This window comes from Scardinius erythrophthalmus (genome assembly GCF_964197995.2).
Source record: "Scardinius erythrophthalmus genome assembly, chromosome: 12".
NCBI lineage: Eukaryota > Metazoa > Chordata > Actinopteri > Cypriniformes > Leuciscidae > Scardinius > Scardinius erythrophthalmus.
In genome coordinates, this window is record NC_138232.1 from 17,970,275 (window position 1) to 18,258,632 (window position 288,358).

General features: G+C 37.0%; 11 protein-coding genes across 21 annotated transcripts in view; 5 read left to right on the forward strand and 6 right to left on the reverse strand.

Moving 5' to 3' along the window:
* Positions 1–38,608: 38,608 nt before the first annotated feature.
* Positions 38,609–128,866, forward strand: pex5la (peroxisomal biogenesis factor 5-like a; the record flags this gene model as incomplete). Its single annotated transcript, XM_081381357.1, has 15 exons — positions 38,609–38,629; positions 86,363–86,467; positions 99,003–99,114; positions 105,314–105,508; positions 105,822–105,942; positions 106,664–106,757; positions 106,962–106,991; positions 110,080–110,175; positions 120,581–120,697; positions 121,301–121,444; positions 122,422–122,492; positions 124,225–124,431; positions 125,444–125,609; positions 126,215–126,372; positions 127,116–128,866. 15 exons carry the CDS (start codon positions 38,609–38,611, stop codon positions 127,315–127,317), a joined length of 1,839 nt encoding a protein of 612 aa, XP_081237483.1. The 3' UTR covers positions 127,318–128,866.
* Positions 128,867–129,418: 552 nt separating this feature from the next.
* On the reverse strand, positions 129,419–154,728 carry usp13 (ubiquitin specific peptidase 13). The gene is made up of 21 exons (XM_081381356.1): positions 154,491–154,728; positions 152,842–152,967; positions 150,949–151,009; positions 148,828–148,949; positions 147,565–147,707; positions 146,473–146,657; positions 146,198–146,292; positions 145,671–145,861; positions 144,852–144,923; positions 144,547–144,640; positions 143,694–143,819; positions 141,412–141,565; positions 140,969–141,143; positions 140,586–140,674; positions 139,927–140,049; positions 139,359–139,385; positions 139,014–139,157; positions 134,982–135,148; positions 133,536–133,728; positions 133,327–133,411; positions 129,419–131,581 (listed from the first exon to the last, which is right to left on the reverse strand). Exons 1-21 carry the CDS (start codon positions 154,599–154,601, stop codon positions 131,485–131,487), a joined length of 2,580 nt encoding a protein of 859 aa, XP_081237482.1. The 5' UTR covers positions 154,602–154,728; the 3' UTR covers positions 129,419–131,484.
* Positions 154,729–155,643: 915 nt separating this feature from the next.
* ndufb5 (NADH:ubiquinone oxidoreductase subunit B5) lies at positions 155,644–158,891 on the reverse strand. The gene is made up of 6 exons (XM_081380407.1): positions 158,701–158,891; positions 158,056–158,141; positions 157,878–157,944; positions 157,720–157,781; positions 157,456–157,562; positions 155,644–155,898 (listed from the first exon to the last, which is right to left on the reverse strand). Exons 1-6 carry the CDS (start codon positions 158,816–158,818, stop codon positions 155,778–155,780), a joined length of 561 nt encoding a protein of 186 aa, XP_081236533.1. The 5' UTR covers positions 158,819–158,891; the 3' UTR covers positions 155,644–155,777.
* Positions 158,892–159,613: 722 nt separating this feature from the next.
* On the forward strand, positions 159,614–169,599 carry mrpl47 (mitochondrial ribosomal protein L47). Of its 2 annotated transcripts, XM_081380324.1 has the most exons (8): positions 159,614–159,794; positions 159,919–160,049; positions 160,363–160,423; positions 160,527–160,623; positions 162,699–162,818; positions 168,761–168,891; positions 168,977–169,072; positions 169,380–169,599. In XM_081380324.1, exons 1-8 carry the CDS (start codon positions 159,661–159,663, stop codon positions 169,486–169,488), a joined length of 879 nt encoding a protein of 292 aa, XP_081236450.1. In that variant the 5' UTR covers positions 159,614–159,660; the 3' UTR covers positions 169,489–169,599. The 2 variants fall into 2 exon arrangements, with proteins under 2 accessions (XP_081236450.1, XP_081236451.1); XM_081380325.1 differs by lacking the exon at positions 162,699–162,818.
* Positions 169,492–178,748, reverse strand: actl6a (actin-like 6A). The gene is made up of 14 exons (XM_081380323.1): positions 178,581–178,748; positions 178,158–178,234; positions 177,887–178,061; positions 177,606–177,706; positions 177,399–177,496; positions 177,114–177,208; positions 176,650–176,756; positions 176,434–176,523; positions 176,280–176,341; positions 175,922–176,036; positions 175,760–175,840; positions 175,563–175,658; positions 175,114–175,200; positions 169,492–170,310 (listed from the first exon to the last, which is right to left on the reverse strand). Exons 1-14 carry the CDS (start codon positions 178,603–178,605, stop codon positions 170,230–170,232), a joined length of 1,290 nt encoding a protein of 429 aa, XP_081236449.1. The 5' UTR covers positions 178,606–178,748; the 3' UTR covers positions 169,492–170,229.
* A 6,269-nt stretch (positions 178,749–185,017) lies between these two features.
* Positions 185,018–227,660, forward strand: tmem131 (transmembrane protein 131). 3 transcript variants are annotated; one of them, XM_081381488.1, is made up of 41 exons: positions 185,018–185,173; positions 191,674–191,735; positions 194,123–194,163; positions 196,501–196,569; positions 197,765–197,885; positions 199,804–199,920; positions 200,018–200,140; positions 201,525–201,605; positions 201,705–201,855; positions 201,935–201,991; positions 202,085–202,146; positions 202,667–202,775; positions 203,177–203,285; positions 203,366–203,519; positions 203,630–203,800; positions 203,937–204,047; positions 204,207–204,341; positions 206,070–206,174; positions 209,186–209,272; positions 209,629–209,781; positions 209,952–210,027; positions 210,120–210,234; positions 210,314–210,452; positions 210,619–210,728; positions 214,050–214,122; positions 214,288–214,439; positions 214,528–214,670; positions 214,771–214,954; positions 215,133–215,318; positions 218,870–219,025; positions 219,150–219,604; positions 219,734–219,918; positions 223,083–223,219; positions 223,937–224,058; positions 224,143–224,298; positions 224,404–224,560; positions 224,694–224,809; positions 224,945–225,032; positions 225,131–225,234; positions 225,881–226,023; positions 226,626–227,660. In XM_081381488.1, the coding sequence occupies exons 1-41, from the start codon at positions 185,053–185,055 to the stop codon at positions 226,881–226,883; spliced, it is 5,394 nt and encodes a 1,797-aa protein (XP_081237614.1). In that variant the 5' UTR covers positions 185,018–185,052; the 3' UTR covers positions 226,884–227,660. The 3 variants fall into 3 exon arrangements, with proteins under 3 accessions (XP_081237614.1, XP_081237615.1, XP_081237616.1); XM_081381489.1 differs by having other exon boundaries at positions 224,146–224,298; XM_081381490.1 differs by lacking the exons at positions 185,018–185,173; positions 191,674–191,735 and having other exon boundaries at positions 194,126–194,162; positions 196,499–196,569.
* Positions 226,907–231,732, reverse strand: LOC308700116 (uncharacterized protein). Of its 3 annotated transcripts, none has more exons than XM_081381498.1 (6): positions 231,482–231,732; positions 229,941–230,135; positions 229,678–229,857; positions 228,931–229,042; positions 228,615–228,751; positions 226,907–228,531 (listed from the first exon to the last, which is right to left on the reverse strand). In XM_081381498.1, exons 2-6 carry the CDS (start codon positions 230,121–230,123, stop codon positions 228,172–228,174), a joined length of 972 nt encoding a protein of 323 aa, XP_081237624.1. In that variant the 5' UTR covers positions 230,124–230,135; positions 231,482–231,732; the 3' UTR covers positions 226,907–228,171. The 3 variants fall into 3 exon arrangements, with proteins under 3 accessions (XP_081237624.1, XP_081237625.1, XP_081237626.1); XM_081381499.1 differs by having other exon boundaries at positions 226,944–228,531; positions 231,486–231,571; XM_081381500.1 differs by having other exon boundaries at positions 227,659–228,531; positions 229,941–230,171; positions 231,482–231,496.
* A 38-nt stretch (positions 231,733–231,770) lies between these two features.
* On the forward strand, positions 231,771–239,530 carry LOC308700113 (basic immunoglobulin-like variable motif-containing protein). Its single transcript, XM_081381491.1, has 10 exons — positions 231,771–231,861; positions 232,752–233,327; positions 234,166–234,295; positions 234,365–234,460; positions 234,696–234,800; positions 235,333–235,427; positions 235,678–235,810; positions 237,290–237,373; positions 237,454–237,550; positions 237,643–239,530. The coding sequence occupies exons 2-10, from the start codon at positions 232,853–232,855 to the stop codon at positions 237,934–237,936; spliced, it is 1,509 nt and encodes a 502-aa protein (XP_081237617.1). The 5' UTR covers positions 231,771–231,861; positions 232,752–232,852; the 3' UTR covers positions 237,937–239,530.
* LOC308700117 lies at positions 239,178–243,571 on the reverse strand. Of its 2 annotated transcripts, none has more exons than XM_081381501.1 (8): positions 243,181–243,571; positions 243,039–243,106; positions 241,968–242,140; positions 241,778–241,884; positions 241,535–241,696; positions 240,456–240,661; positions 239,738–239,811; positions 239,178–239,658 (listed from the first exon to the last, which is right to left on the reverse strand). In XM_081381501.1, exons 1-8 carry the CDS (start codon positions 243,250–243,252, stop codon positions 239,597–239,599), a joined length of 924 nt encoding a protein of 307 aa, XP_081237627.1. In that variant the 5' UTR covers positions 243,253–243,571; the 3' UTR covers positions 239,178–239,596. The 2 variants fall into 2 exon arrangements, with proteins under 2 accessions (XP_081237627.1, XP_081237628.1); XM_081381502.1 differs by having other exon boundaries at positions 239,241–239,658; positions 241,778–241,881; positions 243,181–243,492.
* Positions 242,998–288,358, forward strand: part of nme7 (NME/NM23 family member 7) — a 58,756-nt gene continuing 13,395 nt past the window's right edge. Inside the window, exons 1-12 of one of the 5 annotated variants that reach the window (XM_081381493.1) lie at positions 242,998–243,125; positions 248,873–248,974; positions 249,060–249,226; positions 252,171–252,281; positions 254,398–254,448; positions 254,628–254,835; positions 254,973–255,078; positions 260,809–260,873; positions 261,663–261,731; positions 266,232–266,333; positions 282,836–282,943; positions 284,108–284,197. In XM_081381493.1, the coding sequence (XP_081237619.1) occupies positions 243,057–243,125; positions 248,873–248,974; positions 249,060–249,226; positions 252,171–252,281; positions 254,398–254,448; positions 254,628–254,835; positions 254,973–255,078; positions 260,809–260,873; positions 261,663–261,731; positions 266,232–266,333; positions 282,836–282,943; positions 284,108–284,140 (1,191 nt within the window). In that variant the 5' untranslated portion in view covers positions 242,998–243,056 and the 3' untranslated portion in view covers positions 284,141–284,197. Of the gene's footprint in view, positions 243,266–243,453; positions 243,808–245,714; positions 245,797–248,872; positions 248,975–249,059; positions 249,227–252,170; positions 252,282–254,397; positions 254,449–254,627; positions 254,836–254,972; positions 255,079–260,808; positions 260,874–261,662; positions 261,732–266,231; positions 266,334–282,835; positions 282,944–284,107; positions 284,200–288,358 lie in introns of those variants that run through there. The other 4 variants (XM_081381494.1, XM_081381495.1, XM_081381497.1 and 1 more) reach the window with 4 other exon arrangements.
* The window catches only part of atp1b1a (ATPase Na+/K+ transporting subunit beta 1a), a 9,499-nt gene continuing 5,341 nt past the window's right edge, over positions 284,201–288,358 (reverse strand). Inside the window, exons 3-6 of the mRNA XM_081381503.1 lie at positions 287,801–287,956; positions 286,786–286,970; positions 286,524–286,607; positions 284,201–285,671 (exon numbers count right to left, since the gene is read on the reverse strand). Coding sequence (XP_081237629.1) covers positions 285,414–285,671; positions 286,524–286,607; positions 286,786–286,970; positions 287,801–287,956 — 683 coding nt within the window. The 3' untranslated portion in view covers positions 284,201–285,413. The remainder of the gene's footprint in view (positions 285,672–286,523; positions 286,608–286,785; positions 286,971–287,800; positions 287,957–288,358) is intronic.

Sequence of the window (288,358 nt, forward strand, 5' to 3'; positions counted from 1 at the left end):
TGGGCCCTCTTGGGCTCGTTGAAGACAAGACGAGCTGAAGCATTCTGAATCATTTGTAGAGGTTTAGTTGCACATGATGGAAGTCCAGCCAGAAGAGCATTGCAGTAGCAAGCCTAGAAATGACCAGGGCCTGGACGAAAAGTTGTGTTAACTAGGAACTCAGGCAGGTAAAACAGGAACAGAACACAGAGAAATGAAACCAAAACTGAACATACACGTTACAATCAGTTGCTGCCTTAAATTTTATAATCAAATTGGCTGTACAATTTCAACTTGCCTAGATGTATAACAAAAAAAATTAAGTTGATATTGATTAAATTATTTTGATGAGTTAAAGTAATGGAAATATACATGTTTGTCACAAGTAAATGATCACCTTTTTTTTTTTTTTTTTTTTCACAGCAGCTGCTGGCATGACTCTTGCATGAAAGGTCTACATTTTATACATCTTCATGGACATCAATTCATTTTGGTACAATCAGGGTTCTCAAGTTTTATCAAAAGCTTGGAGTGAGATCACATGCGGTTAGGGGAGGAGCCCTAATGGAGCCCCGCCCCCACCTGACCCCGCCCCCCAATTTTACCCATTGTTCATAATTAACCAGGACAAATTGAAAATATAACAATTGGTAAATCTGATAAATGACAGAGAAATTCATCACATCAAATATAGCCTACTCTTTAATGTTATATTTATAATATCAAAATTACAAATAAGTTACGCAAATTACAAAAATATAACAAATTGCTGCATATAGTTTGAACAGTGTCTAGTTAAAATGGTATAATGATTTGTGTGGTGGGACATTGAGAACAAATAACATATTAGAGTATTATGTTGTGTGTGTGTGTGTGTGTGTGTGTGTGTGTGTGTGTGTGTGTGTGTGTGTGTGTGTGTGTGTGTGTGTGCGCACTGGAGTACACACTCCAGCTTATGAAATGTGTTTTGTGTTGTAAGTGTTGGAAAAATACAAATGGCAATTAATATGTTTTGACAGGATATAAAATATTAGAGCACTCTGCTTTAATACATAGCCTTAATGTAACTAGAAAGACTATTAATACAGTATAATATATAATTTAAAATAAAATAAATAATTTAAATTTATTTAAAATAAAATAAAGAAATACATTTTCATTCCTTCCCATACCCACTAACATTTCCCTTAGTTTCAGATAACGTAAGCTAGCCAAACTGAGCCAAAGCTTCTGGCCTGGTTGCAGAGTAGTTGTAGAGTTTTTGACTGCATCACTAATAATGTATACGATGGGCTATATATTAAATGTTCTAGCCTAAAAATGTTAGACGAGCTTTCTTCCAACTTACTTTCTCCATCATTCACGACGTGTGTTCGCCGTGTTCGCGCGATGTTGTTGGTTATCTAGTAACGAACGTACGGTGGCCGAGAATGTTCCGTCAACTTCCGTGTGTTCGCGCGCCTATTAACGAACGCAATCTGGCCGAGATACGTGCTGGCGGCAGGAAACTTCACTTTGTGTCAGTGCCGGCCCGTGGGGTTGTGGGGCCCTAGGCAAGATCATGAAAATTGGCCCCACTGGAGTAAAAAACTCTCATAACAATTTTATGAAGGAAGAGAAAGCACATGATACGACAATTTCAATATTTAAAGGGATAGTTCACTTTGAAATTAATTTTTGATATGTTTTAGCTTACCTCAAGGGCATCCAAGATGTAGGTGTCTTTGTTTCCGCAGTAGTTTCAATTTTGATATTTTTAGGTCAAACCGTTCTTGTCTGTCAGTCATATAATGCAGGTCGATGGTCACTGTATCAAAACACAAGCACAGAGTCCAAATTAAAACAATTCCCCATCGTCCAAATTAAACAATTCCCCATCGCAAGTACACATTGACGGCCTAAGACACGAAACGAGCGGTTTGTGTGAGAAAACGAACAGTATTTATATCGTTGTTATCTCTTGAAAACAGCACACGTCTAAATGATCTGACGGCGCGGGCGGTATAGATGTATATACATAGATGTCGCCTTGGCTACGCAGTTCATTGGAACGAAACCGTAGCCAAGCGACATCTAGTGTATATATCTATACCCGCCCGCGAGCGGGTATAGATGTATACACTAGATGTCGCCTTTGCTACTACAGTTCATTGGAACGAAACCGTAGCCAAGGCGACATCTATGTATACATCTATACCCGCCCGCGCCGTCAGATCATTTGGACGTGTGCTGTGTTACAAGAGGTAAAAACGATATAAATACTGTTCGTTTTCTCACACAAACCGCTCGTTTCGTGTCTTAGGCCGTCAATGTGTACTTGCGATGGGGAATTGTTTAATTTGGACGATGGGGAATTGTTTTAATTTGGACTCTGTGCTTGTGTTTTGATACAGTGACCATCGACCTGCATTATATGACTGACAGACAAGAACGGTTTGACCTAAAAATATCCAAATTGAAACTACAGCGGAAAAAAAGACACCTACATCTTGGATGCCCTTGAGGTAAGCTAAAACATACCAAAATTTATTTTCAAAGTGAACTATCCCTTTAAGTTTGTAAATGTGTATTAAGTGTAGCATTCAAAAATGAAAAAAATATTTACATGAAACTCAAATAAATGAAATAAAATGTATAAATTGTACATAAATTATAATATATATATATATATATATATATATATATATATATATATATATATATATATTAAAAAAATTAGGCTATAGATTGCTCAATATATAAGTTTATAAAAGTGTAACATTCAACGTATATGAAAAAACACTAAGAAACTAAGAGATTTTTAGCATAGCCCTAGCCTAGTACATAAAAGACAGAAAGCACACATAAAAAATAAAGCATAAAATAAAGCATAAATTAAAGGTATTTTTGTAAATGCAGTAGTAATTATGCATGACTAGAAATGCAGTAGGCTACTACATTTGAACTTTTTACTGATGATCACAATAATAAAAATGTTTTGTATTATTTTTAAATGTTTAAATATTAATTTGGAAAGAGGGAGAAACCTGTTTTTAGCGGGAAGGGAGAATGGATGGGGTGGGTTAGGACTGCATGATAATAATGGAACTGATAATCACAATTATTTTGCTCAAAATTATAATAGTGATTATTAATGACCATTATTCTCAGTTGAGAAATTGCAGAAAAAGAGACAGTTAATATAAATTAATTGCATAAATAGCCTATTAAAAGGGGTAAAACGGCCATTTTGAGGTCTGAGATGGTCCACCTTAATTTAAAAAAACTACGATAACTTCATCAGAGAATTAAAATCTATACAAAATGCATGGGTAGATAATTCTTAACACGCTGAATGTGGCCCAATTTTTCCATGTCTGTCTGTCTGCGACTGCGATCATGGGCATTGTTACATTTATTAGTAAAACTAATAATAGGCCTACAGCAATAAATAACGCACTATTTATAGAAGTCAGAAGAACACACCTTTACTTTGAGCTTGTCTTTATTCCTCAACCACTTTCCTCTTCCTTTTTTCAGCTCCAGAAAGATGGCGTTTGGATGCCATTTCTACCACAGTTTAACATATTATTATTTATTCAATTAACTAAAAATAGCATTGCTGTATGACTACGACTCTGACGAGACTTCGTGACGTTATGACAGACAAGAGGCAATCCAAATGTGAAGTCGATATTACCATAGAGATTATAATATTTGGTATTTTATTTTTGACAGCACATTTTCTGTCATGCAAAATGCCTCATATAGGCCTAAGAAATTAAGCATTACTAAAGGGTAAGAAAATGTCTCTTGTTTCTAAAACGTGAGCATTTTGGAGAGAAGTGTGGTGGAATCCGTGTGTGTGAATACTGTGATAATTACGGTACTCGAGGTCTCCCACTATGTCTCGGGCGGTATTATGCAAATTAGCATGTGACGAGCTACTGTGTATATTTCTTATGTTTTTGTATTTTATTCGTTCTATTGTTATGTATTTATTATCTTTTTCGGAAATTTGTCATGTTTGAACTACACAGAGCTATCCTTTTTATATATGTTGTAGGTCTGGGTAATTTATTAGATACTCACCGTCTCTGTGAACTGTATCATGATTAGTAAGGTCCATGCAATGCGTATGGCTTTTCTGACTGCGAAAGTCGAGATGCACGCACCTGAGTGAATTCTCAATATTATGCTCAATTAACGATTTATAAAATATAGTACTTGTTAGATACAGGGGCCCCCTCTGGCAAGGCGGGGCCCTAGGCGACCGCCTATGTCGCCTAATGGACGGGCCGGCTCTGCTTTGTGTGCCCGCGCCTCATATACAACGTTATATAAAAAGCTTGCAGGACAACTTGGTTGGCATTGCCTTTTCAGCGTGAGAAATACACGGTGTGGCGTGTGAGCGTGTGAACTGGTTGAATTGCGTGTGTCTCACGGCCAATGCGTGAGACTTGAGAACCCTGGTACAATCTTATCCAAGTGTTCCACATAATTCATTAAGACATGCCAACATTCCACAAAGATTTTTCAACGGCATAGAACAGTTTTTTTAATATTATTTAAATATTTATTACAGTGACAGAAACATAAAAATGTTCAACAGTGGTGGCAAAGAAGAGACTGTATTATTTGTTTTTACCTTTGTTTCAGATGACTTACAGTAGAGTGGAATTATAGAGTAATTTTCAGATAAGAAATTGCCTGTTACAATGTGTATTCGCCTAAACAGTGTTATTGAGCACATACAAATGGAAATAAGAATGTTAACCCAGTAACCCCCTTAAAAAAGTTTATTGTCCAAGTTTAGGCCTACTTACTAACCTAGGGTAAAGTGTGAACAGTGATATAATATGTCCAGGATTAAGTTTAAGGTGTCTAAATGGGACATAGGTTAACAAATTCAAGCCTGACAAGCCTACTAAGGATTTTTGCCAAAAGTCTGGATAATGGACATTTAAGAGAGATGAAAATGAGATGTGCTTTAGCAGAAGCATAAAGGCAGTTATAAACATGTAGAAGAATATAGCTCTTTGCCCTTAAAAAGGGATCACAAGAAGACATAGATGCGGTTCAACCTCTCGAGGCATTACACAACCGATTATGCAATGCAGCAATGTCTCGTCACTCGTCAGCAGACAGAACTCATGCAAGATTAAAAAGAGGCTCTAGTTTGGTTAAAGTCTCATCCCAAGTGAATTTTGTCCTTAGGGGTCAACATCTGGTCAAAGCTAATGCTGCTCACGGCTTTGCTAAGACTGCATTTTTGCTCATAAGGCTGCACAGAAACAGAGAGTTTGGCCTGTAGAATATTTTATGCTCATTTACAGGTCTATGCATTCTTTACTTTCTTTAATTTTGGATTCCCAGAGGTCCCAATGCTGTATAAGTAAAACAATATTAGTTATTTCAAATCTGAACAACTATTTCCCCTGAAATGAAGTTCAAAACGTAGGTTCGGGAGGAGCCTAAACATTCAGTCCTGTCAATCATTACGAGCATTCTATATAACCAGCAGACACCACGTCATCTCACTGACAAATTCTTCCAGCAGCCCTCCTCCTCCCCTTCTCCTCCAGTAAATTATCTCTATCCTCTTATGCGCAATTTAGTTCCCATAAGATTATGAAAATTCAAACAAGGGCCAAGAAGTTTCTCCAAAAGTCCAGATGATGAAGGATTGTTGTTTATATGATACAAATATAATTGTGTTCTCAGAGAACATTATGATATTAAAATGACAGCAAGGTCTTTTATTTTATTTCTTTGACTGGTTTGAGGCATCAGACAAATGTTTCTTGGCTTGTATATGAAGATGAGTTTATATTCTGAATTTCATGCTGTTGAAATATTCACTCACCTGCAATGGAAATATATAGTATAAAGATGATTGATTCACCTTTGCAAACTCTTCTGTTCTTTTCCACATGTCAGCATTAGTGAAAGTCAACCATTAAAAAAAATATTCAGCATTTCTTCCCAGTATTAATATTACTTAAATATTGAACAGTAATGGTTTTAAGTAATTACGTAATATTGTTAAGCCATAGTTATTTATCATGTTCATACTTTGCATTTCCTACTTTTCATTTATGTCAAATGGCACTTAAGACGAAGAGGCGACATTACAGACAAGCAATCTCCGCACACATATCCACCTTGGCTAAAGGAAATGGGGAGTGTGACCCTGTCTGTCCCTTAGGCAATTCTTTAAAATCCCCATTAGTCTCTGAATATGCTGTTCTGCATGACCACACCAGCCCATTCTTTGCTAAGCTGAACTATTCATTGCTTTACCACGATAAAGCATACCAGAGCTTTGCCAGCAAAGTAATGGCAGGTGTTATCCTAAATGCATTATGAGAGGCCAAAATATTTTTCACTATCAGGGCACTAACCACACATTTGGTACATCCAATGATATCTTCTAAAAATTAAAGGTGGAACATTAGGAATATCTGTTATGTCAAGTTTAACAGTCAAAACTGAAATGAAGACAAGATAGCATGTGATCCTTTTATATAATTAATTTAAAAAAAGCCTTTTTGAGAGACTTGAAGTGATTGTGATTTATTTAGAAGTGGAAGAAAAACCACTGGAGTGCTTTTTTTTGGGTCTCTGTTCTTCTGATGCCATTTCTTTACATGCTAACACCATGTTTAAAAAAAAAAATTGCTGTGCCAAATCTGGCAAAAAAATATGTAAGCCTGTTTCATTTAATTTTGATAAGCTAAAATAAATTTTAAATAAGAAATAGTCACATTTTGAGATATAAAATTGGTGTGATATAACATCACATTTTGAGACACAAAGTCACAATTGTTAAGAAATAAAGTCGTAGTTATGAGAAATAAAGTTGCAACTGAGTGATATGTAGTCACATTGTGACATCACAATGATTTGCAATTTCCTTACTCAGTGAAACAGGCTTCCATACAGAACAGATTTAGGGCTCTCCCCTTTGCTTCAATGCTCAACTTTTCTTTTCTTTTTTTTTCCTCTAGTGCTTACATCCGTGTAGAATACTTTTGGGAAAAAATGTAGTGTACAAAGAAATAACGGCTGTGCTAAAACTTTTCTATCAAACTATAAACTGATTTCCCATGAAGGCAATATTTGTTTGTTTGTGTTCTCTGTGCTATTTTAAGCCCAGTGTTGTCAGATATAATAATCCATGTACATCCTTGCTGCACTTTGAGATGAAATATTTTGGTCTGAGTGATGGAGGTCATTCTTTTTACACAACTAAAGCGACCGTTCACTGACACCCGTGCAAATGTATTTATTTTTCTCCTGCTTTCATTTCCCGCTGACACGCCAGGTTTTGCATGCACACGTTTTACAGTGTTTGTGCTTTTTTTTTTCAGCGGATAGTGAGTTGTTAGGCACTGTGATGAAATGCTCTTTCAAATGGAGATCAAGCCCCTTATTTACTTAACATTTCAATTTACTTTGTTAGTCCTATACTTGAAAATGTTTCCAGTTCAGTTTTAACTGTACACCTCGGCCTAAATGTTTGCCTTCAAATTATGTATTATATAAAATATTTCAAAGGCATTTTAAACTCCGCACCAATTTAAACTGAACTCAATTGAACTCAGTAGACCTTATTCACAGCAGCACCATCTTTGATTGGCATCTTTGATTCAGTGGGTTGTACTGTTATTTAATGTGTTTTTGGATTGTTCTGCTGACGAAACACAGCAAAAACATCTTTCCAAGAAACTTCAGTAGACATAAAACTCCAGACAACATGAGTTGAGGAAAATTATAAGTGATCTGGGAGATTTATATAGCTTTTTACAGCGGATGCCATTGAAAACATGGTACTTTCAGTCACAGCCTTACTTTCATACCTGTCATGGCGCTGCTCTGAAAAAGGTCCATTGGCAAGAAGCTTTCTTCTGGAAATGGAAAGCATGCTAGCACTACAGTAACAATAGCAGATATACTGTACAATTCATGCAGCTCATGAGGCCTTAAAGAACTCGGCAGAACTTTTAATATGTATACTCACTGTTGATGTGAGGTGATAATGTCCATGCAACACACTGTTATGGTTTTTCACAAAACATCTTAAAGGGGTGGTTGATTGCTATTTCACTTTTTTCATTTTAAATACTGTGTAATGTTGCTGTTGGTGCATGAACAGTATCTGCAAAGTTGCTGCGCTTAAAGTTCAACGTAAGCGGAGATATTGTCTTTTAAAAATCAGGAAGTTTAATGCCTACAAAAACGTCTCGAATGGGACTACAACGAGATACTTCCCGGGTTTTATACGTAACTAACCCATACATTTACATCAACCCTCCCTCCGGAACATGTTCTGCTGTCGAAGAGGAGGAGTTATAGTGGAGAGCTGTAGCTGTCAGGTCTTCTGTGTTCAGGCTTCCTACAGACGCTGTAGTTCGTCAACAATGGTTAAAATTTATGTTTGATTATGTTCCTGACAATTACAATCGTAGTTTAGCTCTCTGTGCTGCACATTTTACGGAAGACAGCTTCCAGAATCTACACGAGTTCAATGCCGGATTCAACAAGAAACTATTACTACAACATGAAGCAGTTACAGCTTTAAAACCAGAGGCCACAACCTGCAAGTAAGGTTTAATCATTTTAAATGTATTTGCCTGTATAATTTAAGACGTAATGTTTTAGTTTTATCAAGGATGTAAAGAAATGCCAGCGCTGGCTTTAGTATATGACAAACGCGTACAAACATTTTGGACCCGAATTTGTAATATGTACAAATTTTGTAAACGTATTTTCCATGTATACTTTATGACGTAATTTTTTGATTTGATCAAGAACGCAAACCAATGCCAAAGCTGTTTGTTTATAGTAGCTAGTTAGTTCGATGCTATTTTGTGTGTATAAGACAAACGTGTACAAACTTAAAAAAATTATCGCAACAGCAAACTTCAGCTGCTGTACTCACATGTACACAAGAAAACGACAAACTGAGTAAACTAAGCTTTGTGAATAGTTAAACGGTTGTTCATTCTATCAATAAAACAATATCTTTAAAAAACGGTATTACTCAGTCATGTATTCAGTTATATTAAATGTTTAATCAGGGGGAAAGCGTATCTCAAAAGCTAACAAACAGCAGTAGCATTTTCAAGTAACAGCGTATGGAAATTCTTTGAGAGAATAATAATGAAATAAAATAAATTACCATTCAGAAACGTTTAGTAAGAGCCGTGTTTGCGGAGGTTCTGCTTGACTCTCTTCATCACTGCTCTCTGGGTCTGATTCTGGCTCAAACTGATGAGGCAATATTGACACCATTACATTTGACCGGAGCACATGCAACTGTCGCCCGTAAAGGTAATGGGCGTGAAGATTCCGGACGCAGTTTAGCCAATTACAACACACCGGCCGAACTAACCAATCTGAGCTCATTGCCTCTTTCTGAGGGAGTGGTTTCATAGAATCAGGAAGTCAACCGGTCGTTCAATTGACAGAGGAGGAAGCGGCTTACAATAAAGGTGAAATTTATGAAAAATAAGGCGTTTTTTAACAAACGAAACACGAAGACATGTTATATTGCAGCCCATAAACACAATCAAGCAAAGAAAAAAGGCAGTAAACCACCCCTTTAAACCCGAAGGCATGCCTGAGTGGAAATTAAAAAGTTATGATCAAGCTGGAAACCACAGGTTTCTGAAGTAAACAAAGTTATAATCAATACAGTGTGTCCTGTTTGCCCTTTAGAGCTTACAAATCATTCCAGCCATGCATGAAGGCAAGTTGGATAGCTGTTTCAGACAATTGCATGAATTGATTTTAAGAAGAAACATTGTTTGAAAGATCAGAGAATATGAATATACAAGAGTGTGTAGCATACATAAAAGCAAATGATTCTTATGTGTTGATAATATAATCTCCTTAAATGGTTTCCGATTAAACAAATATCCACATTCCTTCTTTTTCTCTTTTTCATCAATCAACCTTTCAGATCTCAGATCCAGGACACACAAGGAAACACAACTTTAATCACAATGTTGATATGCATTGATATGTCAACATTTTGGTGCACAGAGTTTCTACATACTTCTATTACAATATAACAATACTGAAAGGTTAATGTCTGAAAGTTCCATTAATTTAGATCCCAGCTGCCCTTATGAAAAGAAAATATATTTCCTTATTTACATGAATGATCAATATATTAAATGGTATTGAAAAATATGTGACAATATATTTACTAATATAACATGATGTGTGTATTTTTATATTCAGTAATACACTTCATGATATATATATATACACATATATATATATATATATATATATATATATATATATATATATATATATATATATATATATATATATATATATATATATATATCAGATACGTGATCAGATACGTGTAATATATTGCATATACATTTACTTATGCAGCATAAACACACACAAAGAAAAATATATTATGTAAATTTCTTATATGTTTTAATTATTTACATTATAAATGTTTCATATTTTCAAGCAAATTATCAAAAGCATTAGCACACCTGCATATAGTAAAGTATTTAGCCAAGAGACTATCACTGTGCTAAGAAGGGCTCAGTCATTACTTATAAATTTAGTAATTGCAGTCTTAATGGTTTTGGCCAATCGTCAACCTAACCACAGGCTCTACTCTTCAGCACAACGGTAACCCAAAAACTCATAAAGACATAGAAACCCTTTTAAATTCCAAAATAATAGAACATTAAACACTAACAGATCTCCCTCTATATTAATATTGAGCAAAACATTAAATAACACTTAATTTTAACATTTGCTCTCCTTCAGTTCCACAGTCAAAGCATTCTGGGAACTAGAAATCTGTTGTAACTCATTCTGTGAATGTGTGTATATATATGTGAACATACATTTACATTTATATGGGAACATGTATGTGCAATATACACAATAAAACTTTGTGAATATTACATGTAATGCTATTTTTGTCTTCATTTATAAATAGTTTATATGTATTCATATATATAGCCATACATGGTCAATGCATATATTGTAGTATATTGAAAAATATAAGCACTAGTTTCCCATATACGGAAATGTATTATGTAATCTATTGCATTATATTTTGCAGTATATTCCCATATATTTTTGTTCCCTAAGGGTGTGATCATAAAAGTTCAGTCTAGTGCATCTCCCCCTTATCTCACATCAACCAAACTCATTTAAACTGTGTCCCATACAATTTTCAGATAATTCCACTACCTAAAACACACATAGTAAAAACTAAAATAAGTTTAGCAATATACAGTTATTCAGTCCATGCCAAGGAAACAGATCCAACTTCCAACTTCATCCATAGATTTGGAGCTTTGAGCCACAAGCTTTAACCGAGGTTTATGGATGAGGGCTGAGAAGCATATTAGCCAGTGAAGCAGTCACCACGACACATTATAAACTCAGGGTTGACCCCGCTGAGCAGTATTACTATAAGTGGCAATATAAATGTAAATGGGATACTTCAACTTAGAGATCGGTAAAGATGGAAAACAATTACTCAATCCCATTACATGTGGAATAAATAACACACAACATAGTTGCCAATATGATTAGTTCAGATTTATGGCTTCTACTGTGACATTTTATGGCAATGAAATGCTGAACATATTTATGCGATTATTGTTTTTGTATACATAATTTGATCTCCCGATTGAATTGAATTTTTTTATGCACAATAATCACAAGCCTACTTCTCCCAATATAATTGTAAGTCTTTAGAGAAGGGTCTATTGACAGTGGGTTTATAACCAACTCTCTCTGTTTTCATATTAAGGCTTATTGCTTTTTGATGAATTACAACACTAAAAGTTCACATACAGTCTCAGAGAACAGAACCAACCGCAAAAACATTTGGATGCGACCTAAAATTAATTCATTATTTCTTTATTAAAAATCCATGAGGCATTTAGAGCACATTAAGCTATTTATATATACTTGTGCGAGCGTTCATCCAAGCACATTCATGTTGTGTGTACACATTTGTATCAAAACTAAAACAGCTTCATAAGAGGCAGAAATGAAAGAAACGGTGTGCTTGAGCTGAGATTAGCTTACATTAGCTCCCTTAAGAATTAGTATTTCAAAACCTCTAAAATTTCATTTGGATATTCATAACAGACTGTTCCCACATGCATAAATGCTTCCTGGCACTTTAGACTCCTTCTGAGAGAGCTGAATGCATGCAATCATGACATGTACCTCAAACCCTATGCTCTCGCAGCAGAGAGTATCTAATACTTTTTGCCTTTTGAGAAATTTGAAGAAGTCTCGGGCACAGCAGCCTGAAGATTATTTGTGAATAAACTCAAAGCTGAAAATCTAGAGAGACAATGATTAAATTATTTAACTCACGTTCAGTTTAAATGGACACTCTTTCAGAAAACACAACCTCAAATGGATTTTGTAGCTCTTCAGAGCTCTTCTTAAGGCTGTACAACACATTTCTCTGCATATTTAATCAAAGTTCCTTTAATAGTTGAGACAACAGTGGTCCCAAGAGGTACTTCTCCTAGACAGGGACTCTTTTTTTGGTTAAAGTTAAAGGGACACCATGAAAAGAATTAGCCCTGGTCACAGTTATTTCAATTTTCTATTTTAGTGCTGCGTCAGTGGACATTTGTCTGTTCTAACTGCATGGTAGCACTGCAGAGGTCAGAATTGTGTATCATTGTAAGGGTTGAACCTTTAGGCTTGATGGACTCAGTCCGATACGTGAGTTGACATCTCTTATATGAACCATCTCGCTGCTGTACCGCTAAAGCTGAGTCTCAGTCTAATGAGGTCAGAGGAGGGAAATAACTTAACAATCACTTTATGATGATTAATAATCTTCAACAGAGCTAAGCTAGACTTGAATGAATATATGATATATTTCTCATTAATGCAATTATCTAATCAACCAATCACATGGCAGTTGCTGCAATGCATTTAGGGGTGTGGTCCTGGTCAAGACAATCTCCTGAACTCCAAACTGAATGTCAGAATGGGGAAGAAAGGTGATTTAAGCAATTTTGAGCGTGGCATGGTTGTTGGTGCCAGACGGGCCGGTCTGAGTATTTCACAATCTGCTCAGTTACTGGGATTTTCAAGCACAACCATTTCTAGGGTTTACAAAGAATGGTGTGAAAAGGGAAAAACATCCAGTATGCAGCAGTCCTGTGGGCGAAAATACCTTGTTGATGCTAGAGGTCAGATGAGAATGGGCCGACTGATTCAAGCTGATAAAAGAGCAACTTTGACTGAAATAACCGTTACAACCGAGGTATGCAGCAAAGCATTTGTGAAGCCACAACACGCACAACCTTGAGGCGGATGGGCTACAACAGCAGAAGACCCCACCGGGTACCACTCATCTCCACTACAAATAGGAAAAAGAGGCTACAATTTGCACGATCTCACCAAAATTGGACAGTTGAAGACGGGAAAAATGTTGCCTGGTCTGATGAGTCTCGATTTCTGTTGAGACATTCAGATGGTAGAGTCAGAATTTGGCGTAAACAGAATGAGAACATGGATCCATCATGCCTTGTTACCACTGTGCAGGCTGGTGGTGGTGGTGTAATGGTGTGGGGGATGTTTTCTTGGCACACTTTAGGCCCCTTAGTGCCAATTGGGCATCGTTTAAATGCCACGGCCTACCTGAGCATTGTTTCTGACCATGTCCATCCCTTTATGACCACCATGTACCCATCCTATGATGGCTACTTCCAGCAGGATAATGCACCATGTCACAAAGCTCGAATCATTTCAAATTGGTTTCTTGAACATGACAATGAGTTCACTGTACTAAAATGGCCCCCACAGTCACCAGATCTCAACCCAATAGAGGTCTCTGGGATGTGGTGGAACGGGAGCTTTGTGCCCTGGATGTGCATCCCACAAATCTCCATCAACTGCAAGATGCTATCCTATCAATATGGGCCAACATTTCTAAAGAATGCTTTCAGCACCTTGTTGAATCAATGCAAAGTAGAACTAAGGCAGTTCTGAAGGCGAAAGGGGGTCAAACACAGTATTAGTATGGTGTTCCTAATAATCCTTTAGGTGAGTGTATTATGCTCTAAACCTTTATTTTTTTTATCTTTTCTTTGATTAAGCCAGAAGTATTATAGATTCTATGATGGACACTTGCATTCCAAACTCCAGTACTTTGCTAAAGCTTTTAAATCTGTTGCCCAAAACCATCAGAACTTACTCAATCTAATTGGGAAACCAAGTAAAGGAAATCAAAATGCATTCAGTTAAATCTCTGTGTTATTCTGCATCACCGTGTAAAACCCTCCGTTTGAACCAAGTGGTCCCATTGGAAGGTTGAGAGAGGTCGCCAGGAATGGTGACTGATAAGCACTAGAGTTGCCAGGGCATAACTTGACCATAATTAGCAGTAAGTGGATGCTCATTCACCCTGTGCAGCATTCTAATTTATGGATTGTGCTATAAAGGATCAACTGATTGTGCAATAATTCCAATTACGCTTGTGATGCTGAGTCACTGAAGGAGAAGAATGAGAAACCATCCGCACACAGAGTACAGTACGTTAATGCACATTACAGGGGTAGGTGTGAAGGAAGACTTCAATAATTCACTGCTTATTCAATTTGTGGAGGTTAAGTAGGTTAACTTTTATAGTTGGCAGTGTAGAACCCTTCAGAAATACACAAAACACTGCAGAATGATCTGATGTTCTTTCCAAGTGGAAAAAAGGAAGAGCCCAACAATATAAATTAGGGTCAGTTCACTGCGAAATGAATTATTTGCTCATTACTTATACATTATTTACATTTTCATGTCATTCAAACTTTTTGTTTTGCAATTGCCTGAAAGCTTTTGCAGCTTTAATAGACTATTGTTGTTCATTTCTGAATTCATCACTTGATACCTACTAAATATTAAACCGCTCCTCATTAAACAATAAAACTATGTGTTAGATATTCTCTGTATATTGACATGGTATATAAATAATTTATTCAGTCCTTTAGCTAGTGTTTTTGGTTATTGTTGTCATTTCCATCCAAAATAATGTACTTTTTATGAACCATGAAGTGTACATGATATCTCATTGCTTATTTATTATTATTCTTTATTCTTTTGGTCATTAATTTATACACATCACAGCTTTATAAAGCTATATAGCCAAAGAAAGTTACAGAAGATTAATTTCAAATAGAACACTGTAGATTCAACAAGCATTGTTCCTGTCTGAGTCATTTCTTCCTTGATGATATCCTCAGGGTTAGATAAATAGACCGCCATTATAACCAAAAATGCTTGCTTTAACAGGACAAGGACATACTTTTAGATACATACACAATATGGTCAAACGTACGTGGACAGTCACTTCTAATTGACTATAGGCCACTTAATTCAGGTAAAGAGCTAATACTATGGCATGGATTAATATTTTAGAAAATTATGGTTTCTAAATGTATGGCAACAGTTTGAGGAAGACCCTTAACTGTTCCATCATGACAAAGCCCCTCACAAAGCGAAGTCCAAAATACAAATGGTTTACCGAATCTGATATAGATTTGTGGAAGAACTGGACAGGCCTCAAAAGTCCGATTTGGACCCCAATAAACACCACTCACCATTTCACACTTGTGGTTTCAAAATTAAAGAACACCTCAGTAAATGTACTCGCAAACCGATTCACAGTTATATTGGGTCCAAAGATGAACCTACTTTACTGCTCCAAACATGAACCAGCACCATTTATACAAACTCATATTTGTATGGAGGCTCAAACCTGCAGATATTTAAATAAATAAATGTGACAATACAAAAATAAATAAGGGAATCTATGACTTGATAAAATGATTTGTATTAGGGGCCTACTTTTATTTATTTATTTAAAAAATTTCTGCAGGTTTGGGCCTCCATATATTCCATCGCATCTGCTCCAAATTAACTTTTCTTTATGCAAATGATACAGTGGCACATTTGATCATGGACGCAATGACATGATTATTCAAATAAACACAAGACAATGTTTACCCGTCCTCCCCCAATTTGAACATAAAGCATTCATTGCTATGCTATCAGTGCACATTATGGGCCCTATCTTGCACCCAGCGCAATTGACTTTGTACACCGACGCATGTATCATTCCTATTTTGCACCCGCGCAAAGCGGAAACCCTCCACAGACGCACGTCGGTAAGTTAGGAAATACACTTGCGCTAGGGTGGTTCAGCGCAAAGAGGAGGCGTGTTCTGGCGCAAACGTTCCTTCATGCTATTTTGCAGGTTTAGAAAACAATTGCGCCACTAACCAGGAAAAAATAGTTTGAAGTCAGTGGTTAGATAAGTTACTTGGGCGGAGGGGCTACTTTGTTTACGTAACCATCAACAGGGCGTCTCGTGTGCTGCGCTAATCACTCCGCCCAAGTAGCCCCTCCGCCCAAGTAGCTGTGCTCCTACGCCTATAGTGAGAATATAGTTCCCAGTATTTATACGATTAAAAATGGTCTCTGTCTCATATAGCCTTTTTATTTGTACACGCTGTGACTATACAGATCACAACATGTAAATAGGAAAATGTTTGCATTATTTTGTCACTTATTGGGATTAGTATGCTACCTTATCCATTTACATCCAGTCTTTGTGCTAAGCTAGGCTAGCGGTGGGTGCGTCAAATAACACTTACAGAACGCACAGAAATGAAAAAGGTATGTAAGGACTTATCTAACTCTGGGGGATACTGTGAATAAGCTAAAGTCCCAAAAAGTCGGAGTGTTCCTTTAAAGGGAATGTGAGATGACGCTCTGATTGGTTTATTTCACGTTATGCCCAAACCACACCTATGAATAATGAAGCTACTTCAGACCAACCCCTTTTAGATTTGCGCCGGGCACAAGAGTCATTTATCCCGCCGGGAAAATAGCAACAGCGCCCAAGACCTGCCCACAAAGTTACTTGCGCTTTGCGCTTGACACTTGCGTTTCAGATAGTTAAAATAGGGCCCTAAATCTTTAGGCTTATTTTATCAGAATTATTTTGTATCTATTTATAACTGTTCAGTGAATAGCCACAGTGTACAATCTTCTCCAAATAACAGCAGACCATAGCCAGTATACTGCAGAAGGCAATAATGCAGCTCTAATTGGTCAGTTTTCAGGGCCTGAGACTGAGTCTCCTCGTCAAGGGTATTACACTGCATCAGAGTGAGAAAGATGCAATACTCTTGGGAATGTCAAAGCCATGAAAAAAAAGGGCAAGGCATTATTATAGAAACAGCGATTAAGAGGCAGTCAGACAGAGTAAGAGGCAGTCAAAAGCTTTGCACAGTTCAAGTGCATTACGATATTGTCGCTCTCTTTTTTTGTCAGTTGTAGGTATTCTAATTGAGCCACCTTCTGGCTCCCTCTACCGCTTCACTAATGAGAACATTCCCTTGTTATTTTCTGCCCCAAGACTATGGTGTGATTGTGTAACATACAGTACGTCTGCATTCAAGCACTAAAATTAAAGCTGATGGAGTAACACTTCAACAAATCTTGTCTTAATTTACATGGACAGCACACAGCTGTTCAAGACAGCTTGGTGTGTGTTAATTTTACATGGCTTGGATCACCTGACAGGGGAGGTCATAGTGATGTTGAATTGCATTGCAACCAATTTATCTGTTTGTCTGTTTAAATGTCGTAATTTAGTGTACCCCAAACTCGTGTGACTTCCACTGTCACCTTTCGTTTGCTTAGTTGGGGACACTTAAAATTCAGTGATATTATCGATTTGACTGCATTGACAATTACAATGAATGGGATATTTCAAGCTTTGAAATACTTTAAGTTTTCTGAAGTAAAATTATAGCTTTGATTGACAAACAGACCAGAATTCAAATCCTTGTTCACGTAAAGTCTTCCCAGCAAATGGATTCTAAACTTCAGTGATCGGATCATTGAGTCAATGAGTTGAACTTAAAGGGACACTTCACCCATTTGCATTAAGCTTTGCATTGTTAGAAACCCAGTCATACTATTGAATGGTCGTGCAACACTTTCTCATTTTCCCCTGAGACGGGAGAAATCTGTTATTTACCTCTTACACTTCCTCCTACACTGACGCAAAAATCGTCATTTTGCGTCATTGTAGGAGGAAGTGTTAGAGGGGGGGATTTCTGTTAAGACTACAGACACTAGTTTCTCATCTTTCCCAGGGTGGGGCGCGCTCACGCTACAGACCTATTACAGATCAGTGGGTGGGACTTTACTCTCTGAAACTGAAAGCAATATCCTCCATCTAGTTTGAAGATGAAGCTAAGCTAACAGGCGCTGTGGAGACAGATGTAAAGTTATGACAATAGCGGAGGAGAGTGCTCAATATGATATAGAAGAAGAGGATTTCGGAAGTCTGATGCTTGAATCAGGTGTTTGTGGCTACCTTTACAAGCCGCATTATAGCGCAAACCTCCATCTAGTTTGAAGATGACTGTTTGAAGCTAAGCTAACAGGCGCTGTGGAGACAGATGTAAAGTTATGACAATAGCGGAGGAGAGTGCTCAATATGATATAGAAGAAGAGGATTTCGGAAGTCTGATGCTTGAATCAGGTGTTTGTGGCTACCTTTACAAGCCGCATTATAGCGAAGAGCAGCCGAGGCAGAGAAGACCTGCCTGCCGCGGACGAGGAGCCCGGACTGGCTCGGGTTAGGGCGGACTGGTGGCGCCGGTGATCTTAGGGGCCGCTCACATATCGCGCCCAAAAACGCGTCGAAAACGCTAGGCGCGCCGCGTTGTCCTTTTTTCCAAAGCGCTCGGGTGGTTGCGCTCCGGAGGCGTCTGTCGTTGCTAAGCTTGGTTCTTGTCACGTGACCTGCGGTGCGCTTGCGGCATTCTGAAAAGTTGAGATGTTTTTATCTCGATGCGGCGCGGACGCGCTTGGAAAAAACGAGCGCGTCGCACCGCGACCGCGTCGCTTCCATTATGAGCGCGCATACCGCGCGGCTACATTTGAAATAACGAACTTGCGCGCGCAAAAGACGCGATATGTGAGCGGCCCCTTACTATGCAACTACGAACCGCTACGAACACAGAGATAGAGTCCGTCTGCGGCAAAGAATTTCAACGATGACAATTTCTCCTGGACGAAATCTCTGAATCAGACGAGGACACGGACGTTTGTGTTGAGAACTATCCTAGTTTCGCACCGCATATGTTCTGACTGAACATCCAGGTACCATGCAATAATTCACCTTTTCGAAAGAAATACAAACGAGGAGTAATGCACTATATGAGTTCGCCAACTAACTAGACATTTTGTGTGAATGTGAAATGAATTTCAAGCTCTGGTAGTAGCTAGCCTTGTAGACGGAAGAGTGATTTCTCTTATAGGCAGATATGCGCTTTCTGGATTAGTGGGAGTGGCTTGCGGAGCTGTGCAATGTGGTGCATTGTGGGAGTTGTTGTCTTTCATACAAATGCGTTCTGAAGTTATTTTTTGTCTTTTCTCGGTCACGAAGGCACCAAATTCAAAAATTATTTTACATTTCGACTACATATATGACCCACTTTAAATAAAAAACAATGTTCAAATGGGTGAAATGACCCTTTAAGAACCTAGTCGGTACCTAGCTGTGAATTAATCATTTAGACCAGTTTTGTAAATGGAACAGGCTGATTTGTTTTGAAAAAAAATATTGAAAAAAATTGTTTATGAATTGAATATTGCAGCAGCTTTCATGACGGTGCCGAAGAGAGCTTGGGTAGATATTAAAAGACTTTCTGTTATAATCTTAGCTTGTTTCTTTTTTATGGTTACAGAAGACTAGAGATACAGCGCACATATGGGCCAATTTTATGATTTTCTAATAACTTTCTTAAATGGAAAAGAGTAACTGTGGTAAAATTCTCATTTTGTATTCCAGAGAGTAAAGCCATACAGGTGTGGAGCAACAAAACTTAAAGGGGGGGTGAAATGCTATTTCATGCATACTGAGTATTTACACTGTTAAATGAGAGTTGGATTCCCATGCTAAACATGGACAAAGTTTCAAAAATTAAGTTTTTCTGTGCGAAAAATACTCCTTCCGGTTTGTCACAATTTTCGGAAAATTTTTTTCGAGTATGGGCCTGTGTGACGTCAGATGGAGCGGAATTTTTCCTTATAAGGGTCCTAAGAGCACTTCTCTCGGGAGGGCGCGCGCGCACCCGTCGACCAGAGCAACGAGCAGAGAGCAAAAGCAGTACGCCCATCAAAGCACTGTGCTCGCGATGTCAAAGAAAGAAGTGTGTTTTTGGTTGCCAGGGCAAGACAATCTTGCACAGATTCCAGAAGAACCTCTCTGTGTTGTTAGCTATCGGCGCGTAAGCACAGCACGTAAACAGTGAACAGCGCTCGTGATTCTTTAGCTCCGCCGACACGGCACGCTTCCAGCCACTCGTTTTTTTCCGGAACTGCCTATCTTTCTTTTATAAATATAATAAAACTAAAGACTTTTTGGAGATATGAAGGATGCAGTACTACTCTATAGGTACTCAAGTTTAACATGAGATTGACTGAAACTGAGTGTTTCACCCCCCCTTTAACACTTTTACTTTAGCTTGAACTGTTCCTTTATCACTGTGAGAACTGTGAATTCAGACATGCTTCTTTTGTCACATACTTTTGTGGATTTTATAAGTCTTCAAATAACTTCTTTGTGAATCTCGCTAGTACTTACTTTTCTGGTATTTGACCTGTGCTTTGCCTTGACCTGTGCTTATTTTTTGCCTTTACCCTCTCTGCCTGTACTTTGGACTTGTTATCCTTGCTCTGCTACCATCTGGTTTTGACCTATGCCTGCCTGACTAAACTTTGCCAATGGATTGTGAGTCTGTCTCTGAGTCTACTTTGTTACATCCTTTAAAGGGATGGTTCAGAGTAATTTCATCCTAGGGTCATTTGCACCATGACCTCGAGCCAATTTTTTAATGTGAAGTGCTGACAACTTAGTGTTAATTAATAATTGTTGCAAACTGGTATTACCAACAAAATATTAGTGCATTCATGGAACTGGGCGGTGTTTGGCTCGAGGTCATGATGCAAAGGACCCTAGGTTGAAATTATTCCGAACCATCCCTTTAAGAGAGAATGAGCATACAATTCTAATTTGGATAAACTGAATCTCACTGGCAGATGGTGGAGATAAAGATTTGGCTCAAGAAAGCAGCTGATCTCGTGTTTTGTAAATCAGGAGATCATGTCCTGTCGCTTCAGTCTAAGTGTGGCCCCTGAGAATGGCTATTTTTTGTCATCATGTTCTGAAAGGTCCTCATGGGCTCATTCTTATGCCTCTCCTAAAAACAGCTCTGCTTAATGTTGACATAACCCCTATCTTTACAAACAAACACCTCATCAGAGGCAAAAACCACACAAAGGATTTCCAGGAAGCAACTTTTGACAGGACTTTTTGACAGAAACAAACCGGTAACAAATTTGCTGAACCATTGGCTAAGCAAAAAGCTGTGTCCCTTGAGGCCTAGCCATTGCTTTGTAGTCACAACACTGGAAAGGTCTACAGCAAACTCTCCGAAATGAATTCCACAGTTGGCAACACACCAACACACTTCAGTTCTAATTTTATAAACTATAGGCTCACACATCGTTTTGAATTATTCAGTGCTATTTGTAATATATTTCATGTAATGTGTCGACTGTAAAATCTTATTTTCAGATCCCTTTCACCTCAGCGGTGGGCTTTTGTTCCTCAGCGGCTGTAATAAAGAATGTCGTCTCGGCATGATAATTCATCATGTAGATTAGACTCCATATACAGAGTGTTCCTCTGTCCATGTTTAAAGTATCTCAGTTTCTCAGCATAGAGTGTATTCATGCTCTCAATGCAGTGTCAAATATTGCTTGCTCTGGTCTTAAAAAGTTTTCTTAAATCTTGAAGCAGGCCTACAAATGTGTCACCCCATAATTAATTGCTGGTTGCTAAGGACTAATCATGACTAATTGCCTGTCCAATTTTGTCTCTCTATCACAGCAACATGTAGAGGCTTGTGAGTCCCCATGGGGACAGCAAAGACGCCTTCAGTTATCAGAATGGAGCAAAGATGGGACTTCTGTGTGTTTCTGCTTTGCTTCAATTGTTGAAATTTGTAGAAGAAGAAGGGTCAATGATGTGATGGCCTTTTTCTTGTCATATCAATTGATTTCTTCAAAAATACATGAAAAATGCAAAGCAAAGATAAAATTATTCAATTTTATTATTATTCAATTGTAAATTATTCAATCCCCATTGCAAATCAGGTTTATTGGCAAAATGTACAGACTGTCAGCTGTTTGCAATGAACAAATCAATTGAAATAGCTCAACACAACAAATGTTTCAAGTGGTTTCCCCAAATTCAACTGAAAGTTCTACTTTTACTGATTTATTCAGCCTCAAAATTATTCAACTCCCTGAATAGAATCCCTCACAACAGCACAGTTGTTTCAACCACACCTGATGCAACTAATCAAGGACGTCATTAGTTGCACCAGGTGTGTTGAGCTAGAACACATGGGGCCCTATTTTATCTGAAATGCAAGACATCAAACGTGAAACGCAAGTAACTTTGTGGGCGGGTCTTGGGCGCTGTTGCTATTATACCGGCGGGATAAATGACTATGTAATGTGAAATAAACCAATCAGAGCGTCATCTCACATTCCCTTTAAGAGCAGCTTGTTCCATGGCGGATTGCTATTATAACGGCGGATTTGCCAGGCGCACGCCAGGAGCGGTTCACAGCCGAGGAGACCGATGTTCTCATCAGGGCCGTAAAAGACAGAGAAGTGACATTGGGGATGGGAGAAACCCACCCAAATTAGCTTCGGTTAAACAGGCATATGATAATTTGGGTAAATGTGTGAGCTAGATTTATGCCTATTTTTTCACATCTTCATGGACACAACAATGATTTCCCTCGTGTGTTCATATTTTTCCTTGTAATAATGTAGCCTATGATTTGCAAAAATGAAAACTGCTGCTTCTGTGTAGATGAAAGAATCAAAGTGTATGTGCGTTGTGCACACGCTACATTATGGCCAAGTATGCACCCTCAAAATAGCATTTGAATAACATGCGCAACGCGCCACTGACTTTAGACTAGGTTTTTCCTGGTCTGTGGCGGAATTGTTTTCTAAACCTGCAAAATAGCATCAGGGAACGTTTGCGCTGGAACACGCCTCCTCTTTTCGCTGAACCGCCCCGGGAGCGCAAGTTCATTCCCTAATTTACCAATGTGCGTATGTGGAGGGAAAAGTCCGCTGTGCGCGGGTGCAAAATAGGAATGATACATGCGTCGGTGTACAAAGTCAATTGCGCTGGGTGCAAGATAGGGCCCATAAAATCAAAAGAATGGTCTAAAAAGTTAAGATATCATCGCCCCTTCACAAACAAGGAACATGATACAAAAAGATAGCGAAGGCACTAAATATTCCAAAAGACACCGTTGGAAGCATAGTTTGCAAGTTCAAAGTTAAAGGAACAGTGGTTACACTAAATGGACAGGGCAGAAAAAGGAAGCTATCAACGGCTTCATCCAGATTTCTGAGAAGGCAGGTTCAGAAAAACACTCGAGTGACTGCAAAAGACCTGCAGCAAGACCTGGTGGCAACAGGCACTGAGGTTTCAGCTTGCAAAGTAAGGTGCATACTAAACAGCGGTATGTCTGGAGGAAGAAGAATGAAGCATATGCGGAAAAGAACACTCTGTCTACAGTTAAGCATGGTGGCGGCTCGGTGATGCTCTGGGGCTGCTTTGCATCCTCTGGCACTGGAAACCTGCAGCGTGTGGAAGGCAAGATGGATTAATTGAAGTATCAGGAAATCCTAGGAGAAAACGTCATGCCGTCAGTGAGGAAGCTGGATAATGATTCCAAGCATACCTTCATCAAGGCTTGGATGCAGAAGAAGTCCTGGAAGATTCTACAGTCACCTGACTTGAACCCCATAGAAAATCTCTGGTGGGATTTGAAGAAGGTTGCAGTACGCAAACCCAAGAATATTACTGAACTGGAGGCCATTGCTCATGATGAATGGACTAAGATTCCTCAGAAACGCTGCCAGAAGCTTGTGTCTGGTAATGTATCTCGTTTGCAGAAGGTCATAACAGAAAAAGGGTGTTCTACCCAGTACTAAAGATGCTTGCCATGAAGGGGTTAAATAATTTTGTGACTGCAGAAGTCATTAAAAGTTGCATTTTCAGTTGAATTTTGGGAAACCACTTGAAACATTTGTCGTGTTGAGCAATTTCAATTACTTTTGTTTGATTTGTTCATTGCAAACATCTGAAAGTCTGTACATTTTGCCAATAAACCTGATTTTCAATAGAGGTTAAATAATTTGATTACAACTGTACAATAATATCAATATAACACTTAATTCTCAATTAAAATGCATGTAATGTATGCAATAAAATGTGTGTGCAATGATACAACTGTCCTATTATCATATAAAACAAAGCCTTATTAAAATAATTTGTTCTTTTTAATAATTTAAAATTTCTTAGAAAACAACTGCTTCATTATATTGCTTATTGGAAAATCTTTTGTTTGTCAAATCAAAGTCATATGATGCATTTAAGTCATGTGATCGAACCAACATGCAGAAATATGAAATAATATATACATATAAAACAGGGAATAATATCATAGAGAGAACCATTGCAAACCCTTTGTGTAAAGGTTAACAAGTCCCTTACAATATCAGATCATTTAAAAAAATGTATAAAGACATATTAGTTCAGGTTGTAAATGTCTTGTGGTGCAAAAAACAAGGCTATGATATTTGTAAGAAAGAATAAATTAAAGCATTTTTTATTTTATTTTTGAAAATAATTATTATAATGTGTTATCAAGGTGTAAGGTACATCTGTTAATACTTTTTTAATTGTTTGCTCCACATGACATTTTTAAAGTCATTAAATTAAATGATAGTATAAAATAGTATAAAACTTTTACTTTTGAAAAAATATATAAAATCAACATGACTTCAAAGTGTATATTTCTAAGACCTATTTAAAGTTTAGTTTAAAGTTTAAAGCATAAACTAATTTAATCGTAAACACTTGTATGTCATTGACGTCGAATCTGGTTGAACATGCAATTCGGATTCAATTCAGTTACAGGAGTTTAAGGACATCTGTCATAAAAATATTAACATATGCCAAGGTATATAAATATGTGACTTTGCCAAAATGTGAATCTATTGACTTGAAGCAGTGCAACCACGTGAAGAGGCCTTTGGCCCTCGTTTTTATTGAAGAGAGTTACTTAATGAAGCTAAACATGGCAGAGGTGATGGACCAAAATGGGGACTGATGTTGCTATGTCTGGAAGAGGGGAAGGCTGTTATTATAATTGATAGCCCTTGCCGCTCACTCCCATTTCAAAGTTCATTACCAGCGCTGCACTCCTCACGTCAAGCTTTCGCAAGGTGCTTCATGGTTCTTCCCAATGCAAGAGAGATTTATGGACCCAAGATGGATCATCTGGGCTTTAAAAATACACTAGGAAATGAGATCATGCGCTCTAAATCCCTCAAGATTCTCAGTCCAACATTCATTTAGTCTCACTGTCATTGCTTTCAAATGAAGCAAAACTGTCATTTACCCCCAGAGAAATACAAAAATACTTCAAATGCATTAAATGGAGCAGAGAGATGATCAAAATGTATTTTAAAAACAGTGACATTGTTAACATTGTTTTATCAGATTTGAAGGCCTCTAGCAAATGATGGCGAAGATATACGTTAACTCTCTTTACGTATACACGGCATCTGAATGTGCCAAGGCGTGAGGTATTATAGACAGTAGACAGCTAATTATGGTCAGTGTGCTGGTGTGGAGGTCACATGCCAAATTCTGGTTGACAGAAGAAGAAACTCATTGTGTCTGAGATATAGGCTATACGTACAGTCCCTGCTATATGCATTTTCTTAGTCTCTATTTATAGGGAAAGTTCATCCAAAAATGTACTACCTCTCATGTTGTTCCAAACCTGTAAACTAATTTTCATGCACGCAACAGAAAAGAAAAAAAAAGGAATTTTGAAGAATGTTTCAACCATTTTTGTCTATGCACTGTAAAATTGTCTTAATTTAAAAGACTGCAGTGGGTTAAAAAACAAACAAACAAATAACTGTTCATTGGTTAAGTTCTCCTAACCAGTAAGTTCCCTTACAACATACTGTGAAAAAATGTAAAAATGTTAAGATCTAACAAGTTATTTCATGCAATTGTATAGTAAAATATTGATAAATTTGCAGATTTGAGTACTTCTACAGGACAAAATATGCATGCAGTTTTAGTACAACATTAGCAAATAATTATAGAAATATCTTGGGGGGACCGTGTCTTTAACATCTGTAGTTTAAGATTCAAAAAGAAACTATATGATAAAGGGCTATTAGGATCCAGCTTAATGTTTAAATATTTTTGAAGCCTCTTAGTAGAAACAATAAGCTCTAAAAGCAAGAACTGCTGTTGCACTTGTCATTACTATTCATTTAAAGCATCAATGGTGAATGAAATTAGCTTTCAAAATTTGGTCTGGTAGGCAGACAGTATTTATTAGTGATAGATAGTCAGAGCATCTTTCTTCCTCTTTTCGCTTAGTTACTGTACATCTTGACAATTTGTATCGGGCTGCTCCTTTCTCTGTTTGTTTTTACGATCAATAATCTAGCAGGATCATCAGTCTTACATTACATAGACAGTATTACATGACTGGAAACAGGACAAAAGAGGACTCAAATTTAACATGCACAAGCAATGAAAAATCGTTTATGATTCAGTATTGCAATTATAGACAATAAATCATGCCCTCCTTTTTAATGAGTACAGGACGTCTAGAAATCCCTGATGCCTACTGAGTTACAGCTGGACTGACAATTACTGCAGTCTCCTAATCATTTGATCAATTTCCACAGAGATATTGTTTTAAAATTATATTCAGTGACATATTGGTGACATTTACAAGAGAATTAAATGCTACTAAAGTTTTGTTCCTGAAGCATCAGCATGCATTTTTGAGAAACATTATAGTGTGTGCTAGCATAGACTATATTACTTCTGTCTACATACATTACTGAGTAAAGCGAGCAATTGCTCATCAAAGTAATCTTTTTACCTCAAACCTGAGTCAAATAGGCCTACTAACAAAACCCCAGATTTTAAATGTGGTTTTAATGATTTTAAAATTGAAAGATGAAATATAGAAGTTTTTGCCTGTGTGGTTTTGTGAGTGTGTTCTGTAAGAAATCAACTTCAGAAAGGAATCCCACTCAAGTGCCTTGCCATAACTAACCTTAGATTAGTTTTTAGATTTTATATACAGTACTGTGTGTGTCTGTATTCCTCAGCATAGAATGCCATTGAGTAAATTCATGTATTTGAGGCACCGACTGAGGTAAACTATAGGGAACTTGTTAGTAATTAATAAATAATTATCAAATAATTCTTCAGGAAATACTTAGAACCTGAAACAGTATTCTAAAGTAAAAATATAGGGAACTTATTAGTAATTAATAAAGAATTATCAAATAATTATCCAGGAATTAGGCTATAACATGAAACAGTATTCTAAAGTGAAAATATAGGGAACTTATTAGTAATTAATAAAGAATTATTAGATAATTCTTCAGGAATTACTTATAACCTGAAACAGTATTCTAAAGTGAAAATATAGGGAACCCATTAGTAATTAATAAAGAATTACCACATAATTCTGACTCAAATCAAACTTACTGTAAAAAAACAACAAAAAACACTATTAACGTAATCATCTAAACCTTTCTAAAATGCACAACAATAACTCGTTTAGGCTACATGATATCTTCCCTTATTTCAGATGAGAACATTTCTTAATACAGCATATATTTTATTTTGTTTTAACATGTAGGCTACAATACTGCCTACATTTAAACTTGTTTAACAAACATTTTGAAATCAAAATTAAACCTTTAAAAACAATTCAAGTGTAGCCTAATCAACCGGTCTCTGTTCTCCCGTTTCCACAGTAGCTGGATCGCCGTGGAACCGCCGCCCTGCGTTTGACTCATTGCCGAAAGATGCTGTGGCTGACTCCATAACCTGCCCATAAACAAACAGTAAACAGCTCTAAGAACATATTTTAACATCTGATGTAAATAGATTTAGTATCTTTAGAAATTAAATAATTTGTTTTATGCAAGGGATCATCAGGCGTTTCACTCTCGCAAAAAAGACCGACTCGTTAGCTAGGTAGGCTAACTGACATCGCGTCCTTGTATGTTGCCTTGCATAAAATAAAATGATTACTCTCCAAAAGAGGATACAAATGCCCGCGCTCTTGCATCACTAAATCACTGTAAAATGTAGGCTACCGCAATATTGCCAGAACTTGAATGGTGCAAAAGAAGTTTAAAATGTATAATGTGTAGCCTATAAGGTGTAATGTACATTATGATAAGTTTTGCTAATGAAATAAAAAGTTTGCTTATTTGCAGATCAATAAAAAATCCCCGTAAAAAAACGGTAATATTCCGGCAGCCGTAAAATTACAGAAATTTACATGAAATTTAGATGTTTTTCATGTAATTTTACACAGGAAATGTACATTTGCAGTCTATTTCTGTAATTTGACGTTTTTTTTACCACATTTCAAAAATACATAAAAAAAACTGTCAAATAAAACAGTAAAATTCCGTAAAACTACCTTTTTTTTTTTTTTTTTTTTTTTTTTTTTACAGTGTATAGGTAGGCTAAATGTCTGCACTCATCTTTCTTATTAGTGCTGAAGAATGACTAAAACTGTCTACAAAAAAATAAAAAACATTGATCAGTGCTTTTTACTTTTAAGTACTTTAAAAATGAATTACCTTTATACTTTTACTAAGGTAATTTTGAAAATGAATAGGCCTATAATTTTACTGGAGTAATATTTTATTGTGGTATCTGTACTTTTACTAAAGTACTTGATTTGTGTTCTTCATTCACCACTCTACTGCTAAAAAAACCCCGGATTATTGTAGTGTACAGTATGACTGTTCATTAGTAATTTCTTATTTTTCTTGAACCTTAATTAGTAGATAATTAATAGTTATTCAGGAGGTATGACAGAATTCATTAGTTATTGATTAACTAACTGTTACTTAACACAATCATAAAATTAAATTACATACTGATTAGTTAACACATCTTCCTTAGTAGTTAACAGTAGTGACTTAAGCGTTAATAAATAATTACCTATTAGTTCTTCAGTAATTAGTTATGCAGTAAGTAAGAAACAGTATTCTAAAGTGTTACCGAACAAAGTTATTGTATTTGCCGTTTCAGAACACAGGAAGAGGGGTTTATTGCATCAGCTGTTTCCTTAGATCATTGAATTTTCATTGCAAAAAATAACTTTTCATTTGTCATTTTAATCTTTCAATTTATACTCTCAAAATCGCAAAAAGCCAAAAGCACCATATTGTACTCAGACTCATGCAGATCTATAACGTAATAAAAATTTATTACAGTTGTTACCAAAACATATTGAAAAAAAAAACAATCATATTAGCTCAGATTGCCAATCAATAATATGATCCTAAACAATGTCACATCTGTGTATTCTGTTTTTGTTTTCCACAGCTCACCCAGACCTAATGATGTCACTGGAGTACAGTCACTTTTTCCATGCGTCCTGGTCTGTTTTCAAGCCTGGAGTGTCACTGAGTGACATCAGTATTCCCCATCCAGGCCTGGAAACCCTTACTTGGAGCTAAACCCCTCTCAGCCATGCACCATAGATCTGTCAGTGACTTCACATGTCCTTATAACCAAGCAGCAGGACACACAAACACAGACAGCAAACACGTCTCTGACTCTCATATGGGATAAATGATGATGCTGTTATGTTGACAGAAAACAATGAATACCTTTTAGACAGCTGTCAAAATGTATTCAAAGGCAGAACACTAACCCAACCCATGGAGCCTCTCAATTGATTCAGTTATTTGTCAACAGTATAATATGACAGTGTATGTAAAGGTGATATCCTACATCAGATGGAATGGAATGGACAAAAATAGAGCAGAGTCTTACATTTTTTAAACTACAGTGACATTTATCATACTCAGAGTATTGTAAAAAATCTTATAGTGATTTGAATAAATGAGGACATCTATTCTTGCCCTCTTTTATAAATATTTAATTAATCTAATCACCATTCTTTATGAATAGAATAGAGGGCATATTTTTCATTGATAATAAAATATTCCATTTTAAGAACTGTTCCATTCTCTTGAAGAGATTTTCATAGAAGAATTGTAACAGAAAAGACTGTATTATGCATTTTATTACTGGTGAAGAAAACGTTAAAATCAATTAAACTTTTTTGGAAAATACAACTAATAGCAAAATAAATATTCATTTTGCAATTAAGATGTATCTTGTTAAAGGCACAAGATGTAAGATTTTTGGATTAAAATAAACAAAACCACTAGAACAATGTTATATATTTTGTCGAGTTGTGAACTTAGATTATCCCAATTTTTTTAACAATGTTTTTTAACAAATCAGCCATTTTAACCAAACACACTTTAATATATTATGTGTTTTATTAGACAGGTGAGCAACTGTTTAGATACCTTTATCGGGTTAGTCTTAGGTTTGAATCTCTTGTTTTCTTTTTTTCTTGTTCTCTTGTTTAAGTAACATGTTTGTACCATGCCTCAGAGACTATATTTTGACTATATTTTAGCATGATCAGAAAGAAATTAATTTGCAGTAACAGCAATACAGCATTTTCTCCACCAAACAATATATTTTAAAATTAACTGCATGCCATAAAGTGCATCCGGAAAGTATTCACAGCACTTCACTTTTTCCACATTTTGTTGTTACAGCCTTATACAAAATGGATTGAATTCATTATTTTCCTCAATTCTATAATCAATACCCCATAATAACAACACAAAAGAAGTTTGTTTGAAATCTTTGCGAATTTATAAAGAAACAAAATTATAATAACAATAAATAACAATAAATAAATAAACACACACACACGTACATAAGTATTCACATCCTTTGCTCAATACTTTGTTGAAGCACCTTTGGCACCAATTACAGTCTCAAGTCTTTTTGAGTATGATGCTCCAAGCTTGGCACACATATTTTTGGTCAGTTTCTCCCATTCTTCTTTGCAGAACCTCTCAAGCTCCATCAGGTTGGATAGGGAGGGTCGGTGCACAGCCATTTTCAGATCTCTCCAGAGATGTTCAATCGGGCTCAAGTTCGGGCTCTGGCTGAGCCACTCAAGGACATTCACAGAGTTGTCCCATAGTCACTCATTTGTTATCTTGGCTGTGTGCTTAGGTTCGTTGTCCTGTTGAAAAATTAACATTCGCCCCAGTCTGAGGTCCAGAGCGCTCTGGAGCAGGTTTTCATCAAGGATGTCTCTGTACATTGCTGCACTCATCTTTCCCTCGATCCTGACTAGTCTCCCAGTTCCTGCCGCTGAAAAACATTTCCACAGCATGATGCTGGCACCACATTGCTTTACTGTAGGGATGGTATTGGCCATGTGATGAGCAGTGCCTGGTTTTCTCCAGACATGACGCTTGTCATTCAGGCCAAAGAGTTCAATCTTTGTTTCATCAGACCAGAGAATTTTGCCTTTTTGAGGAGTGGCTTCCGTCTGGCCACTACAGGCCTGATTGGTGGAGTGCTGCAGAGATGGTTGTTATTCTGGAAGGTTCTCCTCTCTCCACAGAGAAATGCTGGAGCTCTGTCAGAGTGACCATCGGGTTCTTGGTAACCTCCCTGACTAAGCCCCTTCTCCCCAGATCGCTCAGTTTGGCTGGGCGGCCAGCTATAGGAAGAGTCCTGGTGGTTCCAAACTACTTTCATTTACGGATGATGGAGGCCACTGTGCTCATTGGGACCTTCAATGCTGCAGACAATGCTGCAGGGTTTTTCTGTACCCTTCCCCAGATCTGTGCTTCGATACAATCCTATCTCTGAGGTCTACAGACAATTCCTTGGACTTCATGGCTTGGTTTGTGCTCTGACATGTACTGTTAACTGTGGGATCTTATATTGTCACGGTTCACAAATCCTTGTGTTCATTTTGTGGATCTGTTGGTGTGTTGTAGGTGTTGGGTCTATGTGTGTGTTGCTTGTTTGTTGCCTAGTGACCAGCTCATCACTCCAATCGGTCACTTCAGCTGCAGCTAGTTTACTGCCTATATCTGGAGTGAGTTATGCTGGGTGTCGGTTCGTTACTCATGTCTTGTTTTCATTGCCAGTTACCTCATCAGAACTGCTTGCTGTGTTTGATCCCCGCATTCTCCTCTGAGTCCTGTGTGGCGCTGGATTACCAGTTCGGGAATTTACATCGACCAGTCTCTTGTAGTGCACCCTGAGTTTCTTCCTTGTCTGTGATTCCACTTTGAGAGTTCCTGCATTGCACCCTGAGTATTCCTATTATGGTATCGTCTGTCAAGTTTCATGCATCTTGTCTGACCTGAGTACTTTCTCTGTCTAATAAACTTGAGCTACTTGAATTTGGATCTGGAACTCGTTATTGTGACAGAACGAACCGACCACCATCATGGATCCAGCAAGTGCGTCCGAATTGAGTGCAATCCTGTCAAAGAGCGATATTCACATGCAACAACAGGATGAACAGACGATAGCCACGGGTCGCGCTGTCCAGGCGCTGGTGACCCAAGTCTCCGAACTAACGACCCAGCTGCAGCAACTAAGGGCTGAAACTGCGTCTGTGCAACAACAAGTCACCGCCATCCCATCTGCTTTTGCCGCTCAGAGTCAGACCACTTGTGCCACTGAGCCCCGTCTTCCGCCTCCAGCATTCTACTCCGGTCAGCCCCAGTTATGTCGCTCGTTTTTAGCCAAATGTTCTCTGTACATCTCTCTTCAACCTTCGTCATTTCCTATGGAGGAGGCTAAGGTGGCCTTTGTTATAACCCTGCTCTCGGGTCGAGCGGCCAGTTGGGGAACTACTGTGTGGGAACAGAGACTTCCGTGCTGTGCTTTGTTTGAGACATTCTCCCGGGAGCTAAGAAAGGTCTTTGATCGCGCTGCTTCCGGTAGAGACGTGGCGCGACTTCTCTCGGAGCTGCGTCAGGGAGATCGTACTGTAACGGACTATTCGATTGAATATTGGCACATTGGCTGCCAAGTGTGGCTGGAATTCAGAGGCGCAGTGGGACATGTTTTTATATGGACTTTCTGAGACCATAAAGGATGAAATATACTCTTTGGATTTACCCGCGGGGGTGGATAAACTTATAGATCTGGCTATTCAGGTGGATACGAGACTACAGTGACGGGGTCCAAGGACACAGCGAGAGTGGCCTGCCAGTGCACAGAGTAAGGTATCTTTTTCTCCTGGTGAAACTATGTCTTTCCCAGATCCTGAACCCATGCAAATGGGCAGGTCCCGTCTATCGCAACAGGAGAAACAAAGAATAAGAGAGAGGGGACTGTGTCTGTATTGTGGAGCCGCCAGTCACATCGCTCTGCAGTGTCTGGTAAAAGCCAGCACCCGCCAGTAGGTAAGAGGTTACTGACGGGTGGAACTACACTGACTAAATCCCCTTTTTCAGCCACTCACCTTTCTGTCAGTTTGAGATTACCTTCTCAGAGTTTTGATTGTGAGGCTCTGGTTGACTCGGGAGCGGAGGGTAAAAAAGCTCATGATACCGGTGATGACACTCTCTCAACCTATCTCGGTCATTGCACTTAATGGTCAACTATTACCCTCAGTCACACATTCCACTGCCACCTTAAGACTCGTCACCTCAGGCAACCATTCTGAGGATATTGACTTTCTTTTGACAAACTCTCCTTCTGCTCCTGTGGTTCTGGGACACCCCTGGCAGGTGCTCCATAATCCTCATATAAACTGGCGTATGAATTCTGTTTTCGCTTGGAGTGAATTTTGTCATGACACTTGTTTGATGTCTACGTGTTCTTCTGTGTCTTGTTCTGTGTTTCAGGATGAACACATGGATTTGTCTACGTGCCTTCGGAGTATCTGGACCTGAAGGGAGTGTTCAGTAAGTCTCGGGCTGCTTCTCTACCTCCACATCGTCCCTATGACTGTGCTATAGATTTACTGCCGGGTATGTCTCTGCCTGAGGGCAAGTTATACTCACTTTATGCCCCAGAAAGGAAGGCCATGGAGAAATATATTTCTGATTCTCTGACAGCTGGGTTCATCCGCCCTTCCTCTTCTCCAGCGGGGGCAGGGTTCTTTTTTGTGGGTAAGAAGGATGGTTCTCTGCGACTGTGTATTGACTACCGAGGGTTGAACAACATCACGGTAAAGAATACTTATCCTTTGCCGTTGATGTCTTCAGCCTTCGAGCGGTTGCAGGGAGCATCCATCTTCACAAAATTGGACTTACGTAACGCTTATCATTTGGTTCGCATAAGGAAGGGGGATGAATGGAAAACTGCTTTTAACACCCCCAGGGGGCACTTTGAATATTTGGTTATGCCTTTCGGGCTGTCCAACTCCCCTGCAGTTTTCCAGGCACTCGTGAATGACGTGCTGAGAGATATGATAGATCAGTTCATATATGTTTACCTGGATGACATATTGATATTTTCTTCTTCTCTCCAGGAACACGTTAAGCACGTCAGACGAGTGCTCCAGAGACTGTTAGAGAATGGGCTTTTTGTCAAGGCGGAGAAATGGTCGTTCCATGCACAGTCGGTTCCATTTCTGGGTTATATCATCTCCTCCGAGGGTGTGTGCATGGATCCTGACAAGGTTAATGCTGTGGTGGATTGGCCAACTCCAGATTCCCGTAAGGCCCTACATAGGTTTCTGGGGTTTGCCAATTTTTACCGGCGTTTCATTCACAATTTCAGCCAACTAACCGCTCCTCTGACTGCCTTGACCTCCACCAAGACGACGTTCAGGTGGTCTGGTGCAGCTGAGGCTGCATTTACCAACCTCAAGAGCCGCTTCGTTTCAGCTCCCATTCTTGTAGCCCCTGATCCATCACGTCAGTTTGTGGTGGAGGTCGACGCATCAGAGGTGGGGGTAGGAGCGGTGCTTTCCCAGCGCTCATCTACGGATGATAAGATGCACCCTTGCGCGTTTTTTTCTCATCGTTTATCGTCTGCTGAGTGCAATTATGATATTGGTAACAGAGGGTTACTGGCAGTCAAGCTAGCGTTGGAAGAGTGGCGCCATTGGCTAGAGTGTTCGGGGGTACTTTTATCGTCTGGACCGGTCATAAGAACCATGAATATATCAGATCTGCTAAACGACTTAACTCCAGGCAGGCTCGGTGGGCACTTTTTTTCGGACGTTTTGACTTTTTTCCGGACGCCTCAAACTCCCTCCTGCGTACAGGAGAATTCATCCCGTTTTTCATGTCTCCAAATTAAAACCCGTGTTTCATTCTTACATTAACCCGCCTGTCCCAGTTCCCACCCCGCCGCGACTCGTAGATGGGGAACCCACTTATTCGGTCAATCGCATTCTGGACTCGAGGAGGAGGGGACGCGGATTTCAGTACCTGGTGGACTGGGAGGGTTACGGTCCAGAGGAGAGAAGTTGGGTTCCTGCTAGGGATATACTGGATCACTCCCTTATCGATGATTACAATCGCCAGGTAGGTTCTCCTGGGAGTGCCAGGAGGCACTCTTAGGGGAGGGGGTACTGTCATGGTTCACAAATCCTTGTGTTCATTTTGTGGATCTGTTGGTGTGTTGTAGATGTTGGGTCTATGTGTGTGTTGCTTGTTTGTTGCCTAGTGACCAGCTCATCACTCCAATCGGTCACTTCAGCTGCAGCTAGTTTACTGCCTATATCTGGAGTGAGTTATGCTGGGTGTCGGTTCGTTACTCATGTCTTGTTCTCATTGCCAGTTACCTCTACAGAACTGCTTGCTGTGTTTGATCCCCGCATTCTCCTCTGAGTCCTGTGTGGCGCTGGATTACCAGTTCGGGAATTTACATCGACCAGTCTCTTGTAGTGTACCCTGAGTTTCTTGTCTGTGATTCCACTTTGAGAGTTCCTGCATTGCACCCTGACTATTCATATTATGGTATCGTCTGTCAAATTTCATCAGTCTCCTGCATCTTGTCTGACCTGAGAACTTTCTCTGTCTAATAAACTTGAGCTACTTGCATTTGGATCTGGAACTCGTTATTGTGACATATATAGACAAGTGTGTGCCTTTCCGAATCATGTCCAATCAACTGAATTTACCACAGGTGGACTCCAATCAAGTTGTAGAAACAGGATGCACCTAAGCTCAATTTTGAGTGTCATGGCAAAGGCTGTGAATACTTATGTACATGTAATTTTTTCGTTTTTTATTTTTAATAATTTTCAAAGATTTCAAACAAACTTCTTTCATGTTGTCATTATGGGGTAGTGTCTGTAGAATTTTGAGGAAAATAATGAATTTAATCAATTTTGAAATAAGGCTGTAGCATAACAAAATGTGAAAAAAGTGAAGCGCTGTCAATACTTTCCGGATGCACTGTACATCAACACAAGTCATCCAGCTTTTATTAATATCTAGCTTACTGCAATGTCAACAAGTGTCTCATACCAGCCACTAAGCAAACGCACAGAGTAACATTATAACATAACTTTCAACACACTCAAATGTATTTTTAGCATGATTGTTTTGACCAAGTAAAACAGTGCTGGGTTACCCCACAATATTAATATGTCATATAAAGTGACCTGTATGAGTAGTAATTCAGCACGTGTGGCTGTTTAATTCGAATTAAACAAAATAATGTGAATTTAAATGATCAAACGTAACTGTAACAATGTTCAAGATCAGGGAAGAAGGCAAACTTTAAACGTAACTTCGATCGTAAAATAAACAAACAACTAAATGAAAGGAGTGGCAGAGGCCGACTGCGGCAAATAAGCGTAATAAAAACAACAAAAATGTACCAGGCTCTCGGCCCGTCCTGCTTCATACCACAGTAACATTAATAAAACTTTAATACATTAGCTCATCCATGAATATGTTTTCTGCCTGAGTCTTCTCGGATTGCTTTCCATCGGCTGTGGCTTATTCACGGCGTCATCAAGCTACGCCTTTGATTTGAATAAGCAACCAGAAGTGAAACTTACATAATGTGCCTTTACTGTGTGTGTGTGTGTGTGAGGAAACAGCTTATAAATCAGTCAAAAAATAAGTGATATTTTTTGAAAATTGTACAATGTAGAAAGTTTTCTGTGATGGGTATATTTAGTTAGGGGATAGAATATACAGTTTGTACAGTATAAAATCATTATGTCTCTGTCCCCATAAAACATGAAAACCCAACGTGTGTGTGTGTGTGTGAGAGAGAGAGAGAGAGAGAGAGAGAGAGAGAGAGAGAGAGAGAGAGAGAGAGAGAGAGAGAGAGAGAGAGAGAGAGAGAGAGAGAGAGAGAGAGAGAGAGAGAGAGAGAGAGAATTAATACTTTTATTTAGCACGGAAGCATTTAATTGATCAAAAGTGTAAAATGATTTCTGTGACACTTGTAAAAGTGTCTCCAAAAGGATCATGTGACACTTGGTGTGTGTGTGTGTGTGTGTGTGTGTGTGTGTGTGTGTGTGTGTACTGTATATGTGTACTATAGCCTACATACACAAATGTATATGTTAAAATATTTTTATATAGCCTAGCATTTGCAATTAGGCTAAGCAATCAGTATTCAGATTTAGGCTAACTTGATATAATATCAACATTACATTAACTTAATGTAATATAATTCGTTAAAGAGAAGCAATTAATACAAATTAAATATTAATTTGTCCATATTGTTTAGCCTAACTTTTTCCCTTTAGTGATGCAAGTCAACAAAACCTTTTAGCAACTTGAAAAAACAAGCAAATAAGCATTTATTTTGCACGTTGTTACTAAGCATGTTTTCTGCTACATTTCTTCACCTTATCACACCTCTGGCAACGGACTATTATGTAACAAAAGCAAAACAAATGCAAGTGGCGCCTCCTTGCTCAGAAGATGCGAGGAACATCACACGAAGAGGACCGAGATAGCTATTCACTTGATTGAGTTAGTTAATCGCTACAGCTGAAAATTAAAACGATGAGAACACCTGGAATGAGCATCTGCGCGACGCTTCTGTTAATGACGGAACCGGCTCCGCCTAAATCCGTTGGTGGAGAGGAGGAGACGAACAGTAGACCGAGAGAGAGAGAGAGAGAGAGAGAGAGAGAGAGAGAGAGAGAGAGAGAAAGAGAGAGGGGGGGGGGGGGGTCTGATAAAGGAGGGAGGAACTGCTGAAGAATCAGACCAACTAAGATAAAACGCTGAGAGCCACACCGGGTCTTTGATTATGACGTAGGCAGGATTCTCGAGCGATCAGCGCATCCATCGCGCGCCTCAGCAAGTTGGTGAAGAGACTCGCCGGCGCGCGTGAAGCTTGGAAGCCTCCTCACCTTATAAAGTGCATCGGTGACGAAAGCTATCGCGTGCGCGTAAATTCAGCACTTGGTTCACGAGACAGCTCCAGTGTGTCGGCTTCCCTAACTGGACTCAATTTAAAGAGCAGTTCTTTCAGTACTTTCAGAACACACTCGCACGCATGAACATTAGAAGTGTCATCATATTTCTTGTGCTCATCTAGCTGTGATCCATAGCCCGGGACCATTTTTATTCTCCACTAAATATGTACCAGGGGCATTTGCAGGTAAGACTCTGTTCACATAAGACGTAAAATAATTGTCTTTATATTTATGATGGCTGTTATTTGTATTGTTTTAGTTACACTGAAATCACCGGATTGCACTGGAAGCATGTTAGGTGCAATTATCCAGTGATCAGTGCATTAAAATCATGTCAAAGTTTTATGAGTCAAGTTGGATTTTGTCCTTCTGTAAAGAGTCTTGCTTGCTGTTGATGTCTATTGTGTTCATTATTTAAGATATATTAATGGCAGATACTGTAGTCTCATACATGGTAAGTTATTTATACTTTTAAAAATAAATTTTAATCAATTTATGTATGATTGATTAGGAAAACCAATGCATGTTAAGCCAGTAGTGTACATGACGCAGGTGCCAGTTGGACAGTTTAAAAAGTAAAATAGTCTCTTTGCAGAAAAGAAAGGAAAGCACAGTTACAAAACGCTGGCATAAACATTCATCTTCTGTTTCTGTCTTGCTGTGCACTTTAAAGATTTTTTTCGACGCAGTTGCACACTTTGTTGTAGTATCACCAATAGGGATTTACCCAATATTTTGTTGTATCATAAATAGGCCTGCACAGTTGAACTTGAAGGAGCAATCCATAAATCACATTATGTGCAAAATGAGACCCACCAGGGTGTTTTGAACATCTATGCTTACAGCAACATTAAGGTTTGATTGTGTTACTTTTGATGAAGATCTGTTAATTATGTAACTGCTAAATTAAAGCAGGCAACGCTTTGTTTACCAAGTCTCACAATTTCCAAGTAATTTACCAGCTGAATATTTTATGACTTCTATTACAGCATCTTAGGAAACCAGAGTAGCTTTTTGATACCCTATGTCTCTATGGTCTGCTATGTGTCTTCTGTTACCACTAGTGTTTGGCTTTATTTGTATTATATTTGCAATAATTTGTAATAATAAGTTTGTTCAGCATTTCGACACCAACTTATACTTACACATTTGAAAAGCTTCATATCTAATGTAAAACTATGTGCTATATGCAATATTATACAAGAATAATTGTTCAGTTGTGTTATTAATGTTCCAGGAGACAGAAAATAGATTTGTTTTCAGGTAACGGTAATCGGACACTTGATAAGAGTCTCATATGGTCCTATTCATAACTGTTCTCATCATGTTAGAGGCTTTTATTTCAGGCTTTGGGGAGTTGGGGAGAGAAAGATATCACATTTTCTCTGTCAGGTAGGGAGGTAATTTAAGAGGAAATGTTCTCTCTGTGCAAAGCAGATGTTTTATCTGTCCTTCACTGGGCTCTTTGCAGCTCCTCCTTCCCTAAACAGACACACTTATCTTGACAGTGATGGCTCATTCTCCTTTAAAGCCATCTCAGAGTATAAGAGCCAAACAGTTTGCATTTGCACATTATGTATGAGTATAGCACTGCCATGAAGAGTTCAAATCAAATGGTACATTTTCTAAGCAATAATTTGTTGATACTCAAGTTTGCAAGGATGTCACATAGAGTTGTTCAAAGCTACCTTATCAGTCATTAACAGATGATCATGCGTTGCTGGTTTTATTAAAGTTAATTTACAGTGAAACTTAGATTTCAAAGTTTTACCTTGTGGAGTGTTTGTGAACGTCCAGCTTTTGCTGTATTAAACACCAGCCTCTTACCACACTAGGGGGCATTGGAAATCAGTATATCCCACTGATCATTTTCATATAGACCAAATTTCTTTGAGTGCAAGTTCTGTCATTTCATCTTCAACAACACAACAGGATTTGGTAATAATATATATAATAAAAAAAACATGTTTTTTAATACTTGCACAGCATGACAGCTCAGCTGGTCACGATATTTCCTTCGTAAAAACAGTGGCTTTGTTCATGTATTTATCCTGTGACAATCAGTAAATTGATAGTACATGCAGATAAATAGCTAAGTAGTTTTATTTTAAGAGCTATTTGACCTATTTAAACCAAATATCAGCTCACACCTTAGATGTAACAACACGTGTTATAATTACTATAAATAACTCCAGTTGCTTGGGTGATTCCTGCCCTTTACAGCCATACGGCTGTTTGAGATGAATTTGCAATTCAGTGTTGCATTCACTATCAAACATGGGCATCACAAATAGTCCAAAAGTGCAGCTTTCGTGTACGTGATTTGTCTGTCTTGCTTTGGCTAGAATGCGCCACGCTCTCCGCCCAAGATAAAGCACCTTAAGGAATGCTGGCAAAAGCTCCTGTGCCTTTTTATCTTCTTATTACTTTAATTAGTCAAGGCATCTTTTGCATATTCAGGAATTAATGGAGTGTCTCTATAGCTCTTTTCTCAGTTGTAATTTTTATGAAGTAATTCTTGTTTTCTAAAACCAAACATGCTTCCTTTTCATAAATTCTTATCCTGTGTGTCCGATTCCCGAAAGGGATGAAACCTTTTATATAATCCAATAAAAAATATTTGGTGTCACAGTTCAGTATTCACTTAGTGTATCAGTTCCTTTTTCTATAAATCTATTTATTTATTTCATAAATGATATACAACCATACCACCATGAAATTACCCATATTAATTATTGATTATACAAATTATGGTTCTTTATGGTTCCCATGCATCACTTTTTAAATCACTCTGCTTTCTGTGTTTGCGGCATTCCAGGCTAATAGTCTGGCTGCATTATTTTGCTAGTGAGCCACATTAGACAATATAACTTGCCAAATTGTGTGTACAATGTAAGTTAGCTTGTTTTTATAACTGTTGAAATGGTATATGAATTGTATAATTGTATGTATTACTGTATAAAAGCAGTAGCCTACCGCACATTCATTTATGCTTTTGTTCTGAATATCAGCATTGTTTTTCTAAAACTCAGTCACATGACATGTCTTACAGGTGCAGTAGGGTAAAATACTTAGAGTCAGTTGTTCTGCTGGCTAATAATTGGCCATTACCCTCAACAGAGCCTCGGTATAGCATTTACTGCGCTCTTCCGGTCTGTTTTTAAATGTATAAAATCAAATAAATGCAATGTTATCCTCCCATTTTCTAAATGCCTGCCTAATGGGTACCTCATAGAGCTGTTGTGTTGTGTAATGCCTTGGTGTGGCTTTGCCTTGTGAATGGAGTCTCCCTGATTTCCCACAGGTGTGCAGATACAACCCTGTCAGGTGTTTTCCTATCGCTGGCTTTTTCATGTTTCACCTCTGGCTTTGACAGTGATAGTGCTTTTGGATGGAAGGTGAACGGTAGTTCATCTTGGGATCTCGCCTTTTGAGCTGGGCTCAGAAATAGAGATTGAGACGTGCTTGTGTGACACCTGTGAGTGTGAAATATGTTGACCCAGATTGCAGCACACTGAGGCCAAGGGGGCTCTCAGAGACCCTACAATTGTGACAGCTATTGATTTATGTGTGAGGGTCTTAATATGACCTTTCAGGGCCTTTCCCTATAGAAAGGTCTGAGAAAAAAAAGACAGTTTTAGAGAGTCTATCCTCTTAATAGTAATGTAATAAACATAGATTAATCCTTTGTGGGCTAATGGTGGTTAGATAAATGGTGTTACAAGCAATGCTGCTATACGTGATAAAATTACAAGCAAATTATAATAGCGCCCTGCTGGAAACAGCAAAGATACATAACAGCACTCTGCAAACTGTAAAAAATGTGAAGGAAAATGTATTGTGTTTTGTGGCCAACCATCAATTTATGCAGATTCCGGCTCTTTTCAAAGAGGTTTAGAATTCTACAAAATTAAAAGACGGCAGGTGCAATCCCTAATGGACTTCTAAAGTGTTTGTTCACTTGCAGACTTAAAGGGATAGTTCACCCGAAAATGGAAATTCTGTCAGCATTTACTCACCCTCATGTTGTTCCAAACCATCTGACGATCTTTCATCTGTGGAACATAAAAGACAATATTCTGAGAAACATCTCAGTGTTTTTGTCCATGCCATGGAAGTCAATGGTCACCAAAAATGATTACCAAAATTATTTTAAAATTTCTTATGTTGTGTTCTGCAGAAGAAAGAAAGTCATACAAGTTTGGAACAACATGAGGTTGAACTATCATTTTTAGTAGAGTCTACAACTAAGCAAACACGTTAGAGCTCCATTAGTGACTGCCATGCTCTGATTTCACAGAAGTCTAAACCTCTAAAGACATTTGAGAAGAGCTGAAATCTGTTCACCCCAAAATGAATAATATGTCTTTTACTCACCCTCATGTTGGCCCAAACTTGAATGCTTTCTTTCTTCTACATAACAAAAAGAACATATTTTTTTTAGCTGTTTATGTCACCATATTTTATGCAATTTGTGTATGTGTGCGTTGATCAATGTTTTGGTTTGATTTAGATATTTCTCTGTTCATCATAAATAATGTGGCTTTAGATGAGTTGCAGTATAGCAGTCTAATTGTATGGAGTAATTTCACGCTAACTTTTTGTCCATAATATAACGTTCAAGCTCCAAAAAGACAGACAGATGAGACAATCTTCAAAATATCTCCTTTAATGTTCCACAGAAGAAAGAAAAGCACATGAGTTTGGAAGAACATATGAGTGAGTAAATCATAACAGAATTTTCATTTTTAGGTAAACTATTCCTGAGAAAGGTTTTTGGTTAGAAGTTAACTTTTGATTATTTTTCAGTGAAAAAATACAGCATTTAATGGTATGAAATTAATTTGACTAAAGTCGAGTGTCAGGCCAGCTGGAGACATGGACGTAAATGTTAATGGAACATGTTTACATAGCTCAACTAGTACAGCATGGTCCATACAATACCAAGGTCATGGGTTCAGTTTCCAGTGAACATGTATACTGATAAAAAATGTATAGCTTGTGTACTGAGTCTCTTTGGACAACAGCATCTGTCAAATGCATAAATGTAATGCCAAAAAGAGGTTGTGTGACACCTTGTGTGTTATGACTACCATAATGATTTAATGTGGTATTTTCAGCGATTACACAATCAGTTTGTCTAGCTGTTGAGAATGCATGTCGCTCACTATCCGTCACAATAATACTAAAATCATGTTGATAAAGTCTGGAAGAAGGACAGTGTAATAGAGTGGGCATGTGGCAGCCTTTCAAATAAAATCAGTAGGCCATCTGTCTTACTCAAGGTGTGCTTCTTGACGGGGTATTTTTACATCACCGCTTCTACTATTTGAGTTTTGCATCTCTGGCTCAACTCTTCAAGCTAAACACCAGAAGCAACAAAAAAGACAAGGGACTATTTTGTCCTTTACCTGTTAAAGCTGATTAGGCTGAGTGTGTCACATCTCTCATGGACACTTATCTGAGAGGACAAAACTCAAGGCCGGTGTGGAAAACAATCAGCAGGAGATCAGCAGGAAAAGAGTCAGGAGAAACAGACCGGAGCAAGTGGAATAAGTGATAGCGTTCGCTTTACCCCTGGAGAATATGTGAGCAGTATTTGTGGAATCTTTATCTCATTTTAGAGAATGATGGCTGGTCTGACTCTGTCAGTTCTGTAAGGGCAGTAAATAAATGATGAGGGTCTTACATGAGAGTTGTTAGCAAACGCAGTTATGTAATGCATAAATAAGAGGGTAATTAATATATAATAAATTAGAAATGTAAAAATTTTATGTGTGGAGGGAAAGTTGCAAGGCCAGTGAAAGACTTTCATCAACAAGCTTCTTTTGATGTACTCAGCTTTACAAATATTGGAAAAGCATGATCCCAGAGTGCAATATTGTGTGTGTTAGCTATGTTTTTTTTTTGAGGATTCAAAGAAAGCATAAGATTACAGTGTTATTTTTTTTTAATGTTCATGAATTTAAATATGATGGTATGCAGGGATGTAATTAATGAACAGGAACCAACCAAGGTTTCCATTGAGGGAGTAGTAATTTTGCACGTTTTATCCCATACTTCACAAGAATCTCAGCATGAGCTTGGGATATGGAAATATAGTAAAATGAGAAGGTTGGTTAGGAACAATTCCTTTGAGCTTTAAATTAAAACTCATTGCAAGAAGTAGGGCAGTTACTGTACCTCTGTCCCTATGTGGTGCCTCATCCATCTCTAAGTGCAGCCATTCATCAGGGTCCATGGTGGACTCATCAGCTTTAGGCGTCATATGAGGCTAGGCATCAGGGAAGGCAGGATGCGCTTTGGAGCTGGAAAATTTGGAGAGACAAATATGGACTCTCATCTAATCTCTTTAAAGTGGCACCAGTGCTAGCAGGGGTGCAGCAGCCATTATAACTGGGCGAACATGACTCCCAACCACCCACTTCAGTTGTATTTCATTTTGGAATATACAATACTACAATTACATTATGTAGTTAAAGCTCTTAAAAATGGCAGCTAGTAGTGTAAACTATCTTTTTGTTCTTGGTGTTAGCTGGGATTTTCAAATCGCAATCACTGCACTTTCTAAAACAATTATGGACCTCTTATACAAAATGAGGTGATGAACAAAGATACTATAAAGATTCATATTTCCTCCTTAATCTATTCACTCTTTTACATACTCTCACTCTCTCTCTCTCTCTCTCTTTCTCTTTCTCCCATTACTAATTAGCTGAACCAAACCATTATAGAAACTAGTCCACAGAGATCAGAGGGAAAAACAAACAGAGACTGCTCTGATTTTTCAAATTAATGTTTAAAGCTTTGTGCGACACAAAATTGACTCAAAACTCTATTACGTAACATTTGGTGGAAGCAACCGAATATGAGAGAATCTTGATATAAACAATCAAGATAATTGCTGTAGAAGAAGGTGAGCTTAATTGCATCAAGTGAGACCAGCCACTGAGGGTGTGGATGCAGTCAGATTTCTTCTTTTTGATGTTTGATGTTTGGTAAAGATCTGAATTTTTTTCCATCACACAGCAGGCCGTCTTTAGCTGTAATTGAATCAAAAACCTGACTAAATTCCAAATACTTTAATCAAGCCTTTACAGTATGTTGTCAGCTAGAACATAACGGCATTTAAACGGCATATTTTTAAATAACAGAAGACATTAAAGAGATAGATGACCCAAAAATTCTGAAACATTATCACACTCACTAACCCTCTTGTCTTTTCAACCCTGTATGACTTTCATTCTTCCTTGGGACACAAAAGGAGATGTTCAGCAGATGTTCAGCTGCTCTCTTGTCTTTTTCATACAGGGGAATTGGATGGGGACCAATGGCTGTCCAGCTACATAAAGGATAAAAATAGCACTATAAAAGAATTGTAAAATATAGTCCATCTGACTTATGTGTTATATTTCAAGTCTTCTGAAACCATGGCTTTGCATGAAGAGATATTGGCAAAATTTTTGCCTTAAAAATCCTCTATGGTCATCATTGACTTTCATTATATGGAAAAGAGCTGCATTTTGCTATAAATAATATAATACTTCCAGCTCCATTTAAAGGGATAGGTCACCCTAAAGTGAAGATTGTGTCATCATTTACTCACCCTGTTGTTCAAACCCTGTATGATTTTCTGTCTTCTGTTGAACACAAAAGAAGATATTTTAAAGAATGTTGGTAACCACTGGCTTCCATAGTAGGAAAAAAAAATATTATGGAAGTCAATGGCTACCATCAACTGTCTGGTTACCAACATTCTTCAAAATATCTTCTTTTGTGTTCAACGTAAGAAAAAACTCATACAGGTTTGGAACAATTTGGGTGAGTAAATGATGACAAAATTTAAATTTTTGGGTGAACTATCCCTTAAACACATTTTAATGTGCTTAAATACACTCTGATGCATATTTATATCAAATATTCCCCCAAGACTGAAGTAAAATTAGGGTCCAAAAATTTGTCAGAAAGGCTAATTCTGACTTTTGGCATCCTGAAATGCATGAGACAGCTCTTTGGACACAGTATTTTATTATATGCGCTGTAAGCTGGCACTTCATGGCACTTCCTGATAAATAGAGCTGAAAATCAGGAATTAGACCTCTAAAGATAGGCATATTAACCCTAATATGCCAACCAAAACAATGTTGCACTGCCATTACTGGGGGCAAAGTACAGAAATCAACAACATCACTGGCAGGCAGTTTGGGGTTTACCTCAGTAGAGGGCTTTTTGAAGAGACTCTTTTTAAGAGACTACTTCAGCAGGGGGCAGTGCCTCCAGCACAGCTGTGACCTAAACCCTTGCCTGGTCCCATCTGTTTCACACAAGCTCATATGTGCTGAGGTCAAGTGGTGCTGGCATGATGAATTCCCTACCCAGAAACAGAAGAGATCATGCTGCATACAGTATAAAATGTCAAAGGACATCATGCTACTGTATCTATCCTTTAGATGACCATGCTTGACAGGAGTGTAAGGAGGAAAGACAGAGAAAGGCATTGGAGACTGTGTAGGAGTAGATTGACTAGATTGCAAGATAGGAAAACAACATTTGTTACATGGCACACCACACTGGGCTGAAGCGTTGAAACCTAAGCTCTCTTCCGAAAAAAAAAGCTGTTCCAAAAAGAAGGCATCTTAATTATTCGGCTTACTAGATACTTTGCTTTGGCCAAATTCTAAAGCAGAATCGCACGTATCCTTTATGGAGAAGTCAATCCCATGATGCATTATGACAAGCTCAGAAATTATGATTGTACACTACTGTTCAAAGGCTAGGGTTGGTAAGATTTGTTTTATGTTTTTGAAAGAAGTCTCTTGCTCACCAAGGCTGCATTTATTTGATCAAAAATACAGTAAAACAGTAATATTGTGAAATATTATTATAATTTAAATCCTAAAATTATAATATTTTTTAGTTTTCTAATTTAATATATTTAAAAAATGTATTTATTCATGTGGTGGCAAAGTTGAATTCTTAGCAGCCATTACTCCGGTCTTCAGTGTCACGCGATTATTTCAGAAATCATTCTATGCTGAACAGCATTGACTTGTAATAGTCATCTTTTGTAATATTATTCTAAATGATATAATAATAAAAGTCTTTACTCTCAATTTTCATCAATTTATTCCATTCTTCTTTTTAAAAATATCTTACTGACTTTTGAATGGTAGGGTAAATACCTGTATACATGTATGTTCCTTGTACATTTAACTCAATACTAAAAAGTATCAATACAAATATTTCAGTGTAATTAAAAGTTAATACTTTTTAGTATTTGTGTGCTATTATGAGTGTTATGCCGTTATCTTAGCAGCAACACACTAACATTACACAGTTATTGCTATTGGTGCGGTGCGCAGTGTAAAATACAACCATGAAGAATTAGTGTAAATTATTCAGAAAATCATTCATCCAAATGTTTTATGAATAGTTTGCATTTTTAAATTCATTCTGCTTGCGTTTCTTCATGGACTAGACCCATTTTGAATTGCCTTAATCTGATAGAATTAAGTATACGTTGGGTTAACAATAAATAAATCCAAAAATACATAAACTGTGAGTATTAATAGGAAGGGGAAAGAGGACTGTTGCAACAGCAGCACATGCTTCTATTTTGGTCTGATAAAACAGCCGAACTTTTGGTCACCTCTGATGAGCTTAACCTTTTTAATCACTCACGGTCCGCAAATACTTGAGGTCCAACAAGCACATTCAGCTAGCTCTGTTTGCACCAATCAGTAGTAATCTTTGACAAGCAGATCACGGACAAACTTAAACCGCACACATATATGAGAGCGAGCGAGAGCTAGGGAATACGGTTGTATTACAAACACTGACATGAGACATTGGCCTATACATGCACATTTCCACCAGGTGTTCAGGGATACAATGTGTGTGTGTGATTGTGTTTGTCTGTGTGTGCTAGACTGACCCCTAGCCACACAGTCTGGCTCTACTGTCATGGGGCTCGACTAGTCGAAACACAGATGGCTTTCTCAGGTAGCGGCTGTGTAGTGTAAGAACTTTCTCTATGGAATTCCTTCTGTTGAAACAGCTGGTTTTCCCAGCCAAACTCACTTCTTCCTGAAGCACACACTCCCAACGAATTATCACAAGTACACACCACTATAAATCTACCCGCAAAAGCTTGTATTCCTCGCATCATATTTAGCTGGGGGGTTGATATATATAGCCTATCCACTGGATTTCTTATGGCCCCTATCAATCATATACATTTTTCAATTATAATGCACATCTAAAGTCTTTTTTTGATATTTTTTTGTAAACAATACGTGCACTATTAATTAAATTAAGTATACTTTCCTTGTGAAATTATTAATAGTAATCAATGCTAACCAGTTTATTTAGAATAATATGACTCAGTAATTCTTTAGTTACCCAGTACTTTGCTTTGTCAGCATTTATGACAAGCTCTTACTGTATATCATACACTTTCAGGCAAAGCCAACAGTCTACAAAACGAAGCTGAAAACAATTATAATCTTACAATCAATTTGAAAGGTCACGTTTTAGTGTCACAACCAGTTTCCATTTCTCCAAAGACATCCTACTAAATTGGATGATGTGAGTGCATTGTAGAAATAGCTCCTTATAATGAGAGCAGTTGAGCATGGCAGATAATTCCTCTGGTGGCAGGGGGCTGTTTGTCAGCAAATAGAGTAAAGTGGATTCTTGCCGCCAGTGAGGAACCAGTACATTACGGTTTGCTTTGTGGAACAAATTGAGCGGTAACAGATAAAAAGAAACAACCCAATGAAAAAAAAGTTTGAATAAACTAAAATAATCTATCTACAATAATTAAGGCGGAGGCTGATTATTCAAAGTCATATAGTGAGACAGATGGTATTTGCACCCAGTGTAAACATTTTTTAATTATCTAGTAACACGGATTAAAAATTAGTCTAATATTTATATATGTGACCACTTTCCACAAGATTCCCTGTGTTTTGTGTGTTCTTGGTCTTGCTGTGTCTGGTTTCTTTTCCTGTGTTTAATTCCTGTTTCTATAGCTATCCTTGTTGATCTCCATGGTTACTAGTCCCACACCTGTTCCTCATTATCCCTCTTGTTACTCAGTGTATTTATACCCTTGTGTTTCAGTCTGTAGCTATCAATCATTGTCTTTACATATTTGTTGTAAAGCTGTTGCGTCTCCCGTGTCTTCATGTTTGGAACATTATATTGGCTTCTTGTTTGGATTATCCTTGCATTTATATGTTCATAGAATAAAGACTTCTTTCTAAAAGATCCTCACCTCTGTAGCAAGGACAAATATCTGTTAATGTGCCATACATATATACACCACCATTCAAAAGTTTGGGATCTTTCATTTAAATACTGTAAATGAATACTTTCAGCAAGGATGCATTAATCAATTGATTAAAAGTGTTAGTAAAGACATAATGTTACAAAAGGTTTCTATTATTATTATTTTTTTATGCTGTCCCTTAAAAGAATCCTTAAAAAAAATATAAAGGTTTCCAAAAATATATTTAGCAGCACAGCGGTTTTCAACTAATACTAAGTAATGTTTCTTGAGCACCAGATCAGAATGATTTCTGAAGGATATTGTGACGCTGAATACTGGAGTAATGGCTGCTGATAATTCAGTTTTGCCATAACAGGAATAAATTACATATTTAAAAATATATTAAAATAGAAAAGAGTTCTTAGAAATAGAAATAAAATAGAATATTTCACAGTATTACTGTACATGTACAATTAATATAATATTTCTGCATTTACATTCGGTATGGAATATACTCACCCACACACACACACACACACACACACACACATAATTAGTAATTATGAATAGTATAATTACACATATGATGCAACAACAACAACAAAACACCAATACATGTGCTGTACCCTCTAGGATTTCCAGAATTCAGATCACGAACGCAAATCACTCACCATCATTGACAAAAAGAGAATTCCCTTAAATATTCTGTATGATGACAATGATCTACATTCATCAGCTGACCTCATAAATTCTGATCTCATGTACATTTTAATCTCAGACACGTCCTTTGCAGGCTGAACAGATTGTCTATATTTCTAACCCAAATGATTTCTGATTGTCATGGTATACCAGTCCAACTAGCAAACCCTCAAGCAGTGGACCATGTCAATTAAATCCCATCCTCAGGCACAGATCCTATCCAGCAGTGTCTGCCAAAGCAAAGGTCAGTCATGAGCCAGGCCCTGGCATGAAATTCTCAAGTCTGAGACTGAAAACAAAGGAAAACAGCTGTGTCCTAAGTCATTTATTCAATTTAAATCTCACATTGATAATACTTTGCCTCTTTAAGATCTTGTACCTCATTATTATCTCAATTTATCTTGTCACTTAATTTATTTTAATCATCTAATTTGTTTTGTCTTTGTAACATCTGAGGTATTTTCCAGTCTATTGTTATAGTCGATTTATTTAGGGCTGGTAAATTAGTGACAACAGGCAACCGAGGAACATGCCAGGAGCTTAACAACAAAGCTGTGTGACTGAAAAGGAAAAAATAGGATTAAAAACAATAAATAAATATCGGTTTTGAAATGAGACCATTGTTGTTCTCAGTGGCTTAGACAAGGCTTCATAAAAACTGTACTGTCCCTTTAAATTGCAATCTGACGCTCTGCGCCATGTATTGATAATAAATAAAACAGCTGGTGATGAACTCACTCAGTAATTGCTACTTAAGGGGAAATACGTTTATGCCCAATCTTTTCCCTACTTCATTCACTGTAGTTCTGGATTGCCTTGCGTCACATTTGTGACCCGCCGCGTTGTTTTAGGAAATGAGGATGGATGGCATGATTACTCCGATCTCTCCGTGGCTTGTGCAATCAAAACCATGGTACTTGTCTAATCTCACACAGAGCATTTGCTCTCCAGTGCAGCCATGAAGACAAGTCTGACAAAATGGCCCTCCGCGATGAAGTCCTCAGCAAAATTTCGGTGATTAGTTTATGCAGATTGACATTTATACGGCCATGGTAGAGCTTGCGTCTTACGCTCTCTATCAAAAAAGCACTCAAGTGAAAACACAGCCTTGTAGCTCTATAGCCTCTATCATTTGTCAGTCCCAAAATCTATGCTCCTCTTCTCAACCTCCTGAGACTGATTGCAACCAGCACTTCATGTTTTTTCTCTCACTTGGAAGAATATTGCTGATGAACAGATCAAATCATGCAGTGCACATTTTTCATTTGGAGTGATGGAGAAGGAACAAGAAAAAGTGAAAAGGGGATGATGATGAATTTCTTTTTCATCTTTGAGTGCATTATGCACACTTGAAAGCAGCTTTGCAACTCCATACCTTGAGATCAATAGGTGGAAGTGGGCCAATGGCCAGTCTAAATTTGTCTGGACTGTTGAGGGGGGACGTCGTGGGCTTCCAGTGCATAGGGCCTTAGGTACAAATTTCACTTTACGGTGATGCCCCTGCAACACAATCCCTGAGTACTACATATTGATCTGAGCTGTTGTGCTTACGCACTAAACTAAACACTTTCACGGCTTTCTGGCACATAGGAGCTCTTATTTCCTATCACTGTGCTATATTTAGTAATGGCGAGGTTTCTATAGTAGCCCTCTTTTTTTGTGCTCTTTTAGATAGGATGCGAAGGAGAGGTAGAATGAGATCGAACTGTTCCAGCTCACTCACACCATCCACCAGGGTTGTGTGCCATTCAGATCTGAATTGAGAAAGCCTTTTAAAATTAAATTACATTTCTAAATTCCAATTGAGGTAACAAATGCAGGATTAATTTGCAAGGAAGTAGTATTAACCCTTAAATGCATGAATGTTTGACCAATCATTATTACATATTCAGGCCTTTAGCGACCCGTATCTATATCTAACATAGATGGAATCTAACTGCCGCAATCTTATAAAACTATCCTTGTAATTCTCTCTTTTGTAATTTTTTTTTCACAAACAGAGTAGCTAGCTACACAAATGTCTGAGTTGAGATGGGCTGTGACTGATGAAATTCATGGCAATTGACAAAAACAATATTGTTACAGGAAGCGTAGGCATCAATGATAATATAAAAAAAATGAATAGTCTTTTTGAATGATTCTGTAAATATTATTTGTAAAAATTCAAGATAAAATTATATATGTAAAATTAATTATTTATAATAATATATAATTTTGTCTTGATGTAATTTTTTTAAATAATATTTACAAAATTATTCAATTAGACAGTTAGAATTTGTTTTTATTATCCTTGTTTTTTTCCCTCTTCATGTCCATAGAAAATTAAAGGGACATTTCACCCAAAAAATTAATTTATTCTATCGTTTACTCACCCTCATACAATTCTAAACCTGTATGACTTTATTTATTATGTTGAACAAAAATTATAATTATTAAACTATCCCTTTAACATATCTGTACATGCCACCCCCTTTTGAGTTCCTCTTGTCTTCATCATATACCTGATAAAAGTGAATTACAGAAGAAAATAAATCATGGACATTGAGTGTCCTTTCAGTAAAACAATGTCCAGGTCAAACATCCTGATTACACCTTGCTCCTGGTGCATTGCCGAGCATGTGAAATGGGTTAAATGAGTCTGTCTGGTGGCGAGCAGCTCTGATGGCCTCGTGTGCAGCTGTGAATACAACCGAGTGATTTCAAAGCAATCTGACGTGGTGCCCATGAAAACAGAGGCGATAAAGCCAGCACCGGTATCTGGCCTCTCTCAGCATTACGTGTGAATGGTTTCTGTTCTCCTAATCTGCTTTCCAGATGTGTGGCTTAGAGCTGCCATATCAGGACATCAAGCTTCCTGTCAAAGCCGAGGCCAAGCGATTCAGCAGGGGTTGTGACTAGAAAGCGCCCAGCTGGTTAATGCCTGTGTCTCAGGCAATGCATAACACCCAATAAAAGCCGTTCTCCCATTAGAAACGTGGAAGGACTCAGGCCACTTTGTTACAGATTTTTAGAGGGGATTATAATAGGATTGAGGCCAACATTTGTGATAGTGACTTTCGTAAGGATTCTGATCCTGACCATATTTCACATTTTACAGTCAGTACATGCTTGTAAAACATGGACGTTACTGCGGGACCTGGAAGTCAGCGGTGGTCCAGCAATAGTGGTGACGGGACTACGTCTCTGTTCCCTCCTTCAGGGAACGAGGGTTACATATGTAACCGAGATGTTCCCATTCAGTTCAGTCATGTTCGACTGAAATTCTCCCAATTAAAATTCTCTTTATATAACCTTCCAGTGCCTAACGAAAGCCTCTTGATCCCCCCGCTGAGGCGGGGATGAACAGGGCTTAGGCCAGGAAAGTCCACTGCTGTTCCGCATTACCCATTCAGGCAGACTTGGATAATACTGGGAAAGTATGCCCTTTCGGTGGAAAGGGAGACGCTGCGGAAGCCACATCCTGCCCGTAGGGAGGTTGCACATAAGGACTGGGCATTTCCGGGCAGTACAACATATTTAATGTCATAGAGGTGGCTCCGGCCTATAGCAGGGGGAGACAACACTGGTCAGAGATGGCAGAGCGGGCTCTGCCAAGGGAATAACACGGGCTTGCCGCAGGTAGCCGTACCATGGAATAATACACATATGGGATCGCCGTAGGGATCACAACATATGGGACCCAGCCTAGCACAGGTTCTACCAATGCATACAAGTGTTAGGCCTGACATCGGATATTCCGCCACGTCTATTGCCGAGGGGTGTGAAGGAACTCAACAGGGTTCGTCTAATGAGGAACTCTACTGGAGCAAGAATGGCGCACGTATCCAGTCCATAGGAGGAGAATGGCGCAGCAAGCCGACACTTCGAGCGGGGCTTATGGTATTGACTGACTTCTATATGAAGAGAGCACATGGGAAGCTACTGGCTCGACACTTAGGCTATAGAATCTAGTGAACGTGTTTGGTGTCGCCCAGCCCGCAGCTCTACAAATATCTGTCAGCGTGGCATCCTGTGCCAGCACGCAGGAAGAAGCTACACTCCGAGTGGAGTTGGCTCGCAACCTGGGGGGGCATGGTGCGTCTTTGGCATTGATACGCCAAGACGATGGCATCCACTATCCAGTGGGCCAACCTCTGCTTGGAGACAGCCTTTCCCTTCTGCTGGCCTCTGTAACAGACGAAGAGCTGATCTGAGGTCCTGAGACTTTGCGTTCTGTTCACGTACAGGCGCAGAGCACGGACGGGACAGAGAACAGCCAGGGCTGGGTCTGCCTCATCTAGTGGCAGCACGTGCAGGTTCACCACCCGGTCCCGAAAGGGAGTGGTAGGAACCTTGGGCACATATCCAGGCCCGGGTCTCAGGATTATGTGAGAGTCGGCCGGCCTGAAATCCAGGTACGATTCGTCAACCGAAAATGCGTGCAGGTCCCCTACCCTCTTGATAAAGGGCAAAGCAAGCAGGAGAACTGTTTTTATAGACAGGATTTTTAACTCTGCTGTCTGCAATGGCTCAAAGGGAGGTCTCTGCAGTGCCGTTAGCACCAGAGATAAGTCCCAAGAGGGTATAGAGGGGGGACGAGGCGGATTCAGTCTCCTCATGCCCCTAATGAACCTGATGATCAGGTTGTGCTTCTCCACGGATCTCCCATCAACTGCATCGTGATGTGCGGCAATAGAGGCAACATTCACTTTGAGGGTGGAGGGAGACAGCCCTCGCTCCAACCCAACTTGCAGGAAGGAAAGCACAGTACCGATCGAACATCTTTGGTGGTCTTCTCGGTGAAGAACACCACTCAACGAACAGGTTCCACTTCAGGGCATAAGCATGCCTGGTAGAGGGTGCTCTCGCAGAAGTGATGGTGTCTACGACAGCTTGTGGTAGATCACCTAGAACCTCCATGTCCCGTCCAGGGACCAGACAGGGACCAGTTTCCAGAGGTCTGGACGCGGGTGCCATACGGTGCCCCGTCTCTGAGAGAGGAAGTCCTCCCTCAGAGGAATGGGCCAGGGAGGGGCGGTTGAGAGGAGCATCAGTTCGAGGAACCAGATCCGGTTGGGCCAATAAGGGGCAACTAGCAAGACCTGCTCCACTTCCTCCCTGACTTTACACAGTGTCTGTGCAAGAAGGCTCACTGGAGAAAACGCATAATTTCGCAGGCCCCGGAGCCAGCTGTTTGCCAGCGCATCCGTTCCGAAGGTCCCCTCGGTCAGGGAGTAAAACAACTGGGACGAGTCCGGAGAGGCAAACAGAGAGACCCCCCATGTACATATTTAACAATCCGTGAATGTTGCTGATCTGTGGACACTGGATAGTTCATTCATGGCACAATGTTTCTTCCTGGTTTCCACGTCAGCGCTGTTTGATCCGTTAATAACGGAGAAATGTGAATGTTTCTCACTAGATCTCGCAGCGATGTTATTACTTCAGTGGCGAATTCAAATGCTTTCTTTACTGGATCTCTTATTAGCGCTGTGTAGTAACAGTGTCGCATGATCACGATCAGCTCGCGCTGCACTGGTCCAAACTGATAAACGGTCCTTCAACCACACAATAACGAGCAGTTTCGTTCCGCTTGCATTACGTTTGCCATTTGATGTTGGGCAATGTTGTGGTCGCACCGGCGTCTTACATTATGAGCGCGCTTGCCACGCGCAACGCGCCTACATTTGAAATAAAGAACTTGTAATTGAAATCGGCATTGTAAGCATATGATTTTTTAAAAATTTTGAAAAAATATTTTTATATAAAATTATTAGTGGAACATTTTATGCATCTTTATTCACCTCAAAGCATATCCGCTCCCACGCCCCCCCTGTGAACTCTGGACCACAGGTTGGGAACCAATGCGATAGAGGAGTGAGGGGCCCACAGGGATTGGTTACCGGGTAGGGAAGCCCTCACTGTAATCCTCAGGTCACCCTGTCTATTCGGCGAAGTAGCCCTTTTCTGGTGCACCAGAAGAGGAACTAGATCGGGGTATAGATGAGGGGAGTCGACCCTGTGTGAAAACAGCTGCTTTGCTCTCTGTGAAATTGTGGCCAGCTCTGTCTTTCGCTGTTTAATCCAACACCAGCTTTGAAGAGACAATCTCCCGAAGAAGCAGACTCGTTTTCTTCTTTTTTGAAGTTAAAACACTCTCAGATAAGATTGCAGAGCAGGAACAGTACAACCGCTCGGCTCCGAAGTAAAAAGCAAAGATACAACGCACCTGCTGCTCATTATATGCTCGCGCTGCGAGGCAGAGCAGCTGATGCAATTATTGCATGTGCATTGGCTCGTTTTATTACACGCAAAGTAGATTGGTCTCTCAAAGCGATCCCAATCAGTACGGTACGTCCGACTATGTCGAACGTGACCGAACTGAAAGGGAACTGTTGTTTTTCTACTGGACTAATGGTATTTTTCTATCCTAGAGCATTTTTAGGTTTAGATTTAGTTTATTTAGCCATTGGCTATGTGATTGATGCTATCATAGAAGTGCCCAAGCACTCCCATTCAAAAGGCAATTTGAACGAAAACGAAAATACGGTCAAAAGTGGTGTTTCCATTCTAATTATGCTTTTAAACGAAAGTTTGCCTCGGGTAGATTAACAAAAAGACCCTAGGTTGCATTTTGGCGTGAGTTACCCTTTAAACCCTTTCCAATAAAGATCTTTAAAGCTTATTTGGATTTTACAAAATTATCTTTAAAGGTGCAGTGTGTGATTTTTAGCGGCATCTAGTGGTGAGGTTTATGAATTGCAACCAACAAAAGTTACAGTGGCTGACAGGAAAAGATGTCATCGTCTGATACAGCAGAGAGTAGCCAGTTAAGCAATGAGATTTCTTTATAAAGATCAATTAAGAAATGATGTTTACTTCATTATTCAGTAAAACGATATGTTATTGCGATTATTATTATTACTTGTTAATCATTTTATCAGTGTTTTATTCGCTGACTTTAGCTAGCTTCTTTGCACGAAGAACAACATAGCGACGAAACGCGCTCTGTAGTAGTTTGTCCTTTTAGGGCTACTGTAGAAACATGTCGGCGCAAAATAGCTATTTCAATCTAAGGGGACCCACAGTGTATGTAGATAGAAATGGCACATTCTAAGGTAATAAAAACATAACGGTTCATTATGTAAGGTCTTTATACACCACTGAAAACATAGTTCTGTCTACAGATCCTCCTAAGTATTACACAATGCACCTTTAAAATACAGTATCCTGAAAATAATAGCTGCAATAATATATTAATATAGAAATATTAAAAAACATATGTATTTTATTTATTTCTACTTGCTGTTGTTTTGTTTTGTTTCAAAGTTGTCATGTTTGAGGGGGTGATTTTTAAGCCATTCACAATAAATGGCATGTGACTGGTCCATCTATATCATAACTCATTGCAGCAAGAAACAATATAAATTTTAGACCATTTTGGGCTGTTAATAACCCTCTCAAAATTGGAAACTTCTGAAATATCAACCATACTATAATGACATTTTTGTGATTTATATGTTGCTTGAGGAGAATTTTATTTCAATTAAAATGCACAGCTACTTTTGAATGGCTGTCAATGGAGAAACATTTGAATAGACCAGGTTGAAATCACAAAAATGTGCCTAAATAAAAATCCTCAGGCATTTTTGAGTAAAAGTTGGCAAATAGACTATTCTAGGGGTATTTTTTATGCTGAATCCATTTTTGCTGTTTGCCAAGCTGTATCTCTTACATGAAACTCAGTAGAGTGCAAAATCCAAGATGACCGCCTCATACGCCAAAATGAGCAAATTTCTCAGCACTGGCTCAAAGATAAACTGTTTTTATTGTACTATAGCATTTATTGAGTAAAGGAAACAAACAGAATAGTCAGAACAAGTTAGTCATTCTGTCTTACAATATTTCAGGTAAACACTGACAATTGTGTTTTTGAGTATGTCCATGTAAGAACATCAACATCATGCTGGTGGCAGCAAAAGGCCTATATCTTAAACCATCATCCTATTACATTAAGAGTGTTTATTACTTTTCAACATTTACATGTCCATGTAAATAAGTTTAAGGACTTAAATTTAACCAAACTAAATTCTCTTTTGGTTTATTTATGAAAAAGATATTCTCAGAAAGATTGCTTGTAAATATTAAGAATTGAGACAAATTAACAAATTACTAAAACATATCACGGTAATGTGTCACACCACTAACATTAGCTTTGAACAGATAAAGGAAATAAACACAGTAAACTTGGCCTAAAATTACCTTATAAAGTTGGACATAACATTAGCTGAATAATAACTAAAACATGAACTGCATGGCATATAAAATGTAATGTTATTTAAACAATGGTAAAAAATAAAGTATAAAGTCGGCAACACCTAAGCTCCAAAATTATCAAAAATATTTATTTTACAAGACAACTATCGCATGGCGTATGTGACGTTTCGAGCACGCAGGCTCTTCACCTGATGAAGAGCCTGCGTGCTCGAAACGTCACATACAGCAGAGCAACGCAGACGAGACCTTTTACATTTACATCGTGCACTCATACATCTTAAGGCGCTGTTGCAACTGATCAATTCCAAACAGTAGTCTGACTAACCGAGGTTACGTTAGGTAACCAAGTACGTTCTCTTAAGAGAGGTTCTCTCGTATTGCGTAAGTTGCTTACGCTATGGGAACCCCTTGTCAACGCCGTGTGCGCCGATCATCCACTGCATGAGTCCCAGGGAAGCCCGGGGAACACAAAACATGTGGGAAACAGGCGGCCAGCAACGCGGGCCAGCACATGTACATAAGCACTTCATAGGGAAATACAGAGCGGCTCCGCCGGTCTCTGTATAGAGAATATCGCCCTTAGTACAGCTCAACCAGAAGAGCTAATAGTCACATGAGAGTAGCCTGCACACGAACAAACTGGGAAGAACATACACACCACTTAGACTGATAAAAGTCTAGCCTGCAAGGAGGGAACTTCCAGGTTATAAAACTTAACAAATGTAGAGGGGGAGGCCCAGCCTGCCGCCATACAAATGTCATGAATAGAAATCCCACTGGACCAAGCCCACGATGAAGCCATGCTTCTAGTGGAATGGGCCCTGATGCCCAGAGGGCACTGCAGGTGTTTGGACGCATAGGCATGCTGCGATAGCGTCCACTATCCATCTGGACAGGCTATGTTTCGAGGCGGCGAGACCCTTGGTGCGCCCACCAAATGAAACAAAGAGCTGTTCTGAACGTCTGAAGGCAGCAGAGCGTGTGATGTAAACTCTCAGCGCCCTGACGGGGCATAGGAGTTTTTCACCGCCCTCGCTATCGGATGCTGGCAGAGCCGATAGGGAGATGATCTGCCCTCTGAAGGGAGTGCCAATCGCTTTGGGGACATAGCCATGTCTCAGTTTGAGGATGAATTTAGAGTCATTTGGTCCAAACTCAAGACACGCGGGGCTAACAGATAGCGTGTGTAGATCCCCCACACGTTTTACTGATGACAGAGCTATCAGAAAAACGGTTTTGAGCGAAAGGTATTTTAGGTCCATGGATTCTAACGGTTCAAAGGGAAACGCTTTCAGGGCCTCTAGGACCAAAGAAAGATCCCAAATAGGAACCGAAGGGGGTCGCAGGGGGTTCATCCTCCTGGCTCCTCTAAGGAAGCGGATGATGAGCTCGTTCCTTCCTATCGCGCGGCCGTGCGTCGACTCTGCTAACGCTGCAATAGCCGCAACGCAAACTTTGAGTGTGGAAGGGGACCTGCCCTTGTCCAGCTCAACAGCTCTAGAAGGAAGGAGAGCACCCGCGAAACCCCACATGTGCGTGGGTCCTGGCTCTTTGTAGCGCACCATTTGGAGAACACTGACCATTTAGACGCGTAGAGTCTTCTCGTAGAAGGAGCTCTAGACTGCGTGATCGTGTTCACGACCCCTTCTGGCAAAGCAACGGTTATTCGTTGATTATCCACGCATGCAGAGACCAGCGCTCTGGATGGGGATACCGCGAACGCATAGCACAAGCGGTGCCAGACCACGTGCTGTTCTGTGTTCTGGACAAGAAGCACTCTGGCAATTGCTTCTCTGTGTTGAGGATCGTGAAGCTTGCCTCTACTTTGTGCAGCTGATTTTAGTGTCAAAAGGCCCTGTTCTGTCGCATTGTATAGCTTATCTTTCTTGGATTCTTGGCATATAATGCAAGTATTCAATGACATTGACCGGTCAGGCTTCAAACTACACACAGCTTCCATAATTGGTGATCTTATAATCTGACCAACTTCATGGGTACAATTCCACAACTGGAAATATTTTGTGTTGGTTCATGTCGCTTTTTGGATATAAAAATTAATTCTGATGAAAAATACGAAGTGTGGAAATAACTGCAGAAAGTAATAGAAAGTAGAAAGTAGAATAAAAAACCTCTTGGATAACTCTGAACTAAATTCACACACTTTGATCCAAAGACAATAGTATGCATGTGACTCCAAACAAATGACTCTCGCATTTTAGATATTCTGTTTGTCCATTTGAAATAAGGAGAAAAACAGATATTTTCATGACTACAATGAGAAATAATGCAATTATCATTGTCACATACAAGTATCTTAATTCCCACCTAAATAAACTTTCTCGTTAATTGATGTCGTGCATGATGTAAAGTTTATAAATATAGAATTTCCTGACATTTTAGAGGTCATCTTGAAGTTTGCGCTCTACTGAGTTTCACATAAGAGATACAGCTTGGCAAACAGCAAAAATGGATTCAGCAGAAAAAATACCCTTAGAAAAGTCTGTTTGCCAACTTTTACTAAAAAATGCCCAAGGGTGTCACATTATCTGAAAATTGACCTAGTCTAGAATGGCTGTCAGTGGATAAACATTTTGCCTGCATAACAGCGTAATCAACCAGCAGGGGCAAACTGCCGAGGGCAAACCAACCAAAACCTCCAGGTTTAAACCACTTAAGCTGATTTGCAGACCGGTTGCAAACATGATAGGCAATGATTACAATGTAATCAGCCAATCATAGTGTCCTGAAGGCACTGAATCTGTTCACATGAATGCATGTTCACTGCATGACCAAGCTGAAGGGAGGCAAAAGAGACATGAGAAATGTACATACTAAAACTGCTATTATTCTTTATACATACTCTCGCTTCTTGTGCGATAGTATTATTTGCTATATGTGCTACCAGCTATAGTATATAGCACTGAAATTCAGAAAATCAAACCTCAAGCATATTGGCTAATTAAGATAAGCTGCAGCTAAAAGGGTAATCAGTATTATTTAATGCCGGTATAAGGCCTGTTTTTTCACATCCATTAGTATAGCTACCAACAGATATGCCATTTTTCACACAGCATTTCACTGACAATTACAGCTCTATTTAAACATGTTATATGCTACATATTGTCATATGGTTTAGCCATGTAAATCATAGTTAAATTTTTTTTTTTTTTTTTTTTTTTAAATGATTAATGAAGTAGGCCTATACGTAATAATCTGCTTTAGGCTAATGAAATTGTCAAAGAAAGAAAAGTGGCCAAGTGTTTTTTTTGTTTTGTTTTGTTTTTGTTAAAAAATTATTAATGAAGTATATTATATATGTTTATATATGTAATAATCTGCTTAGGCTAATATTCAAAGGATTTTGAAGTGTTTGCTGAATCATTTTTAAAAAGTATGGTGGTAGATAACAGCGTTCCTTTAGATACGTTGTACTACAACTGCAAAAAACTGGTAACAAATAAACCATTGCTGTCAAGCCAAAGCACGGATACATGTCAGAAAAAAACCTTCTTTATTGCTTTGAGGTCATCTACAGTATATGCTAATGTACTCCAAAATGTTAACAAAATTTACTTTTAGCAGATATACACATTTTTAAATTTAAAGTACTAATTAAGATCTAATAAATGATGACTCAGCCTGCACTACACAGATTTTTGTCCAATCAAATGCCCAATCTAATCAAATTAATTGGGCATTCAAAGTGAGAATGCCCAATTAATAGTATTTTCAGCTGACTAGCAAGTAGCAAATCTTGGTTCAAAGTTATGATGTGAAAGTTAAGGCCTGAGCTGAATATGAGTAGTATGAATAAAATTCGGATGTACATACGCAATGTTGTTATTGTCACGTGACCTACCAGCGTCAGTTGTGTCACTTCATGTCATTCATAAAACCCCTCCCTTGGCCTCATGGGATGGTAAAAATGTCCATCGAATGCGCACTTCAAAATCTTGGTGGAAACAGGTCATTTGGGAGACTTTTCGCCTACTGTTTTTTTTGAATACTATCTATCTGGACATACTACTTTTTTGCCGTACTGTTTTTCACATATTTGTATAGTATTTTTTGGAGAAAAAAAAACGTCTTCAACTTCCTGTTTCAATAGTTCAATACGTCATCACAGGAAAGAAAACTGTGATCATCAAGTGATTTAGTGCTTAATCTTTGATAATTTTCTGTCCACAAATTCTCTTTAGCCGACTTCAGTATATATATAAAATAGATTTATTACTTTACAAATGAGAATCTTTTTTCCCCATCTCATGGGTAACCAAGACAATATGGCACAGTGCCACATGTTTACACGGGAGGATCTTTAGCGGTCATCTAGTGTGTTGGGTTGCCCTGATGACTTCAGCACCACCGTGCCGTCCTGTGCTACTTTCTCTTGTGTTTCTGCCAACTGTGCCACACTGCATTTTTTCTTCATTAAAGTTCCCCTGTCATGCATCCAAGTCTATGCTGCCTCATACTGCCTGTCAATTATTATCCTACACATTTAAAAAAAAAATACCACCATTCCCCACTAATGTTTTCACTGTTTTACCTATGAAATTAATCACAATGATTCATGATACCAGTTTGTGCCCCTCCACAGTCACTCATGTACACACACGAACATGCCCAAACATGTCTTCTCTTACACACATACACATAGAGATGTGCAGGAGGGGTCATGAGCTTAACACCTGCTACCTTGAAATATGAAACTCCTTTCACCTCGTCCACCTATCAAAGGATGTTGTGCGGCGAATGAAAGTATCTCCACCACCAAGGAAAGAAAACATGTAACACTATACAAATAATAATGGTAATATATTTAGTAATTATGGTAATAGATTCAGTGGCCATCTTTTAGTCTGACTAATTCCTGTAATCTATCATACAACATCTGGAAAAATATCATCATTTGAGCCTGAGACTTATTGTTCATGAAATGTACAACCCAGGCTCACTGGAAATATGTGCCTCTGTTTTATCTGAAACAGATAAATGTGAATCTGGTCATGTTTTATTACATTGGTTGTTGTGTGTATTGCCGTAGTTCGGAAATTAACATCCACTCTTTGGCGTTAAAAGATTAATGCTCTACTGGGTTTGAAAATAATGTACCATCTACACTAAACCTAACCGATAGTGTTAACAATAAAATAAAACTGAAATAAAAGTGCACAGTTGTTGAAGCATCAATGGCCTTTTAGCTTGCTTCTTCAAGTCTTTGAGCTCTTTTATCATTACTCGTGTTTCACAGGACTCTTACCTTAGCGCTCTGTATCACATGTACCAGGTGAGCTACTGAGCAAGTTTACTACCTTAGAAAAGCCATTTTTATGGAGCTGGTTAAAGTATATGATGCAAATGTCAAAATGTATTAGTTTGCAAATCATGTACTATGGTGAAAGTGTTTTCAGGTCATAACATAGTGTTGTGCAAGGAACCCTGTGAAAAGTCTTTATTAATATAATCTGTTCCTGTAATTTGCGTGAACAGGATTAAAAGTTGTTGGTGTTTTACTGCTGCTAGTGTTCATTTCTTTTGAAAACTGCTGTGAAGTATGTATACCAAGAAAAATGTAAGTAGAGGCCCATATTGTCCAATGAGCCTAAGTTGGAAATGTACCAACAGATGTTGCACGCTTGAAGGAGCTTTTCTGAGTAACAAAACCTCAAAGCAGGTATGGTCATGAGCATTAGAGACGCTTGGTATAGCATCATAGATCTAGGACACCAGCCGAAGGAGTCTCTTGTGAGGATGAATTGGCTTTCCTGCCTTTTCTAAGTCTAGATAATCAGGCTAGATCTAGTGCAGCCAAAAGAGAGAAAATTCAGAAAGAGACAGAGACTGGGAACTACAGTTAAGCTACATTATTGTCCACTCAAGCCCAAAAACAAGACAACCGTTCATAACAGAATCATCTTAATCAGATCTGACTCTGAGGTAGGGATGCGCTAAATTTAGACATTAGATTTGTTCCAAAACCTATTTAGCTGCCTCACTGACTAGTGCCTACATAGGCTGCTGTTTTTTAAGGCAGCTCATAAGTGACTGATTTGAGTTTGAAAAGAGTTTGTTATAAGCATGTCGCTATGCTGATTGACCATAGTCTAAAGGCCTGTTCACACTATGACGAATGATCATGCAATAAACATTTTAATTCGAATGAACGGCTGTTAATTATGGAAGCTTGTTTCCACCACAGAATAAAACATTTTAAAAGATAATTGTGACTTTTTATCTCACCATTGCAAGTTTTCATCTCACAATTAATCTTGCAATTTCTCAGTGAGAAAAAAAATCTGAATTGCAAGTTGTAAAGAAAATAATTCAGACTTTATAACATGCAATTGCAAATTTATAGCTCACAATTCTGACTTTATAACTCGCAATTGTGACTTTATATCACACAACATTATAAAAAGAAGATAAAAAGAAATAAAGTTAGAATTCTGAGATAAAAAGTCGCAACTACCTTTTTTATTTTTTATTCTGTGGCGGAAACAAGCTTCCATGATTAATGCATCTAGACCAACACAAAAAATAAACACTTCTAATTTTTTTTTCATTGCACTATGAAGAAAACTGGCCAATCAATAAGATTCACACTTTTGGTCACAACCCTTGAGTCACTACGACTTGGTGGTGTCCACAAAAAGACTACTTTGCTAAGTGACCATAAATATTTGAGGTAGAATCCAGAACCAGCTCTCTTGTCTCTGTAATCTAGTATTTGGTGTTGTTTGATAAAAATCATAGAGAATCAAAAAAAATCTGAACAGCTGTTTAAAAACATGTACATACGGCTTGACTTCCTTTCTTCTCCGTGACAAGTGGGTGTCAGAAAATAGAAAGTTGTGAAGCGCTTTGAGTATTGGGGTATTTCTTCTTTTCTAAAAGTGCACTTACTCTCAGAGAGTGAATTTGCACTTTCATTCAGCCCATCTGCCAATTTTACGCATTGGTCTGACCAGATTAATTGCATGCGATTATCAGACCTTATTTGTGCAAATATTCCTGTTGGTATGAACAGGCCTTAATAAGCAACAATATACTACGATCACACAAATATTAAGTAATATTTGTATACTTCTTAGTATTGAATGACATATTGAACAATATATTTTAATGAGCATTTCTCATGCTTCCTGCGCCATCTTGGATTTATTGCCTTCTCTGTGAAGGATATGTTTTACCGCCTTAGAATTTCTTTTAAAATCTGAGGAAGCATAATGAAGTTTTCAACCCTTTGGAATATACTTGAACTCCTGTCTCCATATGTGGCTCACTAGATTATGGAATAGAAAATATTGTGTATGTATGTGTGTGTGTGTGTGCTGCACAGTACATTTTCTTAGACTATGACTAATCTGTCTACCTGGAGCTGTGCTAAATGCCCTGAAAAAGACACTGTGGACATCTTATAAAATGTCTTTTGCTCTGCGGTAATTATATAAATTAGCTGTCCACTGAATGCTTTTTACAGTTTTTAATAAAAAAGGACAGTTGGCATTTAAAATAGACATAAAGGGATGTTACATGTTTAGACTGACCCTTCGGGCGATTTAGATTCAAAACATTCTCTCCTGTTAAAACATCTGCTTTCGTTTTGACATTTATGAGCTACAGTATTAATAGACTGTATTTGTTCACACCTTACAAAAAGTAACATAGTTTTGTGGATATACTAGGTAATGCAATGTTTTTACAACGTTAATACCATTGTATTCTCTGAAGTACCATATAAATCCCAATGCAGCCTACATAAATATGGTAATCATACAATACCATGGTTTATAATAGTATGGTATTGGCTAAATCCAACGCATTCTCATCCTTGGGCGTCATAATACTGACGCTCTTGACATTTCGTCTACATCGAACGCACATGGCACCCTTTAGCGTCAATATGAGACGCACAGAGCTTTGTTCGGTTATGGGTAGGTTTAGGTGTAGTGTAGGGTTAGTGTTAGACCGCTAGGAGGCGCCTTCTGGCCCATTTCTATCTGCGTCGATATTGACGCTAAAGGGTGCCGTGTGCGTTCAATGTAGACGAAATGTCAAGAGCGTCAATATACAGTATGACGCCCTAGGATGAGAACGGGCTGCTAAATCTGGCTAAAATCTGGCTAAATTCGTTTCAATGGAGCTAGGGTTTAGAGCCAGATGGTGTAGTCAAAACATCTACCAGGACGGGCTAATGAGGGCCAAACCTTGCCTCCTTGGTTTCACCTAAAAATATTGTTCATATTGGCCATATTGTTCACTGTTAGCTTTGCACCATATTCAGGTAGAGAGATATGCATGATGTAATTCTACAAATCTTGGTTTCTGTTCAGAAGAATGTGACATTTTTCCTCAACATGAGATTATTGTAATAATAACACTCTCATTGAGGGCTGTCAAGCCCAAAAGTTTAACAGTGTGCAGCTCTGCAACTTTTTTGGTGACTGTGCACTCTTTTATACTCTGCCTTTGTTAAATTCAGGGAGACCCCATAAATACACTGGCCATCTGTGAAAGTCGAAGACTGTAAGCTTGCAAAAAGGCTTTGCTCATCTGTCTTGCTAATGTGCAAGTGGATGCAACGACCTCAACCCCTCCCGCACTAGAGTTAGAAAGAATAATGCCATGCCCCTCTGGTGAATTTTATTTTCAACAGTACACCTGCCTGGCTGACTGCCCCCAGAGACAACATTGTGGTTTAATGGCACAATGTTTCTTGTGTCCCACAGCCAATGAGAGCAGAGCAGTTGCTAGGACTGTGCTGATGTTAACACTGTTAACCATGGGATGGTGAGGCCCAGTTTGTCTTTGTTGTAAGCTCTGGGATGCTTGTATAATGACATTGGAACTCCAGCATTCTGTAATGAGCTGAGCAAAGCAGACAAGCTCAGTTATGAATTTGAGCTAACTTGTGTAAAATAATGATTGTTTTAAACAGGTTTTCTGTATACTCCCCCCTTCTTCCATTGGACAGACTAACAGACAGCCCCACCTCAAATTCATGCCACTGGTCAACATGGTTATGTTAGTCTTGTTGGGATATACAAAAGCCGGTTACACTTTATTTTAAGGTGTCATTGTTACAGTGGAATTATATATTTAAGTACTGAGTAATAATAATTAACAACATGTACTTACTATAGGGTTAGGGTAGGATTAGGATTTGGTTTAGGGTTAATTGCATGTAATTATGCATAATTTACTGTTATTACTATGGTAAGTACATGTACCATATGTAACAAGGACACTGTAAAATAAAGTGTTACCCAAAAGCCCTAAGTGACCATACGTTTTCAAAATGACTTGATCTTGATGTAATTTTCTTGTGATGTCCACACAACAAAAGTTTTTTAACAAGAATAAATTACATTTTAAAATATATTAAAATAGAAAACATTTATTTTAAATTGTAATAATATTTCACAATATTACTTTCCACTACATTTTTGATCCAATAAATGCAGGAGAGCATTAGAGTCTTCTTTCAAAAACATTTTAAAAAATTTTACCGACCCTAAACTTTTGAACAGTAGGCTAGTGTATAAGTTTGCATGCATTATAGATGAGCATAATGTTTTATTTTCTCACTCAACCTACAGTGTGTCTGTCAATAAACCACAATAGGCTTTGACTTTATTGTCTTTAGTGATTGTGGTCAATTTCATTGACAGCTAACTCCAGGGATGGTTAATTGGTTCCTGATTAAATGGTTTATGACAGACAGGGTTTGTTTTTGTTTTTCCTGTGAGAAAATTCATTTGAGAATGTGAAAATGAAAAGAAAAAAATAACAATAAAATTAATTTTGAGGGAAAATCATCCAACAAAAGGCTTTTTTTTACGCTCAATCAGGCCACCGGCCTCTCTCCGTTCTCTCACGGCTCTCGGCCCCACCCTGCTTGCCACAGGCTTATTTATAGTTGTCTATTTATATCATTAGAGGAGTATTTTAACATGAAAAATTACACACTTCAGCTTTAAAACTGCCATAGTTTTCTCATGAAAAAGATGATTCATGAACATCATCAGAAAGACCTGGAAGACTTATTTTGCTGTCTTGCAGTGATACATGAGAAGCAAGATCAGTATTGGAATGATTCATTGATCTAGAAGTTGCCAGAAAGGAAACATAACACTCGTAAGGTAATCGCTATCGCACCCCAGAATGGCCTAGACTTGCATTTTCAAAGGAGCAAAGAAGAGAGAGGATAGAGGTCTGAACAGATGGAAAAGGAAATAGACTGACACAGAATGACAAGCTAAACATGACGTTTGTCGTTTTGTGAATGGAAATGTGGGTGAGGAAACATGAATCATGTCGCTCAAGGACATTCTTTTTACATGTTCATACAGTTAGACATGCAGTTCATATAAACTACAGCTTGACTTGTAATTTAAACATCCCTCACAACCCTTTGACTAGTTCCTTTCTTTTGCTGTAATTACATTGCAAATATAGCAAGTGGTTATGTGAAAAAAAAAACCATATTTAATGCTTTTTCTAAATTGGTATGATGATATATATAATTTGTTCATTATTCAATGTAAAAAAAAAAAAATCCATAACAACTATTCATAACACCCTGTGCTATAGGCTATGCTGGTTATTTTTAACAGACCAACTAATTTCTTCATGAAATGTACAAATCTTATGCTGAATGTAATTGATAAAGGTTTCTCTATTAGAAATGATTACACTTCAAAATCCTATTTCTAACAGAATCCCATCCCAGTTATTTAAGTGTTGTCAGCAGCAAGAAAACATCAGTGTAAGCTGTTTCTGCTTAGGACAGACACATGGCAGTGCCAGCCAACATCAATCGTCAAATCCAGGAACTAGATTACCAGTAGCTGAGAAGCTTTTGGCTGTCTGTTTATCCAGATAGTAAGACACAGAAAATAACCTTTGACACCGAAGGTTCATTGAACAACGATGTGATCAATGAAACTGCCATGCTTTTGTACACTGTTAAAAGTGAACGTGCAGTTGTTGCTTCAAGGAGGTATTTCTACCTGATTCTACCTACAAATTCTAATTTTGTTGTTGTAACCTATACTTGAAGTTTTATGTAACATAAAACAAGGGAATGCTGTTTTAACTTTTGTTTTAACTAATTTAACCCAATATACAATTTCCAATAAAGCTCAGGATGGACACACTTCGACACATGTGCAACTGCTCCTTGCTGATTAGTGAATTTTGCTTCAATGAGAAATTGTGATTTGGGGTTATTACACACATTATGTTGCATTAAAGTGAAAACCACTATTGACAGTGCTACTCTTCAGCACAATGGTAACCACAACATTTAATAACAGAAACTCCTGGTAGTTAATGTTTATTTTTCAGTTATGTTGGACATTTAAAGGTGTTTTTGTTACTGAATTATGTGTGCTGAAGAGTAGCGCTTGAGCTTAGGCTGTGGTAGAACACAGTTCTTTTCTGAGTATTGATGCCAGTCTTTTCTTAGTGGTTCATTATTACATTGTGCATATGCATAATGATGAACAGCACTGTTAACCCAGCTACACTGATTAATTTTGATTAAACTAAATTAAGTTTAAGTGTGTAAAAATGTATTATTAAGGGTAATTTACCTTTACATCAAGGTGGAAAAGGACTTTCATCATATAAAACAAAAAAAAATTATCAAACTTATTAATTAATTTGACCAAGCTGGAGAAATCAGGTGACAGTTATGCTTCAGTAAAACCTTGTTTTTTTTATGTTGGTTGAATTCAGTTATAATCAGTAATCTTAAATCATTTATTTCATTTTAACAAAAGCATTTTTTCAGGTTGGTTGAACACAGTTAAAAATTAGTAATCTTAAATAATTTATTTCTTTTCAACTAAACCAGTTACTGTAGATGTTACCACATGAAGTACATTTTCTAAGTTGAACTAAACATTTTATCTTTCAGTGTACACTGAATTCTCATAAATAATTAATGACAGTTTGTTTGACACTAATTGTATCTAATCTAATTGTATTAGATCCTGTCTGCAAACTGCATATTTCTGAAATGTTGATTAAATATGTTTATTTAAATGCACAGTAAGCATATTAACAAACACATATGTGGCATACAATCAAAAATTTTTAAATCCACATCAATCTGTCTTTAAATCCAGATATTCCTCAGTTAAGGTTTTTGTATAATTTTTTTTTCTTTTCTTTTTTTTTTAAATCAATTTTTATAAAACAAGTAGTTCCATATAATAGTTCCTTTACGGCAAAATTGCAGGTGACCACTTTTTACAGGTGAGAAAAAATTGCTCGCTTCCATATCTATGTGAAACTATTGTTCAATAATCAGATTATATTCAGAAAGAACGTAAGAAGTAGTAGTCTTCATGTAGCAGATGCTGCTATTGGTGGCAATGCACAAGACAGTCCTCCATGCCAATTTAAGGTTACGTACGTACACACTTATTGGTTTTCTGCCATGTTGGGGACTTTCCATTGTATTCTATTGTTTTCATACTGAGCTAATTATACTTTCTGGCCCCTAACTTAACACATGCCTCTAAACCTAACCTTCACACAAACCTTTGTGCCTTTTTAGATTTATTATGTGCAATTAAACCATTTTCTTCATGGGGACCATTGGCTGGAATAACCAAAGGTGATTTCAGATTTTACTGTCCTTGTGGGGACACTTAGTCCCTATATTGTAGGCAGCACTGACCTATAAACACACACACACAGACACACACACACACACACACACACACACACACACACACACACACACACACACCTAATTAAGAATTTAAAAGAAAATCATTTAAAAAGAATATGCATTGTATCTAATTTTATTACCTACATTTTATGTGTGGACAAAAATCCAATATACTGGAATATCTCATATTCTAAATGATTGCAAAATGTGTTAGCAGTAGCACCTCATCTGTCTCAAGCATAGAAAGCATATCAAATGTAAACATTCTTGATGTAAGGTGAGAATTGTCAGGTATGTTCAGGAAATTGTTTGTAATTTACACCGTCAAGAGCAAAAAAGAACGTCCTAAAGCCTATGAGAGCTCAGTACCATAAGCCTCAGTCTCATCCTTATGAACAGCGAGATCATTCTGGCCACTTCCTAATCCTATAGCTTCATACCTTTGCGATCCAGCAAAAAATTGGTCTCGTGGGACATAGTTTACAGGAAATGTTTTAACCTTGGGTCGCACATATGCGGGCAGCTTTCCTATCCAGAAGTGCTCTTTTCCTTAGAGACAGAAGAAGATTCGTCCTACAGTCCCAGTGACGCGCCACAAAGGAGTAGCCTCCCAAAAGCCAGAGGAGAAAGTTAGGACACCCATTAATTGGAGACCTCAAGACACGGGCTGGCAAAATAATGGCGATAATAGGCTTTGTCTCTACAGAACAAGGGATTTGGAAACAACAGACTGTGCAAGGCATTCACAAAGTCCCAAAACACATTTTTGAAGGGTTCTGATCACCAAAAACTGGTCATGCATAGGGTGTCGGCTCATTACCAGTTCTCCGCCCAGTCATTATATTCTCATTAAACACTCGACAAATCATGAGGAGATGATCAGGTCACCCTGTAGAAAAAGTGGACAAGAAGTGTGCGGATTTCATAGCTAGACAGTGTTTTTTCAAGGGGTCAATTACAGGTTTTCTGTAATGTATATTCTCAGTTACCACTCACTCAGAGACATGAGCAGTGCCTTTTATCTGAATATTTGCACTGTTTCTAAATTAAATGTCCTTGTGGTTTCGTATAACATATACAAACATGCATCCCCACCTCAGGAAAAAGGTAATGCAATGCAACGCAATCTCCCTTTACCTTTCTCTCTTTCTCGCCGTGCCACCATTTTTTGCATGCTGAGGTATGAACCAATTATTTCACATAAATAAATTGGTTTCCTTCCGCACGTTGTTTATCATTCTGGGTTGGTAAATTTGTTTGTGTCGCCATAATTATTCCTCCATGTAATATTTTCAATGCTCTCATTTCATTTTTTGATAAGATGCCACATGTAGCCGCTCTACAGCTATCAACAAGGTTAATAAAAATAGTAGTCTTATATCTCCATACTGAAATCAAAACACAGCGATGAAACTTAAATTACTTCATATTCACATCACCCCGTAATTGCTCTAAAAAACTCAGCCTTAACGAGTCTCAAGGGCATCAGTGACGTTGCTGAGAGTTACGCAGAGCCTCCTTTACAATGACGTCAAAAACTGACCCATGTTGGGGAGGATGGGGTAAGACTCGACACAGTGGAACTTATATAGATCAGTTCAGATATCAAGTTCAGAACGATAATGCATCACCTAATAATTTTCCTAGGGAAAATAAATGGAAACATGTGCAAATATCATTTTTAATGCAGAAAATGGAAATGCTGTTATCAGATATTTGCAAAATATTTTTTTTTGAGGTATCAATAATGTAAAATACTCTAATGTTCTATTTAAATATTACAGTATTAAGTATTAAATGCATTAAAGACATATTTTATAACAATGAAGAGATCTCAGGATATCAGCAATGCTATACATTCGGATTGAGTCATTCTACTAATTTATTATAGCTAATGATGAACTATAGATTAATTGAATAATTAATAGAAATAAATATTTTTTATTACTATAACTATTATTATTTACTTGCTCCACATGCCCCCATGTGTATCTTTCTGCACCTTTAAGTTTATACAACCATACATACTATATAGCAACTTGTTAAAAAAAAAAAAGGATGATGTACAAAATTATTTTAAACAGTTTCGTGTATTTGGACATTGTATTGTATCGTACAATATTTATAATTATTTGTGTACATTTTTCTCCTTCAAATAAAATAAATAAATACCAAATTTAAAATTATAATATGTAAATTATAACTCATTCATCTAATTAATATTTTTTTAATAATCAAGCTTTTTTTTCCATGGAATTATTAAATAAAACGACCCATTTCTGAGTTGTCTGTTTTACACTGTCCTGTTTACACTGATATTTTCACTGTCCAATCTAAATGTATATCTCTCATCAAATATATATAGGATGTATAGGAAATATCTTTTGATATTTAATAAGATGAGCTATACATTCACATAACCTGTGTTATCTAGTGACAAAAACATCAACTAACATCAAAACTGATAAAATAAATCTCACAAATTGTAATCTTCAGATAAAATATCAAAATTAAGAAGAGTAAAGCGTTTCAAATGTGCTAAAATGAGATTTAGTGGCCAAGAAGACAATAGCTCCATCTCACCATAAAAGTCCCATTTATTAATAGTAGCCCACAATTCTAAAAAATGAACTTTCAATTCTAAGTTGCTGATTTGGTTTCATATAATGGTAAGGAGGTGGAAAGGAAAGACAAAAAAGAAAAAAAAAGAAAAACTGTACTTCGAGTTAACACGACTTTAATTGGCTGGCATGTATTATTCTTCAGATGTTGAAGGTGCTTTTGTACACCTGAAAGTGCCCTGCAGGAGCTCTCTGAGTTTAGCATTAGCATTTAACATGTCGCCGAAGAACAAAGGAAAATGAGGAAGAAAGCTTTTACACAAACCTGACCTTTAAATTGTTCTTCTTTGGTTTTGTGAGTGGCAATGGTGTCTGCGGTGCAGTGGCGAGTAGCTCATTATCAAGATTACTTGTGCTGTACAATAAAACTTAGTCCAAAGAGACTCATGGAATAGACAGTGATGCCACATAACAAGTGTTCGGTGAGTCAGATACAAGAGGATGGCTATAGGCAGTAAAGCCAGCTGAAAAGAACTATTTACCAGCCACAACAAGCATCAGCCTGCATCTTGATGCCCGCTAATTGCAGGGAACTGTCTTTTGCTCTAGCAAAAGCTTTTCCTCTAGCAAAAGAAACTCAATGTGAACCGGAATGTGTGATCTTGGACATTGCATATCAAGTTATTGTTTGCTTTATTATGCCTTATTATTTATCACACTTGATGTTCTGCTGTTGTCTTTTGAGCGTAGAATCTTTAGGCCTACTTCTATTACTACCTCAATCACACATAGATGTTCTGTTGTTATCTTTTGAGCGTAGAATCTTTAGTAGGCCTACTTCTATTACTTCCTCAATCACACTTGATGTTCTGCTGTTGTCTTTTGAGCATAGAATCTCAGCTGCGCAGCATATACCTGACACGACTCCCAAGTTGCTCTTTGTAGAAATTAAGTTTTATTCACGGCCGGGAGACCACTAACAACCAAGTGAGTCTCTTGAATAGAAATATACATGTACATTTATATCATACAGTTGAGTAAAAATCAATGTCACTCAAGTCTTCTTCACTGTGATTTGTTCTGGTGATTGGTTTGTAATGATCTAAGCTAACCATATGACTGTTAGTTTTACTGTGTTAAGCACTTTTTGGTTAAGTATATGGCCTTTGACCTGAGCATTAGTCTGTATTTCTCTGTACATTTAATGTTGAAAATACCCATTACATAAAATATTTCTATCACACCATTTCTCATTTATCTTTTATTAAGGTATCGAATAATTGCAATTATACAAAAAAAAAAAAAAAAAAATCACTATCATGACTGAAAAACAGATTTACAAAATAGCTTTCTCTCAAAGTGAAGCAGTTAAAGGCCCCCTGAAATCAACATTTATGTTTTTTTTAGCTTCTCATCACATATTCTGTCCAATCAAATACTCTCTAGAATCTAAAGCGTCCCGCATGTCCCGCCCCATATGCTATAAATACTACCTGGCCAAAGCGACACTGACACGTCATTAAACAATATTGGTTGGAATGTGTGTTCGGTGGCTCAAACGCTAGAGTTTTATTCCGTTTTCTAACTGTGCGTTGGTTAAGAATGAAATGGCTAGAATTTATTCACACCTCTATTAAATCCAACGAATCATCAGCGCTCGGATTCACTTCCATGGTGCTGTCAAGTACGACTTGCAGTGTGTGAGTTAAACTAAACACTATTGGCTAGTTGAAAAGGGGGAGGAGCCATGTAATATGTCCCCGCCTTAGCTTCCTGTTTCAGTGGAAATTACGTCAACACATCATACAAAGCTGCGCGTTCCAAGGCACTTCAGTGGGCTTTTAAATAAATCTTTATGAGTGAGTCAGCAAAAATTCTGATCCATGGTCAATGCATATATTGCAGTATATTGAAAATATAAGCAGTTTCCCATATATGAAAATGTATTATGTAATACATCGCATTATATTTTGCTATTGCCATATATATTATTGTTACGTAAGAGGTGAGACCTTGATTAGCTGGTTCAGGTGTGTTTACTGTAATTGGGGTTGGAGCTAAACTTTGCAGGATAGTTGCCCTCCAGGAGCAGAATTAAACACCCCTGAGTTAGAATGTCCGAATTCATATAGTATTCAAAAACAGTAAACGAAAAGTACACAGATTATTTCCACCAAGATTCTGAATTGCATCAGACTGACACTTTACCATCCCATGAGGCCACAGGATAGGATTTGTGAATGGCAGTAAAGCAACCAACTGACATCGCAAGTCAATGACAACATGGGGGATGAAGTGCTAGATTTCCTTAAAGGGATAGTTCACCCAAAAATGAAAATTCTGTCATCACTGACTCACCCTCAAGTTGTTTCAAACCTGTATGAATTTCTTTTTTCTGCTGAACACAAAAGAAGATATTTTGAAAAATGTCTGTAACCAAACAGTCAATGTGTCCATTTACTTCCATAGTATTTTTTTTCCTACTATGGAAGTAAATGGACACATCAACTGTTTGGTTACAGACATTTTTCAAAATATCTTCTTTTGTGTTCAGCAGAAAAAAGAAATTCATACAGGTTTGAAACAACTTGAGGGTGAGTATATGATGACAGAATTTTCATTTTTGGGTGAACTATCCCTTTAATACTACACACATTCATACAGAACATACTTTTTTAAGTTCCTCATTAAATGAAGTATCTACTCAGTTAGTATGCGATTTTTGGACACAGCTAATGTCTTTGTGAGAGTGAGTCACTGAATCATTCACTTAACAAATCAGTTCAGAAACATAGATTCAGTCAGGAACGAAACACCACTACTGTGTTGCTCAGAAACACAAATGGTAAATTTTGCTGTGGCAACTGGCAATTTTGTGTCTAAACATAAAAAAACATCTTTTTACTTATTACTTTGAAGTTACTTGACTAATTTCTTTTTCTAAATAAATGAAATCACTGATACTTTTCCACCACCATCTCTGAAACTTGCTAGTATACATTCCAGGTGTACTAATCTATAGTATATCTCGGCATAGCTATCTCTATACGTGAGCCCTCTTTCTGAATAAAGTTGGTCAGAAATTATCCCATATTTGCCGAACAATGTATTCCATCTGCTTAGTCCCTGAAATGCTCTAATTAGATCAGCAGCAGAAAGTGCTCCCAGCACAGGGAGAAAATTAAAATCATTAAATGAGCGGGACTCTGCCGCATATTTAGGGCACAATTCTATGTGCTGGATGACGTACTGCTGCAGCTGCAAATTGGCATAAATGACCACATTGAAGAATTGTTTATATTTATAACACAGGACATTCAATCTCTCACAGCACTTCACTTTAATACCCTTTGTTAGAACCAGCTGTGACTGTAGAGCACTGTGGATTGTTGAGGTCAGCGGTTTGTATTAGGACACAGTGGGTAATGTAAATACATGAGAAGCACCTCTGAGAGTGTCAAGGCTGTTCTAGTTTTTTAAGAGATTAGAACCTCTTCTGATACATCAGCTATAAACATTTAAAGGTGGCAAGCAGGCGTGACGCCTGATCCAGGATCTTTGAGCTCCCTGAGGAGAAAAGTCTTTAGAATGGTTTTCTGCAGTGGTGGTGTGGCCAAGCAAGGCGATGACTCTATATTTCTTATTTAATTTAATAAGGATCTTGAAATTTTTACATACTATTCAGTACGTTTTCATGTCCCTACCATAGATATAACTCATAGGGCCCTATTATAATGATCTAAGTGCATGGTTTAAAGCAAGTTGACTTAAGGCGTGTCCGAATCCACTTTTGCTAGTTTAACGACGGAAAAAAATGGTTGGCGCGCCAGGCGCATGGTCTAAAAGGATTGTCCCTATTCTCTTAATGAGTAATGGGTGTGTTTTGGGATTTACGTAAGTTAAGCCAATCAGAGTCTCATCTCCTATTCCCTTTAAATGCCAGTTGCGCTCGCGCCATGGCGGATTTACATGACAGATGTATCTCTATTTGATGGTGGAAAGACCGAAGGCGTCTCCAGAGCGCAAACGGAACTGCTCGTGCGCGAGGTAAAAGTGCTCAGAAAAGCGCTGGCGATAAGCGCTCGCGATAATCGTCCTGGTGTGACGAGCCATCTCTTCCTGGATGTGGGAAGCCCGTGGCTCTGTCTTCTGCCTCTGTGTGCTCCACTCCTCCTAAACCTGTTGCCCTGGCTCCGGCACCTGCACTCCTTCCTCCCTTGATGTCAGTAGTGACCATCGGCCATTCAGCCTACGCAGCGGACTTGCGGGCCGGTTGTTGCTCTCCGGCCCTCCACCCCTTCAACTTCGGCCAGCTCCTCTCTCCCTCAAGCTCCTTCTCTGCCCTCGGTCGCTCCAGCTCGACTTCAGTCCTCTGGATCCCTACCACCATCTCAGGGGGTCGTCCCTTCTCTACATCGGCTCTCCGGCTGCACGGTGGGCTCCTTCCTCCATGACATCATCATCTCCGGTCGTCCCCATGGTGGCGTTAGTGACATCTCCATGGCTCCTCCCTCCTACTATGCCGCCATGGGGCGCAGTCTCAGCTGTGGCCTGGGTCAGTAACCATCTTCCTCTGCTCAAGGCTCCTCTATGGCTTTTACCACCATCTGCTCCACCCTGGACTTTTGTATTCCGCCCTCCTCCTGGTCAGCTGTCCACCTCCAGAACCTCCTCCTGTGTCCTCTGCCTGTTTTGCCAACCCTTTGCCATCTCCTCATCCTCTTTGCCTCCTTGTCACCACGGCGTGAGGACGTGCCTTCCAGGAGGGTGCGTTCTGTCACACTCTCACACCACATGGACTCTTGTTTTCAGTCAGTACCGTTTTTCCTTAGTTAGTTTGTGGTCATGGACACTCATTAGTTTCAGCTGTGCACTAATCAATCATCTCATTATCCTGTCACTATTTAAGTTCAGTTCTGTTTGTGTGACTTTGTCTGGTCTCATCTATACTATGGTTGTGTTAGATTGTGTAACTATGTTGGATTTAACCTGTGTGGATTATTAAAGATTACCTATTTACTCTCAACTTCATCTTCGTGTGTTTACACAACCTGATTGTGACAACAAGGCTTTGTACTTCACTCGTGTTCCAATATCCACGTAAAACAGCATCATAAGCTGGACGATTATGACTGGATAGATATCGCTCGTCTAACCGGCTGTGAGCGAACTCACATCTCTCGCACCACCATGGCAAATCTAATCTAGTAGCTCGTCGTACGCAGGGCATGCAGGCTGTGAAGATTCAAAGACATCATCATCCTCAACAGCCATATCCTGCTCTTCTTAGCTTGAAGCCAGGAGCACATCGACTCGCTGCCGGATCAGAAGATGTGAGCGATAACACATTCTCATCCAGCAGCTTGCCCTCGTCAGCTACCAAAGAATGAGAAAGTTCCATACCTTTCTCGAATTCCTCCATCTGTAAACCCCATGATCTCAGTTTCCTCCTCGCCTCAGTTGCAGCAGGTCCTGATCCGTGGGGCGCAAATGATTGTCCCAATTCCCTTGAGAAAAGGGACAAATGAGAGTGGAGTTTCTCCATAGAGAAACTTGAGCGAGCATTCTCCTCACCCAAACAAATCATGCATAGCTCATGTGTGTCATCAGGTGTCAGACACTGCTGACACGGATGAACGCACTTCCGGAAAGCTTTCGCTGCCATACTGCCTTCGACACGTCACAAACAAATGGCCTGAAGACAAGAAAGAGGATAATGTGTACAACAGGCGCCCTTTTATACTCTGGTCGCACCAGTTATGTCGTCATAGGCTGTTGCCAGCCAATGTTATTGTCGTGTTTTGACACATGCTTCAGACAAAGGTCATGCTGGAGGCATTCCCCATTAGCATCCTTGGAAGCAGTATGAGTTCCCATTCGAAAGGGAACCGTTACGTTTTGCGCATTATTAAATAAATGAGTCTAATCGAGGAGCAAGAAATCAATTAGATCTTTTAAATAACCAACAACAGCGTTAAATGTTTTGTAACCGTTTGCAGAGAGTATGATTGAGCCATGCATCTCGCAGCCTCACACTCACTGTAGTTTGTATAAATGCTGTATGAACGCAGCTGTACTAATTGCAAAATACGGGACTGACGAGCATATTCTAATGCTGCAAAAAATCACTATAATAGTCCAAATACTTGTGCTGCCGTCTCGTTGTTTTGAGGTAGGATAGCCCGGGATGCTTTTCAGATGCTCCTGCATAGAAGTTGGGCTGCTGTGATATGCCATTTCAGTTTTACAGAGCACCATTTTATTTGGTCTCCGTTTCTACGGGCTGACATGTCTCAAGACCAGAAGCAGAGGAAGAAGAACGCTAATGGAAACAATAGGTGCCTACGCACCTTCAGTGCTTGGCCCCTAAATATAGCTGCAAGCAGCAATTAAGGGGCCAAGAACAAAGAAGGCATAAGTCAAGTCATGCCAGCATGACTGGGAGAATCAGACCAACTGCAACAATGAGTAATTTGTTTCTAGTCCTTACTGTTCAAAAGTTATTAGCATAAACGTAAGTGAAACTTTGGACAGTTGGTCGATCAAGAGTCTCTAACTTTCCTGCAAGCAGTTCTATGGACTTCCATCCGTACCGTAAAAGTGCCAGAGTTTCTGGTTTCTAATTATAGTTTTTCTTTCTCTCTCTCATTAAAACCAAAGAAGTTAATCAGTTATTGTATATCAAGAGCAGGGACACGTTTGTGAGCATTTTGCTTTGTGATTTCACCGGAATGAACAGAGAGTCTCCGCAACAGCCTTAAGCGATAGATTGAAGCGCTCGTTTGTGTGAAGACTGTGCACGAGTGCCAAGAGAACACTGTTGCCTTCCGCCACTGATAACAGCAGGAACGAGCACTCAGCGTGATTTCAAAAACAACACAATCCAGCACCAGAACACCTCTTATTTAACACAAACGAATGAATTATTAATCAACAGGAGATGTTTCTTTTGTATAAGGAACATCCTTGCCGCAAGATGTTTCAAAAAGTGGTGGAGACAATATTGACGCTGGTAAAAAAAAGTGGTGGAGACATGTCCCATCCGCAAATTATGCCTATGGCTGCCACTGACTTCCAGAGCAGAAGAAGAAGAACAAGAAGCGCACAAACGATTACAATAGGTGCCTAAGCACCTTTGGTGCTTCATTTCATGGCCACATTTTATTTTTGTAACAGGCCCCTCTTAACTGTCACTCTTGTACAGACGTGTAATATTAGAGAGGCAGTGCTGTGTTTTGTTCACACACAATGGCGATTGGTCCTGAGTACAGTGGGCAGTCAAGGCTATTTAATATGAATGTTCTCTTTGAAGCTGCAGGCAGATCCAGCAAATGGACCAAGTCCTGCCAGGAGCTGAACTAGAGATGCATCAAACAGCCATGCATTATCCACGCTACTGTTACATAATCCAAAGACTATAGCAGAGTGCAAGCACCAGTTTTGGAGCAGTTCACCGGGTTGTGCACTATTCAGATTTGACAGGAGAACGCCTTTTAAATTCAGTTCCTGTATTTGAAGTAGAATTTATATTTATTTTTGTTATATATTTTACTGACCATAATGGAAGAACACTTAATTTCTCAGAATGCTCTAATACCCCTAAATCTTCAAAATGGAGCCGAACAACATTAAGCAGCTTACAACATTGAAACATAATTTTTTGTCGCAGAACTTGTGTTGGACTAATGAAATTCCTTCTGCTGTGCGTCTGTGTTGTATTTCTTTGAATTGCAGTTCCATAAAGTCCTTTTCCTCTCATTTGAATTCATCTTCCAATTCAATTTCCAGCTCATGAATAGAAAGGGGGGCCACTGAAATCCTGAATTTTGCCCAACCCCATGTCACGCATCACAAATGAATCTTCCTAATTACTGCTAATTAAGTGAAATATATGCATTGTGCCTCCAAAGATCATTTAGATACATGATGATTTACAAATGAGTGCAAATTTTGTGAAATATAATTTGTATACATGACACATTGTGCATGCAAGAGATGTTAGTTTACACATTTGCACAAAAAGGTCGGAATACTAATGTTAAATCAACTGAGTGTAATTAATTATTTGAGATATCACCTTTTTGAGGATGTGATCAAATGTGGCAGACATTTTTACTCGTCAATGAAACTATTAGTTCAGCACCACTGATACCAGCTGATCCCAGGCACTTGTGAGATTATTTACATCGTAAACTGCCGTAATAGCAGCATTATAGCCTACACACACTAGTATAGTGCAGAATTTAGTTTGAGTTCACTTAAATTCAGTTTAATTGTGTCAATTCATTTTCTAGCAGCAACATTTTTCAAATGTGTCAGTAAAGACTTTAATCATGCTGTTAATAAATGAATAAAGGCTGTTCTTTTGAACTTTGTTTTCATTAAAAAATCCTTTCAAATGTATCATGGTTTCCACTAAAATATTAAGCAGCACAACTGTTTTCAACATTGATAATATTAAGAAATGTCTAGCATATTAGAATGATTTTTGAAGGATCATGTGACATTGAAGACTGGAGTAATGGCTACTGAAAATTAAGCTTTGCCACGAGGAATACATTACATAGGACAGATTTTCTAATACAGCGATATCACAAAAGCATTCATAATTAAATTTCCATTGTATTTACTTTTGGCACATTTTTCGAAACATACCTTCTTAACATTCTCTAAACTATAAGCTCAATTGTCACAACTGTTTGCTGTAACATCAGAACTCTATTGCATGTCTGCAAAACATATTAACTTGCCAAATTCCTGCTTCAAAACCTAGTTATTGTGTCAGCAAATTGGCCAATGGCACTAAAATAAAGTGTTGTTGTCATCGTGTGAGTCACACTGATCAAAATGCTTAGATGTTTTTTCACCATGGAAAAAACATGTTTCTTTTCTTCTTTTTACTTGACAGTAACTGCTTTCTATACAAGAATGTCAGTTTTGTCTGAGCATTTTAAATACAGATTCAGACAGTAGGTAAAATGTAAACTGAAAATTTCCATTTGCTTGTTCATTTTTACACGCTCTATTATGCCTTTCTCTAACACAATTTTCAGTTTACATGTACACATTTCTACAAAAATAAATGTACTGTAAAAATTTGAATGTATTTATACAGTACTGATGTAGCTGCTGCTGTTCAGACTTGTGATGTCCCTCCTTGTTCAAAAACGGTGGTGATTGTGCTGTCAGCAAACTCCATATAGCAGACATTACAAACATTCCATGTCATAAATATTTATGGGATATAACACGTCTAACAGATTTTGATCACTGAATTAATCAATTTGCATTTGAAGGTTCACACGATGAAAGAACGTTTAGAAGTTGTGAAGAGTTTGACAATTTCACTGAGAATCAAATCATCAGTTCTGATCAACAAGCCATGTGCATTTAGTTATTGTGCACATTGTAGACAATTATACTTTTTTGCACACGTGCCAAAACACATGCAATTTGCTTAAATCAATAAGAAATTCAAATCTGATGTAAACAAGAAACGAATTGTTCTGAACTTAGATCTGAACTTATTGTTTTGAGAAAAAAAAAAGTCTCATTTGAGGATTGAGTCAAGGCGATTGAGAAAAACTGTAATTAAAATGTTGTCTATAATACCTTCTCCATAAGAATAAGAAAATTATTTTAGTATCAGTCTGATGTGAAATGTTAAATATATTTTTTGAGTTATTAAAATGGCCTTGGGGTCTCTTCGACTGCAAACAGAACATGAGGGTTAATTCATAGGGCAACAGGGCAAAGATGACAAAAAGAAATCATGAGGCAGAGAAGACTCCTCACTTTGTAAGGACTGCTTACATTTTTAATTAAAAAACACTTATATCAGTCAACTAAGACGTGTTTTTTGTCTCCTTTAATAGCATTAAGTTCTCTGGAGAGATGTCTCAGCAGGTCACGTACACACAATGGCACTGGACCATAAGACACAATCACAGGGTAGAGCGAATGAATTGAGAATTGAGAATTGAGCACTTCTTGTTTTAAGAATGACGACAGTGTGATTCAGAGAGAGAGATTACTTTTCTTATCTCTAATGGCTGTGCCATGCTAGATTAGACCATAAGGGAATACATTTTATTGAAAAAAGATGGCTGGAAAGTTTTACGGTGCAAATTGTGTGTGTGTGTGTGTGTGTGTGTGTGTGTGTGTGTGTGTGTGCGTGTGTGTGTGTGTGTGTGTGTGTGTGTGTTTATTATTGAATTAGATTTTGCAAAGATGCAGTATTTCATCTTTGAAATCTAATGCTGATGTCACCACACCAAACTAGATTTTGAAATGTAGCGGTGGATGATGTTTTATTTGAGTGTTCAAATTGCTAGTTGACCAGATCAGATTTTTATTGCAGCAATGCATGAGACTTTAGCAATGGATGTTTTCACCATTGATCATGTTTTTAAAAGATTAATTGATTTTCAAAGAAATTCTGTAAATTTAATTTTTATAGTTATTGGAATTTAATTAGTAATTTATTGTTTTTATTTAGAAAAGCAGTTTTTTTCCACAAGATACACTTTGAATGTTGGCTTGACAAAGCCTTATTTGAAAGTGTTGAAAAAAAGTTTAAAATGCCTTGAAGTTTGAAGCATTATAGGCCTTACAGAACGATAGATAGATTGAATGATAGAACGATAGATAGATAGGCAATGTTATGTATTTGTATATTTGAGAGTTTAACATACAGTCGTGCTCGAAAGTCTAATGTTAATTAATAATTTTAACAATATAAGAGGAATCAATTATATATATAAAACTCATTCAAAAGTTTACATATCCTTAATTCTTAATATTGTGTGTTGTTGGATGATCAATGACTATTTTTTAGTTTTGTGATGATTGTTCTTGAGTCCCTTTTTTGTCCTGAACAGTTTGTTTTATAATTTATAAATTACCTTAATAATTTATTACTGCCCTTCGGAAGCAACAGAAGATACTTACATGTTTTCAGGAAGACAAATTAAGAACAATTTACCTTGAGCTTCAAATTCAAAAGTTTTCACCCCCGGCTCTTAAAAGGGTTAGTTCACCCAAAAATGAAAATTCTGTCAGTAATTACTCACCCTCATGTTGTTCCAACCCCGTAAGACCTCCGTTCATCTTCGGAACACAAATTAAGATATTATTGATGAAATCTGAGTGCTGGATCACTCCTCCACAGGCTTATGGACACTATAACTTGCTGGCCCAGAAAATGTATTAAAGACATCGTTAATATAGTCCAAGTGACTCCAGTGGCTCAATCTTAAGTTTATAAAGCGACGAGAATACTTTTTGTGCGCAAAAACAAACAAAAATTACGACTTTATTCCACTTTTCATTTCCTTCTCTCTGGGCCTCGAGTCTTTTCACGTAGTGTAATAGCGTAGCGCGTCTGAGTTGCACGTAATTACTGACAGAATTTTCATTTTTGGGTGAACTAACCCTTTAATGCATCGTGTTTCCTTCTGGAGCATCAGTGAATGTTTGAACCTTTTTTTATTGTTGTGTTTGAGTCTCTCAATTATCCTCAGTGTGAAAAGATGGATCTCAAAAGCATACAGTCACTGCTGGAAAGGGTTAAAATATGCAAAAGATGCTGGAAAACTGAAGAATTTGCAGAATTTAGATTTTTTAACTGCTCAAGACAAACAAGGGACTCAAGAACAACCATCACAAAACAAAAAAACAGTCGTGGATCATCCAGGTAATGACACACAGTATTAAGAATCAAGGGTATGTAAACTTTTGAACAAGGTCATTTGTATAAATACAGCTTTTTTTTGTTTTGTTTTTTGTCTTGTAGACTATATGTAAACATCTTTTATGTAAACTATGTTATCCAGTACAGTACTAAATAAAAAATAACATGCATTTTGTATGACCCCTCTTATTTTGTTAAAATAATTACTGTATCATTTTACAGATTCTGCAACATTTGAGCACAACTGTAAGTGTTCTCAATTTAATAAATTCACTGGACACTGCATTTACTCAATGCGAGTTTAGCCAAGCTGAACAGAGCTGTCCAATTCAATTAACCCATTATGTAACTTGTCCTTGGAGCAATAGGGTGCCTTCTTCCCCTGGGGAGGCAGTGGTTGAATCCTGAAGTGACTAACTGTTCAGACTGGCCATATGTCTCTGTCTCTGTAGTTCAGATAAAAGCAGTTGACAACAGCCACCCTTATCACTTGCATGACTGCGGTGGCACTCCATCACGCAAAGTAAAACCCAGGGTGACGTGAGAAAGAATAAACTGTCATTCCATACAGCTGTATCATGTGTGGCTTTAGGCAGTGTTTCCTTTTGCTGTGTTGTTGACACCCAGTGTGATCATATTAACCTTTTAGAATATAAATCTTTGAGCCTTTAAGCACCGTAGGACGAATAATACTTGGAATATCTAAATATTCTGTCCTGACACAAGGCATTGTTGATTTCACTGTTGTAGGGGAAAGACTCTAGGGCTGCAGATAAGACCGTTGCCATGGTCCTGAAGGAGATACCCAATAAGGCGTCCTCAGAAGGCAAACCCCTCCTCACGGTGACAAACAAGGTGGGCAGAACTACTGCAGCTACCGCAAGAGTGAATGATTACCAATGGCAAGGCTTTGACCATCACATGTCTAACTCTACCATTTAGCCTAAATAAAAACTGCCATCATAAATGTCTAACCGACAACACAACAGCTAACACTGGCTTTTTAAAATTTCAGAGCAGCTCTGTTACTGTAGGTATAAAATTGAGCTTTTCACATCAGGCAAGGCTTGTCACTGGCAATAGAATGGGGACAATAGAAATGATAATTTTAGATGGACACATGGGACACATGAATTTAATCGTAGCCTTACAGTATGTTTAGTGATGGTCAAGGATTTTACACCACAACCACAATCTAGATCACATATTTAAGATGTAAATATAGGGAAAGACTTCACCACATGCTTCTAAATTGTAATATACCCTAATAAGCAGTTCGATTTGATATATTTAATGTTATTTTACAAATATTTTACATAGCAATGTATCATATATCAGTAATGTCAGATTTTAATTGTGCATCATTTCCACCTATATTTTCCCACACATTTTGATTACCATTGCAGTCATCAAATAACTAATAATGTTCCAAATCCCAAAATGAACATCCATTTTTCATATTGCACTTTATGTTATCGTGTCTAAATTCATTTCACTTAACAACCATTTCAAACTATTCATTTGATGCTGGAACCTTTCTGGCTAAATACATTTCCTTGCTCTTTAGTGGTTGAGTCTAGTGTCGTAGCTTTATAGCTCATCTTGTTGTTGCCTGTGTGGTTTGTGGCTCATTCTGTGTTTAAATATTTTAGTTGGTATGTGTAACTGTCATCTGTGTAGTATAAGTCTGTGTTGTATTGATGCCATACAGATTCGGAACTATTCAATAATAATTGCACTGAACTAAGCTTTTTAGCACTTAACTGGCACGATTGGCATCCACTCTTGCTTCACCAGTCACCAAATGACAAATTCAAATATACCTTTGCAAAGTATTTAGTGGTTCGTTTTGTAATCAGTCGAGAATCAACAGACCAGTGACCTGAAGCCAACTGCACTCCTTTGCTTTATCCATAATAGCGTGAAGGTTAGTTCATTTTCAAATCAGGTGAGATCGAACATGGCATGTGAAGCACAGCATCGTTCCTCTGTGTAAAGTCTTGTCAATACTGATGCCAGAGTGTTATCAGATCAATACTGACCTATTTAACACAATGTGGAACCTGTAGTAACTTCAGTCTTGTGAAACAACTAATGGTCCAAATGAAAAGTTGATTTCATTGGCAAAGTTTATTTGGATGCATGTCATTCGGTTATATTAGGGTATTTATAGATGTAAAAAAAAAAAAAAAAAAAACCTGAATAATGTTCTGTTGAGAAATTATCACATCTTATACTCTGTGTCCCTAACCAATTTAATACTGTGTATATTTAAACACCTGCTGTCACTTCAAGAAAATTGCAGAACTTACCGGCCAGAATCTTCATCTGAGGAGAAAGATTTTATAATTAGCCAAACACACTGTGTGAATGACATATAAGATAATAGAAAGCAGGGTTTTTTTTTTACTTGATTGAAAACACTTCATCATTGCGAGAACCAGACGTCCTTATTTAAACTTTTGAATGTTTTTTTTTTTTATATTTGACCAAATGAACAAGCATGCTGGTGTTGCATAAACATTTTCGGTTTAAATATCACAGTTAATTATACAGGCAATTTATCACTCGAGATAAAATAGTAAAGGTATGAATTTGACAGCAAAATATCTCTGAAAATCATTTATTCATACATAATGCAGTTGTGTACATTCATGCTGTTATTTATAACACTAATAATTGCCTCACATGAGCTTTTACCTCCCTCAGCTAACCTCCCTAACTCTCCCCCTTAAGACTCCCGCAAGCTAAACTGGTTCCAGGTCCCCTTGACAACAATATCTTGGAGTTACCACCAGGAGCTAAGCCCACGTGACACAATTAGTTGAAGTTTTCCATGACATAATTCAGGATATGCCCTCTGAATGTTTGTGTTTTGATAAAGCGTATAGCTGAGAAGAACTGGGGGGAAAAAATCTATTTTATATAGATAAGAAGAAGTCCGTCAACATTATTTTTCTTACATTACCAATTAGTGAGATTAATTCTGTTTTGCAATACAATACAAAATGTAAAATAAATTCAAAGGGGGGATGCTACAAAGTTATCATGTTACTTAACAACCACTAAACATTTAGCTAATGTTAAAGTAGACACAAAATAGGTGTCGTTTTAAAGCTTAGCCTAGATGTGATCTGTAAAATCATCGTACACAACAGATATAATTGTGTCATATATCATTGAAAGGTCTCAACTAGCATATTTGTTTGAGTTTGAGACCAAAATACCTATATAACTATATTATAAATAAGTATTTTTATGAAAAAGCGCAGCTGATGCATGTACACATAATGGCTTGTGCGCCATGTTTTTGTTTGTAACTTTGTGAAAAATTAGTAAACCAAAGTAGATTGCATATTTTTATTTAGAGCAGGTGGTCTCGAACAAGCCCAAACATAACATAAGCCAATGCGTAGATCGCAGAGTGGCATGACATGCTGCTTGGCTACAGCTATAGGACTTCCGGGATCCAATCACGTCGCAATCATGACTGTGTTTTCCAACGTCACTTGAAAGTTCAACCAATGGAAACTGGGGCTGTGTCCGATATACCCCTATAGGGCACTATTTGAGGGGACGGCCATTTGTAGTGGTGTCCAAAACCATAGTGAACGTTAGAGTGCACTCAGTCAATCCCACAATGCACCGCAATAATGAGTGTACAACTGATGCATGGTGACGTAGTGCCTTTCCCCCTTGGTAGAAATCGTATTCCCGGGGGGTAGAAATCACGTTTCACTGGGCACCGCAATACAACCGAAAAGAGCACTTTCACTTTCATGCTTAAAGGAGCAGGGGCTCAACCACTATCTTATATTAGTGGTTATTTATTCTATGTATTTTTATTGTGGCATTTACACAAGTAAGTAGTTCTTATGTTCAGTAAAATCACGTTTGAAGTTTTTTTTTGGCCCCTTGGTTAATTATGTTTTGAAATAAACGGCTAGCCTACCTAATCCATTGCATGGCTTGAAGACATTAATACATTTAGAATACATAGCCTAACTATGTCGTTGCTTGCTTCATTTCCCTAATTCATGGGGCTAAATGTAGTTGCTATAAAAGCTTTTGAGGATCATAGCAAGATGGGACAGATGCAATATGAATCTCAGAATAGAAAATTATGTACAGTATTACATTAATAATCAAATCCTAATTAAAGACAAAATATGTGGCCTTGATGTTCAAGTCTTGGCTGAATTTTATGTTGCAATATTCATTGTTTGAATTTATAGGGAGCCTCATGCTTATATAACACTTCATTCTTTTACAATGCTTTGTTGTATCTTTCGATCAAGGGACACTTGTAAATGCATTGATTCTTTCAAACAACAGTAGAAAAAGGAACAGATTGGATAGAAATTTGGCACTAATAATTTTAATGGAAATAAGGGTTAAAAATTTAAGCAGAACTTTTTTTAAAGTTCTCAATATTGTAGGAAGTTTTAAATAAAATAAACCATCCAAGAAGATAAATTCTGAATCTACTCTTGTATTTTACACCAGAAGGTGGCGACAAGGGACTGTCTTTATGAGCCATTAAAATAGTCATGATTCAACCGATTTAAAACGGATTAATTCAAGAAGGAAACACGTGCCAATATTGTGTTGCTCGGAGACGCTATTAATTTTGAAATCTTCTTTGACTTGTTTTAGAACTATGTCATATCGGAGCGAAAAGACACGAAATTACAGTCAGTACTGTGTCTAAAGTGTAAGTTACTCCATATTAACTTTATTGGCAAATGTATGTGCATGCACATACAATGACAATAACCTAATACAATAATCCAAAAAAAAAAAAAAAAAAAACATAAGAAAACGCTTTTCGAAGTCAAAAACGCCAATTCTCTGTTTCTCTTCTGCACATGCGCAGAAGTTTTGTTTGAAATTAATACAGGTGGTGGAAACGATTAAACGGATTGCAAAGTTTAGCATATCTATAAACAGTACTTTCAGAATCTGCAATCGTGTTGAACAAAATCTGCATGTAAACATAGTTAAAAGTGCATTTAGTAATTCTTTAGCTAACTAATTTAGCGTCTCTGTTTCACGCTGCACTGCCATCTATCGACGTGAATCGGAATGATCGATGAGTTTAATGTTACACGGATACCAAGTTTTAGAGAGCACGGTTTACAAAAAAATTATTCCCTTACCTCCTGTCCAACAAAAAGAAGCTAACGTTACTTGGTCATCACTACTCTGGATTGTCTTCATCGTCGAATCTTTCCACCCTTGTGTATCCGTACAAAGTCTTCTAGCGTCTGTTACTGCGTCTGCAAGTCATTCATTCAATCAATCAGTACAGGTAACGCTACGCATTCTTCCGTTGTCTCTTCTGGTAAAGCACGATAAAAAAGTTTGTTTCACTTTCTTATTTTCGCTCTTCGAAGCCAAATTACCAATTACCAAATTATTATTACCATTACCAAACGGTGCCAAGTAGGCCTACAGTAGCCTACGCAGCAGCCAACGGGCGTGAGGATTCTCTCTGACGTTTAGTGGTCACGTCATGGCGAAGAACATTGTCATAATAATTTAATTTAATTTTAATAATAAAAAACACATTTTTTATGAAAAACTTTTTATAAGTACAGTCTTCTTGATCTCATGTTATTGTAGGGGAGCGCGGGTCACAACTTAACACAATTTGTTTTTGTTTTTTTACACAAGCAATACACCTATCTGGTACAAATTAACACTTACATTTTTTTTCTAGGACCTACCATTTTCGTACAGTTGCACTGAAAGTGACAAATGCAAATGTGCAAATGTTACAACTTACCCCATATGCAGGGTTAATTGTAACAGACAGAGAGGTTAGTTGTAACACTTGTGTGTAACACACATAATTCAGTACTATTTTATCTGTATAGTTTGATACTGTTTGTGCATCTGTATACTGTAGATAGGTATACTATCCATACATCCATCCCTCATCCAATCATCCTTATTATGGATCAATGGATAGAGATATGAAAGGGATGCACAGTTTTGCAATAAATAAATAAATAAAATCATCAAATATTGTAATTGCTATTGAATTATATTTGTGTGTGGCAGCTGCATGCAAAATTATTATTAAAGGGGACATATCATGCTAAATCCACTTTTTTAGCCCTTAAATGCATTTTGTTGTATATTTGAAGTGTTTAGAAGTACAGAAAAGTTGAAATTATTCTCTTCAGGTGCTTCGTTGATATCTTTATATTCTGTTTTGGTCATATTTTTCAACCTGTTCAGATTTTTCTGTTATCTATGACGTTTTGTGAACAATCACGTCACAGTATTTGCAGCGGAACTGCCAAATAAGGACATTGACTTCCAGCCCAACACTTCGAGCGATCCGCCATTATTATTTCTCGCTGCAATTTTGTAGTCCAAGCTAAAAGATGCAGAAGTTACGAGAGGGTAAGTTAAAATGTTCGGTTGTTGGATGTAGTAACCCATACGCTTCATTACACCGTCTAATGTAGATGAACTGCCGCGCTTATGACAGTGCGCATGTTTAACTGAAAGAACGAGCAGAGAGAGAGAGACCCGGGGGCTGTTCCATAAACCAAGATTAGAGTATAAGCCAGGCTTATTTCGGTTAGTCAGGCTTATTGTCGGTGGATTCTGTTTCATAAAGCAAACTTAAAATAGTTCAAACTCAGTTACCCTGGCAACTTATGCTGGGAAATTAGCCTGGTCCAGGGCAGGCTAACTGTCAGGCTAAGCCTCAGCTGTTACACAGATCCTCTAACACTGACCGACAAGAACACAATGATATTACCACTGACACTCTCTCATACCATTATTGGACTTTATTAACCACTATTAGTCCAAAAATAAATACACAGTATACAGAAAATCAACTTAAATAAGGCTACAATGATAAATTAGACAATATAGACCTATATAGATAGATAGATAGGCCTAAATACAATATATATACTACAGGTTTTCTTTTTTTTACTGGCTGAATGTTTTGTGCCCAAGATTTAATTAGATTGTTTTAAAGATTTATGAATACATTTCTCTCTGGTTTTGTTTGGCAGCTGTAGTACATGTTTATGATTATTAGAAGAACATTAGAACACAATCTGAAAAAAGCTTTTTAAAGCAGAAGTTAAAATCACAAAATTAAAAATAAATAATTACAAAAGCAGAGTATAAATTTTAACTGGTAAGATGAATCTGAGCTTAGTAATTGACAGTATATTAGCCTACATTTGATTTACCCCATTACAATAGTCCCTTTACAGTTATTGCTATCATAAAAATACACTTGTAGGTTTAAAATTCTAAATAAGGGACATCTAATGTCCAAATATCAAATATTTTAGCATATATATATATATATATATATATATATATATATATATATATATATATATATATATATATATATAGTACTTTATTGTGGCTTTCAATTCAAACACATTTAACACAATTATACAAATGGACAGTTCCTTTAAAGACATAATATTTCCCCCCAATAAATATTCCTTATTATTTATTTTTCCTTCTACTTTTTTTTCTTTTGTGATAATACCCACCAACACATAGCATAAAAAACACATGATTAGAACAATAACCAAAAAGTATAGACACTTTTACATATGATTTAAGGGGGAAAAGACAAAAAACAATAAATAGATATTAATAAAAATTTAACATTCACATATTTATATCAAACTCTTATAATGACACATAATTCCTAATAGTTATTCAAGTAATATTATTTGAATATAAAATATTCAATATTAAATAAGTCAATAAATAAAATAACAAATAGCCTAACTAGAAATAAAAGGGAGGGAGGGTTATATAAAAATGTAGTTAATGTAGGCATATATATATTCCTTTATTTTATGGAATATTCTTTGATTTTAGAGTTGCACATATCTTTTCAAAATGTATACATTTGCTCTTAATTTCATGTTATCCTCTCCATAATGTACTTTAGAAACTAAATCTACTTATTTAAAACTGGGGATTCTTGCTTTCTCCAAAAAAGTATTGCATTAAAAGCTGTAATTCTCAGCATTCTAAATAAGTATACATCATCTTTATTAAGTAGCATAGGTCCTATACCCAAAACTATATTTTGTATCTTTATATATTTAGTTTCTTAAAATAAACTTCCCTGAATTATAGGCTACTTCACTGAAGTACTTCTGTTTGCTAGAAGTTCACTGCAACTTATCCAACATCCTAAAGATAAATTATTATGATTAGAAGATATTTCTAGTGTTATAAAATATCGCGTATTAATTTTCCAAGCAAAATGTATATTTTAGTCAGAATTATTGCGCTCCTATTTGGCGCACATGCGCACAGCAGCGCTCGTTCAATATGAAGATTAGCAGCAAAATTGATACATTTGCATGACTTTCTAACATTTACAGATGGAGAATATAACAAGTTTTGCACTGAGGGGAAAAAAAACAGCATAAAATATACGCTGTTTGATGGTGGATCGATTTGATCCACGATCGACCTCTAGGGCTGCTTAAGAAACGCGTGCACACGCAATTATCTAGACTTGATAAACCTGGATCAAATTAGTGAGATTGCGTGAACTTCAATTACCTTTTATGGAACCACTTTAGCCCCAACTCATTTGTTAGGCTCATTCAAGTCCGGTTTTGGAGTTTAATCCCCGCTTTTTAAAGCGGCTTTTATGGAACAGCCCCCCGGTCGCGCGCGCGTTCACTCTCTCTCTTCAGACCCTGGCGAAAGTGTAAACCTTCTCCATACTAGACGCTGTCTTGCTCTCTCTCCCTCGCACATATTAATCAAAATAAATCGACACGGTGGTAAAAGGTCGGAAGACCAAAGTTTCATGTGTAAATACAGTAAGTAACACACACCATTGCGATACATCCATATGAAGACGTTCTTCTGCAGGTTCGTCGTCTTCATTTTCATCTCGCTCCGTCTCCGGACTCTGGCTCGAACATGTAAGGCTGGCTGGACAAGTCTTCCGTTGTTGACATTTTGTTAATAACGTGTGAATAAAAAGTTTCTGTGCCGCTATAATCGTATCTCTGCTATTAAACTACAAAAATGGCCGAACGGGGTGGAGTTGAACCTCTACAAACTGGAGAGGGGGCGGGGTATGATGTGTCTCAATTGTATTTAAAGAGACCGCACCAAAACGAGTTGATGTCAGACGCACACCAGAAAAGGGGTAAAAAGGGGGCCTGTGGAGCTATAATAATGAGGAATTCAGACCCAAGCATTGCAGTTCTGCTTTATATAGACTACAAATGTATGATTTATATGTTAAAAGGAACGATTTAAAAGCATGATATGTCTCCTTTAATAATAATAACAGTAATAATAATAAAATAGCTCAAAATCACATTTTAAAGGGTTTATTGCATGAAAAACAGGCTTTTTAGTAAATAAACAAGTGATGCATAGTTAACAAATGTGAAAAAATCATACTTTGACATTTAAATTCCAACATCGTTTGTGAAAGTCCAGCAAAGTTAAATGTGGCAAAATAAATATATAAATAAATACTCAAACCTGAAAAGTTGTGTGGCTCCCTGTTTTCATTTCATTATCGCTGTACACTTGGCGCCGCGGCTTAGTTGTAACACTGTGTTACAACTAATCCCGCTGTGTAAAAAATAGTTTAAGCCTAGCTAACAGTTTCTAGGAGTTGCTGATATGTTTCAAAATGGTGCTATTTTTAAGCCAACAAGACAGATATTAAGGTAATATAAAGTTATATTTGGTGACGTACACACCCAACTCAGAAACCGAAAGAAAAAAAAAAACATATAATGAAAAAATGTACTTGCATGGTGTCAAAACACTCTTTGTCCAGTATCTTCACGAAATCTTTTCAAAACTTTCCACAAATCCACGAGACCGTCTTCTGGCAGCAAAAGAAAAAGAGCGGAAACACAACCTGCTTAACCCTGACTAATTATGTAGGCTAAAAGGTTTGTGTTACATTTAACCCTGCGTTAGGTTGTGCCCCGCGCTCCCCAACACCATTCAGATGACATTCCCTTCACAAAAACACAGCTTAATTCTTAATGTGTAAAACGTTTTCATTTAGCACCAAACTGAATGCACCTTTAATTGAAGACACGCCAGATGTGTTTCCTTCTCTCAGACAGAACAGCCTGTCAAATTCTCTATCAGCCAGATTGCTATTGAAATAATCAGACTAAGTTAATTAAGTAGTCAAACTGTTGTGGAGTGTGACTGTAGTTATCTGCTCCAATTACAAGAATGAGTTTTGTCCCCTAATAATTCCTATTAAATGTCAGCAACCAATCTGTGCCTGAAGTGAAAAACATTTTTAAAGGGAATACAGAGTAATCTAATTAAGTTGAAGAGCCTTAAATATTTCCAAAATAATTCTCCCCCTCTCATTATGGCCCTTGTTCTGCTGGCATTCACAAGGGAGGAAGTTATGCTTTTATAACAAGGCTTTGAGGAGGAAAATAAAAGTGAGCTCAAAATCCAGCTCACCTATAGTGATAAAACATCAGAACTGCTGTTATATAACCCAGCCTGACACTTCAAAATGCTTACTGAACTTTTTGTATGCGAAAGAAGTCAAAGACAACAGAAGACAGAGTGCCATCATTGTCTTCCCTTTAATAAAAAATGTACAAGGTGTTGTAACAGCAGGAGTTCAGCTTGGGTAACATCAGGCATTCTAGCCAGCAAAGGAATAAATCTCCTCCGACACCAGGAGAGCCAGAGTTGTCTGTCCAACCCAATTAAGACTGCTGGGTCAGCGTTCTGGCACAGACTCTCACAGCAGGAATGTTCTCCCAAGCGCTCTGGCCAACATACACTGCTCGTGTTATTCATGAATATTCAGTATTTATTTCAAAGCTTCTGTCAAGCTACTGTACGTAGAGATCACAAACCCTCGTACAGTCGCTAGTTTGAATATATTTAATACACCAGAAAATTGCTAAGCACAGATAGTTTTTGCTCAGAGAAGTATTATCCATTTTTTCCATTATTATTAATTCAATTGTTTTTCTATGTCCATCTCTAAATTAATTCCAGCTGGACTTTTTGTCTCTACGGTCTTATTTAAGCCCCGGACAAATTAAAAATAAATCCGAGGGAAAACCTTTATTAAAACCTTTATCCCGTGGAACCTTTAATTAAGCCAGTCTTGAAAAGTTGAAAAGCCAGTCAGAGTTTTCAATTTATAGTTCTTTTCAGTTTGCATTAAATGAAAAACATGCAACAGTCTATAATTTAGGCAGCGTTGCTTGAAGAATCTGTTGTTGTTAAGTCCATACATAGGACATGTGAATGTGACATGAGCTGTTTTACAACCAGCAGCGTTTTGATGATACAGCCCTCTATTTGCAGGAAACATGTCAGCAACATGCAAACCGGGGATGTTCAGAGCTTCATCAATACTGGGGCACAGGCTCCTCAATAATTAAAAAAAGTGTCTTTTTTTCCTAGAGGATTCTCACCCCAGGTAATTTGTTTGCAAAAAAAAACAGCATCAAAGCTTTCAATTCATGTGACTTTTAGAGATGCATATTTACATTCTCTTGAATACAGTTGTGTAGCTTTAATGCAACTGGGCTACAAATGCTTTCATCAGTTCAATTTATTATTATTATTTTTTTAATCAATCAATTATTTTATTCAGCAAGGATGCATTAATTTGACGAAAAGCAACAGTAAAGACATTTGTAATGATTTCTATTTAAAAACTTTCTATTCATCAAAGATTGAAATGTGTGAATGTATCATGGTTTCAACAGAAAAATATTAGGCAGCACAGCTGTTTTCAATATTGATAATAATAAGAAATGTTTATTGAGCACCAAATCAGCATCAAATTATTTCTGAAGTATCATGTGACAGTGACAAATTGAGATACTGGAATACAATGTATTAAAATAGAAAAAAAAGTGTAGCCCAAGAATATTTCACTATCTGTTTTATTTGAATTTGTAATCAAATAAATGCAGCATGGTGAGCATAAGAGAATTCTTTCAAAAACATTACAAAATATTACCAACCTCAAACTATAGCTTTACAATCTAATTAGCAAACAGGCAGAAGCTAAAATAATAGTTTAATTTTTAAGCATTAGCTGTATCTATTCTATTCGTTCACAGCATGTTTAGCGACTTTTGACCTCTGAAGCACAAATACAAACATTGCATTATGTTGTTACTGGTGGATATGAACACAGTTGACTAATGATGTTAACAGACAACTTTTAAAAGCACCGTTAAATGTGTTAGAAACCCATGTATTAAATTTGTACCAAGCAAAATAATATAGGCTTCTCATTCAGACATTAGCAAGTGTTAGCTTTGTAGCTAGCTGCATTCCAGTCATGTAGTCACATAAGAAATCTGCACAACAACAACAAAAATAGAGAAGAGATGAGGAGTCCAAGGAGGTGAAGATGAAGATATAAATGAAAAGAAATGTTTGCCTCAGCTGGTGTGATCAGCTTTGTGTCTTAAATCATGTAAACAATGGAGATGATCAAATGCAATTAATAGATTAGCCTGTTTATCTGGCCCCAATATTGTCTACTTTTTAGAGGATTTATCAGTAAAATTTGACTACTTTTTACCCAAAAGAGTCTAGCAACGCCTCTGATGCAAACCTATACGGACACACAAACAAGCAAAAAAAAAAAAAAGTACCATGTACAATATATATACTAAGAAAATAATGAATTTATCCACATTGAGCACACAGATTAAGCATCAGGAACCTCTTTAATGTTGCAAATGCGTGTCTTTTTAATGACTAAAGGATTGTATTTTCAAAAGAGTGGTAGTTAAGGCTTAAAAAAAATGCAGATATGCTGTAGCCATGCACTGACCACAAAAGTGCTCTCCTCCGATGAGACTGTGGCATGGCTGAATGAACACTATGAGAACAACCAGATGATGATTGATGTGTTTTTTTCCATTCTGTTAGACACAAGGCCACCTCTTTGCCAGTCTCTCAAGAGAACGTATACACACATTCTGTCACATAGCACTCATAGTACACTGATGGGGGCTTTATAAAGAAAGTCTCACACCTTGACATAATTGCATTCATCCACAATTACTTGGACCTCTAGAAAAACAAGCATGACACGTGTACTCTTTGTGATTTTACTGGTCTGCTTTCTCTCTGTTTAAGTGAGAAAGGGAGAGAGAAACATCCCCAGGGACATTTGTCAGAAGGGGGCAAGGTGAGAATTGTCGTCTCAGTCCTGTAAATAGGCAGGAGCTGTAAGGGTAGTGACTACCAGCGTTACCAATCACATGCAGAGATGGTCATGGCGCAATGGAGGCTGGCTGCAACTCAAGCAATAGGAGAACAGGAGGCCAAGTGCATTAATGTAGATCTCATCGCACTCTTTTGCTTGATTTTTCAGCTGGTGAGCGAGCAACAAGAGAGCCGTCCCTTGCTGAGCCCTTCCATCGATGATTTCCTCTGCGAGACCAAGTGTGATGGAGCTGCCCGCCCAGTAACCTCCAACACAGCAGGTACCAGAGATTCTGACCTTCCTGTAGTGCCTCAGCCATCCTGCTTCTCCACTATTGCACAATACTATTATGCTATACTAAATCTGAAAATTTTAAAGGGTCCTATTAAACCCCTTTACAAAGTCTTGATTTTGTTTTTGGGGTGTACTAAAATATGTTTTCATGCTTGATTGTTAAAAAAAACGCATTATTTTTCCAATTATAGCTCCTCTCTCCTCAGTCTGGCTCGAACACGCCGATTTCGATGAAGCCCCTCCCTCCGAAATACGAAATGTGCTGTGATTGGTTAGTGCTTAGCTCATGGTCGGGGAAATGTCCCTTCCCCTCCATAACTGCAGGTTCTTCTCTAGTGTAAATATTGAGGATTGCGTCAATTTCAAACCAGTTCGAGCCCGATTCAGACCCTGACAATGTTAACGAACAAGATGATCGTGCAGAATGGATTAAAATTTTTCTTATACATTATAGATACAATGTTATCCACCATTTAATTGTGATATTTGTGGGAAAACTGAGGTAATACAAACAGTAATCAGTAACAAAACCATGGTTAATTTTCCTAAGGAGAGGTGAACCGTCTTACAAAAGCGAGAGCTTACAAAAGCAACAAAAAACAACGTTTTTTGTCCACTGTTTTTTGTGACATAGCGACAACACTGTCTTCTCTAATGCAGCTCAGCCAGGCCTCGTCCCCTTTTTTGCGCATTCTGTGGGCGGGATTATTTAAATGAGTAACATTGTGACTTCATATGATCCAGAAAAATCACGTTGTAGTCCAAACGAGCCGTTCGTTGTAGTTCTTGAAAAGTGGAATCTGTTAACTGTTGGAGTGGACTTTGAGCTTTGTAACCTTGCAGATCTTTTTTTTGCTCAAACAGCAACATTGCACTAACTGAAGTTTAAAATGTGGAAAAGAATAATAGGACCCCTTTAACAACATTTACAATATAATCAGATTTTTAAGAACAAAAACCAACAAGCATAGCATATTAATTGGATTTTTTTATATAAATTATACTACCATTCAAAAGTTTGGGGTCAGTAAGATTTTGGTTATTTAAATTAATACTTTTGTTCAGCAAGGATGCATTAAATTGATCAAAAGCGAGATCAAAGTCTTTTATACTTTTACAAAAGAATTCCATTTCAAATAAATGCTGTTCTTTTGAACTTTCTATTCATCAAAGAACCGTAAAAGAGATGTATCACGGTTTCCACAACATTTTTAAGCATCACCACCATTTTCAACTGTGATAATAATAAGAAATGTTACTTTACAGTAGCTCTAAATAAGCATAGCATCAGGATCACGTGACACTGAAGACTGGAGTATAGCTGCTGAAAATTCTGCTTTGCCATCACAAGAATAAATTACATTTTAAAATATTTTACAATACAAAACAGCTGTTTTAAATGGTAATTTTTTTAACAATATTACTGTTTTTACTGTATTTTTGATCAAATAAATGTAGCCTTGTTGAGCATTAGAGACTCTTTTCAAAAACATAACAAATCTTACCAACTCCGAACTTTTGACAGTGTTGCCATACAGTGAGAAAACATATTTTATTAATATTTTATAATATTTTGTTGTCCAGTCATTTTCACCTTCTTCCCAGCATGCATACTTGTACAAAAATAGGAGAAATTGTAACACTCCATGGAAACTAGAAATGGACCAGCCTAAAAATACTGTTTTTGTGCATGTTTGAACTAAAAACCAAAAAATGAGAAGAAAAAAAACACAATTTGTCAGTGTTGTTCCTGATTGAAATTCAAATTGATTCAAATAGATGTATTTTCATGACTGGAAATAGCTGCCTGGTGGAGTTACCAAGATAACTGCAGAGCTGAATGATTTTAAAAACCTAAATAGTTCATTTTCAATTCAGTCAATACATTTACATAATTTAATTAAGTAAATTATAATTAAACAAAAGACATGCATACCGTTGCCTTATCAAACTTTAAACTAATGCCATTGTTCAGACAAATGTGTGATATTTTTGTGTAGCCATTAACATGGCAAACCTCAATGGTGGCTGCTAACACCAGATATCGTTCATGCTTACGTTTCTACCTAATTAATTCCTAACAGATGTCACCTACATTATATACATCTTCACCACTGATTAGCGGAGCTGACAGACACATTGCTAAATGAGGAAGTAAGCGGCCTCTCACTGCATGACAGCTGTATACGTGAAGTTCACACTGAGAGGTTGAGTAAAACTGCCTCCTGTCTTGCCTACACCACAAAGCAGTTAAGACCACCACTACTACTCCCTATAGAATATCTAGTTTACTTTCTGATTGTAGAAAACAGCATTTTTAATTTACCAACAGATTACGTTTAGAGGATATTTCGATTTGTTTGCAATGAAGCAGCAGTTGGCTTATTACTGTGCCTCTGAACATAATGCATATTGAGGTTCAGAAATTACCTGGCAGAACTTTCTGCAATCAAAATCACAAAGTACATAGTTCACAGTATGAAAGATTTTTAGTCTGTGAAACATTATGCTTAGTTGTGCCTGACTTTAAATGTGAAGTCAGAGTAAATTGCCAAGTAAACACTGCATTAAAGTCAGTTTCTTGTTGGTAGTAATATATTTTTTATTAATTAATATGATTGTATACTTTTTATGCTGAATTAAACTACACTCTTAAACTTGTACGTTTTTGAGGAACACCGGGCTTTTTTAAGTAGTGTCTGTCTGTAACAGCAATGGAGCTGATTATAGAAATTTATATTCGGGTCTTTTATGGGAACTGCTGTAATCTTTCAAAGGAACACCTCTGAATTCAATTATTATGCACTGGAAGATTCTCCTGAGTGAGCTTTTGATTCGTTTTTCATTTTAGCAATAAAAAAATTATGACTTGCTTTGGTTTAAGAATTGTCTGACTATCATATTATCAAGGCGTCAGGACCATATACTTCTTTCTTTGAGACACTTATGAGATTCAAAGCAAGATCAGTGCATTAAACCACACTGAATTTCAGCTCTATATCACTTCTTAAGCATCTACAAACAGAAAACAAAAACTGAAGTCATTGAATTAAATAATAATAATAATGAACCAACAATGTGTAAGGTCATGTAAACTTTAACCTAGATGTACACTGCCGTTCAAAAGTTTGGGATTGGTAAGATTTGTAATGTTTTTAAAATGAGTCTCACCAAGGCTGCATTTATTCGATAAAAAATATATAAAAAAAAACAGATTTATAAAAATATTGTTAAATATTATGACAATTTAAAAGATTAATTTTAAAAGACAATTTTCTATTTGAGTATAATTTAAAATAGTTTATCCCTGTGATGCAAAGCTGAATTTTCAGCATCATTACTCCAGTCTAAGTGTCACATGATCATTCAGAAATCATTCTAATATGCTAATTTGATGCTCAAAAACATTCACTATTATTATTATGTAAAGAACTTTGGTGGCCATAGGTCTGTGAAAGCGCTATATAAATGCAGTCCATTTATTATCAATGCTGAAAACAGCTGTGGACAATTTTTTTCAGGATTTGTTGATGAATAGAAAGTTCTATTTCATTTATTTGAAATAGAATCTTTTGTAACATTATAAATGTCTTTACTGTAACTTTTAATCAATTTAAAGCATCCTTGCTGAATAAAAGTATTGATTTTTATTTCTTTCTTTTTTTTCCCTCTAACCCCAAACTTTTGAATGGCACAGTATAATGTTAAAAAAGCTTTCTATTTCAGATAAATGCTGAAAATTCAGCTTTGCATCACATGAATACATTACATTTTAAAATATATTAAAATAGAAAAATGATTTTAAATTGTAATAATATTTCACTATATATATATATATATATATATATATATATATTTTTTTTTTTTTTTTTTTTTTTTTTTTTTTTGTATTTTAATTCAAATAAATGCAGCCTTGGTGAGCACAAGATATTTTAAAAGCATTAAAAATCTAACCGATCCCAAACTTTTGAACGGCAGTGTAGGTTTGGTCATTATAACAATTTGAGATTTACCAGAGGTTTGGTGGCATATTCAATGTACACATGCTTATCTGCTTGATCATTTTGATGTCAAAACCAGAGAAAAATCTGATGATTATACCTATTATATTTTATAATGATGTTTTTGTCAATGACATGACATTCAGTTTTGTCCTGTCTTTTAATTTATTCAAAGGTGAAAAAATCTTTTTTATGTGATGTTTGAAACCTTTCTTGGAAATGCTATAAAAGTTTTTCAAAACTACATGAAACCAACAACATGAATGCAAAGAGTATTTTTCTAAGTGTCACAAGTACACCTGCCAGCTGGAGTGCCTATAGCTACCAGAGTGCACTCATCCTGTCTTCTTTATCGCATAATGAACTTAATTTCTCATGTCTCAGTGCCTGGACTCATCGTGTGTGGACTGCTTCTGTTATCATCTCATTTATGTTCTCTGATATAAGCCCTGTGTGTTCAGTCGTTCTTTGCAAAGTCTTGTTGCATGTTAGTGTTACACTGCATTTCAGAAAGCCATCTCTGCTTTCCTTGTTCTTCTGCCTGTCTCCCTGCCTGTGCCTTGGACCTTTTATTATTATCTGGATTGATTACCCTGTGGTTTTGACCTTCTGCATGTTGGTTTACACTCAGCTGCTGGATCTGTAAAAAGCGAACTTTATGTTTTGTGTAGGAGATCCAAACGCAAACTTTGATTGTAATCCATATAACGTGCATGAGGTCAAAACCACAGGGTAATCACTCCAGATAATAATAAAAGGTATTAAGGCACAGGCAAACAGGGTAATCCAGAGAGACAGACAGAATAACAAGACCATGATAAGGAAGCCTGAGTTTTAGAAATGCAGTGTAATACTAACATGCAGCAAGACTTTGCAAAGGATAACTGAACACACAGGGCTTATGGAGAACATAAATGAGATATACACAGGTGGAAGCAATCAGCACATGATGAGTCCAGGCAATGAGTCATGGGAAATGCAGTTCATAATGCGATAAAGAAGACAGGAGGAGTGCACTCTGGCTGGCAGGCATGACACTAAGAACTTGACACGTTTAAAACAGTTTTTCCTTATGTGGCATTAACCTGGTTTCAGCTCTGATGTTTGTGCCAGATTTCAGAAGGTATGCTGTCAAGCCCTCAAGGCTTGGATCATGCATGCTCCATGCTGGCATCTACAGTATATGCAGTACTGACCTGCATGGATATTTTGTCTACTAGCTGGTTATGAAGACCTCTGTTCTGCAAGCCTGATGGTTAACAGGATGGCGGTAGAAGCTGAAGAATATGTCTGTAGCATCTGTTCCTAATGTTCACATACTGTATAATGGGGGTTCAACCATCTAAAAGTTGTATGCTTTAATCTCACCTAATCACAAAAGCTGTCTACATTCCCTCTGAATATTGAATGAACACATTATTCTCAAACCTTCATCCTCTGCAGCGGAACACAGTGTGCTGTAGAGAGTTCTTGATAAAGTGTGTGTATATACACACACACAATATATCAAACGCTCTTTGTTCTCTTGGAGAGGAACATACATGCAACATCAAAGATTATTTGACTCAGGCCCCTGAGCTGTCGGAACTGTCTGATTTTTTTTTTTTTTATTGCTATGACCATGCAGGTAGATAAGTGCCTAGAGCAATGACTAAGCTTGAATGGGATATTCTATGTTTTTTTTTTTTACTCTGGACTTTTGTTTGGTGTGCTATTTTGAAGCTGAGCAAAAACTGGCTCACGATTTATTTGTAATGCACAAATGAGACTTTGCTCTCAAAAGTTAGCCTTTTTTCATTTATTGAACACAAAAGGGGATGGATAAAAGGATGGGAGGATGTTTGATGCATGCTTCAACCTCAGTAATACACTCTTAAAAGCGAATATTCCCTACTGCTATTTACAGTCTGAGAGCAAACTGCGACTGGTGGTTCCTTTCTAGAACATTCACCCTCTCAGTTCCTCTTGAACTTTCATTCAATTAGCTGAGGCCATCACAACTTTCAAACAAAAGTTCTCTCTTTCTCTTCTTTTTGTGCATTTCACTTTTGCTCTAGCTTATGTACTAATCCAACTTGTGCTTGAAACTTGGAATTGGCCACTTTCAGAAACACTGAACTTTCTGGAACAGGAAGACAAATACAAGTGGATGATAATTATTTTATTTTTGCTTCCTTTGTCCAGTACTGTCCTCCTCTCTGGACTTGCTGGATCTGAGTGAGCCTGGTGAGAGAAGACACAGCAAAGACAGGAAGAGCCCTCTTTCTTCTAAGGGCACACCGTACAGGAGGAAGCCAGATGAAACAGAGCTGATTCAAGTGGATGTTGAACATAGTATACCCTGTTCCCGGACGCCTGAAAAAATTTCATTGGAATCAGGTATTATGTGCCACACAGCTAAAGTAAAGGGCTGTAATGCCAAGGAGCACGCTTGCAAACCAGTCAAGGGAAATCAGATGGTTACACAAATGAAAATGGGTTTTTCATACAATTAACTGAACAGATTCTGTAACGGATAGTACTTTTTCATTGAGAACAGCATGACGTGCTTACATATCGTTACCTACTTGCCCTCTTCATTATGTGCTTGCATGCTGCAAATGCCTCAAACTTTGGTGTTGTTTGTGTTTTACTTAGGTTGCATTATGATAATATATCTCTGTCAAATGGCATGGCCTCATTTTGTTCACAGTAGCAGTTCCATCTTCACTGGATAAATGGGAAGAACTCAACCCACACCCAGAGCGAAATGGTAGCAGAAAGTGGAAACTTGAGAGAAGACGTTCATCCAAAATTTCTGGCGAATTTGTGTGGTGAGTCGCTGTTCTAATAAAAATTACATATGAAAAGGCTCAATTACTTTGTCTAAAAGATATGAATTAATAGTTTTCAGTCACACGACTGGCATTGAGACCTGGAGGGCGAAACATCCATAGAACTGTTCCAATTTTGTTCCAACAATTTTCCATTTGTTTCAAGCCACTAATATGTAGATCACATCTCAAAAGAAGAAAAACAAAAAGATGTGAACAATTTGCAGGTTTGGGGCACTTGTGATCCTTCAATCACTAAAAACAGCAGGACATTCTAAAACGCTTAAACCGCCTTAATGTACTTAAAAAGTGATCAAAAAAAAAAAAAAAAAAATTCTGTACATCTTATTGAGGATGCATACTATATTCAGGCAAGCAGATGAGCCCAGAATATAAACTCAGCACTCTAATGGTAACGACAAAACACGCATTTCGTTTGTATTCTGGGTTCATCTGCTTGCCTGTATATAGTATGCATCATCAAAAATGTCTGTGTATATTTCATTTGGTCTTTTAATATCACTGTCTTACTACATTTGCACGAAGTACAAACCTGGTAAAAAAAAAATATATATATAAAATAAAACTGGCAACGGAGGAAAGCCTTGTTTTACACTACAGGTGGGCATTCCTATTAGGGGTGTGATGTCACAGGAAACTATGAATAAGTAACACCTTTTCTTTTCTTTTTTTACATTCATTTCTTATGACTCAACCTCAGGTCTATGGATTGCAAGACTCAGCTAGACATTGCCCCCAGGAACTCCCTGGAGGTAAATAATAAAGTAGAGGCAGAAGCCGTGCCAGTAACTCAAGTAAGTGCAACATAGAGCAACACTTATGTCATGATCATCTGTACATGTGACTTTCACATGTTATTTCCCATGTATCCCATTCTTTCGTAGTGTTGTCAAATATTACTATAAGTCCATTCACTTGAACTGTCAATGGTTTGTTTTTTAGCCATTCAATACATTGTGTAACATTCTGTGCTAATGTCTAGAATTCTTTATTTTCAGCTTAACAGGCAATATGTTAGTGGAAGACACGTAAGCCTCTCTGTGCACTCTTTGAATGAATCGCTGAATGATCTATACATTTGTACCATGGCAACAGCATCACCACCAAATTCAATACAAAAAAAAAAACCATTCATGGCAAATAATGAACTGAAGCGGTGCCCATGTGGTGGGTCACAGTTTGCATGGACTTTCAAATTTGTTGTGGTGCTACAGGGTACAAATGTTACACGCTTTTACCCTCAGTGAAGCATGCAGGTCTGTTGTATTGCAATCTATCATGATTAGATTATTAGCAAATTAATTATTGGCCAGCCAATGGGCAATATCAACATCGGAGGTTGTACAGTATTTCCCCAGGGTGCTTTGGCAAAAGGTATAAAAAAATGTAATTACACCAAATGGATAGTGTCCAGTCGGTGCCTCCTCCAGTACCTTTGATTTGTTCCTCTGGTTTGTAGTCAGGTTAAAATGTCATTTGGTGCAAATCCCCAAAAAACTTCTATACACTACCTTTCTAAAGTTTGGGGTCTATACATTTTTAATGTTTTTGTCTCTCACCCAGGCTGCATTTATTTGATAAAAAAAAGTGAAATATTATTGAAATAAATTGTGAAATTTTATTACCGTTTTCTATTTTGATATGTTCTAAATGTAATTTATTCCTGTGATATCAAAGCTGAATTTTTCAGCATCCATTACTATAGTCTTTATTGTCACATGATCCTTCAGAAATATAATATCTCTTACCAGATGAAGGAGAATTAAAAAGGGTTATTTAATGAAAACAAATTCTAATCCACTACGACAAAGTAACAGCTTGTCTACACACACATATGAACAACAACTGACAAACACAGAGTAAAGGTGAGGAACTTAAATACACCGTGATAATGAGGAGATGATGAAGAGATGTGATGATCCGATGAGTGTCCATGACAACTGATGACTGGTGGGAAACTAAGACAAAGAAACACACGTGACTGATGAAAACAAAACTGAAAGTCCATGAAAACAGAAACGAAAGAGCAACCAAAACTGAGTGTGTGTGACAATATGCTGATTTGGAGCTCAAGCAACATTTCTTACTATTATCAATTTTTAAACAGCTTTATATTTTTGTGGAAACCGTGTTCGATTTTTTTCAGTATTCTTTCATGAATAGAAAGTTCAAAAGAACAGCATAAAAGTATGAATTTCTTTCTTTAAAAAAGAAATACTGAGCCCAAACTTTTGAACAGTAGAGTATTTATTATTTAATAAAAAAAAAAAAAACTTTGAAAAAAAACAAAAAAAAACATGAAAAACATTAAAAGATAACTGTCGCCAAAATGCAACCTAGGGTCTTTTTGTTAATCTACCCGAGGCAAACTTTCGTTTAAAAGCATAATTAGAATGGAAACACGGCACTTTTAAGTTTTACCGTATTTTCGTTTTCGGTCAAATTGCCTTTTGAATGGGAGTGCTAGGGGCACTTCTATGATAGCATCAAAAATCGCTATTTTTAAAACAATAAGAAGGCTCGACACAACATGAAACTTTGCTCGAAGTATCACCAGGGGCTCTACACATGAACTCGAGCATTGAGAACATTGTTTGTGTACACAGAGTTTACTAAAAAGAAAGATTTTGAACAACTCACTGTAGCTGTTGTTGTTTCCGCCCGCCGGCATTTTGACAGTCAAAAATCTGAAAACTTAAAAGTGCCTTTCCATTCTAATTATGCTTTTAAACAAAAGTTTGCCTCGGGTAGATTAACAAAAAGACCCTAGGTTGCATTTTGGCGGCAGTTATCCTTTAAACAGTCAAATTAAATTTTAAAACATTTGTTTAGAAGATATTATGATTAATGTTTCTTTATCACGGGCACTCTATACGCCATTGACCCTTATACACTTAAACCTTGCATTAGGAGTACAGATATATTTCTTACATTTCTTAAGACTAGTCATGATGAAGCAATCATTACACTTGTGAGCTGCATGGTTCTAAAAACATCGAGCTTGAATTGTCTCTTGACCATGGGGTGCACTGGAAATGGAATGTGTAATGCTAAAGGTAATTGTTGCACTGACACAGGGTCTGACATGGGCACATTAAATGTAATTATACAGAGCTGCACCAGCACAATGAAGCAAGACCAATTGTCCTTTTTGAGGCCTCCATTATAGCCTCCTGTATGAAATCCGTTTAACTTAGTAACCTTGATAATTGATTAATATCCAATGAGGCAGGTGGCAAATATTTCATCTTATTCCTTTGATCCAGCCTGCCTGGAAGGCTTTGTTATGCCGAGAATTGGATTGGGGGAATGGAAGTTTGCCTTTTGATAGCTCAGCACTTGACATTTAGAGTGACCTAAGAACAAGGTACAATTTTAAAAGGTAACTTTATGATTACATTATTCATTAAAATGACAAGCATCTTTAAAGTTTAAGGAGCACCGAAAACATTATTATCAGTGAAAATGCAACAAACTAGGGCCGTCAGTTTAACATGTTAATTTAGTGTGATTAATATTTTTTAAAAGACTGAATGAAAAAGTAGCACAATTAATCATGCCCCCTGGCCTGTACATTAACGGTTCCTATTGTTTATTACGCCAATATGTCACCCTCTAACCGCTAATGACTCTGAGAAAATAAAACTTAAGTAAAACAAATAAGCTTGATTTCAATTGCTGTGTGATATGCACACACACACACACACACACACACAGCAGTGTAGTCAAAGTGAATGGCTTTGCCGCATGTGAAGCATGTCTTCAGGTGTACAGTGCTGAAAATGGTGCGTATTTGACAATACATGCTGAGCAAAGGTCTCCTGCCATGCTATTTTCAGATTTGCATACTAAGAAAAATGTGCAGGGCAACGCGCTATATATGACAAGCCAGTCCAGAGCCATTATGAGGGTGAGAACATTAGGTGTGGAAAGCAGGACCTCAAAAGAGAGTGAGAAAGAGAGAGAAAGAAATTAAACAAGAAGACCCTGTGCTGCTAATGCTGGCATTTCTCCTTGCCTCTGGCATCGGGGGTTTGGCAAGGGCAGGGCCTTTTCTCATGTCAGAGTAACTGAGAGATGGCTGACCATGTTCTCTCTGACTCCTGTGTTTGACAGGGCCGTTTGAGCAAAGACCAAAGGTGGGGTAGCACACCACTGTCCAGAAACCAGTCTCTGGAGGAAGAGTTTGAGAGAGCTAAGGCAGCAGTGGAGGTAAGCCAAAGCGTCTGTTAAAAATGTCTATGAGCATCACAATCATTGTCTCATGGGTCATGGACATTAATGGCCAACGCCATACTAGTAGTTGAACAATATATCGCCATGGCCAGTATACAGTATAGGCCGATATTAGGCATTTTTTAAATGATCAAGATCTACCGATTTTCTGTTTGTCTGATGGGGTGGCTGCTGGACTTTTATTTTGAAAGCGATGAGAACACCAACACATGTCATTTTCACTGTGTACTATATATAAAATGAACGCTGCCTTCTCTTTATTTGAAAAAAAAAATATTATTGGTCAACCACTACTATTTACATGGAGTGCAAGATGCCAGCTTTGTTGACAAAGGGTTTTTTCAAAGACTCACTGAACTGAATTGAGCTAAATATTGACACTATTGTCTTCTGTAGAGCTGCTTTACGGCTGAATTTGTTTCATGTTTAATGAATTTTGCAACATTAAAACTGTTGTTTTCCCATTTATTACTTTGAAAATCTGTATTGTATAAAGCCCTATTTAAATAAATGTAACTTAATGTGACTAAACCGGCTGTCACACACTACACTTTTTATTCCATCAACTTTGATTTGCAGATTATGCATGCTAGACAGGAAACACAAGCTCTTGTGAATTTAGCTGCATTCCAAAGTTCAAGTTTGATTTTGTATCACATGAAGATGTACAGACGTATGTAACAGATATGAAGGCATATTTAACGCTGCATTTTTGCGGCGGCGGTAATAGGCATTTTGGTTGACTACCTGCTGTAAAACCAATAGAAAATTGATATGTCACAGCGTGACCTCTTTACATCTCGAGTATTGCAGCTTTGCAGTAAAGTGGAGTAGATTGCATATATTTACATTTTGGATGTATTATTTGAATTAAGTTATGTTGAATTATGTTTCAAATTTTGCATGCTCAAAGTCTAGTTTGACCGTGGCTTAACTTTTTTACCTTTTTAACCTTTTGTACAAATAGCATATTACATTAATTTGCAATTTAATTTACATTCGGTTTAAATAGCATCTGCTTTTTTTACACTTTTACCCCCGGTTTCACAGACAAGGCTTAAGCTAGTCCCAGACTAAAATGCATGTTTGAGCTGTTTTAAAGGGATACTCTAGCCTAGAAATCTAGACGCACCCTAGCGGCAGCAAAATGTATTTCGCAGCCAGGTACGTCTAGCAACTCTCAATAAACCTTCTCGCTGCAAAAACCCAGATTGGGTCAGGCCAATCACGTTGTGTATAGAGTAGGCGGGGGCGGGCTTAACATACACGACAGAGTTGCGACGGTTACCTGGCTGCTGCTACTTGAAAACAAAGAATGGCGGCTGCTGATGGAGAACAACGGTCTTTCGAATCGGCTTTGGCCGCGACTCTGGAGGACTTGGAGTTAAGTTTTTCTTTGAGAAAAGAGCAAAGAACGGCACTTAAGTCATTCTTAAAAAAAGGAAGATGTGTTCGTCGTTTTGCCGGCCAGATATGGCAAAAGTTGAATCTATCAACTAAGCTCCGCTGTTGGGAAAACTTTGGTTGGTTGAAGCGCTGTCCTATTGCGTGCAGAGGGAATTTGAAAGACAGCCGTTTATCCCGCCCCTCGGATTGAGCCGTGACCAAGCGGCAACGTTCTGATCTGAAAAATGAAGCCTACCCGGAAGTGCGAAAAACTGCAATACATCGAAAATCCGCTAGGGGCAGGTCCCAAAAGGGAGCAAATATCCATAGCCTCCATGTTAAAATGTCCGTTTTCACAGCATAAATTCATGTTTTTACAGTTTGGTCCCATGGACTTTTATTGTATTTTTCGATAGGTTCCGAGAGCCTGACAACTGTGAGTGGGGTGAATTTTTTTCTAACTCGTTAGTTTAGATAGTATTTAGATATAAAATGTATGCCAAATAAGGGCGTGGTTAACTTTGATTGACAGCTTGATTGACAGCTGACAAGGCAGCGCCACGGAGAATGACAACATAAGAAGCGCCATTTTTTAATGGAGTTGACATATAATACTACTGTTTCTGTATCATGAAATGTAGTTTTAAGAGTTTTTCAGGCGAGAATGTGGTTGTTTAAAGCTCAGATCTGTGGTTTATTTATAAAGATTTATGAAAATTTGATCCAGTTGTGAGATCCCGCGATGACCGGGCGCTCGGCGCTCCTGCACCCCGCCCGGAACAGCCTTTCCTCGGCTTGACGCTCTAAAGGTTTGCGGCGGACTCTGGCGTCTCTGTAGTGGTTAAACATAATTCGTCTTGTCTATATCTAACGGGCGATTTTTGGTCTTGTAAATGTATAATTTGTTCCCGGTCCAATCGTTTTGGCTGAGGGGAAGTTTCATAACTTTATAAGCTATTTAACTTTACCATAGTGACGTTATGGTTAGACTCGAGCGCTGACTTTGTATGTTTTACTGAATTGTTTGCTTTTATTTGTATATCTTCTTGTACATTTTACTTATACTTTTATAATGGCTAATTTTGAATAAAGTGAAATTTAACAAAAAGAGACTGGGTTGAGTTTCGTCATTTTAAGTTTTAATACAACGAATATGATCTGTAATGTTGTTTACTGCCACATCTGTTGTTTAGTACAAATGCACATATTGCCTGGACCATATTAAAATGTTTAATATTTTTATATTATATTTAAAACGAAAAGAGGCAGGTTTGTGTTTTATATATATATATATATATATATTTTTTTTTTATATATATAAATAGGCAAACGTTATGTGCAGTGATCAATACGCATTGCCTGAACCACATTTGTGTGGCTATAATGTTTAAGATTTCTTTAAATGAAACCGAAAAGAGTTAGTATGGTGTTTTATAACATATTTCGTTGCCTAAAAGAGGTAACCGGAGTATTAGAGCGAGCTGAGTGAAGGTGGGCGGGGTGAAGCGTGCTGTGTTAGAAGGTGGGCGGGGTTAGGATTTCCCAAGATTTTCCAAGATGGCGCCGCCCATACCCCCCATAAACGGCTTCAAACCCGTTCTTCAGAAAGTCTATGGGTGACGTCACAGACGCTTTGTCCATATTTTTTACAGTCTATGGCCGTGACTATGGTGAGTTTCCAGACCTAACATCTTGATGTAGGTCTGGCTTGCCAGGCTAGGGATACTCCACTTTAAAATGAAAATTCTGTCATCATATACTCACCCTCATGTTGTTTCAAACCTGTATGAATTTCTTTCTTCTGCTGAACAGAAAGGAAGATATTTAGAAGAATGTCAGTAACCAGACAGTTTCTGGTACCATTGACTTCCATAGTAGGAAAAAATATATACTATGGAAGTCAATGGTACCAGAAACTGTCTGGTTACTGACATTCTTCTAAATATCTTCCTTTCTGTTCAGCAGAAGAAAGAAATTCATACAGGTTTGAAACATCATGAGGGTGAGTATGATGACTGAATTTTCATTTTAAAGTGGAGTATCCCTTTAACTGAAAGCAACTTGCACTGATATATCTTAAAAAATATCAGTGCCATTATTTTGTCTCAAAATGCACACACGTAATTTTTTTAAAGCACGCTTATAAAAGGTACATAAATGTCCTAATTAGACTAAGGACTAATCGTAGCTTAATCTAAGCCTTGTCTGTGAAACCAGGCGTTATAAGGTACCATAGTGTATTTACAGTATCTAGTGTGTTTGCTTACTATAGTGTTTATAGCCAATGCTACATTACTGTAAAATTGTTCCAAAATCTATGTTAATTAACTTATCAACAGACAAAGATGAAATCTACAGACATTTTCCACTTTTTCTATCCCGGTTTTGGGGGAAAATCTACATAATTCTGCAGAGTGGATTTAAATACTGTATACTAAAAGCAGTGAACTGGAGCTGAGAATGCCAGCACTATTCAGTAAATATAAATGTTTAATAAATTAATTTTCCAAGGGCCAACACTTTTGTACACTCTTTGGGAAGTTAATTATTTATTTTTTGGTCCATACAGTGGAAGTCAACAGCAACCAAAATTGTTTGGTTACCAATAATCTTTAAAATATCTTCTATGTTCCACAGAAGAAAGAAATAAGAATACAGAAGAAAGTCATACAGTTTTCGAATGACATGAGGGTGTGTAATTGATGATGGAATTTCCATTTTTGGGTGACTTATCACTTTAAATTGGGATGGAAGAAAATATTTTAACATGGAAAAAATCAAGATGAAGTAACTTGAAGGTGTGCCCTCTACTGCTAAAATGAATTTTTTAATTAGGCCTCACCTTTGTGGCTTTGGACGAGTTAAAAACCGTCTGCTGTCTGTCACGAGTACAATGTGATGCTAATTAGCCTCACTCAATAATTGATTGATTATAATGTCATCACTGTTGCTCATGGAATAAGTTGAACCATATAACAACTTTCCATTACTCATTGAGAGGAGAAAATAGGCCAGTCATGCAGCATCAGGTGGCAGAGGAGAAGGTATTGTGCTTTCAGAAACTAGATATGGGCTAATTCAGCTGGAGACCCTGCTATCAAACATCAGTTCCTCTGCTTCAGTGATCACAACCGCTGATGCATTGGAAGAAATTACTCTAAGGCCTATCACTCAGGAAAAAAAAAAAAATCATCTAGACACGATATCTCTTATTCAACCAGAAAGCAATTTTTTGATATAACAGCTAAATTTATATCAGCATTTTCAGCAGTTGTGCTTGGGTAAGAGAGTCTTTAAAATTTGTATCTTATCTTATTTTATTCATTTTAATTTTAAATGATTGATTTTCAGTGTTGATTACACAAAATAGTTACCAAAACATGCAAATAAAAAGCATGTATTACATCACAATGTGATAAGTCTACTTAATACTGTGTTAAGAGTTCTCGCTGTTTAAAAGTTTATGTTGTTCTGATGAGTGTCTGCTGTTGCACTTGCCAGAATAGCACTTGCTATTGTATTACATGTGTTGGAGAGGTAGAGTGCTAAGGGCAAAAACATGGGGGATCTGTAAGAACAGATGAATAATGGAAGAGGAAGTGCACATCTAAAAGTGAGAGCAGTACTTACAGTATGAGGAACCACTCAATGCAGGATTTATACTGTGCACAGAATCACTGGGTATTTAGCCTATTCGTAGCCCTGAAGACAACGGCTATTACAGCTATAGGTCTGAGATGATGTTCGGTTTGGAATTGAGTTGGAGGGGGGCGGGACTTAGTGTACAGTAAGTAGTGATTCTAAGGCTGCGATGGGAACAAATGGAGGGTTGATCGATAGCACCATCCTTGAGTTTCGATCATTACGGGAACTCTGGCCTGCACGCTGAGAGCTGCCCTTATGCCTCCAGCCCCCCTATAAGTAACTGCATATATTTAATATGATTATTAGATGAATGGAGACCTGAATTATCCAGAAAGCTACTTTCTGGGACACTGAGGCCAGTTTCCAATCATTTTCATTTGTTGATGTCCTGAATGAAGAAATAGCTTGGTGCCCAAAATGAATAAAAATGGAGAAACGCCAGGCTGGGCTGCTTACTGAACATTGAATAAAGATGCAAGATAGATGGAAAATACATTTTTACGCCCCACAGTCTTAGGGGAGGATGTCGGGTTGCAGGAAACAGAATACAACTGAAATTATGCTGCTCTTTTTAGAAACATGCAGGCAGACAGGGGAGGTTAATGCAGGATGTTGGCTGACTCTGTGCTGGCCAGGGCCAACACTAAGGTGTGTTAAATATAAATTGTGAATATAATGATGTATAAATACCATGTGCTGGCAAGGAACCTTTTGGGTCATTACTTGTCTCTTCAAAATAGTAATAGCATTTATTTCACAAAGAAAGAATAGTATGATTGAACATAGGATTTAGATTTACAATAGCACACATCCAGTAATTCCAAATCCATCTTCTGATCCTTTCCATCTTCGAACATGTAGGACGTTTCAAATGATGCAAAATGACAGGGATCGGTTTTAACAGCAGGACTTGACAGCTTGTCAATTTTTTTTTATATGCTTAACAAACCAAACTCTCAGACAGAAAGTTCCTGCTTTTTGGGGGGAAAATACAGCTATGAAGGAACAGTAGAGTGCATGATCAATTCATTTTTTTCATTTAGTTAAATAATTATGATGGACATTAAATCGCAAATATGAATGTAATATTAATATGTATAAAGTAAGTGCAATATGGATTAATTCAATTTTTGTCCTGATGGTTTTGGATACTCATATGTTCAAAACTGTCAGAAGTTATTGTTCATAAGTTTAGTAGAAGCCTCATTGGAATTTGTATGACTTCTATGTATGAGTGTCACACTCAGGCTTTTTAATTGTTTGTCACGTCTGTCTTTGGGGGTTTTATCATTCCAATCATGAACTGACCCTTGGTCTCTTTTAGTTTGTAATTATGAGATGAATATATTCACTTGCTCCTCTATTAAAGAGTTAGTCTTTGAGAGAGTTCAAATAATTCTTTGCATCCACCACCCCAACTTTCTCCTATTCTAGACATCAAGTCAAACCTGTCCACACCCCTCTTATTTGTAAGGTTGTTATTTTATAATCTAACAATTGTATTTGATGAGCATTCACTCTTTACAAGCCTTAACCCTTTAATCCATGAATGTTTCGCCAATCATTATTACATATTCGGGTCTTTAGCGACCCAGATCCATATCTAACATGTCGCAAAAATATAAAACTCTCCTGATATTAGAATAACAATTATAGAAGAATAAAATAAAGCATATTTTGTAACCTTTTGGAACTTGGAAGGGTTCCATTTGAACAGATGTTTTATACCAACATTACTGTCCTTGCCAAAGCTCATTTCCCAGTTACAGTACATTCAGCATCTGGCTCGTATTTGCCATCTCAGACATATTCTCAAAACTATCATTTTCAACAGCTTCTTCACCAGATCCACCATCAAGTGGCAGTGACCGTTATATTTTTTTCTACAGTAAATTACTGAGCCATTTCAAGTTTTGCTGATGATACTTCCTATTCTTTTGTTTTCTTTTGTGCGAGTGAAACGTCACTTCATCATTATGCATCAGACATTACAACGTAGTGGAATAAAGGTGAATTGCTGTGCAGAAAAAATACATACTTGCACCGTTAAACACCTCAGGTGGCTAGCGACCCTATACAATTTTTACAAAAAAATAATGGGAAATTAATGGGCATTCTTTTATATTTTTTTTTCTTTTTCTTGTTATGTTGTTTATAATGAGTTGACTGAGGAATTCATGTCTAAATTTTAAAAATGAATGAGGAAGAAGGTAGTAAATGACGTCCCTGGTCACTAAAGACCTGAGGTATGCGTTTAAGGGTTAAAATAGACAGGGGGAAAAAACTACTTTACCTAAGAATAAACTAAATTCAAGATATACAGTTTTGCCTCTAATGTAAATGTATCTTATTTTAAGGATGCTTAGGTAATTTTATTGGAAACTAACACAGTAATACTAGAGCTATTCACTATTTCCAAGGTAAAGCATGTGCCAATAGTGTTTAAATATAAGCTTTTGTGTACCGTCCAAATAGAAATAAAGGTCTCAAACTTGTGAAACAAAGGGCATTCTATTTCAGAAACAAGAACCAATTAGGAAAGACTTTCTGACCCCAGTGGAACAGCATGGCCTTGATCATGTGTCTTTGTTTGAAAATGAGGAAGAGCACTGACCCCCTTTGGGGCCATCAGTTAAGGCCTCTGCCATAGCCCGCTGAGCTCCTGACAACATTTCAGACTTTTTTTGCACTTATAGAGCTGTATCACAATCTCTCAAGGGACGAACAATGCAGTTTGAGGTAAAAGAACTCTGAAGGAAAGATGCCAGTCTTGAAAGACAGACAAGTCACGTTCAGGAATGCTTTTTCTCTGCTCCTTACACAGTTACTGCTTCAGGGGAGGTCATAACATAGCTCTCATTATTCTTCATGGATCTTTTTCAGTGTTTCTGACATATATTCCAATCAGACATATTTTTAGAAATTGTCCAGGTGCTTTGCACAAAATAGGTGACCAAAGTTGGTAAAGTAATAGCTCACCCATCTCTGCGTGGAACATACAATTTTGGTGAATGGAGCTTTCATAGATGCTTTCAGGATTGGTGAAGGTTGTGAACCAGATTAACCAATTCATTGATTCAAAAGAACAATTCATGAATCAGACCACATTCATCTTGATTTTCAGTGAAGAATGACTTAAATTTTGCAACTTGCATTTTCTTACACAAACCTATCATTTGGATTAGCAGACTTGAAAAATATTGAATGGTCTACTTTTGTACAATGTTTTTAGTATTATTTATTATATGCTATTATAGTATTATTTAATATTTTGATTATTTAATAGTTTTCATTTTATTATTACTTTTTTATTTTTCTATATAAGCTTTAATTTATTTTTATTTCAGTTTTATTAATTTAGTACTTCAACTTCAACTAAGTTTTACAATCCAATATTTATCATTTTTAAGTTTTATTTTAATTACCAATAAAAGATTTTTAAGACTTTTAGACAACAGTAACAACACTTCTTTTGTGATGTTGTCTTATAGTCAAAAAAGTGGCCTGGATATTTTTCAAAAATTCACTTTCACAGAAGAAATAAGCTGGAAAGACTTGAGGGTGAGGAAATAAAGACAGAATTTATGAAAAACTTTTTTTTAAACAAATTTAGTGTTGCTAAAGTTTTTGAAAAAAGGATCTATAATTTAGATACATGGAACAATAGCGGAAAAACATAGTGGATTCAAGAAAATCTCTCTGATGTGTTCCGTGAAGATGTGTGCTGTGAAGGATGTACTTAACACAAATGTTCTGGCTATTAAAAAGTTCAGTCGGACAGTCTTTTTCTGGATGAGAGATAATGAGTCTTCAACATTGACCTTTGACTAGTTGGATTCTCTCTGTGCTTAGTTATTGGGGTGATAAGGGGGGTGGGTCATCCAATTACCGTAATTGGCCACTTAACGAAGCTGTTGCCCATCATAAAACACGGAGGGCCATTTATCTCCTCAACAAAAGATGTGTCATTGAACAAAATAACATCTCATCAACTTTCAGTCGCACAACATTCTTTGAAAACCCTCATCATAAATACAATCTCTGAGGGAATCATGCCATGAGGGCTTTTGAAAAGCTACAGCAGTGCTTTTCAACTGAATATGAGTCCTAATGAAGGGATACTGGGACTCGTGACCTGTATTGATTGGTAGCTGACTTCAACGAGTACTCCTGTCGTTTCTGATTTTATTACACATGACAGTGATGTGTGAGGTTTTGACTAACAAGATTTTAAGTTAAAATATATATACATTTCTACCATTTTGTCCTTTTGTTTCAGTGCACTCAGTGTGCTGGCTAATGCTATCCAAAAGTTATTTTTTTGATTAATCAAACCCTTTAGATGAGATTTCCAAATGTCCTAGATGGCTGAGAGCTGAATGATTGCTTGCGTGGCTGTGTAAGTCTCCTCTTGCGATCAGTATTCAGCACAGTGATTCATTATTCAGACTGCTGAGCACAGAGAGTTCAGAGGCATGTTGATACAGATTTGAGACGTTCATAAGTGTGCCACACCTGCGCAGACCAGACTAAATACTAAGATTTACCCAGAGCTTGATATTACGGAGGAAGTTTTTGCCATGAATTGCTCTTCTGGATGCTGTGAGAGAAAACAACAACAACAACAACAACAACAACAACAACAACAACAAAACTGAAACAAGCATACACTTTGTGTGTGTGTGTGTGTGTGTGTGTGTGTGTGTGTGTGTGTGTGTGTGTGTGTGTGGCTGGTTGCATATAACATTTCTAGTTGGCTTAAATTTCTGTAAATTAATGCCTTTTGAGAACAAATTGGTATTTCAGCATCTCTTAAGTTTTTGGAGTATTCGACCAGTATGTTAGATTCCTGGGAATCAAACCCACAACCTTGATGTTGCTAGCGCCAAGGTTATATAGCCTAAGCTTTTCTGAGATGTTTATGACACCACATATATGGATCAATCCAATTGCTAGAATATATATATATATATATATATATATATGTAAATATATATATATATATATATATATATATAATTTTTTTTTTATTTTTTTTTTTAGAATTACTGTCCATTTGGCTTTGCTGAAAAGTGAATGTGGAAGGAGTTTTGTGACATTCGTGCTCATTCGATTTACTATACACACTGCAGCTCAGCTAATATTGATTTTTGTAATACACTTAAGAGTCGCTGAATGTAATATCATTAGTTAAATGAAAAAATACAGAATGATATATAAAATCTATTTTCATATTTTAGAACAACCATTTTGATACTGTACATTGTCAACATGTCTGTCTTATTTTTCCAAGAATATGATTTTTACAGTACAGCTATTCTTTCTGACTCCTTTCTTAAATCTCTTTCAGTCAGACACTGAGTTTTGGGATAAGATGCAGGCAGAGTGGGAAGAACTCGCTCGCAGGAACTGGCTAACAGAGAATGACCAACAGCAGATTCCCTCCAATGTGTCTCCTTACGAAAAGGTAAAGGAGAAACAATTCAAGCAAATGATTAAACAGTTATTTATTTATTTATTTATTTATTTGTGACCCTGGATCACAAAACCAGTCTTAAGTCGCACGGGTATATTTGTGGCAATAGCCAACAAAACATTGGGTCAAAACTATCGATTTTTCTTTTATGCCAAAAATCATCAGGATATTAAGTAAAGATCATGAGCCTTGAAGATATTTTGTAAATTTCCCACCTTAAATATATATAAAAAATATTTTTGTGAGTGGATGCAGCACAATCGCCAATAGAAATGGACAACTTTAAAGGCGATTTTCTCAATATTTCGATTTTTCTGCCCCCTCAGATTCCAGATTTTCAAATAGTTGTATCTAGGCCAAATATTGTCAGATCCTAACAAATCATACATCAATGGAAAGATTATGTATTCAGCTTTCAGATGATGTATAAATCTCAATTTTAAAAAAAATTACCCATTAGACTGATTTTGTGGTCCAGGGTCACATTTATTCAGTATGTAAAACCTTCATACATTTCTATTTATTTAGATTTTCCAGTATGTAAACCTGCTGAAATTGTCCACTACTTCATTATTTCCATTATTTCTTCCTCAGGGATACTACTTCCACACAGATAACCCTTTCAAAGACTGGCCAAATGCATTTGAGGAAGGATTACGCAAGTCGAGAGAGGGAGAACTGCCTAATGCCGTACTTCTTCTGGAAGCAGCTGTGTTGCAGGACCCTCAGGATTCAGAGGTGAGGGAGTGGTTATAAAAAACAAGAGTTAACCTGGTATTTTCATCAAATCAACGTCTGCACAGCTTGAAAACAGCAAGCCACATGTTCTGCCAATCAGACTACGGTCATACCTTTCCTACATACAGTGACAAGTGGTAGTTTTGTTCTTGCCCACACTGAACATTTTTACAGATCATGGCATGATTACCCAATGCAGGGGGTTCCATGTTCTCACTAATTTTCAATAAGAGCTCTGTATTAGACATCATACTTGACAGTGACTGATGGCAAACCATTAACACTCCTGTGACTGAGTACAGTTCCCTTTTTCAGACAATTTAATGATGTAATAGTTCAGTTACATCCCAGAAAAGATTATCCCTCTTCTCCTGGAATTACCCCACCTCTAAATGATTGTGTCTCCAAATAAAGATGAATTTCACCTGATAATATTACAAAGCAAATAGCATTTCGGGGAGAGTTTGCTTGTGAAATATCATCAAGAACTCTATACTCGTTGTACTGTAGCAAGTTAAGTGCGCAGACTCAGCCAACCATGTTAAGATATTCTATTTATAACGCTCATTAATAAATTTTTCATTGTATTCACAAACTGTAGGCTAAGGCTTGTCACGAGGAATGCAGTTTCCTCCAACACAAAGTTAATAAGCTTGGCTTCTAATAATTAGTCTCATGCATAGCCTTACGAATGATTCATTTAGGAATCATAGCATAAATATTCAGTCAGTCACATAATAAATAGGATATTTGCCTAGAAGTATTTAGTACATCCAGTGTTTCATTATCTCCAAGTAATGGCAATACAAATCCATTCAGTTCCTCGCTAACATTGTGTTGTATGTGTGAGTCGCAGGCCTTTGAGAATGAATCATATCCCCCAGGTTAGCACTGTAGGTCCTGCACAATAGAAGCTCCTCACCGGAGTCAAGGTGATAACCCCAATGCTTATTGTTCAGCACCTATTTTCTTTTCAGGCTTGGCTGGTGCTGGGAACCACACAAGCAGAGAATGAGAATGAGCAGGCAGCAATTGTCTCCCTCCAGAGGTAAGGAAGTATCCCTGCATGAATTATATGCAAATTATGTTTTACATATAGCCGTATGGGACATGAAGTCATCACGCTTACACTGACTTAGCGTTTATGGGGGAAAAAATAAGTAGAAACAATTGGTTTATGGTTTAGATGATTGCGAGGTATGTACTGAGATAAACCTAAAATTCTCATCACCATCAATGTCAAGTCAAGATTTAGGTTAATCTAAAAGTGAATCTTCATTCAGAATAGAAACAGTATAAGTAATGAAAACAAGACCCTTCTGCATGTTTGCTTGAGTGTTTAATGCAGAGAGGAAGTTCAACCAGAAGAATGTCGAACAAGCCTTGAATTGAACACCTCCATGTGGTTATCTGTGACACCAAATGAGACCAAGCTCTCTGCTGTGCCCTCTTCTGCTCGAGATAAAGGGCTACTGTATTAACCCGGTGATCCAATTAAAATTGCATTTCATAAGCACAGAGGCCTTCGGGAGATTACATTCATTTAGGATAGAACAGCCAGTCATAATCTCATACAATGTTCCTCTGAGCGACCGGGATGAAACCTCCAATCTATGTGTTAATCATTGGTGACACTCAAAGCTGTGTTTTGGTACCATGTATCCACATCACTTTTGAATGGAGTGATTTTGTAATGTCTCTAATATTATCAAACATAATTTAATACGTCATTTTAAAAGGGGGTGTCATCTGTGGTTGGTTGGTACAGTAAAACAATAGTATTGTGAAATATTATAAAAAATTTAAATAACTTCTATTTTAATATATTTTAAAATGTAATTTATTCTTGTGATGGCAAATTTTCAGCATTCTTCAGTGTCGCATGATCCTTTATAAATCATTCTAAAATGCTGATTTGGTGCTCAAGAAACATTTCTTATCACCGGTAGCTTAATATTTTTGCCACTCAGGTTATCATAACTGGTAAAACTACTTCCTTAAAGTGATCATCAGGTGTAAATGTTAACGGACTTGGCCATTCGTGACAGGATTCAGTTGCTCACTTTTGTTTGGAATGACCCTATGGGAACTGTAGCTTCTCTTGTTGGAATTGACTGGAATTGTAGTGAGTCCTATTTCCACAATAAGTTACTTCGTACTCATAAGAAACACTGAAGTACTTATTTTTAGTACATAGTGCAAGGATGTGAATCGGGACACAGCAGACATCTTATTTTGGCTTGAGGGAGTGGGGGTGGGTGGTTGAGTATACTATTACCTAATAATCTGATTAGACCAGATCAGATTAGATTAGAATTTATATTTCTGATGGATTTAGCAGGTAAATCATTAGCAATGTGCACTGCTTTCGTTTCAATGGACAACAAGAGAAAATGTTTTTACTGACTCTCATAAAGACAACCTAGTAAAATGCTTTTATTTGGCATCGTTGCATTTCCATATTTATTCTTTGATACACCCGTGTAGCTAATGTTCAGAAATGAACAATATCCAGATGTCACCCTCACCGTGTTTTTTCTTACACTTGTAAAACAGGGAACGCGACTTCCGTCATAAACTGAGCAAATGATTTATTTGAGTTTTATGAAATGTATTTACAGTCTCCATGCAGACACATGAGATGACACAAGCATCCACCCATGAATTAAAACCAGCACTAATCAGGAAGCAGCTGGCTCTTATTATGATGGCAGACAGCTAATTAGTGTCCATCAAAAGCAGCGGTTCTTTAGATGCTTCCCTGTTGTATGTGTGTGCAGGTGTCTGGAGCTCCACCCCAACAACCTTCAGGCCCTCATGGCCCTGGCAGTGAGCCTGACCAACACGGGCATGAGGCAGGACGCGTGTGAGGCGCTGCTGGGCTGGATAAGGCACAACCCCAAATACAAGCATCTTCTGAAGAGCCGCACGCACCTGCAGGGCTCACCTGGCTCACGGAAACTCTCCTACTCCTCTTCAAATGGCTGGTATGGTTTCAGATGAATGCAGGAATATACATCAGCCCCAATATTGGTTTGGATACTTAACTTACACTTAATGTATGAATTTCATCACTGTAGAAACTAAATATTAACAGAGAAGTGGTTTTAAACTAATAATGCTTGGCCTTTCTGAACTAAATTCAGCTTTGCAGCACAGAAATGAATAATATTTTAATATTCAAAAAAAAAATTTATTTGAAATTTTGATACAATAAATGCAGGCTCGATGAGCATAAGAGATTTTTTTTAAAACATTAAAAATAGTCATGTTTTCAAAATATTGACTGGTGTATATATATATATATATATATATATATATATATATATGTATGTATGTATGTATGTATGTATATATATATATATATATATATATATATATATATATGGTGATTATTAGTGTTATTACTATTGTTGTTGTTGTTACAATAAACAACCATCCTAATGTTATATCATTGTTTCTTATATAATTATTATTATTATTTAATAATTTGCATTCATACCAACCCCATTTTTATGCATTATATCTAGATATTATATTATTATATGCATATTATGTATATATACATATCTTTTTCTTTTTAATTATTGTTGTTATTATTATTATTTCAACCTCTTCCCCTTTTTACTTAACATTAATTTAACATTTTTCTCTCAAACATCAAACAAGCTGGAAGAGAACTGATCAGATACATACAATAATTTTCAATGTCCTACAAATCCTAAAACCTCTACTGTCACCACTGGTCAATTTCCTGTGCCTAATTTTTAAGTGATTTTTATGTGACAGGGTTACAACTTTCCCCAACATGTAGTGCTCCAAACCCTTAATGGAAAGTTCTTGGAACCAACATCTTAAATGTCTCTCTAGAGAGCCCCTTTCCCTTTTCTTAGCTATTAAATGACACATTTTGATGATGTTGCTGGAAGGGACGTCCCTGAAGGGCAGTGCCTCTGAGTCTCTCATCTGTCTCTCTCTCTCTCTCTTCTGCCGCTCCAGCCCCCTGCTGCTAGAGGTGAAGGATCTGTACCTGGACGCTGCCCAGCAGAACTCGGACACTATTGACCCAGACCTGCAGACAGGTTTGGGAGTGTTGTATAACCTCAGCTCCGAGTTCAACAAAGCGGTGGAAGCCTTCAACGCCGCGCTGTCAGTGCGGCCGGAGGTAAAGCCCTGCTCAGTGTACTCTACTAACAAACTGGTGCTAAATCATACAGAAACCCGAAAGGCAGAGGGCAAAGGAGGTAAGAAGAAAGTCACTGGGGCTTACGAAGGGCCTCCAAAATCTTTGAAACAGTTCATTTGAAACTTGAGGGGGAGCTTTACCATTCATGAGCGCTGACTCCAGAACCCTGTGGGTCACCTTGTCGACGATTGATGCTTGCTAAGCCAAATTCTGTCCCCCTGTGTAGACTGCATTTACACTCAATCGAAAATCCTCCCCATCTGCTTGACTTGGTAATGTCTGCTTGCCTGCTGGGGGGGCTCAGAGCGTGAATACCATGAAAGATAATGGCAATGTGGAAGTGAAACTCTGATACCAGGCTCCTTGTGACTTTTTTGTACCACTGTTTTAGACCGTGTCAGCGTACTTAAAGGTCAAATTCATGTTTTTATCCCTAAAAGAAAGAAAGCAGATCATCACTTAATGGTATTAAACATGGTTGAATGTAACTGCATAATCTTTGAGAGTGATGATTATTTTGATCCATGACGCTGAGCCAGAGGGGAATTTTTTTGATTTATTTTTTTTGCTGTTGGTTTGTACAGGACTACCTGCTGTGGAATCGGCTGGGGGCGACGCTGGCTAATGGAGATCGCAGCGACGAGGCTGTGGAGGCCTACAACAAAGCCCTGGAGCTCCAGCCCGGATTCATCCGCTCACGTTACAACCTTGGCATCAGCTTCATTAATATGGGCGCTCACAGGTTTGTGACAGAGCGTTGGGCTTGTCCTGGAAATTACGTAAAACATCTTCCCCAACTTTTTGTATAAATACTTTGATCCTGTGTTTATGCCTGAATAAATGCAACATAATAAGGAAACATTTATTCCTTGATTTATGAATGTTTCTTCAACTACTGGTACTTCTGTGTCCCAGGGTTTGTTTGTTTGTTTTCCGTTTTTTGATATGAGGGTAATATTAAAACTGTTATGGAAACTAATTTATTTGTGCTACATTTCAGATGCCTTTATGTGTAGATTTTATTATTATTCCCTTGGCCCAGATTCAGATTTTTAATCTTTAAAATATGAAACTGCATTAAAAAAAAGTAGGCAAAAAATTACTTGTAAACAATACTTGAATTGTGCATGATTTTTGTTTAATTATGTGAAAATATTATTTAATTTTGTGTATTTAGAATTCTAAAATTTAAGATATCAAATTAGCCTTAGCGAGGCTAAGGAGTTGGCCATTTTATTGCAAAGATTTTCAACACTGTCATTTCCACCACAGAATGCTATAAAACAATGTATAATTTGAGAAGACATTGTAGTGGAAATGTTCATATGAACTTAAAAATGACAGAATGCACGTATTTCCATGTTATATATTGTTAGTAGACTAACTAGTGAGAACGTGTAAAAAAATTATATATATTTTCTGAATGTCCAGAGAGCCTAAATTGCCCATAGTTGTAGAAACACCCTTTTATTTGATTTTTTGCAGGGAGGCAGCCAGTAATTTCCTGACAGCTCTTGGTCAGCAGAGGAAGAGCAGGAGTCGGCAGCTTTCGCACCAGGTCATGTCTGGAAACATCTGGGCGGCCCTGCGGATAGCACTGTCCATGCTGGACCAGCCGGAGCTTTTTCAAGCTGCTAACATAGGAGACCTGGACTTACTCATGAGAGCTTTTAACCTGGATATGTGAGCGAGAATACCCTTTAAACATGGCAAATATCCAAAGTACTTTATGAAAAGAACTCTCGCAGAGCACCTTTACATTCATGACAACTGATGGCTGGATGTTACCATTTGAATAGGTTTGCAAATTGCACATCAGTTTACGATTATCCTAAAGAGCACAATGCCTGGAGAAGATTGTACTAGTATGCCTTAGAGAAAATATCAGCTTACCCTGCAATGTAACAGTGGGAATCGAAGGACAACTTAATAATTCCACAATTGATCAGAGGAACGCAGACTATTAATGTGCAAGAAGAATACTGACTTCACATCAATGACTTGATTAGACATGTACTGTACTCCGTAGACTTAATGTATTGGTTCAAATTCACTCTTTATTTGAGATGGTGGGGTTATTATTGATTTGGACTTAGTTCAACCCTGGACACTCCTCACCTGATCTCTGCTGCATCATCCCCTTTATTTCCTGGAGCTTGCAGACCAGATTAAAAAGCCTTACTTATCGTGCATGTAAAATAAATAATTAATGTTATCGGTATGATATCAGATAAAAGCCATTCCTTGCCATAAACTGACCTCTTGATATAACTGAAGAGAAGTCTATGTTCCATCAAGGTCTTTTTGTGGAACATACCACATCTTGAAGTGTTCTTGGACATAGCATTATTTTGTACAAAATTCGATGCAGGGAATTCTGATACACTGCCCCTCTTGCCACAATTATCAGCCTGGATTTGTCAGGAAATCAAGTGTCTGTGTTTTCGAAGAAAGCTGCCCAATATCTAAGCCAAACAATTTGTGATTGTTCACAGTTTTATACCCTAATACTGACGTTGTTACTCATATTAATTATTGCGGTTGATCTCCAGCTTGCATGACTTGCCATTTTGCTCATCAGTGTGAACACGCAAGTGCTTAATGTTGCATTTGCGCTTCGAGAAAAGTCAGTACATAGGTGAATGATTTTAAAATGCTATGCAAATCCTTTTTTTTTTCCTTTGAAGCAGACGAAAAGTCTACAAGTACCAGAAAGCTTTGCCACCTTTTGTGTTTTAAGGTGTAAACTGGTAGGTAGAAGGTCTGGTAGTCGATTTTATTTGATGTTTTGTTTCTTTTTTTTTTTTTAAAAGTTTCCCTGATCCAGATGAGCTTATTTGTAGCATCATATATTTTAATGATCCCCACACAAAGTGTAAGAATATATTTATTAAAAAATATATATCTATGAAAAAGCATGCAAAGCCATTCAAGCTCCCATTATCAAGTGTTATTGTTATTCTATTGATTTATTTACTGCACTCTGTATTTATTTCATTATTCTGTATCCAAAACTATTTGAAAAGTCCTGTATATGCTCATCGATACAGTTAGAACAGACTTGTGCTTTGTAGCCGAATGTTACAGTAGATACTGTAGATTCTCTCACGCCTGAGGCCAAACCTCCTCTTTTCTAGAACTTTGTACAATCTCAGGTGTGATTGTCTAGATGAATTCATGCTCCAGAAATACTCCTGATGTATGATCGCATGCCGAATATACTTATTTTTGAATGCTGTAGATTTATTTATATGCATGAACTTGACATGCCTATTTTAATCTATACCCTTCATTTCTATGACTTATTTATCAGTGTAATCACACAATTTTGTGTGATATATATATATTGATCTGAAGAATACGGCATATTAACCGTAAAATAGCTAGAAATAAGCAGTTTTTGCAATGCAGTTGGTAAAATCTCAATAATATTTACTTTATAGTCACTTATATTACTATTGCAATAGCCAGATTTACTAAAGCCTTTAGAATTAGAGGCTCAAATACATTATGCATTGTTCAGAGCTGTGTTTCTGAATTTGCACATGCAAACTTTCTGTATGTTTGCCAAAGGCTTTAATAACTCTGGCCCAATATTTAAAAGATAGATGCATATACAAAAGTTATCTTTTAAAATAAAATATTGTAATAGATTATGTATGCCTGGTTATTGCCATGAGAGCATTTATCTGTTATTTTGTTAAGGGACTCAAAAACAAATGGTTCCATCATGGATGAAATCTCCTGTTTCCATACTGCCATTGCCAAATATGAAAATGCTACAGATAAACAATTGTGGATTTTATTGAACAATCCAAACATTGAGTATGTTTGAACAGCTATTTGAATGAGGATTCCCACATTTGTGTTTCTAAACAATATATGGATCAGAAAACCCATTAAAAAAAACTTATAACAAACAAGTGGGCAAGTTTGTATAGTAACTAGAGAATTGGCACACATTTTTTGCAAAAGAAAAAAGTTCAACAATAAAAACGTACCACTTAACCTTCAGTTCCATGAAAAACAGAACCCGCTAAAAATCAATAATATATTGCAAAATGTCAACTGACTAATCTCTGAGTTTTAGTGCACATTCTGAAGAAGAAGAAGAAAAAAAATCAAGGCATGTTTGAGAAAGGTGGGGTAAAACATCCACTTTCACACCCAATATAAAGACAGGAAGAAAAGAGAGAGAAAGAGAAGTAGGAGGAACTGGGTATGAATATTCATTCAAAGTAAGAAAGAGAAGGAGAGAAAGAGTGAGAGAACCTCAGATGGATACACCAAAGAAAGACATGCACAAAGACACGGACCTCCCAACATAACAGGTAGTGCACAATAGAAAGAAACACGACGGTACAATCTACAACTGACTGTGCAACATCCAGTTGAAATAAATCGAGATGAACAGGCCCCACCTCGGCTTGAGCGAGATCAAAACAATGAATATTAAACTTTAATTCAGTGCTCACAATCAGACTGAGGCGTACGCTGAAACTTAAAGAACACTTGCTGAGAATGCATTCTGGCTTTGTTTAGGAATGACATACTTCTTCAGCAAATAAATGAAATGTCCAAGGTTTGAAATCGGTTAAAGGTGATGGCGGCAGAGCCAGGTTTGTCAGATATGTCATAAAGCTCGAGAGCTTAAGATTTGGTAACACTGAGCACAAATACATACATGTATCTGAGATAATTCTATGAATAACACTGCATATAATTATGATCTATACAGTATGACATCACATATTGCTTAAGTACGGGATAAAAATAGTTTTACATTCTTTGAGACTGTCCAGTTTCAAGCTAGTTTCCAGTCTTTAAACTACTAAGATATGATCAAAGTAAAGCAATTTGAACTTGAATATGAATATGTGATATTGGTGCATTTTCTGGTCAGATATCAGACTGACTGAAAGCTATCATGGACCTAAAGTTGAATGTAATAATATTGTACAAATTTATATTCTTAAAGCCATGCCAATAAATGAGGCTCAATGTTCTTATACTGATATATATATAAGTTTACCTCTGCCTGAAGGTATGGAAACTCGACAAACCTTTGCTGTTGGGGAGAATAAACCTGAAATATGGATTCCATTAAAAAAATCAGTCAATGATGCCACATATATGGATCAATCCAAATGCTAGAATATATATCTAGCACATATCTATCAGCAAATTAAGACCCTATCAAACAAGGAACATAGTCCAGTATTTCAATAAACTTGCCTTTAAAAACCTTTTTTCCCTCGATGGGCATGAGTCAAAAACATTCGTTTTTTGTGAAATAACATTATGTTACAGAGCGATTGCAGTTTCATCAAAATCCACTAAACATGATCTCTATTTGAAATCTACTCTGACAGGCTTTTTATTGTTGTTTAACAACTAGGTAACCCAAATAACATGAAATTGAACTGCAGTGAGTACATTCTGAGATTCTGAAATGGCAGTAATAACATTTGTAAATGCAGGCACATGTTGTTTTCAAAAGAAGTACGTCTTGAAAATACTGGCACAGGAGCTTAAAGTATTCAATGAGAAATGTAACATAATTTGAGAATATATTAGGAAAATAATCTGCATACTTAAAATTGCACGCATCCCACCGTACCTTTAAAGCAGACACAAGACGGACAAATAAACAAAACTCAGACAGACAACACACATTTGTTTCCCTGCTCGACCGTTGCTGTGGTATTAGTGTCTGTGTGGGTCTTGGCAGGGGCTGAGAGGTTCTCTCTCCGTCTCACTGATGTAAATGTTTCCCTAGTTTCCAGCAGTGTCAGTGGTGCCCCACACACCTCTCTGGCCAAATGGCTGTGCATAAGGTTGTGAAGGTCCAGATCTAGCAGCTTGACAGGCGCCGGTAAAAGTACATGTAGCCCAAGTCTTTAGGGGGTCTCTCTGACAAACATACTTTGTGGTCATTGTAAATCAGCCATCTAGAAAAGAAAAAATTCTGAGTTTCAGTTATATATACACACACAAAACATTTATTAAAGGGTTAGTTCACCCAAAAATGAAAATTATGTCATTAATGACTCACCCTCATGTCGTTCCAAGCCCGTTCATCTTCGGAACACAGTTTAAGATATTTTAGATTTAGTCCGAGAGCTTTCTGTCCCTCCATTGAAAATGTATGTACGGTATACTGTCCATGTCCAGAAAAGGTAATATAGACATCATCAAAGTAGTCCAAGTGACTACAGTGGCTCAATCTTAAGTTTATAAAGTGATGAGAATACTTTTTGTGCGCAAAAAAACAACAAAAATAACGACTTTATTCCACTATTCATTTCCTTATCTCTGGGCCTCGAGTGAGTTCACGTAGTATAACTGCGTAGCGCTTCTGGGTTGTACGTCACACGCATCACACACATGACCAGCGTCGGCCAATAGTGAGCCTACGTGGTGACGTACAACCCAGAACCGCTACACAGTTACACTATGTGAAAAAACTCGAGGCCCAGAGATAAGGAAATGAATAGTGGAATAAAGTCGTTATTTTTGTTGTTTTATGCGCACAAAAAGTATTCTCGTCGCTTTATAAACTTAAGATTGAGCCACTGTAGTCACTTGGACTACTTTGATGATGTCTGTATTACCTTTTCTGGACATGGACAGTATACCGTACATACATTTTCAATGGAGGGACAAAAAGCTCTCGGACTAAATCTAAAATATCTTAAACTGTGTTCCGAAGATGAACGGAGGTCTTACGGGCTTGGAACGACATGAGGGTGAGTCATTAATGACACAATTTTCATTTTGGGGTGAACTAACCCTTTAATCTTTATTAATGTTACTAAAAATATATTTGTTCATTGTTTGCTCATGTTAGTTCACAGTGCTTTAATAATAACAAATACAACTTTTGATTTTAATAATGTATTAGTAAATGTTGAAATGAACATTAAGTAAGGGATAATGTACATCCAGCCAGTGGTTCTCTCAAAATAACTCCCGACAGGGTGATGAGGTTATTTTGAGAGAACCACCGGCTGGATGTACATTATCCCTTACTTAAAAAAAATGCTGCAGAAGTATTGTTCTTTGATAGTTCATGCTAACTAATTTAGTTATCTAATGTTAACAAATGAAAACTTCTTGTAAAGCTTTGTGTTTTTAACATTAATACTCATTCTTAATGAATTTTTTTCATAATTCAAATGTTTACCTTTTTTTATAATTTTAAGATTTATAAATCATTTACAATTTATAAATGTAAACAATGTTTTCCCAAACAATTCAATTTGATAATTTTTATTTTAAATTCATTATTTTAATTTTATATTCAAACCTAGCCAGTTCAGATACTGTATGTCATGTGTTCTAGCTCTAACTAATGAAGCCCTTGTTTAGTTGCATCAGGTGTGCTTGAGACAACACCTGATTTGTTGTGAGGGTTCCTATTCAGGGGGTTGAATAATTTTGAAACTGCAGTCTTAGTCATTAAAAGTTTCATTTTCAGTTGAATTTGGGAAACCACATTTGTTGTGTTGAGCCATTTCAATTACTTGTGTTTGATTTGTTCATTGCAAACAGCTGAAAGTCTGTAAATGTTGCCAATAAACCTGATTTGCAATGGGGCTTGAATAATTTCAATTACAACTGTACATCGTTTGTTGTTGACAGGTGATGAAAAGGTGTAAGTGTAAATAAATAACACACATTATAATCAGCATACCTGCCCTCTTTTTTGATATGACACACATAATGACCAGACATCGTGGATGTTCCCATGTGACTGATGAAGGCAAACAGTTCGTAACCTTTGAGAAAAAAAAAAACAGAAAAAAAAAACATCAGCAATGAAATATCTAACCAACGATGTGTGTAATCCTTAGTATGTGTTGACCCTCTGTTTGTTGAATTCAATATTCGGTGAGCACTTACGCCCAGGTCCGTCTCTGACGCGGGGGCTGGACAGGTCCTGATCTGGAGACAGCGAGGATTCGCTGTGAGCATTGGCGTTTGAGAAGCTGTTATCGTTCGGCTCGGTGTCTGCTGTGTCTGACATGGCCTCACTTTCCTCCTCACAGTCTGGGTGTGTGAATATCCAGTCAAGAGCTCGCTCCAAGTTGTTGTTCTATAGTCAGACAAGAAGTAGAAGACACCTCATGTCATGATACCATACCACTGCCTTCAGGCTAAAAGACAAATACTTTCATCACTTGAGTAAAGGAGCTCTTAAAACACAGACTAACAGCTTAACTGGACAAAAAAACATGGCAAGCTTTAATTTCACAAGAAAACACTGAACATCAAAATTATATCCTTAGGCAAAGAGCCATTTTTAAATTGCTCAGACCAGACGAAAGTCCTTGATTTAACTGAGGTCATTCTAGCGTGGTCAAAAGACTCATTAAGGCATAGGCACTAATCTGAAATAGTGCCGTGATTCACTGCAAATGCCAGTACTGAAAGTAAATGTGGCCTGACGCCCTCATCTTTTCCTGGACAAATGTGAACGACGTAGGTTGAAGATGTCCACTTGTTACTGAGCTATTATTGGCTGCTTGAGAAGCTATTTTTAAACACACATACAAGCACAGACATGAAAAACACCACCACATTGTCAAAAACACAAAGACAAAGATAATTATTCAAGAAAAAGCAGGTCCTGCTGTGAAGGAATAATGTTTAAACATTATATAACAAGAAAAATCTGGAAAAAAAAAAACTTACTGACACCAAACTTCTGAATTATCCTGTATATATATATACTCATTTAGTTACCAAGCTAGTTTTTACTAAATAACAGCATGATCTCTGAAGAAAGTCAATACAAATCACATTTCCTTAAAAAAATGTTTTTTAAAAAGTATGAACTTTCAAACATACAGTACATGAGAAGGTTGTGAAGGTTAGCCAAGTAGTTCAACAGAAGAGATGTCTACTCCAATCTCACATGCTTATTCGAAGAGCGACAAAACGGATTCTGACATGCCAAAACATTGTTGCGTCTGTGTAACATGACAGAGTATGATAATTATATTCCTGCCAAAGAATCAAGTCTGAAAATTTGCAGCTAGTAACAGTTCAAATCAGTAACATCCTTCATACAGTGGCCCCAAAAAGTACATGGACAATTTTGGAAACGTAAATGTATGAACTTCTATCAAAACTACCTCGACCCATTTCTGAAATTACTTTTAACCAGCTGGTCTCAAAATCATTTTTACTATATGAAGGTGTAAAGTTCACACAGGTGTTCTTGCAGAGTAACCACAGGTGTACTTTATCATAAGGCAATGACATACATATATTTAAGTGTGGCTTAGGTGTCCAAATTCTTTTTCGGGGCCACTGCCCATGAAGCAAATGAGACAGGACACTCACTGTGGCTTTGAGAGCCTTGATTGTGTGATGTCTGGGGAAGCCCATGGAGGTGAGGATGGAGATGCTCTCTTCTGGAGGCTGGTTGTCCAGCGCACTGGTAGTAGGGAGGCTGGGGCTGAGCAAGTCTGGTTCCATGTAAGCGGGAATTGCCAGAGGCTCAGCAAAATCTACAGTAAGTAAGTTTCACAAGAGATATAAGAGTCTTGGTAACACTTTGTTTTACAGTGTCCTTGATGCACATGTTACATGTACTTACTATAGTAATAACAGTAAATGATATGCAACTAACCCTAAACCAAACCCTAACCCTATAGTAAGTGCATGTTGTTAATTAATATTACTCAGGACTTAAATATATAATTACACTATGACAAGGACACCTTAAAATGAAGTGTAAACCAAGTATTATACCACACATATACTACATTTAAAATATCAGAGAAGAACTTAATTAATCTCAAGAAGAACTTCAGATTCAGTCTAGAGTGCGGATTTATTCACCAAATGTGCAGGGAGGATGAAAATCTCACAGTCGCTGCCCTGTTGAGATTACACAGATAAACTGGAAACTCAAATGAATACAAGCCATGTAATCCATTCCCTGTAGTCTGCAACTAATCCTTTAATGTTCAAGATCAAATGCTGTACTCAGACACACACAAACAAACTGTATGACAGCACCATGTTTGACCTCTAACATCTACAAACTGACCTGCCCCAGTCCTACATGAACAAACATTCTAATTAAGTATTAAAGGTACTACTGTGTGCCATGCCTAACAATGGACTTTAGCCATATATAATCACAACCTCCAGTTCCTTAATGCTTTTATAAAAACTGCTGTCTGCTGAACATAATAAAAAAAAAAAGAGGAAATTATGGATTAAATAAGGGTACAAATTTAACATACATATAATTTCCTATCACATATTAATTAAATATTTACTATTAATTAAATATGAATTATACAATTTTTGTTAAAACTAAGTTATTGTACTATGCAGATCTTTTATAATCATATTTTTGCCTTGACTAATTATTATTATTTGCAATGTTTCTTGAAAAAAAGTTTCATATTAGAATGATTTGTGAAGCATCATGTGATCTTTTGACTATAAACAGTCACACACTATACATATTATACACACTTTTTGAATTAGTCAAGGCAAATTATAGAAAGACTAAAATTATCAACTTCAAGCAGATCCAAATAATAAAATAATAAAAAATTAAAAGTTAGGATTTCTGTTTTCTTTAGACTAGCCTTATATCACAGTACTGAAGAATTTATGTAAGACTAAAGAAATCTGTGTATGAAGCTGTGTATAACACACACTATATTAATAACCCCTGTCAGTGGTGCCTATATAGAAACAGGCCCAGCTGTAGCAGTGGAGTATAAGTACGCCACACAAGTCCAGGATATGTGAAGCTAATGGGGTTTGGACCACTAGAGACTCCACTGGTGTGTATGTCTGAGTTTGTTTGTGATCTCAGGTGGCTGCTTAACTGGGGCAGGAAAGTGAGGAGAACAGAATTCCCAGTTTGCAGGTGACGCTGAAGTGTGAGGACTCTGTTTACTAGCCAGAAGCGCCATGATAAACAAGGGTTCCTATAGCAAGAGACTTGAAATACAACTTTGTGTAAACTTCTTGTGTAAAACTACTTCAAATAAAGCAACTTAGATATAAATTGTATTTGGATTAATTCATTTGGCATGAACAGTTCCCCATCAATAAAAGTATGCAACTCTTTACGTCACATGTATTTATCTTAGAGCCGAGCTAAGTGGCATGCTCTAAACATGAAATATTCCCCTGTGGCTGGAACCCAGATAATGAGCTTCACAAAGCGCACCAGACTTCTGCAGCTTATTTATCTTTAATGCAGAATAGATGGCAATTAAAATGTTTCCTTTAGGGAAACTGTATGTATATTATCACAGGTCTGTTCTGAAAGAAAAAAAAATGCAAATAAAATGCAGTGAACTATATATTCATTTGAAACAACCCCAAATCCAGAAAAGTTGGGACATTTTGTAAAATGTGATAAAACCAATAACCTGTGATTTTTTAATTTGTCTTTAACCTTTATTTAACTGACAAATGTATAAAAAATTTTCACTGGCCAAATTAATTGTATTTTGTAAATATAAACAAATTTTGATTTTGATAGCTGCTATACACTCCAAAAAAGTTGGGACAGAGGCAAAATAAAAGTGAAAAGGCTACAGAATATCCCAGTTAAACTGTTTTGAAACAGTCCACAATTGGCAGGTGAACTGGTAATAGGTGAGAATATCGTGTTTGAGAATAAAAGGAGCATCCACCAAGACTCAAGACTGGGTCATTCATGGCTCACGACTTTGTGCCAAATTTCATGAGAGAATTGTCAAAAAAAAAAAAAAAAAAAAAAATCATATTTCTCAATGCAAGATTGCAACAACAAAAATTGGTATTTAACCAACTGCTATACATAATATTGTGAAAAGATTCAGGGAATCCAGAGAAATCTCAGTCCGTGTAGGGCAAGGCAGGAGAACTCTGTTGAACGTGCGTGACCTTCGAGCCCTCAGATGGCATTGCATGAGAAACCATCATGCTGCCGTGTTAAATATAGCCACATCATGGACTACTTTGGGGAGTACTTTGAAAAACCGTTGTCACTTAAAGTCTGCCGCTGCATCAAGAAATGCAGCTTGAATCTCTGTTACGAAGGGAGAAAGCTATACATCTGTTCAATACAGAAATGGCGCTGAGTTCTCTGGGCCCGAGTTTATCTCAGATGATCCAAAACACAGTGAAAATGTGTGCTGTGGTCGGATGAGTCCACGTTTCAGCTTGCTTTGGAGGAAAACGGACATTGAGTTTTGAGTCCCAAAGATGAAAAGGACCATCCAGACTTTCATCAACAACAGGTGCAAAAGCAAACATCTGTCATGGTATGGGGATGCATCAGTACAGACAGCATGTGTGTAAAGGTGCCATTATTGTGGAGGCGTATATTGGGATTGTACAGAGACATATACTGCCATCAAGATGACATCTTTCCTGGGAAGCAAGACAATGCCAGTCCTCATTCTGCACGTGCTAAAACAGAGTGGTTTCTAGACTCTCTACAACATAGAGTGGATGTGCTTGACTGCCTGCAGTCCAGATATCCAGATCTGTCTCTTGTTGAAAATGTATGACCCATCATAAAAAGGAGAAGAAGACCACAGAGCGTTGAGCAGCTGACTTGTATTAGGCAAGTTTTGGCTAAAATTCCACTTGCAAAACTTCGAAAATTAGTATTCTCAATTCCCAAACATTTAAAAAGTATAATTAAAAGTAAACATGCCTCTGCCCCAACTTTTTTGGAGTGTGTTGCAGCCATCAAACCATCAAAATCAAAATTTGTTTAAGGTCAGTGAAAACTTTGAAAATATTTTCTTTATACTTTTGTCAGTTAAATAAAAGTTAAAGTGAATTAACAAATCACAGATTCTTGATTTTATTGTATTTCCCAACTTTTCGGGGTTTGGGGTTAGACATACCATATTGTTCCAAATATAAGACAATCTTTTTTTACATCTGAAAAAATGGGGTGATTCATATGCAAATATAAATATATGTTCCTTTCGGTGCAGCACAATTACATTAGGTGATTCGGTCTTCTGCTCAATTAGACTTTTTCTCACACTTCAGTTCCAACAAAATGTCTACAACCTTTTAGTCAATGAAGCTAAAATGGCAGACACATGAGTGTTTTTCCCTTGATTACTAGACTATGTGACCAGAGCCATAGAACAAATAAGATCTCATACTTTTAATACTGTCTCAGCTGCAAGTTTTAGGCCATAACGAATGTACATAATTTATTATTTGTATATGGAACATTTTGTTGTTTTACATATTATTTATGTAATATTTAAAATATATTATTATTATTATTATTATTTTAAGTAATGCTTTTATATGGAATTAGCAGAGGACACAAAGGATATGCCTTTGTTCAAAATGTGTCGGTTCAGACAAGATACGAGGTCCTACCTGGCTCTTCCATGTGCGCTATTATCCAGTTAAAGGCCATCTCTGCCCCCATATTCCCAGTGTAGTACACTGCTTTCCGACAGGCTTCCAGAGGGAAACCCATCTCTGCCAGTTGCATCACGGATGATTCGTCTATTTCTGGAGCTGAGGAACAGGTAAAGAAAATAGTTGCTTCAAATCAACATTCCACAACTAACAATAGATATACAAATTATATTCAATGTCAATTAAAGTTTATTAAAACTTTTAATATTGTTCATCAAATAAGTAATTTCGTTGTGCATGTGTACAATTATAAATGTATGGAATACATTTTTGCACTTTTACAATCGAAGTGGTACTTACATTCCAAAGAGTTGTTTGTTGAAAAGTCTGAATGCGAAAACAAGATTTAGTTAGTACAGAGCAAAAGGGAATAATATGCAATTGTGCAATTTAAAGCAGGCTGTTTTGTTTACACTGCATAAAATGTATATACAGTATATATTATGCTTACCAAGGCTACATTTATTTAATCAAAGTACAGTAAAAAAATTATATTTGCAAAATATTTCCAAAAAAAAAAAATTAATTTTGATAATTTTTAAAATGTAATTTATTCCTGTGACGGGAAAGCTGAATTTTCAGCATCATTACTCCAGTCTTCAGTGTCACATGATCCTTCAGAAATCATTCTAATATGCTGATTTGATGCTCAAGAAACATATTATCAGTGCCGAAAACAATTGTGCTGCTTATTTGTTTGATACATTTTTTTAAATACAACCTTTTTGTAACAATGTAAAAGTCTTTACTGTCACTTTTGATCCATTTAAACACCCTCGCTGAATAAATTAATTTATTTCTGAAAATAATAAAAATATATATATATCTTACTGACCCCAACATTTTGAATGGAAGTAAAGGTTCTCACCTCTGGTGTCTTCAGGAATGACAATGGGAGGTGTAAGGTCAGGCAGTTCCTCTTCTCCTGCCTGTAATCCTGTAGCCCGGAGGCGATTCAAGTCCAGGAAATCAGGTACATCTACGGAAATATCTATAGCACATAAAAAAAAAAAAGATCTTTGAAGGAAATCATATTATATATATATATATATATATATGACACAATTATGTACTGTATGTTGATATACCCAAAACAGACTCTGGGCATTATTCCTTTCCAAAAACCTTGCCAACATTTTTCTCCACCACAGAACCTCAAACTTTCTCTGATCATAATTTCTCATGTAGAAAAACAGTGTTACAGTACCCTCTACTGGACAAGGGAAAAGCCTCTGCTAAGTAAACATAACACCTTGCAAACTGATAGTCTTTTGATGCAAGCAATCAAGATGCATTGCTCAACATGCCCGACATGTGATGGTCTGAATTGCACAAGAGAGCATGTGATAGGCAGACACAGATGACAAACAAAAACATGACATTAATAAATCGGCTTTGACAGGAGCTGGATGGATTAATAAAGAAATGATCCAACATTTTGTACATGCTTTGGCCAGCCACCTATTACTTTACAACAATATGAAATCAAAATACAAAATCAAATCAAGACCACTTAAATTTACACACCTAACTTTTTGGGCACCCAATCAACACCAAATGTGAACTTCTTTATCTGTACAACCATGTACTCGGGGAAAGATGAGAAACGAGAAGTCCTGAGGAAAGAGAATGAAACAGTCTTACAGAGCATAACTTTCACTAAGGTTAATTAACATTTCTACACTACATATTCCACATAATTATACAGTATATATATATATATATAATATATACCGTGTGTGTGTGTGTGTGTGCGATTACATATAACATATAATTAAGAAAATAATAATGTATATTATAATTAAATAAAGCATACAGTATAAAATTATTGTCGATATAAACCCCATGATATTCTTCTAGATTGTGCAGAATGTTTTGCAAGTCATTCTTAAAACCAGAGGCCTGCTTACTTCACTCCAGCTGACTTGGCTTGCAGCGCAGAGCTCCAGAAGTCTGGAACATTCTCAGGCTCAGTGAAGGCTTGCAGACAGGCAGTGAAGGGGATTCGGGCTCTCACCGGCTCTGGAGGGGGCCGCATGTTCTCCTCAGCTTCCATCCGCTTACTCTCATATGTTATTAGCTCTTCTGTACAAACGACAAAACCATATGCAAATAAAACACAAATATGTCTACCTGCACATTGAATACATATAACAACATTAAACTTAAAAACAAATACATTTTTATTCAAGACAAAAATATCATTTATTATAAATTAATCACATAACTATATTAGGTTTTATTCATTTTTTTAGAGTCAGATCAGGTATAAATAGCTCTTTAAAGTAATAACTGAACATTCAAACTGTGTAGTGCAGGAGCAATGTTCAAAGAATCAGTTGTAGAAGGTTACCTCTGTTGAGGGCAGCCTCCATGGGTGCAGGAAGCTGCATAAGGTAGTCCACTCGCTGTGTGTACCGCACCTTCTGTGTCTGACAGCACTGCACTCGCTCCTCAACTATGAAGCGAAACACATCGCTGGGGTTCTCTGAGCCTGAATTGTTCCTCTGAAAATGGCAAAACATAATATTACCTATAGAAAGTTTTTGTTGTGCTCATGGAAACACAGGTTTGAATCTGGCCTGTTCCCATTCGCCTTCTCTCCTTAACTTTCCAGTCTACTTTTCAGGTTCATTAAAGGCAAAATAACATAAAAATGTTGGTCACACTTCATATTAGGTGGTCTAAGTACTATGCACTTAAATTTTAGGTACAGTGTACTTATTATGTTCATACAAAACACTTTTGCTGAAATTGAGGTGGGACACGTGTAAGGTTAGGGACAGGTTTGGCGGTGTGTGTAGGTTTAAGGGTTGGTTAAGGGGTAAGGGAAGGGTCAACAGTGTAATTATAGATTAAGGCTAATTACTGAAATTAACAGCTGTAATTACAATCAGATATAAGTACAATGTAAAAACATGAATGTACACAATATGTGTATTGTATCAAATTATTCAGTCAAATGTTAGTACATAGTAGTTAGAGAGACTTATTATAAAATGGGACCAAAAGTTCTGTTGCAGCACTGAGAACTTTTAAAGATGGACAGGAAGATCTGTCTCATTACCAAGCAAAATAATGACTTAAAAACACAATAATGATCCTATGATTTATAGTTCTTCAAACCAAATGGTAAACAAATCAACTTTCTATTTAAATTCAGGCATCTTTAGGGACAGTACAGAGTTAGTCCGTAATTAAGATCAACGAGGTCATCCTTCAGAGGTTTCGCTATTCTGAGGCCATACAGAAATATACGAGCCCTCCTCTATCAAGTCTGAGATACCAGAGACCAGTGAGCAGAGAACAAACCTGCTGAGGAGGTAGAAATGCACTGTAAGGTCCCCTCACTGTTCACAGGCCTTATGCTATTTCATACAAGGCACAGCTGAGGGCAGCTACAAATAAACCAGTTGACATTTCTGAGCACTAAACATTTCAAGGAACTATAGCTCTGTCTTGGTTTTATGAGTTTGACCCTCTTGGTGTATGAGCACTGTCAGGACCGAAGAAAATGTCAGCAAAGATTAGGCCTTGATTAGTTGTAACAATAAGCATATTAGAATGATTTCTGAAGGATCATGTGATACTGAAGACTGGAGTAAATGAATGATGCTGAAAATTCAGCTTTACCATCACAGGAATAAATTACATTTTAAAATACATTAAATTAGAATGTCTTTAAAATGTAATAATATTCCACATAATAACTGTATTTTTGATTTTTAAAAATGCAGCCTTGGTGAACATGACTTCTTTCAAAAACATCATTCTGCATCATTCTGGTCAAAAACAAATTTCTATCAGTGTGAATGCTCCTTAATAACTTGCTAACCCTCCGAATTGACTTTCCATTTCAGCTGATGTCAACAAGCACTTATATTTTCCAATCCCTCCCCTCCCACCACCTGTCATATAGAAGCCATTTTGCATGATCCATTCAAATAATGAGTATGTCACGTTGTATAATGTAAAATTATTTGGGAACTGTTTCTTGTTGACCTACATAGTATATCTCACATTGTAAAAGTCTAACAGCGTGGCTCCTGCTGTTGTTTGTTTTTTAAGTCACAGAAAAGTGTCAGAGAAGGCAATGGCTTTCATTCTGGACATAGACCAAATGGGGAGGGGTAACAGGAAGCATTATCTGTGTAACTGATAGGGGTATCTAATTTTAACTCAGTTGAGAAAGTCACTTCAAGTGTGTGTCTGCCAGCAGAGGGGTAGAGAGTACAGTCCAATGTGTCTCCTGAAACCAGAGCCTCCTGACAAGACTCAACGTCTACAAACACGTCTGGGGAAATTTTGGCCAATCCCTAGAAACCCTTGATTCTCTCAAATCATTTTTTACATAAATGATTTAAAGATATATTTCACCTAAAAACTTTCTTGTATGGAACACAAAATGATTAGCCTAGAAAACTGTTCAAGCTGCTCTTTTTCCATAAAATTAAAGTAATTCATCAACATCTTTGAGCTAAAGAAAGTCAAATAGGTTTAGAGTGACATGAGGTTGATTCTATTAGAATTTTCATTTTTGGGTGAACTATCCTTTTAAGACACAACATCATCATAATCAAGGTAATATTACGTTTCCACAAAAGAAGCACATAAGATAGAAAAACACTTTCGTACCTCCACCAGGTTAATTAAATGCAGGAAGAATTCGTGAGCGTCTTGTTGCCGGTTTGAGGAAAACTCTGGATGTCCTTTACTGACCAGCGCTTTGAACATCTTAGGTGAAATCCCTCTTTGCAGCTGCTACAGAGGAAAACAACATGACAAATCTAGGCTCAGGGTCACCAAATGCACTTTAAAATGCCATCAGAAATCCTATTCAGAAAGCTAGTTTACAGGGAGACATTCTTAAGCACTTTTAAAAGGCCACAAAGCTCTACTTTAGGGAAATAGCATGCAGCATTTTTGTTTGTTTCATATAGCATATTTTATTCTTAGAACGAGAAAGGAGGTATTTTATTATGGAAGCACATTTACAATTTGGTAGAAATTCAGATGACTACAATTTAGTCATTTAGAAAAAGACAAAAATACACAAAAAAGGAGGGCAACCAAAACAATAATTTAGCTAAAGAATATTGATAACTGTTGGGATAAAATAGTTAATATCTGATATTGTGGCTTCTCTCAAAAAAACAAAACAATTAAACAAGCTGTACAAGCATACCCAAGGTACATTCACAATGTCTGCTCTATTATTGTTAGATGTGGCATTGGCGTTTCTACTCATTTGCATAAAATTAAACTCTGCTCAGCTTTGTTGTATGATTTTTTTTTTTTTTTTTTGCCACCTGAAACTGCCAATGAATGACCTCGGGTCACTGCAAAAAATTGTTAGAATGAATGTACCTTAAGGTTGTCTAATTCTCAAATAGGTAGCTGTGAAAGGAGGCAGGCAAAGGACTGCAACTGGCACAGTTATGCAAACCTAATCAAGCCGAATATCATCAAGACAGACCAAGTCAAATACCTTGTATTCTTCTTTCATCACCTGTTCAATTAGTTCTGATTTAATTGGAGGTTTTGAGTACAGGCCTGAGAGAAGTCCATGACCAAGTTTTGCCCTTGAAAAATAAGAAAACAAACATTCCAATTTAAATACCATGTCTAAATGACACACACTTCAGGAAAGATGTCAAATAATGCACCTGCCACCACCAGTAAAGATATTGCATTGCATTATTTTATACAATAATTAGAAGTAATTTGAATTTCAGAAATAAAAAACATGATAAAAGTTACATGATATTAACATTCAATGACAAAAACACCTACATCTGTGTGTTGAAATCCTGGCTTGGATCAAGGGGCGAGTAGTCAAATATTCTCTGTAGGTTCCCAACATACCTACAATATACAAAATCATTTCTCACTGTTACACCTGCATATTTAATTAACTGGGTAAAGAACTTGGCTAGATGAATCTGGCATTGAATCAAAATCATCATAAAAGAAAAAATAGCAAACAAACTTTAAGACGGCACAGATTACTAACAGATTTACTAACAGCTCGCTCCAGCGCAAATCCTCTTTTGGTGTTAAAAAACTACCGTCAGGATTTACTAAGGACACGCTGAGAAAAATTAGTACTCTAAAAAGGCCTGGACTGGACAGGGTTATTTTTGCGGCTGACCTTACTGAATATGCATTTGCAGGAGTTTCCCTTTTAGACGCAAAATTTATGGGAGGAGAGTATTTAAATGAATCACGCAAGGTGATTTACTAAGGTTTGCGCTGGTCAATTTACTGGTATTTGTGCCATTATTAACTGCCCAAAAAAGCATGTCTTAAACCTAACGCTAATTTGCGCTGCTCTTGGTAGATTAAGTCGATCATTATGGAAATGATCCGGCTGCGTCTGTGTCAGTAGATCATGCGCAGAACTTTCCACTTACAACGTTGCTTTATTGGAATTGTGCTCTCACGCTAATTTGCCCTGTTTAGTAAATCTGGCCCTTAGAGTCTAAATACAAGTTTCCTCAGAAATGGCACGTCTTAGTGTGATAGCATTCAAACAGACCCAATGACAATGGGAGGAGAATGTAGACGAATACGTAGAATGCATTGGACCACTGAGGACTTTAGAGTACTCACGCTCTCTGGAACTCTGGAATACTGAAAAGCACTTGCATAGTGGTGCTCAGGTAGCAGCTGTTGCCCAGGTTTTTGATGCCCGTATATCCTGAGCCATAGACGGGCTTTAGCTTTATACCAGCCTCCTGAATCACTTCCCAGTCACTCACACGCAGCTGCACGTGGTTGTCTGTATGATGACCATTCTCTGTCTGAGAGGGATAGACAGACATTTGAGGAGGTTGGAAGAAGGCAGTGTTGCTTGTCTTTGCTTAAGTAATTAACTATTGTTTAGAACAGGGGTTTTCAACCTATTTGATGCCACAGACCCACAAATATGACGATTCCTTTCCTACAATATAAAGGAAGCTATATATTTTCATGTATAAAGACCCATTAATACCATGAAAAATTTAAAATATTATAAATATTTGTAAAATATTATCAGTATTAGATATTTATAATAAATGAATGACTGACCACATGATAAAATATAGAGAGATGTATGAATAAAGTGTGGGGAAAAAACAAGAAAGAAAAAAACATACCCTTTGCATTTGCAGCATATCTATTCCGAAGTGTAACAAATGTTCTGATATGTGAGGATCAACCACTGCTTCTTCTTCGTCGAAGGAATAAACATCTGCAAAAGAGAGAATGGAACCGAAACATCTGTAAAACCTTCTATGAACAAAAAATGTTATCTGTTTTTTTGTCCAAATTAAGTTTGAGCTTGCAATTTGTGTGTGTTATATATGCAGGCCAACATATTTCCTGGAAGACTGTGTGACACATGAAAAACCTGTCGTGGAGAGACACTTGCCTGCTCCATCTGGGGTGATTGTGTTGAGTTTAACTGCCAGGGGGAAGTTGGTTTCTTTGTAATGCTCAAGGGCATGTCCGTTCCCTCCGCTCCCATCAAAGAACCATTTCCCACAGAGGACAGAGCCATCCGTCAGGTTTAGCCACAGGTTCTCTCTCATTTCACACTTGGCGCACTTCCAGCCGCTAATAGGACATAAAGCATATTGAAGACACAAACAGGAAAGGAACTCCTCATATTTCAGTCCAGGTGAATCAGGTGCCCTCAAAGTGATGAGGCTATGTTGCTCCATAATCCACTGACTATTTGTAATCTATTTGTGTAGACCAAGACAGTTTCTGATTATGAGACGATTTTCCAATACATCAATTTATCGGCTAGACCAATTACTAAATAAAAATAAATTCAAGCTAAATAAAATAAATGTAACCTAAAAATTACAAAAACACATATCAAAATTACTAAAACTTAAACTGAAATTAAAATATAAAATATAAATTAATATAGAAAAAGCTATTTATTTCAAAATATTAATAAATACTATAATAGTACATAAATAATACTAAAATAACGCTGGTTCCTTTTGCATCTGTTCTAAAATCTAAAAACAACCTTGGGAATGATAAATGCACATTCAAACGTTTGTTTTAAAGTTTTTAGACAAATATGGTAAACAAGTGTTAATTTAATCAATTTGGCTAATTTACTATAATTAAACTGTACTACTTTCAAATATCACATTATATTAGCCATCAGACACCCTCCTATCCAGATATCAGCATCAGTATCGGCCACTGAAAACCCTTCCCCAGGGAATTATGACAGTATTAGTACTGGAATTTCTGTCATTGGAACCAATCCTAAAGTTTCCTAATGGAAATTTTCTTACAACATGAAACAAAAACTATATTTTTCAGCACACACTGTTACTAATAGTTATCCTCAACATATAAACATCAATAGCTTGTTTTGATATTATTGATATTATTGGCAGGGGAAAGCAGACATATCGGATTTAAGGGTGACCTGAAGTAAGCATCAGCAGACTCTAGAGTGCTAGTCCTTATGACTCTGGGCTTCCATGTGACCAACCTGGGAGGAATTCGAACCCCATTCTCCTGCTGTCTGAGACTTCGGGCATGTTTAGATACTTGGATCTCCTCTTCCCATGAATCTGACTCCTGCTTTTTGTATGGAGATTGTGCATTGAGGACGGCGTCACAGGCTATTGTCACCTGAAAGTTAAAGGGGCATGTGAACATTATATTATAGCTGTTCCATTGCTTAATATGATATTGCATTTAATGACTGCTTAAGAAACCACAGCCAGCTGGAAAGTGGTGCAGACTATGACTAAATAGATTTAAAAATATTTAAAACCAAATCTGAATCCTGGTCAGATAGGACAAATAATGCAACTATTTTCTAGGTAATAAATATAAGGGAAGCAGAGGTAAGTACGCACACCATGCAATTACAAGTGTCTACAAGTACAAAGATGTGTGTTCACTTGTGTGCTACTTCATATATTGTATGAACAACTAAAGTAGTACAACATAACACCATGAACCTTCTCGCATCATGTGTACTGATAGAATATTACATCAACCAGTTAATCCTCAAATATTTGAGAATAATAAATGTATATATATACTCAATATTTGAGAAATTTGTTTGTTTTAATGTTTTTGAAATACGTTTCAAATGCTCACAAAGGCTCATTTTATTAGATAATACAATACAACTGTGATTTAATTGTGAACTGTTTTCTATTTTAATATATTTTAGCATGTGGAATATATTTGTGTTAATATATTTTTGTGGGAACTGTGATTTTTTGATGAATAAAAAACATTTATCTGAAAACATTACTGAATAAAAGTATTCTTTAAAGAAAAATACAAATCATACTAACCCCAAACTTTTGAACGGTGTATACCCCAGAAAAACCCATATTGCTCTTAATAATTTCAAAAATATCAATAAAAACACAACACATGCTGTATATTCAGGCATGAATGGCTGATGATTCTGCTTTAAACCACAAAGAATTCGGATCTAATCAGAAACAAACTTATTTTAAAATTTAAATTAAACAGATTTTACAACAAAATAATCCGTAATAGGTGAGAGTGGATAACTAAAACTAATATTACTGCAACACGTGTTGCCAACACCACATGACATCACTGCACACAATGAGAAGGATGAACAGTGAGTATAAGTATAAGGTCATCTGTAGACATAATAAAATGTAATGATGTGATGTTTGACAAGCAAGCACTGAAACTGAAACTGCAGATCAGGCCTTTGGCATGCAGGGCATACAGGGCGCATGAGCACACACTCACTAACCAGTGCGGGCAACTCCTCAATATTTGGTAAAGGGATCTCAAAGTGGTCTGGAAATATGACAAGCTTGGCTTCATCTTCGTACTCATAATCATCTCCATTAAAATCACGGTTAAGCTCTAAATCTTCAGGAAAAGAAGCAGAAAGAGTTATTTTTAATCGAGAGCTGATGGGATGACTGCACTTTCCCAAAACACTGTCCCAGAAAACATAATTAATAAACACACGATGAAACTCCACACAATGTACACACTCAAAATGGCTTTCTTTTCATGTTTATCTTGTCCTTTTTTTAAAAAAAATAGTGTTTCAGTCTTTTGATTAAACATTTTATTTAGTTCCCTTGATTGAACCCCTAACATTAAGATTTGAGGTTAAAATGTATATGAATTTAGAAAGTCTATATTTTAGAGGCTGCAACTCTTCATTATGTCTTTATGAGGTTTTTAACAACCTTTTAAAACAGATTTTTGTAGTTTGCTTAAATGGGTCCTATTATGCCCTTTTACAAAATCTTGATTTTATTTTTGGGGTGTACTAGAATATGTTTTCAAGCGTGATTGTTCAAAAAACGCATTATTTTTCACATATTTTACATTATTACAGCTCCTCTCTCGAACGCGCCGTCTAGGTCCTGTTTCGATAAAGCCCCTCCTTCCAAAATACAAAATGTGCTGTGATTGGTTAGCTGGCCCAGTGTGCTGTGATTGGCAGTGCTTAGCATGTGATCGGCAAATGTCCCACCCCTCCATAACTGCGAGTTCTTCTATAGCGTAAATATTGAGGATGACGTCAATTTCAAACCATTTCGAGCCCGATTCAGACCCTGACAATGTTAACGAACAAGAGGATCGTGCAGAACGAATTTCATGCACGGACTTTGCAAGCATGGATTTCACAGAACGTTTCAGAGTGGTATATTTTTTTGTAATTCTCTTCATCTAATTCAAACAGTTATCGGTAACAAAACTATGGTTAACTTTTCATAAGGAACGGTGAAGCATCTTACAAAAGCGAGAGCTTACAAAAGGAGAGCTTACAATAGCAACTGAAAACAAGCTGTTCTCCATAAAATGTGCAGCACACTTAGTTTGTCTGCCTTAAGAAGGCCAAACAAAGGGGTTTTGGTACCGGGGTGGGAAAAACGTCTCTTCGACATAGCAACAACACTCTTCATTTTCTATAGCGCAGCTCAACCAGGACTGCTCAACCCCCTTTTTTGTGTATTCCGTGGGCGGGATTATTTAAATGAGTAACATTGTAACTTCATAAGATATGGGAAAATCAAGTTGTAGTCCAAACGAGCAGTTCGTTGTAGTTCTTAAAAAGTGGATTCTGTTAAATAAAATATCTTTGGACTTTGAGCTTTGTAACCTTGCAGATCTTTTTTATGCTCAAACAGCAACATTACACAATAGCTAAAATTGAAAAAGTGGAAAAGCATAATAGGACCCCTTACTATTCTCTCAATTATAAATGAGGTCATACAAACTGCAAGTTTGGTCATTAAAAAAGAATAATAAAGTTATTTAATTAATTTGAGTATGAAAGTCACACTTATAGTTGTCTGCATTAGACATGGCTACGACATCTGACAGACTAAAGAAAACACCTAATCGCATCAGTTTGCGCTCCATGCCACTGGTGACAAGCTAGACATTATCCTTAATAGAATAGTCAGAGTGGCCTAAATGACATGTTTGGCAAAGCATTGTGGGTTTACAAAATGACTGGCAGCCTTTCTGACATATCGCCTTCAAACAGACGTTTATATTAACGCGATGCATGAGAATAAGAGGCCGCAGGTCCGCCACCTGCTACGTCACACCTCCAATGGCAGAAGTGTGTCAGCCTGGGGGATTGATAGGGCACAGCAGCTGACAGGCATAGCGGGCCACTGAAAACCAACCCTCCATAGCAAAAGATTAGGCCAGGGCAAGCATGTGGCACTTTAGATTTAGAATGGTTACTAACTGCACATACAAATAAATAAGATAAATTTAGCCCCAGCCAGTAATGACTGGGGTTGCTAAACATAAAAATAAGGCTTATTCAGGCTCTCTCATTTGAGATTGAAGTTTGAGTCCGGGACTTTTTTTTTTTTTTACTTCAAAACAGACTTACCTAAAAATACTTTTCCATTCCTTCTTCTTGGTATGGCACCCCCTGCAGCACCTGTGGCTTTCTGTAATTAACATCAAGAAACAACATGGGTAATGAAGGTAAGCGTAACGTTACATTTGCAAAACTGTCTATATACTGTAGAACAACAAATCTTACAGAATCATGTTGCAAATTTGATCAAATCTGGATAAAAAAGCTTTACAGATGGGAATGATCGTTCTGTACAAAGCACATAATGGTAAAATCAATTGATTGTGGAGTAAAGTGGACTACTGAATGGTTAGTGTTGACACATTTCTCATGTAATCCCAAGTAAAAACAGCAAACACAAGAGCTACTGTTTAGAACGGGGGCCAGCAGTTTCTGGATGGATACAGACATGAAAATGACAACATTTAACCAGAACATCCAAATTCACTTAGAACTAACAAAAAAACAATACATAACTAAGATCCTATTCTAAATGACCAACAGATCATTCATCATTAGGTCAATGCATAGAAGCAGGCTGGGAATCAACAGAACTGCTAAGATACGGAAAGACTGCCATATGTAACATTCAAAACATGAGACAATACCCCAGTATCTGATTATTTAAAATCTATCATTCCATCAATTAGGACATATCTAGTGACACAAAATATATATATAGATATGGTGTTATAAATAATGCAGCACAGTTAATTTATCTTCTGTTCATGTAACATGTTATTAATTTATCTATCATGCTGTAAATATACTGTAATTATTGTAAATACCCAGATATTCTTTCAATGTTTCTTTTTCTTCCTGACATTTCCCAAGAGGGTTGGCACAGTAGGCATGCTGGGCTAGTAGTATGCTGGGCTCATCAATTATAAACCAATATGTCAAAACCATTTAATTTATGAATACACTGTAAAAAAGTCAAATAAATAAATATTTCAAAAGAAAAACTTCATTTCAAGTTTGGTGCCTTACATTTTTAAGTATATGTCATTTCAACTTAGATAATATTAACTGACTTAAAAAAACAAGTTGAATCTCCTACTCTCGTACCTAACCCTAACCCTAACTTATAAAAATTATTTTGATGAATTAATGTAAAACATAAGTTGGCATGACTTACTGATAATCTCATTTTTTACAGTATAGCTCTCTCTATGAAGAGAAACATCACACCTGAAACCTTTCTAAATCCAACAATCATCAATCTCTGCTAAACTGAATTTTTCCACCTTTTGAAAGTAGTGTGGTATGGCAGATCTTAAAACTAGAGGATGTTCACATAACATAAGAGGAAAAATCAAAAGATATGACTTTATCAACAACTAATTTGATTATAGATTAACTGCATCTGCACACTGTGGACGGAAAACATTCGCAAGTCACGTCAGTTTATAGCTGTGAATAAAGCATTTGTATGGACAAAACCCATCTGGTAAACAGCAGAGGTTGGAGAGTGTTGCAGGAAATTCTAAAATATTTATATTTAGACATTAAATGCAAGTTTATTTTAGTTTATCAAAAAAAAAAAAAAAAACATTTTTTTACAAGAGCAGTAACAAAGGACAAAGGACTATGAAATATAAATGTAATGTATTAGTGTTTAGATGAGTGAATGTGTGCTCCCCCTACCTCGTACTAGTTTTGCACGATATACCTGGACTAGGAAGGTATGAGATTCCTCATTTTACTACTACTTTAAGGCTCGGTTTCACAGACACAGCTTAGACTAAACCAGGATTAGGCCTTAGTTCAATTAGGGCATTTAAGTAGCTTTTATAGACATGCCTTAGCAAAACAAACAGGTTCCTTTAGAGTGCAGAATGAAATATAAAACAACACTTTTACAAATCCGCAAAGAATTCAATCCAACAATAAGCTTGAAAAAAAAGCTGTCGCTGCTCTTACCTGTTTCACATGCCGTTTTAAGTGCATGTACACACTCTGTCCAGTTTTACGGTAATGTCTCTCCACGTGTTCTCTTCCAAATCCCAGGAATGTGTTCAAACACACATATAGACCTCCTTCCGATTCCTAAAAGAAATGATAAAGCTAGTTTTAAGCTAAGATAAAGTGTATAATGTACAACTCCATATTTCTACTTAGATTTACCCGACAACTGTGAATAAAACTGCTATTCGAGATTAAGGCAGACCGTTCAAAGACATAAGCATCATCAACATAGGAACATATACATGAAAAGAGGACACACTTCAACATAGCAGGGCATAATCTAAAATAACTGCATCCTATTTACGTGCATCTACGGCTTCATTAAATATTCATGCCAAATATCTGGGATGTAGCCTATTATTAGAAATACAAAATATGGACATAAAAGTAAAATTATAAATAAATATTTAATTGCTGAATGCTCACAATAGTGCCTTTTACCTAAATATTTAAATTTCAACACTATCACAACAAAGCTCCGATAAGTATTATGTTGTTGGATATGGTAATAAAATGTTCGTCAGGCATATATTGCAATAACATTTTGGCCATGTTTCATGATACAGCCACTTTAGGTGGTACCAATGGTTATTAAGATTCACATAATTATATAATTAAATAATGCTTGTTTATGTTATTTATTAAAGTTATTTTCAGAAGTGTTTAGTTTCTTCTAAATGTGAAAAATCGGAATTATTCTTTAAAGACTTTCAGCGATAAAGAATAAACAAACAAACCAGTTCTGAGTTTAATCTGAATCAAAACACTGTTACTGGGCTGTTGTGTGTCGGTTAGGGTGTTGAGGGCCCACCAGACTGAAAAACCTGTCACTAGCTCCTGGTGACACACGAGCTTGAACAGATAGTGTGTAAAAATAACCTGTCTTTTAGTCAGACATGATGAACTCCAAACAGCTGAGTCACCTTTAAACTTTTACAGCTGGGAGCTAGTTGTGCACTTTATCCACATTTATAGAAAAGTTCCCATAACTGATCGCAAAAACGTTTAGTATTATTCATGATTTGTGGACAGAGCTTGTAGAGACATAACAACCCACATTGACCTGAATTCTTTTTATAGGTCATGGCTGCTTACTGCTTATTAGTATAGATTTAAGAAATCCCAATTTTCACATATTTTATGCTATGTAACAGTTCTTTGTCTCTTGATATCAAGGAGATATCACAATAAACAGTCTGGCATCAACAAGTAACACACTATAGATGTCCAACGAGGATGGGAAGATGCCGAGTGCATAAGAACGTGGGAATGGAAATAATTAGCCTGTTTCTTTGACACGCCTTTAAAAACAGTGGACAGAAATTCTCTCTAACTACAAACCAGCGTTCAAACAGTGTTTGCTAGCATTACACATCTGAATCTCGTATAACGCCAACTGAAAGAGGGGAACTTGGCCACGCTGTAAGATGTAAACATCCGTGTGTTGTTTATTTCTGCAGGCTGTCACATAAGTTGAGCAGGAGAATGGTCGCCGAGGATCCCCAATCTCTCTTACGCGCTATGTATCTTTTAGTTTCCACGTGTCTGTGGGACGCCAGTTGTTGTTTAACGTTCATGCATGAAGTATTTGACATAATACTCACAGGAGAGTCGTAGGAAAAAGCGCATTCGCTCTTGAAAACCCTGTCTCCTGTCCTCGGTACTCTAATGGTGGGCATGTACGGGACCAGTAGCTCTCCCAGATCTGTAGCCATCTTCACATTCCTGCTGCTCGCACCACTATGAGCCTCGCTGGAGCAGCGTGTCAGGCTGTAGATGAGATGGGGCTATTTTTAAACCATACAGACCCGACATTCCTCATGGACCGAGCCGGGATGTGACGACGAAAACATTGGGACATACAAAGAGGGATGGAGGGTGGTGTATAGGGGAGGGAAACAATGGGTGTCCACTTGGAGAAAGACTCAATATTTGACATTATTCACCCTGACGCAAATGGTGACGTTTTTTTTTTCTGAAATATAGGTATTAATAGTTTCTTATTACTTTATTTTTTATTAATTTAATGTTCCTTTTGTTATGCATTTTATTATTAATATTATTATTGTATTATTTTATTTTATTATTGTGGTAAGTGGTACATATATGAAGTATTTGGTGTTTATTGTAATACTTTGAGCTTTGTATAAAAGGTGCTATACAAATACAGTTTATTATTTATTATTATTAATTTTGTGCCAGAAAGCCATTTGCTAGTTGATTACCTACTTATGCAAAGTTAATAACTAAAATTATTCAAAATATTGAAACTGGTGTTTTGTTTTTTTTGTTTTTTACTTAAATATTAAAAGGCTGAAGAAATTAGACTGATCTAGTTTTATTTTTCTGCTCTGCTCAAATGAGTAACTTATGGAATGAAATTTAATTGTATTCACACAGTTCTGAAACCATTTTATAATGGACATTTTATTATCTGATGTAGTTCATATTACTATTATGGTTACTGTACATTACTGCAATAATGCAAATATTTAGGTTTTGATTTCAATCCTTTTGTTGGTATTTGTTAACTTGAAAACCTGAATGACTTTTCTACTCCTTTTGGACATAAAAGAAGAAATAATGAATAATTCCGCCACTCTTTTTCATTAAATAATTATGACTGGAGACATGAGCTTTCAAGATTATATAAACATAAAAGCATACTGAACAGTCTGAAATGAGTAAATGAAGACAGAATTTGATTTTGGGGGGTAAATCCTTGATGTACCTAAAAGAATACACAAGAGCAGTAACTTAGTTATAATCATTAGTTTATTGGTGCCAGAGGCAAAGAAAAGGAAAAAAAAAAGAAAATATATTTTTTATTAATAACTACATTATACATTGTATAATGCCTGAATATTTTGGACAGGTATGCATGACCCATCCTAGTTATCAGGGGATGACTTGGGGCTGTTGTCGATGAGATTCTTATCAAGTGTCTTAATTTGGAACCAGGGCCCATCTCCTTTTTCTCTCATGTGTCTGCGGACTTCAAGTTGTTGTTGTCTGCAAGAGAAAAAGTGAATAATAAATTAGATATCATCAATTAGGCTACATAAAAACAAGATACATTTTTGTGAGCAGTAAAAACTTTTCAAAGTGCCTTTGTTGATGTAGTTCCATTAAATTGTACCCTAAGGTTTGACAATCCCTTCATTATTTTTTACCCTACAGACATTTTTGCTCTTTTCTTCTAACCTTCTAGTACATGGTTTATTAATGACATTGTGATATTTCTTTACTTGGAGGCACCTTAAACTCAAAATGAACCTACATATGTTGTGGATCACTTTAGTGAGCAGAACTTCGAAAGGTCAAGAAAAAGACTATGTAGGAAGTGCAAAGCTAGGTCATCTAAACCTCTAGACAATCAAATGTTGATTCTACTGTAAACAAAATGGCTCATGATTTGGGTGCCAATTTCTTCTCAACATATACATACACATTATGCATTTAGAAAATGCTCAAATACCAGCAACAGGAAGTGCTAACCCATTCCTTTGGTATTTCTGCTGAAAATATCTTCTATATAAAATATCTATAATTTTTTTAAACATTTTTAGTAACAGAAACTGCAAGTGTTGATAATGAATTAACTATGATTCATGTTGTGATTCCAGAACCAAGATTCTGATTAAGTTATTGAGGGGGAGGGCTGAACGATTAATCGCAACAAAACCGCACGTGATTTGCGATTATTTTATGCGCAGCTTGTTAGTGGATTGCGGCCGATTGGTAGTAAATACTGCCCCATTTGAACGCCAGAGGGCGCTCTCATGCAAACACGATAAATATGCCCCACCGCAGAAGTCCAATAATGCGCATCATTTCAGGAAATCCCAATCGCTGTAGCTGAATAAACAGAAGAATGAAACGCTTTGATTAAACATGACTTATAAATACATGACTGCCTTATTCTGTGTAAGAAGGCACATCATCTCACAGACGGAGGAGCTCAGCTGTCGTTATGAAGTGAGTTTGAAGTAAATGCATGTTTTTAAATGTTCTCTGTTGTTGGACGAGGTTCATAAATGCTTCTCGTTTTGGAAAGATGTTTGACGCGTGTTGTTTTTTCAAATGCACGTTATAAGTGACTCAAACTCACAGTGCTTTCAGATGGAGCAGCGTTTACACAGCTGTACATCAATGACAAACTGCGCATAAAAAAAATAATCGCAGCCTTTGCGATTTTAAAATCGCGATAAGCCATCTCGATTTAAGTGCGATTACATGGAAAGTGCGATTAATCGTTCAGCCCTTTCTTATTCATCTTGATATATATATATATATATATATATATATATATATATATATATATATATATATATATATATATATTGCATTTTAATTAAGTTTGATTTTTTTATATAATTAAATATTTTAAATAATATTTTTCTTTTTAATATAAAAATATATATATTATATATATATATATGAATAAATAAAAGAAAAAGAAAAAACAAACAAAAAGAAAAACAAAACAGCACAAAATATTAAACAAGATGTTTTACATTGACATATCATTCATGTATAATCTCATTTAGGCTAATAAGTGCAACATACCTCATTTCAGCTTTCTCAGTCTCAATTTGGATAAGTGCCATCATTTTTTCATAGTCCTTCACTGGGCTGTCATAAAAGGTACGTGCAATCCAACGGGTGATGGGATGCTAAGTGATAATAAAGACAACAAATTAAAGAAAAGACATGAATCATTATGATAGCAGCAACACAATTTTCATTTTTTTATTCAATTAACAATGGGCACTTTTTACTGGCATATAAAGTGTACTTGATGTTTTTAAGCACTTAAATATTTTAGAATACCTTGTAGTACTCCCAGTGCTCTGGTTCGTAGCCTTCAGGTGTCTCTGCTAGCTCAGCTTCTCCTGTTTAATGAATTGCAGACATTAATCAAGTTATTATGGCAGGTACAGCAACTACAGGAAGGAAAAACTGTCAGGTAAGCTACATCAGAAACTTACCTACGAAAACATTAACAAAGGTCACAAGTGCTGCCATAGGGATGCCAGTGTAAAGAATGTAATTTCTCTGGTGTAATGAAGCAAGAGGGGAGAGAAAGATTGGAAAAATGTTATATGAATAAGAACGAGCAGCAAGAATGATATGCAACTGAACTAAAGTGCTTATAATAGGCTTTACCAGCAGGTAAAGAAATCTTCTATCATAGAAGTCAGTGGGCTTGATGATAAACATCCTTTTCCCATGGCTCCCATGACGGACAACAACTGTAAAAGAAAATACAAAAATATTAATAGATATAATAATAATAATAAAAGGGCTTATCATGTCAACATATCACTGTAATAGGTTTTGAGTTAAATTACAGACAAAACGCTATTTTTATTCAACAGGAAGTAAATTATAACACAGAACTGAAGTTAATACAAAATTACAGCTGCAACCCCACATTATAAGTTCAAGTGTTTACAATGAAGTGAAAGTGTTACGTAAACAATGAGGGCCAAAATATTGTGCTTGTCTAACTTAGTAAATTAATTGCTTGCATATCAACACTTTTGTGTGAAGGGTAAGAAACTCAAGAGACATTTTGAATCAAAAACTGTTCAATTATATCTCTATTTAAAAACGCCCATGATGTACATTAACATATCACATACATGCAGCTGTTTTATACATTTATCTATCGGAAGGTTACAGTGAGGATTGTTGTTACGGCCAGCTTGAACACTTGGCATGCTAAGCAAGCAAAGCAAGGTCACTGGTAGTTTTAATCACCCCAACCGGTCATACCGCTGAGTTTAGTAAAAAAATAACTATCTTTACCTTGTTCTGAACGTGCAACAGTCCTGGAGAGCAGATTTGAAGATTGACATGTTCGTTTCAGCGGGTTTAATCTGGCAGCAAATGCAGCCGCCGTCCTCAATACGCTCATGCCCACCATGACTGTTGAGGGAGCACGTGAACACACGGGCTTCACTGATTGGCTGCTTAGGGCAAATTAAAAGTTCGAATCAAAAGATGGGCTTAAAAAATAATACAATAAAAAAAAATTATAATAATAATGCTGCTAAAAAATAAGATTATTTTGGTAAGATTTGAATCGGAAAAATTCTTGCATGCTTGGTGAGTACAGATTTACCGTTCAGTTTGCTGAACTACTCAGTTCAATTCATTATTATTTCTTATACTTAAAATATTAATATGCTTATGGGTTTAAATTGTGGTGTCTAAAAGACTAAAACAATCAAATCTATACATGAAAGCATTTGGAAAGTATCAAAAATAAACGATGTGTGCAGTACAATAGTTCCACTTCCAATAAAATGCAATGTGATTTTCATGTCCAATAAGAAAAAAAAATCTGAATAAAAAAATACATTTTAATGAAATAATAAATAGGAATTTAATAATAATTAAATTAATTAAAATAAGTTTAATAAATAAACATTTAATAATAATTAAATTAAAAATAAATATTTAATAAAATATAATAAATAACAATTAATTGATGTTAAAAATAATTAATTAAAAAAAAATGTAATAAAAATCAACAGTGTGGCAAAAAGTGCTCAAAAGTTTTTGTTAAATACACAAATTTATTTTAAATAACTGATCTTGTTAGATAATATTTTATTGCCAATTCGCATTGTTGTGTGCTGAACATTTTGCACCAAAACGTTTGAACTTTTAACGTGGAGAAATCATAGGGAGAAATGTTTTGTTCTACTGTCCGACAGGTGGCGCTGCACGTTTCCGTTCATTATTTCGTTTGACATTGTCAAGATGGCTGCGGCCGTAACGAGCCGCCTGACTACTGCTATCTGCAGACAATTTCAACGTTTTGTTACAGTGTCTTCACACACACAGCCTCAATATGCGACCCAAGCGCTGTCCAAATTTCACTCGTGTCAACAAAGGTATGTTTTTCTGATTAATATGTCGGGCTTAAATGTCAATGCAGCATGATATCCAGAAAGAAAGAAGCATGTTTTAATATGTCACCAATTAATTTGATCTCTTTTCACATTTCTCGGAATTTAGACAAATGTATGATTCGTGGTGGTTCAGAAGTCCCATGAATAACAGAGCACTCCACACATCTTGTGTCAGAAAAGGATTGGAAGAATTTTTTGACCTGCCAGAGAACTGGGGTGAACTAACAGTTAAATCAGGTAGGCTAACTAACCTGAATGTGTATTGTTCACAGTTACAATAAGCTGTTGGTTCTCTCAACCTAGTGTGCTTCTACTTAGACAGCATTTTAGGGCATCCGATACACACACACATACACACACACATACACACACACACACACACACACACACACACACACACACACATATATATATATATATATATACATAAAATGTGTGTACATGAATAAATAAGAAGGACACTAGGTTTTGAGATAGTCATAATGATCCACCACCGTCACTTGATTGTGTTAATATTGTTGTCTCATGATTATTTTTTGTAACCTCATAGGTGCTCCATGGACTGCCAAACAGCTTAGGCTGAAAAGTAATGAAGACTTACACAAACTATGGTAATTTACTTTTTTCTTTCTTTCTTTTTTTTTTTTTAACAGTTTAAAGACTTGAAGAAACATTGCAACAAATATTCACCCACATTTCTTTTGAATTTCTAAGGTATGTTCTCTTGAAGGAAAAGAACATGTTACTCACTTTAGAACAGGAGGGGAAACGACAGTGTGTTCAGATTCCCAGCCCAGAACGCCTCAAAAAGGTATGAAATGTTGAAACTATATAAATGCACAGTTTCTGTTGTTAAAATGGAATAACCTTGAATACTACAGTACCATGGTACAATGATGATGCAGTGCTTCCCATGGGACACTAGTGTTTCAAAGTTAGGGGTCAATTGGATTTGTTTTAAGAAATGCTGAAAAAAGTGTCAGTAAAGACTTTTACATGCATTTCTTTTGAACACTATTTATCAGAATCCTGAAAAAAGTGCATCTCCTCCTGTACACTGTGCATTTCCACAAAATTATTCACCCAGGGATTCACCCAAAAATAAAAATTCTGTCATTGATTACTCACCCTCATGTTGTTCCAAACACTTAAAAATTTCGTTCATCTTAAGAACACAAATGAAGATATTTTTTGATGAAATCTGGTGAAATTTTGAAGATATTGTAAATAATAATCAATATGAATTGAGCAGTTTAGTCCACATTTTCTTTTAAATCAAATAAATGCACCCCGGCTGAGCATAAGACTTATTTCAAAAACTTTATATCTTACTGACCCCAAACGTTTGGAAGGTAGCATACTTACTTCCGTGGTGCTTTTTAGAAGTAAAACTACTTTTGACTCTAAGCTGGATTTTTCCAGTTCTTCCACCCACTGTTCTGAAAGGAAATATTTGCACAACCTGCCAAGTTGTATCTGTTGTATTCTTGGTTTCGCGATTTATATGGAGTCAATATAATGCCACATAGGTTTGCAAAAGAATAAAGTATTGCAAAAGAAAGTAAAGTTTTACAAAACAAAAATAAAGTATTGAGGAAAAAAAAAATATTTTTTGCTCACAAAAATAAAAAATGGCAAAGGGGGAAAAAAGTATTGAGAAAAACAATTAAGTTTTGCAAACAAAAATAAAGATTTGCAAAATAATGTACTGCAAAAAGAAAGATATAATTAATTGCAAAAATGTTGCTTTTATTCTGCGTTTCAGTCAAGTGTGTGCTCGCAATACCGTTTTTCCTTTGCGCTTCACTTTTCTCTGCGTTTCTCTTCATGGCGCTATTTTAACCAGTCCCTCCAGTTTTTCACGATTCCGCGATCGCTGAATACAACGCAAAATCAACAAAATGTCGCATTTTTTTGCGATCCTGCATAATTCCTAATTTAACCGCAAAACAATCACAAAAATGAAAAAGACCTCACAAAACATTAAATTATAATCACCCAATTGAAATATCTCTAGTTTAATTAAAGTTTCAATGCATTTTTACGTGGATACAGATGTTGCGGGAAAAGGGGAAACTCCTTTTCCTCGATTTACTGAAGCCTATAATGTAAAACGCATTTTGCAGCTGCACAGCTAGCACAGTGAGTGTCTGGCTCACTCATTGGCTGTCCTGCGGCAACTGCACATCCAATGGCGCGGACGCCTCTGAGGTGTGCGCCAATGAGCTAGCATCACGCCATTACACGTCAGAGCCCGCCAAGGGGGCGCGGCCTTAGCCTATATTATTCTTTTACTGTCTATGATATTAGTCCCCAAAAAACGCCATTTTAGCAGGTTTAACGACTGAAGCGACAACTTGCCAGGTTACTATAGTGCGGTCGGCTACGAAATACTCGTTCCCTATCTCAGGGAACTGAGGTTATGATAGTAACCTAGTAGTTCCCTTTCGAACGGTCTCTTCGTATTGCGTTGCTATACGCAGTGGGGACGCCATGCAAAACGCCGCACTGTAAGTAACTGGTTGCCTTCTGCAGTTCAGGACCCCTCAACTCAGGATTTACACACAGTTCTACAGTATAAATGACTACACCTGCTGTTAATATTTACATAGGTCAGGTAGAAAAATTGCCCATAGGTTGTTTTAAAAGTTAATTTGATGAGAATTTGATTAGACCAAAATAAACGCGCTTTATGCATTTTGTTTGTGATTTGTGTCATGTATGACTATTGTGCATCTGACATAATACTATTATGGTAAATGTGATGTCCTAATTATAAAATATAAAAATATATTTTTTTTACACATTTCTGGAAATTACCACCACAAATTTCCACCGTCATTTTGATCGTAAAAATCACATTAAAAAAATCGTGAAATCCTGAAGGGACTGTGTAACGTGGGGGTGGAGTCAAGAAACCCTGCGAAGTCACTTCATCAGCAGGAGACGCAGATCACAACAGTTCAAGTCACCATGGCAGAGCAGAGGCATGCAGGTGGATTCCAGGTATGTACAGTTGATTGAAATCCCGGCCGGACATGTCCGGGAAAAAGCGGACGTATGGTCACCCTGTGGCGGATTTCGAGATTGCCCAAAATATCCGGGATTCGGCTTTTGCTTTCTACAGTCGCCAGTCATTCATTCATTCATTAATTCAAAAGCCGAATCCCGGACATTTTGGGCGGGAAAAAGAGGACGTATGGTCAGTGGTTCCCAAACTTTTAACAGGCATGTACCCCCTGAGACATTATAGATCTTCCGGAGTACCCCCAACACCACCAATTGTTAACAACAAGTTTTTTTTTTTTTTATTAATATTTATTTTTATCAATTTTGTCGAGAATAGTGAATAGAATCATAAACATATGATACAAATCTTATCAAAAGTCAACATATGATACAAATGTGCTGAATATAATGATTTTAAACAGATATGCACCCAATCTCACACACAATAGGCCTACAACACATGTCCAACATCTCATTAAAGCTATTGTTAACTTTTCACATACTGATAAGTATTGCTTTTCACATATGATAACATTGTATATTTTCTTAACTTCTCTGCTGTAAAATAATAAGAAAAAAGAGAACATATTAACAATAGTAAACTAAACAGTAAACTAAATTGTAGTAAACCACACAGAATAGTCCTACCACCTCTCCATCCACATCACCAGTTTAATCAATGTGAGGGATGTGCCTGGATGTTCTTACATAATGCTGCGATGTTAGGCCGAATTGGGGACAGTTTCAGTCTTAGATCATTTTCCACAAACAGTCTGTACCTATACTTGGTCTTAAGGCAGACCAAAGCTGAGAATCTAGTCTCACATAAATACGTTGTAGCAAATGGCATCAACGTCTTAATCGCTCGGTTTGCCAGGTCCGGATACTCTGCCCGCAAACTAATCCAGAAATCTGTCAGTGTCTTCTGACCGAACTGGATTCTGACCGACCCGTTCGTGGATATTTCAATGAGGCTCTCTCTCGAGCATAGGAAGCTGGCATGTGTTGGGTGGCGAAAAAGGATTACGAATTCAACACCTTGGCGACTTGGTAGCACAATTACGCAAATACAGTGAGGAAAATAAGTATTTGAACACCCTGCTATTTTGCAAGTTCTCCCACTTGGAAATCATGGAGGGGTCTGAAATTGTCATCGTAGGTGCATGAGACATAATCTAAGAAAAAACAAAAAAAACAAGAAATCACAATATATGATTTTTTAACTATTTATTTGTATGATACAGCTGCAAATAAGTATTTGAACACCTGTTTATCAGCTAGAATTCTGACCCTCAAAGACCTGTTAGTCTGCCTTTAAAATGTCCACCTCCACTCCATTTATTATCCTAAATTAGATGCACCTGTTTGAGGTCGTTAGCTGCATAAAGACACCTGTCCACCCCATACAATCAGTAAGAATCCAACTACTAACATGGCCAAGACCAAAGAGCTGTCCAAAGACACTGTCCAAAATCACAAGGGCTATGGGGAAATTGCCAAGCAGCTTGGTGAAAAAAGGTCCACTGTTGGAGCAATCATTAGAAAATGGAAGAAGCTAAACATGACTGTCAATCTCCCTCGGACTGGGGCTCCATGCAAGATCTCACCTCGTGGGGTCTCAATGATCCTAAGAAAGGTGAGAAATCAGCCCAGAACTACACGGGAGGAGCTGGTCAATGACCTGAAAAGAGCTGGGACCACCGTTTCCAAGGTTACTGTTGGTAATACACTAAGACGTCATGGTTTGAAATCATGCATGGCACGGAAGGTTCCCCTGCTTAAACTAGCACATGTCAAGGCCCGTCTTAAAGGGGGGTTACAATGGTGTTTCATGTATTCAGAGTTGTTTACAGTGTTAAAGAGATGGATTCTCATGCTAAACATGGGCAAAGTTTAAAAAAAATATTTTGGACGAATAACAGAGAATTTCTGTGCCGAAAATCTTACTTCCGAGTTGGTACAAGTTTCGGCTGTTTTTTTTCGATCGTGGATCTAATGACGTAGATGAGAGTGGAACTCCTTATATGAGCATTTCTCTCGGAAAAGCTCGCCAGCGCACACGTCGACCAGAGGAGAGCGAGATCGCGCACATCAACGCGCTTCAACAGGAAATCATCGGCAGCGCTGCATAGGATTTGTTCAAGAATGTCTCCAAAAAAGTGTGTTTTTGGATGTGAGGGAAAGCTTACCGTGTTTAGCTTTCCAAAGAACCCAGTGTTACAGGAACAGTGGATGCAGTTTGTTTTTCCGGGGCAGCAACGGAGTGTACCAAGTGTGTTGTGTGTTCTGGTCATTTCAGTGACGAATGTTTTATTAACAATGCCCAGGTCGACGCTGGATTTGCAAATCGTTTGTTATTAAAACGTGGAGCAGTCCCAGTGATAAAAGACCCCATTCATGTAAGTACAACTGGATCAGATTTCTGTCTTTTGCTGGAAATCAAGCACTACCGCTTGACTCTATAGCTCCGCCTCCAGGACCTCGGCTTTTTCCGGAGAGAATCGGAAAGCTGTATTTTTCTTTTATAAATATAATAAAACTAAACACTTTTTGGAGATATTAAAGATGCACTACTACTCTATAGGTACTCAAGATTAACATGAGATTAGGTGAAACTGTGCATGTTATGTACCCTTTAAGTTTGCCAATGACAATTTGGATGATCCAGAGGAGTCATGGGAGAAAGTCATGTGGTCAGATGAGACCAAAATAGAACTTTTTGGTCATAATTCCACTAAACGTGTTTGGAGGAAGAAGAATGATGAGTACCATCCCAAGAACACCATCCCTACTGTGAAGCATGGGGGTGGTAGCATCATGCTTTGGGGGTGTTTTTCTGCACATGGGACAGGGCGACTGCACTGTATTAAGGAGAGGATGACCGGGGCCATGTATTGCGAGATTTTGGGGAACAACCTCCTTCCCTCAGTTAGAGCATTGAAGATGGGTCGAGGCTGGGTCTTCCAACATGACAATGACCCGAAGCACACAGCCAGGATAACCAAGGAGTGGCTCTGTAAGAAGCATATCAAGGTTCTGGCGTGGCCTAGCCAGTCTCCAGACCTAAACCCAATAGAGAATCTTTGGAGGGAGCTCAAACTCCGTGTTTCTCAGCGACAGCCCAGAAACCTGACTGATCTAGAGAAGATCTGTGTGGAGGAGTGGGCCAAAACCCCTCCTGCAGTGTGTGCAAACCTGGTGAAAAACTACAGGAAACGTTTGACCTCTGTAATTGCAAACAAAGGCTACTGTACCAAATATTAACATTGATTTTCTCAGGTGTTCAAATACTTATTTGCAGCTGTATCATACAAATAAATAGTTAAAAAATCATACATTGTGATTTCTGGATTTTTTTTTTTTTAGATTGTCTCTCACAGTGGACATGCACCTACGATGACAATTTCAGACCCCTCCATGATTTCTAAGTGGGAGAACTTGCAAAATAGCAGGGTGTTCAAATACTTATTTTCCTCACGGTATATTGCGTAATTGTGCTACCAAGTCACCAAGGTGTTTCCGTATGTCACATCTGACACTGTCGGCAAGCCGTAGTTCGTTTTCACACAGAAAATCCTGCAGTGATGGGAATGCGCCAATGTCGTTGTCTTTGACACAGTCAGACCAGAAGTTCATCTTTTTAATGGTGGCCTCTACCTTGTCTCACACATCAAATATTGTCACAGAGCGACCTTGCAGCCCGAGATTGAGCTCATTTAGACGACCAAAGATATCTCCCAAATAGGCCAGTCTTGTGAGCCACTCATCGTCATGCAACCTATCTGACAAGCGAAAAGGATTGTCGATGAAAAGCAGTTTCAGCTGGAGCCACTGCTTGTACACGGGTGACCACTCCGCTGTGCCTCCACGTCATTGCTTTGGCACCATCTGTGCATATACCAACACATTTAGTCCAGGTTATTCCATGTGATCGTATGAAACTGTCTATGAGTCCAAAAATATCCTGCCCCGTTGTCCTCGTCGGTAACGGTTTGCAAAAGAGGATGTCCTCATGGATTGACCCTCCATATATGTACCTGACGTACACCAACAACTGAGCCAGGCCTGCTACATCTGTTGACTCATCTAGCTGTAATGCATAGAATTCACTGGCATGTATGCGACATAGTAACTGTCTCAAAACGTCTGCTGACATATCACTGATCCGTCGGGACACGGTATTGTCTGATGAAGGCATTCTTGGAAAGTATGTTTAGCCTTTTCCCCCAACATTTTCTCAGCCATGTCCATAGCAGCAGGGACGATCAGTTCCTCCACAATAGTATGAGGCTTGCCTGCCTTAGCCACTCTGTAACTGACCATGTAAGACGCTCCTACTACTGCCTTATTTACAGCATCTGGCGCGATCAGACATTTCTTGGTGTTAGAAAGCAGTCTCAATTGTCGCTCAAAAAACTCCCGTGGCTTATTTTTCAAATTGCCATGTTTCGTTTCTAAATGTCTTTGTAAGAGTGAAGGCTTCAACGAGTTATTAGACAGAACCTGCGCACATATGACACACTGTGGCTGAGGGAAATTCGCATTGCCTGTGTATGTGAAGCCCAGAGTTATATAATCTTCGTTATATCTTCTTATCTTTGAGTGTGCCTCCCTACCATCTTCTTGTTGTCTCGAGGGAAGAGTCTGTGTCTCCCCGTCTCCATCACTGTCCATGTTAATGGTTTGGCTAGCATCAGGCCTCTCGTCAGAGTTAGGATTTGCTATGATAGTGTCTTGACCTGAGAAGCTTGTCCCGACAGCAGGTGACTCCTTTGAAGTTTCTGTTGTCGTTCTGGGTATGGCCTGAACCCGTTTCAGCCATTTATCCATTGATTGAAATCATTTTTTTATCAAATAGACATAACTGAGATGATTGCTGACAGGATTTTTTTTTCATTTGCGCGCGACATTTGCGCGTTTATTATGACGTAGAGCTGTAATCAGCACTGCAGCAGGCTGCAAAGATCATCATAAAAGGTCTACTTTTACCCTCTGTCTCCACTCTCGAATATTTTGTTAATGCGAAGAAAATACGTTTTTAATGTGCAGTGCAAATGTGGAAGTTAAGTTACCACCGTGGGACAGAGAAAACGTTTGAAAAGGCATATGACTTAGATCTTTTTTCGCGTACCCCCTGAAATCAGTCCACGTACCCCAGTTTGACAACCGTTACCCTAGGTAATACTAATTGCATTAAGTTAAACAAAAACAAAAAACAATGCACATTTTAATGTTAATGAAATAAAGGGAAACAATCAACTGTGCATACCTGGAATCCACCTGCATGCCTCTGCTCTGCCATGGTGACTTGAACTGTTGCGATCTGCGTCTCCTGCTGATGACGTGACTTCAAGGGGTTTCTTGACTCCACCCCCACGTTAAAACAGCGCCATGATAAGAAACGCAGAAAAGTGAAGCGCAAAAGAAAAATGGTATTGCGAGCACACACTTAACTGAAACGCAGAATAAAAGCAGCGTTGCAAATAACTTAGTAGGTGTGAGCATGGAAAATATGTTGCAGAGAAAAAATAGGATAACAGCTGTCATTGATTTTTGCAGTTAATTATATCTTTGTTTTCGCAGTACTTTATTTTATTTTGCAAATCTTAATTTTTCTTTGCAAAAATTATTTTTTTCTCAATACTTTTTTCCCCCTTTGCCATTCTTTATTTTTGTGAGCAAAACATTTTTTTTTTTTTGCTCAATACTTTATTTTTGTGAGCAAAACTTTATTTTCTTTTGCAATACTTTATTCTTTTGCAAAACTATGTGGCATTATATTGACTCCATAGATTTACCCTTTAATGAAATGACAGCCAAAACGAGCAGCTCTAAGTTCTGAAGTTTAAACATAGGGTGAATCTGTGTCTGTTCTATACTTGTTCAATTCATCAGGTGTACATGGATGACCCTTTATCCATTCTGAATTTTTGTAATAGGTTGAAAAGTCCATGACGCGACTTGACACTATTGTGAAAGAACGCGAGGATGCTCTGCGCTTACTGCAGACGGGACAAGAGAAAGCTAGACCAGGCGCATGGCGAAGAAATGTTTTTGGCAAAACCTTCTGGTAAGCAAATCAAATGTTTTTCAGATTATTCTCTTTTGCACATCTATTTTGTGTAACTCAAATTACGAGGTTGTTTGTTCATCAGGTACCGCTTCAGGGAACACCCAATCCCCTGGCACCTTAATTCGAGATACAAAAGGCGGCGATTCTTTGAACCATCACATGTCGCCCCTTACACAAGGTACCTCTCAAGTCTATAGAAAAATGTTACCGCATCAAAGTAACAATAAATGAACTTTTAGCATTTTAACTTTTCATTTTAATAGAATGGATATGGTGCGGAGCCCCTAAGGGGAAATTATATTTCAAAGCTTTTTCTTGCAAATATTTTTCATTCTTTGCGAGTGAACTAGGGGCTCCGTAAAATAGTTATTTACATTGTTAGTTTTTCCTATTATATTTTTATATGAACTCTTTGCCTCTCTAACAAATGTTATTACATTTCCTTGATGCACAGACATGTTTAACTCTGCTGTTCTGAATTTTAGGTTAAGCCTGGAAAAATACCTGAAGAATAAAATGCGGAAAGAAAAAAGAGAAAAGAGAAACCAAAAAAAGATATCAGCAATGTTTCCAAAAAAGACTGCACATGCATGAGATCATTGAAAAGACTTTTCGTATTTAATAGTCTTTTCAACACATAAAACTTTTTTCATTTCTCAGAATATGTTGTACAGTCAAATAATAAATCTTAACTTGTAACAGAGACTGTTTGTGTATTTACCTTTTTGTCTTTCTAAATATGTAAATTATTAGGATTGAAAATCATCCCTCTTCTTGAGTTCAAGGGACACATTAACTATAGGTTTTCCTCAATATGCAAGTCTGAATAGACCAGTAAAAATGTACTAAATATTAGAACAAAAGTACAGAATTACTGCATTGACATTACCTATTCAAACAAAATGAGATTAATTTACACCAGTTTAACACAAACAATTTTATTCCCAAAAGAGCTGATTTTTTAAAAGCATAACAAACATTTGGTTTCATGTGGTGCAAAAAAGAAAAAAGAAAAGAAAATCAACTGTTCTAAGCACTGATAGAATTAAGGGTTCATAATTCCCCTGTACCAAAACACATAACCTTGTCACTGTTATTTAGAATGAATCAGGTGGTCAGAAAGGTTTGTTGCCAAACTGGATAAGAAAATATTGTGTGGAGGAGTAGAAAAGAGTGCAACCACATTAAACTGTTTAAAATATGGTTTGTTTGCACTAAAAATAACAGCAATTGTCCTTGTTAGTTCCTGAGTCCACTAAGAAGGCCTTTTCTACTGGGTGGTATATTTCTTATTTTCATCTCCTTCAGAAGGCAATCTGGTGTTGCAGGAACTGGTTAAGGACACTTCCTGTCAACACACTGTTTCCCACCTTCCTCATACTCCTGTTTAGAAATCCACATTTGCTGGAAAGTTCCCTAAAGGTAAAAAATAAGAGTCATAATTATCATATGATATGGTTATGGTTAACATTGACAATATCTGTGATATTTAAATATATTACTCTGCATCATCTAGCTAGCAGTTATCCAGATCATTATCCAGTGTCATTAGTTGGAGCTAGAACACATGAAATATCTGAACTGGCTAGGTTTGTTGAGTGTCACGTTTGACTGCATGTTAGAAATATGGCGAAGTTAAAAAAATGGTCCAAAAAGTTAAGAGAAAATCTCATCACCCTTCAGAAACAAGGAACAGCATACAAAAAGATAGCGAAGGCACTAAATGGTCACAGAGACACTGCTGGAAGCACAGTTCACAAGTTCAAAGTTAAAGGAACAGTGGTCACACTACATGGATGGGGCAGAAAAAGGAAGCTATCAACGGCTTCATCCAGATTTCTGAGAAGGCAGGTTCAGAAAAACACTTGTGTGACTGCAAAAGACCTGCAGCAAGACCTGGTGGCAACAGGCACTGAGGTTTCAGCTTGCACACTAAGGCATGTACTAAACGCATGCGGTTTCCATGCCAGAACTGCAAGACGTACACCACTACTGACCCAAAAGCACAAGAAAAGACGGCTCCAGTTGGCTCAAAATCATATAAATAAGTCACAGAGGTTTTGGGAATCTGTTCTGTGGAGTGGTGAAACAAAACTGGAAATTTTTGGCCTTATGGATCAGAGATATGTCTGGAGGAAGAATAATGAAGCATATGCTGAAAAGAACACTGTCTACAGTTAAGCATGGTGGCGGCTTGGTGATGCTCTGGAGCTGCTTTGCATCCTCTGGCACTGGAAACCTGCAGTGTGTGGAAGGCAAGATGAATTCACAAGTTCACTCTTACATCAATTAAACAGAGTAAAGATTATGCGTATTTGGCTTGCTGTCCGGGGGAGGGCTCCGAGCTCTGAAATTTTGCCCAAACCCAGAGTACTCCCCCCGTTGAGAGTATTTAGGACTAGAAGTGAGGAGATGGGGTGGTGGAGGGATGCTGTTAAACTGTCAACGAACGGAGGTAAATTTGCTGTATATATACACCTCTTAACTCGTTGATTGGGTTGATTAACAGAGTGTGCTCCACTCGTGTCTAATTAGGTTTGATTGTCTGAATGTGCTCCACATGTGTTTAATTAAGTTTAATTATCTGAACGTGCTCCTCCCGAACTTTGTTAATAAAACATAATTTCATTGAAGTATCAGGAAATCCTAGGAGAAAACGTCATGCCGTCAGTGAGGAAGCTAAAGCTTGGGCATCATTGGACCCTTCCAACAGGACAATGATCCCAAGCATACCTAAAATGTTACCAAGGCTTGGTTGTAGAAGAAGTCCTGGAAGATTCACAGTGGCCATCAGTCACCTGACTTGAACACCATAGAAAATATCTGGTGGGATTTGAAGAAGGTGTTGCAGCACGCAAACCCAAGAATATTACTGAACTGAACACCATTGCTCATGAGGAATGGACTAATGCTGGGTACACACCAAAAGATAATCGGGCTGATTTTGGGCCGATTTCCCCCCTTCTGACAATCCTAGCTATGTCCCGATTATCTTGATGGTTCAACTGATTATCTTATCAGATTTTCCCTTGGTGTGAGGTGTGTTAAGAGTGTCCAAACCTGCTCGGTAGAACGTCTGAGCCGCCCCGATCGCGAATCGTAAATATTTAACATGTTTAATATTTACGATCAGAAATCCTGATGTGTGGGGGGGAACTCCGAGGACAAACGCGCGCACGTTCTGGAGATTATCACGTGAAACGAAACAATATCCAATCAGAAAGCAAGATGATGGAAGACGGAAGCATTACAAACGCAGTCATGGCGCAGCACAAATTGAAATTGATGTGGACAGCAGAGATGGAGGATCAGCTTGTTGATTTGTGGCAATAGCACCAATGTTTGTACAACGTGTTCTGTGAAAATCAGTACAAACACTATCATCGCAGTTTCTTCCTGCATGTCGTCCGCAATGCTTATTCTGAAGTCTCGCGAGATTTCCTGTGTTCACAGTCGAGACTATGGTTGAAAATCTGTTTGTGTGTGGTAGGGGTGCAACGGATCAAAAAACTCACGGTTCGGATCGTTTCTCGGATCAGAGTCACGGGTCGGATCATTTTTCGGATCAGCAAAAAAAAATTTTTTTTTTATTTAAAAAAACTACTTTTAAATGATTAAATTAAAATGTATAAAATCAACTTAAAATGCACAAGGCATAATATCTTCTTTTTAACATAATTAATGAAAAACAACTTAAAGTGCAACATAAAAAGGCATCTCCTTCCTTTAAACATGGACCAATGCTTGATGTGTTTCCACTGTCATATAGGGCTGTCAAAATTGTTCAAAAATGACGTTCGAATATTCCCTCTAAAAAACACATAGCCTATTCGAATTATTCGAACATCTGGTTGCGCATTTTGTAAATGACGCGCATTACGTCAATAACAGGACAAATTAATACAAAGAGACATAACTACTTGTATGGGTAGTTTATTTAAGTTTAAACATATTTGACAACGTATTACCTACACAAAAACAAGTAAATCAACTAATGGCCAAGACCGCAGACCTCACTCTCGCTCGCTCGCACTCGCAGGCACTCTTTCTCTCTCTCTCTCTCGCCGTTACCCATGCTGCGTTCACACCAAACGCGAAAAGAGTGTCTGGCGCGAGTGATTTCAATGTTAAGTCAATGTAAAGACGCGTTTACGCGCGTCTGGAGGTTTTGCGGCGCGAATGAGGCGTCACGCTCTCTGCGGTTCATAACGCTCGCCATGACCACGCTGTGTGTGGACTGAACATGCGCACAACTTTTTTTTCATAAATCAATCCGCGGATCACGTGTGTGCCGAACCGAAGATATTGATCCGAACGGATCACGGATCAGTGATGATCCGTTGCACCACTAGTGTGTGGTGTGCTTTCTTTGTCACATCATGGCAGATGATGGCACACCACACACTATAGGAGCATAACGGTTAAATCTAGGATTTTATGTCCTCATGTTTGTGGTCTATCACATTTTGAAAATCTTATAAGATGTAAAAAATCTTTTGGTGTACCCAGCATAAGATTCCTCAGAAACGCTGCCAGAAGCTGGTGTCTGGTTATGTATCTCGTTTGCAGAAGGTCATAAAAGCAAAAGGGTGTTCTACTAAGTACTAAAGATGCTTGCCATGAAGGGGTTGAATACTTTTAAGACTGCATAAATCATTAAAAGTTGCATTTTCAGTTGAATTTGGGGAAACCACTTGAAACATTTACTATTGTGTTGAGCTATTTAGATTACTTTTGTTGGATTTGTTCATTGCAAACTACTAAAAGTATATACAATTTGCCAATAAACCTGATTTGCAATGGGGGTTAAATCATTTCGATTACAACTGTGAATCATAAGTTATCATCCAGATTTACATCTACCTATACTGTACTTAGTGTTGTCTAGACCAGTGGTTCTCAACTCCAGTCCTCGGACCCGCTGCTCTGCACATTTTGTTTGTCTCCCTTATTTAACACACCTGAACCAGATCATCAGCTCGTTAGGAGAGACTCCATGAACTGATTTGAGTGTGTCAGATAAGAGAGACATACAAAATGTGCAGAGCAGCGGGTCCCGAGGACTGGAGTTGAGAACCACTGGTCTAGCACATAAAGCGTTCACAGACTTTGCTTTATGTATTTTCCTGGGTACATATAAATGTATGGAAACATGATTCCTGACATGTCAATGCCCACGGACCACTGGTTCTTTGCCAAGTTGTAAGGATCACTCAGTGTGTTTACATGCACCCTCATAATGGGATTATGGCAATATTGCGATTAAACTTTATCTCATGTAAACGCAATACTTTGATCAAACTAAAGCAATTAAGCTCATAATCGCAGTAACCATATTCACATTAAAGTACTTGGCATACGCCGATTTTAATCGCAACAAGCAGGCATGTAAACACCTTATTTGCATTAGGCTATTACTGATCCGACCAAAGTGCGCCTGTGCTCGGTTCTATACGAATGCTGTGTGTTGTTCACCCAACTTCATGAATGAACTCCGTGACTGTTACATTATTCTGAAGTTTTCTCTAGTTCTCTAAATCGCTAAACTCTGTCAACACAACTGCGCAGTCTCTGCTTCGTATCTTCATCCAGACGGCGCGAAGAAAGCAACAGCAGCAAATGCAAACCCGGCATTGCAATGTTCATCATGGCGCCGAATAATATCCAGTACGTCCATAATTTATTTAGAATTTGATGTGAGTAGATTAACATGCACACTGTATGCCTATCGGTGTGTGGTATAACCATACTTATTAGCAAATAATCAGAATAATGAAAACTGCAAGTAAACTGGAGTGAAGAGTTCTGCTTGTGTCATGTAAACATCTTACTGCGATTAAGACCTTACTCTGATTATTAAAAATAATCACATTATTGGTGCACATGTAAATGTAGTCACTGTCGAGTCCAAGCAGAACCGTTTCCCCTACTAAAGCCAGTCACGTTGCAGTATGTTTAGCCCGGAAATGCTGATTAAGTTCTTTTGTACAGTTATGATTACAAACTCTCTCTCTCTCTCTCTCTCTCTCTCTCTCTCTCTCTGTATTTTGAGTGAGATTTATTGGTCAAAAGAGAGAAAACATAGCATCAGTTTAAGAATTTGACACATACCTTTTTTTCTCTCTCTCTCTCTCTACATGTATAACATCATTAATAATAACAATAATTATTTTGGCCACAACACTTATGTAGTTGTGACAGCCTTAGTGAACTACTCACCAGGGATGCGAGGATGGAGCCACCAATCCAGGCGCTAAATCTGCGTTCAACAGTTGTGTTATTGGCTATCAATTTCAAGCGCATACTCTGCAGAGAGGACAAAAGAATTCATGTTATCATAAAGCACTGAAGACCCAACTGACATTCTAATAAACCTTTGTCAGGGTGGCGCCATTTTGAATTTAACAGATGAATATGAAGCTGTGAGGGATAGACTTAGTGTCTTTACAATAGCACACCGTATAAAGGTCCAAACTTTTAAAACTTGAATGTTTTTTTTTTTTTTTTTTGTGGAAAGGCATTTCATCAGCTGAACAATAAGTATGTTTAACAACAGTGCAATGCTTTGAACACACTGTATTATATTCCCTCACAGCCTCATTTTCATTCCTGACTATGGCACCACCCTGACTAAGGTCTATAAAGCAAAAATACCAAGTGCCACTTACTGGTGGCGTCTTCTGCGAGAGTTCTCTGTTAAGCCTGTCTGTAAACCCTTGGATGAGTGTGTTTCCTCCTGTAACTACCACACTGCCATACAGACCCTGTCAAAAAAAAAAAAACAAGGACAGCATAACGTCACTTGCATTGGCAGCACAGACACAGGACATGTAAATTAACGTAAAGCAATGTTTTGAAATCTTACTGGTCGAATGTCTATGTCACACATGCCGACACTTGTGGTCACAACATGGCTGACTCCTAGCATGGTGTTCCCTGATAGACCCTGTGAAAATTAAGACTAATGAAAGTTAATACTAGCAATTTCAGAATAAAACTTGTACAGAGTAAAGAGGATATTTCTTGCCTTAGCATTTGAAGGATCAAACAGACCCTCAGGGATCTTAAGTCTTTCCGCTCCAAAATCACAGTTGTACCCATTAGGCAGCTCATAGTGAACAGTGGGCATTTGGGCAGCTACTCTGTAAAGGGCAAATTGTAACAATGTGGTTTTTCCTTTTCATTAAGATCAAAAGCATTTAACAAATCCAAAAGCTCAAAATCAAAAAAGTGAATTATGACATAAACTTGTAAACGCTATATACACATTTACACCGATTTGCTGCTCAAGAAACATTTCTTATTATATATTTTGAAAAGAGTTGTGCTGCTTAATATTTTTGTGGAAACTGATATGGTCATGTGCGGAAAAAAAATCAACTTACTGTTCATCATAGGATGAATCTGACACCTGTAGCACAGAGGCCTGAAAATCCTGTATGACAGTCTGAAATGACAGGTAGCAATATTTAATACATGTTAAAAATGCACTTCGGTATGTTAAGTAACTTTCACTATGATTCAGTTCCTATCGCTTACATTACACATATAGTTATGCCATGAACGGGTAACTTGAGGTAGTTTCTCTTTCTTCTTCCAACTGGCGGGGGCTCCTTCACGAACTGAATCCTTTAATGAAAAATTCAATTCATTTTACTTTCTCCCCACTACCTCAAAAATGTGATAAAAATTGCAACCTCCAGACAGATTTGATAGTATGCTTAAGATAAAAGAGTAAACTTCAGCAGGCCTCACCTTTGATGCAATCATATACGGAGGTACTATTTCAACACTTAACTCTTGGAACAACTCTCTACATTGCATACTCATGAAGTCGCCAGCAAGAGGAGACTTTACAATGCCTGGAAGATCATAAAACACACATTATAGAATATATACATAAATATAATAATATATACAATAAATATATTTTGAATGACCCTTATGGCTTTAAAAAAAAGGCATCAAAGGCTATATTCATGATAGATTAGACTAAAAATTAAAGAAAAAAAAACTAATGTCATTAATATTTTGTATTAACTGTATACAACATTACAATAACAAAATCGTTCAGTTTAAAATTGGACAGAAATTCTAAATAAAAAAATTCCTGGTGTAAAAACATTAATGAAATGTGTGAATTTAACTGTAGCATAGTAACACTGAAAACAGGACAGTCTAGTAAAATATGGTTGAAAAGTCTAAGTGATTCAAATTACCTTGTTGTAGAACATAACCATCATGCACTGGAATTGCTGTGGTGTGTGTTGATCCACTATCTAACACTAAACCTGTGGATCGCCCATTGGCAAACCTGGAATGCCGAGTAAAGGATTCAACAATTCATGTTCCTGCTGGCCTTTTAAATTGAAATTTAACGGTGTATTCACACTTGGCATGTTTGGTTTGATTAAAACTGTACAAGTATTTTCCAAGCAACTTTAAACACATGACAGTGTTTTCTACAAAGATCTGGATCTTCAGCCAATTAAAATGAAGGATACGCAGACAGGACAGCAGATTTACACAAGAAGAAAGCAGGAATGTTGTAATGCTCAAACATTAGCTCTGTCAGCTTCTCTCTCTTCGCTCGTGTGTTCCACTGCAAGATGAAGAAAATAAGATCACAGGAAGTTGAGTGAAGCATCCTGACAAATGGCACATGTATTATATGATCTGCAGATTAGATTTATGCCATAAAATCAACATACCGAGGCCTCTGACATCAGGACTGGATGCAGACTGGGCTCGGATTTGAAGTGCATTTTGTAGGTGTGATCTAAAATGGCTTGGAAACTGTCCCAGTCTTCAACTTCAGAGAGAAAAACAGTCAAATTAATGTAAAAACGTAATTCCCCGTAAGGCACTTTATTTTTTATTGTATACTTTCTTCATTTTTTTTTTAAAATAAATACATCTCCGAGCTGATATGCGATGGGAAAAGGGAGAAAAAGGCGGATTCGAACTCAAGTCACTCTCCACAAAAACTTACTCATCCCATTTTTGAGAGGTGACATGACCTCCATGTTCTCTCTAGGGACCCTGAGCTGGTTAGTGTCGATGTAATAGGTGGTGCCGCTCTGCTTTCCCTTCTCTCCATCTGTCTCCATCGGTGTACTGCCATCCTCCCGGTCCAGAGTTACACCGATCACAGTAGGAAAATCAGCCTACAGACCATAAAACAATAGCATTTTTGCTCAGAACTTATGTTTTTCAGCGTTACCACCAATATATGGATTATGGATCCATCTTACTGTTCACACCTTGGGACAATCCTCTCCTGCATATCCAGCTCTCACTGAGTATGAGCCCATGTCAAAGACAAGAGCTCCAACTTCATCTGTGTAGAATAAAAAATGTCCAAAGAAAAAGTGAGGATACAACTAAAGGAAAAACACGTTCAATATTCGTTAGATAAAATGACAATACTGTAGTCAAAAATATACAAGCGAGTCCGTTATAATACATAAATCGTCCTGCAAATTTTATTTTTATTAACTACGCACTCATTTAGCAATATTCATTATTCATGCATTATTTTAAGCATAAAAACCTGAAACGTGGGCTCTGGTTTCATTTTCACAAAATACGAAAAGAAATAATCATATCATGCTAGTTTGATGGCTAGCGAGCTCATAAACGTGGCGCATTCATTCATTTGATTCTCCCTCCAAAATCGCACTTACCTCCACCATACACTCCGCCACTCATTTTTAAGTATGATAAATACTGGTATAAGATAACTACTTGATTTCTTGCTTTTAAAGCGGGGATATAAAATAAGAAACGTAAGATTCGTATTTTCACTATCACAACAAAGGAAACGAATCAGACATCTTTGTCTTGGAGAGGATTATGGTGGCTTGGGCTTCAGGTACATTTAGCAGCGCCACCAATCGGCCAGGAGGAAGTGTAACTACTGAATGTATGAACCGTATGAACCATATTATAAACACACTAAAACAAAAAAGCCAAAGTATCTAAAAGTAAAATGTAACAAGTAACATTTGAAGCAACTTATCCAAAATTTCCGGGTTCCAGATAGGGGGTTCGCAGTGAGCAGAATCATTCGGCGTTCTCCAAAGAACCCATATTATGGAAGTAAAACAATGACAAATGTTTTTTAAAACAAAAAAAAAAACTTGTTGAATTGCACTACTTGAAAAAAATATCCATTGCATTAGGCTAACCCTGCTTGCTTTTTAATGCATTGTATTTTTAGGGCTTGCATTTTTATGGGCTGAAATTCAACATGATTGTAAATTTAAGCTGTGAATATTTAAATTCAAAACATTTCACACACGTTTTCATTATTAAAAATTCAATAATCCACATTCAATTTCACTTCCAAAATATTAATTCTGTTTAAAAATACAACCTATAATATTCGACAGGCAATATTTGGTCCATTTTATTTCGCTTTACAAATTCGCTTCCGCAAATTCAAAGTTAAACATTTGACATCCGGGAACAGTAGATTCCCGATTGATAATCTCCAGCTGTTAGTCGACCTCACCTTTATAGAAGAAAACTATAGAGCAATGGGTGAGAGAGTCATTCATTCATAAAAACGGATTTACAGAAATGGAGCAAGCGGTAAGTATTTGTGATGATTATAAAGTTCCATGGATTCAAGGAACTAGGCTATTGATGCCAATAAAGATCCTATTTTTAAGAGTGCATGTAATAAAGTCCCCCTGTAGTCAATCTTAAAACTCATTTTTTGACCACGAAAATGACCAAAAAAAAAATCCTTGAAAAAAGTTCTTCATGCCTTAAAATAGCTAACGTAACTCCACACACTTGCCTCATTTAGTACACGGTTCTATGAATATGCAATTCAGCCCCGACAAAAAGTTGCAAAACGTTTTTTAAACGGAAACGGCGTCGGCGATACATTGAACATCCTGTTCTGATGACTCAAGAGTTGCAACTATTGCAGCTGAGAAGGCCGTTCTTTGTGTTCTTTTTAAAGAATTTTCGGAGCCTGATGAAATCGGAATAGCCTACGTGTTTAATACTGCAAAATACGCTCGATGTCACTGCCCTTGCCGTCCAGAAAAAGAGAACATCCCAATCGAGTGAAGGGATTTGTGCAAACTGTTTTTTGTGATCCAACATTTTCGCATTTCAGACAGAAAACACATTTATTTAGGCTCACATAGCCTACTAGCCTACTGACTACCCACCAGTTCTTACTTTTTTAATACCTTGTACTGTCTTTCTCATTTTTATGTAAAGCACTTAATTACCATTCTGTATGAAATTTGGTAGGCTATATAAATAAACTTGCCTTGCAATGAAACTAAAAATATAAACAACTACATCATCATGTTGATATGCTATATTTTGACTATAAAACTATCTACAATTGTTGCGTATATCGAGCTGCAGCGGACACATTTGTAAACGACTTTACTACTTGGACATTGTGCGAGCATATTGCTGCTGATTGGGCTGACATTTTTGACACACCCACCAAACAAGAGAAAACGTATCTCAAACCCTGTTGCACCGTTTCCAGGAAACATGTCTTTCAACCCGGAAACCGTAGCAAAACGTTGCGTTGCGCACCGGTTTGAGTTTGAACGTGGCCAAGTCAGCATTGGGAAGAGAGAAGGTTGATATAGAAATTCCGGTAACACTTTAAAATAATGGTTCATTAGTTAACATTAGATATCATATTAACTAACATGAACTAACAATGAGCAATACATTTGTGGCAGTATTTATTAATCTTTGTTAATGTTAGTTAATAGAAATACAGCTGTTCATTGTTTGTTCATGTTATTTCACAGTGCATTAACTAATGCTGCTAACACATACAACATTTGATTTTAATAACGTATTAGTAAATGTTGAAATTAATATTAACTAAGATTAATAAATGCTGAATAAGTATTGTTCATTCTTAGTTCATGTTAACTAAGGTAGTTAACTAATGTTAACTAATGAACCATTATTTTAAAGTGTTACCGAAATTCCATTAAGTAACTATTATTAAAACAGTAGTTAGAAATATGTGGCAAGAAGAATTGATAAAGAGTCAAAAGGGAGACACCTATTCAGCATCAACCTTAAAAGGTGGTATCAGTGAATTCAGGCCCAAAAATATTTTTATCACATTCATCTAATCTTTCCTAACGATCCGCTAGCTGCCCGCCCCATAAGCATGCCGTCAAAAAACAGACAGGGGGAGGGTGTTGTGAGGTTTTGAGCCAGCTTTTTCTTCAGCTGACTTCGCGTGCAGCCGTACACAAGCACAAAACCTCACAACACCCTCCCCCTGTCGGTGATTGGTTGGAACACTATTTGTTTTGGTTTTGAGTGTTTGGCTAAACCATTTGTTTTTGTGTGCAGATCTCAGAGCCTAGGCTGCCTACAGAGACACGTTTTTTTGACGGCATGCTTATGGGGCGGACAGCTAGCGGATCGTTAGGAAAGATTAGATGAATGTGATAAAAATATTTTTGGGCCTAAAATCACTGATATCTCCTTTAAGTGGGGATTGAAAGATGGGCATGGAAACAGAACAGAAGATACATAGGACCTATAGGACACATAATAACCTTCATTATTCACCGCATAGCCTATTATAGCAAAGTGTGAGACAGACTGCTGCATTTATTGTGGAAAATAAGAAACAGTTGAACATGTTATTTTACACTGTGAGGATATACAATATAAAGAAGTCAGCTTGTTTAAAAATTAAGAGATTTGGAAATCATATGTAATTACAGTTAAGAATATATTTCAGAATGAACAGAAACTGTTAAGGGTGTACGATATTCTTCTAAAATATTTAAGAGATACAGATTTGATTAGAAGGACATCAGCTTTTTTCTTCCTCTCTAATTTAATTGTAAAGGAAATTTAATTCCTTTCGTTCATCGAGGCTTCACACTGCATCCTAGTAGGTGGTGGAAATGCACCTCAAGCCGGTTTGCCAACCGCCAAAAAAAACACAAAAGAAGAGAAGAAGCAGAAACAAGCGATATCACATGTAAGCAGATAGATGCACATGTAAAATAACGCGTTCAACAATATGAAACAGCATTTAAATGTTGCAAAATGCACAAAATTGTCTAATGTTACCGAATTAAATTTCGATCCAGGACGAGCCACAATGCATCTTGCTTTTTTTTTTTTTAAATGAAACTTACCCACATTCAAGTGTTGATAAAAAAAGGAAATTCATGAAGCTAGAATAAAACTGTTGTTGTTGTTGTTGTTGTTGTTGTTGTTTAGAAGCAGAGGGTCTGTTCTTTTGATATAGGCTACTGCATAATTCAGATATTCATACAACAAAACATACTGGGGGCCATGAACATTTTGTGAAAATGATCAAAAACGCTGGCGGGGAAAGAGTTAAGCTCAAATAGATGTCATTGTCTATGAAAAAAAAAATTCAGCCTGGAGCATAATTGATTGTCAGTAGCCTAAAGTTCACAAAAAAGAAAATATTTAAATGATGACAATGAAGAAAACAAACTTTGTACTTCAAAGGTCTAAATGAAACTTTATTAGAATAAAAAGTATATATATGTATATATATATATTTACCTTGAATCAGAGTACAATTATTCAGTTTCATGTAAAGTTCTAAACATGTGTGCTCTTCCTCATAAATTTTACAACCCTGTTCCAATTAATGGATTCATTTTTACTTATTTGTTTGTTTGCTTGGTCATTTATTGCTGTAATATTTGTAATTTTTATTCTATTCATCCTCTTGTCATTTGTATCAGTCTTGCTCATTGAAATCCTGGATGCTGCAGTTCAAAACAAATCGAAATAAAAAAATCACCTATACTTTCATTTACTATTCATATAGTTCATATTTACTTTTTATAAGTATTTCTACTAAATATTAGGCATCGCATATGTTTTTATCCAGTATACCTTCCATTTCATTTATATCAACAGTTAAACTCAACACATGTATTCAAAATGTAATGCTTTGCTAACAATTTTCTTTTTCTTTTGAAATGCTATTAAATCATTCAGCATCATAATAAGACCATATGAACAAATGGAAAAACCTTACATTACTCCACTGTTGAAATTCTTAGTAACACTCCCATTCAACATGTCATTATTGTTTTTTTTACATATTTCTGTACAAAAATGTAGACATTTATGTTGACTGACTGGTATATCTAGAATCCTCATGGCTGAAGTATAATGAATAAATAATAAGCTTATCTCAACCTTCATACTGTTGTTCTATTGTGCCATCTAATAACAATCCACCCGGTTATGTTATTTTGTGTATTTGTACAGTGATTCACTGTGGAAAAACTAACACAAAGTTATTGCCACATTTTGAAAGGTTCCCTCTAAAATTTTCCATAAGCTGCCTATGTCTCTAGATTCAGACTCTCATATTTGGTTTGGAGTTCTCAGCTAGCCTATATAAAACTCCCCTTTTTTTCTTCATTCCTGCTTTTGAGGAGCTTTACTTTACAGTTAAATTATTTGTTCATTATTCAATCTTTATTCAAACAAACATCAAACAACCAAACAGCTAAAAAAATAATAATTTCTATGAATCATTTCTATTACTTGCATGAGCTAAAAGGAATTCTTCTTGTTTGCCAAGTCGTTTTGTTTTTCCATGTAATGGATTCAATGGAGAGATAGCACCATGGAAAGCTCTACATGTTGAAGAACTACATTCAGCAATCATATTTCTCATTTGCACAAACACTCATAGAATTGTAGAAACAGATTGTATCACGTGATCTTTCACTGTCCCACATATGACAACATTAAACATCTTATATGACTCTAAAGGCTAAATTCCTTAAATACAAAGAGTATTTGGATAAGTTATCTTGCTGTCTCTAAAGATATATGCTACATCTTTTCTTTTTTACAGCCCTATAGGCCCATAAAGAACTGAGACGCTTGGTCCTCAATCACAGACCGCTATCAGTCTGTCTATTGAGTAAGCGACTAAGCCAACAATAATATTTAAACAGGAAATATATAAGTGCACAGTTCTGTTTTCATAGATAATGCAAACACACTGGCTACTTGAAAGCTTTGTCATATGTGCAAAAAGAAAGCATTGTGGACGTAGTGATGGTTAACAAGGATGAAAAAATTTGAATACATCAGTTTCAGATTACAGACAGGAAACAAACAATATATTTAACATAAAATGAAATGTGGAATGTGTCCAAATCTCTGAAGTTTTTCAAATGCCACACACAAGCAAACTTGCAGTCTTCTGTCCTTACATTCAGCTGCAATTATTTTATTTTGATATGTAAATGCAATTTATCACAATACAAATACATGAATGTATTGGCATTATGAAAAGAAGGTGCATAAGCTCACCTGGTTTGTGTAAGCTCGTTTGCATGTGTTATGCTTTCACTGCACATAGGGACTGATTTGCATGAAGATCTGGAAGGCTGTGTGTAGTCATACAAAAGATAAAAGACTCATGACTGTGATCACTTGATCTATTGGTGTAAGTCCAGTTAAGGACTCAAAAAAAAATATTTTCAAAAAGTGAAATATTACCTAAATGGAAGGTGCTGAACGAATGCTGAAATTTACTTATCAATCTTTATGCATGTCATTAAATATTTTAGTAAGAATGATATATAGGCATACCATTACATTATATGCTGTTGACTCAGACTCAGTTGTTACGTTTATTGTTGTTTTTGTTCTTTCATGTTTATTCTTTGTTTGCCTGAAAACTATGAACATAATATTGTTGGTAACATGCAGTTTTTATGGGAGTATAATAATAATATAATTTGCATTATTTAAATTAAATTATTGGTCTTGGTAGTCGATCGATGTCGATGATGACGATACTTTCTTAACTGTCAAATGCATGACAGCTGGTCATGTGATGTCAACATGCCTGCGCTCATAGAGATTACTCGTTACATGTTGAAAAATATAGCTAGAAATCTTTATTTTATGTGAGTGTACATCTTTTTAATCTTTCTTCTCAAAAGTCATCCTCATTTTAATTAGAAAAAATACATTTCACGTAGCAGCTAGTGCACCAGTGAATGTGGTGTAGCTCACCTCATATCCGCTGGGTGTCTGTCTCGAGTGAACTCGTGAGCGCTGTTTATATGAGCGTGCACACGACGCGAGCGAGCACGGCTAGAGAGAAACAGCAGCAGGATGGCGAGCAAGGACACAACACAGAGTTCCCCACATCCAACACGGACAAAATCATCATGTGTTGGACTTCTACGACTTTTATTTATTGCATTTATTCACGTGGCACAGGCGAACAAACAAGGTAACCTCCTGAAACGCGCCGTGTGTTTTTCAGCTGGTTTTCGCCAGTGTTTATGGGTTGTATGTATACCGCGGCTTCACTGCAAGCTAATGACTGTTAGCTTCGAGCCTTAGCGCGTCAGAGAACAAAATTAAGTATGTAGTCATGTCTTATCCACAATATTGAATTCGCAGTTCTGGGTTAGATGACATGCGACTGCTCTGATTGTTTTTATTTTCTTTACGTAAAGCTGCCGGATAATAGTGTTCAGAGACATTAGTTTAGCTTAAGTATTAAAGCTAACGGGCTTAGTCATATTACATTAGCTATCACACTAAACCTGTCTGAAGTTACTCTCACTCTCAAAACGAAACAAAACAATGGCTAATGTGTTACAGAACTCAAGCCTGTCCAGGATAGGTTTTATCCTTTATAATTACACGTTTAATGAATCTGTAGCCTCCATTGGTGACTACTTCATGGCCGTTTTAGCTAATAAATGCGGGTTTGGTACTAAACGGCTAAGTTTTACCCCCTAAACAACGTTCATGATGTGTCATACCTTAAAAGATCTTTTAGCAGCTTTATGCGGGTGAATTAGCGGAAGGTCGCAAATAAGGTGTTAATGTGAGAGTTTCGTTTCTGAGGCCCAGTCTGTCAGTGACATGTCAACTAACTCAGAGAGAGAGAGAGAGAGGGAGGGAGGAGTTGACTGCATACTGCAAGTTCATGCAAGTTTTTAGGATATATCTTCTTGTTGCATCAAGCAAAGTTAAATGCAGCAGTATTGCATGTTACTGGTTGTGTGCAGTAATTTGTTGTTAAGTGCTTTGCCATATAGAAATTGAGTTGTCTGATTGCGTTTTGTGGTTGGAGCATACTGAATTAAACGAGAGGTTCTCAGAAATTACACTGTAAAAATTCTTATCGTAGTGCAGAACACTTGTTGTGGTTGCAAATGAAACCGTGAGCAGTGCACTCACACCATCAATCCTTTAGACGGGGCAGATGACCCAGTAAATACCAGAGCTGCAACCTGCTTATTTATTTTTTGGACTGTTTCTTAGTTTTTTGTGTGTGCCTGTATTGAAAGGACTCTGAATGTCAATAGACAATTTAAGAGTTAGTTACCAAAAAATGAAAATTCTGTAATTGTTTACTCGCCCTATTGTCGCGAGGAAACCACAAAATAAGTATTTTGAAGGATGTTGGTAACCAAATAGTTTTGGCGACCATTGACTTCCATTGTATAGACAAAAAAAATTTCAAGTCATACAGGGATGAGAATGGATAATGGACAGAATTTTCATTTTTGTGCGAACTACTCCTTTGAAGGACTAAGTTGTCAGTGGTCGACCATTGTGGGCTTTTCAGTGTCCAACATCAATGTCTATAGACTATAATAGAATATTTTGATTTGTGCACAGTACGTGATAATTACTTATTTTACACAATACTCATGCAATTCCCCTTCAAAGGCAAACCGCTGTTACACATTTTGTCGAAATGAAGTTATGACTGAAATCGGTCTCTTGGTCTGTGATTTGTTCTTTGATAAGGAGAAGTGGGAAACTTTATATCAAATCAGTTCGATCAAAAAACATTTAGGCCATTTTCCTTTATTCTAGTGTTGTCATAGGTGCTGCTTTTTCAGAGTAGGATCATCCATTGTCAAGACTGTGACAGACACTGGGAGTAAACACAGGGAGGCAAAAAATATTGACTGATTAATTGCCCTGGCCGATTGATCACTCTATAACTACTACTAGTTAGGGATAGCAAAAACACATCATTCTCCGACTCATGCTTTAGCCCTGTAGATCAGTGAAGGGCATGATCTTTGCCTTTCAGAGACGACATGTCTCTCTTCTCCATAAGCCCTGGATTACTCTGCTTCTTTTGCCTGGGCACTGGGGCAATCCAAATGCCATTTTATGGCTTTAATGTGCATTTGCTCTTTGGTGATTATAGTTTATTTTGTTGGTTTTGTCTGTGGTGGTTGTCAGAAATTTTGTGAGTTTTTACATATTGTGAGCATATATGCTGTAGTATATATTGTAATTTTTACATATTGTGAGCAAAGAGACTAAATAATCTAGAGCTTTCAGGTTGAATGAGAGATCCAATTCTTAAGAAGTCCTTGCGATAAGTACAGTGTTTTGTTGTAGACGTGAAACACTTATGGTCTAAGCCAATTGACAGAATAATAAACCTACTCACTACTTAGTTCTTTCTTTTAGAAATTTTCTAAATGGACCTAATAGCTACAAAGAGGCCAGTCAGGCCACACAGAGCCTTGAGCAGATGGGTTAGAGCTCTTTGGGAAGCACGTGTGAGTTAAGTGTTCTCACTCTTCCCTGGAAATGAATGCACCACTATTTCATTTACTGTGTCAACCTAGTTATTGACTGAAGGGACTCGCTGAGCACATGGAGTGTTTTTTTTCTCCTTTTAATTCAAGGAGGAATGTGTTTAACCCTTTGGCTTAACTTCACAATGAGACAAGAATCCAGTTGTCAATGACATCACACTAGGCATGTGTCAGTAAAGCACTGACTGTAAATCTTTGTAATGACAATCGTGTGTGTGTTTGTTTAGTAGGGGTGTAACAGTTCAAATTCCTCATGGTTCGATTTTTTTTTTAATCATGGTTTTAGGGGTACGGTTTGGTATGTGCTATGTTCAGGGGGAAAAAGGACTACTGTCAAATAAAAAACTTGGAAAATAAGAACAAATAATCAAACTACAAGGAATATCACAAATAAATACAATAGAGCAAAGATACAAGTAAAATAAACAGTGCCTTTCAGGTTTTTCAGGAGAGTCAAACCATAGTTTTCAGGTGCAGAAATTGAATAAAGTAGTTACATGTAAAATAACTGCATCTTCACTGTATAAATTAAATGAAGATTAATCTAGGGCCCCTGTATAAAGATTTGTTTAGTCAACCACAGTAGTCATTCATTTAAGCCATTATTTGACCAATCGCATGTTCATATTAATTTAATTACTTACATATATACTGGGGGGAGGGGTATTTTCTTTTTTTAAAGAAAATACTTTATTTGAAAATGTTCGTACTGACACGCCGCTTTTACCACAATAAGCTTTTCTGTAACTGTTAGCATTTTTAAGACGGTCTTTTTGGGCTCGCCATCTTCTAACATTACACTCTGACACACATTATTTCTTGGCTGCTTAATGAGAGTTGTTGACTCCGCTGTGTTTATCAGTCCTGGGCGGAACACTCGTTTCACTCACATTTGGCGCTCCCTATTTGTTGCGGGTGTATTATTGACATGTTAAAGTTTAGACCCCGAATATAAGACGACCCCATTTTTTCAGATGAATTTCCAAGAAAAAAGCATTTTCTTATATTTGCAACAATACGGTATATATATATATTTATTTAAAGCTCAATTTTCAACGTTCAGTAGCCTACTTCAGTATCTGGTTTATCTTGACATGGTTTATATCTTGACCTTTTATCTTTTTGTGACATTTGGGTTCTGCAGTTATAGCCGTTAAAGTAGCAGAATGTGTGTCCAGATGTCAGCACGTGAAAATTGTGTAAAATCTAAATGTGCAAAATAAAACCTCTTTCTTTCAAGGTCTTGGCTTATCTGCTCAACAGATGCCTGAGAGAAGGGAAATGGTTGATGCTCTATCTAGAGATGCTCAATCGCTGTTGCATAATTCTGTTCATGTGTGCAAAAGCACATAGTGTTCTAACTTTTCAAGGCCTATGATCTCACACAGTGTTAGGGTCTCGGTTAGCATGAAATGTTTAAATGTTCTGTCATTGATTCGATCGCTTCTGTTTCTTTCCTGCACTGATTGAGTAAAATAGCAGTCAGTGTCTTATACAATGGCCTGAAGTGAACTACAGTTGTCCATAGGTTTGTCTGTGTTTGGCTAAAAGGAATCCATCAAAGGTGTGTGTACATGAGCAAGAATTAGCTTCCGGAGTAGCATGTTGTTTTTGCTCGTTCAGCAGCAGCTTGCTCCCTTCCACTGTCTCTCTACAAAGCCAATAGTGAAGGGTCTGACACACATTCCTCACAATACAACATCCATGATTGTCTTCTGGCATTTAAAATGAATGTGTAGAAGCCACCTTTGTTGAAAATGAACACAAGCCATAGCTGTATTTGTTTGGCATCCCTTTGAATGGTTTGGTATTGTTAGCATGTTTGACCAAGCATCAGATTTAAGAACTGAGATTTTCATGGACTTCCACTACAAGCTCTGTGTATACTATAGCAGGACTCAACAGACCAGTGGTTAAAATTTTTACTTGCCCTGCCAAAATTTTCACTGGCCCACGGCCCCCACCTAGGGTTTGACGTTAAGGTATACAGAGACATTTACAAGTAAAATGATATATATTACATGTCACTAATTGCTTTTATCACAGTATATGGTATTATCACGGTAATGAATTAAGTTACAAAAATGGTTGTACAAAAATAACTTTTTCTTATAACAAAAAAACCTCAAATACAATTTAAATACAATAAAACAATACACAAAAATATATAAAGAAAGAATCAGAACATTTTCAGTCGATATCTAGGCCATGTTTTAGTCTAGAGTTAAAATGTTTAAGTTTGAAAATAAGTAAGGGATAATCCACAGCCAGTTTTAAAGTGGCCAAACTATTATAATGCACAACGTGGAGGCGAGGCGGCGCAATATTTTACCGGAAGTTTAAAACTGGCGGTTATTTTCGCCAGTTACCGCTCGTTAGATCTAGAATTCTGCTCGCTTTGAATCAGACACATGAGATAAAGTAGTGCATAAGTTACATTTATTTGAATGAATGAATTATAGCATTTATTTGAATTAATTATTGAGAGCGAGTGAATGCATACCTGCGTCTGTTCAGCGCCTCTCTCTCCATTTAACAACAAAGATGTTTTGTGAATGTTTTTTCTTTTCTTTGTCCTTTGTTGTTTAATTAACATTAAAAATAAAGACAGCAGCAGATTTATTAGGCTGCTGTCACATTAAGAGCTGCACCCCTGGATCCAATTACACATGCATTTTATTTCTCAACTGTTTACGTTCACTTAGACATAACAGACTATGTTTTTAGGAGGATACTCGCCAATATGGCATTTTGACATAATTTTGTGTGAATATATCGGTTCAGGCATTCATGCTGGTCCAGGGCCGTCGGGCAGTTCTTATTGTTGAGCCCTGGGATTTGTAATATACATACTATGGAATCTTGTTGTGATCTATTTAAATCTTTTTAAAATCCCCTTGACATCATAGTATCTTGGCAAAATTGTACTAAGTAACAACCACACCGCTAAATGCAGCAATATTGAAGTAGGCCTATTCATATAGTAAACAAGTTTTATTTAATACCTAAGGCAAATTTTAAGCCTAGTTAAGAAGTTTTTAAGATGTTTTATGAAAAAAAAAAAAAAAAAAACCTCTTTTTGCAGTAGGGCTGTCACATTATCAGATTTTTGCATGCTTGTTGATGGTACATTGCGACATTCCTATTTTTGTATGTATTAAATTATGCAGCCCACGGTAATTGGTTTTTGATTTTGTTCTTGCCCAAATCTAAAAGGATGGGAATTGGTCCATTTGACACTCGACTCAAGATTAAATTAATGTTTGTAGATGAAATGGACACCACAACATGATGTGGTGTGGAAAGTGATGCATGTTTTGTGTACCCCTGAAAGTGTATGCAAGGGATGTTTTGAGCTTCATGAGCGTGACCAGCTTCTATCACTATAGACTTCACTAGAGTTACAGAACTGCAGACTAATAATAGCACTGCAAGTATACTGACATGAAGCTGAATATGAGATCTTGGCAGCTCTGGGAGGACTTTACTTTTACCATCTGTTAATCTGTAAAAAAAAAAAAAAAAAAAAAATCTCCTGCTCTAAGAACTTTAATGTCATGTTTTAGTGTAAGCACAATAATAATTTCATAAGCTAACAGTATAAGTCTTCACTCACAATTTTATGTTTGGGTTAACTTTATTCTGTGTCCAATTTTGTGCAGTTACTGTCATCAGTGGTTTTCCTGTTTGAAGGAAATTGATGATATATTGATAAAGTGATGAAGATACGCATTTCAAACATCTGAAAGCAGACTTAGGTAAACTTCATGTTGACCACAAGCATTTCTGACATTTCCATTTCTTTTTTGCTTGCTTTTTTTATGTTTCCTGGCCTCAAAACCTGTTTCCAGGAAGCTGTGGCAACTATAGCTTCTTTTTACAAAGTAGCTCATGAGACAGTGAAACTATATGGTTCTCCACACTCCTTAATCAAGAGCTCACTTGGGACATATCCACTTATCCAGACAGCGAATGATCGCAAAATGACTGTAATGATTCCCTGTCTCTTCAGTCCTTTGTGTTGCCTGATGGGTAATTGTGTCCAAATCTGATACACCCCTAGAGAGCTACTTGCACACACTGCATCAACATGCATGGCATTGTTTGCTGATATTCAAACCTCATGGGAATTTGCTCTGTCTGTCTACAGCTTTCATACAGTCAGACAACATCCTGGAGGTACTACACTTTGGGGAAGGAGGCCTCTTGCAGGTACGTTTCTGTCACTGCGATAGCTGATAACATGAAGCTTGCATTGCAGTTTAAAGGCCATAGGAAGATCCGGTTGAACTGTGAATACATTAAATACGACAAACCCTTATATTGTGAATAAATGACAAACAAATTTGATCATGATTAGTGGATGAGACTGTAAAGGTAGTGAGTCAATCAACAGAACTATTTGATTTTTTTTTTTTAAAAAGGAAAGTGCTAGTCACTTAAATGCGAGTCTTTGTTCACAGAGCAACAACTGTGAAAAAAACTTAAACACTGTGTTTGTCAGATGTGAAGTTTTTTTAAGCTGTTGCAAACAGAGTTACATGAATAGTTCATCCAAAAATGAAAATCATCCCGTAAATTTACTCACCCTCAGGCCATCCTAGGTATATATGACTTTCTTCTTTCACTTGAACACAATTGGAGTTATATTCATTAATATCCTGGCTCTTCCCAGCTTTGCAATGGCATTGAATAGTGCCCCAATTTTTTGAAGATCCAAAAAGTGCATCCATCCATCATAAATGTAATCCATATGACTCCAGTGGGTTAATAAATAGCCTACCTTCTGAAGCGATGGGGTTTTTATAAGAAAAATATCCATATTAAACTATATTTTAACTTTATGAACTATAATCAATGGCTTTCGCCAACGGCCGTACGTAAGAAAAAAAAACAGACTTCTGTAAGAAAGACTGACACATCCACATAAAATAATTACCTGAATTGAATTGTGAAAATTGAATTGAATTGATTTGAATATTGTGAAATACCACTTTTTGTGATACTCCAGTTTTGATGAGAGCTTAGCAACAGCTTAAAAGCTTAATCTAATTTTATATCTGATTAGGGTGTGTTTTGCATTTGGCATGTTTGGTTTGATTAAAACAAACCCTAGTGCGATTGCTCTGTTAGTGTGGTTCATTTAAATAAGTGTGAACGCTGCCATCTGAATCCTGGTGCGCACCAAACAAGAGGGACGAGACCGCTGAAAAGATGAGTCTCGGTCCACTTCCAAACGAACTCTGGTGCGGTTCGAATTAAATATGAATGCAACACCGACCAAATACATGTAAACAAACCAAAAACGGAACATGATGTCTCAAGATGCAACCCTAAAAAGGACAGAATGCTCAAGCGTACCAGTTTTTTTCTCGTCATAGTCGCAATGTTGCCCATCACAGTTCGGTACAGGCGTCAGAACCGCGTCTCCACGCAGCAGATCTTCGTTTGTGTGTGTGACAGAGGGATTCCTGTTGCTGTTTTCACTACTTCACTCATTTTATCAAAATGATACCATCATATGCAGGCTACGCATATACAACAAGCACATTTAGCCCAGCACACAGCATTGTTTTGGATGTTCGGTAAGTTCCGTCGCAAAATATACGTCATAATAGCCAAACAATCAGGTTGTGAATGTTTCCATATCCCTCTAGGTTCGGTGTTAAAAGTTCAATGTAAACACCAAGTGGACCAGGACTAAATGTTTTTTTTTTCACCAAGCGAACTGAACTACAAGTGTGAACACACCCTGAGTCTTTTTTAAGTCTTCTGTTTTGTCCTTTTCTACTACTGTATGTTTGATACTTTGCAGTACTAGTTATGGTTTATTAGCCTTTAAGAGATAGGTCACCCAAAAATTAAAGTTTAGTCATTCTGTCTTCTGTTGAACACAAAAGACCTTTTGAAGAATGTTGGTAATCAAACAGTTGACAGTAGCCATTGACTTCCATAGTAGGAAAAAAGAAAATACTATGGAAGTCAATGACTACTGTCAACTGTCTGGTTGCCAACATTCTTCAAAATATCTTCTTTTGTGTTCAACAGAAGAAAGAAACTCATACAGGGTTTGAACAACATGAGGGTGAGTAATTGATGACAGAATTTTCGTTTTTGGGTGAACTATCCCTTAAACAATTTAGTCAAATGGATTTCATTGCCCAATAAAGTTCTCCCTAATAAAATAAAATATCTGAGCGGTTTTGAAATGATAGCTGTAATAGTCCCTTGAAATGGGACTATGAACTCTATAATCTTAGTGGTTTTGTGTACATGTGAGTTTGGACTTTTTTGGAAATGTTAAGGTTTATAAATAGACCAAACCGTATTCCCCATCCTGCTGTTTCCATTTTATTTTAGCCCTACAGGAGTGGACCTCAGTGAGAACATCACCACGAGCGTCTTTTGAGAGTCTAACACACAACAGTAGCCCATACATACAGCAAGCTCCTTGTCCAACAGTTAGACTTTAACACTTTGGTGGGACATGTTTGACCTAGACCTTCTGTCTTTATAACCTGCTCTGTCTCTGCTTTAGTTGTCCTGCATATTGGCACTATTACTTTTAGAGGCTAATTTTGTTTCTTTTCTTCCTACAGACAGAGTCTGATATTGATCTTAGCTCATATCGTCAAAAAAGGTAAGGTTATACTTTCATACACCCAGAGATTCTCTTCATGCTTTGCTTTGTACGTGCTTGGCCATAGCCCGCATGTGGTTTATATTAGACTTTCCAAGAAACATTTGTTTGGTTCTTAACGAGACATGTGAACTGAACATTCCCACTAAACTATGAGACATTCCTGTGCTCGAGGAAAAAACGAATGAACAAAAAATGCAAACGTCACCAGCTGTCATTTCATCGGACTTCTTTCGCATTTCAAATGATTTAATCAGATTCAGATACTCTCTTGGCGGTCATTGGCATTCAGTAAATTGTCACACAGCTGAGCGAAGGGAATGAATGAATCAATGGATGACTGAATGGTGTGGCTTTTACTGTGGCATTTTAAGTACTTCAGTGATTTTACTCAGTAGATCAGAGTTCAGGTAATTATAAGGTAATTCCATCCTTCTTAAATTGAGTTTATAAAGAGTTACACAACACTGTCTTTTAAGTTTGTAGGCAGAGGAACTGGTGTTAAAGAGCAGTGAGTCAAAGATGGAAAAGCTATTGTTCTCTTAAATGCCAGAAGAATTTTGATGTTCGCCTTCCCCCTTGAATGTTTTTATTTCAGGTGTGTTTAGATCTAATTCCAGTAGATCAACTTTTTGTGTACTAGGTAGCCTATTCATTTCTCAACCAATCAAGGCTTTTCAGCTCGAGGGCTTGGCCAACCTACTTGGCTGTATGTTAGCGGTGGCTGGTTTTCATTGGCTGATTGTCTGTGTTATGACTCGTCATCTCAGCTGCAAGAGGGCACACCCTCAGTCGACACCATCAGCTTGGCGTGAACAGTTTAGCATGCATGTCAAGTGTAGTGCAAGCAAGAAAAAGAGGAAGCAAGCAAACACTGGTGTTTTTTTACAAAAATGTGTAGCTTTGTGGTCTAGTGCTTAATAGAGACTGTCTTTTTCTCTTATGCTTATGGATGGCCAGTTTTTCTGTTGTGTTATCAGATCTATTATTGAACTTTGTCTACTTTAGTGGTGTTTTTATTGCAGCTCCGCAGGTGTTTTTTTTTTTTTTTTTAAGCACAACAACACACACACACACGCATACTGCAGTTGGGAAGTGGTTGACACTACTGTGTTAGGGACAGCTATTTTTCAGTCTGTGGTTTGTGCTGCCAGACCTGTCAGCCTAGTTAATGCCTTTTGAGACTTTATATTTGAAGGTTATCTGATCTCATCCAACAGAAACATTGCATAACATTGCATCTTTAAAGTGGCAAATTAATCTGCTGGTGGTGTAGTTATTTCACCCTTTAGCTCTTTTCTAGCTCATTTTGGCTAAAATGTGTATCCACAGGTCATGATGACTGTTTATTTGAGTCAAGCTTTAGAATCATCTACATATTAGTTCACATAAGTGTTTGTTGTTATCCCTGCGCAAATTATCCCTGCAGTTGAGAGATTACAAGATACAGGCTGTATTTCACTCAAACACATTGGTGTGCAACTTGACGCGTCACATTCTGTTAATCCACAAATATGCTGCTAGTCTTGCCCCAGAGAGACAATGTCCTTAGTCAAATGGAATGAGTGTCTGTCACTCTTAACACTTTCATGGTTTGAGAGCCGTTATAAGGTTTTTTTTTTTTTTTTTTTTTTTTTTGGTGTAGGTTTACATAAGATTTGCCTTACGTTACCCCTCTATGAAAACATTTGTTATGTTAGTAACTTGTAAATGTAATAAATAGTTCTAGTAGAATTTGTTTGTCATCCTGTTAAGATAAGGGTTTACTTCAGTCTTTTATCTAAGAGATAAAAAAATACTATTACTATAATTTTTTTCAATTACCTATTGGTATTATTATTTATGATTGACAATGATAATAATTAAATAAGTCATCATCTTCAAATAAGTAAATAATAAAAATAATAAAAAATAATCATACAATAAATATTATTATTATTATTATTATTATACTCCCATAAAAACAGCAAAGACTTAATTTCAAAACATTTTTTTCTTAGTTACTAACTAAATCACTTCAGATTCCCTTTGTCATTTCTTTCCCATGATCTTTGAAACATCCTTCCAGTGGAAGGATGTTTCACCTTAGTGGGTTTCTGAACTTTAATGTTTGGTGTAAACCTGATTCTTCCATGCCAGACAAAGACTATTTGTTACTGTGTAGGTATAAGTGTGGGTGTATCTTTCTCTTTGCCTAAAGGGAAATAGAGAGGCGTCATTTGATCCTCAACAGGCCATGTTGTGGCGTGACAAAAAAAAAAAGCACATTGGATTACAAAAAAACGGTGTCTCTCACTGTGTCTCCCTCATTTACAGTGTATCTCCTTTCTCTTGCAGTGCATCCTCTCAGCGGGGGAACAGCAGACCCATACGCTTTGAGCCTCCAATGCTGGACTTTCATGAACAGTAAGACAACACTTACTGGATGGTTGACATGACATTTACAGCTGTGACAACATTGTCCCACAGTATCATGTGATATTGAAACATCAAAAACACAATTTTTGTATTTATTTTGTTATGATGCATGAATATTAATGACAAGCCACTATTTATATTAAATGTGATTCTATATGGAAAAAAAAAAATGAAATGGTGAAACAAATATGTATTATTTCCTGCAGGCTTAGTGTCACTTTTCTAGCTTAAAAAAGAATGGCCAATTAAGTTCCTGAATAGCTTGCTTTTGTAGATATATTATAACAACCTATATATAACTATACACTGATTACAACATTTCCAGTCTAATCTAAGTAATGATGGGTGGTTTTCCACAGAAGTTAGTCATTATTCAGTGGAATATTTTAAAGTATCTGGTGTGCTCTTGAATGTAGTTGTATTATTAGTCTTGTATGCACTTTAGTATGTGTCATTTAAAGACGCCAACACCCATCCCTGCCTCATTAGATGCATTAGTTAATAAGCTCCCTCCCCAGCTGGTCAGGTGATCCCAACAGAATGACACCATAAAAAATTATGAACCTGCTGTGAAATGTTTGTTTTAAAGGGCCTTTATGAGTGCTTTGTTTTCCCATTTATATGCCCTACATTGTTATCATTTATGCAGTTTGGAATGAGTTGTAAAACAAGCTTTCCTATATTATCCTTAAAAATATGGGTGTATGAGATTTTCTGCTGGTGTTACTATTCTACCAGATAACCCTTACTTCACCCCCCTTGTTTGCATTATTTTATGCTAAGTTCAAAGTCTCTTTACTTTCCTATGGAGTCATTGTACAGCATTAATCAGGCCAGCCCCTCTTTTGCCAGCAGCAAGCAATAGAACCTTCGATAAATTCATAGCTCACCCTGTATCTCGTGCTTTAATCTCATACTGATAGCATGTGTGGAAAAACTGTTTATGTTATTCTTTTTTTAACATTTAACAACAATTATTTTTCTTATGATTCTATCAAAAAACATTTTTTAACACATTGATTTTGTTCATATGTACTTGTGCATAAGCTGATAAATAGAAATGAGCCACCTCAGATGCTGAATACATAATTGTTTTTTAAATTTACCTGCGACGTCGTCAGTATGTACCATACTCTTCTGTCCTTTTCCTGGTTGCTAAATGTTCTTTTGCCTTTATCCATAGGCCAGTTGGAATGCCAAAAATGGAAAAAGTTTACTTACACAATCCAAGTTCAGAAGAAATAAGTTTAATATCAATATCAGCAACAACATCACATTTTCATGCATCCTTTTTTCAGAATAGGGTAAGTATGATTTTTTTTTATCTTAATACATATATATCATGTTTAAATCATTGACAGTTATTTCATACACTACCGTTCAAAAGTTTGGGGTCAGAATTTTTTTATTTAATTTTTTTATAAAGCAATTTAATACCTTTAGTTAGCAAAGATGCATTAAATTAACCAAGATGACAATTCATTGATATTAGTTAAATAAATTCTGTTCTTTTGAACTATCTTTTCATCTAAGAATCTTGAAAAAAATGTATAATGGTTTTCACAAACATATTAAGCAGCACAACTGTTTTCAACATTGATAATAAGAAATGTTTCTTGAGTACCATTTTTTGCGTTTGTATGATGTGGTTTTTCAATCAATTCAAAAAAGGAATATTTCGCAAAACTGCAAAGGAAACAGTTTTTTCACATTTACAGGTCACCTGGTGTACATAAAAGTCGATCATTCTTTAAAGATGGCGCGGTATGTTTGGACAGAAGATTAGACGGTTCTTTATTAAACTCTTAAAAGAATTCTAGGAATACTGGATTCTGAACAACAAAGAAATGCCACAATTTATCAAGACCTCAGAGCAGATAGGAGGGAGAAACACTCAGAAACACCTCATACGAGGCCACTCCAAAGTATAAGGGACTTTCCTTGCCATTAATGCTTGAATAACACGCCTACGTCTCCTTCAATTAAAAATAATGGCTAGTGGTGGCTGCGCTATACATAAACCTACCAACATCCGTTGGCATGATTTTTGGAATGACTTATCACGAGAAAAAAAATATAAATATTCGCACATCGTTTAATGGAAATGCCGTCGTTTCGAAATATTTTTTTTTTTAATCGACATTTAGAAAATATCGCAAAAGTTTTGTGCAAATCTGTAATGGAAACCTGGCTTCTGAAGTCTGCTGTAATGGCTGATTATTTATTTCAGCATTTATTTTATTTCACGATATTGCTTTTTTTATTAATGTATTATTGGTCAAATAGATGCAGCCTAAGATACTTCTTTCATAAACATCAGAAATCTTACTGACCAGAAACTTTTGACCAATAGTGTGTTGTATTATGTATCACAGAGAAACCCTAGGTGTGATCTACAAAGTACTGTGACGGTTATGACTTCCTGTTTAAACCTAGCAAAAAAAGAACTGAAGCAATGTTCTTTTAGCTTGTGTGCCAGTTTCTGCATCTGTGTGGTAAATGCCTCATCTTATTGTGTGGCACAAGACATGACATAAATAAACATCTGAGCTCACACCAAAGCTCATCTGTCGAAGACCTCAGTGGAGACACCACCTTCCCTTTGTATAGTTTTGATGTGTGAAGGGAGTCATTGAATGTCACCCATACACACATTCACGTCAGTGAAACAGCAGGACACTGACCTCACTGAAGCTTCTATTTAAAGCTTTTAGTGTGTGTGTGCTCTCACTCCAGGCGGTTATAAATTAAACACATCCCACCTGTTCCTGATGCCTGCATAAATCAGCTACACTCTGCCCTGGCTAATGACTTGTGGCCGACCAGCTGCCGTAAACTCAGTGTACTCTTGGGTACCAAAGGTTACACTTGGTGTTAGCATCCATTTCAGGTAAAACATTTGAAATTGGGAGATGCTAAATTCAAGTGTAAACTGGGTCAGAAATGTTTTCAGAATCATCCACTTCAGCCAGTTCAGAGATGGTTGAAAAAGCATGTGACCACGTCATGTTTGCATCCAAAAATAATAATAACCTAAAAATAATGTCCCTGTTATTCATTTATTATTTTAATTATTAATATATTTATATTATTATTTTTGCTCCTGCATTTTTTGCTCTATATCAACACTAGGTAACGGTCTGACAATAGTGAGTGAAGTGTAAGGAGTGACAGGTAATCTTGCATACTGTACATGTAACACTTTCTGTTGTTTACTTACAGATAATTCCACCTGGAGGCAACACCTCATTTGATGTAGTGTTTCTAGCTCGAGTAGTAGGGAATGTAGAAAATACCTTATTTATTAACACATCACATCATGGAGTGTTTACATACCAGGTACATTTCATATGCTTAAAAATGTTGTTCTGCATTTTGGTGTACAGCCATTACATTGATCTTTTGGACAGAAAATTTGACTGTAGTTTGATTTTAGGTGTTTGGTGTGGGCATCCCCAATCCTTACAGACTCAGGCCCTTCGTAGGGGCCAGAGTTCCAGTAAATAGCAGCTTCTCTCCACTCATAAGCATCTTCAACCCACACAGTGAACCACTGCAGGTACGCAAAACTTTATACCTAGTTCAGACTACACGACTTAAAGCGTCTGCAGATAATTGTGCTGTTCAGACTACATGACTTGCTGTGGAGTCTTGAAGTCGTCGTGGTGTTCACACTACGTGAAACTACATAAATGATCTGCAACAAGGGGTCACGCAATACACAAGCTGACAACAACTGTCACCCAACGACTCTATGTGGTCCCCAAACCACGTTTTGTTTTGTCACGAATTCACACGCGAGAAGTGGAACGCCAAAAGCACTTGCAAATACATTACCAACCAAATATAAAGCACATTTTTATCCACCTCAGTTTCCATTGATAAGTTATTATAAACATACGCAACAATTGCCCCTTAAAATATTTTAACATTCTAATTTTTCTCCTTTCGATAATGCGCTTGATTAATTAATTACACAGAAGTTATTGTCTCACAAAGTTAAATGCACGGATTGCAAATACATGACCAACAAAAAAAAAATGCACTCCATCCATGAGTGATCCAGGCTGATAACTGATGTTCAGTAGCAGTTCACTAAATAAAATAATTAATTAAATACCTATTCACAATAAGTACTTAACTCAAGAATAACTATTAAAAAATAAAATAACTAGATGACTAAAATCAGCTTGAAAATGCTATCTAATGAAACAAAGACGAATTTAAAGGTACACTGTGTTATTTCATCAGTCAGTCGTGAAAGTCTGGTGGTTGAAAGCTTTTTCAATTCTAACAAAAGAGCAAATAGAGATTCACAAGTGTTCAGGACAAAGTTTGAACATGCACTCTTAAAATCTGAGCGAGAGCAGAGCCATGCGACCACTGTATATTTGAGAGCGCGCGCCCAGTTTTGTGCATGAGTGAAAGAGAATAATAATAATGCTCTCTCGACAATTCTCATTAAAATTACGCCATAGAAACGGCCTCAAATGAACTATAAAAAGGAGAAGAAATTTGTGTCTGAAAGCTGCAATCATTTTTCTTTATTATTGGTTAAAATTAATGGAATTTTTCCGTGGGCGCTCAAACATTTCTTTGGGTGCTCAAGCCTATGCTCTCATTGGCTGTTGTTCATTGCGTCGAGTCAGCCGACAGCTCCAGATATTTAGCATGCTAGATATTTGTCTGGCGTCGGTGAGGCATCAGCGAACCTCTTTGATGCGTTGGGTAGTTCACACATAAAGATTGGCGAGCGCTGATCACCCGCTGATTTGCCCCCGATCAGAGCCCGACCTATCGGCAAGCTCGTTGACTCGGGGTTAAAATCCTGTGGTGTGATCTTGCCATTTGCGTGTGCTTCTATCATATTTTCTTTTACCAGTGCTCCATTTTTTGTTCTTTATCTTTATCATTGTCTTTACATGGTATCTTTATGGTTTCAGGTTGTAGAGATGTATACCAGTGGAGGAGACCTACATTTAGAGCTGCCTACTGGACAGCAGGGTGGCACCAAAAAATTATGGGTGAGCATAACTTTTTATTCACACTTAAGTGTGCTCACTTAAATCACTGTCGTGGTACAATTTATTATTTTCATGTGCTTAATTTTCTGTGTTTTATAGGAGATCGCTCCTTTCGAGACAAAGGGTGTGATGAGAGCCAGCTTCTCCTCTCGAGACGCTGACAACCACACAGCCTTCATAAGAATTAAAACTAATGCGTCCAACGAGGACGAGTTTATCATCCTCCCTGTGGAGGTTGAAGTCACCACAGGTCAGTTGGAATCACCTTTTCTGATACCATCTGATCAATATTATTTCAGCCCTGACTCATGGTTTGTGCATCTTTCCAGCACCTGGTATATACTCCTCCACAGAGATGCTGGACTTTGGTACGCTTCGATCGCAAGGTGTGCTTTTTTTTTACAATACATTTTACAGCAGAATGGTAGATACTGTGGGGGAAAAAGGTAACAATTATTTGTGTCCTTTCAACTTTGCAGATCGACCAAAACAACTGAATTTGCATCTGTTAAATTCAGGGGCAAAAGATGTATCGATCATGGTAATTTACAGGGCTTATTATTTACATGGATTATTTGTACACTACCGTTCAAAAGTGTGGGGTCGGTAAGATTTTTTCAAAAGTCTTTTATGCTCACCAAGAGTGTGTATTTGGTTAAAAAAAATGCAGTATAAACGGTAATATTGTGAAATATTATTCCAGTTTAGAATCTTTTTTTTTTTTTTTTTTTTTTACAAATCATTCTAATAAGCTTATTTGTCACTTAAACATTACTAATTATCAGAGTTGAAAAAACTGTGATGCACCTTTTTTGGGATTCTTTGATTAGAATGTTCAAAACAGCATTAATTTGAAATAGAAATATTTTGTAACACATTATTTACTGTCATTTTTGATCAATTTAATTGACCCTTGCTGAATAAAAGTATTAATTTCTTTAGGGGAAAAAAAATCTTACTGACCCCAAACTTTTGAATGGTAGTGTAAGCCTGGCAAGGTTTTTGATTTAACTGGTGAATTAAATATCTATTTTAATGCTCTCTGCGTTTGTGTTGTATAGAGTGTTAGGCCAACTCCATCGAATGAAGCTGTTGTAGTTGAGTTCAAGCAAATTACACTAAAAGCTGGAGAGAGCCGATATGCCAAAGTTGCAAGTATTAGTTTTGATGGTAAGTACTGTTCTTTTTAGAGGTATCATTAGGAGGGCATTTGGCCTTTGTCCTCGTATAGATTAACCCGTCATCATGCATCTCTGTATTGATTTGATGATAATTCCCGTCAGTAAACAGATTTTTATCCATAAGTCAAAAGTTTATTAAGTTTGAGGAGAAGGTAGAAGCATTTGGGGTTTGAAATCTGTAATAATCTTGTGGATATTGATTAGAAAAAAATGATCACATCAAAGCAACTAAAGTCTGTTTACAATGTTACCAGTGCTTTTTCATTATCGTGAAATTATTTATTTTAGACATTTTTATTCATTGTTTTAAATGAAAAAAAAAAGTGTTTACAGATTTAACAAAATAAATGTTTGTGTTTTTTTTATTTATTTATTTATTTTACCTTCCAGCTTCAAAAGCAAGAAGACCAGACCAGTTTTCTGGAAAAATAACAGTGAAGGCAAAAGAGAAAAGCTACTCAAAGCTTGAAATCCCTTACCAAGCTGAAGTTTTAGAAGGGTAAGAATTCTTTAAGTTCGCCAGCATATATTTAGAGTTTTGTAACTAGTTTACAATGTATTAATGCTTACTGTTTCTAGGTACCTGGGCTTTGACCACACAGCTACCCTGTTCCACATCAGAGACAGTCCTGTAGATCCAGTGGACAGGCCCATCTACCTCACTAATACTTTCAACTTTGCCATACGTATCCACAATGTGTCCCTTCCCGAAGAAGCCAAGACAATGTTCAATGTGAGCAATTTTTCTAGCCTTCACAATTTTGTCAGCAGAAAACTTCTTTCAAGTAAAAATATTAAAATGAAAGTAAAATATTGGTGTGTTTTTTTGTTTTGTTTTTACAGGTGCATAATTTCAGCACACCAGTTCTTATCCCTCCCCATGAGTCCCGCTACATTTTCTCCCTTCTGTTTCGACCAGTAAGACCTTCCATCCACATCGACAGCAACATTCTCCTTATCACCAATGCTTCTAAATTTCACCTGCCAGTCAGGGCCTACACAGGCTTCTTGGAGGTACATTAGAAACAGCTTACATGGGACAAACTGTCACCAATGTAACCTAATTCTGAATTTTATAAATGTTGTTAATTAATTGTTTCATTTTAGAGATTATATGGCCATGATTTGTCTTTGCTTTCTTATTTAACAGCCCGTTGTTCTTCCTCCCTGTCTACGAGAGCATATCTTAGACTTTGGTGTCCTTAGTGCCACAGACACCAGCAGTTTGGTGTTTGTGGTGGTCAACAGCAACCCAATTGAGGTGCGAGGTCATCATGTTCAGTACTTTGTCACATTTTTCTCATTTGGATAAGAATAGCAGTCCTCTTTTAAACTTTCAAGACGTTACTGGAGTGAGCAGTAATGTCGATATGGCTTTTTCTTTATGAATACGTGTTCAGGGATTTCTCTGTACTTACAGTTGGAGATAAAGTCGTGGTTGGTGACAGGAGACAGTCTGTCATTGGAGTTGCTTAACACAGAAAGAGGGAACAGAAGTATAGCACTGAGCAGAATTCAAGAGCTGCAGAACACATCAGCCGCCCAATACAAAACCGTAAGAGCGCAGTCTTTATCACTCCTTTACTGCCCCTCACCAGAACTTATGTTTAAATCATTCCAGAATCATTTTCTCTGTAATAGACAGCATTTCACAGAGCTTAAGTTGTCTTTTTGCTGGAATATTCATTAACTAAGATAATTATTTCTGTATCATAATAAATATCTGATAAAAGTATTTACAATCCAGATACGCTAAGTTATCCAGTATAAATATATAATGTGAGTTGTGTGGTTAAAAAGTATTGTAAAGTGGAAAGTGTGGAATTGTCAAAAGCTGTGCTAGTGGTTGTAAAAGTGATGCTAATACCATTATGAAGTACTGATGCTATTACTAGTACTGTTACAAAATTCTGAAAATGACTACATTCAAAGATTCTGAATGTTAAAATTTATCATGACTTGTGCAGCAAAATAAGACTGCAATAGCACACTAGTAATTAATATTTTGTTTTCATTTTATGTTCATATTCTTATTTAAAATATAAATTGTCCTCAAAGAATCAACTTAACACCTGAAATGATGCACTCTCCCACACTAAATATTGATGAACATTTTTTGTACCTTCTCTGCTCTAATAGTTTTAAATGTATATAAATATTTTGTGGTCTTTATGTGATTGAAAATATTTCAGATTTTAAAGATTGGAAAAACAGCTGATAACCAAATAGAGCCACACATGGCTATCTCAGAATGGATTATATCTGCAGGCAGTCATATGACTTCCGGTGGAATCTTTACATGTCCGTACTTGTGGTAAAATTGCAGAAGTGTCGCAAGATATGTGGTTTTGGGGTACTGCAAGCACAGGAGTTATTTCATATATAATTATTTTTTTTTTAAGAACCAAAATACCAAAATAATTTAATGTGAACTGATTGGTACAGTTCACAGAGAAATGCTTCAGTTAGACTATAGAGTCTTTTATGTACACCACTTAACGTTAGAGTTACACTAAAGAGAGCAGTGGCCTGTTGTACAAAGCTGGTTTCAGTTGCTACTTTAGAGACAAAATCTTTTTGTCTCATCTTTTGCTGCTAATTATTTATTATATTTATATTATATGAATCTGTGTTTATTCCTGCCTTGTAAATGCTAATTTTCAAAATGATCACTTAACCTACAGAACTGAGAAGTAATTTGCTCCGTCTCTCTCGTGAGAAGTGAATCAAACTGACGCTCTCCATGTTCCATTTGCCGCACGTGTCACTTTTAGGTGCACGCGACTTAGAGTTAATCGCAAACTCTGGATCAAACCTGAGTTGACAGACAACGCTTAAACCGAGCGTTGTGACCCCGTTGAACCTGATATATTTGTCAACTCTAAACCTACTCTGAAACTCAGAGTTTGTTCATCTAGCTTCATGCAATATGCCACTGGTGCATTAAATGTAAAGTTTATTATTCCATGTTGTGATATTTATAGGGCCATCACACAATGTTCCAACACTAATGATCAGTATAGAAACAAACATGCTCTCATCCATCTAATGAGGGAAGATTTATAAAGGTAACATTTACCTTTATTAAATGTTAAATGTATGAGTTGTTTGCCATGTGTGCCATGTTTTTCATATTTTAAAAGTAAATATGAGCATCGGTTAGGTTTAATGTAGTTGTGTTCCAGTATGTATTTGCATCCTGCAAGAAAAGCAGGATGGTTACAGGAATGTCATTTGTATGCATAGGTGTTCATAACTCTGTATTGCATGTCTGTTTCCTCAGGTAATTTTAGCCTCGGGCTATTATGCAGCGTTTAAAGTCACTTTGGTGGCTAAAGCTCTAGAGGGAGTTTATGATGGAGCCATACACATTACAACAGACTATGAGGTATGTTTCATCCTGAATGTGTGGGTTTCTATTATTACTACTTTTCCCTAAAACTGTCATGCCAAAGCTGATGCTAAGGCAGGGGGATCTGTGAACTTAAACCAATGAAGGTTTTGTCACTGACTATTGGCAGGTACTTCCACCAATAGTTCTAGGAGTTCTAGGAACTAAGAAAAGATTCCTCTGATGCAAAAGCCTCTATAGGGGAACTATTGGCGGAAGTACCTGGTTTTTGGCGTGTTCGCACCGCAGGAACTAGGAACGATTTTAGTTCTTGGAACTCCTTTTGGAGGAGCTAATTTAGCTCCTACTTCAGGGCAGGATCTGACCCAGCACTATAGGAACTACCAGTGACATTAGTATTCGCTGATTGACCGAACGCATGCGAAACACTAGCAACCACCATTTTTTAAAAAGCTGTGTAAACACACAGATTATAGCCTATATATTTACTCCAGAAACTAACTCTACGAACATGGAAAACAGTGATAGATGGGCCTCTTGACCTGTAATTCTGCTCACGCTTGCAGCACTGGACATCAACCAAATGGCATAAGCTAATACCTTTTCATATACTGTCTACTTTCTATGTATAACAGTTCTATCTAATAAAGTATTAGACAGGACTTTTAGACAGAGCGCAAACTAATGAACTATATATATATATATATATATATATATATATATATATATATATATATATATAATATATATATATATATCGTAGAGTTAGAGTAATATATATATATATATATATATATATATATATATATATATATATATATATATATATATATATATATATATATATATATATATATATATATATATATATATATATATATATATATATATTACTCTAACTCTACGATATATATATATATATATATATATATATAATATATATATATATATATCGTAGAGTTAGAGTAATATATATATATATATATATATATATATAAATAATATATAATATGGGCCTTTGTAGGAATTATGAAAAGGTTCCTCCAGTGCGGTTCCTCCAGTTTGTCCTATAGAGGCTTTTGCATCGGAGGAATCTGGCAGAAGTATGTGTATATATATATATATATATATATATATATATATATATATATATATATATATATATATATATATATATATATATATATATATATATATATATATATATATATATATATATATATATATATATATATATATATATTAGGGCTGTCAAATTTAGCGCGTTAATAATGCGTTTCGCAAAATCATATTAACGGCACTAATTTTTTTAACGGACGATTAACGCAGCGCGTATTTTCTGTTTGACCCGTGACCCAACCCCTAGTTGGAGAAATGGAGATACACAGTGTTGGCTACTTTGCGACATTGCAGACCCCTTTAGCGATTTTTTTCCCTTCAACAAAGCGCCCAAACTTTATTTAGTTTCTGAGAATATACCGGTACCGCCGGTACTGCTCTCTCAGCACGCGCGCGCGCCTCTCTCTCTCTCTCTCTCTCTCTCTCTCTCTCTCTCTCTCTCTCTCTCTCTCTCTCTCTCTCTCTCTCTCTCTCTCTCTCTCTCTCTCTCTCTCTCTCTCTCTCTCTCTCTCTCTCTCTCTCTCTCTCTCTCTCTCTCTCTCTCTCTCTCTCTCTCTCTCTCTCTCTCTCTCTCTCTCTCTGCGTCTCACGCGGAGGAGCAGCGCTTTAATTCAGTTAAACACAGATATTATGTTGCTTCTCTAATTTTACAAATATAGCCGAAATCAGAGCACGGATATTGTCTTTAGCTTATGTGTATTTGATTTCACCAGACGACGGCTCGATTATCAGAATTTTTGTGCAGATTAACGTCTTGGAAGGGAGAGCTGGTTATGTTTATTTGGTCGCGTTTCAGTCACCATTTCAAATTCATTCCGTTGTTTGACAACAGAAACAGTAAAATATACGTTTTATTGAGAATGTATTGAGAATTTAGCTTCATCAAAATGGGCACAGAGAGAGACAAACTACAATGTAATAATAAATGCTAAATGTACATTTAGCATTTTCAGAAGAGCTGCCCTGTCATGCAAAAATCTAAACATTTTTGTGTTAGTAAATTGCTCAGTACAAAGAAAGAGAAGTAATGGGAACCTGGTATTTCTTTGTTCTTTCTACATGTGTCTAATAGACATGAACAAGTTCTTTGAAAAACATCTATGACCTTTGAAACATGTCTCGTCTTCATGCTATATTGACTATGGTTTCAATAATAAACATACATTTGCATAAAGCATCTATATTTATCAATGCCCACGTTGATTAGAGTATTACAAACTTGAAAAGTATTAATTTAAGGTATATTTAGAACAAATAAAAAATGTGCAATTAATCGCGAGTTAACTCATGACAATCATGCGATTAATCGCGATTAAAAAATTTAATCGATTGACAGCCCTAATATATATATATACACATACTTCTGCCAGATTCCTCCGATGCAAAAGCCTCTATAGGGGCTTTCGCACTGGAGGAACCTTTTCATAATTCATAATATATATATGACACACATACTTCTGCATATATATATATATATATATATATATATATATATATATATATATATATATATATATATACATACTTCTGCCAGATTCCTCAGATGCAAAAGCCTCTATAGGGGCTTTCGCACTGGAGGAACCTTTTCATAATTCCTACAAAGGCCCATATTATATATATATATATATATATATATATAACACTACTTTCATTAATTTATAAGGGGAACTTTCTAGATTCTTTCACATCAATCTTTGCAGATTGAGCTGTTCTGAAATTTTCATTTTGGTGTGTATATTTTACTGGGCTGACAGCCACTGATGTTAGCGGTTCCTGGTTTGATACCGGCGGGTTTTGTAGGGGAGCAAAAGTTTTAGAACAGTTTCAGATCAAGCTCAGGCACACTATAGGTAGAAAAGTGGCATATATATTTAACAACACAGTTGCAACCATTGAGCAAATCTTTAGCTAATATGTTTCTCTTTCAGATATTGACTATCCCTGTAAAGGCTCTCATAGCTGTTGGAACATTAAGCTGTTCACCCAAACAAATCATTCTTCCCCCTTCATTCCCGGTAAGTCTTAAAAACCATAATGTTATGTAGATTCTCAGTGTACTTCTCAAAATCTTAGTCATATCCTGTTGTCTTTAGATTTATTTTTGTAAATGGTTCAAAAGTACCTGTTCATTGAGATCTCAACGTACTAAAGTCACTTCTATTGTACATGTAATGTGAGCATGTGATTCATCCCTGCTTTTACCCCCAGGCACTGTTTGATCACCACTCCCTGTGTCCAGTGCCATGTGCTAACATGACCTGTTTTGCAAACAACTGTTATTTTTACAAGACAAGAGACCATTCATTAGGTTTCAGACTATTTCAAAGTGATTTTCATCAGCTGTTAATGTTTTTCTGTGTTTTTTATTTAGGGGAAAGTAGTTCACCAAGGTTTCAGCATACAGAGTTCTTTCTCACAGAAAGTAAGGCTTCAGCAAATTCGCTCTCTCACGGAGGACGTCCGGTTTTACTTCAAACGACTTCGCAATAACAAAGTGGAGTTGGAACCCAGACGAAAGTCCAAGGTGCCAGGCCCAATTACAACACTAAAACGCTATACTAAATGAAATGCACCTGCCCACAGTTTGCTCAGTTTACTTTGCTATAAGTACAATAATACAATATAGAATCATTTTGGATGAATCAGATGTTTTATATCTTAAGAATTTACTTTTGTTTTTTACTCCTTTTCCAGATAGCAAACATTTATTTTGATGCCAGCTTGCAGTGTGGTGATCACTGTTATGTGGGATTACCGTTTGTATTGAAATGTATGCTTTTTTCTGAAAGAAATTAAGTCCTTATTTCAAAAATTAGTAGTTTTCTCAATTAATATTTCTCCTGTGTGTTTTTCTTTCTGCAGCGGAGTCCAGGCCCCATGGTTTAGTTATGCAGGAGGACATGTGGGATGCTGATGTAGATCTACACCAGCGGCTCCTGAAAAGATGGCGAGAGCTCAAAGAGCAATCAGGCCTTGAGTGAGTCTGATACATTTAGATAACCACACAGTGAATGTATTGTGTATGTATCTTTGATGTGACTGTCTTGTTTGTGAAGGGTTGAAGCTTTCTTCGAAGTGAACACAGATTTGCAGAAGAATGTTCAGGCCAAAATCTTAGCACAGCTCACATGGCCCTCACTGGTCAACTCATCACAACAGATCCATTTTTCACTTACAAACACCAACAGCTCATCGGTGAGTGTATTCACACACCAATCATTTACAAAACTCTACATATATCTCCCCTTTGTGTGCCTATTTATTAATATCTTTGTATTCATTTGTTTTAGCTACAAATGATTAAGTCCACTATAGTATTTTCACTGTAGTCAAATACATTGACCTGAACTTGTCTTTTTAGGAAGAAGAAGTGATTCTAGAAAACCCAGCCGATGTCCCGGTCTACGTCCAGGTTCTCCCTCTGGCTCTGTACCCAAATCCTTCAGTGTTCACAGGCAAACTTGCTGACAGGTAAGGCACTTCTTATGCGTTTTCATGTATGAAGACCTGTTTATACCATCCAGGGCTTGATATAAGGACTGCCCGATGGCCCGGGGACTTTAAAGTGCAAGAAGATGTGAAAGAGAACTCAATTCAGTACCCGCAAGCTGTCTTATAGATAGTTTTCCGTACGCACACATCTGAAGCATGCACACAGAAAGCCGCCTTTCAGACCAAATTGAGTACTCCTTTTCATCTTATCGCGCTTGAATGATCAAATGCACACAAAATTATCTTTGAAGTGCACTTCTTAGTGAGTATCCTCGTAAACAGATTTAGAATTTTTCTTAAGTGAGTGTAAACAGTCGGAGAAAATCGAATGTCTATCAGTATGTTAGATCCGTACATAAGTCTGAAAGTGACAGCAGCCTAAATATACCTGCTGCTATGTGTGTCATTATTGTTAATCAAACAACAAAAGAAAAATAATCACTCATTGCTCTTGCCTGAAAACATTTAGTAGCTTCAACCCTTTCACACGCAAGTTTAAAATATTCTAGCTGCTATTGTTACCGGCCTCAGACCTAGGGGAATCTGGGCAGGTACAAAACCGGTTGGAAAGAAGTGGAGATACAAAAATTATGTCTTTCTCAAGCGCTGGATGTTTATTTCTTCTCTCTTTTGGATCAAATATCTCAATAATACTATGAGATCATAAACCGTAACTTCAGCCATTCCGTGGACCATATAATATAGAAATGGTCTATAATACTGAATACAATAAACAAACCAATATGAAAAGCATTGGTATATCAGATAAAATACAAAACCCATTAATAACATATTGTGAAATAGATACCAGTCTTACTGTATAATATATCAAATATACATCAACATAGACCATATAATATAGATGGTCTATAACTGTACTGAATACAATAAACAAATCAATATGTAAAGCATTGGTATATCAGATAAAATACAAAACCCATTAATACCATATTGTGAAATAGATACCAGTCTTACTGTAACGTTATAATATATCAAATATACATCAACAAATGACACTATATATTATATTATATCTTGAAACAATTGCTTTAGCACATTCAAATATGTAGACATTACACCATACACTTTAAACATACCGATGTTCACTTGACACTACTGTTTACAGTCAGTACAAAAAGACGAGAGAACGGAACCTTCACTAACGGTGACAGTTCAACTAGCTCGCCAGCTAAAGCGGCAAGCCAATACATACCGTATAAACACAGCATAATAACCTTTCTACACGGAACATGACAACATACATCACCTAAACAACTGTACTGGTTATATACTCTTTCGATAACTTTTGACAGAGATTGGAAAGGTTTAAAAAATACCTGTGGGTTGGAAAGAAGTGGAGATACAAAAATTATGTCTTTCTCAAGCGCTAGATGTTTATTTCTGAGCGTTTGAGCTACCGTCTCCACGGCAACCCACCTGAAACAGTGTAACGGCTTTTTTTTAAAAAAAGTAACAAAACAGAAGAAGGTTTTTTCAATTAAACTAATATATGTGGTCATTTTCTCTACCCATTACACTATAGCTGCATATAGCTGCATATAGAATATTCTAATATAGAATATTCTATTCAGCATGAGTTTTTTTCTAAGGCGAATGTTATTTTAGACCGGATCATCTTATTTCCATGATGTCGCGTCATGCTTTTCACGAGACACACCGCAGCCACAATAGCGCTGTATGACAGATGTATTTTTATTTCATTTATTTTTTTATTCAAAATATGACAAAACACATTCACTTACACATATTTGACAATCTGAATATATCAGATAGTTCATGATATAGTTAACAAATTTGTGAAATATTCACAAACTTGTGAACTATATAATGAACTATCTGATAAGGGGCTTTTGCACCGGTTAGTTATAGGAACTTAGTTCTAGGAACAAGCCACCAGCCACCAATGAGTGGTTCCCCTAGGAACATTTTCATGTTTGCATTCGCAGTCGCACCGCCAGCAGGAACTCTGAAGTGACATAAGCTGCGCCTGCATTCTCAGTGTTCATTGTTTTACGATTTGTCTAACAGTCCTGTCTAATATGTTATTCGATTGAACTGTTATACAAAGAATGTAGACAGTACATGAAAAGGTATTAGTTTTCAATTGCTAATAGTTCTAGGAACTATGAAAAGGTTCCTCCGGTGCGAAAGCCCCTATATATTCCGATTGTCAAATATGTGTAAGTGTATGTGTTTTGTCGTTTAAACACCTTTATTATGATTATGTTCTAAATAAACACGAATAGGCATCGCCATGTTAGTTTGTGCCTCATTTCAGTGAATCAGATCTGTTGGATTTACATCATGTTAATTCACCCACTTCTCCTGAAATACATGAAAGTAAATGGTATCTGAAATGAATAAAACATGTCTTCAAATTATAATTGAAAGGATTATTATTGCTGCTTCCATAGATGTCAGTGTGTATTTTACTAACTATAAATGTATATTTGCTTGTACTTAAATGTATTTAAATGTCTGAAAACTAACATAAACATTATGTGGTTGAAAACTGAATAGTTGTGATGTCTCTGGCTAAGCGCCAGCCAAAGTGCGAAAGCACATTTGAATTTAGCAGTTGATCGCATTATACAGTGTGATCGTACATGTCAAAGGATTAATCTGTTTAATTTAGGCTATACAGTGAAGATTGTGCAGTCATTTTACATTTGATTACTTTATTCAATTTCTGTAGCATTTCTTACCTGAATACTACTGTTAGACCCACCTGAAAAACTTATAGCACTATTTATTTCACTTGTATCTTTTTGTTGTTTTGTTATTTATTTATTTTATTTGTTCTTATTTTATTACTGTTTATTTCTCTTTAATAATTTTTAAACTTTACATTAGTTAGGCTTGTATTAGTTGCTGTGGTATTGAAATTTGAATCGAGAATTGTGAATTTTTGGTGTTGAAACAAACTCTCAACAAACTAGAATGCAAGGTACCGGTATGTGTCAAAAACAATGAAAACAATTACTTTTTTGTTTTTTGTAGCAATGCCAGTGACATTTTTGGCAGGGCAAGTAAATATTTTAACCAGTAGAAAAAATATTAGCAAGTGGGATATTATATGAAAACAAAATATGGCTTAAAAATAATAAATAAAAATAATAAATAAATCTCCAGATAATATTTTATTTTTATTAAGTGCTAGATGTGAAAGAACAATATGCACAGTAAATGTACAGATATTGCAATGTTAGTTCTTTTGCAATATCATGCAGCCCTAAAATGGATTTCATCTGATGTTTTATTTCCTGTTGTTCCTTAAAGGTTTCCATTAGGAAAGTTGTCCAACATCAACATTGACACACATACACTGGAATTCCAGGTCCATAAAAATCATGTAAGTAACAAGGACTTTTTGTGACCACGTAGAGACATCTCATTGTATTATTGAATCAATTTAACTTAATTCAATTTAACTTTCATGATATCCACCCAAATAAAGAAGTGCTGCACCATGGTTGGGGTGTGTCTATGCTGCTAATGATTTGTGTATGTTTGTCAGTCTTCAGTGATGAAGAGTTCCACAGGATTTGTTGAAGGTTTGATTCGGCCCTACATATACAATGTGCTCCTTATGCCTGGGGAGGTAAAGTCCTTCAATGTGAGGTTCAGACCCATTACCAATCACAGTGTCTCTTCTCTGCTAGTCGTCAGGTAAGTTTAGTGTGCCAAGTGAGTGCCAAAAAAAAAGAAGAATGCTATGAGAGTGCTGTTGCACATTACCCTTGTCATGTTTGCACAGGAACAACCTGACGATAGTAGACTTGATCATGGTTCATGGTCAAGGCACAACAGAGAGTCTTAGACTGGCTGGTAAAGCCCCAGGCCTAGGCAACTCTCTGAGGTTTAAACTTACCGAGGCATTCCTCAAAGACTGTTCAGATGGTGAGTGTCAAAGTTAAATAAGACTTCTGAAGTTTGATATTCTTTACCTTTCTGTTCACATACTTATTATGCTGTTGTGCATGTTTCTCAATTCTTTAAGTTAAAGCCAAGGAACCAAACTTCACTCTTCGAAGGACTTTCAGGCTGGAGAACACAGGTCTTCTCCCGATTCACATTCGATCTATGGAGATCAGTGGCAACGCATGTGAGGGTTATGGCTTCAAAGTTCTCAACTGTGAAGAATTTGCACTCAAACCAAACAGTTCAAAAGACCTCGTCATACTGTGAGTGGTTCCATGGTTACCATTTTTAACAGAAAATAAATGTTGTGTTAATAATGTCTATAAAACGTAGCTGCTTTTCATTCCAAATGAATTTCATTTCCCTTATTTTAGAGAGTTCAATCATAAATAACAGTTGGACAAAGATATGATTAACTCTTTTCTTTCTTGTGATGTGCAGGTTTACACCAGATTTCACATCATCCAGAGTGATCCGGGAGCTGAAGTTGGTGACTGCGGGAGGCTCAGTGTTTGCGTTTGTGCTGAATGCATCATTGCCATATCACATGCTGGCAGTGTGTGCCGAGACCCTTCCCCGACCCAACTGGGAGCTTGAGCTCTACATCATCGTCTCCCTCATTATGAGGTCTGATTTCTCATATTCGATCACCTGATTGCTAAGAAAGTCTTCTCATAAAATCTTATAAACATTGCAAGTCTTTGTTCACACTGCACAAAATTCTGATTTGTTTTTTTCAAATCTTATCTTTAGGATTAACTGTCCATACTGCTCCACTAACATTCAAAAGTTTGGGGCCAGTAACATAAGATATATATATACACTCACCTAAAGGATTATTAGGAACACCTGTTCAATTTCTCAATAATGCAGTTATTTAATCAACCAATCACATGGCAGTTGCTTCAATGCATTTAGGGGTGTGGTCCTGGTCAAGACAATCTCCTGAACTCCAAACTGAATGTCAGAATGGGAAAGAAAGGTGATTTAAGCAATTTTGAGCGTGGCATGGTTGTTGGTGCCAGACGGGCCGGTCTGAGTATTTTACAATCTGCTCAGTTACTGGGATTTTCACGCACAACCATTTCTAGGGTTTACAAAGAATGGTGTGAAAAGGGAAAAACATCCAGTATGCGGCAGTCCTGTGGGCGAAAATGCCTTGTTGATGCTAGAGGTCAGAGGAGAATGGGCCGACTGATTCAAGCTGATAGAAGAGCAACTTTGACTGAAATAACCACTCGTTACAACCGAGGTATGCAGCAAAGCATTTGTGAAGCCACAACACGCACAACCTTGAGGCGGATGGGCTACAACAGCAGAAGACCCCACCGGGTACCACTCATCTCCACTACAAATAGGAAAAAGAGGCTACAATTTGCACGAGCTCACCAAAATTGGACAGTTTGAAGACTGGAAAAATGTTGCCTGGTCTGATGAGTCTCGATTTCTGTTGAGACATTCAGATGGTAGTGTCAGAATTTGGTGTAAACAGAATGAGAACATGGATCCATCATGCCTTGTTACCACTGTGCAGGCTGGTGGTGGTGGTGTAATGGTGTGGGGGATGTTTTCTTGGCACACTTTAGGCCCCTTAGTGCCAATTGGGCATCGTTTAAATGCCACGGCCTACCTGAGCATTGTTTCTGACCATGTCCATCCCTTTATGACCACCATGTACCCATCCTCTGATGGCTACTTCCAGCAGGATAATGCACCATGTCACAAAGCTCGAATCATTTCAAATTGGTTTCTTTAACATGACAATGAGTTCACTCTACTAAAATGGCCCCCACAGTCACCAGATCTCAACCCAATAGAGCATCTTTGGGATGTGGTGGAACGAGAGCTTCGTGCCCTGGATGTGCATCCCACAAATCTCCATCAACTACAAGATGCTATCCTATCAATATGGGCCAACATTTCTAAAGAATGCTTTCAGCACCTTGTTGAATCAATGCCACGTAGAATTAAGGCAGTTCTGAAGGCGAAAGGGGGTCAAACACAATATTAGTATGGTGTTCCTAATAATCCTTTAGGTGAGTGTGTATGTGTGTGTGTGTATATGTATATGTGTGTGTATATATGTATGTATGTATATGTATATATATATATATACAGTGCCCTCCACAATTATTGAACCCCCTGGTAAATATGATCAAAATTGGCTGTAAAAAATAAATCTGCATCGATTATCCTTGTGATCTTTCATTCAAAAAATGTGCAAAATTCTAACCTTTCATTGAAGTAAAAGAATTGAAAGTGGGGGGAAATCACATTATGAAATAAATGTTTTTCTCCAAAACATGTTGGCCACAATTATTGAAACCCCTAGAATTTTTGATGAGTAAAATATCTCTGAAGTATATTCCCATTAATATTTACCTTTTTTAGTACACCAGGGTGACTAGGAAAATGAAACTGTCCAGCTATGACTTGTGTTATGACGTGTTTCACAGGAGTTTAAATATGAGGAAACACAAAGGCCAAATCCCCTTAATCATCCATCACAATGAGTAAAACCACAGAATACAGTTCTGATGCGTAGCAAAAGATTGTTGAGCATCACAAACTAGAAAGTGGCTGTAAGACAATAGCTAAAGAATTGAAAATCCCCATTTTGACCATCAGGGCAATAATTAAGAAGTTATAACCAACTAAAGATGTTATGAATCTGCCAGGAAAAGGACGTGTGTCTATACTGTCTTAATGCACGGCGAGTATGAAAGTTTGAGTGGCCAAAGACTCTCCAAGGATCACAGATGGAGAATTGCAGAGATTAGTTGAGTCTAAGGGTCAGAAAGCCTAAAACAAAAATTATCAAACAACCCCTACATCCCCACATGTTGTTTGGGAGGGTTTAAAAAAAAACCTCCTCGCTCATCCAAAAACAAATTCCAGCAAATTTAATTGTCAGACACGACTGGATCTTCAAACAACACAGGGTTCTGTGGTCAGATGAGACTAAAACAGAGCTTTTTGGCAGCAAACACACTAGATGGGTTTGGTGAACACAAGGATAAAAAGTACCCCATGTGTACAATTTAATATACCATTGGATCTTTAATGTTGTGGGCATATTTTTCTGCTGGAGGTCCTGGACTTCTTGTTCAGATACATGGCATTGTGGATTCTATCAAATATCAACAGATAAAAAATCAAAACCTGACGCCTTCTGCTAGAAATCTTATAATATGCCGTGGTTTGATCTTCCATCAGGACAACGATCCAAAACAAACATCAAAATCAAAACAAAAATTTGTTGTGGAGCAAAAAATGAAGCTTCTGCCATGACCATCTCAGTCCCCTGACCTGATGAGTGGGCTGAACTGAAGAGGAGAAGCACCAACATGGATCTGGGAATCTGAAGGATCTGGAGAGATTCTGTGTGGAGGAATGGTCTCTGATCTCTTGTCAGTTATTCTCCAAACTCATCAGGCATTATAGGAGAAGACTCAGAGCTTGTTATCTTGGCAAAAGGAGATTGCAAAAAGTATTTAATAAAAGGGTTTCAATAATTGTGGCCAACGTGTTTTGGAGAAAAACATTTATTTCATAATGTGATTTTCCCCCCACTTTCAATTCTTTTACTTAAATGAAAGGTTAGAATTTTGCACATTTTTTGAATGAAAGATCACAAGGATAATCGATGCAGATTTATTTTTTACAGCCAATTTTGATCATATTTACCAGGGGGTTCAATAATTGTGGAGGGCACTGTATATATATATAATATAATATATATATATATATATATATATATATATATATATTCTTTGCTTAATATTTTTGTACAAAAAATCGTTTATTTTCCTGGTTTATTTGATGGGAAAAGTAATTTAAACTACAGTATTAATACTTAAGTATTAGTATAATAAGTATTAATTTCTTTAAGAAAATACTTACCCCAAACTTTTGAACAGTGGAGTATTGGAGTTGGTTAGGCCTAAAATTCAAGTATAAATAAAGTATGAAACCCTGGCATTCATTTTTGACATTTTAAGAAATGTTTGCTATAGATAGGCCTATGTATATTACGTAAATTGAGCATTGTGTTTGTAGTGTATTAGAATCGTCTTTCTAATTCTGTTTCATTCAATTTTTCTATATTCTAACACATGGAATTAATAAAATACTTGTTTCTTTATCTGTAAATGAATAACTGTGTGATATTTCTTTAGCTCCATGTTCCTGCTGGTCATCGCTACAGCCTATCTGGAGGCCCAGGGAATATGGGAGCCCTTCAAACGACGGCTGTCTGTGGAATCCAACTCTCCCATGGAGACTGGAAAACCTTTTGATCTCAGGGAAATTGTACGAATTCAAAGTGATGCTAAGTGAGTGAGGAATGTTTTTTAGTTAAATAAAATAAAAAAGTGAAATGCCATTTTTGTTTCTCTCTGATTTTCTCCGCATCGTTTTATCTGAGAAGTTTTACGAAATGCATTTAATCCGTTGCAGCTTGAATGATTTTGCCGACTCAAACCAGAACTCAACGAGAGGAATGTACGGGTCAAACGTTGGTGGGCGGACTGGGGGTCGGCAAGGTGGTCCGCACTCCATCTCCAACAGCAACGGCGTTCTGCCAGACAGCAAGCCCAGATCTGGTTCAGGCCGCTCTGGATCTATGCAATCCTCTTCCTCCTTTCCTCTCAATAAAGATAGTGGCCAAGGACTCACTCAGCTGACTAACCGAAAGGCCCGGAGTTCCAAACAACAGCAGCAGGACTCAGGCCTCCTGGAGGACCTCCCGAGCTCAACACCCTCACAGTCCAAAAGCACAAGGGCCAACAGTACAGAAGATCAGGATTACAACCGACTCCTGGTAGCCATGGATAAAGACATTGACAGGCCTGAGTCTTCTGCCAATAATGTGTCTTTAGAACACAATTCACAACAGTTCTCACAAAACAAAGGTAATGTATAACAATATAGAAATATAACTATAGATTAACATTCAACTACTTATGCCAGGTGTTTGCCCCAGAGGTCAGTGTAATTTGCTAAATGCACAATATAACTTAATTTACTTGAATGTTTTTCAGTGCTTGAATCAAAAGGGAAAGTGAAGAATAAAACAAAAGCTCTTAAGAAGAAGGAGGAGAAGGAGAGGAAAACAAAGGGAAAGGCTCAAGGAGAAGATTTAAAAGAGCCACTGGCAGACAATGATGACAGCTCCTCTACTACCACAGAGACCTCTAACCCAGACATGGAGGCCAACATTAAAGAGGTACATACACGTGAGACATTCTAGACCAGTGGTTTTCAAACCCTGGGTCATGGGTCGCCAGGATGATTTAAGGAAAATATAATTAAATTAAAAAACAAAATTTGTTTTTATTAAACCATAGTCTATATAAAAGAAACACACACAATATGGCTATTTAAACAATTAATAGATTAATAAAACGAAAGAAAAAACTGACAGCATGCTGCTGAGTTTGGTTCGTTTGGCGCGGCGCCTCACAAACAAGTTGACGGAAAGGAAACCGAGACCTCAGTTTGTTTGTTTTCTTTATTTTACAAAAGCACAATGTTGTGTTTTATTGCGAGTGTACACAAATATAAATAAATACTTTGCAGTTTCGAATGATGTCCTGAACAAAATAACGGAGTATATTTAAATGATTCCATCGTGCCGGTGGCACCTCACACGCATTCCAGCATTGCAATCTTGACATCGCAGCCGGTTCATTATCAAAATAAAATAGTCAACCTCACATAAAAATTACACTGCTCTGTTTAAATAGTCAATAGCCTACAGTTCGTGCCATTCAGCGTAAGCACCGCTCCACTGTGATGTTTCCAAGCACATTTTTGCGCATGTGAAGAGGGTGATTTTCTGAAGAGGGATCGATATTGGAACGTGAGTGAAGTACAAAGAAGCCCACGAGCGTAATTTCCTATGGGGACAGGGGGGACATGTCCTCCCCACTTTTCAAAATCCAAAATCCCGTTTGCTATAATTTGTTTATATAGTGTGCACGCGATGTTCCCGGACGCGGACGCATCGACATAGGCTCGGTCCTCCTGCTCCTCCGTGGTATCGCGTTTGCGGCACAGGCGATGAAACGCCAGAAACAACAACAGTAACTAAGCTATCGTTATATGATCCCGCTCTTATTCATGCAAATGCTTTTTCATGCGCGACAAGACAAAAGAGAACGCGCTGTCAGTGAATGTCCTCCTGACACACACACACACACACACACACACACACACACACACACACGACCCACAGATAGACGCGCGCCAGTATCAAGTTCTCTTTCGTGCTAGAACGAACAACACACATGTATGCCATGTCCGTTTTGTCGAGTATTCTCACAATAACAGTCTTAAATGAGTTAAATAAAATCTTAAATTAAAGTAAAGAGTAGTGAGAGAATGGGATGCGTGAGATCGTCAGCTGTGGCTGGTCCTAAAGTGGCAGCAGCTAATTCTCGGAGAAAATTACTAACTGCTCTTGACTAAAGAATGCTTGTAGCTTTAATAAGGATTTATCTATATTTAGTTTATAATTTATGCAGTGCAGAATGTTTTGATAATCATATTAAATTTTTTGTATATTTCATACTTGTTAGACAGGAAAGGCACAGGTAAATATGACATTTATAATGGGTTTATGTAAGGTTTGTTTTAAGTTCACTTAAATTAAAAGTTTTTATATTTTTTGAAGCCTAATAAATATTTAAAATTTGGGGGGATAATCATTTTCATTTTTTCTTATAAGCCTATAATAAATAATAGTTTAGCATCCAAATAAATCACGAATATGGAAAAAAATGTATTCGAATGAGAGAGTTACGTGTGCCCAACGCCGCTTACTTTCACTTTCGCTTTAAATTATTTCGCTTTGGCTTGTTTATAGATATATATATATTTTCATTCTTGTTCTGTTCTGAATATCATTAAATTTAAAGGATTTGTTGTGGAATATTTTTAGTGAATTTTTTAAGCATACAGCAAACGATAGTAGGCTATTAATTGGTTAAAATTCTTACAATGGTTAATGGTTTACCGGTTCATTAGCATCCCTGTAGCTTTAGCTAGATCAAAAGAGTGCAGAATCAACTTTGCGTTACGATCGCGTCACGGATAAGCCACTGCACGTGCATCATCAAAAGCGGTTGTTAACAAAAGGCTTAAGAATAGGCCTATATAGGCCTATGGGTCGCGTCAATAAAAAAAAAATAAAAAAAAGGGTCGCTCTTGAAAAAGTTTGAAAACCACTGTTCTAGACCAGGGGTCTCCAACACATACCAGTAGCTTGTGGATTGATTGGAGGTAGCTCGCCAAAGGGCCGCTCAAGTTCGTTACTTCAAATGTAGGTCGTGCGGCAAGCGCGCTCATAATTGACCGCAATTATGACCGCAGGTCATGTGACAAGAACCAACCAATCAGCTTCACCCTTTCCGTAACTACATTGAAAGCTCAGTCAACATGAAGGATGGAGGTGCACCCAAACACTACGGGTGTTTTTCTCTTCTCCGTACAGAGCTACAGCAAGCGTTTTTTGGTGGCGGAAATCCATTCGCTACTAAAACTTCTTTGTCGTTGTGGAGAGCGCAGTGCATGGTTGCATAGCAACGACTGACGCCACAGTAAAATCGGACCGAATTTTACTATTAATAATAAAAGATGAGCTAATGTGAATTGTAAATGTCAGTAATTTATCCTTTTGACTCATTCTTTTTATAAAAATGATTTAAAGGATGAAATATGTGAGGTTTATCTTTTCATAAAACCTTTTTCATCGAAACTTTATTTTAACTTGTACATGTTAGAAGATAACATGTTGCAAGACACTCCTTTAAAATCTTGCCATCATTTTTAATGTAATTATTTTAATGTTTATGTAAACAAAGTGCATATTGATGCTAGTTTTATTTCTTATTTGCTAGTTTTCGACATAAAACTGATTTTATTGTGTAGTATTAGTACTTTTTGAACAGTATTCTGTGATAACCGTGATCATGTTGGTCACTATAATCATGAAATGAAATTTTCATGCCATTTCATCTCTAGTTATGATACACTATAAAACTAACTATAATTATGTGTTTTTATAGTATAATATGCAAAGTACAATTTTCTATAAAAAAAAACTTTGATTCTGTTCTTTTCTCTGACATTTAAGGTTGACATATATAGGCCTACAAAAACTCTTTTAGGTCTAAAACAATTTGGATAGTTGTTAGTATGAGTTATGAGACATTATTTAAGTATTGTATTACATGAGTTTCTCTCGGCCACTTTCATTTTTAAAAAGTAGCTCTCAAATGAAAAAAGGTTGGAGACCCCTGTACTAGACCAACAGAGTACTTCCAAATCAACTTGCTATTAGTTGCTTTTTAGATTAACTCTTTGACTACAATTTGTCTTATTAACCAGGAGCCAGTGAAGGTGAAAGGAAAACCTGTGTCAATGGACAATGGAAAAGAAAGAGAAGAAATTACTCCCTTTCCTACTAAACTAAAAACTAAGAAACAACCAACCACAAAGAAGGAGAACCAAGTGGAAAAATCCAGGTTTGTTCAGAGATTGTTGGTGTTGGGGGATTTGGAAGGAACAACTTCTGGGATATTTTATATAATTTGCAGGTGTCCAAGAGACGCTATCAATATGCCAGAGACTCACTGAACTACTGGGAGAGGTGGGATGTCTGCAGAATTGCAGAAAAAAAAAAGTTGTAGTGTCAGGTTCAGTGTTGTAAAGTTCAACTTAATTTTTCAGGAATCAGAATTTCAATTACAATTGCAGCTTCAATTTCAACTATAAAGCATCTTTCCAGTGTATTCACAGTGCAAGCTTTCCATGTCAAATAAGGTGGAGCCTATTTACCCACCTATTTATAATCATGACCAATGGCAGTCCGTAGGTGTTTAACAGCCAGTGAAAAGCTTTCTGGTAGTTTCAACTTCAACTTTTGTTCGAAATGGCAGCACAGCCGTTTATTTTTTGACCTCCTTTGAACTATATCAGGGCCTTTAGAGGTTGGGGCCTGAGGTTTTATTTTTGCAACCCGAGGTGTTATTAGTGGGGCAGAAATGATGTACTTCATCTGTAAGGCCTTAAAGTTTACAGTGAGCCTTTTATCTGTAACTTAGAATACTGACTATAAATATATATTTTCTAGAATTATGGATTATGGATTTTTGTTTTGCATCAGACTTACACAATCTCTATTATTACTCTGATCAGTTTAATATCCTATTAAAAAAAATGATGATATATTTTCTACACAGCTCTCTTGAACTCCCTTACGTCACACCCCTGGAAAAACAGGATAAGCAGCGCAAGACCTTCACCAAAACCCTTGCCAATACAGGAATTCACGGCTTCTCCAAACCACGAGTTCTGGGCAAACGTACGTGTCCGCTTTTCCACCCAACTTTTGAATCTTGAAACCATTTTAAATTTTTTTTTTTTTTTTTTTTTTACTCTATCCTAGTAGTCAGTGGGAAGATGGGTGATGACCGGCTATCTCCAATTGGAAAGTTTGTATCCAATGGCTCCATGTCGGAGCTGGGTCATAGCAGTGGATCAGAAGGAGAGAAAGAGTCCCCCCCACCAGAATGGGATGTTCCTCTCAGCAAAACTGGCAACCGTAAGTAATGAGTGCAGAAGTTTAACCTGGGCTTTTGCTTGAGTCAGTTTGCTTTTTTATGTACTCTTTTCCCAAAATGTAAACATTTGTCTCATGTCTTATCAGAAGCAGACAGTCTTCAGCAGATCTCTATGCAGACCATGCATGCAGACCCCTTCCTGAAAGGACCTAGTTCAGTCATCTCCAGAACCTGTTCCCCACCCCCAACCTCCCCTGGCCTGGTGCCTCGTGGAAGCTACAGCAGCGTGCTCCACACCAACTGGTAACTCTAACAGGCGTCTGCTTTAAAGTGCACATACTACTAGAACTCATTTGAGAAACTGCCATCAAGGCAGGTTTCATCATGGAAATCCATGAGTGACGTTTTTTTCTTGTATATATATTTTTTTTTATAGCGAGGCTACTTTAAAGAAGGCTCCAGGGAATAAGCTCACCAAGTCAGCCTCTTTGCCTGGTCAGAATGGAAATCCAACTTTTGCAGCTGTAGCTGCTGGCTATGACAAAAGCCCTGGTGAGTTTGTACTTGAATGTAGTTGCGCACCGATCAAGAAATTTGTGGCTGATACCATTAACTGATATTTATTTTTAAAGTGCCAACACATTTATGCGTAAATGTTATACAAGTTGTGTGCTCTTGTTTTCACAGGTGGCAGTGGCTCAGCTAGTAAAGCTGACAGTCTGGGGAAGGCGCCACTGTCTCACATGACATCAGTTGAGAGTGATGGATCTGACAGGTGCAGTGCCTTCATAACGAAACAATGCTTAATGCATTGCTTAATTAATGTTTTTATAATGTCAAAGTATATTTATAATGTCATTGTGCATCTTTTAGCTCTGGACTCTGGAGCCCAATAGACACCACCAGCAGCCCCCCTTTTGGTCCAGTTAACTCTTTCTCTGCTTTTGGACCCAACAACCCACTTAATCTCTCTGGAGGTATGTAAAAAAACAGTCTATATTTAAAATTTCAATTTAAAAATAAAATGCAAAAAATCAGGCATGTGATCAGCTAAAGACAAAAAGGAAGGAAAACCACGCCTGACCCCAAGGCAATTATTATTATAAAAAAATATTGCAATAATACTAGGGCTGCCCCTGAGTAAAGATTTTTCTAGTCGACTAGTAGTCGTTTATTTAAGCCATTAATTGAACTATTTAAATATATACTGGGGGTGGAATATATGCATATTCCGCACTCAAGTGCTCATAAAGCTTGCTGCAAAGCACTGGCAAAAATAATGATTATGATTGTGTGAGGAAAAAAATAGCGAGGAGCCGTTTTAATTGTTTATTAATACTAGTGATTTTTGAGTGTGTGTCGGCTGCAAAGATAAAGTATTAGAGAACGTAACATTTTTCGTTAAACTTTTAGTAATTGTTTAAGGCCATTTTGATTTCAATCATCATACAGTAACCACCACCCTTCCCCAATACCATTTTTTTTCTTGGATATTAGCAACTCATGTGGTTCTTTTCAAGGCAGGAAATATGAAAATCCATATCAATGCGGAAAAATCACATCTCTGTAAATTCCAGTTTGCACTGCCAATGTATCCAATATCATGGTTATTTTCTCTATCAGTTTTCAGAGGCATGACCGTTCCCAAGAGTTCAGAGCCCCAGCAGAGTTGGCCTGAGTACACTCCAGTGTCTCCGTCCATCTGGGAGACTGAGCCTGGTAACACCTGGGCTACCAGCACTGGATCCCCATCAACTCCAACAACTGTAAGATATCTCTTCCTTTTCAGCTTGTCTCATCCACACCTTTGATCCCATAAAGAACATTTAAAACTACAATCATGGAGTGTATTGAAACCTCAGTGACACTTCCCGCATTTTTGTTATCAAGGTTATTTTCAGATGAATCTTGAGCCATTACACAGACTACATTAATGTAAAAGTTTGGGGTCATTAAGATTTTTACTCAGCAGTGATGCAATAAATTGATCAGAAATTACAGTAAAGACATTTATATTAGCATTAGAATGATTTCTGAAAGAGCATTTGACACTGAATACTGAAGTAATGGCTGCTGAAAATTCAGCTGCCATCAAAAGGAACAAATTGCATTTAAAATATATTAAAATAGAAAAGGAGTAATAACGGCTATACTATTTCACAATATTACTTTTTTTATCAAATAAATGCAGCCTTTTGAGAGACTTAAAAAAAAAAATTCTTACCATCTCAGAACTTTTGAGTAGTGTGTGTATATATAGCATTAAGCTAGATGCTTAACATGTTTCAGATTTCCCATGACTATATATATATAAATGTAGTTTTGCAGGTTATGAGATGATAGTCTTTCTCTTTCTGCTTGTGTTTAGTCCATTTTGGGCAGTGCGCGCAGTCCCTGGTCCTTCAGCAGGTCCATCTGGTCCACTGGCAACGACTCCACCCTGCACCCCTTCAACCCTCCTCCTTCCTCCGCTCTCCCTGACTTGGTCAGCCACACCGCACCGCCCACACCTGCCCCCAACGACGTGGGTCGCACCTACAACCCCTGGAACATGGGGTGGTCTCCCTCGCTCAATCGCTGGAACTCAGAGCCCTGGCCCAACAGCCCCGACAACAATGGCATCTGAGGCAGAACAGCCTCACTGAGCATAAGAAAATGCAGTGGTTTCTAATCTTGTTTTATTTTTCCTGGTTGAATAGTATGTACACCAAGATCATTTTAATGATTGGAAAAAATCTTGAATTGTAATGGTACAAATGTCCATTGGAAACCCAGTGTTGCAATTCCAATTCACCTCAGAATTCAGACCTATTTATTTTAGTGGGGTATAAAAATGCCTTAAGTTCATTTTAACAGACAAAGTGAACGAAAAATTGACGACATCGGTTTAACGCTATTGCCCTTGTAGGGGTATTTTTCTTTACCATTTTAGAGATTCCCTGTTTTGAGTAATACTGCATTGTTTGGAATTAAAGTATATGATCCAGTATTATTGTATTAAAATGCAAGATGCAGTATTACTCAACCTTAAAATAAGCACTTTGCGTAAATCCCCACTCCTACAACATGCTGTTATATTGGTTTGATGATTTCATTCTTGGCATTGTCTGGCCACACTTCTTGGTTGATTTAACATTTGGGAAGATAAAAGTGGTTAAGACTACAATTACCACATTGATTTGAACCCCTCTAAGTCCAAGCCAGATCGTAAAAGCATTCAGAAGTTGAGATTTTATTTTATTTTAATTGGCCTCAGCTTGAAGCGAAAAGCTTCATTTGCTGAAATTGGCTTTTAATTTGAGGGAGCTTAAAGAACTTGAAATGTGTTCTGTTCATCATTCATTTGTCACTTCAAGAGTGAGCGTTTGGTCTCATTGGTTGAAATAAACATATCAGGCTGGAATATTGACTTCTCATTTGATTTCTGCCTAAATTTTAATTTGCTTAAAGGGACAGTAATTGTCATCTCGTCCTTGTGTTATTTCAAACTCGTTCTTTCATCTATGAAACATAAATATTTTTAATAAAACCTGAGAGATTCCTGTCCCTCCATTGATGTTTCAAAAAGTTCATAAAGACTAACAATCCATATTAACATTTTATTTCAAGTCTTCTGAAGAGAGACACGCAATTTAGATTTTTTTATTTATTTTGCATTTAATCAGTGATCAATGCATGATTCATATGGATTACTTCTCAATGTCTTTATGAACTTTTTGAAGTTGTGTGGACTTTAAGTGAAGGGACAGAAAAACATCTTTATTTGTGTTTTTGAAAATGTATGAAAGTCTTGTGGGTTTGAAATGACATGAGGGTGAGTGACAGATTTTTGGCTAAACTAACTTTTTAACAGAACAGGGACACTTGCAGAGGATTCTTCATGTAATACAAATGCATTGCAAAGAAGCTTATTTCTATGCTAATTGTAAAGAAGCTTTGAGCATCAAGCTGAACTTTTTAAGGTCACACGTCTTCATCACAAACGCAAGATGGCCTTTCTTCAGAGTATTGGCTTGGTCCACAACCATCATGCCTCGTCCCAATACACCTTGTACCTCCACGCGAACGGCACACTGTACACTCTCTGTAATCACGCTGCTGTCCACACAAGCTGCCACGGCAAAGGCATCGTAGGGCACAAACCCTTGCCCAAAGAGCACATCTTTGATGCTGTTGATGGAAAGCTCTCTACAGAAGGCCCAGCACTTGGAGGTTATCTTCTTCATGAATCGAGCAGCTGATGTATCCTGATTGACCAGCTCATCAAAACACTCCTGGAAAAATATGAAGCACACAAGTTTGTCAGGCCTATAATGTTCACGCAAGAATGGATTTTGCTAATGTTGAGGGCTCTTACCCAAGATAGTTTGTTTCTGCAAGTGAACTCCCAGGTTGCGATGTGTGTTGAGCAGGTATATTCCTCCAAAACTACGTAAGCCGATTCAGCGTCCATTCTAAAATTAAACTCTGCCGTCGGTGTCAGATTTCCCTTCCCTGGAAGATTTAACAGTGGACAGTGTGGGGAGATGATGCTCGATAGAAAGAGACCCGATTAGGGGAGCGTGTCTTGACCTGTGCTGTTCTCAGCACTGGCTTGGTTTTTATGTTATACATAATCACTGATATAAAAAAGTACAATTTGGAGGTACCTGTACAGCAGCTAATTTTCTTACCTTCCATATTACCGCCCATAATATACAGATCCTTGAGTTTCTGATGGAAAGTGGGGTCTAAATTAACAGCCAAAGCCAAGTTAGTGAGTGGACCAAGAGCAATGAGAGATACCTGTGTATGTAAACAAACAGGGATGTTTAAGCGCATTCCATTGTCAACCACAAGATGGCATCACAACATTAAGAAGAGTTCACTAACTGCATTTTAAACATTCTTACCCAGTGGTTCTTAATCTTTTTGACCTTAACCATTGTTAAAAACAATATATGATTGCACTTCAAGTTATTTCTTGATACTTCTGTAATGATAAGTCTGCTCTTTTTCAAACTTTTAATATCCTAAAAAAAATTATACTAAAAGTTTCAATCACATCAGGGCTTATAATTTGTATTACCAGTGTATACATGACTTTTCTAGTTGATGGTGTTTACAGGGTTTTTATTTATTTATTTTTCTATCAGATTATTTTACAACCCTGATTTTTACATAAAAACAGCAGTTAAGGGAACAAATTATATTTAAAAAAAATATTAGGATTTTTAGGACTTAAGGATCTCTGAGGCAAAAATCTCCTAAACACTACATGGCCAACAAAACTAAAAAATACTGCAAAGTGGATCCATAGAGACTCAAAATGTGTGATTTGTGTTCAAATGAACTAAAACAAAGCTTATTAACTAAAAACAAAATATGCAAGTTGATAAAAATATGCAAGTTGACTAAAGGGGGTTATTAGTTTTTCTTACCTCTCCCTGGTTTTCATTCACCAGTCGTATCATGGCTTGAACGGCATGCTCTTTCTGTATCTGCCTCTTCCAAATCTCAGAGTTCTGCAGAACATCTCCAAGTCCATCTGTGCCAAAATGATCTTTACATGGTGTGTCAGATCTAACTAAAGGACCAGCAGACCCTTTGAAGACTGGAATCTGAGGGAAAACAATTCAACAGAATGCAATTATCTCATCTTAGTTCTTGACATTTGTATTGGTACTGTTTTAAATGCACATACCTGGGTTTGTTGACAGACTGACAGTACTCGCACCACATTCTGACATACATTATCCACATCAGTGTTCCCAAAGCAGCAGGTGATGCCCAACACCTTCACATCGGGAGCTGCAAGAGCAACTATGATGGCCAGAGCATCATCTATTCCACAGTCTGTATCGATTATTAGCAGCTTGCAAGCCATGCTGGTTAGAGTCTAGAAACATCAGTCAAGTAAGGACACTCGATCACACTATACAGGGTTGGGATGTTATCTGGAGATTAGTAACTACTAGTTGATTTGTAACCAACTCAGTGCTTGGTATTGCACCATTTGATCTTAAGGTAAGGCATTGTCATAAACTTTCTGTAAATCATTGTGTAATAGCGCTAATATTATATTTGATGTGATAAAAGATTAACATGAATATATATATGAAGAGTTCAGATGCAAAAGCCTATAAGTGCCATCTGAAATTTTCTTCTAGAATGACCATTTTTATCAAGCTTGTATAATTAAGTTCACTAATTTCACTTAAATGGCAATGAAAATTACCTATTAATTGTCATTTAAGTGAAATTATTGAACTTAAATATACAAGCTTGATAAAAATGATCATTCTAGAAGAAAATTTCAGATGGCACTTAGAGGCTTTTGCATCTGAACTCTTCATATATATATATATATATATATATATATACATATATATGTGTGTGTGTGTGTGTGTATGTATATTATTAAATATAATTATATATAGGGGTAAATTTAGGTTGAATGGGACACTCATAGCCTTTGAAATGACTTGAAATGTCCCAATCATTTTTTTTTTCATGTTAATCTTTTATCACATCAAATATAATGTTAGTGCTATTACACAATGATACCTTAAGAAGAAATCTTTTCTAACAATATAAATCTTTACTATCACTTTTTATCAATTTAACACATCCTTGCTCAATAAAAGTATTAATTTCTTTAAAAAAATGAAAGCAAAAAATTACTGAGACCAAACTTTTGAATTTAATATAAATGCTGTTCTCCCCCCCTGCTTTGCATCACAGAAATACATTTTAAATATTTTTTAAATAAGTATATTAAAATAGACAACCATTATTTTAAAATTTTAATAATATTTATTTCACAATATTACAGCTTTTTTCTGTATTTTTGATCAAATGAATGCAGGCTTGATGAGCATAAGAGACTTATTTCAAAACATTAAGTATTGCTAACAACTCAGCTAATGTGAGCCATTTTATTACTATATTTTTAATCAACACTGTCCAAAAATGGTCAATATACAGTTCATTTGAATAATAATAATAATAATAGTAAAATTGGAGTAAAAAATATCTAGTAAAAAAAAAAAAAAGCTTTGAGGTGTCATGATGCATCAACAATCAAGTTTTGATCAGGTAACTTTCTACAAAATACGTATTATAAGAGCATATGCGTTTAACAGGGTCCAGGGAATATATTTTCAATAAACTGTTTCTCATGGAACCATGCTTTAGTTTTTAGCACACTTCATAAACTCGCTTTATTTGATTCTTGTTGCTTACCTACCCAGGTCTTTTCACCTCCTTCAGTTCAGTAGTTCACTGACAGGCAGTTCAGTCCTCTTTAAAGACAACCATGCTCTACTTCCCCTGAAAGAACAACGGAGGTGGGGCCATCTTTACGACTATCTTAATTTACAAAACTATTTGCCATAATATTGCATGTATTATACGAGCATTCTTAAAATGTATTCAATAAAACGATACTCCGTTATGTAGACCGTTTAAATCCGATAAAGGAAATAATAAATGTCTATGCCGTAAAACACCCCTGCGCTTCTTAGAGATTGGTAGAGCCCGTTAAAACACAGCTAACGTTAGGCAGTCAAACAGAGAGCTCGCGCAGAGCATTATACATAAATTATTCCTGCAGAATTGGCAAGGTAGGTGTTTATTATTATTATTTTAACAAAGGTTAAGTAAATAAGGATAAATATTTGCGCTATGAAACAAATAACGTTAAGGGTTAGATTCCTTCGAAGAGCTCATTGATGCTACATTGATGGTGTTTAGCTATTATTCAGATATCTATATTATTTATATGGTGTTCTCGGTGGTTTAAACTTACATTGCAGCGATTTATCTTACAATCTTTTCCTGAAATGATGCCTACCGACCATCATCGATAAATAATGACCTAAAACGATGGTAGGTAATGTTGTTGACGATGATGGTGATGTAGGTCGAATTCAACCATGTGGTACCATTAATCTATATAGAAGATTAAACGTCGTTTAAAGCTATTGTCAGTTTCATAATTTCAATTAATAGCAATCTCTGGCTTAGTGTAGGGACTATAATCATGGTGATGGAGACAACAGTGTCACACCACACCTTATTTTACAAAAAATCAACCAAGTTTTTGTTTACATAATATTTGTGTTTTTAAATAGCCTACTATATGTCTATGTGTGTGTATATTGACTATATATATATATATATATATATATATATATATATATATATATATATATATTAGTCGATAGACATACACAGACATATATAAAAACACAAATATTATAGACGTGTGTGTATGTGAATGTGAATGTGCAGACGCACGAGCACACAGACATATATATATATTTATTTATATATATATATATATATATACACACACACTTATATATAAACAAAAACTTGTATGTTAGATGTGATTAATCACGATTAATCGATTTGACAGCACTAATATATATATATATATATATATATATATATATATATATATATAATATTATTATTATTATTGCACTTTCTGTCTTATTCTTAATTGTAGTCAGTGGATGAGATTCTTTCTTTGAGCTCTCTTCTGGGACCAAGCCGTCACAGCTGGAGTACACCTGTATTCTCCTAACCGTCATCCAAGTTCTCCGTTCAATGCCTAACACTGTGGAAAGTGAAGGTGCCAACGGATCTGCTAGAACTGATCAAGAGGCCCCATCACGGGCCCCGGGCAGAGAGGATGAGCGTGAGCGCAGCTTCCTGAGCCCGTTGACGAGCGATGCGCTGCGGGTGCGACGGGCCTCCAGCGCAGAGCTCCAGCTTCCTTGGACCTGCCCTGTAACACACTCCCGAGAGAAGTTCTACACCGTCTGCTCGGACTATGCTCTGCTCAACCGAGCCCGACCCATCATCACATCTGAAGATGCACCACCAACCAATCCAGACACTGGGGTATCATTAGTCAAGACTAACACTGCAACCCCCTCCCAGTGTCACTCAGGGGGAATAAGTGTGTCTTTAGATGGGAACTGTGATATGGAGATTGTGTCATCCAGCAACAAGCCTGTGCTGGCCTGGGAGATTGACACCTCTGATTTTGATGTGGTTTTAACCCGGAAAACCAAAACAAGTATGAGTCTCTCTAAAATGATCACAGACATCTACATACTGTTGACCAGGAGTTTTCAAACTCTTTAAATTTCTTCCAATGATTGAACATTAGATTTAGTTGTTTTCATGATATAACATTTAATATTTTTAAAGAGAGCATAAGAGAGGGTTTTAATAAATGAAAATATAAAGCTGCCTATATATCAGGTCAGGATAAGGGCATTAAGTTTTGGGAATCTTTGCTGTAGACCACAGATCACATTGAAGAATCCTTTGAAAATAATGTTTAAGCTTATTATGACAATTTTTTTTATCAGTAAACTACTAGTGAAATCTAAAAAACTAAAGTTACAAAAATATCAGGGTCATTTTTATTCAAGCTGTTGAGCAAAATATGCCAGGAAAATGAGCTCATTGACCATCTGCTGTGATTTATGTAACTGCAGTGATGACTTCACTGACACAAGTGACTATGTTACATGGATTTCACCTAACTAATTTGTAATTATTCCCAGATTCAGCGTTTATAGAGAGAATGCATTGGATGTGTGCCATCACTCAGTGCCTGATCAAACAGAGTCTAGAAATGGTTTGACTGGAATTACTGATCTGAGGAATCTTTGCTAAGACAAAGTACACAGGGCAGATTCAGAATGATAATTATGCTCTCTACATACGTTTAATGAAGCTTAACATTGAGTTAACTTTATCCAAACTCGTCTTTTATATATTCCAGTGAAACAAATTCTTCCACTTGAGAAGTGAGTGTAAATTTGAACCAGAATGAGTATAATATATATTAATATATAATATATTACCTAGAATGATTTTAAAGGATTAAGTGTGTTTTTCTTCAGGTAATTTAAAGAAATTCAACTCTAAGAAAATGAAATCGTCTGACAGGCTCAGCAGAAACCTGCAAGATCTCCCACCACAAGCCTCTCTGGAGGAGATCAAACAGAGAAAAGTCTTGGACCTCCGTAGATGGTAATACACTAATGAATGAGAAATGAGACTCAAAAAGTGTAGTTTAACCACTCCTCTCTGATGTTTAAGGTACTGCATCAGCCGACCCCAGTATAAAACATCGTGTGGAATCTCTTCACTTGTCTCTTGTTGGAACTTTCTCTACAGTACTCTAGGAGCAGGCAGGTGTGTTCCTTGCTGAAATGTATCAACAGCTAGCTAATTTCATATTGTAAATGATATAATTTTTGGATCGGCCTCTGCTGATTTAATGCATGAGACTTGACACACTGTTCAAAAATATACTGAGGAATATGTATTTTTAGGAGCAAAAACAGCACATTCACTTGATCTATTTTAAGATTTCTAATCTGGTCTGGTAGAAATTGCAAAGAGTAACTTTTAGGAATAATTTGTTCAGTCTCCCACCTATTTCTCAAGAAGAAGCCCTGAATATACTTGGTTTCCAGCCTCCGTTTGAAGACATCAAGTTTGGACCATTCACTGGCAATGCCACTCTGATGCGGTGAGTTTACTGTAGTTTTTGCATTTTAAAATGTAAAAAACTATAAAAGGCTGTAAAAGCCTGACTCGCTGTGGGCCGTCGGAACTGTTTCTTGTTGCACACAGATTGGTTCGTGCAGGTCCACTGCATCGCCATAGGTTTGTATAGATTACACTGCTCAGCCAATAGGCTCATGCAGATTCCTGCACTGCTTTTGCTTGTGCAGTTTCACTGCGTTATTCAGTAAGGCTTCAACATTCTGAGAAAAAGGAGTTTTCCCCCCAAATCGCGTCTAGTGATGCAACACAAGTGAACCGTATTGATAGGGAACATTTGTGCTGCTTTTTTGAAAACCGAGATACATTTTTTCAGGTTCCTTTGATTAATTGAAATTTCTAAATATACATTTTTAACAATGTAAAAGTCTTTGTCACGTTTGTTCAATTGAATTGCATCCTTGATGAATAAAAGTATTAATTTCTTTAAAATATATATCGTACTGACCCCAAACTTTGATTTTTTGTGTACAATATATATTTTTATATTGGTGCAGATGGTTCAGACAAATCAACGATAATTTTCGTGTCCGGGGATGCTCTTATATTCTGTACAAACCTCATGGGAAGCACAAGACAGCAGGAGAGACAGGTGTGTGAATTCTGAATCCTTTTTCATAACATGTCATATCAGAGGCTGCAACAGCATATTGTTCTACAAATACTCTTTTGATCTAGTTTGTAAAGCAGAGTCAGCAGACAGTAGTTAAAATTTAATAATCGAGTTTGATATTTCCTTATGTTTGGGTTTAGAAATAGACAGTTTATCTATTATAAAAGAATATTATTCTGTCATAAAAATACTTGAGTTGCATATTATAGAGCATGTGTGTTCCTTCTAGCTGAGGGGGCGCTGCTGAAGCTGACGCAGGGACTCAAAGATGAATCAATGGCCTACATTTACCACTGTCAGAATCACTACTTCTGCCCTGTGGGCTATGAAGCTACACCACTAAAAGCAGCCAAAGCATACAGGTACAACATACAGCAACTTTGGTTTTCATTTTATTCTCATATTTGTTCAATTCAGGTCATTATGGTTGTAAGAAAAATTCAAATAATGCATTCAGGCCTATTTTTTCATTCAAGCTTTTACTTGCCACACCAAAAAAAAAAAACATTACCAATCATTCAGCGCATATAACATATTAAAAAAGTATATATATATATATATATATACACACATTTTTTATTTATGTTTTAATTTTTTGAATGCCAAATGTTTAGGTTTTTAATGCAAACAAATATGTACATTCTCGATCAAATGTTTGGGTTCAGTAATTTTTGGGTTAAGAAATTAGTGTTATATAATATTTTTTTAAGTAAGTTATATTAAACTTTCTATTCATCAGAATATCTCGAAAACATGTATCAAAGTTTCCACAAAAATATTAAGTAGCACAACTGTTTTTAACATTGATAGTAATAATAAATGTTTCTTTTGCACCAAATCAGTATTTTGGAATGATTTGTGAAAGGATCATGACACTGTTAACTGGAGTAATAGATGCTGAAAATTTAGCATTACCATCACAGGAATAAAAAGTTGTTTTAAATTTTCTACTATTACAAGTTTTGTAATATTTTACAATATTACTTTTTTTTTTTTAAACTGGATTTTGATCAAATAAATGCACGCTTGGTGAGCATAAGAGACTTCTCTCAAAATCATTAAAAAGTCTTACTGACGCCAAACTTTTGAACGGTAGTGTACAAGATCATGTTCTGTCGGAAATTTCCTAGTTCCCATTTCTGAAATTGTGATTATGAGCTTGTCCTGCTCAAGTGCTTTGTTATGGGGAAGAACAGGAATCATGGAGGACAACAGGTTTATTCTTGAATATTTATTAGGAAAATTTTATTAAAGCCAAACTGATATTTAACGTCCGATTCATTGACAACTATTATTCTAGCTTAACTATTATTAAGCATTCACTGCGCTATCTAGACAGTCAGCTTGCTAACAATTCTGGAATTTTAGTCAAATGCATATTCGCTGTTTCGCTGTGTATACATCTACACTTTAAATGGTTATTCATATTTGTAAATATGCACTACCATGACAAGACAAGGTGATGTAGCTGTTGTGGAAAAAAACTAGTAAAGAATAGCAGCCACAGCAGTAATCGTTCTTCCCTCCGCCATGTTTAAAATTTATGGTACGCCAACTTCCCGGTGGCAAATACGACTTGAGAGGGCGTTCATGTCCAATTTTTAACTAGGAAACTCGTATTTATGATAATTCCGAAAGCACGTGAAGGCAGCATTAGTGACAATCCACCAGAAGTCAAAAAAATCTCTCACACTGACCCTGGGCCATCCTTATTATTGAGCACTGGTATTACAATATAAAAAATCATGAAAGTGTAGAGGAAAATTATTAACCTTTACAATATCTTTTTCTTCTAATTAAGAAAGAAAGCTCATTTCTTTATTTTTTTTTTATTTTTACAGGGGGTCACTGCCACTTAATGAGATGGAACACTGGATTCTCATTGGGGAACCAAGCAGGAAACACCCTGCAATCCACTGTAAAAAGTATGGTTCATTTTATGGAATGGTAATACTTGTTCAAATTATAAATATGACGCACACATTCTAACCTCATTTTTAATCAGATGGGCAGATATTGTGACGGATCTGAATACTCAGAACCCAGAATACTTGGACATTCGTCATACAGAGAGAGGCATTCAGTATCGCAAAACCAAGAAGGTAAGCGAGTTGAGTATGGTGATGGTACTTCTACAATAATTTGGACATTAGAATTGTTTCACATATTTGTTATTTCAATAATATTTTTATAGGTTGGAGGCAATCTGCATTGCATTATGGCCTTCCAGAGAGTGAACTGGCAAAAGTTGGGACCATGGGCACTGAATCTAGAAAATCTGAGGCATGATCTCCACCATCAGGCTTCAGATCACAGAGGTCAATCTGCGACAGAGGACAGTTCTGAGGAGCGAGCGGTGAAACGTCTGGGTAGGTCCCTCAGTACGGGGAACAAGTCCGACAATGCCTGGAAGCGTTTGTCCAACACAGCAGAGTACAGGCACAGAGGCTCTCCAGACAGTGACCTGGATGAAGACATAACTGACTAAGTCTGAAGTCTCCAACCCTCCTCCTGAAGAGCCAATTGGGTTTCGACTGTTTAAAACAAGAATATTTATCTCTCCAGGTTGTTAGCAACAGTGAAAGGTTAGATATGATAGATGCGGTTGCAAGCCAAATGGTGTTGCTTAGTAGGTAAGGCTGGTAACCATAAGAATGCCGGTTTGATGCCCATAGGAAGGAACGATAACCTCTCGTTGGGGAGGTTCTTGTAATGCTACCATTCTACAGCAATGTGAATCAAATTTCACAGGCCTTGGTAATGTGAAAGTGACACGTGAAGGCCAAGTATGGAAACCCATACTCAGAATTTGTCCTCTGCATTTAACCCATCCAAGTTAGTGCACACACATTAGGAGTAGTGAGTAGATAACACACACACACACATCAGGAGCAGTGGGCAGACATTTTTGCTATGGTGCCCGGGGAGCGATTGAGGGTGAGGCCTCGCTCAAGTGCACCTCAGTCATTTCCTGCTGGTGCTGAGAATCGAACCCACAATTTTCGGGTTACCAATCTGACTCTCTAACCATTAGGCCACGACTGCCCCATTGTGGGATTAAAAACACTACTTAATGGCTCTCCGAGAAGAGGTTAAGTCACTTCTGATGCTGCTTTGCTAAACACATTGTGAATAAATGAATCATTAAATAAATAGTGCGGTCACATTTACCATTGTGTAGCTAATTTTTGCGTGCAAAATCCATGCGATCGGGAATTTTGTGTGAGGGCTAAAGATTTCCCCATGCGGTTTTTACAATGGGTTCAAGTTGGTCACATGGAATGACTTCTGTGTGAGCTATAGACAATGGGCCTTTTTTGCCTGCGAAATTTCGACAAAATTTGGCTCCGGAACAGAGGTCGAGATGCGACAGAGGACAGCGATAAAACGGTTCAACTTGGTCATGAGGATTCAATGACCAACAGAAAGCTGCTTGGTTTCAAAGCGACATTAAAGCGTGAGTAAAGCGACATACATTGCTAAACTTTTTTGTCTGCAAAATTTCACCAAAATTTGTCACTGCATGCACCTTAAGTGTACCAAGAGCATTTAGTGAATATTTGATTTTCTGATCAAAACCATCATTCCATTTTAGTTATATGCTATTTGGTGGATATATATATGTGCTACTGATGGTAGATAATTGGAGGACGGTATGGACTTAAAAATGAATAATCTGCGTAAAGTGCACACAGAATGCTCCGAACATTACATAGAAGACTGTTCTTAATGAAGACTACACAAAATGGTTTTATTAGTGTAAGTCTAAAAAAATACAAACTAAGTTATCATGAAGATATCAGACTGTTTAATAATGTGTCAGTGGATCAGATTCAGGCTATAGTGAAGTGACAGTCCATTAAAATGGCGCTATCTTATTGTAAATACTAACTTGAAGGATTATAATCACGTTATTTGTGCAACGCTGTGAGCTAAGATTGCATGATTGCTTCCATGTTATGTGCATTGTGATTTGTGTTCTTCCTTTAACACAACGACACCTAATGTATGATGTTCAATGTCTAGTCATCTAGTGTTGGTATTATTTTTATTTATAAATAAAATATTTATACACCTTCTTACACATCGGTGCATTATTTCATAGGTAATTAGATGTGAACGGTGTCATGTTTTATGATGAGTCATTGCTATACATGTAGCTGTTGCTTCAGTGCAGTTATATCAGCAGGACCAACACGGCAACAGCCACCTGTTAACAGAAATCTTGGTGAGTCAGCGCAACAGTAAAGAACAAGCCTTAGTATTAGCTGGTGCAACTAGATACCAACCAATCCACAAAGCCCCTTGTTCTTTCCAGTCGAGACTTAATTTGGCAAATGACGACTGTTTTTCCGTTATCCATCTGAAATAGATTCAGAACAGCCTTGCACAATGAAACTATTGAGACAAATTGTGTCAGATACGATCTAAGTAAATCAATTCAGGGTTCCCATACCTTGTGACCAATCAATTTCTATGAGTTTTGCAGTCATTTGTGATTATTTGATTACAACGTTTTATTTAATTACACGGTTCAAAGGTTGGGGTTGGTAAGAATGTTTAATGTTTTTGAAAGAAGTCTCTTATGCTCACCAAGGCTGCATTTATCTGATCAAAATACAGGACAAACAATAAATGTGAAATATGATAAATTAAAATAACTTTTCTGTTTTAATATTTTAAAATGTAATTTATTTCAGTCATGGCAAAACTAAATTTTCAGCATCAATCACTTCAGTCTTCAGTGTCACGATCCTTCAGAAATCATTCTAATATGCTGTTTTGGTGCACAAGAAACATTGTTTATTATCAATGTTGAAAACAGTTGTGCTGCTTGATATTTTTGTGGAAACCGTGATAAATTTGAGCAAAAGAAACTAACAGAATTTATTTTAAATAGACTTTACTGTCACTTTTGATCAATTAAATGCATCCTTACTAAATAAAAATATAAATTTCTTGTAAAAAATTACATGAAGATTACATTCACAAAAAGCGTAATCTCACCCGGTCTTGGGGTCCCATCTCTCTCCACTGTTAGGATAGACCACCCAGCTCAAATCTGCTTTCTTGTGTGACTTAGCTGACTCTAGAAGCGGTTTCACCAAAGGAGCGGGACAACAGTTCACGCCCACAGCAACCAGCTGTGTGGACCTACAGGCCAACTGAACCGCCTCAGAAAAGCTCCTCCCACTTGAAATGTTATGAATGTCCTGAAATACATTATTGCATTACACATGAATTTCCAAGAAAAATATTATATTCTTATATTCAGAACAATACGATAAGTTTCGCCGCTAGAGGTCGCTTATTAAAAACAACAACAAAGGTGTAGCTTGATGACGCCATGAATGAGCGTGGAATCATGGGAGTTGTCGTCCTCACCTCCACGGCCAATGGAAAGCAATCCGAAGGAGCTCAGGGAGACATTGGGTTCATGGATGAGCTAATGTATTAAAGATCTGTTAACGTTACTGCGGTATGAAGCAGGGCGGGCCGAGAGCCAGCAACATTACATTGCTGTTTTTATTACGCTTATATGCCGCAGTCGGCCTCTGCCGCTCTTTTTATTTTGTTGTTTATGCATATTTTACAATTAGAGTTACGTTTAACGTTCACCTTCCTCTCTGAACTTGAACATTGTTACAGTTACGTTTGATCACTTAAATTCACATTATTTTATTTCATTCGAATGGAACAGCCACAAGTGCTGAATTATACAGGTCACTTTATATGACAAATGAATATTGTGGGGTAACGCAGCACTATTTTAGTTGGTCAAAACAATCATACTAAAAATACATTTGAGTGTGTTGAAAGTTAGGTTATAACGTTACTCTGTTTACACTCGGTGGCTGGTATGAGACACTTGTTGCACATTGCAGTAAGCTAGATCGATATTAGAATATTATATATTAATAAAGGCTGGATGACTTGTGTCATATTGTGCCTTTAATAGCAATGTCTAGCACACTCTTACTTGTTTTAATCACATAAATGTGTTGCAATTTATCATTGCATATCATAATATATGTGCGGTATTTGTAATTCAAGGAAAGCTTATGTAAAAGCTTATTATCAGTCACCTTACAGGAAAACGAAAGCCAGGCTTTAATTTCGGGAAATTCTTTGAGTACTTCCACCAAAGCCTCCGCCTCTTTGAGACCTGGAATGGTCTCCATGGCAACAAGATCAGCTCCAGCTTTTACTAAGCACTGGATCTGTGGACGATGCCAGTCTTTCAACTCCTAAGACAAAAGAGAAAACATGCACTTGATATTCTTGTGAGGAGGCAGCTTGGGCGGACAAAGATCTTTATCTTTCATTACCTCCAATGTCATCTTGTCCTCATAGGCCCCTGTGTACTCTGACCCGTCATGTAGAAAGGCCCCATATGGACCCACTGAGCCTGCAACCAAAGGTTCTCTTCTGTCTTCTAGGGGATATATTCATTTTAGAATTTGTGTAGCAGAAACTTGACCAAATTAATGATTTAGCAGAAGTTAGACTTGCACACACCTGATTCGGGTGAATGAGACATGAACTCACGCACTGTCTCTTTTGCCAGTTGAACCCCTGACATCATCATCTGCTGTGCTTCCTCAGGCCGGAGACCAAGATATTTCACGAATCCCTCAATGGTGGCCTGATATGTGGCTGTTGTTATGACATCAGAACCGCTTTGAAGAAATCTATTTTAAAAAGTCAGATCAGTCATTCATCAAATATGAATTAATTCTTGTCATAGAATAGAGGCATTCAGAAATACCAAAGAACCGAAAGATTAATAAATTATGGTAAGATGTTTTTTAAAGAAGTCTCTTACGCTCACCAAGGCTGAATTTATTTGATCAAAAATACAGTAAAAACAGTAATGTTGTGAAATAGTATTACAGCATTAATTGTTTTCTATTTTAATATATTTTCAATTGTAATTTATTCCTAATTTATGGCAAAGCTGAATTTTCAGCATCATTACTCCAGTTTTCAGTCACATGATCCTTCAGAAATCATTCTAATATGCTTATTTGATACTGTTATTATTGTTGGAAACAGTTTTTTTGGAACCTGTGATACTTTTTTCAGGATTCATTGATGAATAAAAAGTTAAAAAGAACAGCATTCAAAAATCGTTTCAAACAATATAAAAGCTTTACTATCACCTTTTATATTTTTCTTGCTGAAAAAAAGTATCATCAAAAAAATATATTAAAATAGAAAAACATTATTTTAAATTGTAATAATATTTCACAATGTTACTGTTTTTTTTTCTGTATTTTTGATCAAATAAATTCAGGCTTGATGAGCATAAGAAACTTCTTTCAAAAACAATAAAAATAGTAATGTTTCCAAACTTTTGACCGGTATATATATATATATATATATATATATATATATATATATACATATCTTATTCATATACTATATATATACATGCAGTGTTATATATATATATATATATATATATATATATATATATATTTTTTTTTTTTTTTTTTTTTTTTTTTTTTTTTTTACATTATACAATGTTTCACACTTCGTGCACAGCATGACCACCCAAGTACAGAACATAATGAAGCCTGTAATTACCTGTAATGTACGTCCTTAATGGCCTGTGGGTTTGTATGCAGAAGTCTTGCACTCCACAGTGGATCTCCCTGCAAACACAATATATGCGTGAGTAAACTTGTGATTAGTGACAATAAGTCTGTGTAATAGTATTAATACCTACCTGTAATTGGAAACCACTTGCTTCAAGTTCTGTTGCAAGACCTCCATCTAAAATGAGTGGACTGGGATCCATTTTAACTGCTGTGGTTAGTGGAAATTCCTCAAACTATAAACCTCACCTATACAGTAAATTACTTATGAAATTACAAAAAACCTTTGTCTTATATTGTGAAAGGTTTGCAACATTTTAAGCTAACCCCAATTTTAAAAGCGTGTTAAATTGTAGCCAATAGCTTAACAATTCTGTCAAGAAGCTCCTAGTAATAGCGCAACTAGTGTCAAAGTCCACACCATAACAAACCCATGTGCGAGTGTCAGTTGGCGGTAAAAGGTCAGAAAGGACTACTTCCGGGTTACGATAGACAATCGTTCAAGCAAACTATTCGTTCCCTAAACGTCTGTATACTCACCAGGCTTTAAATATCGAAGTCAGCCGAATGTTAAAACACTACGGAATATAGTTACGAGTTCACATGAGATATGTTTAACTATTTTATTTGGCGGTAGGCGTTTGATGTTGTTGCTATGGTGATGGGACTTAACAGCGAGGCTAAAGCAAGACAATCAACCGTCTGTTAAACAACAATCAACAACATTATCTTTCCTTTAATAAATTAATTCAGACATGGTAAGTGAGAGAATATATTTCCCAGTCTTAATATGTTCGTAATGAAGGACTGAACCATAGACTAAAAAACTGAACTCATGAATCATGAATGTTTGTTGTTGTTTTTTGTTGCTTTTTAACAATGTTTATTTTTTTCCACTGAAAGAAATACTAGTCACATAATCCACTGAGACGTGTTGTGTTCACTAAATATAAAATGTGACGTATAGCATGTAACGTAAACTGTAATCTGGTCTGTTATAGAGCGATTCATGAAGTTCGAGCAAGTGAAAGTTGACACTGGCATCTTGGCTATTTAAATCCCAGTTAAATAATAATCAGTTAGAAAACAAAACAGTTTTGTAACTGCATAATTTGTAAACTCATAATTTCAGCAGTTTTTTTTTTCTCGTTCTGAATGCTCTCGTTTGATGTGCCACTAGATGTCAGTATATGCCTGCATAAGGAAGGTTGAAATTTAGTTGAAATTACAATTTAGTTTAATCAAAAGCTCTAATGTCACTGAGTGGAATAATATGCTTTTTTAGTGTCATTTGCACAACAATCTAAACTTTGTTATTCTGTGGGTAACAGGATACTTTGACCATCATTTTTCTTGCTCTGTTGTACTCCTACGCTATGTTTATTTTCCAATTCGCATTCTGTCTCCTTAAGTAGTGTACATTGATCCATCTCCATGCAGACAGCATGAAATGTTTGCAGTGATAGCATAGGGCAACAGCAGGTGTCTGAGAAAGTCTCAGCTTCCAAGAAGGGCTCTGAGAGGAAAGCCCTATTTTTCATAGTGTTAGAAGTGGCAGATAAGCCCAGCTATATCTAGTTCAATCTGGCCAGGATCATTAACCAGGAGAACAGTGATTGTGTTGTGCTGGAATGTTCATTTAGATCCCCATGCCCCCTGAACGTGCTTTCATTCCGGCTGTAAACACTCACATACTAAAAAAAACATTCAGTTTTTATGACACTTTCCTTTTAGAAAAACAGATAGGGTGCACTGTGTGGTGCTAAAATGAGTGAAAAAGCCCTCCATCTTTCTTATTAGACAAACAGATGTCCTCAGGTAACTTAGGCCCAGGCAGAATGTGGATATATAATATCTCTTATTTTGCACAAATCTGTAGGGGGTGACTACCTGCCGAATCTTCCCCACTTAGATTGGTGAAATGCCATAAAACTCCTCAGTAGTCTTGATTATGAAAATGTAGGCTAGTGTTTTATTACAAGAGCTGTTTTTGTCATATTGTCAAAGCACTGCACTGCAAAAACTGACTTTATTGCTCAGTTCTTTTGTCTCATTTTCTGGTACAAAAGTCGATACTTATTTAAGTCATAACATATCTGTCATTAGGGTGAAAAAAATAACCTTAACTTTGTAAACGCCTGACATATGAACAGTTTATTGAACCTTTAGAAAAATGCATATGTCACTCTATATCTCACAATAATGCATCTTAGTAAGATGATATTCAGATGCTTAGTTTTATGATCAAAGTTCTGCAGTTTTTATTGTGAAAGGCAAACCATATAATGCAATGAAATACATTGAGAAATGTACAATCAAACGTTCCTCAAAAGCTGTGATGTATCATATTTGATACTCACATTTTAACATGATTTATCTAAAACAATGTATGGATAATCAAGTAAACCTTAAAGGGTTACTTCAGGATTTAGCATTAAGCTTTGTATTAGTAGAAAACCTGTAGTATTTTCGAATTACCATGCTTTCCACCCTCATATCCCCCTGAGACGAGAGATTTATGTATTTTTTGTCTGGAAAAAATCCTCCGATGACGCAAAAATCGTCATTTTGCGTCATCGGAGGATTTTCTGTCCAGAGGCTAAAGACTACAGCCAGTAGAAGGCGTTGTTCCGCATGTTTACAACCCGCCCATAGAGGGTGGGATCTCACTCACAGAATGTACACAGTATCAGCCGTATTTCTTTGGAAGCTAAGCTAGCATGCTCTTGTTCTGTGGAGAAAGCTGAGTAAGTAGGGGTTACCATCTTCCTTTTCCCGGACTTGTCCGGCGGGCGAGACTTTGTTTACATGCACACCTCTCGTTTCAATCTAACTGAATTAATTCCGATTGGTGAATCTGACTGTAGTGTTTACATGAACGCTAAACAAGTGATCGGTTGATGTACGCTTTACCCTTGCTAAGAAAATTCCCGCTCCTCCGTGAGAGATGCGAGACCCGGCGCGTCTCAGTAATGACGCCACCGGCCTCGCGCTGTTCTCCCGCGGCCGTCCGCCTCGTCCTGCTCGCCACAGTTAACATGATGAATGGCGACTGTAGAACGCAAAAGCCGAATCCCGGACATCTTGGACGATCTCTAAATCCCTCGTAAACTCATCACGTAGGCTAGCTTTGTTGTTTTCATCTGCGCACTCTTACCGGTAGGCGTGGCCTCCTAAGGCAGCGAAGCAAGTGCATTCTGGGAGTTGTTGTCTTTCATCCACATAAGCCAAAAATACATTTTCTGGCTTTTCTCAGTCTAGAAAGCTCCAAATTAAAAAAATTCTCCACATTTCTTCTACTTAAATGACCTATTTTAAATACACATTCATCTTCCCAGAGGTGAAGTATCCCTTTAAGTTGCTTCAGTCCAGTGTTCATCTTAAAATATTATATAAAAAGTTATATAAATAGTTAAAAGTATGCAAAATAACAAAATAAAAGTTATGTTTAATTTATAAAAAATCAGTGCAAAAAGACAAATGTATCATGACCTGAAGGGGGACGTTTTTAGAATTACTAAAAGGCCTTTTACTAGCTAAAAAAACTTTCTTTCCGAGTGCAGAAGGCATGTAGTAGGGCTAGATTGTGTACAACAAGTTTTTCAGCAAAGTGTTGATCATGATGATAATTTAGAGGCCTTAGTTAGAAATTTGTGTATATAATACAGGAGACTTTCAAAGTCATTTTCCTTCTCAAGTAAATGAATCTTGATTTAAGAATTGTTAGATATTAGTAATGGAACACAAGATTAAAACAAAAATACAAATCAAAAACTATTTTATGCAAATTGTTTAATGTTTAGTGCTGGCGAAAAAATAGATTTTAGCTGTCTTCACATTTATATTTACATCTTGTTGACTGGTACAAGGCCTCAGACACAAGGTGATAACTACTGGTGTCAGTGCAGACAACATGAGAACTTTTAGCTTCAGCCCAAACCTTCACTCTTGACATAGAGTCTGGAGATGTGTTTTATGGCTTTTCAGACCTGTGCCTCAAGTGTATTTTTGTACAAAGAAGGCTGTTCATTGTCAGTATCGTCTCTGTCACAGCTGACTGAGAGGTAAAAATAGCTCTTGTTTGGGGAAGAGGCCCTGTTAGGTTTAAGATGGATTGCTCAGTTATGTTAAAGGGATTCTCATTCTCTCACTGAGCGTAAGGAACGATGAATAAAATAATGTTGTAGATGCACTTATGATTTGTTGTTAAATTAGATAATGTGATGCTGTTAGCCCTCACTGTTGACGTGTCCTTGCCTCTATAAATTATCGAGCATGTGGCATGAAGGATGGATGGCATAGGGCCTAGAAATGCAACATCAAATTAATGCCATTCACTGAAGATGATTATTTATCTGCCAATTATTATGTCAGTTATTATAAATATTAATAACTATTATGAGTTACTGTTGTAGGCCTACTCTCATGTGCATGAGTTTAGATGTCCACTGATCAACAGAAAATCAGCAGATATTTTCTCATCACTATGCAGCTTGTGGGGTCGGTTACGTGCCCCTCAATCACATGTGCCTGTTCTATGAAGTTCACCCACAAGGTGGCGCTCTGCAGGGACAGAGATCACACCAACATGCTAGCTCTCCATGTTTTGTTCAAGGGCACCTCTGAGTTGGTATCAAGGTGAAATCGGCTACTTAATAGTGGAACAACAGTAACACTGATTTTGATAGTCTGATCTATTTTAATAACATCTATAATTTGTTTTCAAGTGCTATATTAAATACTCATGAAATAATATTTTTTGTATTAGAGTGGCAAAGTCCTAAAGGGTCCTGCTTTAAAAAAAAAAATGTATTTATGGTTGCATTCATTGTCTGGTTGTTAGTAATATATGTTGTATGTTACTTTAGTTTATATTCAAAGCATTATTTTTGTGTCTACCAGTTCTCAGTATTTACAAACTGTTACCTACCTGTCATACTGTGTGTGTGTGTGTGTGTGTGAGAGAGAGAGAGAGAGAGAGAGAGAGAGAGAGAGAGAGAGAGAGAGAGAGAGAGAGAGAGAGAGAGAGAGAGAGAGAGAGAGAGAGAGAGAGAGAGAGAGAGAGAGAGAGAGAGAGAGAGAGAGAGAGAGAGAGAGAGAGAGAGAGAGAGAGAGAGAGATAATGTTGTGGTGTCTAAATTCACATATCTATAGGTGCAACCCTAATTTGCAAACTTATGCACTATTAGAGTATATTATACTATTATATAGTAGAGTAGTGTGTTTACACTAAAAATTCCAACAATAACAAGTGCACTCTTTTGTTTAGTTTATTTGGCGGGATACAACAAAATCTCCATGAGTTATCCCATTAATATTAATTAATTTTGGTAGTATTGCGATATAATGGGCCTTTCTAAAAATTCTTGGAACACAATTTTTATTCCATCTTCCTCAGGCTGCATGAGTAAAAGCTATATAGCATAAATGCCTCTTCTCATCACAGGGCCCTCGACAACATTTTTGGGTTGTGCCCTCCAATGACGACATGTGGATTTATAATATATTAGCGATCATATGGATAATTAGTTTCTATAGTTGTGCAGCCCTAATGTTTGCGCAAGTGTGTAGTGCTTGTTATTAGGAGCAGTTGGATTATGGCTCCCCATTTGCAGCGATGCTCCCCAGGGGATCATAGGGCTGGTTCAAAGTCGGAACCTCTCACTCAGCATGTTAACAGGCCCAGCTGCCCGTCTCTATTGAGGGTCAGAGCAGTGCGGCTGTTGTGACTCCCTGTCCAAGCAAGAGGGTCAGATCAGTGACATTCCCCTGCCGGGCCTGGCTTGACTGTGTGTTTTGTTGTGTCTGTTGTGTTATGCACAGGAGGAACGCTTTGCCTTTCTGGCTGAGTGGTTGGACCCCAGCGCTGCTTTGCTGCGACGATACCAGCTGCTGTACTACCCTAAAGATGGCTCCGTGGAGATGGTGCGTTCCTATACTCAGATTTCAGTGCCTGACTTTCAGCTATGCTTGAGCTTTGTCCCTTCACATGTATGTTTCTCTTATACAGTTTGATATGAAGAATCAGCGTACCTTCCTACGGAGGATCAAGTTTGATGAGCTTCATCCAGAGGATCTGTTTGTTGGCAACCGAGTAAACGTCTTTTCGCGTCAGCTGAACCTCATAGGTTATGGGGACCAGTACACCGCCAACAAACTGGGCAGTAAGAAGGAGAGGTACTTTATTCTTGTACATCTACTGAGGCAAGACCTGTCTTATTAGTCACAAAAACAGAGCCTTAAGGCCCGTTCACACCAAGTACAAAAAAATATAAAGATAACTATATTAGCGTCCACATCAGCGGACAATATGGTTCTGTTTATTCTAAGTGCTTGCTTGTCTGTCACTTTAAATGCAGGATGGATTCTGATTGGCTGTCAATGTTTTTATCGTTCATCAGCTGGATAAAATCATTCTGAAGGTGATTCCAACGATATCGTTTCTCTGTGCCGTTATCGTTCTTGCTGTGGTGTGAACTCTGCTATTTGTTAATTTTGAGAACGATTATCTTTATCGTTATCTTTATAGTTATCGTCCTTGGTGTAAACGGGCCTTTAAAGGGATAGTTTACTAAAAATATGAAAACTATTTACTCACCCTCATGTCTTTCCAAACCTATATGACTTTATTTCTTCTATTCAATTTTCATTGTTACAATTAGGGAGTTTTCTGTTATCAGCTAGAGTTGAACGTGTCAAAGTAATGTCAATGTGGGAGTAATATACAGATAAAAGAAACTACATGTTATGTGATTAGTTAATGTCATTTACAACACCAATTCCAGAAAAGTTGGGACATTTTGTAAAATGCAATAAAATGTGTGCTATGGTCGGATGAGCTTGTTTTGGGAGAAAACGGACATTAAGTTTAGAGTCCCAAAGATGAAAAGGACCATCCAGACTTTCATCAGCAACAGGTGCAAAAGCAAACATCTGTCATGGTATGGGGATGCATCAGTACAGACAGCATGGGTGACTTGCATGTGTGTAAAGGTGCCATTATTGTGGAGGCATATATTGGGATTGTACAGGACATATACTGCCATCAAGATGACATCTTTCCTGGGCAGCAAGACAATGGCAGGCCTCATTCTGCACGTGCTAAAACAGAGTGGTTTCTAGACTCTACACCATAGAGTGGATGTGCTTGACTGCCTGCAGTCCAGATCAGTCTCTTGTTTAAAATGTATGGCCCCTAGTGTAAAGGAGAATCAGACAACTATCACTACAGAGCGTTGAGCAGCTGACTTGTATCAGGCGAGATTGGGCAAATATGTCACTTGCAAAACTGCAACAATTAGTATTCTCAATTCCCAAATCATTAAAAAGTATAATTAAAAGGAATGGTGATGTGACACAGGGGTGAACATGCTTCTGTCCCAACTTTTTTGGAGTGTGTTGCAGCCCTCAAACCATCAAAATTTGTCATTTAAATAAAGGTTCAAGAGAATTAACAAATCACAGATTCTTGATTTTATTGCAGATTAACCAAACATATAAATTTGGCTGTAGTTATTCAGACACAATGAACGTGTTAGGCAGCGATTACAGCTTGTGCTCCCAATATTAAACAAGGATATTATATAACAGTTTTTTATATCGATCCAAAGTTGGCAAGTGTCTTCTGCCGAACACAAAAGAAGACATTTTGAAGGAAGTTGGCAACCAAACAATTTTAGTTACCATTGAGTTCTATTGTTTGGACAATAAAAAACAGTGAGACGTTTCTCAAAATATTTTCTTTTATGTTCCACAGAAAGTCATTCAGGTTTCATTTCATGAAGTTGAGTAAATTATGACAGAATTTTTATTTTGGCCAACTAATCCCTTTAAAGGAAAGGTTCACACCAAACAAATTCAATTATATTAAAATCAAAATATTGTTAAAATCAAAAAATCCCTGGTCTTCTGAAGTTATACTATCGTTTTGTGTGACAGAAGGCCTAAATTTTGTCATTATTCACTGATAATCTTCCCCTTCACTAAGCTGTTAACCACTGTATTCATTGATCATTGAATTACTCACTCATTGCGTTTAACTGAACCAAATCAGCGAATGAATAATGAAAGTCATATAGGCTTGGAACGGCATGTAGGGGAATACATTATTGGACTATTCTTTTAAACCAGATCGTCACAAGACATTTTAATCATCTTCTTCATTTAGGGTGATGATTAGCTTATTGTATGTCACAAGAAAAAGTAATTAACAGTTCTTTTTCCTTTTTTTCCCCTGTGGCGGCTCCTCCTCAAACACCTGCTAATGTATTTTTTTAAATATGTAGCTGAGCTGCTGTGTCTCCTCCTATTAAAAATCACTGAACAATGATTACTACTCTAATGAATCAGCTCTTCCTGTTATATCACTCACATTCACACTATCTTTCTCTCCTGTGAGATTCATGGTGGTGTGCCATGAATATAAATTTGGGAAATATCACAGAGGGACAGACTCAAGGCAATATATTATGCAATCTTCAAAGTAAACTTGAACTGACTCAATTGACTGCTGTTGTTTAGCCAGACCATCATATCTAGTACTGTGACAGCAACTTTATCTAATGCTTAGGGTAAATTTAAAAGATTCAAGTTTTCCTTTTTAAAGAAATTCTTTAAACCCTGTATCAATTTTTAACTAGATGTTATGATTCATTCGATGATAACTTGATGAAATTCTCAATAGATTTTTCAGTGACTCATTAATATTTATGAACCAGCCTTTGAGAAGTCTGAAAGCAGCAGTTGTCGCTTTGAGATGGAAGCCATTTGCTGTGTTTTACTTTCATTGTTTAAGCTCTTTTATCAAATATTAACAAGAGCTATATGTATGTGGTGTCTTTGTTTCAGATATGCCTATATGTGTGGCTGTGTTTAATTATTGTGCTGGGCAAAAACACTGGCGTCTTTGCCTTGCATTTGTTATTTCTCAAAAACTTTCTTCTCAATAAATCTCAAAACATGGTCTGTGCTACAAAATATTAAATATAGGGTTCCAAAATGTAATATCTCCAGGCTGTTTCTACGTTGATTCAATTATGAGACATATCTTACTTTCTGATTTGCTTTCTACTTGGGTACTATATTTTTATACTATAATATATCTGTTTTGTGTCTTCTTTAGGACTTTGGCTATGATTAAGCCAGACGCTGTCACTAAAATTGGCGACATTATTCAGATGATTTATGATGCCAACCTTATCGTCACCAAAGCCAAAATGACCAAGCTTACATGGTAAGTAATTTATGTTTAATTTATGTAGACTTTAAGAATGATGATACTGGCAGCAGTCCTTCAGCAGAATTTCACCCTACAAATATGTGCAAAGAAAAGGATTCGTGCTCAAAGCAGTTTAAGACTAATTATTCTAATGAGGTGTTTCAGTTTTAAAGTAACCCACAAGTGAATTCTGAGAAATGGTCATGGGTGGATTTGCCAAAGTCACATGTTCAGTTAAAAAGTATATTTCAGCAAAAAAACTCATGCACTGCTTGCTCTATACATTAACCTGGCAAAGACATACACTTGTTCTTCTCTGAGCACCTGACGGTTTTTGGCACAAGAATGAAAGATAAAAAATTTGCACACTCTGTGTTCTATATTCTGAAGCAATTTACTATGTAAGACTTGCAAAGAGCAGGGTATTTCATTAGTGGCTGCCTTTGCACAGTACCAGGAGTGGATTATATTCACAGCACAATGCAGTAATTATTAACTGAGGTTGTGAGAAGGGAGAGCGTAAGAGAAAAGAAGCAGTGTTTAAAGCAGACATGATTTCTTTGGCCTGTTTTGTTAAGATCAGTTTATGATTTTAAAAGTGGTGGTAATTTGGGCACTGTTAAAATAAAATTTACTGGTCTGGGCTGCCAGCACAAAGACTGTGTGTTCAGTCACAGGGAGAAATGACCCAAGAACCGGGGAGTTACTGAATCAAAATTGTCTTCAAGTAAAATTGTGCCCTTGAGCAAATCAGCCCAGATTGCTCTACTGGATTCGCCCTTCAGATTAGAGGAGTCGTTACGAGTAAATCTGAGGACATTTCACAGTAAAATGGCTTTAAAGTGATTTGTGAGCTTGTGTGTTCATAACTACAAAAATAGGTAATAAAGGACACAAACCACAATGAGTCCTTCAAAATATGATGTTAACTTCAACCAAGGTTAAAATCAGCTAAATGCATTATTGTTCCTCCAACATTAAAATCTGTTAGGAATATTATAATGTTAACACTGTACATAAGTAATACTTTTTTATACATTTGCTTTGTAAACATTATAACAAAGTATGTAAATCCAATGATATAGTACTATGCACGTTAATAGGCTCAATTTTTAGGCTAATAGGTTCAGTTTTCATTTTAATTTTAGTTTGTTTCAGCCATTTTGTTATGTGCCTTTTGTTATTTTTATTAGTTGTTTTTAAATAGTCCTATATTTGCGATCATTTTCAGTCATTTTAGTGCTTCAATTTAAACTGTAGATCGTTGCCAAAGCAACATTTCTAATTTTCATTTAAGTTTTTTAAGTTAAGGTTTTTCATCTAATATGTTTAGATTTATTAAGTTTAAAGTTTATTATTATTTAGTTTTTATTAGTTTATTCATTTTAGTTATAGTTGTAACAACACAGGCCCAAAATGCAACACTAAACAACAGTATTAAAGGGAAGTCAGATAATCATAATAGCTTATTTGCTTTTTTTAAAGCTTGGACAGCCTGATTGTATGAGAGGGAATAGATTATATGAGAGGTCTTTTAGATGCCTGAAATGACAAAACTAGCGTTGTACATTTGTAGACACCCCATCAGCACTAAAACATTTGACAGTTTTATATTTATGTTTATGTATATTTGGCATAAAATATGATCCAAAACTACAGTGAATTCAAACTATATGTTTTTGTCTGTATGTCACTATATATGTGGTTTAGTACTACATTTTTTGGAGAATGGAAAATGCTGATGTTTAATGTTTCCTTTTCCTCTTGAGATATGCTGACTCTGAGAGTTTCTCTGATAGACCATGTTGTTTTAGCCTGGTCAGGTTTTGTTGCTTTAACCTTTCCTCAAAGTAGCAAACAGCTGTTCATTGACAGAGACAGTCCTTGTCAGAGTAGTTAACAAGTTGTTACAGTCATATTTCTCACACTAATTGACGTGTCATCAGATTAATATATGACATAATTACAAAAATGGTATTAAGATGAAATGCACACTTCAGAAAAACTTAAGGGCACTTTTTGCTCCTTAGTTTCATACATAAAACTCTATTTCACTTTAGGAGTCAGCCGAGAGATGGTAGGGTTTGGAGATCACTTATTAACTCTGTGTACTTTTATGGCTTTCTTACAGGAAGCAGGCAGCAGACTTTTACATGGAACATCAGTCAAAGTCTTTTTTCAAGTGAGTCTTTCCTGAGTCAATGATTGACTTATATGTAAGGACAGGTTTTGAAGGAGACTCTGACACCTGAACCACCAACATTGAGATTGTCACAGTGACTTTGACATGACTTTGCGTGTTTTTAACCACAAATACAATAAGAAACACCAAGCATAAAGTTGCTTCTTCTTCAACAACAGTAATCTGGTGCAGTTTGTAAGCTCTGGTCCCGTGATTGCTATGGAGCTGATGGGGGATGAGGCAGTGTCGACCTGGAGAAAAGTTCTGGGCCCGACTGATTCTGGTGTGGCACAGAAAGATGCAGCGCATAGTCTCAGAGCCCAGTTTGGTACCGATGGCACTAAAAATGCAGGACATGGTTCAGACTCATTGGCATCTGCTGCACGGGTAACAAAAACCAACTGTCAAAAGCAATTAATCAAGCTTATAAGTCTTTTCTTAATCAAATGGTTCCAATAATATACTAATTAAGTCAAAGGAAATGATTGGTTGTGTTTTTAATTATACCTATTTTTGTCTGTTAGGAGCTGGAGTTCTTTTTCCCCTCCACTGCTGGTCACGGTCCCTCCAACACAGCCAAGTACTCAGACTGCACCTGCTGTATCATCAAACCACATGCCATCTCAGAGGGTAAACCCACACACAGACACTGACAATATCATGTCTAATCAATCATCTTTGAAATGACCTATTATAGATGAGATATAGCGTAGTTAAATATTTGCTATTTGTAATGTACTGTTTGTTGTGTATTATTAACCCATCTCTGTTTATAAGTGCACATTATCATTAGAAGAATGTGCCGATATGTCATACCACATCATTCCTGTCCCAGATACTAACTTAGTCTATGTTCTCTTAAATGCTGGTCCAAGTATTTATATATATATATATATATGTATATATATGTATATATATGTAGTATTTTAAAACTGTAAATGTTTTTTCTTTGTACATTTGTACTATATTTTGCCATTTGAAGGTTTAAACTAAACCTATTTTCCATCTGGGAACAATGCTCTTGTATAGTGCCGAACTTGCTCTGAAGCCATAGTCACGGCTAATTTGTGAGTAAATCTTTTTTTTTTTTTTTTTTCAATAAATAGGTAAAACCAGTTCATAAATTGGTATAGAGTCTGTTTTTACAGCGCATATCATGCTGAATTCTGAATGATGCACTATAAGCCTAAGCTTTTATGAAACCTATTGCTAGAGAGGGAATCACTCACCCATTGTTGGAAAAAAGACATCTGTCAGGTTTGATCCGAAGGTACACCGTGACAGACATTCAAACAACACTTCCTGTTCAGTAAATCTGACTGAATCCAGACCGTTTATATTTTGCCTTTTGAAGTTTGCGTTCTGTTTGAAGTACATTAATTACTATTTAGTTGTAAGTTGGACTGTTGAAAAGGCCTCAAACAAATTAGATCACAACCATAAAATTATAAGAACTTCTAAGCAATTTATCAATGGATTCTGATAACCATTCTATAATTTATGGTTTTATTTTATACTTTTGCAGTTATGTGAAAAAGGCCTCCACCCAGACCAGTGCTGGATTTTAAAAACAACAATTTCATTTTTCATATCTTCTCAAAATAATTATTCTTTTCAAAGTGAAACCAAAGTGGTGGATTTGGTGGAAGTGCAAACTCTGAATGAATGAAAGGAGCAGTTCAGCTAGTGAGGGTGTTACTTCAGAGTCCTTTGGTCCTTTCGTGATGGTCTTCTGCTTATAAAACTGTCTTCGTGCCCTCCTGGCCTACTGTTGTTTTGCTTGTTATACGTTGATGAGTATAAAACCCCCAAAGCCAGTTCGTACTCTTAACCAAGCCTTCGCTCCGGATTTGTTCAAATCCGTCTCCTGATCCCTGTTCATGGAGCATGCCGCCAGGGCACTGACCTGTGAAATCTCAAATCCTCTCGATAGGGCTGAGGTAGATATTTCACATAGTGGCCATGGGCTAAGCAGGCCCCAAGTTGATTTTGTACATTGCTGTGGGCTGAGTAACCTGGAGGGAATGTTACACAATCACACACACACCAGAACCCCAACAACAGACCCAATCAGTCATGAACACAAAAAGATACGTGCTTCAAGACCTCAAACAGTTTTGACGCACTTTATCTGTCGATTTTAGGGGTTTCAATCCTTCACTTATAATTTGCCTCATTATTGAAATGTTCTTTTCATATTGTTAATCTTGCAGTCCCATCAAAATAATGTTCAAAATGGTCAGAAATATTTCAAAAGCACTACAGTGAAGTCTTATGGTCACTTTTGTAGCTTTTGCTCAACTTTATTTCGCCTAGCATTGTGCCAACTCTCTGTTAGTCACCAAGTTGTCCAACCAATTGCACACCCACACTCATATTCCAGCTACCAACCTCCTGCAGTTTGTTTGTTCTCAAGAACTCCATCAAAAGTGCTGGCAACCACTGATTTAAAGAGGATTGCAGCCCTGATTACCTTTTGATTGGAGATCTGGAGCCCACCAGGTCTCTAAAATGAGTAAATAAAAATAGCCAGTAATGAAAGTCCCTGCCGAGAGAGCCGCTACATGACTGTAATTAGACAGATTATGCGGAGACTGCTCTGTTAATTTTTTCAGCATAGTCATGTGGCTTGGTTCACTTTGTGTTGTAACATTACTTTTGGATTATAGACTACAATAGCATGTTGTTCTCATCTCTAAACTGTAGTTACGCACTGATTTTAACTTAAAACTATAGTCTCATCCTGTGCAATGTCATAGTTACTGTGCAATGTTACTGTGTAAGATTGGATTGTGTGATTGTATGCTTTCCATTTCTCGTCTCCACCTTTAGACCTCAAACCTATTATAAACACTTTAATCCTCAAAAAATGGCAAGCCGAATGGGAGCAGTGTAATTGAAATAAACTTTACAAAATCAATCCTGTGGTTGGTGGAAAACACTGTGTCTATTTAGAAAATTGGTGGGACCCTGTTATCTATACTCACTGTTGAATAGACCACTAACCCATACGTTTTTGTTAATGGGTGAAGAACCTTCTTTTTGCCAGAGTCCTTTATCATTGAAGCATATTTTGATGGAGTGTGATGGCTTGAACTCAGTTAGGACTCTTTACTTTTCAGTTGACTCTTATGAAAAGCAAGACCAGATTTAGTTTTAGATCTTTTTTTATCAAAGCTAAACTTTAAAAAACGTTTATCATTTTAAACATTCTATATATATATATATATATATATTTTTTTTTTTTTTTTTTTTACTTTTTACTTTTTATATATTTCACTTTTTTTCTCGCCATGAATCCCATCTCCTGGGTAGCTGGCATCTCGCCCTCAACAGGAATAACCTGGAATGTTGTATTGGGCCCACCAGTATAAACCCCTATACATTTTAGCAGCAGCACTGCTACAAAGTAAAAACATACACAATGTTGTATGAAATGTTATTACAATTTAAAATAACTTTTTAATTTTTTATATATATTTAAAAATGTAATGTATTCCTGTGATGGCAAAGCTTAATTTTCTCCAGCCATTACTCCAGATTTTAGTGTCACATGATCCTTCAGAAATTGTTCTAATATGCAAGAGTCATGTCTTATATTATAGAAAAATATTTTTGTAGAAACAAATCAGATTCTTTGATTAATAGAAAGTTCAAAATAACAGCATTTATGTGAAATAGATTTTTTTTTAATATTATAAATGTCTTTACTGTCACTTTTGATCAATTTAATGCATCCTTGCTGAATAGAAAAGATTAATTTCTTAAAAAAAACAACAACAAAAAAAACGTAATGAGCCTAAACTTTTGAACTGTAGTGTATACTGTGGAAAATTAGCTAATTATGCCATATGTGACCTTGGTTTGTTATATTATATAGTATGCGTAGTGACAGTGCATACTGTAGCTGTAGGTAGGGTAAAGGTCATAATTCTCTGAAATGTCTGTGCTTGGCATATACTCGACCAAACAGCATGCCATAATAAATGGGTAATGATTTACTCAAACCTATTGTCCAGGGTTAGGGTCATATCACAGAGTTGTTGTGCATTTTTACCTGCCCACTTTCTCTGTTCTTTTAATAGAATACAATTATTAACCTAGTATGCAGTGTAATGTGAGTTTCTCTTGATGGTTAATGTTGTCAAGGTCCTCCTTCATTAATGAAGGTCAAGGTCAAGGTCCTCCTTTATTAATGAGTTCATTAATTCTGACATTCACGCCATATGGTCCGAAGTCTATAACAATAATGTTAATAGTAGCTGAAAGCATTTGTCTGACTTATTGATATCAGACCTTCAAACACATTTGACTTCCTTTCAAAACTATTAGCCGGTAAAAAGTCACTTAACAATGCAAGGGTTTAAGTTACAGCATTTGTAGATGTCATCCAATTAATCTGTATTTTTTAAACTGAAAAACCTCAACCAATAGTAAAGCAGTTTGATTTGTTTTGAACTGGCTCATGACTGGAATAGACAAATGTGTTGCCAGGCAGCACTGATAGCATTGCCTAGCAACAGGGCTGATTGTGTCTGGAAGCTGCTATCAGAAATGGAACCTTTAGGGTCACCAGTGGTGCCGAGGGAAGGTTGGGGATGTGTGAAGATGTAATTTATGTGACAAAAGAAAATTCTCCGGGACAGTTACTACTGTGCATGGGGTAATAATCTGTTTATGCTCTGTCAACTACATATGATCATTTCCCTAAAATTTTAAATATTACATTTTATATATGGAAATAAACAGATCCTTGCCCTGTTCTGCTATTGAAATAAGATTGAAATCACATTTGATTTGTGCTTTGCAGTATTTGCCCTTTCTCTTAAAGATATGAGAAAAAAACAGCAAATGTAATTGCTTTGTGTCAAGGACAGCCATGAACATATCTGACTGCACTGTGAAACAAATTCAACATGAATATATATATATATATATATATATATATATATATATATATATATATATATATATATATATATATATATATATATATGTATATGTGTGTGTGTATATGAAGAGTTCAGATGCAAAAGGCTCTAAGTGCCATCTGAAATTTTCTTCTAGAATGATCAGTAAATTCACTTAAATGGCAATGAAAATGACCTATTAATTGTCATTTAAGTGAAATTACTGAACTTAAATATACGAGCTTGAGAAAAATGATCATTCTAGAAGAAAATTTCAGATGGCACTTAGAGGCTTTTGCATCTGAACTCTTCATATATATATATATATATATATATATATATATATATATATATATATATATATATATATATATAGCCTATAGTACTGATCAAAAGTCTTACGGCATGTTAATATCTTATATATATATATATATATATATATATATATATATATATATATATATATATATATATATATATATATATATATATTCCCCTAAACATGTTATATGCGCTGAATGATTGGTATTAGCCTTTAAAGCACACAGTAAAAACTTACTGTACTGAAATTGAAACCACAACCCCCTAAATCAGCTCTAATGTATAAATACCCTGCTGTGCCTTTTATTAATATAATCTTTCAGCACTCAGTCCAAAGTAGAGGACCTGGAGATTCGCTCTCGTGTTATTGAGATCAAAGTCTCTCCTTTGAAGTCACACCTTCATGATATTGTGAACTGTTTTTGGCCTTTAACTCAGTATGATCAGGTTAAACAGGAGGTCGAAAGTCTTACTTGCCACTTAACTGATGTGGCCAATGCAACATATAGTTCTTTAACTGCAGGGACAGTCACCCTAGAGCAAGGGCGTATAGTTGAAAGAGCAGGATCACATGAGTTCCTAGATTACTGCTACTTGGTATTGAACTTAAAACCTTTATGTTAGCATCTCAAAGCCTTAATCATTAGACTTCTCTCTAATGATTAGTCTGCTCTTAGAAGTGCAAGTTATGTTTCCAATAGCATGCGAATATACCCTGCACTATACTTTGCTGTGTCCTTAAAGGGGAACATGTCATTTTTGCAATGTTTAAATCTACACTTATTAGGATTACACACTTCACCTTTAAAATTAAGATTCAGTTTAATCTTTTTTTTTTTGTCTATTTTTATTTGAACTTTTTTGTTATTTATTTATTTATTCTGTTGGGCCTGAAAAAATCCTTAATTTATACATTCACTGTACTCCATAAAGCTATATACTCATATGTGGAGAATTATTTTTTTTTAAAAATTAATTTGTCTTTGTTTGCATGGTTTATTCTTGCATTAACAGTTATATATGATCTAGAGAGATTTTTGTAAAATGTAAGATTGCGTTCATTGCAATTTTTTTTTTGCCATTTTTTAAATGAGCATCTTTCATTTAAACTCTCTTATTTTTTTCCCAGCGTTGACAGGAAAGATTCTCAAGTCAGTCATAGAAAATGGATTTGAGATATCTGCCCTACAAATGGTAAGTATTTTAGTTTAATTAAAATTTCAGTCTTTAGATGCAAACTTGCATACAATAGCTATCATTTCAATCGTTTGAATCGTTTCAAACAGTGTGTCCAAATAATAGTTCAATTAATTTCAGCAATGAAAGATATACACATTTTCTGGATATTAGACCAGCCTCTCTTTAAAAGAACAAATGATCAAACTAATAGCAAACGTAGGCGAAGAAAAAATAATCTCTGTGTGAATCAAGGGCAAACACAATTATGTTTTCCCTTTGGTGTAACCTGACCCTGTCATCGACCATACATTTTGTGACCAGATCAGTAGCCTCCCACATCTCCAAATGAGTCCCCTGCTGACCAATTACAGGGCTGCAGCTTTGTCACATGACCCTGCTGAAAATAGTGTACAGAGTATGCCCCTGGGCAAGAGTGGATCAATGGTGGTTTTGTTACTATTAGAAAGCATGTATGTCCAGGGCTGAGTTGGTGGTCAATAAAAAGAATATCAGAGAGTGATAATGGTGTGTTGGAATGGGAGATTTTATCTCCAATGTGTTGGATAACCCTCTCAAATGCACCATTATAGTCAGAATTGTGATTAATACATCAATTTTGCTTGTGAAAATAAATATTCTTGTTTATTTGTTTTTATTTAATTTTTTGATATAATGCAGATCTTATATTATTCCTTGAGATTGACTATATTTACTCATTTATACAAGTAATTATGTCCTTCTGAGTGTTTTAGTTTGTTTTTATTTAGTATTCAAATTGTGGCTTGGTTTTCCATTATTCCACAGTTCAACATGGATCGAGCGAATGCTGAGGAGTTTTTAGAGGTTTACAAAGGGGTTGTAGCAGAGTACAGTGTAAGTATACGTTGCTTCTCTCTCTACTATGATTTCAAGTATTCTAAAGAATAAATGGCTCACTTTATATTACGTCTTTATGTAATACCCATTTTACGGTGCCCTTGATACAGAGTAATTACTTAATTAATTACTTAGTAATAGACTTTGTAATAACATGTAACAAAATGTACTTAACATGTAACTAAGTTATGGAAAAGCCTATACTTACAGATTGTAATTACGCACATGTAATAGGCAGCTACTGTTACACATGTGTAACAAGCCGAGTCTGTTACATACGTGTTACGGACTTGGTACACTGTAATTATGTAAGAAAGTACTTAGTACAACACAATGTAACAACAAGTACTTAAATATGTTAGGCTACTAAGGTCTGCAGTTACACATGGTAAATGTGTATGTTCTGTAGCATTACTTGTATGTAACATAAAATAAAGTGTATCAAGATTGTACTTAAGTGCCCTTCCTGTGTATCTACATATGTTATCCATCTGAATTAACCCACTAGTTCATAGCTTAAATACATGCATTAGCTTCCTAATTACATTGCAATTACAAAATATTACACAGGTATAAGCTACGTAAAATAAAGTGTATCAAGAATGTACTTAAGTGTACTTTGTGTATACATACCTTATCCATCTCTGCCTTAGTTTGATTTAACTCACTAGTTCACAGCTTAAATGCATGCAGTGGCTTCTTAATTACATTGCAATTACATTGCAATTACACAGGTATAAGCTACGTAAAATAAAGTGCATCAAGAATGTACTTAAGTGTACTTTGTGTATGTACCTTATCCATCTCTGCCTTAGTTTGATTTTACTCACTAGTTCACAGCTTAAATGCATGCAGTAGTTTCCTAATTACATTGTAATTACATAATATTACACAGGGATGAGCTACGTAAAATAAAGTGTATCAAGAATGTACTTAAGTATACTTTGTGTATACATACCTTATCCATCTCTGCCTTAGTTTGATTTAACTTACTAGTTCACAGCTTAAATGCATGCAGTAGTTTCCTAATTACATTGTAATTACATAATATTACACAGGGATGAGCTACGTAAAATAAAGTGTATCAAGAATGTACTTAAGTGTACTTTGTGTATACATACCTTATCCATCTCTGCCTTAGTTTGATTTAACTTACTAGTTCACAGCTTAAATGCATGCAGTAGTTTCCTAATTACATAATATTACACAGATATAAGCTACGTAAAATAAAGTGTATCAAGAATGTACTTAAGTGTACTTTGTGTATACATACCTTGTCCATCTCTGCTTTAGTTTGATTTAACTCACTAGTTCACAGCTTACATGCATGCAGTAGTTTCCTAATTACATTGTAATTACATAATATTACACAGGTATAAGCTACGTAAAATAAAGTGTATCAAGAATGTACTTAAGTGTACTTCATGTGTATCTATAAACCTTATCCAACTTGGCTTGTTACACATGTGTAACAGTAGCTGCCTATTACATGTGTGTAATTACAATCTGTAAGTACAGGCTGTTCCATAACTTAGTTACATGTTAAGTACATTTTGTTACATGTTATTACAACGTCTATTACTAAGTACCTAATTAAGTAATTACTCTGTATCAAGGGCACCATAAAATAAAGTGTTACCTAACATTTCAATTAATCATTTGATACAATGCACAAATTGTGTTGATACACAATAGTATTTGAAGACACATAAGATAAAGTGGAACCAAATACATTTAAAATACCCTTGCTTGTTATAGCTGCTATATAGTATACAGTTTAACTGGCATTTTAAACTCTATGATAATGATAATTCAAGGTCCAGTCTAAGAAGTTCAGTTCTGCTCCCTTTTCCAGCACAAATGAGATTCCAGTTGTTTAATTATTCATTGAGTGAAAAAGGCGTAGTCGCCGAAGCATTGATTGTAACTGCATGCACACCTGTCTCCTGCAAACCTCTCTGAAAGGCACCGACAATCGCTCGCCTCATGGCAATTTCACTGTTTTGGGCAGTGTGTTGTCACAGTACGTGGAATTTTGGTTCACAGGAACAACCTTCACATTCCTGTTTGCTATTTAGCTTCAATAAATCACTTTCTAGTCTTTGTATTTCAGCCAAAAAGCAATCATTTATTTTGATAGCGTCCACACAAGTCTTTTAGACCAAAAATAAGCCATTTTCGGTTCTGGGTCATTGAAGCCAGTGGCGTTTGGACTACGGGTCCTTGTCTGTTGCCATGAAAACTGTCTCATCAATATTGATTGCCTCACATTTACAAAACACAGACTGCATGCTGCAGGTGCAAAGTGCCTATGAAACCGTTTTTAGTGTGCCACTATTTTTGAGCTATACTAGTTTAAGTAGACAAATTGAGAGAATGGGGTCCACTGATGTTGTTCTGCAAAAATACATAAAGTTATGGATTGTCTTACTCTGGCTGCTGGAACAAAGTGAATTTTATGCCCAGCAGATCTTATTGTGATCTTATCAGTTATACATGTTAAGACAATGTGAATTATAATATAGCGAACAGTGATTTTTCTCAAAATTCATCACCATGTTGACATGTCATCACTCAATAGCCGCTTTCCGACCAAGTAGTTACAGGAACTTAGTTCTAGGAACTGTCCACTTCTAAACAGTTCTAAGAACTACTCTCCCCCAAACTCGGTTTTGCTGTTTGCGTTCGCACTGGCCAAGTGGCCATAGGAACTGGTAGGAGGGCTTAAGGGAGTGACACAAGCACGGCGACTTTTATTTTGACGGCGCGACGGACCTTTATTTTGGCAGCGCTGAGAACGCCAGAGCAAACAATGCTCGCATTCTCTGTGTTTATTAGTTAGCAATCTGTCTAACAGTTCTGTTTAATATCTTATTAAATAGAACTGTTATAGAAAGTAGACAGTATATGAAAAAAGGTTATTAGCCTACGCCGTGTGGTTGATGTCCAGTGTTGCTAGCTTGGCAGATAAACATAATCATGTTTGGCTTGGTCCCCTCAAAGTTGCGCTGGATTTTCTCTTCAGCATAAAGGTTTAGAGACCCATCTATCACTGTTTTCCATGTTTGTATTATGGAGTAAATATATAGGCTATAATCTGTGTGTTTACATTCTAGCTGTTTTAAAAATGGCGGGTGCTGGTGTTCCGCGTGCATTCGGTCAATCAGCTACACTACCGTCACGGGTAGTTCCTATAGTGCTGGTTTAGACCCTACTCTGAAGTAGGACCTAAATTAGTTCCTACAAATGGAGTTCCTAGAACTAAAATCGTTCCTAGTTCCTGCGGTGCGAACACGCCGACATCCGGGTACTTTAGCCAATAGTTCTAGGAACTGTGAAAAGGTTCCTCCAGTCGGAAAGCGGCTAATGACTCATCCTCTTATTATGTAATACATAGCACAGCCTTTGGTAGTAATTTTAGAGTAACCTAAACCAGTATCTCCACTAGAGGCATTCTCCTTGCATTGCTTTGAAATACTCAAATATATATTCCATGTTATCATTGTATATCATTGTAATAGCACTGCACATATTGGGTTGCAGAGATTGCGGTTACATTGGCACTGAGTGGAGATTTCTTGTGAAATAGGGAAGCTCTTTGATGCTTCTCTATCTTCATTGTTTAACGATAACCTACACTTAATGGTTCTTTATTGGCATATATTGTTTCATATAACCTTTAGCATCCATGGAACCTTTCAAATGCACAAAAGGTTCTTTATTGTGGAAAAAGGCTCTTTAGATTATTCAAATGAAAGAAAAAAAAAAATCTTTTTAGAACTGTATTCTGAATTGTTCTCTGGGTAACCTGAAATTGTGCCTCTTATGGCATTGCTGTGAAAACCCTTTTTGGAACCTTTATTTTTAATAGTACAACAGTTTCTCATGCAGGTTATAAATGATTTATGATGGTAATTTATTGGCTATATAGTTTTTTAATTGTTGCTATTATTATTGTAGGTCTCTTAAATACCTGTTTGTATGTAGTCACAAAAAGTAACCCGTACATTGTTAATAGGTTTATGTGAAAGGCTTTGTGTCTTTGACACACAAAAATGGAACGAAGTGCTTGTTATTCTATTTGAAATGTAAAACTAAAAAGATGCAATTGTGGACACCACAACTAGATCAGAGGATGTGAAAATGGCTCATGGGCCGTTTAGTGGTCTGTGCTTGGTGGGCTCTTCAAATTCGCCCCATAATTTTAATAGCCCACAAACTTATACATACCAAACACAGAGGCCAACTCATCAAACCAGATTAAAAGAGAATTAGAACTAGTCTTGTTGCAAATAACCTGTTCCAAGAACAATAGCAACAATTGTTTGCTTTAACATCCTTTAATTTATATATTTATTAAGAGGCACACTGGTAACTTGAGTCCTCCAGCTGCTCCAATGTCTTCCCAAGGTCTGTTCAGATAATAAGCTCTTTCATTGGTACAGGCACCGCAGGTAGACCAGGGGAATCGTTAACTCTTGACTGCTTGTGTTGCAGAATATGGTGGATGAACTTTGTTCTGGACCTTGTATGGCCCTGGAGATCCATGCTACCGATGCGGCCAAAGTCTTTCGGGAGTTCTGTGGACCAGCAGACCCTGTGAGTGACCAGATTGCTGAATCCCCTGCCATGTTATAGTGTGTGTTTCTTTCCCAAAAACAGCTTAAGTAATGTGCTTATACCCACAAGCATAGTATTAATAATTTCAGTGCTCTTTTTATATAATGTATGTAAGCATACATCTTTAACGTCATTTCAAGGTCATATCAAGGTTTTATGAAAGTTATAACAGAGACTTAATGGTCCTTCAGTCTCTTTTACTCAGTGACCTCTTTTACCTTATATATCGAGTTATCTGTAGTGCTCTGAAGGCATATCATTTGTACGCCCCCAGGTAAAAACCTGCTTTGTGTCTGCATCAACCAGTCGAAATCTACACCTCCTTGCAGGTTTCGTCTTTTACGAAAGATTAGTCTGCCCACTCATGTTGCATGACGACTGTTTCCGCTCTAGGTGGCCACAATTCTGCCAAGTGTTCTACTAATGTCAGAGATAGCTTGTAAACTGCAGGTACCAGTCATGATGTACCATTAGATAAGAATTACAATCCTTGGAGTCCTTGGTTAGGGTTTATCAGCCTTACACACAGTACTAAAAGGTTTGATAATAATGTGGACTTTGTCATTTTCAGTATGGCTCTTGCTTATGGTCCATTTGCTTTCCTTTGACGGGTAAAAGGTGGACGCTAGAGTTTAGCCTTTTGGTTAAAGACCCCATGAATTCAAAATTGGGATATTGTGACTTTTAGTGCTTGTTAGCTTTTTGTTATCTATATATGTACGCATTAAGTTAAAAATTAATTGACAAAATTATCATAACTATTTTCCGTTTGGCGAGTTGGTGGCTAATTCGTATGAAGTTGTACTATCTCATTCGTACATTTTCATACGATCTGCTTACGCCCCATTGATGGTTAGGTTTATGGGTGGACAGGGCTGCAGAGTAACATTTTAGAGCAGTAGCGCCGGTACCAAGGTTGTTATAGTTTTGCATTTTTAAATTAGTTTTTATTTTAATGTCATTTTCAAATTTCCTATCAATTTCAGTTTAGTTTTAGTTAGTTTCATTAATGGTTTTGTTAGTTTAGTTTTTATTTTGTGAACACATTTCTATTTAGTTTTTATATATTTAGTTTCAGTTTTAGTTTTAGTAATTATAGTTTAGCAGAGTTAACAGAATACTTCCAGTTAAAGACATTTAATTTCAGCAAAGTTTAATGTTTGTAGTTTACAGTTAACTCTTGTGAAAACCTCTTAATAATACAAATAAAATAATTGTTTGAGGGTGAACAAAGAACCAAACAAAGGCAACTAAAAAGTAAAAATTATTCATTCATACTCATTCATATTAAAAATTAAATCTTGTTAAACGTGGTGTAAAAGATATGGGTATGATTATTATGATTATTCTTTAAGGTTATTTCTATGATTAATCCTTTCAAACATTATTCTTGTATAGATCCATTTAGCCTATGCTTTTTGTCTATTGCAGCATTTAAAATCATATACTCATAGTTATACTCATCTTCAAATGTTCTATTCAGACCAGACATTTAGTATACTTCTACTCTGACAAATATACGTCTATTTCTGGGCTATAGACATGCTATTTGTTTTTTCCGTTTTCTGCTCAATGTGGTAGGCTATCTTTTCTATTATGTGTGATAGGCCTATCTTGCTTAGGCTAGTTTCACATGAGATGAGATGAGATGAGATCTTATCTGGAATTAAGGTACAGCTGTATTTGCATAAGGTCTAGACATGATGGAAATACTTATTTGACCATTTCTGCTTCTTAGGCTGGTTCACACAGAAAGCGTTTATTCTTTGAAAAACAGAAAAAAGACCCGGGCACAGTGGAATGGGCAAAAGCGCAAGGTCTCGATACGCGTCTTTTAAAAGTTTAACTTATTTTATCTTGAGTGCCGTGTTTTTAGAACGTCGTGTCATGCACGTGATGCTGCAGAAGACGCGAGACTCGGTTAGACATTGAAAAATAAAGTAGCGCAGTGGAATTGAAAAAAAGTGATTTTCTGGTAGGCTAGAGGATGAGAGCTTATTAATTACGAAAACGATTATTTATTTTTGCTAATTATTATTTTGTTTCAGTTAGTTTTTCAGTAACTGTTGTTAGTTTCGTTTAGTTTAGTTTTAGTTTTTCATTTATGTTGAAATTTCTATTTTATTTCAGTTTACGAAAATGTTTTTTGAGCAATAGTTTTAGTCTTAGTTTCAGTTTTCGTTTATGAAAATAACCTTGGCCGGTACCACTAAGTTCTACAGATGGCTAATAGTATTACGTAAATACAAATTTGACAGTAAAGCACTTGAGATGCAGCTAAAATTTACTTTTTATTAACAACAATAACATTTAAAACCCAATTTTTTACAGGGGATTCTCTTTTTTTTTCACATTATATCACAAATTTAAATTGAATAATATTTAGAGCTTTGAAGTGCTGGAAAAAGTGTGAACTGAATCACTTGAAAGTCCTTGAAAAGTGCTTGAGTTTCACTTGTGAAAGGTTGTATGAACCCTGAAATGAATAATGTAAAAACATTAGACTATTCCTGCCACAATACCATGGTTACATTTAGCGTTATTACATTAAATCCATGGTGAGTGTTAGTGATTTGTGGACTGTAAACTATAATTCTATAATAAGTTCTATAATATTCTATAATTCTATAATAACTATAATAAGACTCTATAACTTGTTCATTCATGGGACAATGTTTCTCCTGGTTTCCACATTAGTGCTGTTTGATCTGATAATCTATGGGTTTATAACAGACAATTCTGCTCTGATTGTGAATGCTTCTCGCTAGATTTTGCAGCGATGTTATTAATTCTTCACCAAATTCAAATGGTTTCTCATTGGATCTCCCACTGCTGTGTAGTAACGTGTCCCATGATCAAGATCAGCCCGCGAGTAATCCTGTTCTGAGCTTGCACTGCGCTGTCTAATATTGGTCCGAGCTGAAAAACTGCCAGCGCTGCACAGCTCAAATGAGAAGAACGTTTTGATTTTGTTTGCTGTTTGATGTTTTTCATATGCAACAGAAATGGCAGCTCTTATCAGTTGGGAAACATTGTGATCGCACTAGTGCAACCTCTAACAAAAACCATTTGATCACAGTCTGGACCCTGGTGGACCATTTTGCTTTCCTAAAAATCATATGTTTTTGTTTAAATCAAATTCATATGAAATCGCCACCCTGTAAAATAGCTGCTTTTCTTCTGAGATTGAGTTGGACCTCCAGTTGTGCAAACTGTCTTGTTGTTAGCATTTTATTACTTTTATTACCTTACACTAGCTGATGCTTGCCCCCTAGATATTTGTGTTCTTTGACACAAATGGCTTTGATATTCTGAACATGGCTCCAGTGTTGTGACCTTTACAAGGTCAAACTAGATTGCTCAATCATGGGTTCCGGAAAGAGCTACGCACTTCTCAATTGACAGCCCCGCCCTGGGTCCTCCCCCACCCTCTTTTTCTCACACACACACACATATGGTGCAGAGGGAAAGAGAGAGAGCGTGAGAGTGTGTGGTTAGTTTTTAAATACTCTTGACAGGCTGTATATCAGCATTGTCTGGTCACAACAGCAACAATATTGTCTTATATCTCACAAGTTCTTTGAACTCATGCTCTTTATTTTGACATGTTCTCCTGTTTTCCACCCTCCTTTTGTGCTGGATCTGTGGCTGCATGTCTGTGGTTTATAAACTGCCAGTATGATGCATAAAACATAGTTATTATGTGTGTTTTGGGGAGATAGACTGGTCTAGATAATGTACCGTAAACACTTTTTGATTGTTGCTGTGAATAAATGAGGGGTTACAACCCATTCCCTTCCATTTACCAAATCACACTAAACACATATACAACATAACCATGTGCTGAGCCGCCTTTTACCTCCATTTATAATGTTATAAAGCCTTGTATTTAGCCTAGTAATTTATTTCCTTCATCAACATGAATGAATGTTAAACTGAAGCTCAGCACTTAACAAGGTATGTAGATACTGTATTTTGTAGCCTTTTTATTGAAAGTACATTTCAAATGTTATTATTTCTTATTTTAAATTCAAGTTTAATCTATTTTTATGTGGTAGAGGTGGAGTAGGAAGTGCCAACATCGCTCGAGCTGTATTTGAGCACATTTTTCCTGCATAAGAGTGTTGCAGCTATATGTTGGAGCTAGCATACTAACTGCAAGGCCTTTATACTGAACAACCCCAATTTGAACAGTAATTCTAATGTTTATCGTTTGGATTCAGTGAATGTTCGTACAATGAATGTTTGCTAGATAGTCTTGCGATATGCACAGTTATGTTTTGTGTTGATGACCAGATTTATTTCAGATGAATAGGCAAAATAAAGTGGCTGGAGAAGGTGCACCACAGACCGCTTCATCAATTGTAATGGAAGCAATCTTGTGTTGATCACAAGCATCTAGTGCCGACAAACCTAACTAAACGTTTTTCAAAGATGTGTGCATGCTGACATATTTGTTGATGTCTCCTCGACCAGGGGCTTTCAAACTGTGTGTCGCAGCAGCTAAATTTGCATTTCAGTGAATGACACACTTACACAGACACAAGCAGTTTTCTCTAGGGCTGCACGATATACCAACATTAGAAACTGAGATATTACCTATTTTGAATTGCAAAAGCTGTCATTTAATCATATAAATATAAATACATGCGCTGTGTTTCGAAGTCGAAGTATTGCATGAGATTGCATTTGTGAGGCTGGAAGCTTATGTTGCTATTTTGAACCAATAATCGGAACAAAAGGCAGTTGAAGGATGACGTGTATAATTCAAATATTTATCTGACTCCAGTATAATTAATCTGACTCCATTAAAGTTGTTGTTATTCTTTAACCTCTTATTCTTTAAAGGTAAAGGTCTTTCTTAGAACTGATAGGAAAACGTAGGATTTAACCTGAAAGTTTAGATAACGAAAGTTATAATCACTTCAGCTTTCAACATAATCAGTGTTAAAAGGAAAGATTCTCAAAGCCTTTAAAGCAGGCAAAGTTATTTATTAAGTTACATGTTTAAATATACAGACAGTAGAATGGAACAACATACGGTATAGAAAACTTAGTTATAACAAATAATGCACTGTTGTGCAGAAGAGGCCGTAAAAGCCTTTCTTGTAGTATGAAACTATTTCATACTATTTGAACTATGAGTATCTCATACTCCCGCACACCGGTGTGCAGTGTTGGGAAAGTTCACTTTCTACATGAACTAGTTCAAAGTTCTGTTCATAAATTTTAAAATGAACTAGTTCAGTTCATAGTTCATACTCAAAATTTTGAACTAGTTCATAGTTCTTTTTTTTCCATGTTGCTGCGAGATATTATTTTTCAAAATGATTGCCACAGCCCATATAGAACCACAGACAATTATTTTATCAGTTTTAACACTGAAGCTATGCGTCAGATTTTTCCCACCCTCACCGACCTTGTCATAAAACTCGTTTAAATGATCATACGACGCCTCCTTGCCGCTTTTTGTTTTGATTTGTAACGTGTCATCAGTCGTTCATGAACAATCCATTCACTAAGTCCGTCTGTCACGTGACAAATGAACGAAAGACTCGGAAGGTAAAGTTATTTAGGCTATGTTCCCTGTAAACGAGTTTTGACTGCATTATAATGATTTCTTAATTCAGAATATGATCACGATTGCGTAGGTGGATGTGTTCTGGAAATTTGCCAGTTAATAGTGACATTTAAAGCCCCTTAAATGAACGAAATGACTCGAAAAAAGATTTGTTCATTTTGATGAACGAGATCGAACAAGAGATAGTCACTGGTGGCTGGTTGCCAGATTGGGTGTTTTTCCGCTACATATTAAGGCCGGTTTATGGTGTGTTTTAGCCGGGTTTTCGCCTGGAAGACTCTATAGAAATCTGGCACTCTAATTGAACGAAGTTAAACTGAGAGAGCGTGGCGTTCACAGACACCAGAATGAACGAGTTCACAGTAACGTTCATCAGGCAGTAACACGTTCAGTTCACGTTCGCCCAAAATATGAACGAGTTCATGAACTATCGTTCAATGAACGCGTTCAGGCACAACACTGCCGGTGTGCGGGAGTGGTGGGGTTAAAGCCTTTCTCCCAGGTCAACAGTTACCTTTCTTTCTTATACCCTGAGCAAAGCATTGTTAAACATGAGTGGAATGCCAACACCGAAACCGACCGACAGGAAACCAAAAGATGAGGCAAATGGGTAGTGATCAAGAGGGGGAGAAGAACATTAACATATTCTCCTCACTGTATGTTTAAGCAATAGTACCTAGATTGTACATTAGGGTACTTTAATATCTCTATTAATTTCACCAGCATTCATTTCAGTTTATAAGCTGTCAGATGAGACCAAACATGACATAGTTACATATTAGAACACACTAGTAACTAAACAGTATGTAGTTGAAAGCATATGTCCTGTGAAGCAAATGGTACAGATGTGTCATTGAGGTGTAAATGACTCTGTCTCTCCTGACAGAACCATCCTGTGCCTGGAGTGTCCCAACAGTCCTCGTGATGAAATCCCTTGCACTAGATAGGCATTAGCATACTGTGACGATGAAGGCCATTGTGCCACGTTTAATTCACATGTATACTTTTAAAAGGCTTTTTAAGTACTAGAGCAATAAAGAGTTCTGCCCATATTTGCTCAGCCCAACACATTACACCAAAATTTTCAATGTCATGAAAGGCTGTATCAAGTCTGTTCGTTCATCTCTGTGGTCTGTTCAACTCGGCGCTGTTGTATTTCAGAGACATGGTCGTGTTTGCATTCCCTCCTGTGCATTTCGCTACCTCATGTACACACGGAACGAGCGTGAGAGCGTTTTCTGTCCTGAACACGTACTTATGAGACTATGTTGTTAAATGTTTAATTTGTATCTGCCATGCAATAGCCGGTGATGGTGATATGGCAATAAACTCAAATACTACTACTACTACTGCGCTGAACACCGCAATGAGTTTAACACCCGGAGCGAGCGTGTTTAAATTTTTGCGGACGTATTTCATATACTCTTTAATGTCTGTAAATGAAGAAATTAAAATGTAAATATTATTATTGAAATTTTACGGTTGTACTATAAAATAAAATCATTACTTTTAAATACTCAATTAAATGTTTCATTAAGATTAAGCTTACAGTACTTCTGACACCCCTCCCCCATCCCAAATATTTGAGTGGATCTTAAGATAGATTCTACTTTTCTAGGTGGGTCTAGGAATGGAAAGTTTTGGATCCCCTGTCCTTGGATACAGCAATCCTTAAGATTACATTGCTGGACCAGAATGCAGAAAGACCAAATTGAGGCGGATATAAGGATAAACCATTAACACTTTGAGACTCCAGGATTGTGTGAACAAAAGAGGGGGAGAAATATTTTCAGCATTGTTTGTGAAGGATTAGTTGTAGTTCATAAAGTGAGGATAATACTCTTCATCGCTGTTTGAGTCTGAAGGCAGGCGTGTTTTTCTTTCATTTCAGCCGAAATTTTCAAAATCCTGTGCAAACACAAAGATTACATTAATTCGGGTTGGAATGTGTAAAGTTTTATGAGAGCGTCATAAAGTTTTCCGAGCGCAAGTCATCTTTAATGTCATGTTCTGTTGCAGAGTTTGGAGATCCGTATGATAGATTTTAGGGGGAAAGGGTCAGTGTTTGATGATGTGATTAGTCAGTCTAGATTCAACATGCTTCATTAACCACTCTTCTTTTCTGGTAACCTCCACACCTCTAAGCTTTTCCCACTGCCGAACACACTTTAGAGTCATGTAATGCCTTACCAAATGGTAGTGAAATGAGAAGGACCATGAGAGTTGCCTTGTAAAGTTTATTTATAAGGGAGCAGTACCACAGCATGGTCCATCGTATGGTGGGAAACAAGAATAGAACATGTGTCTAACATTATGTCAGCAACATTGAAGATTAACCTGAGGACACATGCTTCATTTGGCAGAATATAGCAAATTTTGGACCACTTTGTGTGCTAGTGTAGCATCAGCCCCCTGTAAAGAAGACAGACCTTGTTGTTTTGTCCTTTAAAACAATTATCAGTTTATTGGTTGTGGTCATAATTTTAATATCAGTGCATTCCCAGTTTTTTTTTTTATGTTTTGGCCGATTACAAATTTATACTACTACTAATTTTTTTTATTAAAACGAAATAAAACAATAAAAACTAAAATAAATAGTATCATATCAGCTATTGGCCAATGGATTTTTTTTTAAATTATCGGCATCAGTTGATATTGAATATTTAATTGTTAATTTCCCTACAGTTAGCATATGTTTGCTGTCATCTAACGTTTACTTAAAGTTGATCTTTAAAAACACTAATAATTTAATAACACTGTTAATGTAATCTTTGGCAAGTCTCAAAATTAATATCTTTTTTATTATTGTACATAATGATTTATGGCTAAATTCACTTGTAGCAATTAAAATGACTTGAAAAGCATTTTAGTTTTTAATTGTTAATATATTTGGGCCATTTATTGGTTGTCGACATAAGACAATAAATATTGTAATGTTAATGGTTGTCAGTTATCAGCCATAATTTTTATAGTTCTGCATCCCTAATAAATGGTTTGTTTGCTACAAATGATTTGGATAAAAAATTTCCTTTGAAACCTATTATAGCGAGACATCACCTCTCCAAGCAATCCAAATGAATTGTATGAAAATATACTGCAACGTTTTTGAGAATGTTGTGGAGTTTCTCTGCAGATTACTGCAAGTTCTACTACATTAACAATGAACCCAATGGGATTTTACATAGGTCATAAATCAGACTTTAATGTCCCAACTTTGGACATATCCCTTGTCGCATCTCATTTTAGAACAGTCTTAGGTCAAGGTCAACGTAAAGGTTTTTTTAAACCAATATTTTTTTAAGAATGTGGTTTCTGAACACTTCTGGTCTTCTGACCTATTTGTTGTGTAGAGGTGCTGTATTCAGGAATGATATCAGCTGTGGAACACTGCTCCTCTCCAGTACTTTTATATTACAGATCTCTTTATCATGTTGATAGAAGTGTAAAAGTGCAAGGAAATACATGTGAAGGAAGTGAAAAATTCATCATGGCAGATCCTGTTGGCTTTAAGATGTCAACTCAAGTCAATTGTTGGGAGATTTTAACTTTCTCATTCCTTGTTTTGACAGTATTGTTCAGTGTAACCAGATTCTCTGACTCAAGTGTCTGTGTACACAAGGAAACAATGTATTTCTAGACAAAACTTCCTTGTTCAAGGTTGTTTCCAAGTGTGTGAAGTTGTATTCTGCTGTGTTTTTAAAACAGACCAAGCTCACAAAATAATTAATTCTCCAGTTTCTGTTAATACCTGCTGTTATTGTCTGCCTTTCTGCATTCATTTACATTCTGTACGAGTCTGTTTGAACTTAATAAGCTCCAAGGCTGACTTTGGTCCATGATTGTACAGAAGAAATTAGCCATTTGTTTTCGGTGTGAGAACGCACCAAGATCCTGTTCTCTTAGTTGTGCTTAAGTCTCATATGGTGTTGGAGTTCATGAATAATGTATTGTGCCGACAGATCGTATCAACTGACAAAGTTCAACTGAATGCCTGTCAATGACTGACTGGCTTTCAGCTCCAGGTTCCAAAATACCGTAACTGAACCTCCACTTGGAAACGAAGGTAACTTGTAACACGGTAAACCTATACAGTCGGAATGTAACTGTGCCTGATTTTTCACAGACAATGGAGATGAGATGTATTAGATGTTTGGACACAGTGTTTGCCTACTTTACACAAGAGCATTTTGTGTATCCATTAGGGCTGCACAATAATGAGGAAAAGCTGCGATGTGCGATAACATTGTTTAATATTGCGATGACGATATGACTTGCGATAAATATTCAAATGTGAATGTTAGCTATACTGTTCCCATGTCTTAGGGCTTTAATAGGTTCTTTGCATGATAGGTCAAACGTTTATTACCTGCCTGGTTCAGATTACGCGATTTAGCGCGAGTGAGTTAGCGCGAGTGAGTGACTGAGGGACAGTGAGTGTGTGTGTGTGTGCGAGTGAGCGAGAGTGTGAGTGTGTGCGCCATAGACTGTGAGCGTGAGTGAGTGAGTGAGTGAGGGACAGTGAGAGTGTGTGTGTGTGCGCGAGTGAGTGAGTGAGCGAGGGACAGTGTGTGTGTGTGTGCAAGTGAATGTTTGCGAGTGAATGTGTGCGTGTGACGGCACGCGATGACTGGTCGGAAAGCAACGTGTAGTCTGACATGTTTCTTGTCCATGACACGACAAGATTTTAGGAGTCAAAATCGTGTAATCTGACACCGTGACTATCGTAACAGACACAAAAATCTTGTAATCTGAACCAGGCGTTATTCGTTGTGTCAGGCTGTCTGTTGCGATGTGTTCATCGCGCGAGTTCATATCGCGATGACGATGAAAATTCGATGGATCGTTCAGCCCTAGTATCCATGTCCTCCAAATGTATCAAAAGTAAACACAATGGTTTGTGGAGGTAGAATTATGTCTTTAATACAGCTCTACAGTGTAAGGTCAAGTTTGTGAATTATTTTTTGAGTGCCCTGCGCTCAGTTTTATTAGGATGTTGCTAATCTAGTGTTCTTGTTCTAGTATGGCTCTGTGTCAGTCAAGTTCTCGCCTGCTACACAAAGAAACAAAGCACAATTGACACTGTTGTCTCACGTGTCTTCTGTACAGCCCTGTTAGATTTGTCTGTGAGAAATATGACAGACCAACATGTTATAGCCTGCAAATAAAGAGCAAAGGCAATTAGTAACAATGAGGTTTTTCCTGGATTAGGGTATTTGACAAGGCATGAAGCACTCAAGTACAAATAACAGAATGTGCTATAGATGGTTCTCTTATGTTTGTGCAAAAGCCTGTTTAAAAAAGGGTGTAGTGTTTCTAGTGAGAGCAGTTAAAAAAAATCAGTTAAAAAAAAATCTGCCCATGGCAGAATAATGTACATTTCCTGTTTTATAGCAAATTGTTCATCCACAACCGAGATGATTCAGTCAGTCAGGGTTTAATAGTGATCTCGAATAGTGCTAGCATGTGTCAGTGCTGTAAGTATGTGGGCATAAAGTCAGGGCCATGGAGACCTGTAGTTACCATGGCGGTGCTCTCTTGAGGCTCCAGTGTCGTCCCACAGCATCGATTGCTGCTTAATTAAGGCCCCTCTTACATCAGAGTGGCACCAGGAACAGGGAGTGAGTGAGCCATGTGACCGGGACTGATCTGGAACTGCCTCGGACAATCTGCCTGTCATCTGGCATCAAATTAGTGCAGATCTACTCCCTCTATTTTCCTAACGTTAAGAGTCTGCTTTGGTTTGTTTTTGATCATAACTGACAAAAAAAAAATTGCATAGGCTATATATCATCACCACACAAACCTTTTGTCCTACATTCACTCTAGCTTAACACTGTAGCCTTTGTTGTCATGCCTTAAGGTGCATTCACATCAGCAAAATGTTAAGCAAAAATTTGTGGGCAAAAAGATCTATTGTCAATAGTGTCGCAATGTATGAAGCACAGCTCACACAAAAGTCACTTTCAACCCATAAAAAAGAAAACAAACATTTAAAGCCAAGGCACTCAGGGTTAAGAAATCTAAAAAAAGCCTTTATTCACCGGTGGCTTAAATTATTTAAAACCAATTCCAAATAGGCTACCAACTTGTTGCAGCTAACAGTCCTTCATTAGGCCACTTTCAACCCAAGCAGCTTTCTGTTGGCCAATGCGGCAAATTCGAGTGACTAACTTGAACCTGTTGCAAAATTGGTGTTGGGAAATATTTCGCTTTCTCATGAAATTCTCAATTGCATGGATCCTTATTTAAATGACAGGATTTTGCAGAAGAAATGCTAAATGTGGCCTCACCTTTAGATGAATGGGTACTTTGTGCATTACCGTTTGCCTTCTTATTCAAATGACTTCAAGTATGCTAATTATATGGACAGTTCCCTTGCCACCACCTGTGGTGAAGTGTTTTCTTTGAGGGGACAATGGTGAAAACACAATTGGATTCATACAATTTAGAAGTTCTCACTCATGTGGGACTAAAGGTTAGTAAATTTTTTGCTCCAAGGCTATTTGAATGTGCACAAGCCGAACATTTCCACTGAGTTTCATGCCACTCAGTGAGAAGTGTACCTACTTACATGCATTTACTGTATATCTGAACATTTGCTAGACAAAATGATCAAGCAAGAGAAAAAGACGGGATCTTGTGGTTGCCTTACAAACTTGAACCAAAACTTGATATCTCAGAAAACTCTGTTGAAACCAAATAAACTTTTATGCTATTTTACATGATTTTTGGCATTTTAAATTGGTTTACGTATGTTTAATTACTGTATAGAAATAGGGATTGGTTTGATATTTATATGTGTTGGTGATTTGTCTAGAAAGACCCATTTTGGTTTGTTTGGGATTACAAAAGGCCCTCAAGTGGCTTGAAACTGTTGCTTGTTAATTAACCTACACCAGGCAACCAGATTAGCACATTGACTTTTGATAGCTATGAAGTGAGAGACTTTGATGGAGGGGGTGTGAAGAATGAGCCTCATTTATTAAACATGGCTGTTTTTACAGGTAAGAGCCCATTGACGCACACAGGAAACAAAACAATTCTGACCTTGTGATCAGCTTCAGTCAGTGTCAGTTAAATGTCTGAGACTACACAAAAAATCTGAAATTCATAAATTATTCAAAAGTATGGGGTTGGTATGATGAAAGAAGCCTCTTATGCTAACTAAAGCTGCATTTATTTAATTAAAAAATACAGTAAAACACATTCATTCTAAACTGCCATTCTAAACAGCAGGCACATACACGGGGTTAAATGTGAGGAGTTTAAGTCTGGAACAGTACACTCTTCTAACACAAGCTATACACCCAGATTGTCTTTCACCCATTTGACCAAATAAGGCTAGTTTACCCATCTAGTGTGAATTTGTCCCTCTAAATTACCGTTATTTTAGTTTTCAATAATTTGTGATGATTGCCAAATACTTTTAAATGGCACTGAGAGTCAGATATCCATATACTCAGACGTTAAGTCATGTCACTTGACTCTAAGACTAAGATGTCTCCCTGAATACGGGCCCCATTTTATCAGCGAACAGCGAGAGGAGGGTTTGTGAGGTAACGATTTTTTCGCCTCGGTCTACATAGACAGTATGTTACGTCAGTGTGTCCTCTCTATTGACATTCTCTTTATGTTCTGTGTAGTGGGTGTGGGAGGTTTAGTTTGTATATGCAGTGTTTGTCTGACAGCAGCTCTTTTTAGAATGAGAACACACACACACTATGAATGCTGACGTCAAACAGCAGCCGTTAGAAATGGATATCACCAACATGGATATCTCAGTCATACATTACAAACGTTCTGATTAAAGCATTTTTCCCAAAGGAGTTCCAGGAGACAAAGAGGCAGTGAGAGGCGAAATGAACTCCCTTAGCTTGTTTGTTCCTAATCCTAGCCTGTAGTTTGTGAAGAACCATCAGTGTTTGGGCTTGGCAGGACTCATTACAGCGACATTAAGCTCAGCGGCTGCAGGTCACTAATGGGTAACTAACGCAATTATAGTGAGACGGGTTTTGCCAGGAATTGTCTCAGCACTCAAAATGAGCCTCTCTGTGAGCATATCTATGCGTGTTTGATTAATATGTCCAGTTCCATTCAGACTAAAACAATAATTTGTCTATTTAAAACTAAGTAAATCAGCTGATTAAGATAAATGTTCTGATGAAACCTACAATACCATTTGAATTTTGGGATTGGTAGGATGTTTATGTTTTTTTGTGAAAGAAATTCATATTTTTATTAATTAAATCAATGTGACTCATTTGTAATGTTACTAAAGATTTCTATTTCAAATAAATTCTGTTCTTTTGAGTGTTCTATTCAACAAAGAATCCTTAAAAAAAAAGAAATTAAACATTGATAAAAATAAGAAATGTTTTTTGAGGACCAAATCAGCATAGAATGATTTAATGTGACACTGAAGACTGGAGTAATGGTTGTTAAAATTCAGCTTTGCCATCACAGGAATAAATGACAATTTAAAAGATATTAAAATACAAAACAATTACTGTTGGTACAACAGGTTTTTTACAGTTTTTTACTTTTTACTGTACTGCTTTTTTTACTGTTGTTGTTGTTGTTTTTTTTACTGTTTTTTTTTTTTGTCCCGTCCCAAAACTCCGTGTCCCAAACCACGTGTCCTGTCCATCCCGTCCCACTGATGGTACTCAAAAAAATCAGTTCAAGGTTGGCAGGTCTGTTTTATTATTTCTCACTTCAGACGTTTTCATACCGACCCCAAACTTGTTTTAAATGAATCACAAAGCAGACTATCATCATATCTAGATAAAGCTTAAGAGAGGATTGCCTTCACGTGCTTTTTCAATGTAAACAAGATAAGGATAATAACTAACCAGCAAGAGTCTCTAAATATGCCGAAGCTTAAGAAAGGAAATCACATGTTACAGCGCTGTCTTTATTTGAACCAAAACACTCATTTTGCCTGAGACTTTCTCTCATAACAATGTGTGGTCGCTTAATACTCGCTCTTTGTTTAAACCGTGTGGTCTTCAACAGGTTCCAGGCCACTGAAATGGAAATCCAGAGATCAAAATGGAGGTGACAAGATGGGTGTGGCTAAGGAAACCCAATTTATTTACATTTAGATAACCCATCCCCCATGGGCAGAGATTGGGAGTTAGATTTCCTACTGGTAGAGATTAGCAGAGGACAGTAGAGCCGCCGGGGCTTGTGTCCTCAGGAATATTTCATTTCATCACGTTCCATTTTGGCCTTAGCCAGTTGGCCAGCTGAGCTCTGAATGAGAAGCACATGTGAGCGTGAATTGAAGTCAAGACCTGGTATTAGTCCAACATTCTGCTGAAAGGGCATTGAAATATAAACTCTAGGTAAACTCAGCCAAGACCCCTTGAACTTCTGTCACGCTGTAATGGCAGGGGAGGAGTATTTGTTTAACATTTGTGCATCTTTGTAAAGGTGATCATATATTTTTAAAATCGCTCATACTGTTACACTCAATCAGTCCCATTTTGTTGGTCTTTATGTTGGACTTTTGTATCTCTTGTATTCCTCTGTTACCTTTTGGCTGTTTTTTTGTGTGTTTTTCTTTTGCTAAATGACAGCATGCCTAGAATGCTGAGCAGCCTGTTCTCTGCCAGACTGGTGTTAATGTCAGGTTGAGATGAGCTTGACCAGAGAAAATAAAAGCTGGTTGGTTTCACACAAATAATGTCACTATTCTGGATTGCACTGGTATTTAAATTCTGTCCAATACAGATAAACACATCATTATTTTTATATTATGGCTCACTCTTTTAAATTTTTTTTGCAACTTATTTACACCTAAAAGGTTTATGGTAGAACATATTACGTGTACATAGCACATTATAATACTATTCTAATGAACTAATATGCACATTTTAGTGGTTAATAAGGTTACAATTTAGTAAAAGAATTTCTGACAGTGATAACTGTTAAATAACCAAAAAATATAGTACTTTGACTAAAAACTAAAATGAATCATTCTTGTTTCAAGTGTTACAAGTGAAGTTAGTCATCACAGCGTTATAATGTACAGTACAAAAATTGACATTCATTTTGAGATTTGCTAAAGATGACATTTAACAGTGTTTAAGTTTAAATTATTGAAGTTTAGAGTCGGCATTAAACGGTTGCTGCGATAGCCTTTTCTTTCCTATTGTGACGTATATCCGAGTTAAAAGGCTTCTCGAACAAGAAAAGAATTTAAGGCGGGACTTGATTTTGTCCATCGGGAATTGGATCATTGTGGATCATTGCTGTGATGTCATATGAGTGACAGGTTGATCCCTCCCTCATGCCAGTAAACACGTCATCATAGAAGAGAATAGATGTCGCATACATGAATTTAAAAAATAAAGATGTGCACGGATAAATTATTATAATAAATACTGCAATATTCCATAGAAACATGAATTGTTTTGATTTCATACCGACTTTGAGCGTTAGATGACGGCAAAGATAATCTAAATGTAAAAATAGTCCGAACAATTATAGGATATAATTAATATATATGGATATGGGTAAACAATTATATATCCAGAATGGTACCAATACATAGATAATTTTAATGCTAGCCTAAAATTTTTAAGTTTAAGTTGAAAGTTAAGTTTTGTGTGCCTCTGAAGTGACTCTGACATAGAACTATTTAGGAAGTTTACTCATGTTGCAGTAATCTGTTTGAGTGACATGAACAAGCACATGCGAGTAACCTGATGCCCTGGATAGAATGTGATGTCATGTGATCTCGCAGCAGTGTTGGGCATGAGTGACCATCACAACACATGCATCATCGCCTGTTCTTTTATCCAAAGGATACACTGTTTCAAAGCATGTGCTCCATTGCTCTAACAAACTAACCCATCACAGAGCTGTTGTCACTTTATGTTTTGTTTCCATACAGGAAATTGCACGCCACCTTCGGCCCGCCGCTTTACGAGCGCTCTACGGCAAAAACAAAGTGCAGAATGGCATTCACTGCACAGACCTACCAGAGGATGGGATTCTGGAGGTGAGCTCATGCAAATCCCATTCAAACTCAATGTTATGCAAGAGACACACAGTCACGTTTTGTCTTCGGCCTCGTTTTACCCGCTTTGAGGATGTTTGTTTGCCTTCAAAAATATTTCTGGTTCCCACAAATGCTAATGAAGCCCAGAACAAAATGGCATCCAGGTCTCATGACTGTCCGCAGTGGGCAGAGGCAGACCTACAGCCCAGCGTGTCTCACAGGAAGGGATGCAGGCGGATAGAGTCGGTTTGGTAGAAGGGGAAAAAAAGGCTTTGTTATGCCAGGGAGTGGGTTTGGCCCGGTGGACGTCATTGTTGTGCACAACTCCTGATCTGTCCAGCCTCCCAGCACAAATGGCCCCTTGTTAATCATTTGCCTGCTGACCGACTCACCCATGACATTCCAAGAGCTCAGGCCTCACAGAGGCCCAGCACAGACGCCGGCTGCCGTAACAGGCACAATTCAAGGGAAAGTCAATTGTTTGAAAGTAAAACAAGCTGGCGAGCTGATGCCGAGGCCTGATGAAGTGCTAAAAGTGCATCACGGATTAAATCAGGTTTATCTATTATGATGGGCTTTGTCATTTTTTAGATGTTCTATTTAGGTGTGTGCAAATTCATGTACTTATCCACTATTATCTGCATGTTGAATGTTGGACACTTTGTGCACTCAACTGTCGCAGCTTTTTATTACGTAGCAGTGGGGCTTTCAGACTCCAATGTTGGATGACAAAATAACCTAATAAAATTCATAGACTAGATCAGGGATGGGCAACTTCGGTCCACTGTCCTGCAGAGTTTAGCTCCAACCCTAATCAAACACACCTGAACCAGATAATCACTGTCTTCAGGGCATTACTAGAAAGCTACAGGCAGGTGAGGTTTTATCAGGGTTCCACGAAGAGCCTTTAACATCTATGGAACCTTTCCATTCTACAAAAGCTTCTTTAGATGTTTTAAATGTCCGGGGGAAAAAATGGCACTTTTAAGAACAATTCACTGAAAGGTTCTTTGGGGAACCACAAATGGTTGTATGGCATTTCTGTGAAAACCTCCTTTTTGAACCTTTATTTTTAAGAGTGTAGGGTACATAGTGTGATATTTGGAATAACTATTGTGTTTTGAAGGAAGATTGGACTGAATTGTGGGAATTTCTGTTTTGCAGGTCCAGTATTTCTTTAAGATTTTAGATGGGTGAAGCAACTGTAAGAGATGTCCGTCCGGCTGTTATTTAAATAAAGACCACTTTAACAACACCTCAGTTGTCTGTCCATTTATTTCTTCTTAGGTCTTACCCAGATTTAAATAACATTACAAGAGCAAATGCAACTCTTGACAAGTGTTCTGATGTCCAACAATGACTTTTAAGAACTTTAAACACAAACAAAATATCCTATTACATGGGGTACTGCTTTGCATCTGATAGGTTTCTAACCTTTGACCAGTGACTTTGGTATTTGGATTCATACATTACACTTTCTCCTTCTGAAAAAAAATTGTACAACTGCATAAATATAAAATTCTTCCACCATGAAAATGGCAAAAACATTCATTAGAAAGTAACACCACAGCATGTGATGTCTCCAGAACAAAAAAAAAAAAATTAAAAGCACTGAGTTGCCATGGTGACCACTGGCCACTTCAGTCCTTCACACTAGACACACAGTTCTACACTTAATAGTAAAGAAAAATAAAAGCCTTACACAGAATTTTCATTAGCCCCAATTTCCCAAATTGCAAGAAGATCAAATAAAAAGTCAAAAGGTGATGTAAAAACATTCCCCACAATCAATGAAAAACAAAAGATGCAAAGAAAAAGGAAAAAAAGGTTTGAACGGAGTGCAGTCACTTACTTACACACACACACATACAGACAGACCTGGGGAGTTCAGAGCGTACCATGCCAGTATTTTCAGTTTTTAAGTAGACGAATATGCACATTCACACTCAACCTCTCTCTCTCTCTCTCTCACACACACACACACACACACACACACACACACACCTTGGACCGCTAAGTCTTTCTCACATAAGACAACAGAAATTACAACATGGCTTGGAAAGGACCATTGTATGCGACTACTGCACTGCACACTCCATAAAATTTAAAGAGACCACACTAGGCAGAAATACTCAGGGGACAGAAACACTGCTCGCTACATCAGTAGTGGAATTATAATTTACAGTAATAAATGAACGTCCCATGGCTCACGGAATATTCTCATTTACAGTAGAATAAATACTTTGCTATTGCTACTCTTCCTGTAATTTACATTCTAACCCTAGACATGCAGAGAAAGCTAGTGTAAAGCGTACAGATTAAGTGTAGGTCCCGTATGTTGTGAAAGTTTGTTCAAGACTAGTTGTTGTCGTTGCTTTTTCCAATTGAATTTGTACTCGTCTTTGTTTATTCATCTAAATTACTGTGTTTTGAAATGGGCAGAATAAAAGTGCTATTTTCATAGCTAAGGTCATGACTTGATGGTGATTTTGATGTCAAAACGTCCCTGAGAACGGTCCTTCTCGCTGTAATCGATGTTCTGTCCGTATACTTTACACTCTATGCGCATGTCCATATCCTTCGTGATGTTGTGGAACTTGATGGCCACCAGAGGCTGGAGGTAATGGGGCTGTAGCAGCTTGCCGTAGTAAGGATAATACTGGAGGGGGAAACCAGTACCCAGCCCGAAGTATTCGACCGGTCCGAGCTTATCTGCTTCCTCTTCTCTCTGTTGACAAGCATTACTCGTGTTAGATCATTCACTGGAGCACTATGACACATTGAGTTTAACATCATTGTGTATATTTCTTTGATAAAGGCCTGTTCACACCAAGGACCATAACTATAGTAGCCTCCACACCAACGGATTATTGTAAGCGTGCACAGTTATGTCGTCTGCTGCTTTAAATGCGTGGGCCTTTTAGACTGGATTCTGATTGGCTGTCAAAGTTTTTATCAAAAAATCATTTTAAAAGCGATTCCAACGATGTTGTTCTTCTAAGTCATTATCGTTATAGTTCTAGTTCTATTGTGGACTTCCCTTTTCTAACAGAATTAGAGTGATTATCTAAACTTTATAGTTCTCATTATAGTTGCCTTGATGTCATGGGCCTTAAAGGGATAGTTTCCCCAAAAATTAAAATTCTGTCATCATTTATTCACCCCCCAAATCTGAATTTCTTTCTTCTACTGAACACAAAATAACATCAATATTTTGAAGAAAATGGGTAACCAAACATTTGTTGGGGCCCATTGACTTCCATAGTATGGGGGGAAAATACTGTGGAAGTCAATGGGGCCCGTCAACTGTTTGGTTACCGACATTCTTCCAAATGTCTTCTTTTTTGTTCGGCTGAAGACAGAAATTCATACAGGTTTCTACTAAAGAGTAGGGATGCACTGATAATGCAATTCTGGCACATAATTGTAATAATTTTGCTATAGACGATATTATAAATGCATGCACAAAAATAAAAAGAAAATCTCTAAAATCAGACATTAACCAATATGTTACCAATATATTGTGCATCTCTACACAAGAATGCCATTTTACCAAAATGTGTTTTAAGTATTTTGTAACCTTGCTTGAGCAGTGGATTGGGATCAGATGGTTCTGAAAGTTAGGACGGGCTGCCTCAGGGATACTTTCATTCGTAGCTGGAACCTGAGGAGAGAGAGAGATTGGCAAGTTTTGTATATGGCAATCCCAATATTAAGGTAAATGTTGCCTCAGGCTAAAAAAGCAATTGACCTATATATATGGCAATAATACAGACAAGATAATCTTGAACGACAAAATAAAATGCTTTTTTTCTACATCCTGCTTATCTTGGATAACTCACCCGTGGCTTGAAGAACACAATTCTATTGAGTTTAACGATGAGGCAAGGCTTGCCTTCACTGAAGCCATATGATTTGTCATTTATGCCTGAGCAATCCTTCAGCAGTTCTCTATTGAAGCGGCAGACCTTCCTTATGCCGTCAGGGCTCTCCAGTTCTCCACGATCCCTATAGGTTTGGGGTGTGTCTGAACATGAAACGCATTAAGGCTTATTAGTGACTTATACAACCGTATTTGCTTGGCATTACTACAACAGTGCACAGGCATGCAGGACAGCAACATGGGTCAAAGAAAGCCCCAATTGTCTACCTAAGCAGTGAACTGTTGACTTGTGAATGATTATCATTTGACAGAGCTGGAGAGTAATGTAGGAGGTCACTTCCTGGACTGAACCCTTTTTATGTTTTTTGTTTGTTTGTTTGTTTTTTTACCGATTTTAAAATATTTTTTTATTACGGAATCGATATTAATTCAAATTAAATTGCTTTATTTTTGCTCTTGTTGAGTGATGTAATATAAGTGGACGCGTGAAAGCGTTGTGAGACTGAATGCACTGAAAAGCTCTCACGAGGCTCGCGCATGACGCGCAGCGCTACTCATACACTGAGAGAGAGATAAGACAGTAGAGCTGCACGATTCATCTTTAAAAGGCTGTGATCTCGATTCAAACACCCATGCGATCTTCTTCCATTTCGTCTGTTTATTAAACCTTTGACAAAATCATATTGCAACATTCAAATCTGTGTTGGCGCTGCCGCTGACCCAGAGAGAGTTGTCATGAAACAGCAGTCTTTTCCTCATAGTATCATTATTTCTGTGATACAATAATTCAAATAGTTCAGAAAGCTCTCAGATTTCATCAAAAATATCTTAGATGAACAAAGGGATGACATGAGGATGAGTAATGAATGACATAAATTTCATTTTTGGATGAACTTACCCTTTAATAACAGAACTAAAAGCTTGGGTTTATTGAGATGTATATAACTTAAAGATGATCTTAATACTTATCGTACCTCCGCAGTTTTCAAATTTGTTGTCATCCTCCTGCTTGTTCTTATTGTAGCTCCTCAGTAATTCGTCGATATTTGTCACATATGCAGAGTAACTACTTTCGTCCGCCATAGAAAAGCTGAGCTCCGCTTTTTCCGGGCGTGGGGAGTGTGATAAGCCTGTAAATAAAATGGAGAGGTTAAATGTGGCCCAAGCAACTGGTGTTGTGAACATTTAGAAAAGTGATTTTCCCTCCAGCTATGAGAGCAGTGAATGCCATGTCCATTCATTGTCATGGAAGTTTGCTATTCAGATTCCCAGCTTGGCAGTAATTTTCCACCACGAACGTAAGGCCACAACGGGGCGTGGCGTGAGCGGAGCAGGCAGAGGAGAACAAGCAAACGGAAACCTTATATTTTCTGTAATGCCAATTTTTGTTTCGACAGCCTGGTAATGAATGACCTTCCATGCCTGTGCTGCATCTGGTGTAAAAGATGAGCTTCTGGCTTATTTGCACATGAGAGAGTTACACAGACATTGTTTAATTCACTTTTAAGACTCCGGTTAGAGCTTGCGAAAGT

Excerpts from the sequence above, each read along its gene's own strand:
- usp13 (XM_081381356.1), bottom strand. The coding sequence starts at position 154,601 with ATGGCTACAGATCTGGGAGAGCTACTGGTCCCGTACATGCCCACCATT. Across the intron at positions 144,924-145,670 it reads ATTCCAGAGTTCCAGAGAGC|GTATGTTGGGAACCTACAGA; the intron begins GTGAGTACTCTA and ends TGTATATTGTAG. Across the intron at positions 131,582-133,326 it reads CATATCAAAAAAGAGGGCAG|ATGGCTGATTTACAATGACC; the intron begins GTATGCTGATTA and ends TTTCTTTTCTAG.
- ndufb5 (XM_081380407.1), bottom strand. The coding sequence starts at position 158,818 with ATGGTGGGCATGAGCGTATTGAGGACGGCGGCTGCATTTGCTGCCAGA. Across the intron at positions 158,142-158,700 it reads TGTTGCACGTTCAGAACAAG|TTGTTGTCCGTCATGGGAGC; the intron begins GTAAAGATAGTT and ends TTTCTTTTACAG. Across the intron at positions 157,782-157,877 it reads CTTTGTTAATGTTTTCGTAG|GAGAAGCTGAGCTAGCAGAG; the intron begins GTAAGTTTCTGA and ends TTCATTAAACAG.
- mrpl47 (XM_081380324.1), top strand. The coding sequence starts at position 159,661 with ATGGCTGCGGCCGTAACGAGCCGCCTGACTACTGCTATCTGCAGACAA. Across the intron at positions 159,795-159,918 it reads TTTCACTCGTGTCAACAAAG|ACAAATGTATGATTCGTGGT; the intron begins GTATGTTTTTCT and ends CTCGGAATTTAG. Across the intron at positions 160,050-160,362 it reads TGAACTAACAGTTAAATCAG|GTGCTCCATGGACTGCCAAA; the intron begins GTAGGCTAACTA and ends GTAACCTCATAG.
- actl6a (XM_081380323.1), bottom strand. The coding sequence starts at position 178,605 with ATGAGTGGCGGAGTGTATGGTGGAG. Across the intron at positions 176,757-177,113 it reads TGGTTATGTTCTACAACAAG|GCATTGTAAAGTCTCCTCTT; the intron begins GTAATTTGAATC and ends ATGATCTTCCAG. Across the intron at positions 175,659-175,759 it reads GTGACATAGACATTCGACCA|GGTCTGTATGGCAGTGTGGT; the intron begins GTAAGATTTCAA and ends TTTTTTTGACAG.
- tmem131 (XM_081381488.1), top strand. The coding sequence starts at position 185,053 with ATGGCGAGCAAGGACACAACACAGAGTTCCCCACATCCAACACGGACA. Across the intron at positions 209,782-209,951 it reads AACCCAGACGAAAGTCCAAG|ATAGCAAACATTTATTTTGA; the intron begins GTGCCAGGCCCA and ends CTCCTTTTCCAG. Across the intron at positions 224,059-224,142 it reads ACCACGAGTTCTGGGCAAAC|TAGTCAGTGGGAAGATGGGT; the intron begins GTACGTGTCCGC and ends ACTCTATCCTAG.
- LOC308700116 (XM_081381498.1), bottom strand. The coding sequence starts at position 230,123 with ATGGCTTGCAAGCTGCTAATAATCGATACAGACTGTGGAATAGATGAT. Across the intron at positions 229,858-229,940 it reads CAGTCTGTCAACAAACCCAG|ATTCCAGTCTTCAAAGGGTC; the intron begins GTATGTGCATTT and ends GTTTTCCCTCAG. Across the intron at positions 228,532-228,614 it reads GCAGAAACAAACTATCTTGG|GAGTGTTTTGATGAGCTGGT; the intron begins GTAAGAGCCCTC and ends ATATTTTTCCAG.
- LOC308700113 (XM_081381491.1), top strand. The coding sequence starts at position 232,853 with ATGCCTAACACTGTGGAAAGTGAAGGTGCCAACGGATCTGCTAGAACT. Across the intron at positions 233,328-234,165 it reads AACCCGGAAAACCAAAACAA|GTAATTTAAAGAAATTCAAC; the intron begins GTATGAGTCTCT and ends GTTTTTCTTCAG. Across the intron at positions 237,374-237,453 it reads CCTGCAATCCACTGTAAAAA|ATGGGCAGATATTGTGACGG; the intron begins GTATGGTTCATT and ends ATTTTTAATCAG.
- LOC308700117 (XM_081381501.1), bottom strand. The coding sequence starts at position 243,252 with ATGGATCCCAGTCCACTCATTTTAGATGGAGGTCTTGCAACAGAACTT. Across the intron at positions 240,662-241,534 it reads GGCTTTCGTTTTCCTGTAAG|GACATTCATAACATTTCAAG; the intron begins GTGACTGATAAT and ends AATGTATTTCAG. Across the intron at positions 239,812-240,455 it reads AGATGGGACCCCAAGACCGG|ATGGATAACGGAAAAACAGT; the intron begins GTGAGATTACGC and ends AATCTATTTCAG.